This window comes from Falco cherrug, chromosome Z, assembly GCF_023634085.1.
Source record: "Falco cherrug isolate bFalChe1 chromosome Z, bFalChe1.pri, whole genome shotgun sequence".
Classification (NCBI taxonomy): domain Eukaryota; kingdom Metazoa; phylum Chordata; class Aves; order Falconiformes; family Falconidae; genus Falco; species Falco cherrug.
The window spans coordinates 11,886,980-12,138,551 of record NC_073720.1 but is presented as its reverse complement, the minus strand read 5'-3'; the positions used below and the strand labels follow the sequence as shown (position 1 = coordinate 12,138,551).

Genomic DNA, 251,572 nt, shown 5'->3' with positions numbered 1-251,572 from the left:
TTACTGGAATTCATCTTCTCATCTTCCCAAGGCTGTTTGGTGTTAACAGCTCTCGTGTTAACCGAGGAGCTGTTTGTTTCTCTCTCTCCCCTTTCCCATTTCTGCAGACCGCAGACTTGGCAGTTCCTGTTGATCCTCGCGGGTCCCGGCACCCGAGCAGGAAACTGGGCTCTATTGTTGGGAGCACAAATCAAAGGTCACTTCGGGAAAGCGCGGCAGGGTGTGCCTGTGCCCGGCGAGGGTGCTGGTGGCCTCAGCAGGCTTTTCTTTCTTCATTTCTTAAATCATGCTAACTATCTGGTCTGCTCTTCTCTGGCACCTTTGCTCCTGGGATCGCTTTCACCGTTGCTAGTTAAGCTTCATAAATCCACAAGCCGTAAGCATTAATCTCAACCTCACTTTTCAAGGAAATGGCTTTGTATCGCTTTAGTGATTTTCTAGCCGCAGCCACAGCAAAGCTTTGGCCTCCAGCAGCTGCTGCTGCTGCTGCTGCAGTGACGACACCTCCACCCAGGTGAGGCAAAAGGTTCATACAGCTTTAATTAGTGAAGTGAAATACTCCAGCTAATTTGACTTTGAGTTGATTATATGATCCCACACCAGACAGGAAAAGAAACCAAGGAGTTTCTTTCCACTGCTGGGAAGTATCCCCCCTTGTGCAGGTCTTACAGGCTGTTTAAGTATTACCTAATGGCCCTACCACTAATTCTTAGACTCTCTCTCCTACCGTGTTGTCTCTCGCCTGCTTCCTTTGAAAGCTTAAACATACAATTTTCTTACAAAAGGTGAACTGCATGGCTGGTGCATATACCACAGTGCTCTGTCGCTGGCAGAGGGATGAACACCCATCTTTTCCTCTGCGACCACCTGTGTGTCAAGCAGGCAGCATTAATTAATTGCTTGCAAAATGCTTCTGAAGGATGACCCACGTGTCTGATCTGCTGCCCACCAAACCCAGGACGAGCAAAGCAGTTTTCCTCCTGAGACCAACAACGTTTGGCTGAGGATGGGGCTGGATAGCAGAGTCCCTCCTTGACATGGCTGGAGTGTGAGAGAGTTTGTATCAACTGTGTGCTCTTTAATCAAGGAGCAGCTGTAAGGAAGCTTACTTGACTGAATTTTCCTGGTCTTATGTTGTTATCCAGTCAATTCTAAATTAGCTGGGGCAGATTATCTGGTGAGCTGAATTTTCTGTGAAGACAGAATGCAAAGACACTGCAGGTGGCTCCTTGTAAGGTCGTTCCCAATTCAGCCCATTGGTAGTCACAGAAAAAGCTTTCTAAAGAGCTGAAAAGGGTGTAAGAGATGGCAAATTTCACCAGGTAGTTTGTTAAGTGGGTTTTAGCACTCGTGAAGATGACAATATCCTCATAAAGGCCAGTCTTCGCAACCGCCATCCAGAAGAAGCAGGTATTAGTAAAGTAAATATTGGCGTTGATGTGTTGATGACTGTTTATCAGGCTGGTGGAGTATTTGCTGAAGAACTCTCCTCCATGTGCGTAGGTGTCTTTGCAAACGCCAAGCATAGTGTTAGTGCAGCTGTACTATCACTGCTGGGATTTGGCAGGCCTTCCTTGAATGGTGACTATGGTTATTTTCTGTCTTGCTATCTTTGTTGAGAATTTGAATGTACTCCATTTCTGGAATTCTTTTTTGCTTGCTGGTCTGCCAGATCTTTTTCAGGATCTGGCTACCTCCTCTTTCCCTTGTTCCCTATGCCTCCTCTGCACTTTGTCATAATTTTTGTGTATAGTCAATGCAGCAGGTGTGGAATTGGAAAAAATAAAAGGGAAATCCCGTGTGTGAAACACTTGCCACATTCCTGACATGCCAGTGCCTTGCAGCTGAGCCACCAACCTGGTAACCCGTGCAGGGCTCATTATCAGTGACTTGCTGCGACTCCCTGAAGTCTAACAGAAGAATTAGGGAATCCAAAGGGGGTTTGCTGGACACCAGCATGATGACCTGGGGTTCCTAGTCTGGCACCATGCCGGCCCTCAGTGCTACAGTGTCTCCCCTGTACCTTACCAGAGCTTTTCAGCTGGGACAGGATTTATTTTGCATGGTTAGGGGACTTTCAGATTATTATGAACAATATTTTTTCTGAGCTGGGTTTGGGAATTGCCTTGTGTGAACGAACTCTAATTGGATAAGGATCACTTAGTGTCCCTAAATCCTACAAAGCAGATTTAAAGTGGAAAGGGTTTTAAGTGGGGAACTTAAGGCAAAAGAAAAACAGAATTAATAACAGAAAGCAGGGACTGAAACAAGGCGGAATGCAGTAACTTTTGTGAAACCTTCTCCTTTGAAATTTGTAGAACTCATTCACTGTAAAGATTAGACTATATGCTTGGAAAAGGCAGATGGTATGTTCAACATTATAAGAAAGTATATCATCTCTACAATTTGAATCGCCTGTGATTTGTATGAATAAGCAATTAGGTATGTTTTGGTGGGGATCTTGGGGTCATGTCTTTGCTATAAGAAAGAAAAAATGTTAATATGATTTGGGTTTCCTTTCAAAATGTCTATTTAGGAAAAAAGGGCAGAAAAGTATGAGACTGTTGTGAGTAGATCGTCACAGCGCAGACCTCAGGAGCTGGCAGAAGTGTGGGAGCAGGTGGTGTCACTACTCCACACATGCACACACACACATACTGCCAAGATGTACCCATTTTGGGGTGCTCTGGTGAATACCAGCCATCTCCAGCCACCAGAGAATCACCAGGGGAAGCTGGACCACTTCCATTTCAGAATCTGCACGCTGCATTGTGGCAGTGTGAAACCTGCTATATGCTATATGCCCTACTTCTTTATACGAAGCATCCGTACGCAGGCTGTGCTGGCTGAGACATGGGGCAGACTGCAGTGGTGTCTCAGTGAAAGCTGGCAGTGTGGTCACAGACCGTGAAGGCAGAGGGACCACTTGACTCATTGCTAGACTGACAACAGAGTCGGTATGAGAAGGGTGACAGCATCCCATGTTGTGAGGTAATTTCACTTTAAAGCTTTGCCTCTGACTGAGCTGAAATGAGTTCATTTCCTTTTTGGTTTTATTTTTCACATGCAGAAATGTACAGGCATGGAGGAGGGTGTGAGTTTTGCTGCTTGTTCTAAATGGAAGACAAAACAGAAATCCTTGCTGGAGATGTAAAGTCCTCTGCAGCTGCTCTGCAGATATGCCAGAGGAGGTTTAGGCATGAAAGCCTGCAGAAGTGCGTTGGTGGCAATGTCTTTGCACAGAAACAGAAGGGGACTTGTCCCTTCTTGCCAAGAATTGCTCCCTTTGGGCTTTCAGTGCTTCCTTTATAGGTGTGAGCAGCTCGTAGAGAAGAGCAGGACATGCGGGAAGTGGTGGGACAGGGTGGTCACGTGCAGACAGGAGTGCTGTCCTCCCTGAGCATCTGCCTATTACCATGCTGACCTAGGGGGTGGATCCATCTACTTCTTGATTTAAGGGGAACCCTACTGTGGGGAGCAGCTCCATGTAGCACCACCAACCACAGCTCATAATCCCCCCTTTGCTAGGTGAACACCACATTCAAGATCCTCTGTTTCCAGGTGACATCAGGGAAGGCAATAGCAGCACAGAGCTGGGTGTGTTGGATGTGCGTGCTGGCTCTGTACGTGGAGACAAGCTTCTGTCATGCATCCGAAATCATGTGCTGGGTGTCAGTCCCCTGCCACCCCCAGCACGCACACTTTTGGCTGTGGGTGTGCTGCTTTGGGATGTTCGTTCTGGTGGGAGAGGGAAAGCTTCTGGGGTGACCTTTGTCACTAAGAGTACAAACAAACAAGTCAGAAATAAGAAGTCTCCTGTTGAGGGTTAGGACACTGTGTTCTTCCTCACCAGAGATCTCTCTGCAGATGCACTGGCTGGCTCCAGGGGGTATAAAGGAGAAGTAAATAGGGGAAACAGGAAAAAGGGTTTTACACTTGACAACAACAAAGTATTTTTTGCACTTTACAACCTGTTTCTATTCTCTTGTCCCTCTGTGCTTTGGGAAGATCCTGGTGTCATCTGCTCCCTGCCTTCTTCGTGGGTCTGGGTGCTGTGTGTATGCCCTGTGCCCCTTGGCAGGACTGTCACCATCCCCACCTGCTCCACACATGCAGGAGAAGAGCAGAGCAGAGCAAATGCCCAGGGATAGGAACGCAGGGGGAGGAAGCAGAGCAGGGGGACATGGTGAGGATGGTGAGGAAGTGTGTGAGCTGTGTCCCACAGGCAGGTGTGAGAGTCGACTTCACGTGGCAGCATCTTGGATTGCATCATGCTTTGTGGCCACGATGCAATCCTCCCTCTGTATTTCATCATCCTGCAGTGGGCAAGGAGGTGGGGTTGATGGTGGGGGACACATGGGCTGCAAATCTGGAAGGAGCTCTCAGTCTGCAAAGACATAAGAAGTTGTTGGTGGTGGGGTGCTGGGTTTTTTTGTTGCTGTTTTTAACACAAGGCAACTCAGTTGTCCAGTGGTGACAGGATGGCTGGTGTGACCAGGCTGTGTCTGCAGTCATGGCAGAGCATGGTGGCAGGCTGGGAGAGGCAAGTCAAACACTGTGCTGGTGAAGTGACGGAGGACCTCCAAAAGGGCTGGGGAAGGTTCAAGTGGCAGAGGAGCCTCCCTGCACAGGTGCCAGCCACTGCCCACTTCTTTGCAGCTCCAGGGTTCTCAGGGTCAGTCCTGCAACATGGACTCAACAGGACCCATACAAATTAGTCAAAAGCCCGTGTGGTGGCTTGATGATGAGGTGTTATGGGTACTTCCTCTGTCTGGACCCAGGGCTGCCGGGAGGGGTGTCAGAGGCAGATGTTCTGAAGGTGCCCCCTGAGTGCTCAGTGAAACCGGTGGGGTGCCCTGAGGAACAGATGCCTCAGAAGGTGCACCAGGGTGCTGGTGCAGGTTGGGATGTCCCTTCCCAGGAGGGCTATAGGCTCCCACTGAGCATGGCAGGGAAGGGGAGAAAGCTAGCAGCCCTCTCTGTGGGGCACCTGGAGATGGCTGCCCCGCAAGCCTCCACCCATCCCTGCAGGGGCACTTCGGGAGCTGGTGGTCTGCACCCCACTGGTGGGGTTCACCTCCTGCTGGGAGGAGAGTGGCTGCCTGGCATGCTCTGCTGCCCCAGGCACCCTTGCTATCCCATGGTTGCTGGAGTGTCCCTGGTGATCACATAGGATGTGATCCTTTTGGAGTGACTGTCCAATCCTCCATGCAATCCCCCCGGTGACCTTGATGATTCCAAGGGATGGGATCCCCCCTTTGGGATGTCCATTATGATGATGTGGCATGTGACACTGGTCAACCCATGGGATAAGAACCACTGGGGTTACTTTGGTGACCCTGTGGGAAGTGACCCTCCCCTAAGTTGCCCCTGTTGGCTATGGGTGTGGAACATCCCTGGGCTGGGAAGAGGTGAGCAGCATGGGGCTGCTTCCCTTGCAGCCCCAGGCCTTCCCTTGCCAGGATCTCATGGGGTTCTCCAGTTCCTGTGTCCAGTTAAAGGTGTCACCACCATCACCTTGTCCTCCTCAAGCTAGTGATGAAGGTCCCATGTCCCATTGTCCTGGTTTCAGCTGGGATAGAGTTAATATTTTTTCTTAGAAGCTAGTACAGTGCTGTGTTTTGGATTTGGTGTGAGAACAATGTTGACAACATGCTGATGTTCCTAGCTGTTGCTGGGTAATGCTTATACTAAATCAAGGACTTTTTGGTTTCCTGGGCCCTGCCAGCAAAAGGGCTGGATGGATACGGGAAATTGGGAGGGGACACAGCCAGGACAGGTGACCTGAACTAGCCAAAGGGGTGTCCCATACTATATGACATCATGCTGAGTATATATAAGCTGGGGGAAGAAGAAGGAGGGGGGGACATTCAACATTATGGCGTTTGTCTTCCCAAGTAACCGTTACGTGTGATGGAACCCTGCTTTCCTGGAGGTGGCTGAACAGCTGCCTGCCCATGGGAAGCAGTGAATGAATTCCTTGCTTTGCTTTGCCTGCATGCACAGCTTTTGCTTTATTTATTAAATTGTTCCTATCTCAACCCTTGAGTTTTACATTCCTTTCCGATTCTCCTCCCCATCCCTCTGGGTGGAGGGGAGTGAGCGAGCAGCTGCAGGGTGCTTGGTTACCAGCTGGGGTTAAACCACAACACCCATCACTCCAGCTGGGAAGTCATGCAGGAGCATGGACTGTGGGATCAGTTGGCATAAGGCTGTCAGTGCAGTCATTGCACCCCTGAGATTCAGCTTCCCATTGCCCAGAAGAAGCCACATCAGGCAGAAATCACTGTGTATCTGGCAATGGTGGCATCTGGGTCTCCAGCTCAGGCATTCAGAGACTCACAAAATTCCACATTCAGACTATAAATCTGGCAGTGATCACATCAAGTCTAAAAACCTAGGAAGCTTGGACCAGGGAAGCCCACAGAAGTTTGGATGCTTAGTCAAAGTAAACAATTTGAACTTTCAGTTTTGGTTCAGGCTGAATCACTATGTAAACCATCTTTTTTGTGGTATCTCAGCAACAGCCAAAAAGCAGAAAAATGATGGCACCCACAAAAACAACAAGTAAAACAACTTGTCAGACTTTTAAAAACCTCAGTTACAAAATTCTTGGTACTGTACATGGGAAAACAGTCATGAGGGTAGTCAGGCACTGACCTGTTGGACCTACAGTTCTGGGAAACTTCCAGTGGATGAGGCAGAATCTCCAGAATCCATACTTATTAATGTATAAATGATGCACTGAATCTGGTTTTGGCAACTCTGATAATCATTGTATCTATCCATGATATCCTTTGCAACGCCTATTTCTGATTGTTTGTTTCCCTGTCCACAGGTTTCCCTTCTTTCACTTCTTTTTTTGTTGTGATGCTTCTGTGTTTGGAACAACTGTTTGTCTCTTCTTTCTAAACCAACCACATCATTCAATTAAAGAAAAAAGTTAGAATTTAAGCAGACTTGGTGAAAAGTAACCATGGTATTCTTCCTTTTGATTTTTTGGGTTTTGGTTTGGGTGTTTTTTGTTGTTGTAGTCTACTTATCTTAGGTTGTAAGATATTTGAGGTGAGGGCTACTGGTTCATGATACAGGATTGAAGTTATTATTAACTTTATTAATGTATAATCAATTTACACTACTAATTTACATAGATAATTTATAATACAATGGCTGCAAATGTGAGGTATACACATAATTGGAGCAATCAGCAAAATAATACTTTTCACCTGATACGAGAGGTTGTAGGAAGACCATGTTCTTTCACATATATATAGGCAAAGTAATCTCTAGGTCAGAAACTTCCCTTCAGTCAGCCACAGCCTCCCTTCTAACACTGAAGCAACAGTATTAGTTCTTTTTCATTAGTATATTTGGGGGGTTCATTACTAAAGAAAGTTTGCAAATACCCTTAACTGTGATTTCCTATATTCATTCTAATGTGTTGTTTGGTTGTTGGTTTTTGTTTTTTTGGGTTTTTTTTTTTTTCTGTTGGTTTTAACATCCTCCCAACAGATCAGGACGTTACAAACAGAACAGGACCTTACATATCCAACAAGCTGTAAACCCAGATTCTGCCTGCATGGGCCAAAAATGCAACTTGAGAAATCAAGCAGTTGGCAGCAAGGAAACGGAGCCCGTGACCTCCCATGACAATGGAGGCCTTGGTGGTGACAGACTTCTCCCAGGAGCAGAACATGGTGTGGCGTTTGCAGAGCAAAGAGAAGGGTAGGTTTCACAATAGCAGAACTTGTAAGAGTTGCAGTTGTGGTACATACAGGTATTTCCTACCTGCTATTATGTTTTCCTCTGTTCAGGTGTCTGCAGGTCTAGGAGATTGCTGTTAGGGCATGGTGCAGAACAGAGCTTTTTGAGGGAGCACTCAAAGCAGCCTGCTGCTGCAGCAGCGCTATGCACTCAGCCGTGAAGAGAAAGATTTTCTCGTGCTTATTCTCTTAATAGCTGAAGTCATTCCAGCTGGATGCATCTGGCTGCTCTTGCATCCCCACCAGTAACCAGTGTATGGCCACACCCGGTGGCAAATGTGATGGAGGGAAATTCTCCACACCAGGAGCATTCCACGTGAATGTTACTGGAGCAGAGGGTCAAAGTCACTGTGTTCCCTGGTTGGTGGGATCAGTACGTTTTCCTGTGGCTGTAGAGTATTTGAACCCATGCTGTGGGCACGAGAGGGAATCAGCATAGCAAATACCTTTATATTTGCTGACACCTGAGAAAGAACAACTTGGACTACTGAGACCAGGATGGGCATGAAGTAATCTTTCCCTTCTTTTACTCTTCGAGTTTCTGGCCATCTAGATGAATAAGCACTCCTTGATTCAGAAGATACATTTAAGATGTACCTATTAAATATAATTAACTATATTTAATCCTAAAATAATGGGTTTTCTTTCTGAACCCATCTGCACTTCTGACTTGGACACTATTCTTTGGCAGCATGGCTAAATTCTGCGCAAGAGTTACTGACCTGCAGGCTGGTTATCATAGCTCTAAATCATCATCTAATAATTTTTTCTGCTAGGTCTGCCAATGTGACTCATCCTTTATTTGGATCAGTTGCAAGACACGTAAACTAGATAACTGCAGAAAACTTCAGGAATCCAGGAATGATGAGACACATTCACAGAAAAAAGCCTAGGGGAAGTCAATTGTGCTCTAAGGATGTCTGGTTAGTCTTTTTAATTTATGCCTATCATTGGCATAGAAAATCAGCTGATGGGAGAGTCTGTTTAAGAACAAAACTGAGAAAAAACTTTATGCAAAAGAGGAAGCAGACATCAAAACTTGTCTATGTAATTATGGGCTATAAACATCTTATATTTACTGAAACAGGAAATGGAACAACTTTAAATTACATGTTTAAAATGTACTTCAGCCAACAGCCAGCACAATTAAAATCTGTCTTCATGCCTCTTTGCTTTGGCCTTAATTGATGTTTCCACAGTTCAGTAATCTCTGGTAGAGAGAAGAGGACAAAAGGCCTCTCTACAATCCACTTCTATAGTGTTTTCTGATTGTTTACCAGAGAATTATCAGGAATTCTTGCTTCTAGGTATAGACTAGCCCAGGATGTTACAGGTGTTGACAATGTTAGGGATGGGGAGAAGGCATCCTTTTAAAAGGATAAAGTTTGGAAGTTTTATAATGGTGACATTTTTTACTTATTTCCAGGTGATGAAGCACAGAGATGAACAGACCCGTGGGGAAAGCTGCAGTCAACGGAGACCATCAAACTGTGTTCTCAAAGAGACTGAAAATGCAAAACTTAGAAAAATAAAGGGAAAAGAAAAAAAAAGGCCCCCAAGGACCCCTTAAGGGAATCAATATATATGCCTCTCTCCCTCCTAGAGAGACTAGAGAAGTAGCCCACTTCTTGTCATGTGGGGTCAGATGCTCTGCTCAAGATTAAATTGCTAGATACTGTGCTGGAAGGTCACTCTTTTTTTATATTTTATGTATCCTTTACATAGAAAGGATCTTGTTGATCCTTTCTACTCTACCATTGTGTCATGGAGTTTTAGCCTAATGAGAGCCTCTCAGTGGAAATCCACAACAGATCCTTTTACTCTTTTGATGTTAATTGAACAAAAGCTATATGGAAGTTGTTGCTGGTTTTCAAGTCATTGGTGCGCAAAGGACAATGACTGAAGGAGAGGCCACCCAGGGAAGGACCTAATAATCAGATAGATAATGACACCCCTTCCCATAGTTCTTTCTATGGCCCCAGAGTTGAGGTCTGAGCCAGGCTCATGCCACTGGAACAAGCATGCATGAGCAGGGGACGGGATATACTGTCTTCATGTTTGTTGCCTCAGTTTAGCAAACTTAGCTACCCGATTTAACACTTGCATCAGCTGAATGCTATCCCTTCCCTTAATACTGGCCCATCGACTTAAAATGTTGCTGTGTATCCTCACAGAGCTGCCACAGTGGGTCACCTGTGTGACCACAGCAGTACGGTCAGACGTGCCCCTTTTGCAACACCTCCTTCTCCTCCACCGTTAGTTTGGTTTGCAGAGCCCCCACATCCCCATCCTGATTTCTGGGATGATGGGTATTGGATTGAAGATGCACTGGAAAGTGTTACCTCTGGTCTGTGTCTCTGTGGCTGCGTACCCAGAGGGTGGCATGCTAACCACTGCTGCTTGCTCAGAGAAGTGGATCCCTGCTCTATGATGGCTTCTGCCACCTGTTGCCTGTTGGTGAAAGTTTCTGGCCCACAGGAAAGTGAAATAATCACAGGAACTCTCAGTGGTGCCTGAGTCTGTGTTGCAGTTTCATGAGCTCCCAGTCAAAAGGCCAATAGAAAGCTGGTTTGATTTCTTCTGTTCTTGTTTCTTTCTTTCCCCTATTTTCTTTCTTTTCTCTTTCCCCTATTTTCTTTCTTTTCTCTTCCTTTTCTCTCTCTCTGCTTTTTTTTTTTTTTTTTTTTTTTTGGAAGAAGACGTATTTTTATATCACCTTGTTAAACCTCAGCATTTTGCACCGTAGGACTGCTCAGATATCTGCAAAAAATGCTTGTGCTGTGCCCCGGGATGAGGGAACCTGCAGCTAACAGCGCTTGGCAGAATTTCATCTAATCACTCACTGAGGTGGCCTGAAAAGCCTGATATTCAGGTTTGCTCAAAGAGGACCTGAAATGACACAGGATCTATGTTTGACCCCACGACTGAAGAAGGCATCCTCATAACTATGGACACCCTGTTCAGTGATTTGATCTGTGGCAGCTTGCTAGGGCAAAGAGCACTTTGAAAACTGCTTTGAAATACTGTTTTGTCCTCTGCACAGTACAACTCATTCTAGCAATTTCCTTCCTTGTATTAGCATGGCCATAATAATGATCAGTTATGCTTACATAAAAGGTTGTTGGTTTTTTTTTTAAAAAAAAAAAAGGTGGGGGGAATGAACAAAATGAACAAGAGACAGAAACCTGCTTGATTTTCAGAGGAGGATGCCTAGACTTTACACAGGCATGATGGCTATGCAACATAGCCTTCGTTTAGACACCTGCATACATTCTCCAAACGGAGGAAGGCAGTTAAGGTCTCTTTTATTTGAGTGTAGTCCTCCAAAATGCCTTTCAAGCTCCCAAAAGAAATGGAGAACAGATGGTCACTGAAAACATTCTTCATTTCAGTCCTGAGAAATTATGCCATGCCATCTCCAGGGCTGTGCTGCCCATCTAGATGTGCTGGGGACTTTGGTGCAAAAGGTGCAATGGAAGAAGGGGGCAATGTGGCCTTAGTGGAAGTTTTGAAGTTTCCAGAGCCTTTGAAGCTTCTTTGCGATGAAGGAGGAAAGGGCAACGAGTGAAGGGGAAAGTACAGGAGATGGTGAAGGATAAACCTATGACATTTCCGTGTGCTGGGGATAAGTGGCCATGGAAGCAGTAACAGTAACCTCAAAATCTGAATGGTCTGTTACTGTTTCATAGCTGATAAAGCAGAACCTGTGGGTGGTGCATGGAGGTCAGTGCAGAAAGCTGTTCCCGAAACTTTTCTCAAGCTAATTCCTGGAAAACAGCTGTTCTGATGCTCTTGGAGCGGAAACACAGAGTCTTCTGCAGAGAGGAAAACTCAGAAACCAAAGCCTCAGCGTTCAGAAAATCCTGGGGCAATGAAGGCTTTGCAGGAAGCAATTCAGGGGGAGCTCTGAAACCTAGAAAATGGGTATTACGTCATTTCAACAGAGGGTTAATTTATTGCTCTGCACAAGTGGGCACACCACCACCACCCAGAAGTCACCCAGCAGAGCAGGAAGTCATCTGCCGATAGAAGCCTCAGCCTGATAGAATTCCCATCCATTATTCAGCTTTGCTCAGGTCATGTATCCAGCCACCCTCATTTTACAAACCAGACTCTAAGTTACTGATTCAAAAACCACAAAAAAGCCCACTCTTTCAAGGCTAGGAGAAAATAAATATCTAAACTATTGAACTCTTGTGACAAGCCTTTCAGACATTACTTGCTGGTTGGAAGGCTTAATCCTCATAAAGTCCCTGATTCAAAGTACACTGGAAGCGGTCACCTTGTTTTTGTCATGCTTCTGTAACTACATATATTGAAAGGTCTCCAAAGCCCAGTACACTAACCTTTTCTACTTATAATTTTGAGAAAAACCTCAGACCTTACCTTGAAATTTTCTCATTGCAGGTACCTTTTGATTTAAATGTGGTTATTGATGTCTGAGTTTTTCTTCACCTTGTAGTTCAGCCCTAGCTGATTCTGGTCATGAAGTTACTTTTGCTGACCAGCTACATTAACAGATCCCTCCAGGCAGAGTGAACTGAGCAGTTCCTTTCCATCGTTATTATGTGGCATAATCAAAGACCAGTATTGTCTGATTAAGACCTTCATCTGTGTGGCTAAGAGGAGTTTATCTGACTGAATGAGCTGCTTGAAAGGAGCACTTGCATTTACCTGCATTTCTCTAAGTGCATCTCATCTTATTGTTGTTGGCTAGTTGAAGATTTGAATGTGACATCGCATTTGCCTGCCTCAGGGTCCACACTTCAACTTAACGGCAGTTGCCAAGACCAATAGTGCTCTGGAAGAAAGGGCCTACAAGCCAGTTACAAGAAAGCAACAGGTTCCTTCAGAAACCTAGCAACATTTCTTGGAGTCTGGGCAACATGATCTGAGGAGCTGGATCCCACCCTGGAAAACTGAGTTCCAGCTTGACTGTGGGAGGCCTTCAGACACAGCTCACTCATGCACAGAAATATTTCCTGATAGATAATTTGATATTACATGTTTGAAATTCACATTGTAGCATAAATTCCTCCAGTTTGGAGGCATGCACAAAACCGTGCTATTAGACAGGCAACCAAAAATTCGTATCAGCTGTTTGCAAACAGCTGCAAGTTATCTCTGCAAGAGAAGAAAGAAGCAACAACAGCCTCTAACAATTTGGAGTTGAAAACACCTTTTTAATTTTATAATAGAATGATGTGTTTAGGGGTAGCTCTTGGCCAGAGAAACTAGTTAATTCTATCAAAATTACATTTTCTGACTGTTCCCTGAGTCTCGAGCCTGCAGTCCCAGGCACACTGGGGCAGGACTGGGAGCACCCCAGCACATTTGTGGTTTGCGTGTCCATCTCTGGAGCCTGGTACAAATGGCACTGATGTCTCATGGCTAACGGGGATTCATGGAACAGAGGGTTCACTTTAGTCAGGTAGTCTTTAATAACAAAAATAATTTCAGTTATTTGGGAATATCAAATGAGATTTTCACTTCTGGTGCTATATGTTTGAAGAGGAGATTGCTGTTGGGACTCCTGTTTTGCATGAAAGCAATGCTGCCACAAGTTCTGCTTCAATGTCATGAAGGTGCCTGAGTGGAAATTTTAGATGTGTGGTTTTAGTTTGCAGTTCACTCAGTTAGGGGTGAGTTTTCTGGCTTCACCAGAGTGCTGGGTAGAAAGCGTGGTACAAGCAAAATGGGCTTTTTTGGGTCGTTGCAAGTATACAGCAGCAGGGTGTAGTTTCTATAGCTGTGCTGCTCAAAGCAGGCCAAAGAGTGAGAGGAGGAACATCCCCAGCACCTGTGCATTGTCAGGGTCCACAAGGCAACCAAGCCCCCAGCTCTGGCCCCAGCCACCCACGTGAAGAAAAGGGAGGCAGCTCTCCTGGCATTTGCACAGCCAGCTGCAGCCCTGCTGCTGGTCATGGTTTAATTTTGCATCTGGGTTTATGTCACCTGCAAGCCTTGTGGGAAAACAGCGATAAGTTCTTGTGTGTGTGTGTGTCCATTAGCATGTGTCTGCATGTCTTCTCCCTCAGGGCCCTCTGGGCTCAGGATCAGGGAGCAGCAAGGCCTGCTCTGCGCACTGCCATGTCCCTCTGGCAGGGCTTACCACTGCATCAGCCAGATTGGAAAAGGGAAACTTGTATCTGGCTGGAGCTCCAGCACCTCAAATCGAAGTGCAGTCTGTCAGTCTAAAATGTTTTGATGGCAGATGATGCCAGGCTTTGCTCTGAACTGTCCCTGGGAAAGCACAGGTTTCCTTCAGCTCTCTCTCCTGTGGGATGGAAGTTCCCTGTACTGGGATGAAGGGGACAATTAATAAAAACTATCAAAAATATTATACAATTAATAAAATGTCTTACACTTGGCCACAGTGAGCCATGCCAGATTTTGCTTGTCAGGGCTGTTGACCTAGTGTTGGTTGATGGTGTGGGTAGGTGCTTGTTCAGCTCCAGAGGTGTGTGCAATCCAGAAATGGCGTACTTGCCAGACAAGAAACCATCCCTGGCTAGTTTCACTCCAATCCCAGCAGCCATGACCTAACTCCTTCTGGAGAAGAAGTTTATCTTTCAGTACTTTCTCAATTTTTGTGTAGCAGGGGGAGAAGGTAAGAAATTGTTCGCCAAAAGCACCCATGGGTGGACTGTGTGTTGTGTATCTCCAGCAGTACAGGGGGAGGTGCCAAGAGGGTTTGCTGCAACTTAGCATGGCAGAGGATATGTAGAAGCTGAAGGGATAGCATCACTGAGGAGAGACCTTATTTTAGAGTGCCAAACCCTGCACAACTGAACTTTGAGCAAAATCTGGCCTGCCCAGATCTTTAGTTCAGCCCAGAAATGACGAGGCATCAAACTCATCCTGAGAGTTCCTTTTCAGCCCAGAGAGATTTCTGGTCAAACCCATCATTTCTGCACATGTCACAGTTTCCTCTTCCAAATACTATCTATTTCCACATGAAAGCAATGATACTTCTGACTTTCCAAGGGAAATGCCTTCTTGCTTCATTCGTAAAGAAAGCAAAGTGGACAAAAATGGCACCTACTGGACACATCTGCGTACCTCCTTTAGCAGGTGTCTAAAAATACAGGCCTTTTAAAGCATCTGCTGACTGCAATGATTTGGCTGTTTTAGGGGCTTGAAAGTCTAAGTACTTCTGGCCTCTAACAGGAATGGTGGGGTATCGTTACGTTTATAGGAAACTGCATTCAAACGCAAGATCTCTGAGGGCAAGAGTGACATTGCTCAGGAAAAAATTGCACAATTTCTGTGATTCAGTTCCCTTGTCTGTAAATTGTGGAAGTCCTGTGGGTTTTTCCCCTTCTGCATCAGGATTGCGTTGTTCAGTCTATGCATGGTATATCAGAGTTGAAGAACAATCAAAAGTCCTTATTGTTGAAAACTTTTTGGTGAACCGTTATGACACCATTTTTAAAAAAGGTGGAAAGGAGGACCCTGTGTACTACCAGCGTGTCAGCCTCACCTCTGTGCATGGGAAGATCATGGAGCAGATCCTCCTAGAAGCTGTGCTAAGGCACATGGAGGACAGAGAGGTGATTTGAGACAGCAGGTATGGCTTCACCAAGGGCAAGTCTTCCTTGACCAACCACGTGGCCTTCTGTGATGGAGTGACTACATCAGTGAACAATGGAAGAGCTACAGATGTTGTCTGTGTGAACGTCTATAAGGCCTTTGATATGGTCCCCCACATCTTTCTCTCTACATTGGAAAGATATGGATTTGATGGATGAGTTATTTCGTGGATAAAAAATTGGCAAGATGGTTGCATCCAGTGTAGTGGTCAATGGCTCCATGTCTGGACAGAGATCAGTGATGAGTGGTGTCCCTCAGGGATCCATACTGGGACCTGTACTGTTTTCATATCTTCATCGAGACAGATGGTGGGATCAAGTGCACCCTCAGCAAGTTTGCAGACAACACCAAGTTGAGTGGTGTGGTTAACATGCCTGAGGGACAGGATGCCACCCAGAGGGACCTGGACAATGTCAGGAAGCAGACCCATGTGAACTTCATGAGATTCAACAAGGCCAAGTGCAAGGTCCTGCACCTGGGCCAGGGCAACCCTTGGTATCAATACAGGCTGGGGGATGAAGGGGTTGAGAGCAGCCCTGTGGAGAAGGACTGGGGGGTGCTGGTGGATGAAAAGCTGGACATGAGCTAACAAAGTGCACTCACAGCCCAGAAAGGCAACCGTATCCTGGGCTGCATCAAAAGAAGTGTGGCCAGCAGGTCCAGGGAGGCAATTCTGCCCCTCTGCTCTGTTCTGGTGAGATCCTACATGGAATACTGTGTCCTGCTCTGGAGTCCTCAGCACAGGAAAGACATGGACCTGTTGGAGTGGGTCCAGAGGAAGGACAAAAAATTGATCACAGGGATGGAACACTTCTCCTGTGAGGAAAGGCTGAGGGAGTTGGGGTTGTTCAGCCTGCAGAAGAGAAGGCTCTGGGGAGATCTTATGGTGGCCTTGCAGCATTTCAAGGGGTCTTATAATAAAGATGGGGACAGGCACTTTTTAGCAGGGCCTGTAGTGATAGGGCAAGGGCTAATGGTTTTAAACTGAAAGAGGGCAGATTCAGACTAGATATAAGGAAGACATTTTTTACGATGAGGGTGGTAAAGCACTGGAACAGGTTGCCCGGAGAGGTGGTAGATGCCCCATCCCTGAAGACATTTAAGGTCAGGCTGGATGGAGCTCAACCTGATCTAGTTGAAGATGTTTCTGTTTATTGTAGGGGTGGTTGAGACTAGATAACCTTTAAAGGTCCCTTCCAACCCAAACCATTCTATAATTCTATGATGTTTTGTGTATTAAAATTTAAGAGGTGCAGGTAGAAAAGACAGGATGTTTATTCTCATGCTAACAATGAAAAGTTTATAATCCCAGAATAGTCTGATACAAAATCAACTTTGTCTGAAATAGAGTAAGAAGAACTAAATTTTTTTTTCTTGATACTGATAAATGTTGATTTTGGGGCCTGAACTAGCAAGGCACAAGGTGCTGTCCTGGTGGCCTTTGGGCTGGAGGTCCTCATACAGGTGTGTATGCCCAGGCCAGCATCACTTGGTTAATGCAGGATGGGAAGGGGTACCAAGGTGCACTTCCACAAGCCTTTACTAAATCACAAGGCTCTTCAGATTGGATTTAAGTCCTCTTTTTGGACTTCCCAGATGACCTCTGATGGGGACATGTAGCCAGGCTCAGATATGAGAGACTATGCTCACCTACTGAACAAGAATGGATTTGGTGATGCTAGAAATGGTAGTGAGAACAGAGGGTTATACATTCTGTGTTTTCGTAATTCTCATAAGGTAGTTAGACTGAAGCCATTTTATTTAAGTGAATCTGACTTTCCCAGAAAGTACTGTGCTGAGTCAAAGACAGGCTATTCAACTGGGGATTTGGCATGGCCATCTAAGACAGATGCTGAATTTTTAAATGATGGGGTTTTTTTCCCAGTGTCTATGCTTTTTAGTTACCTGTTTTAAATTAATCTGCCATTTTATTGTCCAGTTTTTCACTACTGCAAGATTATTCAGCAGTTTCTTGTAACTCAGCACAGCAGTAATAAGGCTGTCCTCCAAACTGTCCTGCATCCGAGTACCAGAGCCTCAAGGATGGGAGTTATGTATCCATCTTCCCTCAGTTTTGGGGAGATTGCCAGCAATGTAGCTACTGTGAGAAGTAATTGTGGGTTTATGACGTGAATTCTCATCTCTAAGGATTCTGGTCAGGGCCAGGATAGGGTTGACATCAGCACCAACATAGGACAGGTTCACCAACATAGGGCAGGTGAGCCCTGTGTCTTGCTGGCAGGTAATAGGAATCTGGAGTTGGACTGGAGTTTTGTGTGCTGTTGCGGTGCCTTAAAATATCCAGACTTATATCCGATATGTAGAACAAAACGTGCTGGTGAAACGGAAATTATAGAGAAATAATTCCTTAAAAAAAATCACTGAAAAATGAAAGAATCCTAGAGATGCAGCCAGAAGCTGCATGTGTACTCCTGCTCATAGGCAGGAAGCATGTGTACTCCTGCTCATAGGCTGTGTATTCAGGTGGGGTCTGGGCTGGAAGGGAGGGAGGACCTCACCAGAGGGGAGCTTCGACACCGAATAATCAGAGCTCTAGGGCAGAGAACTGACCGAGTTATACTCCATTTCTCAGTGATGAGGCGGGGAGGGTTTTCTGTGTTCTGGTGGCTTAGCTCCCTCTGCTGTGTATGTGAGCTGAAGGCTGATACAGGAAGATTTGGATGGGCTTCTGAGAGAAAACCAGGGGTGGGCTCAGCGAAGAAACATTAGAGGAAATCCTGTGTCAAAACAGGCCAGGCTGTTCCTTGCTCTCTGTATTTCTGCTGAAGGTATCCAACCCCCCAGCAGCTTCACCGACACTGGTGGACCCGTGGCAGGAGCCAAGCAGACCATTGCCAACATTCATAACCCAGTTTATTTATTAGGAGACTACGCTTCCAGTTTCACATGAGAAGGTCTTCATTTTCTTCCCACTGCTAAAACAACAGCTTAATATAAAATAAAAGAACAATGTAACATTTTCACTGTTTATAGCTAGGGGAGTTGTTTGCCTCTAATGGACAGCTAGTCTATATATTAACATTTTCCTGTTGTTTCCCTTATTTGCCTTGCTGGTTTTCAGTTTCCCTTCAGTGATCAATTTCCCTTCTCATTGAGAACAAACTACTGATGACAGTGTGCTGGCAGGTATCTTACCAGAGATACCTCCAAGGCATTTGAAGTAAGTTGTTTAATTAACCTCACCCCTACTATGGATGAATTTGAATAATTAGTATTTTAGGTCTGCTTTAAGTGAACTCTGTTCAGTAAGTTAAGAGAACAAAATACATTAAACAGATTTGGGGTTGGACAGTCTTTGCCAGCTCCAGCTGAAATGACCAAGGGGTCAGTCAGCACAAGATGTTGGTCGAGCTGCTAATTGCTGGCAAAAATCGGCTATCAGCAGAAAAATCAATTCCCGTTAGGTTTGTGTGCATAATACATCCCAGATACTTCCAAGTTGTACTGTAATAAAATTAGAACTTACTAAGAACTTCCCCTGCCCCAAAACAAGTGCAGCCAGTATGAAACCCAGCACAGGTTCTGTTTGTCAAATAAAAGTTGTTAATGACCAAGGCTCAAACCCATACTTAGGTGCCTAAATAAAGGACAAGTTGGTTTTCTCCCTGGTTTTTTAGTAGCAGTACCATTTGAAAAGTATAACTTGCATCCATATGAAGGCCTAAAGCAGTCAGTGGAACTCATTCTGTCAACTGCAATGAGTTTGGGATGGGGCTGCAAATTATTAAGAGGAAAACTTCTGACAGCAGCTGCCAATGGCCTTTGCAGAAGCTCTGTTCATCCTTCAGGAGCTACTGTTGAGCAATGCAAAATATTTTGAAATTTCCTCTCCAGGTACAGCTGTGTCTAGGTGAGAGAGACCATTAAAAAGCTGCCTCAAAGCCTGTGTTCAACTTTATTGTGTAAATACCTAAACTCTTTACTATTTCCTTCCTGTGTTGTGTTCATCTAGACTATTTTAGTAGATGAACATTGCTACAGTCTTTGCACATTTGTTTTTCATTTGAACTCAGATTAGATATTGTGGCAGGAATGCTAATATGGTCATTTCAGCCAAGTTTTTATTCCAGACACAGCTGTAGATTAGCCAGACTATGACCCTGAAAAACACTGATTGCTGCTTTGAAGCAGGCTCTTGGAAGGGCTGAATTGGGAGAGACAAAACTGTGTAAAATATTTTACCTACTTTTACACCAGCTTTTTATAGGTTTCCAGCATTCAAGCTCAGACTTTGGGGACATCAAGTTTGTGATGGTGTCTGCATCCCCTGGTGTTTTATCCTTAGCATTTACCCCAGTAGAATTAGGTTCCTGGGCTTTGTAAGAGAAACAATGATGGACACTAGAGTAATTTACAGGTGAATCAGATGTGGTGAAAAAAACCTGATGATTAGTTATGCTTAGATTTTGAAAGGTGTTAACAATGACTACTCATTTGATTTATTATGCTGGGTTTAATTCAAGGTTACTGGTACACATCATAAACCAGAGTGTAGGTACTTATGAGTATATCTTCAAATATACCTGACCACTTTATACCACTGCAAAGGTCAACATCCCTGGTATCTGCTGGAAAGACAACACAACTAGGTTCAAGCAGTCCAGCAATTTCCTGCAGTGTTGATGATAACTTTCAGATACAGGTGGTGGATGAGCCAGCAAAGCAAGGTATGTTCTTAGACCTTGCATTCATGAACACAGAAGGACTGGTTGAGGATGTGAAGGTTGGGGGCAGCCTTGGCTGCAGTGACCATGAGATGGTGGAGTCCAGGATCCTGCATGGAGGAAGCAGGGCAACGATTAGGACTGCAAGCCTGGACCTCAGGAGACCTAACTTGGCTTCTTCAAGGACCTACTTGGAGAAATCCCATGGGTTAGGGCTCTAGAAGGTCAGGGATCCAAGAGAGCTGGCTAATATTCAAACATCACTTCCTTCAAGCTCAACATAAGTACACCCCCAAGAGTAAGGAAACAAGCAAAGGGGGCAGGAGACCTGCATGGAAGAGCATGGAGCTTCTGGCACAACTCAAAGAGAAGAAGGAAGTTTAAGGGATGTGGAAAAAGGGACAGGCCACTTGGGAGGAATATAGGAATGCTGTGAGGACATGCAGGGAGACAATGAGGAAGGCTAAGGTCCATTTGGAGTTAAGTCTGGTGAGGGATGCCAAGGACAAGAAGGACTTCTTCAAGTATATCAGGAGGAGAAGGATGACCCAGCGAAAATGTGGGCCCACTGCTGAATGAGGTGGGTGTCCTGGTGATGAAGGATACAGAGAAGGCGGAGTTACTGAATGCTGCCTTTCCTTCAGTCTTTACTTCCAAGGCCGGCCCTCCGGTTTCCCAGACCCTGGAGGAACCAAGAAAGGAAGTCTGGAGAAAGGAATAGTCTCCCTTGGTAGAGGAGGATAATATTAGAGATCACTTAAGTAAACCTGACACCCACAGATCTGTAGGTCTCGATGGGATGCACCTCCAAGGGCCAAGGGAAGGAGCAGATGTTATTGCCAAGCCACTCCCCATCGTCTTTGAAAGGCCATGGAGGACAGGAGAGGTGCCTGAGGACAGAAGGAAAGCCAGGGCCACTCCAGCCTTCAAAAAGGGCAAGAAGGAGGATCCAGGAAACTACAGGGGGTCATCCTTGCCTCCATCCCTGGAAAGGTGATGGAACAGCTCATCCTGGTGGTCATCTCAAAGCATGTGCAGGAAAAGGGGTCATCAGGAAGTCAACACAGATCCACCAAGGGGAAATCATGCCTGACCAACCCGATAGCCTTCTCTGATGGAATGACTGGCTGGGTAGATGAGGGGAGAGCGGTGGTGGATGTTGTCTGCCTTGATCTCAGCAAGGCTTTTGACACTGTCTCCCATAAGATCCTGACACATAAGCTCAGGCAGTGTGGACTAGATGAGTGGACAGTGAGGTGGATCGAGAGCTGGCGGAACAGCAGGGCTCAGGGGTTGTGATCAGTGGCGCAGAGTCCAGCTGGAGGCCTGTAGCTCGCGGTGCTCCCAGGTGTCGGTGCTGGGTCCGGTCCCATTCAACTCATTCACCATTGACCTGGATGAAGGGACTGAGCGCACCCTCAGCAAGTTTGCTGATGATGCAGAACTGGGAGGAGCTGCTGACACACCAGGAGGCTGCGCTGCCGTTCAGCAAGACCTGGACAGGCTGGAGAGTCGGGCAGAGGAACCTCATGAAGTTCAACAGGGGCAAGTGGAGGGTCCTGCCCCTGGGGAGGGACAGCCCCAGGCACCAGCACAGGCTGGGGTGACCTGCTGGGGGGCAGCTCTGCGGAGAAGGACCTGGGAGTGCTGCTGGGCAGCCAGTTGCCCGTGGGCCAGCTGTGTGCCCCGGTGGGCAGCCAGTTGCCCGTGGGCCAGCTGTGTGCCCCGGTGGCCAAGCAGGCCAGTGGGACCCTGGGGGGCATGAGGAGGAGCGGGGCCAGCAGGTCGAGGGGGGATCCTCCCCCTCTGCTCTGCCCTGGTGAGGTCCCACCTGCAGTGCTGTGCCCAGTGCTGGGCTCCCCAGTTCAGGGGGGACTGGGAACTGCTGGGGAGGGTCCGGTGGGGGCTGCAAAGACCATCAGGGGACTGGAGCATCTGCCTGGTGAGGAAAGGCTGAGGGAGCTGGGCCTCTTTAGCCTGGGAAGGCTGAGAGGGGATCTTACCAATGTCTACAAGTATCTTAAGGACAAATGTCCAGAGGACGGGGCCAGGCTCTTCTCAGTGGTGCCCAGCGACAGGACAAGGGGCATTGGGCACAAACTGCAGCACAGGAAGCTCCATCTGAATCTGGGGAAGAACTTCTTCACCTTGAGGGTGACAGAGCCCTGGAACACGCTGCCCAGAGTGGTTGTGGCATCTCCTGCTCTGGAGACATTCAGAACCCGCCTGGATGCGACTCTGTGCAACCTGCGCTAGGAGACCCTGCTTTAGCAGGGGGCTGGACTAGATCAAGGGTCCTCAAACTGTTTAACCAGGGGGCCGGCACGTGGATGCAGTGGCAGGCAGTCATCTGTGGCTGCTTGGTTTCCCCCCAACCCCTGGCAGGGGGCGTGGGGGTTCTGTAAATACTGGGGGGCGGATTGAGGACCCTGGGGGGCTGTATCCGGCTTGCAGGCTGTAGTTTGAGGACCCCTGGACTAGATGATCTCCAGAGATGCCCTCCAACCCTGACCGTGCTGTGGTGCTGTGATTCTGTGAAATGTGATTCAACCTGTAATTGTTTTTAACCTCAGACTTCCAGGACAGTGGTAATCTGCTCTGCATCTCAGACATCTGCAGTTTTGTTTATTTATTCATCTTTAAGAAGTGATTTAGTTTTGGTGTCCGAGACATTCCCAAAGGGGATTTACCAGGGACCGTAACAGAAAAGTTAATCTCCAAAATGAAGCAGATTCTGCTGAATTCTAAGCAAAACACTTTCCTTTCTGGAACTGGATTGGATTTGCACCATTAAAGGGGTGCCTGTGTTCTGCTTTACCTTTGATTAGAAGAGGCTCATCTCTGCTGGTGTCACTAACCCCTGAGCCAGGCAGAAGGACCAGAGCCCAGCTCATGGGAATCACATCAGTAAGTTGAGGTTGGTTTATCAGAGCTGGAGGGGAAAGGGAAGTTTGGTGGATGATTGAAGTCTGTTACAGCAGTTGCTCCAAGCAATGGCAATACTTGTGTTGTAGCTGTAGGACCAATGGCCCCAACGAAGGGGGCACACCCCCAAGGTTTCAGGCCCTTCCTCAAGCATGACTGAAAATTGAAGGTGAGCTTTTACTTTAAGTATGTGTATGTTGTTATTTCTCTTCTAGTATGTCTGATTCCTATTGCCTTGCATCAAAAAACTCCCCAGTTTTTGTTTTTCTGCTAGACACACCAAAATTTCCAGGCAGCTGACTATGTCTCGATCGTTTCTAAGAAGCTGGGCTTGCAAGCACTGTTCCTTTGCATTTGATTACTTCATGCTTGTAGGCCACTTAGATAAGGTTCAAATAATTGGTATGTTTATGCACATTCAGGGCTGAAAATGACTGTGGTTTGAGCTGTGCTACTACCTGCTTTGCTGGACTCATAGCACAGAGCTGGGTGGAGGTGGAATTAATTACTAACCAGTTATCTTATCTGAAAAGCCATTGAGTTAGAAGAAGCACTCAGGTGATGTGTAGTTGGGTGAGGGGATGACTCCGCACTTCAAAGAGGCTTGTGGGATTCTCTTTTCTCCAAGCAACAGTACTGCAAATGAAACGAGCACAGTTAAGGCAGGCAAGGGCTTGTTTTGGGAAATACTGGCGCTCTGCAGAGACGTCGCTGAGCCGCTGATGTGAAATTGCAGCATCACGCTGGGAACCAAAAGGTGGTGCTGTTACTGCAAGGAAGAGGAGAAAAAAAAGTGGATTCCTATCTCTTCAGCGGTTGCGAAGCTCGAGGGCTATCAACGTACAGGACACCTGGTGCTGGTGGGCAGAGCCCACGAAAGCGATGAAACTCGACACAAAAATATGCATCTGAAAGCAGGGAAAGAAAGAAAAGGGGTAAGGAAGGAAATAAGACTTTCACCTTGTGCAACATCAGACAGAATACAAGATTGGAGAGAAGTGGCAGATGATGCTGGGCTGGGCTTTCCAGGGCAAAGAGCCCATCACGTTCTGCAAGGAGACACCACAAAGCTGTTATTTGAGATAAGCATAAATAGGGAAATGGAAGCATGAAATGTCCTCAAAAGTAATGGGAAAAGTAGTGGGAGAGTGTGAAGATCCTTAGCATGGAAGCGGGTAGCAGCAAAATGTAACCAAAACCTTCCTGAGGTGGTGTCTGCCTTGGTCTTTGCAAAGGCATACGTCAAATGTGACATTGACCTAGTCAGACCTAGACAAATTGCATCTCTACTGGCACAGTAATAATATCTAGGTGCTGTGCAGGTGGATTAGAGGAGAACTGGTGGTCCAGCAGGAAAAGGTCTTGTTTCTTGTATGTCACCTTGTGAAACTCCTTCCCATGGCAACCCTCACACTGTGGCTGGGAAAAGGTCTACATCCAACTTCTGCTTCTGAAAATACCTTGGTGTCTCTGTCCAGCTTAGCAGACATTTGATGTGTGTTGAATTCTGTCCTTGGGGGCTGAAATTCTCCCCAGCCACTTTTGGGACCATGAGATTTGCACAAATGAGTGATTTCAAATTCCCCCTTGGAAGGGTCCCTCAGAGATGACTTTAGACAATGGTGTGAAGTTCAGTGCAGTCTTGGCTGTTGGGAAGTTGCTGTCTCAAGTCATTTGAGGAAACATCAAGGTATCCAGGCCCTACCACCATTGCTGCCTGGCCATGAGATATTGCAGTGACCATCTGAGGCATTTGGTATGGCATTCTGCATCCTCCTCTTCACTCTGCTAGGTCACAGGTACAGCCCCACTGTGTAAATCTGCAAAGGAGGGTCTGAACCAATGTTTGTCCTCTCTCCCTGTGACTACTAGACTTACTGAATGACTGCAATAGGGTATTTGTTAAATTAATTGGAAACATTGCTTAGGAAAGGGCTGAGCTGTGCGAGACACCACCCACACCTAATTTTTGTGGTTGCAGATTAATGGTGTAAGTGGCCACTGTGTTGTTCAACTCATGTGTGTGTTTTTGAGCTGAAGTATCTTTTATTTTTGCAGTTTTTCCTGGCTCATTTTCCTTCACAAAGGTAAAGAAAAATAGGTCCAGGAAGAGCAATGGATGACAAGGGAAAAACAGAAGGGTAAAGGGTTAAAAAACGTAGGATGAGGAGCATGAACGGGGACCCCCAGCACCCAGGTCTCCCTGGAAGTGCTCTGTCTTAGCTCTGTCACTCATCTGTGGTTTGCTGTGCCCATCTCCCAGTGCCTTTCCTGGGCTGTGTCCATCCAGCACCTGAACTCTGGACACTGCTGTATGTTCACAAGGGTTAGACCTCCTAGAAAGTAGCTGCCATACAAACTCATGTTTCCTTCAGGAGGTAAGAACTGGACACGCACTATATTTGCTCTCTACTTAATGACGCGCAGCTCTGATTAATACCAGCAGGACTGAATTGGAGGCATCGATTGGAGTGGAGCAGCCATAGACCTGCAATCAAAATCTTAGTAATCAGAAACATGCCAAAGAGTAAATGTATGTGTCAGCCTATCCCTATGACATAGGTGTGTTGTACCTGAACAAGAGATAAGTGGAAATAAACAAGAAATGTTTGGAAGAGCAGTCGTTCTGTTTCTCTGTGTGCTGGGGAGCTTGCATGTGGCTCAGGGTTTCTCACTGTGCAGTGATATTCTTGTTTGTACTGGATGTTTCTACTTCTTATCTTTAATGTCTTAAAGCTTGTTTATTGAACTCTGGGTCAGTTTATTCAGGTTTAATGACTATTCCACTGCGTGTTTTTATTTCAAGCACATGGTGGGGGGAGCATTTCGTTTGCTGTTGCGTGGCTCTTTCAGGAGGTTGATCTTGGGTCATTGGTTGAACTAGTAGATGAATGATAGGAGTGCCTGTTGTGGTCTCCTTTTCTTTCTTTCTTTCTTTCTTTTTTTATACATGTGTTTCTCATTTGTGTCTTATATTCCCTTTTCTGCTTGTGTAGAGGGTTGTCAGTGAGGACCAAAAACAATGTGGTTCCTAGGGGACAGTCTTATCCTACATTCAAGCTTGTCTCCCAGAGAGCGAGGGAGATGGTCTTGTGGTTTCTGCATAGAGCCATGGAATTAAATGACCCATACTTTTTTCTGGGTGTTGTTACAATCTTTTTGAAGAAATCATGACAGGGAATTTAATTTTAGGATATACTTCTGGTAACATAAAAAGGCTGTGGCTTCAGCAGAAAGCAAATCAGGTTGTTCTGTCTTCATTTCTGCTTGTGTAGGAGGCCTTGGTGAACACAGAGGAGGAACGTGTGTTTCCTAGAGGGTACTCTCTGAATGGGGGATATCAAGTTGTAATAAACTGAGTTTTCTGGGTAGTTCCCACAGTATCTTCTCATGCTTTTACAGACACAAAGGACAGCTTCCAAAAGCTTCTGTACCAAACACTTGCAGAGCCTGGGCTGGCAGGAGTTTCTAAATGCACATCTGGAATACAAAGACAGTGACCTCTGAGTTTACCAGCAGCTTGCAGATATGTCTGTTCATGAGTGAAATAGAGAAACCGCCATGTAAGCTGCTTCCCATACTTCAGGCCACGGTGACAAACCATCCAAGCTGTACAGTGCTTCAGAAGGCCAGGGAGTATTTCACGGCAAAAAGTTTGAACTTTCTCACTAAGAGATAGACTCTGGTAGTTTTCTCATCCACCTGATGGATGTCTGAATATCCTTCTGAAGAGCTCTGAGGGATGTCCTTAGAGGCCTTTCAGTGGGATGTGTAATGGATTTGAAGCATCTCCAGCACTCGTGCCTGTGGCTTATTTTGCTTAACATGCAAAAGGGGTTTTGCCTTTCTGCAGATAGGCTTGATTGAAAGTGAACCTTTGCCTTTGAAGATACAGTGGGTTCTCCATGACGGTACCCTGTCCTATACTCTGGGTCACAGTGGGGAAGGTGAACTTCAGATATGAGTCCCCTGAGTGGGAGAACTGGAGCTGCCAGAGACGTAAGGTTCCCACTTTCTCTTTTCACAAGGTCTTTCACTACTTTGTACTTAAAGAAGCATGAGTGCATTATTCTGATTATTTTTTTAAAATGAAGATGTAAACAGAAAGGCTTCTCTCTGATTTAAATTTGCAATACCATGGAAAGCACATAGGAAAAATGAAGAATCCTGTCACAATTGATTTTTTGGGGAGAGTGGAGTGGGGTGTGCCATTTCTTCATGTAGTGTAATGTTTCCAGCTCTGTGCAATGTGGTTTCTCTATGAAAAGGTGTTAACTTTCACCCCCCATCTCCAGCCTATGGAGAACTCCCTTTATATTAAGTATCTCTGCTCTTCAGTATCTCTTCTAAAAGTAGTGTCTTAGATCTTAGGTTTATCCAAGTCCAAAACAAGTCTCCTGCATAGAATAATCTGGACTCTTAAGATTTTTTTGCAATATTTTGAAATCTGAAAAGGTTCTCAAAACTCAGTGAAATGTTTGAGTCTTTGTAACACTTTTTCCTCTTTAGAAACAATCTTACAGTCCTGCACAAGGGCTGGAAAGACCTGAATATACCTGAGCCTGCTATAGAATCCTTCCATGACACTGGTTGAATCATTTAATTAATTTTCCTAACTTACACCTCCAAAGGGGAACACTAATAATTCCTTGCTTTATCAGGTTGTTGTGGCAATAAATTTTATACACGTAGCTTTAGGAGGGATGTGACTGGATTCTACATTGCCAAAAGCCAGATAAATATTTGATCTGGTTGGGTTTTTTTGTGGACTTTGCCGCTCCTCCCCAATAGCTTCTTTTTAAATATTATTAGTAGTAGTATGTGCCTGCAGGTAGAGTCAGAGACTGACTTGCAGTCACTGTGGAACATTTTGAGGTTGATTTGATGTTCATTACAAGCACAAGCAATTGCAGATAGAGAATTATTGGAGTGATTTGATCTAGCTACAAAAGGGGAGAGCCTGTGGAGGTTAGGGTGGTTGTTCATAGCATAACTCCTTAAATGATCTCTGCCCTGAAATTCAGAAGGAGAGAGTCAATTTAGATTCCGTCATTTGGAATGGCTCTGTAGGTTGGGCATGGATCAAGCTTAGTGCCTGAGAAAAGAACAAATGTAAGGGAGGGAGAGGGGAAAACTGTAATGGATTTATATTGAGAAATTTTTCCCATATGGAGTAGCTGTTCCAACCTAAGAGTGATTTTTTTTCTGATGTTAATGATGTACATGATGAGATAATCTGCAATAACAAATTCTTCCCAGTTCTTGTACATGGGCAAACCCCACTGACTGGGAAATGTTGCCAAACTTGTCTGCAGCATACAAAGCAATAACTAAGTTCTGTAAAGGAAGTGTATTTAATGAGTGACATCTGCCTCTCACTATATCTGCCATCTCCATGGCAGTAATTGCCTCATTTATGTGAAAAAAATGTTTGATTCTAATGTCTATCGACGACATCCTGCATAGCATATGTTGCAGATTAACATAGTTGATGCTGAAAGCTTTCATAATCACTTAAAAGTACAGTAGCCATTATGCTATATGAGTACAGAACAAATTTGTTTAAAACAAATTATGGAACTGTTCAGAGCTCTGTGTGCATATGTGTAAAAGCTATTTTCATGTAAAAATCATATGCAAAAGAATGAAATGAAGTCAGTCTTGCTTGCAAGTCAGCTCTTGCTTGGAAGGCAAACACACTCCCGTGGCAGCTGTGTGCCTTTCTGTCTCGGGTTTAATGGCTTGTTTTTAAGTAGACTTCTTTGTACTGGGTATTGTGGATTTAAGGGACTTGTATGACTGGGGTTGCAGCTACATGTATGTTGTAAGCTTGAAGTCTCTTCAGTGAATAAAGGTCTTCTACAGATCTATACAACAGCCCCCAGAGAAGTTTCCTTCATTTTGGACAGTGGAAGATGAAAATTTTCTGTACTGATGCCATAGAATTGTGAGTGCATGTCTCCTTGGTTTTTGGCTCCTTTCTTCTCACTTCCATAAAAACTCCCAGGACTTTATTTAGCCAAGTATTCCTTGTTGTATCTGCTCAATTCCTTTGTACCAGCACTTTCCATTCTCTGAGGCTTTCCCTTGGCTATTCAGCACAATTACAGCATTATTGTTTCAGTTGGCCAAAAAGGCATGACTCTACACTGAAGAGACGCTGACCTCATGAAAGCCACATAATTTTCCCTGATCCTTTCAGCACAAAAAGAGGTAATTCTTATTTTCTCTATTCCACTTCGAGTACTTGCCAAAATTCCAAATTTCAGCCTATGTTCTTGTCATTGCATCATGCTTTTTACATGGGTTTTCTAAGCAATACTTGAGGGGAGACCAATGCTGGTGCCATTTAAATCAATGCTAAACCTCTTGTGTCCTTTCAGTGGTCTAGAGACCAATGCTATGCAAGTGCTGACTGCTGCTAACAGCCTTGGTGTGAGGGTCTGATCCCAGTGATGTCCCTAAGTGTTGTTGGTTTTGGTTGAGGACTTTTTTGGCCAGCTGGGACCTAACGGGATTTTTTCATGAAAATGACTACTTCCACCTCTGAGATATCAACCGCCACCAGAACCATAATTAAAGTCTGTTAAGGAATGAGACATACAATTCTACTTTCTACTACAGAAACACATCTCTCTCCTCTCTCCTAGTATCTGACAAATTTTAAAACTTTGAAGAACAGTGTTTCAACATGTTCCTGCAACACTATTGTTCTGAGTAATTCTGCTAACCAGCAAGGATTAGACAACTGAATCATACCGGTGTTAAAAAATATAGTCCAAAGAGGAGAAGGAGTACCCTTCTTCCATCTTCTGCACCACACTCTAATTTTTGCCCATTTTCTAGCTTTCAGAGTAGTGTGTTAGATGATGGAAAGTGGATAATTTCTGTTAAGGCCTCTCTCTTTTTTTTTTTTTTTTTTTTTTCTTTTCTTTCCTTTTCCAGTGACCTTTGTTCTGGCAGAGAAAGCCACGATATGCATTTTTATAGAGGACAAAATTAGCTAAAGGAAGAGGCCTAGGTCAAGTGGGAATCATCTATATTGAAACAAACAACTAGAGGAATCCAAAATGGAGCACAACTTGTATGTCAGCAAGTTTGCCTGGAAAATACTTCGGCACTTGCCAGAAATAAGAATTTTTGGCTGTGGCAGAACTTTAGAGGAAGGGAAATGGGGAAGTGACAGCAGAATTTTTTTAAGTTAAACTAGTTATGTAGAGATGCCCGTGGTAACTTCATTGCTCTTCTGTTGCATTCCAGCCCCAGCCCCAGTGTGTGAGGCTCTGTGGTTTCAGGCTTCCCTAAAGCCTGACACAGGAAAATAGTCCTATTCCAGCAAGATGAACAGGCTTGAGTTCTTCCTTTGCCTCTTTGTATGACCTCAAGTAAATGACATGTCCTGGTAGATCTTATTCTTGGTTGTCTAATCACATATCCACAGGTGTGTGCTTCAAACCAATTCTTCCAAACTATTTGGTTTTGGGATTCCTTTTATCTGGTAATCAATGATTCTAGTCTGGATCTGAGAATTCCTGTCAAAACTGTTACAGTTCTGTGACGGGTTTAAGTTTTAACTAGTTAGCATTTCCTAACAGGGAAAAAGTACTTTTTTTTGAGAGGGTTCCCATCTGGTACTGCTCAGATCACTGTATCTGGCACTTCTCTGAAATGAAAACAGACGGAAACTTTTAGGGCATTTAACCCTGCTCTTCTTGTTTCTGGTCATTTGCCTTCAGGAGGTGGGACTTAGAGAAAAACTACATCTGGTAAGATGGGTAAGAAAATTTGAAAGTTGTCATTACTGAGTGAGGCAGTCCTGAGAAGCTCCTTAAGTGTCATCTTCTTGATTTATAGCTGATTAGTTTGCAGCCTCCAGTTCAATAGCTTGACTGCAATGATTCTCATTCGACCAACTCGGGAACAGTTAAGATGTCACTTGCACTGTGCTTGCTTCTTCAGTTTTTCCCTTTTTTTTTTTTTTCCTTTTTCTTTTTTTCCTCTTTTGGCAAAATTCTCCCTTTTTGCATGTCCCCTTAAGGAGACTATAGCCCGTAAATATGTCTGTCATCCACATATTAAAGAACAAGGTGGAAGGTACCCTAGACATCCATGTCTCTGTTCCCCACTGAAAGGGAAAGGACAGAAGATGCTGTGTCGATCAGACTTCAGAGACTCTCAGAAGAGGGCACTGTTAGTATATCTATTAAGTGAAGACTCAACTTACCCAGGACTTCTGACTCTGTTGCTAATTTTGGACAAGGCATGTCTCCTTGGTGCAATGGGAGTTGGAGAAAGGGCAGGAGAGTTTTGCTTTTCCACTTTGGTCTCTGATTGAAGTTGTTTCCTAGAATAGAGTTGTTTCCTGGGAACCTTGAGTTGATATGGGGCTGAGATCTCTAGGCAGTGGCCTCTTATTTCTTAATTCTATTCCAGGACTGGCACATACATGTAAGGAAAATGTTACACTTAAAACATGTATGCACCACAAAGAGCAGCTGCAATGGGTCAGGATAAAGGTCTATCCAGCTATCTACTCTCTCTCTAAAAATGACCCATAACAGATGCTTTAGAAAGAATTTAGTAAAGAAATTTCTTACTCAGTGACTTCTAGAGCCAGAGATGGTATCTTTGTTTTGAGAACCTCCTGATGCATTTTTATGCTGTAGATCCATGAGGTGGGTTTTTGAATCCATGCAAAACATCCAGGGATCCCATGTCAGTGAATTTTCAGTTTAAATAGACTTTGTGGGAGGACATATCTCCTTTTGTTCACTTTGAAGCTACTTCTTTCTGTCCCTTTGACAACCACTTCCTCAGGGCTGTGGGGGCCTTCTACTGCCCTGCACAGCACTATTAGCCATGCACACAATGTGTAATCCTAACTTTGTCCAATAAAAAAAGCACTCTGGTGAGCTGCAACACAGCCCTGACATCAGTTCGGATGCTGAAGTGACTCTCCTTTCTACCCCTCTTTCCCTTCCCACTCCAAACTACCCCAAGTTGTTTTAGAGCAATGGAAACACCATATGTTTCCCAAAGGAGAGCAACTGCTATGGAAGTCAACATGTCATTCTACTTCAGAGGGGGCTAGCTCCAAGCTGTGTGAACGTAAGTGGCTCTGGACCGCTTGGTAGTGCCTTTAAGTCTTTACTTGCTTTCTAAGCTGTGCAAAGACAGTCCAAAAGTTCTGAGCACAGGAGTATAGGTGGGTTACTTTCTTGGAGTGTCCCTTGCAGCTGTTCTGCAAAATCAAACCTACCTTCTGTTCTCCAGGTTTGGACCAGGTGGAGATGGAGGGTCCTGCAAGAAATGATGTTGTCAGGGTGCCAGGTCTGCAGGGAGGCATAGGACACATTTTCTTTGAATTACCTTGCGGTACCAGTATAGCATGGAAGTTTCTTTCTGGAAAAGACTTGAAAGTGAAGCCCCAGCCAATTTTGATTAACTTTGATTTTCAGCAGCAGTGCCTGAGCGGCCCTTGCCTACTGTTGCCTCCTGGGTTCTGACTTCTGATGTCCTTAGTCATACAGACACTGTCTTGTACCACACAAGCTGCTGCATGTTGTACTGTGTGTGAGCTGGTGTTTGTCCAAGGAACAATTAAACTAGCCCCCAAAAGAGCCAGGGGACAAGAAAGGGGAAAGAAATTGTAATTGTTTCTTACAATGGCATTGCTGCCAAAAGAAGTACATGTCAAACTGTCTATGCATATCTGGTAGCACTATTTCTTGCCATATTTGTGTTTAACCCCATGTCTTCATAAATACTGTGGTGTGGATCTAAACTGTGGGTCATCATATTCTTATCTTTAAGTCCATTCCTTCAATGTGTTAATAAAAGAAAAATTCTGTCTGCTTACAGTCCAATATATTTTCATAACAGCAGTAACTAAATTAAGGAATAAATCCAAGATCTAAAGAGGTCTTTCCAGTCTCCTCAGTCACTTCTCCCTGGAAATTAAGCTAGCATCTCCTTGTGTTATTGTAAGTGAGGAGGCAGAAGAGTGATTCCTGATGGATGCCAGCACATGAGTGAGCAGAAAGCAGAGCAAAGGTTCACTCCTTCAAGTCCAGAGGTCTTGACTTCTTTTCACTTTGCTTTGTACCTCTGCATATCATTGGAAGTTTTTTTGTTGGTTTGTTGTTTTTTTTTTTTTTTACAAGAATGCAAAGCAAAATAAAGCTCTGTATCTGGGAGTCTGTTCTTACACAGAGATCTGGTGTACAGAGGTTCTTTCCTTTGACAGGACTCTACTTCTGTAAGGCTTCCACATACAATATTTAAGAGATTAGTCAGTACAAAATACTAAGTCATCAGCATTGTCCTTCTGGACTCATGATTGCTACAGCCTTGATGCAGTTTGTTGCTTTCCAAGTAGAAGCAGGAGGTTTTTTATGGACATTTACTTATGCTACTCATGGAGCAATTGCTTAGAGCTGTGCAGCTCAGTCCCTGTGAATGGTCTCTGGTTTACCAAAAGGTTTTGCTTAGAAAAGAGGGTTTAATAGAAAGAGTTCACTGAACAAAGTTTGCATCATACACTAGCAAAACAGCTTCTCTGACATTTGTACGTTACCTTACGTTAGAAGATATGTGTTTTGTGTAAGCTAAAAATCACAAACGGCAAACATAAAGAACTGTTGGGAAATGGGTAAATAGCAAATTACTGAAATGGTGATTCATTTCTCAAAAAGAAAAATTGAGCCCATGAGAACCTGCCATTTCCCCCAGCCATACAGAAGATTGTATTGCTGAGAACAAGACTCACTTCTCTGGAATTTCTGTGCAGTGTTTCAGCTCAAACCTGTTTCTTAAAAAATGAAACAACCACACAATGTGGAGCAACTCATCAGCTAGGGACAGTTCTGACAATGATGCTCGAGATTGCATATTTAAGGCATCAGTAACATCTTCCAGTCTTGCTGGCAGAAGAAAGGAGAGAGCGCTAATTCTTGTTTGTTTATGCTAGTTTTGGCTGTTTTGAATTATTGATATGTCCCTTGAAACTGTCTCTGATCATTTCCCGTTGAGCATGCAGGCATGTGGTGGTAAGCAGAGACCTGGCCTAGCTGCTGGACTTTCTCCTGCTGAACTCAGCATCTGAGCTGTTCATAGCAGCAACAGATGTTTCTGCTTTTTAAGGTCTGTGGGAACCTCACTCGACTTTTTTTTCCCCCTTCTTCCTTGTAGGAACAAATGCCAATACAGCTGAGATCCAAAAAGCTTGACCTCAGCTTTATGTTATTACTGGAAGATATTGCGGCTGGATATCCTATTGTCCATTCTCAAGTAATAAGATGATAGCTATTAATGCTGTATTTGCTTTTTCACTCATAGTTTCTATGTGTTTGTTATTTAGCTACTTCCTGGCAATAAACAGGGGAACACATAATCACTGTCGCCTTCAATGCAAGGGGGTCTGCAAGATTCATCTTGCTTTGAAAGCATTAGGCAAGCCTAGAAGCAAGCTCACCAGCAACAGGAACAACACGTTCCCTTTCTCTTGTTAGTGCTGTAAGCAGTCACCTGGTACATTTTATTAAAGGGTTCCATTTCAACACTATGCATAAGGTGTGACTCTGTCTTGGGTGCCCAGACCTTGATATCTCAGGAACCTGAGCAGTATGTGTTAAACTTGAGACTTTCCAAATGAGTGCAAATGTTTGAATTACTATTATTATTACTTTTTTTTTTTTTTAATAAGGCTTAAATCTGAGCCTTGCTTTGTTCACTGTATATCAATAGTATCTGCTTTTGCCAAAGAGACCCTTGCTAGACAGGGGATTTGCTTTCAAGAAAAGATGGGCTTTATGCCATATTTCCACAGGTAGTTTCTGAACGTGAATTAACAGATTTAATTTCCAGCAAAGTCCTTAGAAGCATTCTTGGCAGCAGTTGATCAGGGGAAGTGCCAAATTCAAGCATCCCTTGGCCTTCCTACCCAAGTCCAAACATTTTCAAGATGTCAAGGCTCTGTGGCAGATCTCAGCACAGCCTTTTCTCTGAAAGAGAGCTGGAGCTCACTGAGTGGCCAGAGAAGAGCTGCAAGGCAACGCTGTGGCTGGGCAGGGTATGAAACACATCCCTGCTTTTGCAGCATGGTCTCTGGCTTCCCTCCTGCACTGAATTGCCATCAGCAGCTCAGAAAATGAGCCATCTGGCTCAGTCTCATGTGTAGAGTCAGGAAGTGGGAATAACATCCCGGGACTGTGTTGGACACATGCAATTCCTGGAGGGCAGGGGTGAGGAGGAGGGCATCTGGGGCAGGAAGGGTCTGTCTGGTATGGTACCCAGCAAAGGAAAACTGATCACTTCTCCCACAGGCCGTTTTGCCACTTAGCTTGTTTGAGCAACTATTGTCACAAGCCCAGAGGTAAATGTGACTCTTGGTGGTGGTCTCACAAGGAGACCATGTTGGCAAGGTGACTTCACAATCAATGCATGTTATACTATAATGGCTTAAGGTTATACGGTCTGCCCAGCCTTCTGTCTCAGAACTACATGTCTTCCTGTTTGGGTGAAAAAGAGAAGGTTCTTCCTTGTTCCTGTGCACTGGGCTCCCAGCCTTCTAGGCAGTAACATTTCAGCTGAATTAAGAGTTTCAGGAGGCTCCTGGGGAAACGCATGCTCTTGTGGCTGTGTGAGCTGGTGCAGGGGTTAAGGTCTGCCAGCCTGATGTGTCAAATGCGATGCTGGAAGGAGAGGAGGGAACCATGTTCTGTCATGGGAAATGCAAATTCCTCCAGCTTTCTGCTATTGCTGTTTGTTTGGAAATGGCTTAGGACTGAAGAATGAGGCAGATCTGGCAGTGTTTGCTTTACTGAATTTTCTGCATGCTGGCCTGGTACTGTGCAGTACAGGGATATGCCTGGCGTACAGCACCCATGAGACAGCCGGTGAGACTGGATTTCATCCCAGTGATTCAGCAGTAGCAAGGCATACAACCCTCCTCCATCCTGGCCATGGTGGGGATGTAACACAAGGCTGGCTGCTGGGGTGATACCACTTGATGTGCTTTGGTGCTAATCCCCCTGCAGGGTGGTTCTCAGCGTGGAGCTGCCAGGTGGGGTGCTACAAGCATCTTTCAGGGGGGTCTGTTCCTGTTAGGTCTGTTCCTCTCCTGAATGGCATTAGCCACTGCAGCTCTCCTTGCAATAGCTCAAAGGAGGGTTTGCTTCTCTCTACAGCCCAGAAACAATGTCACAAAATTGCATTGAATGTCAAAGATATCACAGCATTCAGCAACTTCCTTGCATCAGCTGTTCTTTCCAACCATCACTCTTTTCCACATTTTTTTAAATTTATTTATTTTCTAATTTTGTTTCATGCCTACATCTTGTCTCTGCCACAGTCTCTGCTCAAGTCCTTAACTTCTCTCGTAGCCCTTGAGAGTCTTCATCATTTCCAAGGTTAATTAATGAGGTTAAGTTTAAGATGGGACTGAGTTTCAAGTATGAAAGGATCAAAATGTAAGCAGTCCCTTTGGTTTGTCTCATGAAATGTGGCTTTCAGTGCGTTTGCTCCTGGGAGCCACCTCAAGATGGAGACTTTCCTGGCCTTTACATTGCATCTCAGGATGCTTATCATGTAGCTTTTTCTCAGAGATCCTATAAACAGGTTTGTTACTCAAAAACAGCACTGTATGTAAGGGTTATGGCACAATGCAGTGTGGACAGGCTTTCCAAAGTCTTACTAAAGTAACAGTGAGGGAGAATATTATTAAATGCCTCCTGTATGATATAAAATAGATACCATCATAATAATACAGATTCTAACATATATGACACATTTTCCACTAATGCTTTGTTAGTTGTTCCGTTGCTCTAGTCTCAAATGCAAAGACTCCCTACATTCTTATAATTACAGTAATAAAACCAATAATAAATAAACTATACAAACCTTTTGACTTAGCACATCTAGTGATGTTCACACTGATTTATTTTTTTTATATGTACAACAGCGTGGCCTATGTCCTGTACACCTGGGGAAAACCTGAAAGGGACAGTTTGTACTGGAAATTTTGGTATCACACAGTGACAGTAAAGACCTTGGGTCAAGTCATATTGCTGGGGAGTGGTTGTGTGGATAAGACACCAGCGTGTTAGCTGGCACAAGGAGGTTTTGCAGTCTGCCTTCAGATTAAGTAAGTAGAGATATGATAAACAATAGGTACTCTAGGTTTTAGAAGTTAATAGCTGCTCGATCTGAAGCTGGGATATGGGACAAGGAAGGCAATTCTAATAAAAGCAAGGATGAGACTTAGAGGACCTGAGATTCAAATCTCCCACTGACAAGCTTTATTTCTCTGGCTCAGTGAATTTCAGTAGCTTGGGTTTTCAATATTGATATTTCAATATTTTTTTTTCTTTTTTATATCTGTACATATGCAGTGTTTAACAAATCCAGCCTAAGCCTAGGAACAGTTTCAGATGAAATAAAACTATAGCTTTCAGTGACAAAACAGCTCATTAAGGAAACACTTGTGTGTGTCCTGCTAGAAAGTAGCAGAAAGACCTCTGTCCTCCAGAAGACCCTGTCCTCTCTCCCTTGTTCCTTCCCTGACACCTAAAAGTTTTGTAATCAACCCGAGTCAGTAGCACCAGGAACAGAACAAGGGCCTCTTTCTTCTGGATGCTGGGTGTCCTAAACTCTCTCAAATCTACATTTAGCAGTGACTTTTCTTGGCCTGCCAGGATTAGAATGTTTCTGCCATGATTAGTAACTCCTCATAGTATTTTTATGCATATAAAATGTCATGAAAGCCACTGCACATTTTGCAAGGGTAGGCTAAGAAGACAGATTGCTTAACTTGTGGTGACCTCCCACTGAATTATGATAGCCCAGCCTTCTGTGGTATAAATCTGCTCTTCAAATGTTTCCTCTCAGCAACGCAATAATCATCAGTGTAATTTACATTAAAGTAGCTGGTGATGAAATGTGCCTGAAACACAGATGTGTATGATGTGGTGATCCCCCAGTTCCCCTGGGCGCAGTGCAGTGCTGCCTGCACAGAGGCTGGCTCCAGCTCGGGCTGCAGGGCAAGACCTGATCCCACTTGCTTGCCTTCTTGTCCTGTGCTCATAAAACCCTTCATGCAATAGGTATCCTAGTCTGTAACTGCTTCTCAAGGACCCTGTGGCAATACTAATAAACATCTTTGTCAGCTGGGCTGTTCTACATTTGCTTCATTTGACTGTTTCGTTTCAGTGGGGTTTTTTTTAAGCTTTGATCTTTTGTACGTTCCGATTGGAGGGTGAAGGGACACTCAGTTCTTATCATAACAGACTAAACCTGCTGCTCTAAAAGCTTTTCAGTTTCCTCTTTACTTTGTGTGTTTTATATTTCTTTTTGTTCATTTGTTTGTTTGTTTGAGTTTTTTTGTTCCCTTTCTATTTCCAGTTATCTGGACAAATGGAAACTATGTTTCATGCTCAGTGTTTATGGTATTCATAATTACACTGTCAACACATGATGAAATGTATTTGTAGCACCACTGAAATACTTTGATATCGCTAAGAATAATTTAGGATGTACTGCCATCTAATGGCTTTGCTAACAATAGTGGAAACGAGTAATCTTGATGCATATTAGATTCAGAAGGAAAAATAAAAAGGTTTTAATTTATAACATGGAAAACTGTATTTAAAGGACATTGCTGAAGAGAATGTGTGCTGACTTAGCTCCTTTTTGATATTTGAGGTGCTTTACTCTTTTGCATCCTGCTCAGGGGTACTATAGGAGTCTATAAGTAACTGCAGGGACACATTTGTATTTTACTGACGTGTAACTTGAAGATTCTTGCACCTGTGTAATTAAAATTCATGGTGCATCTTATATAAGTTCAACAACACTGTTGCATTTCAGTTTTATAGAGTCTTCTGGCTGTGGCTTGACCTCTTTTAGTGTAAAAGAGAGTAAAAGAATGCAGCCTGTAGCACTCTGCAAAAGAGGAGTTTGTCAGGACCATCTTTCACCTTCTCTGCTGAGAACCTTCCTCATGCATTCCATCATGGTTTCGTCTAAGCATGGAAGCGATACTCACTCACAGGGTTTGAATACTTCTGCTGGGCAAACAGGTATCTTTTTGCTGCAGATGACTTAGCCATGTTTGACACTGAGCCTTGACAGCCACAAGTTGCTGGCCAGAGTCAGCAAAACAGCTGGTGCACGGGGGAGCTCACTGGGACTGTGCATGGGAAATCCTGCAGAGAGGGGACCGTGCTTCTGCCTGTACTTTGTATCATAGTGGGATTGCTGTTCCTGTCGTCAAACAGAATAAAACGGTGAATGATTAACAGTGTGAAAGTGCCTTCCATTGCCTCTGCAGCCCCAGCAATGACTCTGTTCCTGCACTACCCAGTGCTCTATGGAGCTCCCCTGAAGACACATGCATACCCTACTCCTCTCACTGGATGTGTATTTGGCTCCCTCCAGCCTACCTCTGCTAAGTGCCTGGCCCTGTGTGCCTGGCCTGAGCCAGGCTCTGGATGCTGCTTTCCATCCCAGGAGCATCCAAAGGACACAGGGACCCTCATGTGGGCAGCTGGCTGTGTGCAAAGGAAGATCTTGGGGTAAAGAGCCCTGCGGCTGAAGTGGTGCTCCAGAGCATCTTTTCTCCAACTCTGCAGCACCCAGGGAATGGCCCCACTTTTAGAATTGTTCCTTGATCTATTGAAACTGATTGTCATTTGTTAAACCATCCCTTACAGCATCACCCAACAGCCCTGTCTAAGTGCATGGCACAGTGCAACTGTACAATCAGTGTTGCAAACAGTTTCTTAATCCTGTTGTATTATCCTTGATGACCCCAGGAGGAGTAAAAAATGTTAATTTCACTTTCCTACCGCATTTTGTTAAGTGGCAGTCTTGTGTGCTTATCTGATACCCAGAATGCTCAAATTGAAGATGCTCTTAAAAAAACAGTGTGTACCCCGTCTGTTATGGTTCACATCTCAAGCTTAACTGGAGGCGGGGGCTGGGGGGGGGTATAACTGCATTAAAATGCAATAGCTACAGAAATAGCCATGTTTGAAGTGGTCCAACTGAGTACATGTTCTAGCTATGAGACTAAATTACTTAAATCCCTTAAGACCTGAAGAGTTAAATTTGCATTTAAATTCCCTGACATAAACAGTTAATACATCTATTAAAATCGTAAAAAAACCCCAACCACCAAACCCACAACATTGTACTTAAGTTACCTATGCATGATGGCCTCTGTGAGTGCAAATGAGTTGAATTAAATAACTAAAACTCTCATAAGCATATGAACATCATTCTGTTGGTGTCCAACAGAGTGCATCCCTAGTTAATGTTATAGCCCCCTGATTGATCAGCACAATGGACTTGCTCCTCAGGGGAAATGAAATCCCGTGCTGCCTTCAAAGAAGTAACTGCTGGCAGTAGAAAAGTCACTCTGGAAATATGCACCAGGAAGTTATATATAGCAAAGAAAACTGTTCTCTGCCCTGCATGTGGGGAAGAAGTATACAAAAGGGTTATGCTTCAAAAGTTAAGTTTTTCTTCTCTGCAATAAGAGGACCAGTGAAGAAGTTTCCAGTAAAGAGTGAGCTGTGACTCTTCAGGCGTAACCTCTTCCTACCAGCCTGCTTGCCTGAACCCTAGGCTGAACCCTAGAACAAGAGGCTTCTGGTGTATTGCATGTTCTTGTTTCTTCCCAGCTTTTTCAAGCCTGCAGTTGGGTAATCCTGGCCTAGGATCACCCCTGATCCTAATAGATTTGCACCCAAGGTCACTTTGCTTAGGCCCTGCAAAGCCAATGGTCACAGTGTTATAGTAGTGATTTATCCTCTTAAACCCAAATGAGCTCTCTGTCCCAGTGTCAGATGGTGCATGCACAACTGGGAAACTGGATTTTTCACTTGCATGCCAAAATTCCACAAGGGACAAAGTTCTGTTAAATCTCATGTAACTTTGATCGTTTCAGATGAAATGTCGGTTGCCAACAGGAGGTCAAAGGAAGTAATTTAAACTGATTGTTTGTAAAGGAAGCTATCAGTTAGGGTTTAATGCGTTTGGCCCAAGCTGAACTTTAAAACAGGATCTTAAATCGCTTTTAGGCTGGTTTTCGTTTGAACAGACTCCAGCAAGCACAGTGCTGCTGTTCAAATGTAGAAACTGGTTTACTAATGAGTTTTCTAGAGTCTACCCAAAAAGGCTTGTACAGTATAACAGCAATTAGTGAGATGATAAGCTAGTTCAGGAGGAAGATCAATGTCTCATGCAAGAGGACTTTTCCAATATGGAAGGGACAGGGAAAGTTGGGACAATTGGTTTTTCTGTTTCCATTGCAGAGATAAGGCAGGAGGAATTAGTTTGGAAGTCTTCACCTCTAATAGAAAATGTGATGTCAGCTAGTAAAATCTGCCACGTTCACAGAATAGAAGCTCATTTGTAGCTAGCTTTAGCACTGATTGATTTGAACCCAATCCTAATTTAATGCAATAGAATTAGCGGCTCTACCTTTCCCTACCTGTGAATGCTGTTGCTCCCTTGGTGCATTTGCCTTGCTCCTCCTACCCAACTGTGTCTTTCCAGGGGTGATGGAAAAACCACTCCTGCAATCAAGCTTAGTGCCCTCAGTCATTTAAAGCCACTTTCTCACTCAACAGACCACATCTGACAGTCACTGCAGACAGCAGCCCTTTCTGAAGAAAGGGAACATTAAAAATGCACAGGGAAATCTCCATTCAGCAAAAGTCATCAAAACTTCTGCTTACAGCCTAAAATGCTCAGTTGTCAACAGCCTCTCCTGGATCGATGCACAGCTGCTGGCTCTTACCGCATCCTGTGTGCTTGCTTCTTGCCCACACCCACGCGGAAATGTCAGCAACGGTACGGGCACTTGCTAAATCTTACATTACTGACGTTCTGAACTGATGCATTAATTACAAGTGACTTCTTCACTAGATTGGTGTCCCAAGCATAGATCTCAGCAGTTCTTGGCATGGAGAGTGCCTATGCTCAGGCAGCTAGGCTAAAGCTAAGCTCACATCAGTTTAACCTCTATGTCTCTTTTAGAAATAAATTTGCTCATTGAGCCCATCTGTTTGTTCACCTTAACCTGACCATGTTCTTCACATTATCTGAGCTACCTGTGCACTGTGGCTTCTACCTGAAGTGCCTGTGAGAGGGCCTTCATGTCTTCTTGCTATCCTCTCCCTCTCCACTGCATTTGCACATAGGAATGCTGTTGGAGTGCTGTGTAAATCCATGCATAATGAAATTAAATTGTTGGCTTTTTCTCAGCTGTTTGTTTCTGGCAGCTGGTACTTCACAGCAGTGCACTAATGGGGCAGGTCAATAAAAATTTATTGAGTACAAAACTGCAAAACCTGGGATGCCTGTGGGTGTAAAAGAGAGATGCTTTGGGAAAGACCTTTCAATTTTTGTCTTTGGAGCCTTTCTGAAGCAGAGCCAGACACATCTCACAGCCAGAAAGCAAGCTGGGTCAGAAAGCTGGCAGAGCTTTTGGTTCGGTTTTGGTCTTTGTCTGAAGCTGATGGGCTGTGAATGCTGCCGAAAGTAGAGCTCATCTTCCTGCTGCTGCAGCTTGAGGATGATAGTGGTTTATGGTGATGGGTAAGGGAGTGAAAAGGGGCTTGGGTGGAAAGCTGGTCTGCTGGGATGCACTGGTTTGGACTGACTTGTGGGGTGAAGGAGTCCCTTCCCATCTCTGCTTTTCAGCCACAAGCAACTGCTTTGGAGCAGAGGAGGAGATTCCTATCTGGTGGTTTCTTTGCTGTGGAGCTGCGGAACAGCATGCCTTACTGACCTGAGCAGATGCTCGCTTCCTGGGGCTCCACCTACACGTGAGCGCAGATGCCACCAGCAGCTTATTGTCAACGCCCAGCCAAAGGCTGAAGGGGTGAAGGAAGGGATGGCATTTCCATAGAGATTTTCACACATGGAATCCTACATGGCTGAGCAGCATGCTGGGAGGATATGCCTGAAGAAGTAACAGTTGCTTAACTTTGACATTTTTATAGAATTGTGGAGGGGAAAAAAAAATTCATCCATGTTGTATTCAGTCCTAATTTATTGCTTTTATCTCTGTTTCCAGTTTTTTATTTGCTGGGGTGACAGAAAAGATTTTGAAGACATATATATTTCCCTCTAGATACATGTCTTGTTGTCCTTGCAGATGCTGGAATAAAGTGAACAGTTTTCCACTGCCATTGTGCCAAATTGAGTATGTGTGTTTCACCCTCATGTGGAAATCTTGTCTTGAATGAGTTTGTTGCAACACCCTTCTCTCTCCTGCTGTGCCTGTGCCCTCTGCAGCTCAGTCAGATATGCACAACCCGGGCATCTGCATGGATCCAAATATTTTGAATAAGAAAGTTTTGGGCTACATGTTCTTGTAATGTGCTTACAAATTAACACTGCAAAGCTTGGCTGCAATGTCAGTCTGGCTGTGTTCTTCTAAAGCAGTCCTCCTACAAGGGTAGGTTGTTATATATACATTAAGTTATTGTATAGTTCAACCTATAGCTTTGAACTTCTTCCTTACTGTTTTACCCCTCCCTTCTGCCATCTTGGGTTGTCTGTGACCATCCAGGGTTTAGGCTGTCACTGGTATGATGCCCACACTGACCCACAGGAGCAGGCAGCTTCCCACATCCTCCAGCAGAGCTGACACAACCAAAAATTATCATCTTTCACCTTTCCCTTCCCCTGCTCACTTGTGACTTAGTTCAAAGTCTTAATTTTTCAAAGCAACAAAATCCTGTAGTGTCTTTCTTGCATGAACGAAATTGCTGCTGGACATTTCCTGCTTATGGCTTTTTTCGCCATATTTTGACCTTGTTCAGCCTTAATGCTTTTCTTTTAACACAGAAATACTGAAGAAGAAAAGTGATACTGAACCAGGTCTAGTTTATTCAGACTTACGAATTATTGCTATCTTGCTGCACTAATGATGGATGTTTCATATGAGATACGGTATATTTCTGAGACATCCACACAACCAACTACCTTTTGGTCCAAAGCTTAGCCCAAACCTGCCACAAAGTGCTGGCTTGCAGTCTCTGTGTGTGGACATGAATAAGATAGGGCTCTGACTGGGACGTCTCCTGGGTAGTGTAGATCTGGCCTTCAAAACCACATTGCTCAAACTGTGTTAGAGGACGTTTTGTCTCTCTGTTCTGCAGTGCCAAGGCTTTCTGTTTTGGTCTGTGTTTGGCTGTTTGCCTTAGCATGAGGTTGTTCACTCAGATTACACAACTGACTTTGCTGTCCACGAGAAATCCTACCTGTCTCAAAGTAGTTGTGGTAGGACTTCAGCAGTGTGGCTCTTATGAGTGTTACACAGTGTTCATTTTCTACAGTGGCTGCAGATAATTTGGACAACTGGCCACAAAAAGGAGAGGAATTTGCATGTACCGGACACAAACACATTAAGTATAACTGAAGGCATGAAAGTCTATGAGCTCTTTTAATGGGAATTACAAACCAGCAGAAAAAATCTTTCTGATTGTGGGCTTTCATTAGAGTAACAGGTAGCCGTAGCTGCTGCCAACATGCTCTTTTAGACATTTAAAATCATAGAATCACAGAATCGTTTAGGTTGGAAAATACTTTGAGATCATCAGGTCCAACCATTAACCCAGGACTGCCAGGTCCATCACTAATCCCACATCTATGTGCTTTTTAAACACTCCAGGGATGGTGATTCCACCACCTCCCAGGCAGCCTGTCCCAGTGCTCCACCACCCTGTCAGTGACAACGTTTTTCCCGACACCCAACCTAAACCTCCCCGGCACAGACTGAGGCCGTCTCCTCTTGCCCTGTCACTTGTCACCTGGGAGAAGAGACCGACCCCCCTGCCTACACCCTCCTGTCAGGCAGCTGCAGGGAGCCACAAGGTGCCCCCGAGCCTCCTCCTCTCCAGGCTGACCCCCCCCAGTTCCCCCAGCCGCTCCCCACCAGCCCTGTGCCCCAGCCCCGGCACCAGCCCCCTGCCCGTCTCTGGACACGCTGCAGCCCCTCTGCGTCCCCCTGGCAGTGAGGGGCCCAACCTGAACACAGGAGTCGAGGGGCGGCCTCGCCAGTGCCCAGTGCAGGGGGACAGCACTGCCCTGGCCCTGCTGGCCACGCCGTTCCCGGCACCAGCCAGGGTGCTGCTGGCCTCCTTGGCCACCTGGGCACACGGGGGGCTCATGCCCAGCCGGCTGCCGACCAGCCCCCCCAGGCCCTTTCCCCCCAGGCAGTTCCCAGCCCCCTGCCCCCAGCCCGCAGCGCTGCGGGGGCTGGTGTGACCCCCGGGCAGGACCCGGCACTGAGCCTGGTTGACCCTCACACAACTGGCCTGGGCCCATCGCTCCAGCCTGCCCAGACCCCCCTGCAGAGCCTCCTGCCCTCCCGCAGATCAACGCTCCCCCCAGCTGGGGGTCACCTGTGAACTTGGTGAGGGTGTGCTAGATCCCCTCGTCCAGATCACTGATAAAGATACGGAACAGGACTGGCCCCAGCACCGAGCCCTGGGGAACACCACCTGTGACCGGCCACCAGCTGGATGTAGCTCCATTCCCCACCACTCTCTGGGCTGACCCAGCCAGCTGGTTACCCAGCAAAGATGCACCCGTCCAAGCCACGAGCGGCCAGTGTCTCCAGGAGAATGCTGTCGGAGACTGTGTCAAAGGCTTTATTAAAGTGCAGGTAAACAACATGCACAGCCTTTCACTCATCGTGCTAAGTGAGTCACCTTGTCACAGGAGGAGATCAGACACATTTCTCATGAAAACTCTGGACTGGCACAACCTGGGAGATACAGAACAGTGATTACAGCTGGACCAGGAGGACAGATAGCAATATATAAGTAATTCATCACCAGAGGGCACGTTTTGGAAGTAAAAGGATTTCATGTCAGGAAAGGCATGCTTGCCACTCTATATTTCATTTTGTGGAGGGCTAACTGGAGCTTTGGCAGCATCTGGGTGTTACATATACCATGGCCTTTGCCAGCACAAGCTAGGGTTGCACGACACATCCTGAATGCCCAAGTTATTTCACTAAAATTACTAAATACTGCAGTAAATCAGGAGTGACTGAAGAATAAACATGTATGAACCAGTTTACCAGTATTTTTCACTATTAATGATTACCCAGCCTTTGTTATGGAGCAGCATGAGTAGCATAGCTGGCGTATCTAACCATTAGCTAACGAACGCATTCACTTCTGTTCAGGCTGAATCACCAATGGGAGAAGGTGCTGCTACAGTTATACATTAATCATGTCCACTGTGGAGGGCTGATACCATCAGCCCCTGGAGTGGGACCCTGCCCATGTCACAGCTAGGATGCTGCACTGGGTGATTGTCACCCCAGCTCCAAACCAGTGCTGCTGTGGGCAAGGAGACACCGATGCCAACCCAGGCAGAGGGGTGGGAAGTCTGGGCTGGGTTGGTGGGTGGAAAGACAGAGATGAAAAATGCTTGGGGGAGCAGGCAGCAAGCCTGGGAACAAATGGCTTAGAGGCCAGGGTCGTCTCTTACAAATCACACATTTAAGAGGAGCTGGGAGACTTCAGTGCCTGACAAGAGGCATTGGACAGAAACTCTTCAAACATTTCTTCTTCTCTGTTGGAGGCAGTTGGCTGGCGATGGGACTGACTTTACTGACGGACGTGCTGTCTAGAATCAGGACGGGTACTGAATAAACAAAGGAGCCTTTCTGAGCTGCTCCTTGGCTGCTTTTTAGTACTGCCCTGAGACCTGGAAGAGGACCTGGAGGGATGCCTCACCAAAACAAGCAGAAGACACCAGGGCAGCAGGGCCATGCTGATGCATCACTCAGCCAGTTTCTGTGCTGTGCCTGCTCACACCATGTCTGACAGCCTGTTTGCGTGTACAGGCCGCTCAGCTTGGAAATGCCTTATCCCAAGAGTAATATTTCATACACATTCTTGCAATTCATTGAAACCCCCTCTGCTCTCATGGCAACTAGCCACCTCAATGTATTTAATCCAAAAATAAGTGTTGCAGATTATAAATAGCTCCTGCACACACTAGGAACGTATTCCAAGGAAATATTTGGACACAATGCCTGAAGGAAGAATCAGTAAGGAGAGGCAGTTTCGTTCAGCTAAGTGCCAAGGTATGCATTGCTCATTTCCCTTGTTCGGTAGAAATGAGTTACTGTTAGGATTGCTCCTTTGTTTGTTCTTTTTTTCCTGACCATTATTTTTTAGGCAGGAAAATAGTTGACCTAACTGGCAATTAATAGCTGCAGAGTCATAATATAAAACGTCTCTTTTTCTGAGGTTTGAAATTGTGAGATTGAAATCACGCTTACCTGTTGAGAAATCGGTAGTTTGACAGATATTTGTTTTTTCTGTATGTCTGTCCTTTTTTTTTTTTTTTTTTTTTTTTTGGCTGAAGCATGGATCTGTGAAAGCTATTACTTGATACACAGAAAAAAAAAAAAAAAAAGAGAAATACAGTTTACTGGCTCCAAAGGACCATTTGGAATTATAAGAACAAAGTAATTTAATTCTCCAGCATTTTGATCCTTCCAGAGCTCTGCTGGAGATGCTGAACAGTTAAGCACTTTAATAGGCTGACTGACTTCTTGGTTTGATTTCGCAAGTAGTTGGATCCCTGTTATCACAGCATCCTGAGGTCTTAAAGACCTCACTCTGAATTGCCTTGAAGATGCCTGGAAGGTGTACATCATTACTCACCAGGCACTGCCACTCTCTTGTGGGGTCTGATAGAGCAGAGCAGGAAGGGACTGAGGCTCAGATCCGAGAAGGTCTTGGCACGTCTAATGTCTGCTGTCTCCCCTGGCAATGTGGACCCTCTGTGGCTCTGGGGGTCTGGACCCCACTGGCTCACCCTCTGGCTGTGAGGCAGCTGATACCTGAACCCAGACCTCTCTGTTCCTGGGTCTGTATGGAGGACACCAACCACCCTGTGCATTCACTGTTGCTGGTGGGCCCCTCAGTGGAACTATTTGCTTTTGTTTTACAGTAGTCACCCAAGCTGTGAGCATCACCACTGGAAACTTGTAGTGACCAGTGAGGGTGGCACTGATAACAACAGGGCTGCTCAGCATGGCTCCATGTCCGAAGAGCCGCAGGTGGACAAAGGATGTGTCTTCACCTTGCATTCTCACTTGTGTCCAGTGCAAATGCCTGCAGAAGGCAACACAGAAAGGTTTGAAAGCCATGCTCTGGAGTAGGTGCAAGCCCTTCACAGCTGCTGCTAAGCTGCCTTAGGCTAACTAATGCTTTATCCTGTTTGCAGTGAAGGTCAGACAGGAGACCATGAGTTTTCAGTTACCTGTGTTTTGAGCTAGCACAGACACTCCTCCCAGTTGCTATCACATCTTTGGATCACAATGTAAATAAATGGATGGAGAATGGAAACAGAACTGTGAGGTTTGTCTCCAGAAATGCCCTTCTCCATTTAATCTAACAGCTGCTATAAAGTTGTGCAGTTGGCACAGATGACAAGATGAGCAGAAGCCAGACGGCAAAAGGCAGCATAGGTGCTGGGGTAAGCGTATGAGGAGTTAGAGTGATGAGCTTTGAAAGATGTTCTTTCAAGAAGCAAGGCATGCAGGAGATCAAACCCTGACTGCTTGTAGTATTAAAGGACCTGCAAACGGGTAAATGTGAAAAGGAATGTGTCTCAGATCCATTGGTGTAAAGCACCCACAATTTCTTGCTGAGGCCAATCAACCTTCTAGCGATAGACAAGGTTTAGGATGCTTTTAGCCTGAAGTTAAACCAGATGTAAATTGCTTGTTTTGGAGAGAAAGGTCCTTCTCAAGGCAAAATTCTCTATTTGCCCTAACAATAAACACTTCAGTAAATGGGCATTTGAATGTGATTTTTCCCCTTTTCTGGCAGGAAAATTGTCTTTCCCAACATGCTCCATTTGCTTCCTGCCTGTACTTGATGAACTTTGAAGCCTCCTCCATCCATCACTGATTACTGAAAGTCAGCACTTTACAAGCTCAAAAGAATAGATTTTTTATTCTACTTTATTTTTTCTGTCATTGATTTTCTTCCCCACAAGTCCCCCATGCCACTTCTTCATCTTTGGCCATCCACCATGGGATTCAGGCCAGAAGCAGTACCACTGCTCTCGAAACAGGCATTAAAAGATTTAAGTAATTTCATATACTTTTCACACAGCCATCAGCAGAATTGCACAGCATTCACTGCTGATCACGGAAGGTGCCTGGAGATTCATTTTCCTGCAACAGCTGTGTCAGAGCCTATTTCGGAGTAATTTATCGTTGATTTGTCAGTGGTCAGTCCTCATAGAAAACAGTCTTTTATCTCTGACACAACCAGCATGGCTTTAATGGGAAGGGACTCTTTAACCGAGACAGTTTAAAAACACTTGCCTTTTGACCTCTTTCTTTGAGATGTGATTGAATGTGTGGAGTGTTTTTGCAAGGAGTGCAGAATAAATAAGCAGAGAGTGAGCTGTCACAAGCTGTGGAGTGAAGGTCGTATTCTTCTTTTTTTCACTTGTGTTTTGCCAGATTAACTTCAATGAAATGGGTGACTGGTCTGAATTGAGCCCATTTCTGTGATGAGTTACATGTGTTGCACCAAAGGGCAGAGCGAAACTCCAGTAAAAGCTGCCTCATTTAGAAGGAAATCGGAGGGAAAAAAACTGTATCAGTACTAATAAGGTGACAAAAACAGCATGCAGAAGATGAAAAGCATGAAACATACCGTTATTTCCATGGCAGGAAAAGCTGCTCTGCCAGTGCAAAGCTGTTGCTTCCGCTGTCATTCCAAGTTGATTTTCAGCTTAAATAAACTGCCTCAGTCTACGAGTGGAGGGGTTTTATCTTGGCGTAAACTCTGTTTGCCTGCTTACAAATTACATGCAAGCTAAAACATTTCTTCCTCAGTAGATTTAGGGGTAAGTGTTGGGGGATTGTGCATGCATGTGTGCATGTCCTGGCTTTTCCAAGGATGGCAGGTGCAGTTAGCACCTTGGAAGAGGCAGATTTCGAAGTCTGTGGCATACCCATACATCTCTCAAGCTTCCTTACACCTGTCTTTGTCCATAACTATACAAACAAGGACTCTGCAGCCCCCAAGAGGGCTCAAAAACTTTGGGATTTCCATCCAGGCGCACCCATGTTAATGCATCTGCCACTGGAGAGTGCCCACAGCTCTGCAGGAGCTCGAGCCAAAGAAAATACAGCTGGGGGAAGATGCCACAGCAGGGGCATATGTACAGAGTCTCCAGGCTGAATTTGCTTTGGCAGGGGCTCCAAGGCTTGCCATGAGCAGAGCAGCGTGACGGCTGCTCTGCTTCCCTCTGTGTCACAGACTTTCTTCAGCTTCCCTGCATAACTTTGAATATGGACAGTACTTTCCAGCAGTACTAAAGCGAGCTATGGAAAAGCAGCTTTTTCACAGGTGTAACCACAACTACCTGAGCTGCCTCGGGCTGTGCCAGGCCATAGTTGCAAACCAACTGCACAGCAACTGAGATAATCTTGCCTACACTACAGGTGGGATTGAATGCTTCAGGAGGCTTCATGTGCAGGGACCCAGCCATGGCAGATACCTGACTTGCTGTGAACATGTCCATAGTGGAGAACTTTTGGTTTAGCAGCTCTGGAAGAACATGATTAAATCAGCACTGTAGTGTGCAGCACTTCGCAAAGAAATATGCATCAAGAACAAGTAGGAAATTACAGTTAGGTATTCTATAGTGCAAAATATCTATTTCTGTACATAACAAGTACATTTTTCACTTTTAAAATTTTGTATTTTATATTTTGATACTGTCATCAGGGTCAAATTTTGCCCCTCATGTATTTACCTTAGACTTTACATAAAACAAACCTGACCAAAGGTGGGAAAGAAGAGATTAGGTCGTGTTGTAGACGGCATGCTGAGGTTCAGAGATTAGGACCCACGTGCTTAGAGGTATTTAGCCTGTGGAAGGTGTATGCCTATGTAATTTACCCAAGGTCACGCAAGCAGTTGGAGGCAGAGGAAGTAATAGAAAGCATTTTCTCCACTGTTTTGCTTGCTTGTATGCATGGGAATTACATGTGTGCATGTGTGTGAGCATGCTGAAAAGTATGGTTTTGGACAGTTGCTTCATCCATTCTCTTCTGATGTCTTCATCCACATAAGTGGCCTGATGCCTTACTCACTGGAACATCTTTCCTAGCACTTGCAAAACACTGGCTGAAGCTTAGTTCTTTTCTGAGCAGTATTCCATATTCCAAAACAAAGGCTTGTTGATTAACCATATGTAATTACAAACAAACAACTAAAACACCTTTTAGTTGTAAATTTTCAGTTAGCACAGATCTTTCACTACGGGTCCTCTTTCTCAAGCCTTTATGTCTAGTCTTTGCACTTGTCAGTGTGCAATTTCCAAAGACAACCCCCGTCCTTGCTGGGGATTCATCATGATACAAAATGTTGGAGAGGTGTTGGAGTCTGGCCATTTACGAGCTGTTTTGGTGGCATGGTGGCATGCACATGCAACAAACTTTGATGTTGCACTGAATGCCAGCAACTTGCATGCTAAAATAAGGCTCCCACAACTTTTCTAATCAAAGGACCACCTAATTTGTTTGGAGAAAAATGGGAATACTTCCTAGGACCATCACCTTCTGCGCTGCCACCACGATGTGCATTTGCAAACAAAAGAACAGGTGCTCATATTTTAGTTCAATTTGTATTATCAGATCTAGTTTCCCACCTATTCTGTTTCTGGTACACCCGTGTGGGAATGACGTGGGTGTTTGTATGTGTCTGTGGTTATAAAGTGATTTATCTCTCAGTGGGCTTCCAAAGTCTTCCTCACCACCCAGAGCTTCTAGAGCATGGCACTGCTATGGAATGATCATCACAGCAGCAATTGTTACTTTAGGTGGAAAACTTTGTAAACTTCAGGAGCACAGAGACTTCATTCTCACCGTTACAAAGACTGGGTAGAAGGGATCTGTTTATCTGTGCACTTAGAGCGATGGCTCAAGCCTTGTCAAAGGAGCCCGGACTGACAAGAAGCACATACGCACATCAGAGGCCGATGGTGTTTGATAGCTGGGATGCCGTGGAAGATTTCACATTCTTCAGCTCTAATCTCTTATAACAAAATGGAATTCAAACCTGACCCTCGAGAAAATAAGTCAGCCCTGGTTAGTGTCATGCCATGTCCCATGTAGCCATCAGGATTTGCTTTTGGTGGATTAGAGCTATCATTTACCTATTTTCTGCTTGGTCAGCGGTGCTATTGTTTTAGCTGATATTTTCAAAAGCTGTTTATTTTTGCTGCTAATCTAAGATGAGCCCTGTCATTATCTGTGAAATGGAGGAAGCAGTCTGGGGCAATTCCTTTCTGTGGCTGTGATGCTCTCTAGAGGCAATGCCTGATGGTTACCGTTGCATGTTTTCCTAGGTGCCTTTTTCTGTGGCAATTTTAAAAACAGCTGCATCCCATTTCAACTACCTGAGTCCTTCACGAACATGTTTTACTAAAAACGCCTCTGACAGAAAGCAGAGACTTTTTGTCTCCTAGATTAATTAAGTGCCATAATGGTGTTTGTGATTAGAATTGTCTTCTCTCTGCCTCAATATTTTTATTTAATACATGTTTTGTGACATGTTTCACATAGTGGGTTCTAGAGGTAAGATAACAGCTTGCACCTACTAGGCAAAATAAAATATTTTACGTTGCACAGTTTATAATCTTTCCAAAATAAAACATAGGATGGCTGGAAAAAAGGGATAAGAAGCGCAACCTCCTCGTCCTCTGCTCTCTGCCACCCAGACATAACTGGGTGCTGCTGTGACCATACCACTGACCCCTCAGCATCCCCTCCTGCCTTTTTCCTGCTCTGACAGATGCTCTGTTGGCTGCTCTACCATCCTCTTTCAGGATATGGCACCTGTTTAGACCTGGGCAGACCTGGGCACCTGCTGCAAGGTTCTGACATTTCTTCAGTTCCTTTCCCATCCCTTGTTTTCCTATGCAACTTCTTCTTTCTTTTTTTCTGTCCTTTCTCTCTCTTCATTACTGTCCCAGACCTGCTCCTTGTGGACCTGCGGAGCATTTCTGACAGATTTTGCTTTCACTCTTTGCCTTTGTGCTGCCTATTCTGCTGCTTCACACAGCCTTTTACAGACCAGACAGCTCTGTTAACCACAGACGGGTTAAGAAGAAATTCCACCTCCGTTTAGGGAGCTAGATGTAATTATCCAGGACATATATTTTCTCTCTATTCTGTGGTTCTGGCTTTTTTCTGAGCTGGGACACTGCTCTAGATGCCTCCTGGAGGTGAAGTGGCACGGGAAATCTCCACACTGCCCAAGCCTGGGTGAGTGTTTAGCAGCTGAGTTTGAGTCGTGCAATATTACTTGGAAGTAAAAGTCTGGATCTAGACAGGCTCAGTCTGGGCATTCACCTTGAAGGGAACCTGGTTCACAAATGACTAACGTGAGGCCTTTCTATAAAGTATATATAAATCTATAAACTATCCCAGGCCTAAGATGTTCTCTAAACCCTCTGTTTTATGTTTGTTTACACCTTCAGTCCTGCTCTGATCTTCCCAAACATGTCAGTGCTGGCAGCTGGAGATCTGGTGGAGCTGCCACCAAGGCACTTGGTGCAAACACAATGCTTTAGTGGGATTAAGACTATTTACAATAACTGGTTACTTGCTTTTTAATTGAAGCAGATGGAAAATGCACTGATGAAAATGTGGCTTGTAAACAGATTTAGAAAAATCACAGTGCCTATCTCTGAAGACTCACTCCAAGTGAAACATCTAAAAAAAACAAACAAAAAACCCAGCACCCCACCCCCCACCAAACATGATGGTCATATTACTTTTAAAGTTGGGGATAGGATGTAGGGAAAAAAATGATCTTTGATGTTCAGGATCACCATTAAACTTTCAGACCTCTCTGTGCATTTGTACTGAGCCTAATACAATAGCTTTGATGCAGGTCTGTGAATAGTAGAATAATATAATAACCGCTCAAGGTCTTGTGAGCTCTTCATGGATGCAAATGACCTCAGTGTATTTCCAAAGGGTCAGGGTGCCCTCTACACCCTCCTTCTCCTGTTCCGTAGCATGCAGAGGTTGTGCTTTCCCACTATGGAAACAGACTTCTGAAAGAGCCTTTTCAGAGGCAGTGATCAAAGTTTTCTTCTGAGCTATTCCGGTTACCAGCAAAATCCAGAAAATAAACTTGAATTTGAGTTATTAATTTAACAACATCATTATGAATGAACTGCAGGAAACAATGCATCTTCCTACATAAACAGGATAAATAAAACATCTGATAAGCTACATTTACTACATTGAATTCCTCATCCTTTTCTTTGAGAGCGTTCCAAAATTTAGTGTGCAGCTTAATCAACTTAATACATGCTTGAGCTGGGCAAGTCAAAACTAACGTGACCCTGCACAAGGAAAAATATCCCTCGCACGAGAAATTGTATTCTGATTACTTACTCTACATGAAAGGAGTCCTAGATCATTCCTTCCTTGAGGCAATGGGAACATTTCAGTGCTTCCTTAGCCACTGCCACCCTTCCACACTTTGCAGGGAGCAAGCCTTGTTCTCAGGATTGTCCTGGCTGCATCGTCATTAAAGCTGAGATGAAGCTGATGAAGCAAAATGATGAAACCTTAAACTTGAATGTATTCAGCTGTAATAGAGTTAGCAACTGCAAGGTATGGTAATGTTTAACCCCTCTTTGCTCTCAACTTTTGATCACAGAAATTCTTTGTATATGAAACTTTGGGCCCTGCTTTGACAAAGAGTACAGGGTTAGCTTCACCTGCAGGTTACCTTGTTTAAATCAACAAGGTTGTTTGCATGAATTAAATAAATATATAAGTAAGTTGATACAATTTTTTTAAATTAAAATGATAGTACAGTGTGTTGATACAGTGCTGTGTGGGTGGCAGGCATTAAAGAAAAGGCAGAGAGCAGAGCTAAGCAATTCAGGTAGTGAATCAGATCTGCATTGAATGGCAAAAGTTCTGGAAAAAATACTGTTTGAAAGCACACTTATGCCAGCCCTGTATAGGGATCCTTTTAAAATCAGAATCCTTCCAACATCATGACACTTGGGTCTGGGCTGGAAATCACCCAAAGTTTTCCGGCTCTGTGCTTGGGTATGATTCAATTTTGAAAAACTGAGCTTTTTGGACGGACTGTGACCACTTCTGGAATGTGGCAAAATAAATCATTATCTATAGACAGACAAGGCAGGGGTTACAGCAGTGCAAACCTCTCTCCACTTCAGACCTTGTCACTGGGTACTTTCTACTTGGAGCTGGAGGGTAAAGAAAATGATGTGGAGACAGGTGTTTCCTGAGTACTTGGGTCTAAGCACCCAAGTCCCGCTTTTGTTCCTGTTGTTGCTGCATCAGGAGGATCTGTCTGAGTGGGATGAGGGCTTAGGTCTGCAAGAAACACCCACAGTTTTCTCTGGCTTCAGGACAGCAAGTCCTGTCTTTGCTTACTCATTATTTGTATAAAGGAAAAGAAGTAATTGTGAATAAACATCTAAAACATTCTTTCAATAGGAAAAGCAAAAACAAAGTGGGTGTGCGTGTGTGTGTGTGTGTGTAAATCTGACATGCGGAACTCCCTGGCTCAACCGAGCACAGAAGTAGAGAAAATATGCAGTAGCACCTAGAGCAGAGAAATACCTTGAAGCTGGCAGTTCACAGACCGCGGTGACAGAGATACTGTGCAAGTCAAGGAAAACTTCTGACAAGTCCCAGAGTTTCTCATGTAAGGGTCCATCCATCATTAGCCGCCTTCTGGGTACCGGACAACATACCAAAGGGATTAAACAGCTTAATTGTAGCCGATTCTTATATGGAGATCTGCATTATTTATTTATTTAATGATTTTGCTATTGGGGTCTTCCAGTTACAGACAGGGGAAACTGAGGCACAGAATAGTGAAATGATTTGTTCAAATGTTGCCTGTGGCAGGGCAAAAATTAGAAGGGGGTTTGTCTGAGTCTTCTTACAGCCCTTTATTACTTCTGTGCTGGTTTAATAGAGCAGTTACAGTTTGTTACTTACATATCCCTGACTTTTCTGGGTATAGTAATATAGGAGTACAATCTGTTGCTCATGTTTCCCTAATTTTTCTGGCTGTAAAAGGAGTTATACTACAGGTGAAAGTGCTAGTAAGGCTGATTTGCACACCCTCCTTTTCCTGGAGCCTTTCATATTTGTAGGAAGTTATGTGGTGACCAAAGCCAATGCTTTGGCCAAACATTTTGCAAAGGCATCATCGTTTTGCAGGTTTGTTGCCCTGGTCCCGAGCAGTTCAACAACGAAAACGGATATGGTACAGTGGGCAAGACCTGACCCACTACTTTATCAAAGTCTGTCGTTGTTAATCTCCTCTTTATGAATGGTGGGGAAGTGGCAGCCGTACACAAGGATAAACAGCCATCGCAGCAGAGATGCTTTGAACTGCTCTGCTCCTTTGGGAAAGAGATTTGAGATAAAGCCTATCTGGAAAGCATCAGTGATGGTGCACCGAGAGCCGCCGATCCCTGGGTTCGGACCTCTCCGTCACTTTCTGGCCCGCTCGCCCTGCGGCAGGCACCCCTCCTCTCCCCGGGCCGGGGGACCGGCAGGGGGCCGGGGGGCTTCGATGTCCCCTCACTCCCACCGCACATCTGCTGCGGCCCCGCCACATCTGGCCGCCGCCCCGCCTTGCCCCGCCCCGCCACGGGGCCGCATCTGCCGGCACATCTGGGCTGCCGCGGCCCCTCCCCGCGGGCACATCTGGCGGCCGCGGGGGGCGGCCCTCCGCCGGGGCGGGAGGAGCGGCGGGTCGGCGCAGCCCCGCTGCCGGCCGGGGCGGGCAGAGCCGGCGCGGCGCGCAGGGGAGAGGCGGCCCGATGGGGCGGCCGGCCGGCAGCCTGGCCCCGCTCCGGCTGCTGCTGCTGCTGGCGCTGGGGCACGCCTGGACCTACCGGGAGGAGCCACAGGACGGCGACAGGTGGGTGCCCCCCCGCCGCGGACCCCCGCGCTCCTGTTCCTGTGCGTTCCCCCCACACACTCCCATCCACTGCCGCTGCCTTCTTTTTTCTCCCTTTTTCTAATAACCCGCCCCCCCCCCCCCCCCGCCTTGCAGGGAGGTGTGCTCCGAGAACAAAATCGCCACCACCCGGTATCCCTGCCTGAAGCCCACGGGCGAGCTCACCACCTGCTTCAGGTGAGCGCCGCGGCCGCGGGGGCGGGGGGCGGGGGGTTGGCGGCAGCGGGGGGGGGGCACCAGCCGTCCCGGGAGGGGGTGCGGGGACACATGCGTGTTGGTGGCCGGCGTGCTGTGGCATCTGTTCGCCTCCCCCGTGCCCTGCGCTAAGCCACCCCGGCACGTCTGCCACCCCGCGCACTGGGGAGCGGGTAACTTGGTCACATCCCTCCGGCGTTCGGCATCTCCCTTGGCAAGTCCTGCGGTTGCCCCGGTGAAAGGTTTTAGTAACTCGCTGCAAATGTCACCTCAAAGGCATCGCTGGAGAAGGCGCATGTGGCTTTGCTTGTCGTATCCTGGCCATCGGTCACTGGTAGAGTGAGAGGGGCTTCTGCTGACCTGGGTGTCTGGGGGGGTGCGTTGGAGCTATAGCTGCATCAGTTGCGGGGTGATGCGTGAGATCAGCTGGACTCATGTCGCCCGAAAGACATTTACATTTAGGTAGATGAATCATACCCTCAGAATGAGTAACTTCTTCAGCAAGCAGCTCTGGGGGAGACTTCGGCAGAGTCCAATCAAATTAAGTAAAATGAATCAGACCCTGAGTTTTCATTTTTCAGCTGTGTATTTGAGAAACATCTGTTTTTCAGAAGATTTTTTAAAGCTGTTTCAATGATGACAAATGTCTAGAACAGTCAATGGTACATGTGCTTTTGGAGAAATACATACAAAGTATGAGCACACACATATCGTTTTACTGATGTCCCCAGATTAGTCCCATCCCCACAGATGAGACGTCTCATCTGTGAAAACTGCTTCTTCTGAGAGGTTACTTTGTGGAAGTGACTGTGCTCTGCCTGCCTGTGTATGCCTGTGTATGGCAGGGAGCCACTGATGTATACCAAAAATACAATAAAGCACATTAATGCTTGTGAAAAGTTTTCACAGAGATTGTTCATTTCTTCCCTGAGTGTTTTTTTTGGGGCATAATTACCAGAGAGCTGCAGGCACATGGTGCAGCATTGTCCCTTGCTCACATGCTTGGGGCTGATGCGTGCCCTCCAGCAGCCACAGCCACCTGGGAAGCTGTCATGCCACCGCCCAGTTCTCAGCAGCATTATCCTTACAGCCCCTGGGAAGAGCTCTGGGGGGATTGGAGACCACCCTTCCCTGCTTCCCTTACATTCTCTCTCCTCTCCCTGTGAAGGTGAGGCGCAGCCTGCTTATAAGTAGCTCTGCAGCACACAGCAGCACACAGCGCTTTTTGGAGACAGCCTATAGGTTTTGCAGGGAAGGAGAGTACTTGGTTGAACCTGCAGCATTTCTCTGGTTTGGGAGCAGAGCACTAGGGTGAACAAGGTTGTGCTGAGTTACTGGAGGAAAGAGCCAGAGCGTGAGCTGCATAAAGCAGCAGACACATGACCATCCTGCTAGTTACTGCATGTTCCAAAATCGGTCTGAGCAAAGTGGGTCTGCTTTGTATGTAATGGATGAGGACTTCATAGGCTCCACAGGCTGCTGTGGGCCACTGTGCAAAGAAAGCAGGACTCTGTCTAGTTTCCAAGCCCCACTTGTACTTTCTTTCATCCTTGCTGAGGTATTTCTGACCTTTGGGCTCTGGTTGTGCTGTGCCCTCCCTCCCTCCACAGCTCTCCCCCTGCACAATCCCAAGCAGAATTCACCATCCCAAACTAGCACAGACTGTGAAACAATGCAAATTGCTGCATTGCACTCTGAGCTGTTTTGGTTCATGTTTTCAAATCTTTTTTTTATCTATGACTGCTAAGCCTGCCTTGCTTTAACAAAAAAAAGGAAAACTTGGTTTCCATGTAGTCATGTATTTTCAAGGTCTAACCTTTAAGGTTGGGTGAGGAGGGCTCCATCCTCAACCCTGCAAGCTCTCTTTGGTGATGTCCGTATGCACAAGAGCAGGGCAGCATCTCTGAAATGGAGGCGTGTGGCTCAGCAGAGCAGCTCTGCATGGAGGAGATACCTGTGCTGGTGTGCCACTGGTCTTTCCCCTCAGAGGTATGCCATGCTCTGATGTGGACCAGCATCATCGTCCACCCATGATGGTGAACCTTAGAGAAAGGGCAACGTCGCCATTGCTCCTGCTAGCAAGGTGTGCTTCCAGCAGGCACATGGGATTAACCTTGGCAGGACACATTTTAATATAAGATTCTTTAATAACAGATGACAGAAAGTGCAAGTGTTGACTAATCCTGTGGTGTCTCGAGCTGGGTTTCATTTCACAGGACATTCAGGTACTTTAGGATTCAGTTTTCACACCTGGAAAGACAGCGAACATTTTAAAAACTTCAGCTGGACAGAAACTCAGCTGTGGCTTCAGGGAACTTACTCCAGGTTTCTGAGAAATTTGAGTTTGGTATTCTAATATTTATTCTTACAAAATTTCAATTTTTATCTTCCTAGACAGCTTTTTCACATTATTTCATAATTATGAATAATATAGTAATTTATATACATTGCTGAGGTAGTTTAAAAGGGTAGTTAATATCAGCTGTTATTCACTATTAGCATACACACCTAATTTCTTTTCTAGGTCAAAGTACATTTTGTATAGAAATTTAACAAACCTACAGAAAATTTGCCTCATGTTGTAACACGTCAGATGTAAGGCAACATGCACCCTTCAAATTATCTGCTGTGCAATTAGTTAAATAAAAAAAGTACATTTAATATCAGATGTCAACATTTCGAAGCAGAAGAATTTTTTCCAAAGCATGTGACCAAAAGCAATTTTATCCTTTTATTCCTCCTGCTAGAATTTTTCATGAAAATCAGCATGTTTGCAGAGAAGTTCAATAAAAATAGCATCTTCTAATAAAAAAAATTATTTCTTAAAAAAAAAAAATTAACCAGATTTATTCATGAATAAAGATGAGCCAAATGGAGGGCCAAGCCAAAAGTGGGGCCAAGCGCTGAAAATATATTGACATTTTTCCCTGTGGTCATAGCAACCTTGTACATAATTAGATGTATTTTTCCTTTTTGAATGTGTGCAGTCTGGCCCTTGGCTTAGTTTGATTTGTACTTTTTTAGACATTCTCTATATTTATTTTCATAAGTGTACAGAGGAACAGATGCAAAAAGCAGTGGGAGCTTGTGCAATATCTTTTCAGCGCAAATCTCTTTTAAACTCTTGTATGTAACTGCACAAAGTACCCAGTAGTAATGGCCCCATCATGTAGGTACAGAGAACAAGTTCTTCAGCTTTGTTGATAATGTAATAATCCAATAAGACTGAATTCATACTGTATGCAAGGTTCATCAAATTAGACGAAATTTGGGCAGCATGAGAATTTGAGGCCCCATTCACGTGTTACTGTCTTCTCCAGCAATTTGAACGTGATGTTAACCTGTTTCACTCTCAGATCAGCTTTTGAACAATCTGCTGCCATGTTAAATTACATGAATGTTGCTGCGGTTTTCTTCAGTGCATTTGTCTGTTATTGCCTGCATGTGACAATTCATCTTAGCAGCAGCTCTTTTCATTAAGGTCCTTCATTCACTGTCATTTTAAACAGTGCTACCATACATAGTTCCTGTGGTCCAGAAGGAAGAGCAGCATCTGGAATAGGCATCCCTGTGCCTTACCCTGATTATGTAGCTGTGTTCCAGTAAGGGGTTGGTAGGGGTAACGTCACTTCCAAGTTCAGGAGGCTCGCATCTAATCTGCTACAATTTATTAACTGGGGTTGCTCCTTTTTAAAAAAACCAGCAAAACTTGATCACCTAATTATTGTATATTAGGAGAGCTAAGTATTAGTTAGAATTCAGTGAGTGTAGTGAAAATCATTCGGAAAGACAATATACAGACTTAACAGAAACATCTGCTAGTAGGAAGCTGTTTGCCCATCGCCAGTTGTAGGAAGATTCAAGCATGAAACAGATGGGAAAATGTGAATATTTGTATCCCAACTGTGCAAATCTCTTTCTCTACTAGACACTTAAATACTGTTGTAAATTGACTTGAAAGGAATAGTTTTGCTCCTTTTCAGAATTTTTTGATAAAAATAAAGGGCTAAATTAAGGAAACCGGCATGTGTTGGCAGATGAAAATTTAAACCTCAATCTGCATAGCCTGGGAAGGGTGTTTTTTTCCTTTTATTCAGCTGAAATTATTAGTCAGTTCCCTCTTAACTTGCAAATAAAATTGACTAAACTAGTTGATGAAACTGATTTCTTTGAACAAATAGGCTATTGACCTGGTGAGAGTAATTATCCACCCTTCTTTGACATCATGGTGAGCACTCTCTATTTCCTGCATTTTTTGCTGAAAATGAAGTGTGCAAGTTTGTCAAGGAAACATATGATACCCTAAATCTGTGTGTGTAGCGATGGAAGCTGCGACTGCCCCTTCCTTCTGTGGGACCAGGGAGGTAGTAGGAGGTTTAGAATAAGAGTGCTTGGAAGAACAGTCCTAGCTAATGATGGTGAAACCTTTGTAAAGATGAGGCAAATCTTTATATATCTGCAAATAAGCCCCATTTTGTGGAGCTTAAATCTCAGTTTAGCACTTAATCAGTAACTTTTTCTGTAGTATTTCGCAAGCGAAGGTTTTTTAAATAGGATGAATGGTTTCAATGTAGGTTGTCAGCTTCCTCATCTGATAATTAGCAGCTACAAGTATTTTACAGAAGCCCTCCCTTCATTTCAGGTTTTAAATTTTGCTGGGAAAGACTGTGCTACGCTTCATAACAAAAAGACAATTCAGATGTGTTGCAGAAGAGAATGTGTGTATACTTAACACCCTACATAATTCTGATGGTAACCAGAGATTGCATGCCTTAAAAAGCATTTCTTTTTACTGTCTTGAATGTTGATATTGCTGGTGGAGCCTACTATTTTAATAGACTGTATCATTTTGCACGTTTTTAAAACATAAAAGTAATCACAAGTAAGTTGGATTGTACCTGTTTCATAAAGAGCAGCACTTTCGCTAATATGCCCTTGGGGACCACATGCAATTCCTGGTTCCCAGATACTCAAGGCGCATGTTACGGAGCTTTCCAACAGGAAAATAATTGCTGTGCACAATTTTGAAGCTTTCAGCTGGAGTAAGCAAGGATGACATTTTGACATCTTAGAACTGTTCTTTTTAGATATTTTTTTATTGTTGCTGTTATGTTTTCTCTCTGAAGTTTTGCTGACCATTTCAATTTTAATAGAATTGAAAGAGTCCCAATTGATGTATTGATATAACAGTAAAACCAAAAAAATATCTGATTAGAGCAAAGTACTGCTTAATCTCCAGTTATCTTGCAGGTAAATGCAATCCATGGTGGAATATTGTTGAAAATTTAAGAAAGTGTATGATTTTGAATTTTGTTTTGGTTTTAGAAGACTAAACATACACAAAGTCTGTAATTCCCCATCTGCAAGAGTTTCTTTACACTTCAGTAAACGAACAATTCTTCTTTGCACATAGTTCAGTGGTGAAGTGCCACGAGCTGCTAACTGTACATCACTCAGGGTACCATCAGCACCTGAAATATGCCCATGTATACTGTGAGCGCTACTGAAAAGAGCTGCAGCAGCATCACTTGGTGATTGGATTGAAAATAAGGTGTGTCAGAAATTCTTAGTTTACTTATTCTACAAAGAAGCCTGTGAATATGCATATGCTATTGGGGCTTTTGAACTCCGTATCAAACCATCATCATGAAAACAATGTGTTGAGCAGCTCTGCAATGTGAAGGAGTGCTGCTCTGCAAGTCTCACTAGTACTAATTCTATTAATTCATTCACTACTGTGGTGTTTGTGAAGAGATGCAACAACATTCCCCTAGTTAAAAAGCTTTTGTTGTCTGTTTTATACATAAATTTAAAAAAAATCTCCCTGGAAATTGTCACCACATGCAGACTTTTGTACGTACAAATAAATAAGATTCTGCTTCAGTACATTACTTTTTTACAAAACAGTATATGCTACAATGATGGTAAGACATTTTCCCCAGCTTTCCTAGAATTTTTTGCTTTGAAAGCAGCACTTCTAAGCATCATGGTTCTGATTGCAGTCAGTCCTTTGATTCAATTTCCTTTGCTGTGATTGCCAAGGGAACAGATTGCTCCCAGTTACTGAGACACATTGTGAGTATCTGCCTGTTAAGAGTAACACAAGTGCCATGTGTCTTAGGTTTCTGTGCTGTATTTGGGTGGCCTTGACTTTCTGGGTCACTTTGCTGTCTCAGGTGCTGAGGCTCTTAGCTCTTACCGAATTTTGGTGAGGTTAGGGACACTCGAGATCTCAGGAAATGTGGATGCTGCTGGCTGGAGCAAAGCCTCCGGCAGCAAAACATGGTGCTGCTGTCGGTTTACCGTGCAGTGTCTCCTCTGTACAGCCAGTTCACTCCAAAATGAACCAATATAATTAATGATCTCTCAGAACACTGCATGATTACTGCGGGTGGTGCACTGAGGTAGGATGTGCTACAATTAAAGGATGAGATCTGGTAAATGGTTGTTCATGTAGTCCAGAAGTTTTTGAAGTTCAGATCAAAGCAGTTTGGAGAATTATAAAAATCGCAAACGAAGAGCTTTATGATAAGTGCCCTCCTTGGTGGTTTGATCAATAATGAAATCCAGGTGCATTGTATTACGGTTTTCATCTACAGAATATAGGGTTAAATATGAACTGACTTTCCTGGGCACATCGTCTAGCTCAGAGACTCCAGACAAACAAAATAGTAGCCCCAGGGCCTCCCATGGCTGATACGAAATATGTAATAAAAATAGGCCACCAAAGGGAATATGACTTTTGCAATTATCCTAAGTATTGTATATGCTCCCTAAGGTCAGGCTGCTTTGTCCTTAAAAAAGTGATTGCAGTCTCTCTTGCTAACAGCAGGACATTATTAATACTTGTATTACCGCTCCCATTGTGATAGACACCCATCAAGCTGGGCTGTTCTGTACTGACTGCAGTCCAGATAGGCAAGACAGAAAAAGCTGGAATGGAAGGACAAACATATGGAGCAGCAAGGAAGAGAAAGAAAAAAAAAAAAAAATCCAACCCCAGGGGCATGGAGCAGGCAGAAAAAAAAAAAGAATTAATATAGACATAAAAAGAGAAAAATCACATCTTGATGGTGGTTTGTGTGACAGATATGTGTATGGTGGAAGGGAGGTAATCACTCCCCAAAGAAGTATAATTTAAATGCTTCCAGGCTTCTATTTAAGTACAACCCAGGGGAAAAAAAACACCAACCAAACATCAGCCAAAACCAAATGAAAACATACACACATGAATCCGGGGGATGATGCCTGTTCTCCCAACTAGACTTGGAGCTAAGCAACAGGAGCTGATGCACCTTCTCTTGACAGCCTGTCCCCTTCTTTCCTTCCTCAGTTTGGAAAATTTCTGTCCTGGTCTGTAAAGCATGGGTCTGTGTGGGAGCAGGAGGAACACCTCACAGGCAGACATTTAAATTGTTCAGTCTTTGATCAGTTCAGAATGCTTTTGTTCATTGTTATTGCACAGAATTATTGTGAGGTAGTTGAACACAGAATATTTAAACTACACTTGGAAAAATAGTTTGAGCTTGCTAGACGTCCCAGATAAGATGGGATTGCCCATATTCTGCTGTGAAAGCCATTGCCTAGTACAAAGAGCACGAGGGCAACAGGTTTTCTGAGCCTTCTGCTATGCTTGCCTGGTTTTCTGTCCTTGCATGCCTGGGGGAGCACTGTGCGAGATACCTGGTGTGGCCCGTACCGCTGATTTGCAGATGTGCAGAGACACCGTACCTGGGATATACCAGATTTCAGGTTGCACTCACTCTTGTGCAATGCAGGCCATTTGGGGCCCGTGCGATTTTGGGTTTCATTGAGATTGTGCTGAATTGTCACAACTTGAAGTTTAATCTTTTATTTGTGTCTCCACGGCAGTGCCCTGAGTCCTGAGATGACTTTTCTTTCAATGTGTGAGTTGCTGCTGAGGTTCAATACCAATGTCACTTCAGCTGGAGCTGCTGGCAATGGCAGAGGGCTTGCTCTGGGCTATATCAGTGACAAGGAGAATGTCGGCCCTGGAGACCTTCGTGTGTGTGGCTTACGTCTCCTATGGACCCATATGGGGCACTCCAGGATTCCGCTGTTTAAAGTTCGTGCTTAACTAAGAGGCTGAGACTTGTGCCTACCATCCAAATATCCAGAGCTGACTTTGATCTACAGTAAAAAAACTTCTGACACATTCTACTCCAGATTTTTTTTCTCTCTGTGGCCCATTTTCTGTTTGCTCAGCTTCAGTTTTCAGACTAATGGTGGCTTCTTTGGTAAACTAACAGTAGCAAATGTCACTGTACTGCTCTACTTTGCCATTTCTTCCAATTATAATTGGAATGTTGTTCCAATTATAAGCAGAAACAATGGAGAGCAGAATCCATACAGTGCTGACTCATTTTCTTCTTGGCCTCAGAAAAGAAAGCAATTTGGTTGCATCTCCTTGAGGGTAGCTCTGTTTAACGGTTGAAGAGAAAAACAATTTCAGTTGCAGACAGTAATCTCAGAGCTTAGTTGTGTTTGGAAAATGCTTCTTGCTTAAAAAGTGTTTTCCATCATGTTGTGTTGATTTCATTGTTGATCCTGGTTCAAAAAATGGAAGTACAAGACTGTATAGTATTTTGTATACATCCAGCTATTAAAAACATGTACTTCAGGGTTTTTTTTTAAACTTAAGTTCTAACCACATCCATTGTAATTGATGGTCTGTGCTGCAATTTACATAAGGTGAAATACACAGTGATTATATTCACTATATTAATATTAGCAGCCATTCAGTACGAAATGCACATCAAACAATTTTTCTCCCTCCTTTTCAAATGGGCTGGGAGCTAAAACAGTGCATACACAATATTTTAAGTGGGAAAGAGGCAAAATCAAAGCTATAATCTGAATTTTAAAATTGATTGCTCTTGGAGAATGAATAGGCTTATTATAAGTCAAAGGCAAATTATACTAGGGAGGGTTTGAAGAAATGTAGGACAATAATCATATGGGCTAGCAAGTGTATGACGATAGTCTTGCTATGGAGAAATCAGTGGTGCATAGCTTCTGATGTAAAACAGCAGTGCTCATGATGGCTTCACAGGCTGATTACCCTCCCTTGGGGGGGAAGGGTGACCCCCTAATTCTCCATAGCAAGTCATGTAAGTCCAAGAAGTTAGATGGTACAGTTGGCAAAATGGATGAAGAACATGTAATATTATCACAGTATTTCACAAGTAATGGGTGAATGCTGAAAATTCAGAGATTTGTGAAAACACACCAAAAAAAGTATGCTCAGAATTCCTTTTATGAGATAGAGGAAATAACTTTATTGGATGCATTATTTCGTTGTAAATAACTTCCTGCCCAGAGCTCCAGTGCCTCAGTGGAATGTTAATATCTCTGTGATCACATTCAACACATTTAATATATGTTGTGAATCTGACATCTTGCCTGTTCAACAAGATGTTATTATCATACTCAATTTTCATGATAGAGTTTATTATCATAGCTGCACCAAAAAAGCTATTTCGTTTCCTAAATACTGCTCTCTGGAATTCTGACAAAACCCCTTAGTTTAGAGATTATTGCCTTTGAGAGTTCAAATGAGTTATAACTCAGACAAAAATAGCCAAAGGGAAAATTATTTAATCTTTATAATAGCATCTGTGGGGAGAGGAAAAAAAAAAAAGTGAAAATGGGGTTGAGGGTCTTTGGTAGATCTTAGTGGTTGAGAAGTGGGGAGTGAGAGACTTGAGGGACCAGGGGTCACCGGGGCTACTGTTTGGTAAACGCTTGATCCTCCTGAGGATGCATGCTTTTAACTGCAGCTTCCAAATGCTGGAGCGAGCAGCAGTGGCAGACAGACAACCTGGCAGTCTAGGCTGACCTCTGCCCGCTTGCTTGGAAATCTGTAGCATGATGAACCCAGACGTGGTTGGGCTGTTGGTCTGCACGATGGCCCAGACAGGCTACGGGCAGGCATTGGCTCAGACTGTGACTCTCGTGGTGCCTCAGGTGCTGGCTTCTCAATATATTACATAGTATGCCGTGTATATGGAAAATAGTATATTTGATTAGGCAGATGTAGAAGAGTTGGTTTGATGTATATTTGGATTTTTCAAGCTCCTTAGGTTGTTTTGTTTTGTTTTATTTTTCCTGAGGAAAGTGTATGTCTACTCCACTGGACTTCCTAATGCCTGGAGGCTACAAATGCATGTCCAGAGAGCAGTTGGTGAAAATGCTTTACATTTCAAAATTGAGAGATGAGGAGCCTATAGCAAACGGGTCATTGATTTCTTTTTTGGAAAAACTCTCATGTCAAGCTTTTGAAATGTTAAAACGAAGAAGCACCAAATGGAATGTGATTAAAAATGGAGAACGTGGGGTACATTTTTATTCTACCTTGTCCTGCTTGCCTCGTAGCTTGTCTAATAGCAAAACAGAAGGTACTAAAACTGTTACTTCTGAGCATGTTTCCCTGCTGCTCCCACCCTTCAGTTCCCCGCATTTCTTTCTTCCAGACAAAACCCAGTAAATTAGGGATGAGGGTGGGAAGCAGGGGACAACCTGACACTTCCCAGTTCTCAGACATTTTGGAGTCTGCTTTGGGAGTCCAGGCTCAGTCAGCTCTCTCTGTATACGGTCAACGGGGAGAAAGGGAAAGAGCTAACCTCCAGGCTAAGCTGACATGTGTTATTTCCCCTTAGTTTTAAAACTTTTTAAAGAGAAATGAAAATTTTGCTGTGGCACACCTTGAGTGAAGAACTTCACCCACAGAAGTTTTATAAAGAGAAACCTGTATTCCTGGCATCTCCTCTCTGGATTCAAGTTAGATTCAAAATCCATTCAAACCTTCTCCTTGTATCTGATCTTAAATTAGGTCCTTTTCCTGCAGAAATTTCTCTGTGTGGCACAGGAGCTCAAGAAGACTACGAGGCATACATGACTGTGTTGGCAGGACTGGTGCCTACTTGATTATTCTTAGAAGCTCACCCACATTCGAGGATGGCTTTTTTGGTCCCCTGCATAAGCACTAAAGATGCTGTATGAAAATATTTGCAGAGGGTTGCATTTCCATAGCCCTGCTGACTTCCCTGGACCTTTACCAAGTGCATCAGTTTGGGAATTATTCTTTATAATTCTTCTTAGCGTTCCATGTAAGAAAGAACGCAAAACGTTTTTTGAAGCAGATTGAATGTGTCTTACCAATGAAGCCAGTTCTCTGCTTGACTTTCCAAGCTGAGTTTATTGGCCAGAGTATTGTTTGTGCTGTTTGTTGTCCTCACGTTGACCCGTATTTGAGTTGCAGTTTTATTGAGCGTGCCTGGAAGGGTCCCTGACAGTGCCCCTCCAGATTTACATCAGTGGGAGCACTGTGATCCTGGGAGGCAATGTTGTTTAACCTTAGGATGGGCTTGCCAGGAGTTGAGTTGTAGTTCTAGATCCTGGGCTTAATTTCTGTGCTCCTCAAGGAGCTGTATCATGTTAAATTCTGCCTTCAGTTACCCACTAAGGTTTACTATGGTCGTTATTGGCTTCTTCTCTAGCTATAAAGTGGAGGGAAAAGCCTAATTTATGCCTTACAGGAAAAAGAAATTGATAGCTTATGCTGAAGATGTAGTGCTCCTCTTATAGCCAAGAAGGTCGCTGTAAATCGAATCTTCAAATAACTTGCTGGGCTTTATTTACTTATGGTGGTTTGCTGTCATTCCAGTTCAACAAAATGCTACTGTACAAGATAAGAAAAAATGCGCCTTTTAAAAAATATATTTTTTCATATCCACCAAGAGATAAATTAGATTTTTGTGATGTTTTCTTATGTTGCAAAAATATCCAGAGTATTTCCACAGTGGGAGTAAGCTAATGGTACATCACTGGAACATCTCCAGTGAAAATAGCTGTGGCAGAATGAAAAGAGCAGCAGAAAACAAGTAGTCAGGAGCAAGAATGGCTAATATGTACACATATATTTATTTACACATCCTTGTTTGCAATATGGACTGCTGGGTATTTTTAAGTACCAGGAAAAAGAAACTTCAAACATTTTCATTGACCTTACAGGCATTGCGTTTATAAGTTGTTCCAATGAAAAGAAAAATGTTCCAAGAAATTTTCCTTAAGGACTTGACAAAGTTTTAATGTAGGAGAAATATATCTTCAGGATGGAAATAGGAAACTTTCCTATGTTCATATTCTTAACTGCGCATTAGGGCCGAAGATCCTGGCTGTATTCTGTATTGTCCAATTTGTTGCTTTGCTCTGTAGGGCTTCTCTTTTGGAAGAAAGAACCAAATATAGCAATCCTTTAATTAAATGCCATCATGACCTTTCTTCTTGGAAACACAATAGCCCAGAGGATGAAAAATTACAGAAGTGTTTATGACTGAAATCCAGTCTCAGTTGTGAGAAGATTAACTGTTTCAAAAGATTGAGTATCCTGCCTGCTACGATGGGATACACATAGAAAAAAAGCTGCAAAGCAGCATCAGAGAACTGGAAAAGTCTATGTAAAGTCTTTCTCTCAAGGCACATGATTGGTATTTATGGGAAATGCTTGAGAACTTGAGTTTCAGAAGTGGTCCTAATCAAATGGTAACATCCCTGATTGCCCTGTTAGCTAAATGGGGCTGCTGTGGGGAAGACCTGGACCACGAATCCCTACATCATACCAAGCTACCTGGTGATAATGGCAGAGAGAAGCAGAAGCTTCCAGTGTCAAATGAGTGATACGCAGCTGGACAGCGAAATCTAAATTAAAAGCTACTTTACTCTTTTGGGGTTTTTTGTTTGTTTGTTCGGTAGGTAGGAAAACTTTAGCTCTTAGGACCATTTATAAAGCATTAAAAAAAAGTCTGATTATGAGGAAGGCTTCTTTAGAGGAGCAGGTTCTTGATGAATACAAAAGTAGATGCTAGCTTCTGTTAGAAATAGTGCTTTATTTTTAAAATGGCTAAACTGCAGACTAAATACTTTCAAGTTTTTCTTTGTTACTGGAGGGAAAATTAAGTTGTTGAGAGTCTTTGAATATACTTTTCCATCTTTTACCTTGTAGCAGGAAGATGATCTCTCTTTGGAAGACTCCCTGAAAGCTTTCATGATATCTTTATGAAGTGTAACTGTTAGTTTCTTGGAGGGAATAACATTTTTTTTTGATCCCTTCTTACTGAAGCCTGAGTTTTACAAGTAAATGCAAGATATTTTTTTATTATTATTTGACAACATGTAAAAATAACAAGACACATACAGCATGGCGGCTTATTTGCCTGCTTTACTTGGACTAAATGCACTATCTTTAAAAGACTTTGAGAGGCACAGGCACCTACTGTTTTTTGTTTGCATTGTTTACAGTAAGCCTTTATTACTTCTGTTTACAAAATCTTTTTTTTATTATTTCCTTTTTAGAAAGTAAATTTTCCACAATATACTTTTCTGTTAAATGCTCCAAGGTAGTTCATAGGCTACAGTTGGATAGTCAGCCATTCCCTTCTTAAAGTCCATGTTTAGAAGGAGGATTAACCACAAAGCCCTTAATTTTTCCTTTTACAGCATATAGCTGAAAATCACAACAAAAGGAATTTATTTATAAATATAGCATCTTAGCTGTTGAAGTTAGGAAGGTTCTGGAAATGTCTTAGCTGTCTGTAATGGCAGAGCGTGAATTATCTTGGAATCAGTTTAGGTTGAGATATGACAGCATGTACACATAAAAATGCTACATAAATTACCGTCTCATCCCAGACAGCAAGAATACCTTGTGTTTGTTTTCTTGTGAACAAAAAAGTTAGCTAGAGGCAAAACCTGTTCTGCAGCATCAGTGCAAACTGGATGTAGCACCATTGTCTCTGATTGAGCTTCTCTAGATTTATGCTGCTTTAAGTGATGATGAAAATGAGATTTAGCGCCTGGAATTCAGCTTTTGTGAAACGTCTCCCAGTTCCCTTCAGGATGAAGTAATTTGATTGTATTTTACAAAAATCCATCTAACTCAGAAGTTGTTGCACATGACCAATTAAGTTCTGGGGTTTTAGCACTTTCCTGTCTCACCATTGATTTTTTTACAGTTATTTTTGATTCTGGGTAATATAGGATTATAAAAAAACACAAACTCAACAAACAAACAACAAAACCCAACTTGTTTATTGCATAATTTGTTTATATTGTCAGCAGTTCTTGGCTGCTTGTAAATAAATAAATAAAAGATGTACAGTTCTTTAAAATGTTGGAAATTTTCAGTGGACTGGTGTACCTTCACTAAAAACTATAAGCAGGCCTTTGTTTTTATAGGCCTGTCATGTCAAGATCAGCATAAATTTATTCTCAGCCCCGTGATGCCCTGAGGGACAGATGGTCAAACCATTTGGATGCTTCACTGCATCGATTTTGATAGGAGTTAAATGCCTACATATCATCTGAGGACCTGTGCCCAAGTAGAGGGTATATGGAATAAAAGATTAATAAGGATCAATTAATTCCTGTGTGTGGTAGCACTTTGTAACTTAATGACATGAGATTACATTCTCATTTTAGAATATGAGCAAGTCTGTGTTCAGTATCTTTGACAAGGCAATTAGCCTGGTGCTCTGCATTCCCTCACCCTCAGATCACTCTCCCAGTTCTCTGAATTCTCCTGTGTTTATCAGTATCTCTGAACTGCAGAGAGCAGAAAAGACGCTTAATTTTAAGGTTATGTATGCTGCTTCCAAATGCCAATGTAGAACATACTCTCTCTTTTCCCTCGTTAATTATCCAAGAATCTCAGCAATGGTTTTGATTACAGGGCTGCATTTTTTTCCTTCCTAGATGTGTGACTTTTAACTCATGCAGTTCTGTACAGATAGCTGCAAAGTTGCCTCAAAGTTTTATTTTGTATTTGATTGCAAATAGATTAACTTTCTTAAACAGTGCTGCAAGTAAGCAGAGAGATGGAAAACACTTCAGCTTTATCAGGAGTCTGGGGAGAATGTGTAAGTCTGCCAAAGCAGGAACCGGGAATGCCTGGCAGGGAGAAGCCCCACCAGCACGAGGGCATGGCAGGATTACACTGTCCTCCTCACAGCTCATCATACTGTGCTGTCTGACATGGTACCATGGGGTGAGCCTGAGAGGAAATTAAAGACATTAATCTGATCACAAATGTAAAGATGCACATATTTTGAATGGAAAATTGGAATTGGAAATGCAGAGGTGCAGGATGAGCATCCTTGAAACCCCCAATCTGCCAAGGTGGTAAAGAGCAAAAAGCTCATTAACTTGAACAAATAAGCTGAAAATGGTGTCTTTTAGACCTGTGGGCTTCTTGCTAGGATTCAGAGAGAAAGTTGAGGCAGGGTTTCCTCTGGGGCATCCAGAACCATGAGGAGTTGCTCTGAAAGGCCCCTCGTTCAGTCATCTGAGAAGAGCCAAGGGGTGTGCATCTTGGTGGAGAAAACTCTGCATTTTCTGTCCACTTTAGAGATGTCACTCCAGTCAGACTTGCTCCAGTGTTTTCCCAGAGGAATATGTGCATTTGCTGGAATGTTTGTGCTTTCCTAATGCCCTTGCTTGGTGGATCATCTCCTCTGGTACTTAGATGTTTGGGAATGAGAGAAAATAAATAGTGATCAAAACTTGGCAGGAATTGATCCCCAACAGGGATTACCTAAACTCTTTGCTGTTCCATGTATTATTTAAAGAGGCAGCTTGTCACAGATAAAATAAGTTTATCTGGCCCAGTGGGAGTATTGGGGCAATTGCCTGTATCAGGAGATGATGCTGGAAGTGAGAGGCTCATCAGCTGGCCAAGGCACAGAAGGAAAAGTCTGTTTATAGGACAACCAGGAACTGGAAATGACAAAGGTTAGTGTGGTGCCACGGCATATACAGTGAAGTATTTTCAGTAAGGGTGAGAAAATTTTAATACTACTGTGCAAACCCATGGTGAGACCTCAGCTCAAATAGCCGGTGCATTTCTGGTTGTTAACTTGCAAGGACAAGGAGTCACACCTGGGACAAGGCTTTCAGAAACAGGGACAACCCATGTGCTGGGAAGAGGGAAGCCATTTAGAGATGGAAAGAAGCAACATCCCTCTTGGAAGGGTACAAGCCAGTCCTGGTTTAAAAGTTATATAGCTATTTGAGTGATGTTAAGTACCAAGCTTTAAGACATTGGTCTTGTTAGGGTGTAGTGCCATATTAATGTGAAAATCAGCTTTTGGATTTGGAACTGGTTTGCACTGGGAATTCTGGACATGGTGATGGGCCTTGCAGGCATTCTATATGCAAGCACCTAACCAGGAGAAGTTGTCTTCCCTCTGTTGCATAGCTCAGATGCTTTCACTAGCTTGCAAAACTGTGTGCAGAGTAATTTTCTTCCTTATGTTTGTCATGTAACCAACTGTCTAGTTGGCTAAGCTGAGCCGGTTCATTCCTAGCCTGTGTGGGAGGTGCTAGTGCCACCCTCACATCTAACAAACCATCACCCCCCAGGCTGTGGTCATGTTTACTCCAGCATGGAGGTGTTTAGGGTCAGCACAGGTGGGCTGTTAGGGACACCAGCTCTACCCCTTACACTTGCAGTAGTGCCTGTGGTTTTACCACTGACGACTTCTGCAGGCTGCAAATCCTCTGTCTCACAAATCACGATCTGGTGCTGTAGCATTGGGTGCTCCTTCCTCTCCAGTGTTTTGGCTGGCCTTCTGGCTTTGTTATTGAAAGTGGTGAACGTGGGAAATCTTATCTCTTGTCTGAATGACTTCCATAGCTGTGCTCAACATCCTGTGATGGTGCTGTCTCTTTATGAATGTCTCCCTTGTCATTGTTAACATGGAACAAATAGCCCTGGAAACAAACAAACCAAGGAAATATAGAAAATATTTGCTATAAAACAGAATTGTGTTTAAATTGAAGGTCTTCCCAAGGAGCTTACTAATACACATTTAGAGCAGAGCGTGCTTTGTCTGGCCCTGAATGTTGACTTTTCCTTCTGAATCCTAGTGGGATAATGTTTTGCGTTTTTTTAAAATGTCCAGCTCTCTTTCATGGACCTAAATGATGGTAAGTCTTTTGTACAGAATAATTCAAAAACTGAAATGGACTTAGAATCTTAATGTGATGACTGTGCACGAATTCTTGAAAAATTAGATTTTTAATTAGTTAACAGTGTTTTATTGTAGTCATTTCTGAAGGTGAAGTGTTTGAGTATGCTTTTCTCAGTACCTGACCACAGAACTGAGTGTCAGCCATATAGTATCCCCAGGGATACAGTTTTGGGTAATAGCCCATGATGTTGTTCAAAGAACAGAATTTCTGCCCCTTATGAAGTTGTTCCAAGTGGCAGTTTTGGGATTAAGTGTCTCAAGACACATGTAAAAAGAGAACTTTTTGTATGCATGCTGCCTGCTCAAATCTGATCCAGAGGCTGCTGATATACAGGTTGGGATATTTCAGCTTTGCTTGCTTTCATTAGGAGAGTGAAGAGGTGGGTTGTCTCGTTTAGGTGACTTTCACAGATGCTTGTTACTGAATAGTAACAGAGCAAAGACTTGACCTGGAGGTTGACTCTCCACTGACCCTTAAAGTTGGAATAACTGAGAAAGCAGCAGTTGCCCCAATGAAAGCTTCAAAAGAGCTGAGGGCTGAGAAATGGGGGGTTGTTTCTTCTAAGAAGACCTGAACCGATGCCAGCAGAAAGCTGATACAGGAGCAACAGGAGAGATATTATCTCCCCAACAGACGTGACTGTGTTCCAGAGGCTGCAAGGTCAGACCCCGGGTTTGCTTAAGGCCACGTGAAAAGACAAAATACATCCTTTCTATACTACTGTAAACAGGGATCTGAAACAGGATAATTAGCATTATTAGAATGAGCTTTCTGCTTCATGGAACTTCTCCGTGTATTTCTCAGCCAAGAAGTACAGGCTTTGAAAAAATTATTTCCAAGTTTAAAATGACCCAACGGCCAGAAAGAGAGAGGCTATGGTTATACATTCCGCAGTGTGTAAAAATTGCTCAGTCTAGATGATTTTTAATCTAAGCAGGATCTTACTATGGAATGAGGATTTGCAGGATGCAGTCAAAGCAAACACATCCCAGCCATCCCCTTAACTTCCAACCGAATGTTTAGAGCTGTTTTCTCTTGACCTTCTGTATTTAAGGGTCATTACCACAAATACCAAATTTATTGGGGCAGATTCTGCCCTTCTTATTATTTTTGAAGTCCTTGGGACTTGAGTGAAGGACAGCTCAACCATGAGTCATGGTGGTAGACCACCTTCAAAGGCATTGTGATCGTTTAATGGAAAGAAGCCCAAGCTTGCCAAATATTTGAGAGTTACCAACACACTTAGAGCTAGATACAGTCATAAACGGCTCTTTAGAAATAGCTGAAACACGAGCTGGTGACTAACTGCAAGGAGGGCTCCAGAGTACTGGGAGATAATTTCAGAGTAACGCAGCCACATGGGTACTCGATTTAGGCATGTATCACATCATGACAGTTCTGTGACTTTATATCTAAAACAAATAGAAAAACTAGTAAACAATGCCAATGGCTTTTTCCAGATCCTGGAAATTATTCTGTGTCAGTTTAACAACCTGACAAGTCTAAGGCCAGGAGGTAAAATGAGCTAGATGAAAAATTTTACAGAAGGGTAAACCAGTGGACTTTAGCTTGTGGGGTTTTTTTTGTTTGCACATTTAAAAAAAAAATAAAAATGGGATGCCGGCATGATGAAGTTACTTGCTGTGGGTCAATGTGCTCCGAAATGCAGTGTCGAACTAAACCAAATCCCATGCCTAAAGTCCCTGAGTCTTGACTGGGACTGACCCTGGAGCCTGTGGGGACATGAGCCAGCAGCAGCTGACACCTCAGTGCCACTGAGGAGCCAGGCCACCTTTTCAGATGGATCAGGTGGCTGGAAACACTTCCCACAGTTGTATCCTAGCTCATCCTCCAATTTTACTTTCCCCCCACCGCCCCGCCTTGCATTCTGTTTCCCAGTACAGAAATGCATATGAGAGTCTTGGGTTTTTTGTGGCATCTACCAAAGGAAGCCAGAAATAAGCCAAATATTTTTGCTTTAACTACTTGTTGCACACTGAGAGCAGTTGCTCTGTCTAGTTCAGAATTTGAAAATATAGTTCCAGTTCTAAAGCCAGTAGCTGTTTCTCATGCATCTCATTTTGACAGGGACCTCCAGAGGGGGAACAGCTCAGCAAAAATGGGTGGAGACCTCAAGAAACATTAACTTTCTTGGAAAAGTCTGAAATTACCAGATATTATGGGAGAATTGGAAGAACACAAATTATCTCTGATCTCTTGAGAGGTATCAGAAGTAAGGTTTTCTCAGGCAGTTTATGATCGCTCGTATCAACCAACTGAAATGAGAATCCAAACGTAAAATCAGGGCTGGGAAGCTCTTTGTTGAATTTGACAATCCCTGAATCCGTAATTTATACCTGGGTTACAAGGAGATGTGAAACAATATTTTAAGCTGTGACAGCTGTAAGCTTGCTGTAATTTTTAGGAAAAGACAAAGTGAGGAAAGAGCTGTAATTTTTGTGGGATTTAGGATCTCTGTTCCACTCGTCTTGAACATGATCTCAGCGCACGCAGTAGAATGCAATCAGCACAGGAAACCCTGTGCTCTAAATAGAAACTAGGTACATTTTCTTAAATCCCCAAGCAATGCAGGATTTGGAGGGAAAGAGATCACTCTGTTGCTAACTTGTATAAATATTGCTTTTTCCTCCAACAGAGATTTTTTTTACCATCTAGAACTGAGTCCATGTAAAAGATTTTTAGACATTCATATGGCATTTGTTCATGTGTTGAGTTGGTGGTTTGTTTTTTTTTTTTTCTCCAGACTAGGCTGGTATTTTTAATTTCTGTTACGTAGCGCTGGTGAAATAATGGAAGCACCACAGGGGCCCTGAGGACACAACTGGTGTTTCTTGTTCAGGGGAAGCCAGAGGAGCTGTAAATCCTGTAAGAGGGACGCTGTGAACACAGTAACTTGTCATCTGAGGAAAGCTGTCCCGAGCCTCCCTAAATACAACCTCTGGTCTGGGCATGCAGAGCCCACCCCTCGTCCCTACATCCTTCTGCATGTTTCCCATGGGAAGGTGCCATGGGCTGTTAGAGGGCGCAGTGGGGAATGGATGCATCTCGCTGAGGACGCTATTTTTTATTTCTTGGGCAAAAAGTCTAAACCATATCTATGCCTGGTAATAGCGGCCAGCTCCTGCTAGTATCAGTGTCTCCCATCAGCTGGTGTTAGAACTGGCTGGGTGGGGAAGATATGGGTAGGAGGTTGCGTTAAGTGCCGGCAAAGCCTTAACAGTGATCTGTTTTGAGGAACAACAGCGTAATATTAACTATGGGATAGGAACCTAAATTGCTTGCATTTTCACTGACATTTTGCCAGTGGTGTTTTAGAGCTCAGACCACACAAGGAAAATGGTGTTCCAGGATATATTGCCTCCTTAAACAGAGACTCTGAGACTATGACCTAATGTTTATAATTGTAAGAGTTATGGAGAGTCAATTGAAAATGCAAAATTCCCAAGTGATTGCATTTATCACTTGTGTGATTAGCATGCGTGTGGAGTATAAACAGCTGAACAAATCCAAATGGTTGATGCAGTTCATCAAAAGAAAGAAAATGAAAAATATGTCAGATATTGTTGAAAATGTAGGTATGGCATGACTTTAAACTTTGCTTAGAGAGGATGATCAAAGGACTTTTTAATGGGCTTTTCATCATTGCTGGTCCCCATAAATGTCTGGGCAAATAGGGTTTACTTGGAAACTGATAGGAATATTGATAGCATCACTGTACTCAGTGGGATTTTACACAGTCATATGTGAAAGCCTGCATTATGAATTACTCTAGAGAAGGTCTGGGTTTAGTAAAATGCTCCTAAGATGAGCTTTACTTTATAGCATAAATAGTTGAATCTGTATCATATATATAATAAACAATATAATACATATATAGTCCTACATATTTCTATCTTTATATATATATATTATTTTTACATATATAAATAAAATCTCTATCATTCCCTAAGGCAGCATTTTATAGCATTGCATTTGTGTGAGTGTAGCAAACATTTCTTTAGGTGAGATTACGGTTTGAAGTCTCCAACATCTTGAAAATTATTGCTTAATTCAGATTTCAGTGCACATAGATGAAATTGTTGTAACTTGGATGACAGAAAGCCAGATATTTAGTGCTAGTCTGTAAAACCTGGAAGACCTGTTTTGTTGTAGATGAAACACAATGATTTCTGCATTCTAGTTGTATCTTATTTTTACATCTTTGTTGGCTCAAGAAAGAACATGATTTTTTTCATAATTTTTTTTTGAGCTTCCTTTCAGAAAGATTTATTCTTTTTAGGTTTTGGCTAAGGTTGAAGTTATGGATTTTTCCCAGCTTACTCCATTTTAATATGCCTCCATCCTGGAGAAAGAATCTGGGAAAGGAGAGGAGAAACCAACAGTGCAATTACAACTGAAACTTGCAGATACATTTCATTGACTTTGTAACAAATTTTGCTTTGTGCTGCTTTACCCCTTCCTGCTTATACATTATTTTTAAGGCATTACTTATATTAATGATAATTTTTTAAAAATATATTTTTGTCTCTTTTTTTTTAAAGTAATAAGATAAGTAGGTTCATGTTCTTTTTTTAAAGTGCTTATGTGAAAAAGGATGCTTAGAAATTTGGCTAATTGGTGGTAACTGCTGCCAAATTTATTATCCATACTGCTATAGTATGGGAATGTTTCACAAGCAATGCCTTACTTCTGTATCTTCGTTTGTGTGTGAATGTAAATTCTGCTGATCCAGAAACTACAGAGGTGTCTACAAGGCTTTCACTGGAAACCCAAGCTGGAAGGTGCTTGTCCAGGGGGCAGCTTCGAGACAGATTTATGCAGCTCTCTGTTTGCGTGCAGATGGAGTTTGCCGAGGGGTTGGGAACACTGTTTTTATTGGGTTTGTGCTGTTTTTTCTTTTGGCTGACTTTGCCCGTCTTTGTTCACTCAGCCCCGGGAGTGTGCTGTGGTTGGGACCTTGCACTTAATTCACATCAGCAGTTTCAGTAAACACTTAGTAAATAACAGACTGCGCACTTAAAAAAAGATATATTTGAGGATGCTTTTTTTTTTTTTTTTTAACAGCTTTGACACCTGTATTATCGGCAATTTTTTACATGCTGTATGTCGCATGGCCATAACCCAAGATCAGTCATGCATGGATCTTGGAGAAACAAATACTTGCAGACCAAGGGGACCTTTTCTATCCGCTGTCTTCTGCCATGCATCAGATCTGCCTGTTGGCATTGCTTCAGATAACTTTGTCATAAAACCCAGGGCGATGGGGAACTGAATGTCTCATTGGCACATGGCATGGCAAATTTCTGTGGTCATGGTAGTTTGCAGCATGGGGCACTGCCTTAAAACCACCCTCTCTTCATGCCAGCCAGGTGCCTCAGCTGGGCTTTACGTGGTTTTCTCAGTAAAACCTATTACTCATATTTTCTCTGCTTAGCTTATGCTTTATTCCTCAAAATGGCCCTAACACGCATTTCTTGTAAATGGCCCATAGCCTCACGAGAGCAGCTTGGCTGCTCTGCTGTGGCTTTTGAAATCCTAATGACCATTTAATTGAGTAAATGTGAGATAAGCTGTGAGCTAGAGCTGGTTTCATGGCTCTGCTTACATTTAACGGTGTCACGGTCTTCAAACGATACGTATCCTAAAGTGTTAAACCATCCCACTCATTGATGGCATTAAGCGGTTTTCCATACCCACTGTCTAGCTGCGCATCGGCAGCTCAGCATGAATTGCCCCACAGCTGGGGAAGTCACAAATACCCATGTACGCTCTTTCGTTACACAGCTTAATGAGATTTCCGCCTCTCCTGTGAAACTGGCATGGCCTACAGATGGGTGATAACCACATTATTTTTCTCCTGCCACGACATTCCCATCGTTCTGAGATACTCTCCAAAGAAAAGGCATAGTTATGTGTAATGGACTGTAAAAAATACAAGTTCAAGCAAATGGCAATATTACAGCTTCATATTGTTAAAAACATATTTTAAACAATACAGGAAAGGGATATACTAGAAACCTTTTAAGTGTGTTTCTGTAAGAGCCTCCAGGTAATGTTGAGACGCTGGTTTGTAATTTCTGTGCTAATGGCAGATGCCCAGCAGGAGATAATTACCTTTCAAGAGTGCCTGGCTTCTTTTTTAGGGATTTAAAGTAACTGGCCAGCAGAGAAGAAACTGTTCCAAAGTGTGCTTGGGAAGAGGTTTCCCAAACTGCAAACTTTTATCAGGAACAAATGAGATATTGAATGAGCGTGCAGGCAGCCACTTGAAATCTGGCTAAAGGAAAAAGCTGCTCCAAACAACAAAAGCTACAAGAATGTGTTTTGTCAAAGTCACAATTCATTGAACTAAGATTTCTCAGAGCTGACTGCTCTCCCCTTCTCATAGAGCACAAACACAGAACATATTTTTCCATTTTCAAGCCCTCTAGGTCTGGAGTCTACACAGCCATCAGAGAGAGAGGAGCTTGGTCATGTAGCTGTGATGGGGAATGTAAAAGTTCTCTTGAAAGTTTCTATTCATTTACATCTGCACTGAGATATCAAATTAGACAGAAATAGAGCATCATCCAGGTCACATAAATTGCAAGCAACTTTTATCCTCATATTTGCAAGGAGGTGCTAACAGATCCTTCGGTGGTCACCAGACTGCATTTTACTAGTCTTAACAGAGCACTTTCTACATGATTGCTTACAATGCTGATACAATATCTGGTATTAAACTGTGTATTTTATATAATCTTTTTTCAGTAATGCTGCAAAAACTTTAGTTACCAAAAAAAACCCCAACCAACAGACCATCCCAAACCATAGAAAGGGGAATGTCATTAAGCATCAAAATTATGAACTCATTAAAGATGATAAAAAAATCCTGCCCAAGACTGTCATCCTTAAACCATTTTGTGTTTGCCTCTTCTTAAACACACTTTTTCATCTTTGATCAGTAAGAAAGCATAGGCTACTTAACTCCAAAATCACAATCTGAAGTTGCATAATTTCTAAGTATTTTAAAGTGAGGAAATGCTTAGGGTGATTTCCTGTTTCCATAGGATGCTGTGCCCAGAAACAGGCACTCTGCTTGTACTGTGCACATCAACAGGACATCCCCAGCCAGCCCAGCACTGTCCTGGGCTGTAAATAAAGCAGGGCTGAGAACTAGTACAGGTCTAATACATTGTGCACGTTTCAACTGTTAATGCAACACATTTTCTCCAGATTAGAAGCATGCTTTGCTACATGTGAGATTTATGGACTTGTATTTTTTTTTTTAAGGTCAGGGCCCAGTGTTTTTACAGTCTGCATGGTGTTTTGAATATAAGTGTTTACAGGGTGTGTGATTTGATTATTTATTTCTGGCTGAAGCATAGCAGGTGTTTTGTAACACCTGTTTTAGGTTTTGTGGTGGTAAACGACTGCCTGATACACATGTGCAATAGGAAATACTGTCGTGTCCCAGAGAAGCCAGGACATCCTCTCCTCGGGCATAACCAAGAGTCTGATCTTTTCCTGGCAGTGCTGCATTAATACAGAGTTGCATTCTTACTAGGAGATTTTTGTGTGAGCAAGAACTTTGTGGCTTTAAAAATAGCCAGAGGAAATTAAGTAGTCATTAATTCATTTAGAGTAGATTACTATACAAACTGAAAACCAAAGAGGACTCCCCGCACTGAAAATGCTAGCCAGCACTGGGTAAAAAAAATATTTTGTGATTTCTTCAGTCACACTGGAAGCGTGCAACATCAACTTTTGGCTGCTGTACTGTTACCCGAAGGCTTGCTAATACCACACAGTTAATTGAGGTACAAATAGATCCATAATCCTCCTGTCAGAAGTGCTGCTTTTGTTAGTCTTTCTTTACGTAAATTATGTTAGTCTTTCCATTTTTGGATAAGATTATGTCCATTACACAGTCTACTAATACTTTTCCTACAGGAGGCAAATCCTGACACACTGGTGATCTCTTGGGTGTTATTTCCCATGCAAATTCAGATTACATGTTTAAAGACATTTCTAGCCTGTGATGCTGATGATGCTTGGTAAAATGGCACTGCAGCAAGGAATACAGCCCATTCAGTGCCTCCCCTAAGCCAACAGGGATGCCTACGAGCCATTTGCTTACATACTTTTCTCGCCTGTGCTCTGTCTTTGGTCTATGAGTTAATGGATCCAGTATTTTCTGAGATAATTATCTTAAGCTTTGACAATTTGGTTAGCAAAGCAGTTGCACCTGTAAATCCAGAATAAAACCCATATGCTTTCAGCACTCTTGCAATTAGGCAGCAGTACTATGGTTGGCTTATCAGGAACAACAGTGGAATTTTTTCCCTCTTTAGTTGAGGATGAGATTGGCGCTTGATTACTGACCTCTTGGGAGTTCAAAGCTCTAAGGGAGACCTCAGCTATCGCACGTGCTGTGGTTGTTTAGTGTTTCTCAGTGATGGTACATGAATACATTTTCACCCCTGAATTTAACAAGTTCCTCAAGGCTTTATGAGATGCTGAGAGAAAGGCTCAGTACAAAGTTCAGACCAGAACTTTAACTTGTCTGATGGGACAGCACAGTGTGCTTGACCTCAGCAGAGTTTTAGTCTCTTTTTTCCTGTTGATTTACCACAGGGCTGTGTGTTTGGTGGTGTTGGTCTGGAGGTTGCAGTCTGTCTTCAGAACAGTGCTGCGGGTGCAACATCCTTGCCGCTGTGGTGTTTTTTGATGTTTCATGCTCAATTAAAAGAAAATGCATCAAAATAACAGTAAATCAATAATTGCCATCAACTAGAGGCTTTGCTTTGGTTATGGTTTAGCACTGGTATTTACACCAAAGGCTTTTATCAGACTTTAGTGGGAGTGAGGACAGCCATCAGAGTGTAATTAAACTCCATTTAGAGGTTTTAATTTGTGCTTTGGTGCTGAGGGAGTCATTCCAAAGCTTAGAATTATAAAGGGGATTTAACACAAAAGATTAAATAAATCCCAGCTACATTTGACAAGCTTTTCACTCTTCAGTAAGTCATATGATCCATAATTATTCTTCAAAAGCCTAATTAGCTCTGTTCCTTATTTAAATCATATCTCTTCCACAAGGCTCTTCTGGTGTGGCTTGATCTGCGTTGCCTTTTTGATGCATGTTTTGCTAATCAGGCTTTTCATCCAGCCAGTTAATCAGCCTTGCCTGCCGCGAAGCCACACTGCCATACTCCCCATTCAGCAAGATGCTTTAGACATCTCATAACCCGGCCTCAGAAAGCTTGTGTGGCCAAGTGCCCCAGGGCAGGCGATACCAGGAGTCAAAGGCCAGCATGATGGAAAGCAGCATGATTTAAACCTGTCTGAAGAAACCTCTGAAGAGGTTTTTGCTGGAGGCTTTCATTCCACCTATGACCTCCTCCACTGGGACAGAGACACCCTTCATCCTCTTTAAACTTTTATTTTCTTCCCTCGAAAAAATACCATTTCTCTTCAGTGTTCATGTCCTCTTTTTCAAGTGGGATTTCTAGCAGGAAAAACTTGGGGTACAATGCTCCAAGGTTAATAAAGTTCCAGTATCATGCTGGGTGCATGCCATTCTACCAAATGCACATGCTTGGCTCAGGAAAAAAATCAAATCTTTTACCTCATCAAAACTTCCTCAGCTGGAGTGCATGAACTTTTCCAAATACTTGAAATTATTAATTGAGATGCCTTCTGAAGTGTAATAGCAAACTTGCATGTTCTCTAAGTGAATATGTAATCTGTTCACATCTAATAGTGCCGGGGAACATTTGTCAAGGTTCATTTGGCTACAGTTATCCCTTGTTTTTCCCCTGTAAAACTCAGTTGCAGAATTTCCAAAGTACTTTCTGTTGAACAATAACAAAGAAATGAAGGAGCTCTCATGCATACTAATTGCTTGCATGTTTTGCCTGAAATTTTTAATGGGTGGCTGTGCTGTACAAATGCTGTTAGCTCTGCATCAAGACCTGGTTTGGAGCTGGAGGCCAGTTCTCTGGGGAAGGGTGTAGCACTGTCGCATTTTCTACAGCTAAATTCCATAAAAAGAGGCTGAAACGTGCCCATCTGGGTGTTTCTTACCCTACTTTAAGCTCAGCTAAGTGACTGCACTGCCTGGTAGCAGAGGTGTGTGAGCACTGATGTGGGTATCAGAGCAGCACTTTGCAAATACATCTCGATTCCACTAAGATTGATTTCACTGACTGGTCATGCCCCACTGATTTTTATTATTGTTTTATTCATTTTTTATTTTATGATGCTCCAAGCAGATAGCAAATAATGTAGTATTGGGGCCAGTCCTGTTTCATATCTTTATCAATGATCTAGACAAGGGGACTCAGTGCCCCCTCACCAGGTTTGCAGATGACCCCCAGCTGGGGGAGCGTTGATCTGCGGGAGGGCAGGAGGCTCTGCAGGGGGGTCTGGGCAGGCTGGAGCGATGGGCCCAGGCCAGTTGTGTGAGGGTCAACCAGGCTCAGTGCCGGGTCCTGCCCGTGGGTCACACCAGCCCCCGCAGCGCTGCGGGCTGGGGGCAGGGGGCTGGGAACTGCCTGGGGGGAAAGGGCCTGGGGGGGCTGGTCGGCAGCCGGCTGGGCATGAGCCCCCCGTGTGCCCAGGTGGCCAAGGAGGCCAGCAGCATCCTGGCTGGTGCCGGGAACGGCGTGGCCAGCAGGGCCAGGGCAGTGCTGTCCCCCTGCACTGGGCACTGGCGAGGCCGCCCCTCGACTCCTGTGTTCAGGTTGGGCCCCTCACTGCCAGGGGGACGCAGAGGGGCTGCAGCGTGTCCAGAGACGGGCAGGGGGCTGGTGCCGGGGCTGGGGCACAAGGCTGGTGGGGAGCGGCTGGGGGAACTGGGGGGGGTCAGCCTGGAGAGGAGGAGGCTCGGGGGCACCTTGTGGCTCCCTGCAGCTGCCTGACAGGAGGGTGTGGGCAGGGGGGTCGGTCTCTTCTCCCAGGTGACAAGTGACAGGGCAAGAGGAGACGGCCTCAGTCTGTGCCGGGGAGGTTTAGGTTGGGTGTCGGGAAAAACGTTGTCACTGACAGGGTGGTGGAGCGTTGGGACAGGCTGCCTGGGAGGTGGTGGAATCACCGTCCCTGAAGTGTTTAAAAAACACATAGATGTGGGACTAGTGATGGACCTGGCAGTCCTGGGTTAATGGTTGGACCTGATGATCTCAAAGTTTTTTTCCAACCTAAATGATTCTATGTTTCTGTATTGGGGCTGATACTGGACAACTTTCTTCCATTTTATTTCATAAGATCACTTGTTGAGGCCAAGTGAGAACCCAAGGGAGGTGTGCAGTCCAGCCCATGCTCACGCAGCGGTGCGGTCTGACTCTCTCTGCTGATGTGTGGGCTACAGAAGGGAATCAATGAGCTGTGCTTGACAGAGGTGGCAGGTTTTCAGTTCATATTGCACAGGCTGTGCACTAGAGTTTGTGAGATGTCCAACCACGGCTGCTTTTCTGGAGGTTTGTTAGACCCCCAGAGCTGGTGCCAGTGCAGACACAGGGCCTCTGACATCACTGTAGCTCTGTACTAAATCTCTGAGGGTAAGACCAATCCCCATAAGATGGCAGTCACCGTAGTTAAGACCAAGGAAGGCAAAGCTTATTAGTAAAGCCTGGGGCAGAAAGACCCCCTGGCAGCAGTGGTTTGGCAATTCAGAGATGCTGTGTGCATAGGCAGTGTTCTGCTTTGATTGTTTTTAAGGGTATCAACTCCTGATTTTTCTGTACAACTCTCCTGGCTCCCAGGTGATGTAAATTCTGCCAGCGAAAATCTCATTCAGTATACACCAAGTCATTCAGCATTGGAAAGATTCCTTAAAATTATTCTGTGCATAGAGAGATCTCCCAAAAGGTCACAGCAGATGTCAGATGTTCTCCTATGAGCATCTTGACAGTTTCACCCTTCCTTAAAACAGAGGGATACACCACGATATTTTTGCAATCCATAGGAGAGGGAAACTGTTTTGCTACATTTCTGCAATTAATTTTTTTTTTTCTGTGAAGGTATGATATGAAATCTGTTATAAATTGAAAAAATAAATTTAGCAATAAGAAAGTTTGAGTCCTGAACCTGAAGCATTCAATGGCACATGGACTCAAATTCTCCTTACTCAGATTGTCTTTGTTGTCCTGTGGATATCCTGTGGATGCTGGGTCTGAAAACAACAAAGTGTATGGCCAGACCTGAAGATGAGCTTTATTATTGATGAATAAAGAGTATCAGCTGATTTATCTGAAGATAACTTGTTACAGGCTTTTCTAACAACAGCTTTAAGCATGCCAAAACTGTGTGCCAAATTTGATCATTTGGAGGGCTGGTAAAAAAGGGAAAAGAAAAAAATTGTTCAAGGAAACACCCTGTGTTTGTAAAAAGCGACATTACTGCAAAGTGCAACTCTTGTTGTGCCAGGTTCACTTCCCTTGGCACAGATGAGGAGCAATGCCAGTGGCACTGACATTCCCCGTCTGCCTGGTGACCACGGTGCTCCTTCTGGTCTGGGTCACTCTGGCCCTGTGGACCATCCCCTTTGTTCCTCTGCACCCTGGGCTTTCGTTAGTCCCCAGTAATGAGAGTCTCTTATGCAGCCTGAATTAATGCACTCTGCGTCAAGTATGTCCTCCTCACCCCCACCATGCCGCAGCTATTTTATATGTGCCAGGATTATACAATTCAGGTGCATCCCTACAAAGAAGGATGGAGAGGAATAGGGACATAGTCCTATTATACCACTGGAAAAGTGGTGTGAAGAAGGACAGTATGGAGATAAAAGGCAGGAGAATTGGTAGCAGAAAATAGAAATTACCAGCTCAGTTAGAGGCATTCCCATAAGAGGCACTTTGCTCCCTGACACAGCATACCTTTGCAGCTGGAGTTTAGTCCCAAATCCTGGATGAAACTGTTAAGAAACTTGAAGTCTTTCCAAGATTTCGTAGCGGCTTTGTTAATGCACCAAAGCCTTTGTTTGACCTTTTCCTGTAATCCCAAGTGCAGCATTGTTTAATAAAAAATAATAATGTCATTATTTTGTGAATAATTATAATAACAATAATAATTACTACGTGATTTCTTTTTCACAATTATTAAAGCAGCAGTCATTTACCAAAAATAGTTGAAGTGTTTACATAATTGAGACCTTTTAAAAAAGATACTGTCTACCTCATTGTCCTGGTCATTTCAAGTATTGAATAAATCCTGTGCCAGAGAAAGCTGTAGGACGTTTGAAGTTGGAGGGGTGGGGGATAAAAGGAGATGTGTCCTCTCAGCTTTGCTGAGGTTAAGATTTTCAAAGGCAAATGAAGTCTGTTAATTTTTGGGGTCTGAAACCCAAACCATGGAAGTCAGGACACAAAGATGTCTCAGTTCCCCAGCCAAACTCTTTGCCCAAGCAGGTGGAGAGCTGGCCAGGTGCTAGAACCCCTGAGGATCAGCTTTCCTCTGTGCTTGGGCACAGATGACAGTTTGATTGCTGGTTGTGTGGGTTCATTTTCCATCAACCGTAAGGGCAGTTTAGGGTGCTTTAGGCAGACAGGGACACAGCTCCCTGGGGAGCAATGCTGGCCCTGAGCACAGCATCCAGGGGCTGTGCATTGGGCTGGAGCAAAGCCTGCTGGGGTGCCCCAAAAGTACATGTTTTTTATCTTAAAACATCTGTCCATATGGCAAAAGTAGCTGTTAGACTTCACATCGCAGATGCCACCTCCTTGTGATGCCACCTCCTTATTGCTGGAAGAGGGGAGGGATGCAGGAGGAAAACCATGTGGTGCTTGGACATTTTTAATACTCTTTCCCTAAGCTATTGCTGGAGACAGGGCTGGGATAGATGGACTTTTGTTTTGACATACCTATGGCAGTTTTCTGGTCTTATCATCACTTGTTATTTATGCTGCTCTTGTGTCTATTAATTTCCAGAGTAGTCTTGTTTTACGGTATTTCATCTTTCTGGGCATTTGGAGAACACATGCATGTACTTAGTGAGGTGACAGTCTGATCCAGTTTCCCAGTAATTTGAAAATAAAATATGCCTCTTAAAGAATCATGAAAGATTGGAAGAGCCAAAATGCTACACTTAAAAATAACAAAACACTCTGAAATTCGCTTTCACAGTTTGGATTCACTAATACATTCCTTTTATCCCTCCTAAACTTCTTGGCTTGCTTAAAAGATTCCTATCCAGATTGTCCCTAACAAATTCATCCTACAGATGGGTTGCACAATTAGAACCAATCTTCTTTTCCTTTCTTAGGCTTTCAATGTCATTATCAAATTCTGGATTGATTGTTGTTTTCCAATCTTAATTATCATGTCATTTTAAGTGCATAGAGGGGTTTTAAATGTAGTTTGAGCTGGGATCATGCCGAAAGCTGCATCTGGATTCCTGGAGGATGAGAGAAGCTTTGAATCAAACAGCTGGCAAGTTTGCTGGATAGAGAAAGGCCATCACAGTACTCTCAACCTGTGCCGATATCAACAGGAACTCAGCTGCTATGGCAGTTGCTCAGCCTTGTGGTTTCACTGGGAATCTTGTGTTCGAGGCTTAGCTTAACACCTGAGCTGCCGATACCCAGCTGTCCTGTGAAGCAGCTCTGCCTGGGGGAGAAGGGGTGGATTATTTGTTGTTGCTGTTGTTAGTTACTTTGAAGCTGTTGCCTACAGAGAGACTACAGTGGAACCCAAAAGCCAAAAACATCAAGTGCAGCAACCCTGTGCTGTGCAGCATCTCTGTGCCTGCTGCAGGCTTCCTCCCTCTTTACTGTACACTGGTGGGATCCCAGTGTGCTTCTTCAGGGACTGCAGAACCCCAGAGCCACTCTCTTTGCAGAAGTCAAGGTGGTTTCGTCATTCCTTCTATGAGGGTGTGAATGAGCCCCTCTCATCCCAGATCAACGAGGATATTTAAAACCACCAGAGGAGGCTGCAAGCTCTGCTCAGTGCTCATGGATTTCTGAAGACATGTCAAACCTGTGGGGCTCTGCTGGCTTAGGTGGTACCACATCCCTGTGAGCCCAGGTCAACCCTTTTTTTTTACTTCCGTCTCTGTAGCTGTTCTTGACCTGCTTGACGCGACATACAGAGGAGCCTTGCTTGTTGCTAGGAAAAAAGGTTGGCATCATCATGAGTGTCCCATTGGAAATGCCATTTGTTGTTCTGCTTGTACAAATGGGTTTCATCTGCAGTTTCGTGACACAGAGTACTTGGTGGTACTACAAGTTTCTCATGCCTCCCCATCCCCTGGTGCTCATCCCTGCACTGCACTGTCTCAGCTCTGCCTCTGCAGCAGCTTTAGGCTGACACCAAGAACTGGGTCAGGGAACGAATCTTTTGGGCTTGGGGTTTGGGTTTCTTCCCTCTTTATTTTCCTTCAGTTTGTTTTTAAGTCAGAGAGGTCTGTAGTGTGGCTAATGGAGCGGCCTGTGTGTGGGCTGGGGAAACTCCTGCGAGCAGCAGGGCTGCCAGGGAGGTTGTGCCTGCAGTGTCATTGCTGCTGTTTACCCATGGTCATATGTTTGTGCCTTCTGAAAGGATTACGAAATTATTACTTTTTTTAGTATGTTCAAAAGCAAACATGTACTTTCAACCTCACTTGCAAGTGCAGTGTTTTTTGTTCGCAAGCAACCAGAGTGTTGCACCAAAAAATCACTGGCTACAAAAGAGTCCTGGAGTGTTGTGAATTTTCCCCTAAATGTTGCATGTCCATTTCTACCCTCCTTATCCCAGTCCTGACATGAACAGCTTGAGCCAACTGAGTTAATTCCAATTATCAGCATAAATGTGAACATTACCTTTGGGGTAGCAAAGCAACAAGTATATTTTATTGCAGGAGCTTCCAAGGTTACTAACAGGCATTTGGGGAAGACGTGTGTATATACATTTAGCACATTGTATGCTAATGCCAGAAGGCATTCTGGAAGCTCGATGAACTCGCTGCTCTTTGTGTCACTAAACTTAATACCAAGAAGTATTCTCCCTTAAACCCAAATAGCAGAAGTGCATATTTAATTCATTCATTTCTTTAATCAGAAGCATATTTCATTGCAAACTTCTGATTGTCATGCAGAAGCTGAATCTGAAGTACTTCCCAAATTTTAAAAATTGATTTAATACCTAAAAATGAGAAGAAAAATAGCTTGTGTCCAACAATGCTTATTTATAAATACTTTAAAAGTGGAAAAAGAAGAAACAATGTAGTTTTTGTGACCTGAGCCTTTGGCACCCACCCAAACCCGTTTGCATGCTGAGTCCGTCCATTATACAGTTTGTCCAATCTTTCATGTAATCCTACTGTCTCTGGTCTTAATCTTAAAAAAATAGGCCTTTGTTTGGTATTTGACTCTAGAGGATAAAGAATAGGAGACTGTCTGCAGTGCTGTCAAACCTGGGTGGGCATTTTAATGTGCCTTATACATTTTTCTATTGTGTAAGGGCATTTCCCTCCATGTGTGCGAGTCCACTGGGTGTCCATTGTTTATATCCTCCACTGGTGTTATCTCCAAATTCCTCCTCTTCTCCAAGGGAGTAGATTTCTCCACAACAACTTCTCTTCCAGGCTCAGAAAAGCTGTCTTCATGAGGCCACTGGCGAGGCACACAGCTCTGCTTGAGGGCTGCTGGGGGGTGAGTGCTCCTGCAGGGAGGAAGCCTATATTAAGCTTTTTTGGGGAAAAGGGAAAATTGCAGTACCTCAGGAGGGAGGGGGATGCCAGGCTGCTCTGCCAAGAGCAGACTTTGCACACCAGGCTGTGCAACCAGGAACCAAGTCTCTGAATACACTGAAATCCATTTCCACCATGGTTGTAGCCTATAGTTCGAGTTTTGCTGTTTTCTGTAAAGGAGCATTTTGGTTGCAATAGCACTGTGTGTGCAGCTGTTTATTGCCTTTTGTTGATGCAACTGGTGATGTCAAGTCCCAGTCTCTATCTTTGCATCTCTTGGGAGAACAAGACACATTCAGCTGTCAAAATATCACATTCTGGTGGGGAGGGAAGAAAAGGCAACATGTAGTCTTGGATTTGTCAAAACTGTTGTGTCACCTATCCCCTCCATTTTAGCTCACAGTTCAAACAGCCTCCCTCTGTTCCCTGTGGTGCTGAAAAAAATGCAAGACCTTAAATGCTCTGTTATTTTAAGATTAAAATAACAGTAAGCTGGCCCACATTATGCAACTAAGAATTGTACTTTGTAGTCTAGTAAGTTTGTATACCATTAACCTTTTTTTAGCTGGCTACATCCTTCTTGGTTTTGCCAAGTGTCCATAGCTTGAGGCTTATGATCACTGATTCAGAACTGTGTTGAGAGTGGTATGGAAGTGAAAAAGGGATGGGTTGCTCTGTGGCAGGGTCTGTCCAGAACAGCAAAAGGTATCAGTTGTTGGCATGCCCCTTGTCAATTTATTATAGATGTTTCTTTTCTACATATTGTAATTTCTGTTCTTTTTCCCAATAACGCTATTGTCATTGTGCCAGCTGAAAATCTTTTATACCTGCAGCTGCATCTGGTCCCTGGGTTCAGTCTAGCCCTTGTTTAACCACATCTCTGTCATCTGGCTCTGCAGGGCTAGCTGTAGCCCTATATCCGTGCCTTTTCCAGGGACGCCTGCTACAGGATGATTTGGTTTCTACGAAGCAGTTGATGAAACAAAACAGAACTGCAGTGCAAGCCATTGCCAAAAAGTATGCAAATACTGAGATGCAAACCACAAGAAAGCTAAGCTTTTGCAAGTTGCAACAGTGGAGGCTTGCTGTGTTTCACTCCGGTGAGAGCAGGAGAGGTGATACCAACAAGAGTAGAAGAAACCGCTTGTGTGGACGTGGGCTTCAGTTGTGGGATCTGTGGGAACTGTGATGTTGGGTAAAGATGTTTTTATGTGTTTAACTGGAGCAGGTTCTTTGGTTCCTATACACAGAAATGATCTGTGCCTGTTTGCTGGTGAATCTTCCCTGCTCCTAGGTTAATGTGCACATGATGTGATTACTCAGGGGGCTGAGGCAAGCAGGCTGCAGCTGCTCCACAAAGCCCTGTGCAATGATAATATTTACTTACGTAGCACTTCTGGGACCGCCTGTCTGCCAAGTTGCAATGCCACATCCTAAAGCATCACCTAAAAACACCATAATCATTTAGTTGGGTGATGCTGATGATCCACCAGTTCCAATATGTCATCTTCATGAATAGCTGAAGTCATTCTCCTCAATACTCTCCTGTAGATTTTCCCAATTTTCATCTCAGGAAGTCACAGAGCAGGAGGCAATTTCTATATATTTAGTCAAAATAATGGATTTATCTTCTGTGACTTTGTTAAGTTTCCCCTTTGACAAACGAAAACTTTATCATCCCTTGGCAAGTAGCTTCACAGTTCAAATAGCCATTGTGTGGGTAAAAGGTTTATTTTATTTGTACCTGGTTCTTACTAACTTCGTCTGATGCTCCCTGCTTCTTATAATGTGCCAGTGATATAATATTGGATGGTACAGTGTAGTCACGCATTTTGAGGGTTTTCAGTTTGGCAGACACCAATATGTTTTATGGACATTCATTTGGTATAATTTATTCCAGCACAAAAGTTACTCCTATAAAGTCTCTGTTTCTAATCCCTCCTATTTCTTAAATATGATTCCTGGGACAAACTTATCTTAAAAAATATATTTTCCACTAAGTAAAAAGTTTTTCATTTGTAGTCAATTAGGGAAGAAAATACTGAGGAACTTATTTCTATTCAGGAGTTTACTTGTTTGTAGAAGCAGGGAGGAATCATCGCCAGATTTAGCACAGGCAGATCTGCACCTGCAAAGCTTGGGGCCTGTTTCTGCTGGCACAGGGAAGGTTGACCATTGCTGTGACTCTCCAAAACCTCCTTAGCTGCCCACTATGGTATTGTTATGGATTTGTGGCAGATATCCAGGCTCACTCTGACCGCCTTGCATCACTGGTATGGTGCACTTCTTTCCTACAGCTAGTTCTCCAGCCTCACCGGTGTTTTCTGTGTAAGAGCTGTAACCTGTCCTTGATCTCTGAAGTTCCTCACCTGCCTTGGGCTCACATGTGAAAGACTCTAGCATGCCAACAGCCTAGCTTCAGGGCTTGATCATCAGCCCTGGGGCAGTGCTGCCTGTGTGTCACTGCTGGGCCAGCTCTCCACATGGGTCTAACTCTGAAGGCAAGCACCTCCTGGCCAGGCTCTTTTCAAAGACCCCAGAAAACTGTTTCACCACTTGGCTCATGCAACAAACTCATCTTCACCTCCCCTTTACCCAAAATGTGGCCCACTGGTAACCTGCAGGCTGCCTGGTTCTTATCTCCACTGGTTGACCTGACATTGCTGATGCCAAGGAGCAGCTCTTCAGTCATTGTTCCTTAGGCTGGTGTAGCACCATGCTGGGGCAAGCAGGGAACATGGGGGCTTCTGGCCTTTGTCAGCTTCCTGGAGAGGTGGGAACCCAGCAAAGCGGCTGCTGGTTGCTGGGCTGGGTGTGCAATGGCCTCTGCTGGGATGGATGCACATGCAGACTTGGAGAGAGGAGGCGAGCCTGCAGGTGCTATGACCTCCTTGGAGACATGGACTCTGCCACAGGCATTTTCCTTAGGTGACTTACTTACACAGAATGGGGATCATGGGATTTACTGATAAACTGTAAGGAAAGGGAGAGCTGTTGAAATGAAGGCTTCTTATCTCTGCATGATGTGGCATGCAACCCAGGATATAAATTACAGTTTTCACCAAGTACTAATGGAGAGGCTGTTCCTGAAAAGCAAAGGTAAAGCCTGAGAACACAGCCCAAAGCAGTTGTGTGCTTTTTAACCAAACTACCGGTACATGACTCCTCAGATAACTAGTTTGAGTATCTGTAATCTGCGGGTGTCATTTGGGTGGGAGACATGGGAGGCTGAGGAAGGGGCTTATTTCTGGGACATCCCTGGGGTGGCTGTGAGAGGGGACACAGGCTGGATGCTAATGAGTTCAGCAGCTGCTGGGAGTGATGCTGTTTGCCATTGTTAGCATGGATGCTGTGTTACCAGGCCGGGTGTTTTTAAGATGACTGATACCTGCAATGGATGCCAAACTCCTTCAGTCTTTGTGTTGTTTTATTTTTCTAATTTGTCCCTTCTAAGATGTAATCTAGTTCTGCTCTTACAGAGTCTGTCACTTTCTTATGAGTATTTGACGTCATGGGCATAAACTGCATATTTTTTAAGCATTTGACAGCATCTCTTAAGTTCTGCTAATGCCTAACACTGAGCTTGCCAATGAGTTTTTTATCCCAGTCCCTGTTATCCCGAGTGCCATAGACATGGACTGGTGTGCCAACAGAGAGCTGCAGGGCAAGTCTCAACAAGTGCCCAGATATCAGGGGTCTCTCTCTCATGTGGCCATTCTCTCTTGCAATTATAAAGGATAAATATCCCTCTGCAGATCAGGTTTCCTGAAAGGTTCAAGGACAGGTGTCAGTACACACAGCTGAATAATGTTTTCCCCTAAAGAAGAGTCAGTTTTTATTATTTCTGGAGGTTCAAGCCTATTGCTAGAATATTAATGCTACTAGTTTATCTTTCTTGAGGCAATGTAATATTTTCTTGGCTATGTAACCCATCTTCCTGTGCAGCGAACAGATGTTTTCACTGGATTCCTCGCATCTCTGAGGTCTCTTTCCTGGATGTTTTACATTCAGTTAGAATTTATGAATGTGTAGAAGCTCCTTCTGGGATGTACTGCATTTCTTCCCAACAAGTTTCCCAGGGTGCTGGGACATCTGTTGGCTTTCTGGTGTCTCTCAGACCTGTGTGAACATAACTTTCCAGAATGTTTTGTCAGCCGAGTGTCTTGCCACCTTAGGCAGCTGATAATTAACAGGCATTAATTGCTATTAAAAGCCAAGGCAGGTCTTTATCCTACTATTTCACTTCCTTCATGCTGGAAACCACCAGCATTTTAATTTTGTTTCCCTCTGGTTTCGAACTTCTCACCCTATAATAATAATGTAACATAACATAACGTAACATAACATAACATAACATAACATAACATAACATAACATAACATAACATAACATAACATAACATAACATAACATAACATAACATAGCATAGCATAGCATAGCATAACATAACATAACATAACATAAAACATAACACCCAGTAATAACGGTGAATCATTAATTTTTGTGTCATGGTGCATGTGAGATAATGAGGGAGGGTGGTTTGCTGGTCCTTAGTCTTTCAGCTTTTCTGTACCAAGGTCAATGGTTTTTCGCAGGTGTTAAGTGTATTGCCGTCCCTCTGGGTCAGTTTTGGCTTTCTACCCTTTACGTAAAGGTGCAGCTTTTTGAAGATGGGTGTCTGTCATCTGTATTGCAACAGGCCTGACATGCCTGCACTGCCCTGTGAGTAACTGCAAGTACAGCTAATCCATGCCATTCCTCATACGCTTTTCCAACTGAACATACGCAAACAATTTGAGCTGAAACTTCAGCTTGGCAATATTTGGGTAATAGCTCTGCATATGGGATGAAACAGTTTTCCGCTCTGGCATTACCTCATGGGAGAATTCCTTCGGTTCATTCCAGTTTGGCCTCAGAAATACGTTTTGATTTAGTTGGTGAATTTCTAAAAATGAAATTAAGACAACTAGGGCAGTGGTTTAGTCGAACGATTAATGAACACTGGTCCAGCTATAGTGCAGCTTTTTCATTAGCCTAGCTATGGAATAAAAACCAAACCCCATTCATATGTTGTTTTACAGCACATGCCCGAAACTAATTCTTAAACTTAGTAATTTAAAAATAAATGTTAAGCTTATGTGTTTACAATCAAATGTATCTTTTTCAAGTGGGGAGGTTTTGCATATCTTCTCTGTCTTTCTTTTTTCCTCTCCTCTTTCTTTTTTTAGAGGATAGTGTGATGTGTGTTATGGAGGTCATTTATCCACTAACACATAAAGCAAACTTGGCCAAGGGAGGCATGAGCTGCCTGCACTGACTGCACACAAAGGATGTGCCTTGGTCTCTCCACTAGTCTCCATCTTTTGTCTCACCTTGTTATGCTGTGCTGTCCCCCAGCTATCAGATTGTGAGCTTTAAAGCCATCAGCCTGGGAACTTTTTTCAGACTCAGACTTTGCACTTCAGTTTTCAGAACTTCTCAGCACTCCTAAATCCTAGTTTGGAGTCAGAGATGTGCGTGCTCAGTGTGAGAAGATGGGATGCATCTGTGTCTTGTTCAGGGAAGTGCTGCCTCTGTCTTTAGAATGGAGAATATTTGATTCAGGAGTGGGTCCTTCCATCACATGTGATGATATTGGATCTTGCTTGGCTTAGCTACGTCTGCTGGGTGTCATTAGGCATATTGCTTTGGGCTAAGCCCAAAGGGATTTTGGTATTGCGGTGGCTGACTTCTAGGCACCCGGCTACCTAATGAAGTCCAGATCTCAAAGTCAGACATCCAGACACATCCAGGGAAAACAAAGGCCTGTGAGAGGGAGCACTGTGAAAGCCTGTGAGAAGGGGGGTTGCTGCATGAGCAAATCAGTGGGGATTTATGTTAAGGTGTTGCTCAGTGCAGCAGTGGCTGCTAGGAGTCCTCTCCTGGAACTGGATGCTTAAAGTATTGCAGGCACATTTTTTTTAATAGGAAAGCAGAGACCCTTGTGAGGAGCTCTGCATGACAGTGGGAGGTTTGCCGCCTCCGGTGCTGGGTGTGTGGGTGCTTGGTGATGGCAGGAGGAAGATGCTGGTGCCCTTCTGGTGCATGCGCCAGCAGAAGAGTTAGGAGCCCAGGGGCAAGCAAGAGGGTTGTCAATGTCAGAATTGGTGCTGGACTTGCATGCTCAGTCCTTAAATTTATCACAGCTTCAGGGTGGGGGGAATCGGTTCTTCTCTACAACTGCTTCGCAGAGAACTGGACTGGAGGAAAAAAGCTACACGAAAGCTAGATATCAGCAAATCAACATTCAGATACTTGGCCTGTAAAGCTGTTTTAACGGAACTGTCCATAATGTGCAATACACTCTGTCATTTCACAAGGCTGAAATACCTCTTCAAATAAAAATCAGCCATGCTGGCAAGCGGTCTTCAAAGGTAGCGAAATAATCCCTAAGGGGAGATCTGCTTTTGTGAGGAATTCCCCAGCAGACGGCTGGAAGATCTTAACAAACAAGGCCTTTTAAACTGCCATGTACTTTGAAGCCTGAGTGAGCATTCATTCATTTGGCACAAAAAGCAACAGTGAAGGGGGGGAGCAAGAGGTGGAAAGGCTTAGTCAAGGTGAAAACCAAGTTGGGTCTTTACCCAAAGCCATTGTGGGTACAAATGAATTGCTTCAGTGGATGTAATAAAAGATATGTTAGCCCACATTTAATAAAAAGCAACAGTGAAAATACAAAGAACTCATTTCAAGCTTCAGTTATCTGATGTTTATTGCACACAGCCCTTTCTACCAAGACGGAGACCCGAGAAGCGTATTGCCCTTTGAAGTGTGGACTGTGTGGCCAATTGCCCATTTGCTGGTTTATGGCTAAATCTGCTTAGTATGGTACACTTTCATCTTTCCAGTGGCAGAGGGCTCTGCAGAGGGGAGAGAGCAGACAGGCTTCTGGATGAACCCCCAAACATGCACTGGGAACAGGACAAACCAGGGAGGCGGGGTGTGGGTAGGAGGGAGGGCATGGGGTGAAGCAGGGGCTGGGCTCAGTGGGATGCAGCTTTCAACAGAAGTGGGATGCTTGGCAGGACTGTGAGAGCCACAGGCTTTGCAGTGAAAAGCGCTGAGCAGAACTATTGTGAAGTGAGTTTCTGTTCCTTTTCAGTAGGAATAGTACAACCTAGTCATCATTTTTGCTTATCCTGCTAATATTTTCAACTCTCATTTGAAAATGTTATCTGCAGTGGTTAGATCATGGTATTTGGAAAAACAAGTTTCTTGACTGTGCATTTCCTGCTAAGACATTAAAGTCTGTGGAAGAATGCCCACTAACATCAACATGCTTTGGACTAGGGCCATAGTCCACTTCCAGGCAGAAATAAGCACTGCATATTTTTTCTATCAAAAGCAATTATTTTACAGATGAACTGTAATAAACTGGCTGAGACGTTTACCTTTGTAATGCCACATAGGAAAAAAACATCCGTGGACTTGAATCACAGTCATGTTTAAATTTTCTTATATAAAACAGTAACATACTTTTAAAGCATATCTTATAAAATATCTTTTCTTATGCTAAAGCATTTTGCACCAGCCTCACATTTGCAAACAAGCCCAAAGAAATTCAAGCAAATGGAATGGATTAAGATAGACTTTTTTCAAAGAATTGTGTTGCAAATGTTCTTAAAATAACATCTTTCTTTTCTCAAAAAGTTGATCGGTGTGCTGTGATATCATTGTGGAGTCATGACTTTGAGAAACAAACTTATTTATATTAATGAAAAATATTTCAGTTGAAAATGCTGTCAAAACAATCTCCAGGAAAGTCATTGTTGTGGACTTGAAAGAATGCTACTTCACATGTGTTTAATTATTGGGGGAAAAAAATGAATCTTGCCTTGCATCACAAAAATCAATCTGCAATAACAGGAAATCCTGAGCCATTTATGTAGAGGTTCCTCTTTCATTGTAACTGGCAATTGGTTCCAGCTTCTAAAACCTGTCTAATTCTCAACAGCTACAATAATACTACCTCAGCCGGACTGTACGCAGTAGTGCTGTGATCATGAGTCTGATTTAAAGTTGTAAATAATAAAAAAAAAATAATCCGAAACACCAACAATGGAAATGACTTGTCAGTACGCAGTGATACTCTGTTACTCTTTGGTCATGAACACAGAGGTCAGTAAAAACAGGAAAATGGCCAAATCCAAGCGCAAGGGGATGATCATTATCCTTCCTTCATCAGCCTGTGCATACCTGCACTTACATGAGTTAAGGAAATAAAAAGTCAGGTCTCGATTGCAGTTATTTAGACCACAGAATCATGGAATCATTTAGGTTGGAAAAAAACTTTGAGATCATCAGGTCCAACCATTAACCCAGGACTGCCAGGTCCATCACTAATCCCACATCTATGTGTTTTTTAAACACTCCAGGGATGGTGATTCCACCACCTCCCAGGCAGCCTGTCCCAGTGCTCCACCACCCTGTCAGTGACAACGTTTTTCCCGACACCCAACCTAAACCTCCCCGGCACAGACTGAGGCCGTCTCCTCTTGCCTTGTCACTTGTCACCTGGGAGAAGAGACCGACCCCCCTGCCTACACCCTCCTGTCAGGCAGCTGCAGGGAGCCACAAGGTGCCCCCGAGCCTCCTCCTCTCCAGGCTGACCCCCCCCAGTTCCCCCAGCCGCTCCCCACCAGCCTTGTGCCCCAGCCCCGGCACCAGCCCCCTGCCCGTCTCTGGACACGCTGCAGCCCCTCTGCGTCCCCCTGGCAGTGAGGGGCCCAACCTGAACACAGGAGTCGAGGGGCGGCCTCGCCAGTGCCCAGTGCAGGGGGACAGCACTGCCCTGGCCCTGCTGGCCACGCCGTTCCCGGCACCAGCCAGGGTGCTGCTGGCCTCCTTGGCCACCTGGGCACACGGGGGGCTCATGCCCAGCCGGCTGCCGACCAGCCCCCCCAGGCCCTTTCCCCCCAGGCAGTTCCCAGCCCCCTGCCCCCAGCCCGCAGCGCTGCGGGGGCTGGTGTGACCCACGGGCAGGACCGGGCACTGAGCCTGGTTGACCCTCACACAACTGGCCTGGGCCCATCACTCCGGGCTGCAGTCAAGGGACTACACAGCAGCTGCTGCTTTGCAAGGGTCACAGGCAGGGATTTAAACCAAGGCTGTGCAGGGTCTTGCTGCTACTGAGTAGCATCAGCTCCCTTATCAGTGCAGGCCACTGGTGTCTATATGACACCTCATTTGATACTAATATGTGCAGTGCCTATATGACACCGTTACTGTCATCTCTGCAAATCATTTAACTAGGAAGTTATTTCACCAGCTGTTCTGTAGCGCTCAATGATTCTCCCACATATAATGGAACTGGTCTAACGTTGCTACATGTATCTTGACACAGATGTTTTCAGTCTCATCAGTGGATATACTATGTATTTTTCACATTCTGCTTTCTGTTTCAGTTCCTTGGGTTTCACTTTCTGATCAGTTCTCTATAACGTGGATTTTTATCCTCCTCTAATCCATTTTCCCATCTGTCACACACACACTTACAGATAGAGTGCTTGTATAAAAAATACCCACAAAACTAAATTACTGGAATCTTGTCATAGGGTAAAGTTTGCACAGGGAACCAGACCTCTCAAAAAGGACAGTTGGTTGTTGCCGAGACAGTGACAGGACACACCATTGCAGGGATCCTTGCAGTGGCTTTTCAGTGGGATGAGGTAAGCCTCCCCAAACTGCTGTGCTGCTCCGTTCATGCATCCTGCTTGCCACGCTCCACTGCAGGTGTGATCCATTGCTACCAGTTATCTTAAAACTACATATAAAACATCTCCTGCCTGCCTTAAGAATATACAAAAGACTCTCCTTCATCACAATTTCTGCATCTGCAAGAGCAATTTCTACTAGCCATTTGAAGTATCTTTCCTACATTCAGCTTTGACTGCATTGGGGAGCCTCTGGGATGACCAGATTCTCCACCCTGGTATTAATTAGCACCCTGAAGCATACAAGTAGGGTCTATCAGCTGGCCTGTGCACACTGGGGACAGCCGGGACAGCCTGGGGCAATCTGGGCTGCCCGAAATCCCTGCCTGGAGCCTTTCTGCAGCAGATTCAAGTGCTGTGCTGTGAAGCCAGCCAGGAGGTGGATCAGTCCCCAGGTCTCTCTCTGCCCTCTTGCCCCACCATGCAGAAACACACTGGGGAGATCCTGGACCACCCACAAAATTAACAGCTAAGCATCGTTGGTATGCACACAGGCACAGCCCTGATGCTCAGCTGCACCACTACTGCGACTGTAAGGCAAGCTTGAATTTTATCCTTATATCACAATTATAGCTTAAATTCCATAGATCTTACCAGGTCCTTTGCTACTTCTGGATTGAAAAGCAAGTGGCTGCTCTCTTCCAGATCCAAGGCAGAGGTCTACTTTATCACTGCTTGTTTGCTACTTGGTAATTAGAAGAGCAAGCAAGGTAAGCAGCAGGCTCCTTCTGTCACTCCCATTGGTACCTAGATGGGCTCCAGAAGAGGATCATCTCTTACTACTTTATTTTGAGATTAATTATGAAAGATTTACAAACAGTGAGCCGTGTCTGCACTGTTGAGTGCTTTTCCGCAGCCTGTAAAGTTAGTGCTCTGTATCAGCTGCCATTTAGCTGATCTTGAAGGATCATTTTCCAGGCTGACATGACTCACATAAAATTTATCTTTCCTTTGCCTAACCCGGTTCCTCAAACTCAGTGTTTGCTATTAATTTCCTCTGATAATCTTTGTACTGTGTATTTAGAGAAGAATATGATTGTCTCTTCCTGCATGTGGAAGCATTCTCCTTTTGTAGGGATTTTATGAGGAGTAATCTTCTGCTTACAGGGGACATCTTCTCTTCCTACACCTTTCCAAGGAGTTCATAGGCCACTGTCCAAACACTGTCCTACAGCTTCACCATCAGAAACCACCACATCTGCAGCAGGCCAGACTAAGATAACCATCAGCCTGGATTTCTGCCATGGCTGGGCCACTCACAGCAATAACAGAGCTGGTCAGAAGTATGGAGCAGTTTCCAGATGGGAAGGGATTGAACAGCTTGAGGATTTATTTTGGAAAAGAAACAACAGAGGAGTAATAGTGGTCTCTGAAGTCAGGAGGGAATAGTGTGCTGCTTTTCATAATGCAAAATCTAGGTGCATTTTGTTAGACGTCTAATAGAATTATCAGGTGGTAGGTTCATGGATGATCAAGTATACATGGCTTCAGAAGAAAACTTAATTCAGGGAAGAAACATCCATCCTGAGGTCCAGGGCATCTTGAACATAGAGACGCCAGCTCTGCCCTGCCTGCTTTGCTACTTCTATGACTGATGACTGAGGAAAAGAGAGCTTTTGGGACCCAAATTCTGCCTTTTCAAGTAGTGGGTAAAACCGCTGCCATGTAGACTGGAGGCTATGGTTTATTAATAATAGAAGAAAACAGTATAGTGATCGTGACTGTAGGACACCAAGCCCTGTCCCTCCTCAGGGCTGGCTGGGGACTTGTTACAGGATTTGGGGCACTTGGGACTTCTGCTTTTTCACGGGGGGGGGGGGGGGGGGTGGGGGGGGGGTGCACGAAGACAACCCCCCTCCCAATATCAGCTAGGTATTTTGGTATTGTCTTACTCAGAAAAGAGGTTGTCCAACATCTGATCAAACCACTGACTGGTGTGGTTTGAAGAGTTACACTACAGCTATAACAAGATCACAGCAGGGCTTGCCAGATGTCTTTATTCATTATTAAGTTACAGAGCCCCTTTTCTAGTATCCAGATTCTTTGCTTGGTTTATTTCCTTTGTGAGTCACTGCCCTCTGTTCGGAGAGCGAATGCACGCTGCCCTGCAGTGTGCTCGGAGCTAGACGTGGTTAGCTGTACAGTGATGGTGGGATGGCTTGCTGCTGAACTGCACCAGCAGCTGGTGGCACTGAGCTGCTGAATGCCTTTTTAATGCAAATATGCTCATAGGACTACTTAATTTCACATTTCAAATTGAACACATGGTATCTATCCATACTACATAGCATGTCCAAAAGCATGGGGTGGCCTGACCTATTGCCATATGAACTTACCAAAATTAAATTTTTGTTTCATAAACAAGATTGCAAGCTGGGTTGATGTTTTCAGTGCTGTCAATTTATCTAGTTGATGTCCACTATGAGTAACGTTTTTTGTTGATTCACTTTTGCTTGATGCACTGATGCATTGTTCTGCCACGTCTGAAAATCAAACCATAAGTGGGACCGTGGAGAAAAATGGGTGACTGCGGTGCACAAATGAAGCATTGCTAGGTCAAAAATAACCCGTGGAAACAGGACACTGTCATTTACAGCGTATGTAAAAGTAAAGCATAGCAAACTGGCCAGATTGGTGCTGGAGAATGCACGGATGGTTTCTCTGCTGAAATCAGTAGGCGTTCTCATGGATAATTACAGGCGCTGCAAGTAGCAGGAAAACAGAATTAAATGGGTAGTTTGTAGAAAACAAATGCTCACTCTATTCAGGTTATCCTTGCAAATGAAGAATACCCATTTCCAAATGGAAAGATTTGACAGTCAAGCATAAATTAATCTCTTAGCCATTGCCAGCAAAGTTACCTGAGGTATTTGGGAGCACTATGAGCCTGGCTGTGGTTGGTAGCAGTTGCACATTCTCAGTGTTTTGGAGAGCAAGACTTGACATTCATCCTTTTGGGAGCAAACCCAAGGGATTTGGGGTTGGTTGTGCACCAAAAGTCAGGAGCAGAAAGTAATTATACCAAAGAGTTCACAAACAAATGTGTTGGAAAACAGGAAATAGCAATACTTGGGGCATGTTTTCCCCTGATTTAAGATATAAAATAAGAATTTAAAAATATTTTGTTCCCCAAAGCATTTCTGTGTAAGAAACTTGGAATGCTTTTCAAATTACCTGGGATTTTTTCTGTTGAAAATGTCATAAGAAATGACACAGTCATAAAAAACAATTGAATTATGATTAATCAGCATTTTCCAGTGCCAGATGGGTCTGCTTGAAGTTTTTGACCTGGCCTGTTCAGGTCAGAGACAAGCCACTTAGCAGGGAGCTCCTGAGAGGTAGTTAAAAATCTGGGATTTCATTTTCAAATGCTGTAATTTGCGTGTGATGATGTGAAGGCAGATTTCATCTGATAAGCCATTCACAATTAATCACTGAACCATTTCAATAGACACACACATACATAGATACATTTGTATGGCACGAGAACGAAATTACTTTAAAAATCAATAGCGCTGAGTTAACTTGTTTCATAATATAACGCAGCATAAATTCTTGCTTCTTTGTGGAGTACAATTACAGCAAATACTTCAAGCAACCCCATCCTCTCAGTTACTGAATGTGAGCCCTCCCATGACATGAGTGAGTGCACAGCGGTCATATTGTGGGCAACAACTGTGTTGGGATCAAGGAAGAGATTAATATGATGGTGAGGGGAGGCTTTGCAAGATGGTAGGAGAGGCTAGTTTGGAATAAAACAAGTTGCATAGCATCACTGTTAACCAGTCGGGGCAGGAGCCCCTAAACACACCCTGCCTGCCCTACGCAGTGTATTCCACGATCTCAGCATCAACAAAGCGCTATTAATAATTTTCCTGGGAGCCTGGAACACACCATTGTTCTACATAATGAAAGGAAAAGTAAATAAAATAACTCTTATTGTAGCTATTTTAAAGTACTTAATCTGTGGAATGCTGCTTTTTAAAAATACTCTGGTTTGGGTTTCTCCCCCAGTGTGGACTGACTCCAGCACTTTTATAGTCAGTGCTGTTCAATCAAAAATCTGGTATTGATAATATAGAGGCATTAGGGGTAACCCCTTCCCTGCTGTAATTCCACTGGTAATAATTCAATTATGTCAAGGATAACTGTAGAATTTAACTTTCTGTTTTAATTGTTGCACAGCAAATGAGGCATTAATCAGTCCTGGAACATCCTGCTAGCTTGAGAGCTTTCAGAGTGTGTGTAAGCGTTTTGTACCCCCTTTTTAGTGATAGTACATGTTTGGAAGCAGTTGTGGGTCTGACACTTGTGTCGAGAGCTCTTCAGATGACACAGGGAGAGATATTAAAAATGCACCCCACTGTCTTTGAAAACAGAGATCATACGTGGCATCATTGGCCTGTATCACACTTCTTAGTGTTTGAGGTATATATGAAACTCTGGATGGATGGCAGCTACAGCAGGGCGAGAAAGTAGCATTTTTGGCAACCGCCAACATGATTGAAACAGTCTGTGTGTTCACCAGAAGTCCAATCCTTTTTTATTTACTATTTTTCCTCTGTTATTTATAAAACATCACAGCAACATAAATATCCTACATTAAAAGCTCATTGCATCCTGTTTAAAATAGTTGTTTTGTTGTGTACAAGTCGTATTTCCTGGATACTTAAAACTGAATTTGTCAGCCAACTTTTCCCAGGGCTTATAGGAAGATTTATGCAGATGAACGTAGATTAATGTACATGCACGTCTCTCAAGCGCCTGTAGTGCTTGAGCCTAGAGAGTAAAGTACCTTTGCCGGTGAATTCCGCAGGGATGCTGCTGTATGGGACTTCTGATTGACATTGCTGAATTTTACAAAATCGAAGTAACTCTGTCATGAATGGTGCAAAAAAGCTGCCGTGGAGCATGTGATATTAAATGGATTACCAAAGCGCCTTCCTGCTGGCTGTGGTGCTCGCCTGCCTACCTCCTGGAAACAAGCACGAGAACATTTTTTTGCAAGGGGAAAAGAACAGTGTGTTTTCAGAGAAGTATCATAATTTGTCCCCTAAGGGTTCATTGAAGAATATTCTTTAGAGCAATTATTTTTCATTGGGATAAGAAAGCCTGTAGGATTTTAGATGTTGTGTGGGTTCTGGAAATGTCCCAGCTAGTGAACAAACTTTCTTTTCTCTTTGTGGTAAAGCTTATTCACAGCGAAGAATTCAGCCTGACAAGAAGTTCAGATCTGGCTTCCATTTTAATAGCCTTCCTCCTCCTCCTCCCCTCCACTCTCCTCCAGCAGACTTTTGTGTTTCTTGCAAAGGTTTTCATTTTACCACAAGCGGAATTCCAAGATGCAGTAACATTGTTCCCTTTATTGGGCTGGTTTTAGTTGTCGCTTAGTTGGTAATGCATGCTGGCACTCCCAGTCCATGCCGTGACTCACCTTGGAAGAATGCCCCGAGTGCAGCTTTACCCCAAGCAGGCAGTGGCTTTCCAGCCTCACCAGGGCAATGCAAGGTGTATTTTTGTCTCTTTCATCCCCTCTACTGCCAGCACTCTGCAGCTTCTCTGGGGCTTGGGGGTCACCTGGAATATCGATACTTTGGCCTTGATTGATAAAGGACAACAGGAGAAAAATACCTCCAGCACTAGAGGGACACCTAACCCTTTGGATCAGAAAGTAAGATAATAATGAAGAGGACTGGAGATGGCTTTCATGTTGCATTTACGTGGTAGTGATCCAAACCAAGCTGAAGCAGGCAGGCTGGCAGTGCTGGGAATGCCGAGCACCCCGAGGGTGGGTGGCTGCCCCTGCCTTCCTGCCAGCCCAGGGCTCCCCTTTGCTCTTCCTCAGCAAAGCAGCTGTCGGCTGCCTCCTTCGTTACACAAACACACGATCTCACTGGCGTGTCATCCTCAATTACAGCCGTGCAGCTGAAAGTTTGCATTCATTAATCATCACTGGGGAGGAATGCTGGAGCGGGAGTTGTTGTGCTGTTCCCTCTCTCGTGTCTTTGCTGATACAAGGTCTTCTCACGTTCTGGTATTAAAAACATGATCCCTCTTTATCACTGTCTGCAGACAGGGTACAGCTGCGGCCAGCAGCGCCAGCCATCCAGAGGTGCAAACAGCCTCAGACTTTCACTCAGCCCCATTGCACATTTGTGGGTGCAGGGGACAGCCCCACGAGTGGTGCCACAGGTGGAGCCATGTGTCCTGCCCAGGGCAGTCACGGGTGTCACGGGCAGTGGGACAGGCGAGAGGAAAGCCGAGATGAAGGCTTCAAAGAGAAAAGCGGAGGGTGTTAACACTCAGTGTGTCTCAGAGCATTTGCAATGAAGACACACGTTTGTGTGACTTAATAAAAACAAGCAGAGGGTGAACTCTGCACGGGCCCCCAAAGACGGCTGAGCACCAGCACGTCCCTTCCATGCCATCAGGGCTGGAGACACTCAGCTCCCTGCGAGATCAGGCCCTCCAGTTAGTAAACACACAGAGTAAGGCTTGGGGTTTTTTTCCCCCCTCTAGTGTTTTTACTGCCAAAACCAAACTTTATGTCTAACAGATGTAGCCAGTCTGCAAACTCAGAGTGCCTGCTCATCTCCCAGGCTTGACCTTCGCATGTAGAAAATGGCAGGGAATTCATACTAGCTATTTTAGCCATCTCTGACAGTTTGATTGATTTTTAAGTGCTGCAAAACATGTTTTGCATTTAAAAAAGAGTTCATTAGAATCGCGGGATTTGCTCGGCATTGCGACGATGTGTTTAAAAAGAAAACTAAAGAGAAACCTAAAAGTATAGCTGGCTTTCTGTCTCTGCCAAAGATTCAAGTATGAAATTAAATAATATTCTAACACAGAGACAACTGGTAGGCTTCAAAGCAGGACATTATTTAAATTCACTTTGGGGTAGTGACTGTTTTATTGAGCTTTTAAAGCAAAAAGAAAAACTTAGTCAGCTGTTGCCTTGCAGAACACTCTACCAACATCAGAAATTACTTCCCATGGCTTATGGTTCCTGTATGTCCAACAGCATGAAAAGAAAGGAGATGGAGAGCAATGCCTGTCTGTCCTCTACATGCAAGTTATGAGGAAGAGAGGGAGGAAGAGGCACCCCTTTACCCTCCACAGTGCACCAGGAGGTACTTGGCACCACTGGTCCCACACATGATGGTGGCACAAGAAAGCCCTTTTTGGAGATGGAGGGTGGATGAGGCTATGCCAGGACACCTCTGCCCACAGCCAGCACCCAAGGAGGGGTGTCTGCCCTGGGGAGAAGACTGGGTGGAACATTATATCCTCTCTTATCACCCTCAGTATCCCCCCTCCTCCTTGGCCCTCTCCTTCCCCTTCCCTCCTCTTGAGGACAAGATTGAGAAGTTTTTATCTGTACGACCCTTTGCTACTGGGAATGATGGAGGAGGACACGCAAAAATGAAGCAAGAGCTGCAGAAAGGGAAGGCTGGGGAGAGCTGGAGCTCTCCTTCCACCTCTTTGTGGTGCAGCAAAACTTTTTCTAGCCCTTTTTCTCAGGTGATGTCTGGCTGAGGACCTTGGTTTGCATTCACAGTAGTAGTGAGCACTCGCATCTGCACCCAGAATCAGTGGGAACCAAGCTTCAAACAAACACAGAATGATGCAAAACCTCTGAAACTCAGCCTTTTGTGATCACAAGTTGCTCCACAGTAAATGGAGATTTTTATTTTTTTTTTAACTTAATCTCCCTCTGTTTCAACTCCCTACCTGGCAAAGAAAGGAGGAAACTGTTCATTAACTTCACAGAAACTGCCTATTTTTGTGTGTATCTAGAAGGATGTGTACCTAGCTCACTACAGATTAGCTATGTAAAAAGAAAATCCTAGTCATTAGAAAGCAGCTCTTGGACAACTCCATCTTTCATTTCCCACTGGTAAAATCCTGATTCTGGTTGGGTAGTCATGTTTTGTCTCTGTGCTCAATGCAGTGAGTTTAATCCTGTAATCTTTCCTCTTGGCTTCAGTTGCTGATCTCCAATCCGAATCCTATAAAATGCTTTTTGGAAATGTAGGCATGTTGCTGGAAATGAATGCATGCTAGTAAATTTTATTTATCTCTCATAGCAGTAATACTTTTAAAAAATACTCTGTAGCACAGATAAGGATGTGATGCACATGAATCTGTCCTTAGCTGACATGTGGTTTCGAAGTGTTTTCTTAGCCCATCAGTAGGATCACTTCCCGTGTTCCCTTTGCATCTCTTTGTGCTTGTATTAGTCAATAATTTATTGCAAAAGGTGAAGTGTCTTTTCAAAAAATACAAACCCACATATTTCCAGTCAAATGCTACAGAGAAGTCTATAAATACCATGCAGATCATATAACTGAAAAAGTGTATGGATCATTTGAGCTCAGTGAACACATAGTCTGGTCGCTTATGGGGTCTTTCTCACCCATCCACTGTCCTGGACAGGGTGATTTTTTGTTGGCTCTTCCCACATCCTCTCTGAAGCTGTTTTTGTCACGTAGCTCTAGCAGTGAGGCAGCTGCCTGCCCGAGTACCCAGTGGTGACCGGCAGCACTCCTACCTCCCGCTTTCCTTCTGCAAGTCAATCCTGTCTTGTTTATCCTACCCTGTCTGAGCTTTAATTTCGTATCACAGGGTCGATAGCACGTTCTTGCAAAACATTTTCAATGCTGAGAAAAAAACAGGGATGCTCCTCTCCTGGCCATGTGCGGCACTCTCAGTGTGCATCGCATTGCAGTGCGGATGTTACTGTCCCTCCTGCAAGCTGTTAGGGTATCTAAAGATGCCCTACACCCTTGAAAGAAGAGAAATAATAATCACCACCGGGAATTAGAAATGTGCTAGTCATGGCACAGCTGTTACCTGCGGGGTTAGCATTTTTTATCTGTTTTTTCATCTGCATGAAGGACAGCCTCAGAGCAGCCCTGTTTTCTTTGGCTGCCATGCTATCATAGGGCTGTGCTTGTCGCCAGTGTTCTCCCACGATCCAGCCTTGTTCATGTTGTGAGTCCAATGATTTTGTTAAGTGGTTCTCCACCACTGATATTTATGTGGGGCAGAGTATGCTCAGGAGAGGCTTGCCGAGATTTATATCCTGTCATGTAAAGCATGTTTTTGGAAATAATGGCATAACTGACTAAGAAAACAACTCCCTTTTGCAACAAGCCAGCCCGTTGTGATGGTTAGCACAGTAACCAGCGGCCACTGGTGAAATTTTAGCTCTTGAAAAATGACTGCTGTATTTATGATGTAGGGAAAGCTTGCCATGTGCCTCCTTTAAATTAGCAGGAGTATGCTGGGGCACAACCAGCACACAGCTAGAGAGTGGTGTCAGTACAGCCATTAGTTCCTCCAAGGTTTGAATGATTTGCTTTTGGGTGATGATTTAAGGATTATTCCTTTATTTTGCTTTCTGAGTGCGATGCTGCTAAAAATACCAGCAGTTTTCTTGGAATTTCCAGCATGTTGTGTTCTCAAGTGAAAGCTGAAAGCTGCAAATTATTTGGGAAAAACAGCAGGGGCTTGGGTAGCTGAGCTGACTGGGGTCTGGCGTTGGGCAAGCACTGACTGCAGAGGTTTTTCAGGCGCCTTAATGTAAGCATTTGCCACACAAAGTGCTGGTCAGAGAGTGCTGTGAACTGAAGGCGCCACTGCCTCTGTCTCCATTGCACTGCTCAGCAGTGTGTGGTTACAGTCTTGCTGTGCTGTTTTGTTTCCCCAAGTACCAAGACTGGTGACCGTGGGTGTCAGGAGGGAATGGTTATGTTTGAGGGCTAAGACTTCATGCAAGCACCTGCTTTTTTTGCATGCAATGATCTGGAGTATGGGAGCTCCCTGCTGATGTGAGTGCTTTGCAGTGAGCCTCTTCATCATGCCTACCTTGTGAAAACCCATGAGAATTGTGTTGCAGGGCTGTGCAGTAGGATGCTTTACCATGGGAGTACAAGAGTCTCTTGTCTCATGAGTTTTCTTAAGGAGAACAAGGACTTGCCTGTTTTCTTACACATTTATCTATGCCACTGACTTAATGGCCTGTGTTAGCACACACTGCTGCCTCCTTTTGAAAGCTAACTGTCTAACCAGTACTTTGGTTTTGGTCTTGGTATTTTGATGCTGTCTCTTATTCCCTGTTGACATTATGCAGTGGTAGCAAAGACAATTTCCCATAATTTTTTTCAGTTGCATTGCCATCACTGGCTGGTTTTTAGACTTTCTGCCAGCCCTACATTTCCACAGGTGCCATGCCAGAGGTGAATGATGTTTTGGAGGATGCCAGCCCTGGCGTTGATTCACATTGCAGTGGCCAGAATGGATGTTCACAAGCCCCTAGGTGATACCTACTTGCTAAAGCTCTAAAGTCCTCTAAAGGTGCTACATTGAAAGCCCTGGTATAAAGGCTTGTTGCTTGTAGAAGTGCCAGATCCTGCATCTGTCTGTCCATGAGCACATACACAGGCTTATACTGGCCCACTGTAAGCTCCATCTTGCACACTCATTCTCAGCAAATCCAAACCTAGTCCATCGTTCAGCTGGAGTGAAGCACAAGCTGAAGTCCAGTCTTTGCATGGAACATCTGCTGGCAAAACAAGTACTGCAACAGCCTCCTAAATTCATATTTGCTTTCTACCTATAGGTTGAATTCTGGAAAGCAGTGAATCACATTGCACATTTCCTGTTGATGATGAAACAGTAGAAGTCGGCTGGTTTGCAAATGTTCACTTCAAGGTTTTATTCCAGGAAAATCATTTGGGTTGTTCTGTAAACTAACTGAGCTGATCCATAGCCTTTTGTCCAGCTGTGCCAGGGACATGTAACTCAATAAGGGGGGGCCTTTTCCCTTCCCCACACTTCAGAGCACTCTCCAGGTCACGTATGATCCAGGAATGCAGTTGTAATCCTCATTTGGTTAGAGGAGACCATTTAGCTTGCTGGGTGACATCGGAATTACTGCTTCTTTCACAGGAGAGAGATTACGGCCATGTGGTTTTCCTTTCAGATTTGGGTCTTGGTTTCCATTTACAAGCACTTCTTGTAAACAGAGTCTCTCTGCTTCATTTTTGCTAAAAGGCTTCTTGTCATAACACTCGGGGTGCTGCTTTATCTTGCCTTCAGACTAGCCCAGGTAGCTGGGCAGGCTGAGAGCAAGCTGCTCGTGCTCGACATTCCCGTTTGCAGCAAGAGCTTTGAAGTAAAGCCGAGAAGAACGTGCAGCCTTGGGCCACCAGTGTCCACCTGACAGCAATTTCTAAGAGGCTAAGATAGCATGGTGGTGGGTGACTTAGTACAAGCTTAGACAAAATGCTGGCAGATGGCAGCACAAGGGCAGCACTGGGGAGGATTTCTGCTGTGCCCACCTCCCATCTGCAGCCTGTGGTGCTCACCCAGAGCCCATCCTCATGAATTTGTCTGAGTCCTGTGTGAATCTCCTTAATCCTCTAGCCCCCACCTCACCCCAAATATTGCAGTTTAGTGTTGCATGAAAAAGTACTTGTTATCTGGTTTATTTAAGTCTGCTGCCTCATCATTTCCTTGGGTTCTCTCTGGATTTTATGAAGTGTGACACAGCACAGCATTGCCCCTTGTCTGCCTCCTCCCCACCATTTCTGAGTTTCAGCCCTTTGTTCCACCTCCCTCTCACTGTCCCTTTTTTCTTTCCAATGAAAAGATCTTGCCTTATTTAGAAGTTTCCCTTGCAGTGCTGTTCCATGCTTTTGAACATTCCTGTCCATTTTCTCCAGACCTTTTACATCTGAAGATTCTTCCTCAGAGTGTGCACGTAGGGGTGTCCGCTGGCAAGCTCTTTAGGAGCTGGGGATGCAATTCACTTTAGGTCTACAGTTGCCTTCAAGGGTTTTGCCCAGAGCTGTAGAACCTGGGAGCCCCTTTCACTTGCCCACAATCTGGTGAGTTACAGACTGGTGAAGCCCATAATAAGTTTGGTGGCTGCAGCAGCGGGAGGGCTGCTGGAGCCTGGGGTTCCCAGGTGATGCTGGGTGCTGGGCATGCAGCAGCATCCAACCAAGGAGCGAGGAAAGGGTACCCAGACTCTGCCCCTCTCTTTGGCACCTCCACGAAATGGCCCTCTGTGCTGGCTGGAAGTGGAAATGCTGGCTCCAAACATCTCAGTGGCAGGGCAAACAGGTCACAGCCAGAAGGGAGCAGCTTTGTGGTGTCACCCCAGCCACAGGGCTGCCTTCACTGCTGTCCCGCTTTTGTAAGACAGTGCTATGCATTTCTAGGTCCTTTAGGAATGCTGGAGCAAAGGAAATATGTTAGTGCCTTCTGGGACCCTTGCGCAGCAGGCAGATGTTGAATTTCCATGCAGATCAAGACCTGCTTTTTCAGCTCATCCTGTATGTACTGCCCTGCTTTCAATTCAACAGGAAACTTAATTGTTGCTTTTATTATTATTACCTCTCCCCTTTTGTAGGAATGACATGCCAGACCTTACTTCCTCACTTTCCTTTCTGTCTGCTGGCCCACAAAGACAAATCTAGGCAGGGTGAGGTGGGGAAGGTGGACGGGACCATCCAGCACATACTCAGCTTGGTGCGGTTGCAGAGCTCTCCCTTCGCATCCAACGCACGTCGGCTAACCCAGGCTCCGTGGATGCAGGGGCAATCTGGATGCAATTCCTCATCTATTTAAATAGCCTAGCTATTTAAAGGCCCTACTGAGTCCAAGACAGGTGGGTCTCTAGGGCACTGTGTATACAGTAAAGTCCAGCACCACAGTGATGGTTTTGTTTTTAACTGCACTGATGATCCCATTGTGTGATATAAGGGGTTTGGCCATCTCTGTGTGTTTTCATGTGAAATGGTGCCATTCTCTTGGCTTACTTCTCTGAACTAGATATGCCTACATCAAAATCTGTTTGCTGAGTGAGGAGCCATTAGTTTTTCCAGAGATGATCCTCACTGTGTTGCTGGCTGATGCATTTGTTCTCTCCTCCTGTGTTTCTAAGTAGCAAAGAATTTATAATTAAATAATGATTTGGGGAGTGGGGGGGAGAAATTGGTAATGGAAAAAATAACTTGAACAAGATTTGATAAAAATGTAGTTTTGATTCAGACTCATGGGTTACAAGCATTTCCTGCAGGCCAGCGGGAATTGGAAGACTGTCTTTGTGGGACTTTGAAATCTTAGACATTTTGAAAGTGAGACAATTTCTGTGCTTCTTACAAAACATCAGACAGCCATCGAGTGGTATCTTAGCAAACAGCTATTTTAGGTAGTACAACCAGCAGAACAAAATCCAACCTTTAGCTTACAGATAGGACAGAGCAAGAGTATCTTTTCTTTTAACCTGCCATTGCTTGGAGTATGTTAATACATTTTTAACGTGAGATTTTGAACCCACAGAGGGATTACTGTGATCTTTTAATGAGCCATGTTGATGAGAGGAGATTAACCCCTATTATTGGGAGTTGATCTAAATCTCGGGTGAAGGCATTAAGCTGAACCAAAAATCTTTTGCCACTGGCAAAGTTTGTGAGTAACTCCCTAACTGGAAAAATGCTTCATCTTGCTTGGATTTAAAACAGACCTGCTCTGAGGAGGGTTGCTTATCAGACCTCTTTTCCCCTCACTGGTTGAATGATGGATCGCAGCCACCGGGTCCAGGATCCCCCGGTGTGCTGGGAGGAGAGGGATGAGCTGGGTGATGGTGCGTGTGAGCCCCCAGCCCCAGCAGCTGAACCTAAGCCAAGCTGCAGGCTGGCTCTGGAGCTCTTGGTCTGTGCCCCGGGGGAGGCTGTGAGCATCACAGGGTGCTCCTGGCTGAGTGGTGCTGGTGACCAGCTCTGAGCTTGTGGAGCCCAGCTGGCTGTGCCATCATCATGGGGGTGAGATGGAAGCAGGGGCAAACTGAGGTTCAAAGGCTCAACTGAAGAAACAAAAAAACAAACACCAAGCAATACAATTTAGGCTTCCTCCAAAACACTTGTATTTGGGGGTTTGGAGTCTCCTTTTTGCCTTCAAGAAGCAGTCAGTCGCTTCTGATCTGCATATAGCACTTGTCAGTGAGCAATTGAAACACTTTGGCCCTCAGGTTCTTATGTTTTTCTTAAGATCAGTTGTTTCCTGAAACAGTGCTGTTGTTAGGTTTCTCCCCGCCGCCAGTGAACTGTTTGTCACCCAAAAAAAAGAAGAAATTCCCTAGCTCAAAGCCCGGGTGTCCTTGAGGCCAGAAGCAGAGTCACAAGGTTTGCTGTGGCTCTTCAGCCTGGAAGATGCACTTGCACATTGGCTGGGTCCAGCCTGGCGCTTCCAGGCTGCCTGTTCGGTCATGCTTAATTGCTAATTAGCTACCTCCAGCTCTTTCTCTGGGAATTATGATAATGAACATAAAGAACTGTTTATTCTAAATGAGACTTCCCAAGGGTAACAGCCTCCTCGGTGGCTGTAGAAATGGAAAGCAAGCCTGAGGAAACACCAGTGTGCTGTGGGTTTTGGCAAGAGATGATAAACATTTCTTTGCGGATGGAGCAGAGCATGTCATTTACTGCCTGGCTCTAACAAGAGCGGTCTTGACCATTTTGCTGTTCTTTGCCATCGCCGTTGAAACGCAACAGCTAAATCCCAGTCAGAAACCATGCAGTTGACATTTTTGTAGGTAGCAGCATAAAATTTACTGGACTTTATTGATGGAAAATGAATTAATCATTTTTGTAAGATCTCAGATGTTTTCTTAAATCCCTCATTGCTCATGGGGGGGCACACAAGTCATGCCCATCCTTCTGTAGAGGACAATTGTGGTGGGATCAGGTAGCACTGAGACAGCTGTGGAGATGCGTTCAAAGTCAGGAGATTTCTGTTGGACTCCCTACTAGTTTTGCATTGCAGAGTTAAAAGGTGATGATCTACAGTCACTGAGCTTGCCCCTCAAGCGTAATCATCTGTTATTTTATCAGTCCCAGCAGCATTTACTCCAAAGATCATCCCCTGACAAGAACTGAGCACAGTGGTTACTTTTCTGCAATTTTGGTGACATCCCAGTGGGCAATAAAAGTCCAGTTGTCCCTGTTTTATCCCCAAAGCCATAGAACAAGGGAATATATCAACACAGAGCAATGCCTGGGCAGTGATGGATACAGGCAGCTGTCCCACTGCCAGGCCCACGCTAGCACATTCAAGACCGGATTGGACATCTTTGAACACTACTGCATGATACTGCGTGTGACCAGTGAATTGAATTAAAATTCAGAGATTCGAGTTCTGTGCCAGCGAGGGCAGTACCTGTGCCATCTGGTAATGACTCTGGCCAGTGCTTGCAGCTTGCTGGCTGTTGGAGATACATCAGGCAAGTTGGGGTCTGTGCTCAGTGGTGGGCACCCTCAGATAATTCCTGAAGGAGGTTAAGTCATGGGCCCTGATACAGGTGTGTGAACTGCACATGGGGCTAGGAAGGATCCAGACCTAGAGACTGAAGTGCCCATTCCCATGATTTTTCACCCCAGCCTGTGTTTTAGGTAGTTGTCCTACCTTAGACATCCATCAGTGCTCCTGGATGGTGCACAGTCCCTGGGATGGCACTGAGCTGCTGCAGCACCCCACGGTTCTGTGCTATGATGCTCTGACAGCATCTTCTGCAGGACCACATCATTAAAAGGTTCTGGCAGATAACGTAGGAGTCAGACATTATATGGAAAAGTACAGGGTGACAAACATCATCTCTGATGGCTTCAAGGAGTGCTGAAAGGGAATTTGGTGGGTTGGAAACAGTGATTAAATAAAGTCACCACTGCACACAACAGTGACCTTGTGAACATGCAAAGGGTTTCGTGCTCACAAATTAAGAAAAGCCAGTGTTAACCACACGCCAGCATAATTTTCGCTGGACTTCTGTGGTTCTCTGTTATGATTCAGCATTTAATTACATGATTATAGTCTGTTGGTTTTTTTCCTAGTTCCGTTTCTGGAAGGGTTTTCTGAGAGGTCCAAACGCAATGAACTTTTAGTATTGCAATCTCCCTGGTTTACAAAACAAGCTTAATCCACAGGGAAGGTCAGTAAAGCTACACAGCTGAGGGGGTGGCTGCCCTTGTCTGCAGCTCTGCAAACAGAGCTTCCCTAAGAGCTCCCTGGAGGCTGACCCCCCTCCCTAGGAGCTCTCAGTTCACCATGCTTGGCTGTCAAACCACAGGCGCACGCCCAGCCTCCCACGCAGCTGCATTTGGCGAGGAGGGGGGGATGCACGGGTTGTGTCCTTCGAGGAGGTACCTCTGCAGGGTCTCCATGCCCCGTCGCAGGAGGAGGGCTGCAGGCTGTGGCTGGAGACCGTCACCAGAGCGGGCAAGGAGGCAACCTCCTCCTCTGGGTTTTGGTGCACATTTCCCCATTTCATGTCCTTTGACCTTCTCCCATAGCAGTGAAGCTCTGAAAAAGCTTTAAAAAAAATTGAATAGTCCTTCTGAAAATTGGGACATTGAAGCCCAGTTTTTTTCTACTTGTATTTCTCACGTAACCACAGCACCAGAGTTGGGAGCTGCCGCGCCGCTGGCAGGCTGAGCTGCTCTGCAGGGGTGTCTGTCCCTCTCTGTTGAATACAGAGGGACCTGTGCTTAGCCAGGCTCTTCACTGTGCACACTGATGGGGTCAATTTGAGACTAAAATCAGCTACTTCACAAAAAATCATGTTTAATTATAAAAAGGGATGTGATGGCATTGATTATCCCCCACTCACAATGCACTAATGTGGGGAACTCTGTCCTGGTTTGTGTGTCTCTGCCTCCTGCACCCTGCTGTAGCTGTGGCTTGAAAATACATTGGCTCAGGGATTATTCTGGGGGGTTTGTGTAAGGACTCGGGATTCTGGTCCATGCCAGGGACACTTTGGTGTCAGTCTAGTATAAATACTGATATTTTTCTTCTGTGAAAGCTAAAGAGTGGTGTTCATTTGGTGGTGAATCTAAGAAACTATCCGAGAAGTCTAAGAAATCTAAGTAAGGAACTATCAGTTTTCTGGAAGATCTCTTTATGTTGAACTTTGTTTCTATTTGCAGCACTCATACTCTAGTGGTTAACATCATGGAAGTAAAAACATACTATTACTACTACCAGTACTAATTAAGAGTGTGGAAAGGTCCAGAAATCCAAGTCAGAGGAAAACATGTGATACAGCACATTTCTAAATGAAGGTATACTTTTTATTTCAAGGAAAAGCAGGGGGGTTTGTGCTAGCAAATACCATGTGAGTTCTTAGCAGAAGCTGCAAGCTCTACATGCAAGCAGGAGAGCATGGTAGTGTTTTCAGGTTATGGACAGCCCTGCACATGATGACATTCATTACTGCTGAGTGCCGGTGCTGTGGATTTTGCTGGATCCTTCAAAAAATTAACAGAAATATGGGCTTGGGGTGACCTACTGCCCTGGCACTGAATTGTTTCTCTGTGTCACTGTAACACGGATAGCTTCAGTATCTCCATGTTACTAAAAGCTGCACATTTTTCTTCCGATTGTAATGCAATCTGCAAATTTCATCTGCAATGAAGTACTGTACTTAACATCCTGCCTTGCCTTACCTTACCTTTCATTTGGTTTTTATTTTTGCACTTTAGGAGATTCATCCACAGAAATGTCTGTGTGGGCAACAATAAAAAGACCAAGATAAATTTATTCTGAGTGATTTTCTGCAGTTGTGGTAGATAATAGGTACTGGATTTTGTTGGTATTGTGATTTGTTTAAATAAAAACCATATGCCCGAAGTCAGTGCCTTGGAGATGTCAGACATCTGGCTGTGTTTCCACATTTGGGAATGTAAATGATGCAGATGGTGAGATTATAATGTGCGGTGTGCCCATCGGGTTGTAATAGTGATGAACAAGCACTTCATTAGGTAGAAAAGGTGCAAAAAATATCCAGACTAAGAGGTGAAATTTCTCGAGGAATGCACATGACATTGATTTCAGTTTGGAGCTTGCACAAATGGGTTTGGGGGAGTCTGCTTTATGCTGCATGCCAAACCTTTATTCCAAATATGTTAGAGTGTGCCAGATACAATATAGCACTTTCAAACAACTTTGCAGAATCAGATTGATTTCTTAGGCTGTAAAAATGTTGCATTCTCTTCCTTGGAGTGTTTTGGAAATAAAACCCAATTTGTAAACAGAGAAGGAAAGAAAACCAACTATTTTACTTTATTCTGCATAAAATATTTCCTCCACAAAAGTTTGTGTGGACTGTGCTGTGGGTTCAAAGACAACACAAAAGTATGGCATGTCGATAAGTTGGTGGTAATGTAGAAACAGTCAAATTGATGCAAAATGCATCTTCTGAGAGGGAAGGAGTTATCAGTCCTGCATTGCTAGTCTTGTCTTTGCTGATACTGATTTAGCCTCAGATCTAAATTCAGCATTGTCTCTACAGGCTAACACAGACTGGTGCCTTGGGTATACAACGTTTTTTGGAGGGCATTTCCCAGGAAGACCTAAAACTAATTTGAGGAGAGCCAAGATGACTGTCACCCATAGTCACACCAGCCATGGCATGCCAGTCAGAAAAAATATGCTACTCCCTTCCTTATCTTCTAGAGTTTCCTAGCAGTCACTCTATATTATACTCACTTAAATACAACATCAGCTTGCAAATTTCTGTAAGTTCAGCAGCAGTGATCATAGCATGAAACATATTAGAGGACCATAAGTTAATAGGAAGAAATGACCCAACTTTCCCCATTTTTTTGCTTTAGATGAAGGTGTCGACTCCTGCCTATGACCAGAGTCGTGGTTTGTCCTGGGCACTTGATCAGCAATGGCACCTGTCAGCAGTTCCTGCAGGTGATGGGGCCCTGCCCTGCTGCTGGCCAGGGCCACAGCTTTAACTTCGCTGCTGCAAAAAGCCCTTACTGCTGTCACTCATTTTATTTGGAAAATAGATTTTAAGAGCCCAAGGCGCATCACATTAGTTGGCATTTCTTCCATATTTAATCTCAGAGGAAGAGGTTTTTAAAACAGTAGGTGACCAGAGGATGTTGCTGGTGGAGTTGCTGTGGCCAAGGCAGATCAGACCATTGGTTAGCCCCTTGCAGTGCACCTTCAATGTTCATCTCCTTTGTACCTGCATCAGCCTGTCTTCTCTTTGCCTTGCACTGAAGGAAAGAGGTCTTTCCTTTTCAAATGATCTAGCCTGCTCCCCCCAGCACAAGAAAATGCTCCTTGTACCTGTGAGGATGTCCTGGAAGAAAATTGTCTCACAGCCGTGGGTGCTCTGACATGAAAATGCTATTTAGGTGCTGTATAGAGAATAAAACACTAGCAGAGGTGAACATGCATGTTGTAGCAGTCATTTAACCTTCATGTTAACAATGCCAGGTTTGTCAGGTTTATGGTACAGTTCCAGTGAGGGCTGTGCAGGCAGGTTGAGGTCCTTCCATAAGGACACAGCCTTCCCTGTATTTCCTAGGTATCATCAGGCACTACAGTAGTGAGATATTTATAGTGTAATACCTTAAATGTGCTAACGGTAAAGGAAGAACAAGAAACATGGTGCTGAGCACTACCAAGAAAGAACAGCCTGAGCTGTTCAGAAAGGGGTTTTACCCAGACACACCACAATTAGCCTACAAAAAAGTGACATTGCGAGAGAAATGCCAAAAGCCCATGGCAGAGTGATGGGGAGAGATGGGTTCCCACAAGCAAACAAGCACACAGCCAGCAGAAAGTGCATCTTAAAACTGACACCCAGCAGGATGCTTGCCTTCATTGCAGCTCACGGAAATAAGGCAGACAAAGCAAAATCCGATTGCCAGAAGAAAACAAACATTTTCAAGTGGGTTGGAAAGACCCTGCAGTGGCAGATGAAACCACTGAATGCTGTGACTGGGCTGGTGCACAGGACAGTTGTCCAGGATGATCTGCAGGGAGGGGAAACCTGGTGAAATGAGGCAAACTGAGGGTTGTTCGTAAAGAAAACCAGCATCTGACACAAGGAAAAGCTTTGATCCTGTACAGATGAGCTCTTACAGAGTGCCTGCAAAGGCAGACTGGAAAAGTCTGAAGTGAATAATACTCTATGTACGCCTTTGAGGAGTAATGTTAGCCCTACATATATGTATACAGCACTATCCGTATATATCCTACACCATCTTCTGGGTAAATCGGTCAGTAACACTGATTCTAATCTCACTCCGGTGTTATGTTGTTGGGTTTTTCGCTTCTAAGCCCAAACTTTGAGCCCATTTGGATGCTTCAAATGCCAGAGTTGCTCCCGTGGTGTCAGCTCTGAATTGCCACCTGTAACTAGAACTGTTTCACCAGCTCAGTGAAGTCATTCCTGCTTTGCATTGGTTTTATGAAGGGGTGTAGTAATATAAATTCAATGTCTGAAAATACAACTCTGTTTCAGTCACCATGCATGATTAAGACAAGGGTAATTGCACAATGCTGCAAGCCAACAGGGAAGAAACAAAATAAAAATCACATCTTTGGCTTTGCACTAATAATACCAAAAGAGCAGCTAGAAGCCTCACTTGCTATATTGCAAAGGCCTTAATAGAACAGTAAAATTAGACAAACTGTAGGAGAAAGACAAGCACCACTGAGGAACAGAACTTCTTTTTAGATTAAGTAGCCCAGAACAAAGCAATGAGCTGAGACAAATCACATGATAATGCAAAAGGTTTAAATGTGCTTTTGTATGGGCCACCTGACTGTCTGTAAAACCACCAGTTACATGTTGCTAATAGCTTCTAGATGTAAAACACCTTAATCCCAAAGTGCTTTACAAATGGACAGAATGAGTATTTTCTCAGGTGTTTGCTCACTGAGGACATGCACCCACTTCTGAAAGACAGCACAGTAGGAGGTTGGGAGCACGGCCCAACATACCCCACAGTTCAAACCACAAGAAGAATACCGGGTCTTCATGAATAATTTCTTTGCAATGGTAAATATTTCCCTCCTATTAAAAAAAAAAAAAAGTAAAATAACATTACACAGTGGGCCAAAAGCCTAAAATCAATATGGTCCATTTCTTTACAAGGAAATAATTATTTCTTGATACCTAAAGTGAGAATAAAGCTTTTCAAGCAATAAAAAGTAAGTTTTTGGGGTGAAGCACGTACCTTCCCGACCAGATATGCTCCAGGCCAAAGTCATATGTCTTAGATTCTCTGATTAAGGGGCTAAACCAGATAAAGCTGTTTTTTTCTTCCTTAGGCAGCATAGTCCTGGCAAGGTCACAGATGCTGACAGTGCAGTTTTCCTTTCTTGAGGAAGATGTGTTTTAGATGATCTAATATTTCTGAAGATGGGTAGGACTGGGTGGTTGGTGGTTGTTTTCCAGCGTCAAGCAGCGGTGTGACAAGTTGTGCAACTTTCCTGCCAGAATTCATCACACTTGAGGCTCCCCATACGTTCATCACAAGTAATCCCCAGCAGCTCAGGACCACTTCTTCACCAGCCACCTGAGGATGAAAAGGTCCAGGTTTGTGTGATCTTCTTCCTCAGCTCTGGTAAATCCTAAAGGTTTTTGCCTTCAGGTCTCCATCCCAGCAGCAGGGGCTGCTCTGCAGTGGGTCCACACTTCCTTTGGCTCATTTCCACCCCTTCGCTCTCAGTGTTTCATAGCTGGCCAAAGCATAGTGCCTCTAGGTCCTCTCTCAAGCTGTCCAGACATCATGCCTGGTAGCAGAGACTCATCCCTAGTTTTGGGGCAGCAGGTTAGAGGGGGGATGGGTGTGGAGGAGAGCCTTTCTTTCAGCTGGAGCATGGTTGCAAGTGACAATCGCATACAGTGAAATGGGAGGTGAGCTGACTTGATAGCATTTCAGCATTTTGTAGAAGTCTTGCGTTCAACCTCAGTAGATTATTCAGAGCTAAAACCATCTTCCAGCAGCAGGGTGGGAAGAGAGGAGCAGCAGCCAGTGCCAGCTCCATTAAATTAGGCAATAGGAAATGGTCTCTCTGTGGGGCTAGGGCTGCGGTTTGCTTGGTTAGGGCATGGAGCTGTCAATCCTGCAATTAGTACATGGCTAACGGGCGATTGACACCAAGTTCAAGCTCTGTCTGGCTTCAAAGCTGAGCCCTCTGTGGGACATGGTGCAGTGGGGATATGGAAGGAAGTTTCTGAAAACAGCTTTGCTTCTTATTTTTATAACTGGCCTTGTGCCATCCATTTGCTCACAAATTAAAGAGTGGGATGCACTGGCTTTGGGAAGGCACCACCAGTGTGGTGCACTTCATGCTAAAATCTCCACAGCCCATTCGTCGGCTGGATGGCATTCCTGCTCCTGCCATTTTTAACAGAGGAGCTAACTGCCACATCAAAAAGTTGCTTCTTGAACTTTCCATCATCTGCTGACTGCAGTCTAAGTGGAGCAGCCTCAGCTACGCAGACAGCGCAGATACCGCTGCTGCATCCCAGATACCAAGCCTTCTAGTGACACCATATAAATAACAGCTCGTTCCAGTAATGCTTGTCTGATTAGTGAATTGTTTCAGGATTTACTCCATCCACACTGCCCTGCAACAAATAACCTGCAGATGTGTGGCTCTAAAAATAATCCTTGGCATTGGGGCCATGGTGCAGCTTCACTACATAATTCAACAAACTTTTGGACTGAGTTGTTTTAAAAATGAATCTTTTCTGCACGCTGGAAACAGTTCATGGAGATAGATGCTGTATATAGAGAGTATTTTGCTGTCATCTCTGTGGACAATAAACATGGATCTGACTTGTGAATATGTTATGTTAAGAATTATTTCTTTCCTTGTCCAATTCATTAAGTCTGTATACTTAATAAGCAGTTTCAGCTTTTACAAGGTCTTCTCTGGGATCAATAAAACAAGGGAGAAAGGAGAGAAACATCTGGATCAGTGAAACTCTTTTGAAATAATATCTTTTTTAGTGTCTTTATAGAGATTTCTAAGGGCTTACATTAAGAAGTTAATTCCATTGCTGCTATTGATGTTGAAAATAGAAGCACGATTTTAACTTGGTCTTGTTGCTTAGATAGTGATCAGAGCCAGCCAACTTTTGTTTGAAAATACTGTCAAGACAAATAGTGTTGTTTGTGTTTCATTCAAGATGTACTACTTTTTTTCAGTTTTTCTCCTTTTAAAATTTTATAGTGAAAATGGAGAGAAGGTAAAGAAGGCAGTGGGAGAGGTCCAAAGTTGTAACTCCATTGCAATTTAGCAAATAAATTTTTTCCTTCTTTTTTTGTTGTTGTTGTTCGGGTTTTGTTTGTTTGTTTGTTTGTTTGTTTGTTTGTTTGTTTCCCATTTCCTTAATATTTTTAAAGAATATCTGCTAGTGATAATTTTTTATTAGGTTACTTACAGTTTTGTACACTTACCAACAAACTGGAGCTAAGATGCTCAGGGGCTGCAGCATACCATATTCAAGAAGAGCCCAAGGGAGCTGTGATTGCTCAGTCTGAAGAAGAGGGAGCTAAGGGGCAAATTTAACTGGTGTCTCCAACTACCTAATGAGGAGTTACAAAGCCAGAACTTCATCAGCGATGCACTGGAAAAGGACATGAGACAAGAGCCATAAGTTGTAGCAGGGGCATTTTAAGTAGGTACAAAGGGGGGAAATGCACAGTGAAGCAGTTAAGCACTGGAGAAAGGTCCCAGAGAAGTGAGGCAATCTCCATCCGTGATGAATTCAAAACTCAGCTGGGCAAGTCTCTGAACACTCTGCTGTCAGGTGCACTTGGTTCAGGTGATTTCCAAAGGTCCCTTGCAACTAAAATTATGACGTGAATCTATTTTTCTAAAATTATGGTGGGTTTTTTTCCTAAGATTTATTTCTGTTCCTTATAGGATGGCTGAAACCTTGACTTGAAAAATTCCCTTGGATACATTGAAGCAGGGTCATGCCCTGGTGACTGTAAGCCAGTACTGAAAGGATAAAAATCCTTAGGTGTAGGTGGCTGTTAAGCACCCTTACATGATTCATAACATATAAAATGAGATTGCTATGCTTTTTGCACTCTCATGAGGTGTGTGCTCTGAAGATAGGAGCCATTTCATACCCCTTGTCTGTAGATGGTATATAAAGAGTGCCCAGGTTCCCATCCATCTGGGACAATTCACATAAACATCCATACACTGTGTCGTGTCCTGTCCTTTCAATACGGGTTTTCCACACCAGAAAGGCAGAGTTTCCAAATGCTGACACCTTCCTCACACTGTCTGTTAGTTTCCATCTCAGTGCTGGAAACCAGAGTGTCACCTGGATGTTGTGGGTAGCCAGCGTAGAGAACGAGGTGCTCAGGACTACCTCTTTTTAAAATTATTTTTCCATGTTATTTAACTTTCCTAAATGCTGATGTCTTTGTGTCTGGCTCTCCCAGTTCTAGACTATTTAAATCAGAAGTGTTAGCCTGGCTGGACTTATTTGCTTGTTTTCTTCCCAGAGTTGAATTTCAAGAACCAACACAAAATATCTGTTGAATATCTGGATTAAATATCTATGTCTGTGTCTAGGGTGTAGATGGATGGTCCAGGCTATAGCTGGGTGGCATGCCCATAGGGAGTGTACAGGAGCAGGGGTACATGTGAAATCCGAAATCCATCAAAACCAGGAAGGGGTTTGCAACAGTTCCAAATGACAAATGTCAGCCAGATTGATTAAGTTTATACTGCCAGACAGCGTCTGAAACTGTTCTTCCAAGAAGTCCAGTTGTAGCACATCCTCAGAGCTGAGCACGTGCTCACCCGTCATCCTGGGTCTTGGTCCAACCTGACGTTCATGGCAAAGCATTTCTGCAGAATCAGGATCAGGCCCTTATGTGGCAGCTCACCCCTAAGGGAACATCGACTGAGCTACTAGCTTGTCTCTGAAGGTTAATTAGGATTTATACCCTGTTTGGAGAACTAGCTTTAGAAATCTGACGTCCTTGCATAGTTCCTATGATGTGTTTTTGTGTGCATGTTTGTGTAAAAGGCGCTTTTTATTGTTTATCAAAAGGAGTTTATTAGACATTGCTTATGCAGCATTTTTGTGATCGTGTTGATGAAAGATGCCATATAAACAGGGCTGGATTGGACTGGATTCAGTAAGTCTTAAGAGCTTGCCAGCAATTTATTGCTATTTGACTCCAGCGACCAAGCACCAGCACAGCAGCCAGTGAGCGAGTGCAGCTCCTTGCAAGGCTGCTCTGGCTCTGCCTGCCGTACTGAAATGGAATTTATTACTCTCTATCTCACATGGATATTTGGTAGGAAATTGGAGCTACAAAATGAAGAGTCATGGAAGTTTATAAAAATCCAAGAGACAGGACAGATGTGCTGTGATTAGTCCTGTACTCTGGCTCACCTTGGGTTAGATAAATAATTGGATGTGTGCCATCAGCAAGACATACTATTTATGGACTTGGAAGGAAATTTGGCTTGCAGTCCTTTAATTGGAAGTCAGAGGTAGTGGAAAAAAAGACTTCTGCTCACTTTTTGTACTTTAAATCTCGAAACAGTGAGTGACTTTAAAACATGGGCTCAATGTTGGATCATTTCAATTAAGATTTAGAGACTATTTGTTCTTAGAAATGACAATATGAGGACGCTTTATACTTTGCCAATTCATTAGACTATGTAGTAAATGCAAACAGTGCTATCTTTGTATAAAATTAATTTTTTTTTCTTCCCCTCAAATTTCACACCTGTCAAACATTAATTTGATTCTGTAAAGTTCATACCAACTTCACCTGCAAAGCTAAATAAAATCATTTTCTTGGCACAATGCCAGAAAATAAAAGAAATTTGTATGAAAAAAGAGCAAGACAAGGCTGACAGCGTGTGCATAAAGCTGAGTCTAAGCAGATGAGAACAGTCAAAAGTATTTTATTTAATCATTCTGCTATTTTTGACATGCTGTCTAGTGATAAAACACATGAGCATTCCCTTGCATTAAGAACAAAAAAGAAAAAAAGAAAAAAAAAGCCGATGAATAAAAACCCAAGAAAAGGGGAAAGAAAGTACAGCTCAGCACTGAAGGAATCACATATGTGACTTTGAGTATGATGTTTGCATGCATGTAAAATACCCAAGAAATGGGGTTTACAGTGGCAGCAAGGGTAATTAGCTTTTTTTTAAGTTTTGGAATATTTCCCTTCTGAGAGTTTCCTTCTTTGCTTAGAGAACATTCACAGGCAGATTTTTACATTTTTTGAATCAGTATGCTAAGTGAGATGCAAGCACTGATGGTTACTAGTGCCACCAGTTGGTCCATGCTACAGAAAAAGATGCTGGTTAGTCCATGGTTAGTCGACGTGCCTGTAGCACCAAGGCTCTTGTTGGGCTGGGGTCCAACAAGGGTCAGCGTTAGTTCTGGGTCTGTAGCACAGTGTTACGGCTTCCCTGAAAGTGTGCGGCCCTAGTCTGTATGGTTCATGTGGAAATCCCCATATGACCTTTTCCTTTCATTACACATCAGAAGAATCACAGGAAACATTCCTAAAAGTCTGTATTCTGCCCAGAAGAGACCCAAAAAGCTGAGTTTTAGTTGCCACTTCTTCCTGTGGTGAGCAGAAGCTCATGAGCTCGTTTTTCCTTATGGGCCTGCCTGCAGGGTTTTCATACCAACCTCTTTCTCTGCCTCCCAAGTGTCCTAAAACAGCCCAAAAGCGACGGTCTGCTGGGACCGCTGGTCTGCTGACACAGGGAAGGTGCTGGGGAAGTGGTCTGCCTGCCCAGGCTGTGTTTGAACACCTCATCACATCTCATTTACTTAAACAAAACCACAAGCCTCATCATGGCGAGACTTTGTCCTGAGCTGCGTCCGTAGAGAATGGGGGCACAAGGACTGCTACAAAAAAGGCAGACAGTTTTGGTGGCTAAATTCCCCAGACCTGTGAAGTTTCGCTTTTTGTGCATTCTCCAGCTTCATAACTCAAAGCCCCACCAATACCCACGTGAGATGGAGGGTTTCTTACACCCCTTTAAGTCTTTACTTGCTCTTTTGTAAAGGAATGAGCTTCACACATTCGCAAGTGCCACGCTCTGCAGGGGCTGCAAACCATCGTATCAGTTTGGAAGGTCTCTTCTGAGAAGAAGGAACAGTTCATACTCCAGTGCCATAGAATCCCCTTTGACCGTAAAAAGATGACACGAAACAGTACTTGTAGGAGAGGAAGAGTCAGTTAACAATACATTACAGTAAGGAGCAGCCAAAGAGCAAGTCTGGGATCTTTCAAGAGCGTCAGCCAGAGCCTCGCTGGGTAGGCGCTGGCATGGTTCCCCAGAGTCAACAGAGGTATGTGGCTTTTGCCAGGGGAGGATCTGGTCCCTGACTTGTGTTCACGGAAGAAAAGCCCAGGAACTGTGAATCTTATCAAAACCTTCCCATTAGCAATAGCTGGAATGGGATTTCATTTCTGCTATCTATCTTAATAGCTAGTGCTGAGCAAAAGAGCAGATAGCAGTGCTTTTTTTCCCTAAAAGAAAGAAAACTGTTATATGTGGGTAGATTTATTTGACTTAAGTAGCTGACAAGAAATATGGCTTAGACTCCTCAGGCAACACATTAATCACTGAAAATCTGACTTTCAGAAGTTGTCAGAGGTCTGAGTTCCAGCTTTGCTGGTGAAGGGCGGTCTCTGTGGTTGTTTGGGCAAATCCTGCTTTATTCAGTCAGTTAAGAGAAATAAAGAAGCACACACATACAGTACTCATAGGTTCTGCAGCATTGGAAGCCATCACCATACTTGTGCTGTTCACTCCCAGCTGGGACGGTGACGGGAAGACTCAAGATGGCCTTGGACCTTGAGTTACACCCAACGCGAACATAAGTTATCTCTTTACAAAACTGTGAAAAAGGACTAAGTCTGAAAATCATGGCAAAGTGTATGCTGAGCAAGTGTCTGCAAGGAGGCCATCCTCTCTTACTCAAGATTTCGGTATGTATCCCACAGAAAGGCAAACAAAAATAAAGTGCATTGCTTCAGTTTTTCACCATGTTGCCATAAATCTTCTCTCCATGTGAATTACAGTGAAAATGTGCACAGCTACCAAGCTGCTTCCTTAATACACTTTGCACTGCAGATGAGCTTTGTCCGTGCATGCTTGGGCAGACAGACCTGTCCCTCATTTGAATTTTATACAGAATATGAGAAAAACAAGGGTTGAGGGGTTTTTTAAGGTACCTTGTTGGCTCGCTTTTATAGCTGTCTAATTATTTTTTGTAAGTTAATTGCTGTATTTTATATTTGCATTTTTGCTGCACTGTGTGCTTCTCAAAGTCAGGGTGATCAAAAAGAAACACCGGACAGGCACAATAAGGAGCCAGTCTAACAGAGACCCCTTTGTGCAATTAAACACAGCCGTGCCGTGGCCTTTGCTGACTCAGGTGTTCAAAACGTGATACAAGTTCTCCTGAGTTCATGTTATGACATTGTCTGAAGAAATCTGGTTAAAATTTTTTTCAAATCTTTTCCCCATGGGAAATTGGGGTTTTTATTAAATACATTTGCTGATCTGTGTTACCATTACTTTCTACCAGCACCAACCTGGGAGAACAGTGTTGACATATCTAAACCTACATAAAATGTTAAGCAGCTCTTATGCCCCCTATACTGTGACTCTTCTGACGTTCGTGGGTTAGAAGCAGCATGTCAGAGAGGAGGGATGTGACCTTCCTGACCACCTATGGAGTTGCTGTGTCTTCCAGTGAAGTGACATCAGGCACCAGCTGAGCTATAGAAACTGTCCGTGCATGTGCTCCTAGTCCCGATAAATGGGAGATAAAGTGCCTGAATTACCTCTGCCTGGATGGAGCCATGCTGGAGGCTGACTGTCTGAACTCCGGCATTGTAGGGATAAAGTAAGTGTAATACGTTACCCTAGGAACTCACTTTCTGACTCAATGTAGGGATTTCTGTGTCTGCTTTGCTCCTAGGAGGAAAATATTTCCCAGAGGAGATGCTTCTGTTTCTACTTTTGACAACTTTAGCAAGACTTTCCTTAACATAATGTGTTCATCTGAAACCAGTATAAAACCTTTCTCTTTCCCTTCCCTTTGCATTTCCCCTTTGCCTTCCCTTTTTTTCAATCACTGAATGGTGATTAGGTATCAATTAGGTATTTTCTCAACATAATTGTTATGATAGAGTTTTATGCCCCTTTGCTGAAGTTAACCAAAACCTCAACAGCATCTCCATTAAGCATCTCCAAACCATCCGCTGTCACAACACAAGTTGCTGCCGTGGTACTGCAGACAGATGCAGGTTAATTACCGCTTTAAGTGTTTATCCTGTTATTATTTGCTTTTCCAAAGCATTTCAGCTGCTGTAGGACCCTGGATCACTCTCTCCCCTCTCACACAGAAGTATTTCCCAGGTTCAGCATACCCCAGTCTCCCTGGCACCGCCACCGGCCGCTGTGTCCCAGTGCAGAGCAGGAGGTGGGCTGGGGGTGATGGCAACTCTCCACCAGGTGGAAACAATTATGGGAAAAAAAAGTGTGGTGCACACTGGATGACTTACTGCTGATAGCTGCCAGATAAGCTAACTTAATAAAGCCGTGGCTTAATTAAGCCACATTCCTTGCATCTTGCCTTTCCTCCCGCATGTCTGGGGCGATGCTATCAAGCAGCTACTGCTCTGCAAGATGAGGCGGGGGGTGCTGTGCTGGCGCAGAGCTGTGTGTCAGGCATGGGGGGCACCTGCAGGTGATGTGGCATGGGGGTGCTCCTGGAAAACTCAGCTTCCCTCTCAGTCTGCAAGGTGATGGGCCTCAAAAGCCTGCAAAAGCGGCAGATCCTCTGCTTGCTTAGTCACACGTGTGTTTATTGGTATAAAAGGTTTGACCTTAAATCCCACCTTCTGACATTCAGTGATTCAGGAGCACTTCAGCCTCCAGAGCAGATGGGAGTAGCTCAACATCTCCCTGCTTCTGCTGCAGCTAAAAAAAAGGGTGACTGCTTTGAGAGAGCCCCTATTGCTATGTTTTTTCTTATAGGTGACACAAAAGCTAGACACTGCAGTGATCCAAGTCATGGTGCCCAAAATGCTTTATGAGTCTGGGTGTGTGCATGTTCCTGAGTGAAGACTGCATGAGAATCAGAAGTTGATAGATTTTTAATACCTGAAGCACCCCATTAAAAGCTATGTAACAGATAAGTTTGCCAGCAGTTTCTCCTTTTGGAAACCAGACTTAAAGTTAACAAATCATTTAATTTCCATGTAGATCTGGATTTTAGTAGTTGAGCGCCTTACACATCCGTGTATTAGTTAGCGTTTGGTGCATGTAGAGCTGTGTAGCAACCACCTCGCTGAAAGTTATTCAGTAGCTAAAATTATCAGTGGGGACCCCCTCTTACCTCTCATTATGTATAATGAGATTGCTGCTGTGCAGCGTTGATTAGGCACGTCAACCTGGAGCTGGATGTCTGAAAATGAGTATTGCTATTGAAATGCCTTTGCTAATGATCAACTCATGTGTCCGTCATTTTGACAGATTTCTCTTTAAGAATGTAAAAAGCTGAAGCATGCAGGTATCCCAGGGTTGCAATGTAATGTTCAGAGAAAAGGGTATTGTCATATTATATTTCCTGTGCATTAACCCTAAAGTAGCAGTTTCCTTGGCAGAAACATGCTGATGGCTGAAGCTTGCTGTTGAGTACAGGCTGTGCTAAACAGAGATCTGTAATCTTGAACTGGGAACCAAATATCATGGGGAACTGGTTTCTGGAGTGTGATCCTGAAAGCAGGGCATCCCTCCTCCAAACTATTTTCTTGTGTGATTTAAAGCTTTCATGTTGTGGAAAAATCTTCAGGTATTTAGAGAAAATACTTCCAGATCTCCTTACCAGTAAACCCCAGAAAAATTCACCAAAAATTGAAAGGAGACTGAAAACAAGGAAATGACTTCTCAGAAACGTGTCACCCCCCTGTGGAACTCATTGCTGCAAGAAGCCGTTGAAGAGATGGATTTCAGCAGGGGCTTGGATGCCTGCCAGGGCAGCGTGATTCACCAGTTGCTTTAACTGGAGCAACCCCCGGCGAGGCTACACGAGGCTGTGCTTGCTTCAGGGTGCCAGGGCAGTACGTGCCAGGGCAGTATTTAATGGCTGTAACAGTGTGTGGTGGGTTCTCAGTGTGTGGCTGTGGGAGCGGGGTTTGATCAGGGCAAGTGGTTTGGCTATCAGGAGAATCCAGGAAGGCAGCTAAACCCACAGTTTAGCCACAAGAAAGGCAACAAGTCCAGTCAAGAGCCATTGCCAACCAAGTTGGGAGGAGAGAGGCAGCTCCTGCAAGTCCAGCAAGCAAGCCCTTACCTAGAAGCAGGCTGTGCCAGTTGAGGTTTACATCTGCTGCTATAAGCCACTCTAAGGGTGGGAGTCCTAAGGGTCCTAAGCCTGAAAATCAAGTGGGAAGTCCCAAGGAGAAGGGTAGAAATTATGAAAGCTTCTGCTGTCTGTTTCTCATTCGTTCTGGCTGGCACAACCCCACAGGTCAGCACCTCATGGCAGGGATGCCCTCCTCTCCTCTCCCACCTCCCAGCCCTCTCTCAAGCCAGGCTGTATCTTCCCCCAAAGAGCAGCTACAAGCAAGCCATTATCATCCTTCCTTCTTCTGCAGACAGGAGGAGATGAATGTGCACTTGGAAAGCCATCAGTATGGCTTGCAGCATATGAACAGCCTCCCTGATGCACTTTGAACCCATTCCTCCTGCATTTGTTTGTCTTGCAGATAAAACTTCACAGCAGTGTTTGGAGAAAAGTCTAATGAGGGACCACTGTTTGCATAACAAAGCAAGGCTTCCTCTTCAAATGTTCAACCTTCATTAAGCATAATTTATATTCCAGCTAATCTTTGGAAGAGGGTAAAATATGGAGCCAAAGTTTGTTTTTACATAGTTTGGAGTAATGCATTGTTTGTTTTAAGTGGTCAGTTGCAATTGATAGTTGATTTAAATTCGACATAATGATGATTTGTGATGGCTGCGTGTTGTCTAGGGGAGTGTTGTGTCATTGACTGCCATGGCTTTAGCACTCTACTGCGTCAGTTATTGAATTAAAGGATAACACCAAATGGACGGTTTCCCAGTTCTGCAGATATTTCAGCACATCCACAAGGAAAGAAAAACTGTGAATTTGTAAAATAAAGGGGTTTTTTTTTTTCCCTCAGACTCATGTAGGCTTGATAAAATAGTGCAGTGAACAGCAGTTTGCTTCTCCTGCACCAGTCCACCAACACGGGACCCTTTTGAAGGTCACTAGGTCCCTGCCGTGAGTAGCTTTCAGGGTGATAAGAGAACCAGCCATTTGTAAAGGTTCCTCAACACTGCTGGGAGTCCTGGTGACGTGAAGTGATTTGCTGCCTAGAAAGCAAACAGGTATAGCTGAATGCCTAAATGCCATTACAGGCCAGTGTGTAAGGCATATTAATTTCTCAGCACTCAGATTTTGTTCATATCATAGGCACAGAAAAAGTATCTGATCCTGTTGAATCTTCGCTGCAGTTTTGCCTCCCTGCCTGTGTGTAAGATACACTCCACTGCTGCAATATATTTCACTTACCACCTTCCAGGTTTATTAAAAGATGAGAAATGACTGGTTACATTTATCTTGTGTGTACTCCTTGCTGAGGCTTATCCTTTTCTGCAAGTTTACATAGTAATGACGGGTGTTTGAGAACACCCTTCACCCTATCATGAAAAGTGTGACCTAAGTTGTATGTATGGACAGCACTGGGGTGTGCTGCATCCTTTCAACTCAAGGGAGTAGGGTTTTCAGAAATCTTGTTGGGATGTTGAGTGGGTCAGCACTGGGGTGCCCAGCCTCAGGCTCCTGAGGCAGCTGGCCATGCTGTCATCTAAAACTCTAAAACGCCTCATGGACTGAGTGGTGGGTTTCCATGTTGCATTCCTTAATGCTGAGATACCTCCAACTGCAAAGCTCAGGATCCTCATCCTTTTTGGTTCATCACACCCATGATCTACCCATGATTCTTTTTAAAGGCAGCACCAACCTTTAGCATATATATTTATTTATTCATTTATTTATTTTATTGTTTTTCAGGAAAAAATGCTGTAAGGGTTATAAGTTTGTTCTCGGACAGTGCATCCCTGAAGGTATGTGATTTCACTGTTGTTACCCCCTCTTTCCCCACGCATTTGTCTTTCCCCATTTACCCTGTTCTCCACACTGCCAGTTTGGAAGAGCATGCTGATATAATCACAGGCTCATCCGTATCTCATGTGTCAGTGGAACTTGTTGGGAAAATAAAAAGATCAGCATCTTCCAAAAGTTTCACTTAGCATGCCAAGCCTTGATCCTTCCCTAAGTACACATGACTGCACAGATCTTGCACCATGACCTGCTGCAAAGGGACACATTCTGCTCTCAGCTACATACATGGGAGCACTCTGTGCACCCAGGAGCACACCCTTCCTGGCTGATGGTTTTCCCCATGTACCCCTTGGGTGTGGCACAGTCAGTTTGGCTTGTAAGTGCACAGAGGGTGGGTGACTATGTGAATTAGTCCTGCCTTTGGTTACGTATTTCACAAAGACATCAGTGAGGGGAAAGTGTCATCAAACAGTGTGTCTCTTCCACCCGCTCTGCTGGTCCTGGGTATGGCTTCATTGTCACCAGGGGCAGAAGGACACAGAGAATTTACTGAGGATAGTTCATGCAGTAGTGAAAAGGGAATAATCCTCTTGGCAGAGGGGAGCTGCCTCTACGCTTTGCAAAAGCCGTAATGGGGTCTCAATGCTCAGAGGCTGCTGCAATGAGATCTCATTTAGGAAAAGGCTGAGCTCTGCCTGCCTTAATTTTGTGGGAGGCCTCTGTTGGGTCTACCCAGACGATGGCTTCACATCAGCAGTAGCTGATGTGAGCAGTAGAATGTGAGTTCTTCAGTCGCTCCCATCGCTTTTTCCAATTTGGATGAAACTGGCTCTGAAGTTACAGGAGCAGAGGAACTCCCTAGCAGAAGCAAATGGTCAGAGACAGCAAGCCAAAAAACCTTGTTTACTCCAAAAAGCAGGTTAAAAAGTTGGTTTATGGTGACATCCTTCTATTTGATGACATATGGAAAGCCTTCAGTTGACCTGAGAGTGTCCCGTTTGGGCTGGTGATGTTTTGAAAAGAAAAGTGGCAAATTAACATACTGGAGGGAGTCAGCTGATTTTTGAATTACAGCCTCCAGCCGACAGGGATTATAACCCAAACTCTGCTCCTGCTGCTTTTTAAAAAACGTGCATTTTCTTTGCTGCTGGCTAGAAACAGTAGAACACTGGTTGCAAAAGAAAAAGAAGAAAAAGAAAAAAAAATAACCTACATCTTCCTGAGAGAGAAATTGTGCATTTGCTACTTCTTTGTGAAGAAACAGCCCACGGTGCCAGCCCGAGCCTCGGGGAGCTGGGTAGGGTTTGAGTGAAATTGATGCTCACAAGGAGTTCCTCATCCCATGGTTTTGCAGTGAGTTTTGTCTTTGTGTCTATGGCATGAGATGACAGCTCCAGTATGAGACAGACACTTGGAGGAGGCAGATGTGCTGTGTTGTACAAGGTGGTTGTGTGCACAGGGGGCAGAAGCCCTGAATACTTTTGGGGTGGAAGGAAGCCAGGACTCTACAGTCTGGCCTCCAGCTTTACTATGGATTGTAACAATTTTATATGCTATTTGCTAAATGTGATGGATACAGCAACAGAAGTAATAGGAGCAAAAGTAAAATTATAACCATGGCAATATATTATTTTAGGCTTCTAATTTTCATCTCCTGAGGTTTTAGGTGATTATGAAAGCAGCTTTTATTATGTACCCACTGACTTTGCTTCGCTTAACCCTGTCTATTAACTGCATCTCAGTAACCTGAGAGTTTCCGCCACTAATTGAATTTCTCTGCTGACTGTGGCTTCTCTCCCTTTGTATCTCCATTCCCCCTTTTTCAGCTCAATCTATATTTTGCCTTGAACTTCAGAGACCACAGCAATTGCTGTAACATCTGAGACAATCTGGCCACTGGTATGGGGACAAAAAATATGACTCAGAGAAGCACTCATTTCACTTTGTTACAAGACATCACTTGGCTCTTCACACATTGTTTTGGCATAATCTTGACAGAGTAGCTGTATGAAATGCATATCTTGACACAGGCACACAAATGCAATACAGATGTGAGTTCATTACAGCACATCTGCACCTTTTAATCCCGTACTGGCAAGTCAAAGCCATGAGAAGTAGTTCCAGCCCTGTCTTCTCTGTGATTTAGCAATGGCAGCAGGGAGCAGGGTTGGGAGAGGGACAGAGCGTCCCTTGTCCACCCTCAGGAGGACACCAATGTCCTTCTTGGGCAGCTGTTACTTAAAAAGATTCTTTCCCCAAGGCTTTGTGTCTTTGTCCACATCCATCTTTGGTTTCTGTCCTGTTATTTCTCATCTGCCCTTGAAAAGCAACAGAAATCAGTGCAGTCCAGTATGAGTCCATGTCCCCAGCTTCTGCATTTCATTTGCTTTGGACTCACATTCTTGCTCTGGGTTTTGGCTGCAAGGAGCCGGGAGCAAAGATCCTCAGGAAACATTGAGGGGAGTTTGCTTTTTGTGCCTGATTCCCCCCATAACATCTTTCTACTCCACCTGAGCAGTGAAGCAGGTTCTCCTGAATGATCTCCTCCTTCTTTGCTTTGGAGACTCAGCTACAACTAGGTCCTGTCTCGTGGTGTCACCGAGAGTAAAGCAGGGACAGATGTAGTCTGAAACAGCTTCTTTTGGAGAGCACTCTCCCTATCGCTGGTTTGTTACTTGAGTTTCTTGGCTGTGCATTAATCCAGAGCAAAACACTCTGTGCCAGGCAAACACTAATAAGATCTGCTGTTTCCTCACTAAGGCTGTTTCAGAAATTTCCTTAGTACATACAACTTTCCATGCTGCGTTGTCATTCCTGAGTTCACTGAAATATACATAGAGACATTTGTTATTCTGCTTCGGCTTTTTGTATTTTCCTAAAGTCTGGAACAGCCTGCTCCTCGCTGTGTGGCTTTGATTCATCATCAAACCACATTTCTTAGGCTGGGCTGGTGGACAAGGGGCTTGAACGTGGGAGGGCATGTGCATCCCTGGTTCTGCAGAGCACATGGAGGCGGTGCAGCAGCTTTTGCCCAGTCTCATCCCAGTTGTGAGGACTGTTCCTGAGGGACTCATGCTACTGGTGACCAAAGCCCTGGGGATGCACAGCTCTGTGACATGGGACCTGCCCACAACTGTTGTGTGATTTGAGATGACTGTGTGGGAACCACTAGCAGGGAGATTTCCACCTGCTGGAGCCTTCCCTTGCTTTGTATGAAAGCAAATGAAGCAATAGTCTTGATGGAGTTCTGCTAAGGTGGATGTGAAAACCATGTTTAGAGACTAGCTACATGAAATATGGCAAAATAGAGACAATTAAAAGGAACTGGTGTTGTTTAGTCTAGGGAAAAGGAGGTTGAGGGGAGTTGTGATAATAGTTTTTAGGTATGTGAAAACTTGCTGCAAGGGGGATAGTGAACCGTTCCTCATGACCAAGAAGAAGAGGATAAAAATAATGGGCTTAAATGGCTCTAAGGGGAGTTTGGATTAGATATGTGTAAAAAGCTTTCTGTCTGCAAGGATATTTAGTCTTGGGAATAGACTGCATGGTGGGGAATTTTCATCCCTGACGGATTTCTAGGTGAGGGTTAGATTAATGTCTATTAGGAAAGGTTTATGCAGAGCTAATCCTGCTTGTAGTAAGAGATTTTTTTTATGATTTTATTAGGGCACATCTATTCATGGAGGCACAGGGAGGACAGAGCTTGTTTTTCCTCCACTCTGAATAGTCTAGACGTGGCACAGGCCAAATCCAGCATCTGTGTGGGCACACTGGCTAAGGAATAGGCATGGTCACATCAGTGCTGTGCATACTGGCCTGTTCTCCATCTGATTTTATTTCAGTGGAAAATGAAAATTGCAACTGTGCCCAGGAAAAACACCACTAATGCTTTATATCTGGGACTATTTAGTAGGGCCAAATGTAACAGGAGTTTACAGTCCCAGCATCACCTAAAAAGCCTGAACTAGCCCCCAGGCTGTCTATGTTCGAAGGCAAGGGCCAGGTTTTAGTTCCACGCTTGTGCAAGAAGGCTCTGTACTGTTTGACCCTGGTTACTGCTGGGAGTCCTGGCACTGCTGCTCACCACCACAGCACTGTGAGCAGACTTCAAGGCTGAAAGTCAACACAGTTGTGAAGTAAGAAGGAAAGAAAGGATGCCTGCCATTCAAAAGGTGACAAGCACAAGGGAGGAAATGCTTGGCACCATTACAATAGTATTTTTTGGTCTAAGCTGCTCTGGTGTGACATATAGCAACTTCTTAAGTCTCGTTTGGTGCTTTTCTGTACCTTTGCACACTGTCACTTTCACCCCCAGTGCTACACACGTGCTTTATATACTTTGAACAGACAATGTGGCTTCATTTGCTTTACCATCTATTAGTTCTTTTTAATTATTTGAAAAAACCTTCATACCTAGAGATGTCTGCTAGTTATTAGTATGAGTCAGTAATGATTTTGGCGTTTAATTACTTTATAGTGTGTGTATATGGAAACACTGTGCATTGCTGGGAATTCAGTTGAAACATTTAGGTTTGGTTTAGATGTGTTTGGTCCGTAGCATGGACGGGATATTTCTGTTGTGGCCCCCTCCAGTACCTAATACACCAGCTGTGTGCAGGATGATGTTCCACTGAAACGATCACAGAAACTGCCACTTGCTTGGCATACAACCCAACCTTCAGGAGGGTTTGCCTAAGCTGGTTTTGAGACTAGGTGCTGCTTCAGCTCCTGTCTTCCCCTGGCGAATGTTCCCCGTGGCACTGCAAAGCCCTTGTATCCACAGCCAGGGGCTGCCCATCTCCCCCAAATCGCTGCCACCAGCCTGACACCAGGGGCCAAATCCAGCCCATGGCAGGGCAGGGGTGCAGGTCAGACCCTGTTTTGGTCTGGTGTCCATTCCCTGGCCTTCGGTTTTGCTGCCACATAGCAGTGAAATCAGAAACAGATTCACCCTCCCTCAGGTTTCAGTGACTTCAGTCTTTTGGGACTTCACTGACAAGCTCGGCTAGTGACTTCCCATACCCTAATCTGCACATTGCTATCATTAAAAGTGATGATGGTTTTGTAACAATGTGTTCTTTCCTAGAAGGGGTATATCTGGCTGTGAACAATTACTGTGTGATTTTAATTAACTTTTCCTTGTAATATGCCTTCTGCCTGGATTTGGCAGATAGCCTGTTCCATGATAGTCTGCAGAAGTAATGTTGCTATCAGCACATAAAAAATTTGTGAAGGAAACAGCAATTTAATATCTCTTTGAAAAGAATTCTTAAATTCTGCAAACTGGGAAAGTGACCCTTACTTAAAATCCAGGTTTAAGAAATAGTCTAACTACTGTAAAGCTGTAATTAGCAATTACAATTTTACTTACATCTCATGCATGTTTTATTCCTATGTTCCTTCCACCCTTAAAAACAATGTAACTCAACTCTACTAATAGCAGAGATGTGAAATATTTGCTGTCAAAGTTTCATCCAGCTACTGCCACTGGTATTTTTCCTAACCCCGTTTTTCCCTATCTAGACTATGATGTCTGCGCTGAAGCTCCCTGTGAACAGCAGTGCACAGATAACTTTGGGCGAGTCCTATGCACTTGCTATCCTGGGTACCGCTATGACCGGGAGAGGCACAGGAACAGAGAGAAGCCTTATTGCCTGGGTAGGTAGAAGTGTGTGTTGAGCTTATCACTGCTTAATGATGTATCCTGCTTTCTCAGGGCCTCCAGGAGTCAGTTTATTTCTGAAACCTTTCTTATTCTCATTACTATTACTAAAAGAAATATGTTTTTTAACTATGTTAAGGATTAATTCCCAGATCTAAGAGATCTAAATCCCCCTGAAATTATTAGGAGGTAGTACATAAAACGAGACATACGCACCCAAACATTTCAAAGTGTTGGGATGATACAATTTTCCCTTTATTAATTCCTTCTGCAGGTTTTGAGCCATATTTGGGGTTTTGGCCTGAGATGAGGGACAGGATTCTAACAGTAACCCTCAAAGTACTATAACCAGGCCTCATTATGAAAATAAATCCTTGGGGTTTGATTCAGATGGCCAGCATCTACTTCAGGAGTCGTCATTTACATGTGGTCCTTGTGTGGCTAGTCCTGCCTTGCCCTGTCCTGGACTGTTTGCTGTGCCAGGGAGCCAGGGTTTGCAGGACTGAGCTTTGCTTGTGAGCTCTTCAAAGCAGAGAAATGGTCAAGCAATGTTCACCACTAAAATGACAGGTATGTTAATAATACTGCCGTTCGCACAGAGCTCCAGCCCGAAGCACTGGAGGTGCTGAAATGACTCATTTACTTAACCACAAAATCTCCTGGTACCTCTAAAGGAAGTCTTTTGTTGTATTTGCGGTCTGAAACCTCTGGCTTCAGAGCATTTTGAACTCTTGCTGCTCTCCAGATATCGACGAGTGTGCCATGAGCAATGGGACGCTGTGCTCTCAGATCTGTGTCAACACCATGGGCAGCTACAGGTGTGAGTGTCACGAAGGCTACACCCGGGAGGAGGATGGAAAGACGTGCACCAAAGGAGATAAAGGTATATGCTAGTGGGGGTTAATGGTCCTGGGCCAAAGGGCCACCTAAAAGGTTGATCTGTCATAAAGAGGAACTGCTCCCTGCACTGCACTTGGAGCTGGGAGTCTGAAGCTGGGATGTAGCTGATGGTGCTGGAGAGCCCAGGTTGTTCATTGAGCACCTGAGAACCTGTGGAGCAGTCCTGCCACACACTCTTCTCCTACCCATTTCATAAGCTGCACAAACACAGCCGTAAATCAGTAGTCACATCCATAAAGAAACTGCACTAGTACATTGAAGGATGTAGAAAGCATCTTCCCAGAGAGGCACAGTGACTGAACGGTGAAACTTGCCATTACAGCATCAGTTAGACCATTTCTGCTGGATCCACCTGCTAAAAGCCATATTTTCTCCCATACCAACCTGGATTATACTTAGAGCTCAGAAGATGGGGAGGTGGGGAGGAATATTCCAGATGATGACCCTTATAAGCCTTCATTGATGTCATCTGTTAATTTAATTATTTTCAGTAACCTTAATTTGTATATATACACCCACATCTGAGATTAGCAAATGGCCCTGGGTTGGGTGGTTGTGCCTCTGGGCACTTGGAGGGTCAGAAAAGGTGTGCCTGGGAATCTGGCACACTTTTCAAGCATCACTTAAATCAATTGCTAAATTCTGCTGACCTGCAATGAGTCTGTGTGTCTCATGACTGTGGTCAGATTTTTTTCCTTTTTAAAAATGAAAATAAGATGTGATGGGAAGCAGGTAAAAGTGAGGGCTTGTTCTTGCTTTTTACTGTTGTTTTCCAAGTATGTAAGTATGCTGTGTATAAATTCTTTTAAAGTTTTTGATCTCATCCCAGCTATTAAATTACAGCATTTACAGTACTTCAGATTAAATACTGATATGACAATTTAAAAAGAAAAGAAGAAGAGAACAACCTGGGGGGGGGGGGGGGGGGGGGGGGGCAGGGGAACTATTTTGATGAATGGTGACTTACAATAAGTTCATCAATTAATTGCCTGAACACAGTATGATTGGGTGCACCAAATCCCACTGGATGGCAAGAACAATTTGTAATTTTCATTTTCCTCTGAAAATGTGTAACTGGAGCCACTCCATTAACTTTAATTGTTTCTTGTAGATTTCAAATTGGTTGGGTTTTTTCCCTTGTAAGTGTCCGGGGGGGTCATAAAGGAAAGAGATATAAACTATATAATCCCCTTGCAAATAGTTTTTTGGTTAACTTTTCCTCAAGCTAGTTCAAATTTCCTGACAGAGTAATGTCCAAAGCGTTCAGGATAACCAACCATTCAGAATATTCAAGGCTGTGGGAATAATTTTAATATTTGAAAGCACCAATTTTACATTGAATGTACATGGCACATAAAAATGTCAGCTCCAGTAGTTAATCTGGAATTAAATACCCACCATCGCTCATGACATTTCCCAAATCGGCTGTGTGAAGCGGAGAAGGACACTTTCTGCTCTGTGACCCTGTGGTCCTCCATGTTGTTACTAATTGCCAGACTTCTGGTGCAAATGAAAGTGGAGTTAGCCATCGCAATTTCACAGAGTATTTCCTTTAAAAAATTTGTATCCGTATCCCATCCCAAGGAAAAGGATTCCGGCCGGCTGTAGCGAGGCACCACCGCGTGGTCAGCCCCAGCCCTGCACTGTCCCACACGGCACCGCATCCACGCCGGAGCGGCTTCCTAACAAACGGATTATTTGCTTTTCTTACTAGCTGGAACACTTAAATTTTATTTTAAAATTTAATGTGAGAAACATGAAAAGGCATGTATCTGTCTCCAGCCCAAAGCATGCTGTACATTTCCCGGGAGATGCTATACATGTTTTCATCCTGCCGTGCCTCAAAGCTGCAATCCAGGCACTTCTTTGCCTCTGTAAGTGGGCTTGACTGAGAGCTTCGCATTTGTTAGTGGGCATAAGAACAGGGAGAATTTTTCCCACATCCACGATCATGTTGCATTTGACAGAGACAATACAGTTACCCGTGCAGAAGTAGGCAAATGAAACCTTCTCAGCAGGCTGAGCCCAGATAATACAACACAGATGATCAACTCAACTGTCTCCATGCAAAGACTGCCTGCGGCACAGCTCCCTGCAGAGCTCTCCCCCGCCAGCATCTCCTCCTCTTCCAGCATCAGCAAGACAGTCTTCCAGCACATGCAAAGAAAACACATCACTCCCCCAAGCAGATCTCTTATCGATAGGTGCCACGGGCTCACCAGTGCCTTGCCGAGATGAAAGGACCCCCGGTCAGGACAGCAACATCATGCATGAGCTAGACATGATGCTTTGGAAAACCTTCATAAAATGGGGCTGGTTTAAGCCTTCTCTGAAATAATTTTAGTTTCCTGGAAACAATGGAAGCAAGCTATATAAGTGCCTTGCTCAGCACGGGCCAAACTGACCCTGGTAGGTGACCTCTATTTCTGTACCATGCGTGGGTGGCTCCATCTAATTGCTTCCTGCCCCCTCTGGCCTGTCCTAGGTGGCTTCTGGCTTTATCCATGCTTTATTCTGGCTTTATTTGTAGTTTGGTCCTGATACAGAATCGGATGTGGGTAGAGCAAATGTTTGATGGATGACTCCTTCCCTGGGCAACTCATCACCTCTGTCTGGTATGAGTTAGGGGGATTCCACCTCTCTCCCGGGACACAGTTCATGCTTGCTTATATGACGCTGTTGGACTTCTTCCTCTGACAAGTCAATCCAAATGGATTTGCAGAAATCTCACTGGTATGATGTTTCCCAAACATTAGCTGACACCACTGCCCCCCAGCATTCATCTCCATGGATTGTTACAGCCCTGTTCTATCTATAGTTGTCAGCCCCGTGTGCCCCATCCTTCTGGAAGATAAATTGGATTTTATAATGAAACATGAGGCCAAATTCACTGCTTCTTAATCTGCATGTAATTCCACTGATTCTAGTGGGATTGCAATAGGTTTCAAATAGCAGAGGCTCTGGCAATTTCTCCCTATGACTGTATGTTGCTTTCAGCAACATTTCTTAACACAATATGAAGGAACAAAGTTGGTAAGATAGCTATTAAAAGGAATTTTGGTTAAGACTAGTACCAAGTCCAAACTCTACTGGAGTTTGGAAAAAAAGGCATTTTTTTCTAATGGCTCAATATATGTGCATCTGTACATGCTACACAGGTCCAAAAATGGACATGTCAAAACACTGATGTTTTTTAAAGGAAGCTGAAAAATTAAGGGAGCCACAATACTGGTTTGTGGTCAAAAGAAAACTTATCTTACAGAAATATCAAGAGGTGTCTTGATTACAGCGTATCAATTCCTTGTTAAGGGAAAAAAGGCCTGCATTGTGCAGTCTTTAATCTATCAGAGAAAGGTTTATGGGTAAAGAGGCTTTGCAAGGAGTCAAAGGCAAAATGAATAACATTAGAAATACAGCAGTGACAAAGGAAACCAGCAGGTGCTGTGTATTTGAGTATCTTCACACAAAGGCTGGAGTCCCTCTGGGAGGTGGTGTGGCCAGATAGCCTTGGAGCCGTAGATGCGATTTGGTGAAGATCTGTTATATGTTGTGTAGAGTTCATCAGCAAACCCCAAGTGGTACCTTCCGGCCTTAAATCTTGAGCCACCTGAACACTGTGCAGAAAGCTGTTCAGGGATTATCAAGCCATGTGCTATCAGGAAGGGCTGGAAAGCTCACACAGCAGTGTGCTTACTGCCATAAAAGCATTAAATAAATGGACTGCAGTTGTGGGAGCAGGCAGTTGATGAATGGGGTAAACTCCCAAGCTTTTGCCTCCTAATTTTCTGATCAGTTCAGTGCTAATACCAGTCTTAATGCTGCTGGTCATTCCAGAACCTTGCCCTTACCGCCCTCTCCTACCTGACCTAGGAGATAAGAGAAATAAATCTTCATCTTCTAAAAGCAAGCACACCTGATGTGGCATTATAGCCAATGGACTAAATGTACTGAAAATGTGGTTTTCCTGAATTTGTGCACTGGTGGCCCATAAATGACCATCTGATGGATGTAATATTCCTTACTGGACCCTGAAAACATTTGAAGTCAAGTACCATATAATGTCTTTAGTATTAGAAACTTCTGTTTTTATTTAAAATTATGCAGATGTTTTTAAAATCAATACAAATTTCTGAAAAGATGAAGGACTTCAAAGCTTGTGTCCAAGTAAGAAGTATAACACAATAGGTAAGCGCATTGTAGTTGATTCTTTTTGAAGATTTTTAAGATTTGCTGACTTTAACCAGGAGCACCTGCAGGGTTTTTCCATTACAGGACATGTTTTGAAAGGTCAGCGTTCAAACATGGACAATAACCCTTCCAGGTAACATTGTACAAGGCCACACCATATGCAGAGCCTCAATACACTTGATGTTTCTCAACAGCTGTATGTGGAAGGAAAAAAGCTCACCTAGAGCCAGGATGTGTCACCCTGTGTTTCAGAAACCACATTTCTCTTTAAGTGGACATGTGTTGAAACAACGCTTGTTTGTTTGTGACGCAGAAGTGCTTCACTGTGTATGGGACTGGGAAAAAGGACAAAATTAACACTTGCAATATCTCTTACAGTTTGAATTATTTAATGGATTCTTGAAAAGATCCCATTCATGCATAGTATCAACAGGTGTGACCATTTCTCTCGTGTGGATTTAAATCCCTGTCATTAATCTCAATCCCCGTCTCCGCTCAGGCTGATTCCATCACGTGGAGGAATACTCAGCAATGATAGAATGCAGTTTGTGCAAAGTGAATGAAATGACCATATTGTGAGGTACTTCACTATAATTTATAGCATATGAAAATTTGCCCTTCAGGGGACTGTAAATCAGTTCAGATCTACAGGGTTAGTCTACCCTAAACACAAAGATAAAAGAAGGGGTGTAGACTTTTCCAGGTATTAAAAATAAATAAATAAATTGCAGACTGTTAACTGGAAACAGCTGCTTTAAAAATGAGCTCAGAGCTGTCCCTGCAAAGTTTCTTAGCCTTACACAGCAATTCACAGTCAAAGTATTAACAATGGCAAGATGCTCTCCTCTTTCACAGTCTGGGGAAACATAACCTTCAAGTTGCTTTTGCAATCGCTTTATGGACTTCTTCTCTTTGTATCTTTATATCTGTATTTGAAACTGCTTTCTTTCAGCTGCACTTCCTGAGAAATCTGAAAATGTGGCAAAATCGGGGACATGCTGTGCCTCTTGTAAGGAATTTCATCAAATAAAGCAGACAGTTTTACAACTGAAGCAAAAGGTATGAACACTGATCAGCCATGTCTTTACCAGACCTGCATGTTTTGTGACAACTGAGGTTAAATTTAAGTGTTTGGAGCTGTCACTGCCGTGTGGCTCTCGTGCCCATAAAGATCATGGCAATATATTTCAAAGTCATGTTGGAATGGCATCTCTTCCATATGCTTCTGTGTTGCTTGCAAGCAGATTGCTAACCAAGCTCGTGAAGCTGTGTTACCAGGCTTGTGGTAACAGTGTCTGGCAAACACCCATCCCAGTCTGAGCCTAGGTTTCTTGGCAATCTCCTCTGGCCTCAGCTTTTCATTCATTCTGAATGCACAGGATTTTGGACTTGATCCACCTTTAGTATAAGCAAGTGCAAGACATGCTGCAGATGCGGGAACATGGGAGAACATGATTTTGCATTAATGGGGTGCTGATACAGGGTTCATGCCAAGTAGGAGGTGTGTGGCTAAGGAAAAACATCACTAGCTCTGATTCTTTAGAAAAGAAAACCCCTCATCCCCAGCCTTTTTTGTTTCCACCTGTATCCTTACAAGTAAAGAATAATGCACTTAACTTCCCATGGCCTTTAATTGCTCCTTTATTTGGAGCAATTTTTTGCATTTGAGTAGGATGCAAACACTTCTGCATTTGAGTAGGATTGAAATAAGCCAGAGACTCAGCCTTGAATTTGGAGAGCCAAGTGCCAGGATGCAGGTGTAATACTTTTTCTAGTCACACCTCTGTTGAACATTCAGGTTCTTTCAAATTGAATTGCCCCGCAGGAATGTTCTCAGCAACTCATGTTTACAGGCATTAATTATTTCACCCGGAGTGCTCACTGAATTGCACTGTGCCTGAACACAATTTGGTGTATTCACTTGTTGCATTTAATGGTTTTCATGCAGTGTAATTTAGATTAGGAAGAAAGAAATCTGCTTCACTAAAATGAAATACACTGTGGATGAAGATACTGTTTATCTCAAAAATGTCACTATGTTATGTTTATCTTCTAAATCGGCATGAGGACAAATGTGAAAGTGACAGGATTTCATGTGTGATGGAAATTCTGCTATTCAAAAAAACAGTAGCAGACAGGTGAAAAAAGGATCCGTGCTTTTGAGTAGCTGTTGACCAGCTGCAGTCCATGATGCTGACCAGGCTCACGCTGACCTCCCAGGGAGGGATCTGGAGTCACACTGTTGGCCATGTTGTTTGCTGCAAGAATTGATGGATACCAATAGCCTGAATTAACAGAAAGTTTTCTGGGTCTAACTTCCCCTGTTAGATGCCTGTGTTCAAAACACTCCTGGAAAACTAAGACCATCAATACCTGTCACTGTGGGCACTTGTGCAGTAGCTGTGGCCATACTAAGCAGCTCACTCTTGTCTCATAGCTAATTTAGGCTGTCATGGGGCTTGTAATTGGGCTGTCAATTTTCCCCAAGTATCTTCCTACTGGGACTTGATCTACTTGGCATCCTCAGAGGGAGCCCACTGGGTTGGTTCTGCCTCACACAGGCAGAGCTGGAAGAGATGGTCCCCTGATACCCTCAGCTTTTTTTACCCCACAGAAAGGAGAGCTTTTGTCCATGCTGAGAGAAGAACCGGCCTCATGCTGCTTCTCTGCCCACGGAGGCATGAACTGTTCACTCACCGCTCCCCAATGGCCAAGTTTTTCTGGGAAGGACGTATCTCAATACCTGTGGTTGAAGCTGTTCTGTTTTGTGCAGAAAAATTTGTTTCTGTCTGCCAGAGAGACAGTTTATGGGAATGAGTCTTCAGTCTTGTGGTTAAAGCTTTCAGATTTTATGAACTTTGTGCAAAACTACATTTAGTAGAAGAGCCTGTGAAGGACCCAATCCAGCAAACCCTACCACTGTGAACTGGGGTATGCTTCTGGAAGTGGGACGTATGGTTTTGTGCATCCTTACAAAAGGACAAGGATAAACTCAAGTTCTGCTACCTCTGGTGGTGGCACCAATACTTTTTTGGAGGATTGCAAGAGCCATTCCAGATCCAGGACAAAGTAGGTCTAGGATCAAGAACAGAAAGTCAGCTTGCATGGTCAGCCAGTGGAGTGCACTGTCCCAGTATACTAAGGGGTTGTGGGCAGTACTGTGTTGACGTCAGACCTTGCTGGAAAGAAGAAGACTGGAAAGCTGAAAAACTGGGGGAAAGATTTCTGATATGCTGACACACAGCCAGAATTTTTTAAAAAATCAAGTAAGCAAGATCCTATTGCACAGATGTGTTTAAACATCTTAATTAGAAAGACATGTTCCACATCACTCCTATCAAGCACTGTCAAAGTCACCTAAACCACAGATCTGCTAGAAACTACCCAAAACTCCAGACGCAGTATGCAACACAGCATATGGAAGTCTTGTTTCTAGTACTGTCTTTCTTTAGAATTCACCCTTGCTAATACTTGCATGCACATGGAAAAAAAATTGTTATCTAAGGGTCATTAAGATTTGGAGCTGCGGATGGAGAAAGCCAAGGTCACTCTGGATCATGATCCTGGTTCAGTTAAAAGGTGAAATAGAAATTGGGCTAGTGAGTATATCCAATCCCTAAGAGGATGTGAGTCAACATCAAAAACACATGGTTTGGCCCCAGTGTACATAACAACCATTTTCTGGCCAGAAGATATCAAAGAGCAGTGAGCTAGACCAGAGCCTGCGTATTTTGGCATGCCTAGTGTATGCCTCAAGTCCAGCTGACTCAGTGGGGAAGCATGTGTAGATGTTTTCACAGCAGCTATGTGATTTTTTTACTTTTTTTTTTAACTTACTAAGTTGTTACAACAGCCTTGCTGGCAGGAACAAGTCAATATTTAAGCAACAGAAAAGAACACACTTCCAGATCCTTTTCCTGATGCATCTCCACCACTAAATGCACCTTTTTACTCAAGCCTGGCCATCTGCAATATAACCAGAAGAGTATTCATGGCAGAGACAATATACTAAGTGACATCTGTTTATCAGCTGGGATAGCAATAGATCCCCAAAATAGAATCTGGTCAGAAATTTAAGTACAAACTCTAAAGAGGACATCAATTAATCTGTCACTCAACAATGGCCACCCCTAAGGAGAAACACTCACTGATGACACTGGAAATATTCTCACAAAAGCTGCTCAAAACATACAACGCTCTCAGGTAGTCACTGGATTTAACTGTGTGTCTTGGTGTTAGCGTGGCAGCGCTGGCTCTGCAGAGCCCTTGGTTGATTTGCATCACATGGTGGAAGTTCTGCAGCGTGATGGTCCTTGTAACACTCCTGTTCATGTCCAGCCAGAACGCTGCTCTGGACAGGGTGGACGCGCCTTCAGGACACAAAACTTAGCAGTGTGCTGACCAGAGCTGGCCGGTGGACCTCCCCATGGTGGTCCCTGGCCAACATGGCTATGAAAGCCCCTAGCTATTAAATTTTCCTCTTCAGCCCCAGGGGTAAGGTGCTGTGACCCTTGGAGTAGTCCTTTATCTTCAGCAGTTCCATGCTTTTGGTCTGTGCTGCAATGGCTGGGATGTTGCCTGAGAAAGCTGCAGGGTCATTGGTAAACAAAGCAGATGTTTCTCTTTGGAAAACCAGTGACAGCCCACCCCTGAGCAGTAGGTGTGCTGGATCCCCATGTGAGCAGATTCATAGGAGTAAGCACATAAGAAACATACTCTGGGGCTTTTGTGAAGTGCTGACTGCATCCAGCCACTGATTTCTGTGGGAGCGGAGTGAAACTACCAAATTCTTGTAAGACTTACATCATGTCACTTAATTTGCCTTTCATACAGTCATCTTGTCTTTGGAACAGCAGTGCTCTCTGAAAACTGAGTCACAAATGACTGATAAATCCTTGTATTCCTGTCATCACATTTTGAATTCCAGTATGAAAAAATCAAGCTGGTGTTTTGGAAATGCCAGCAGGGACTGTCTCAGCATTTCTAACTTTTTTCTCTAACTTTTTTTTGCTTCCTTCGGAACTGTTGTGTGCACCCAACCCCAAACTGCAAGCAGCACTGGCTGCCCTTAAAGGGCAGTTCTTAAGTAATATCCTGTTTGACAAAAGAAATTTGCCCAGTTATAGTATGTACTACAAGAATTACATAGCATTATTATTTTTCTGTACGTTACAAATACTAGGTTTGCACTAAAGGCAGGCAGATATAGAAGTCTTGAGAACAGTCCAGTGCAGGGAATTCCAAATAGCTGATGAAAAACATTGTCAGATAGTAGGAGTCATTATGTATTTTATTTAATGTATCTCTCCCATGCCAATGTTGCAGAATCCAGCATCGAATTATCTAGTGAGCCAAACACATTCAGGGAGCAACAAAGCTGACCCAGGGATAGATCTGCCCTGGTATTGCTGAAATAGCTCTTCAGTTCTGTTTGGCAGAGCAAAATTCCCAACTCTATGTGCAGACACACGCTGCTAATAAACTTCTTTCCTCCCTGCAGACCAGCCTCCTGGCTTGTCATCTCCCTTCAGCTGCCCCTGGAGAGACTAAACATTTGCAGAATATGTCTAAATGTGTTTAGCTGCTAAATATATTCAATCTGGGCATATAAATGTTCCATGGATAATTAAGCACCTGATGTAATGGATAATGACATTTTAAACTACAGTGTGAAATTCTCCTTATAGTCTCACTTTACCTTTGCTGTCTTTATGCAGAGCTGATCCAGATACCTGCTGGGTTAAATAATGTGTTTACAGGGCCAGATCCACAAAGGATTTGGGACTCTTATTGAAACCTATAAAAAGTTGGTGACTTGTGCAGCAATGGAGAAAATTTTCTGAACAAATGATGCCCTAAGAAAGGGCAGCAAATGAATAGAAAATAAAAACAAAAATAAAAATAAAAAAGGAAAAAGAAGTTTCCTGAGAAGATCCAAGCAGTTACGAGACTTAAGTTCTCAATAACTTGTTGCTGTATCTTTCCTGAATTTCTCCTGCTCTCCATTTGGATTGACTTGCAATATTTCGGCAGTGACTTGAAAAGTGAGCAGCCTCACATAGTAACACTTTTTTCTGATTATTTCAATGAAGGGTACGAGTAAACATTTTGTATTTATTTTCCTGAAGTATTTAAGTATGCTGTTTGTCCACGTGAAAGATTAACCAAGAATGTCATTTATCCAGATGAATGATGAAGGGCTTACAGTGATTTTTGGTTTTGGCAGGTTGCTCTGCTACCAAATAATGCTGCTGATCTTAGCAAGCAAATCACTGGTGAAAAAGTGCTTGCATCTAATGCATATATTCCTGGCCCCCCAGGCCAGCCTGGCCAACAAGGCCCTCCAGGTAAGATACAGACCAGAGGGATGTGAATGTGCAATAGTGCCATGAATTAAAATAATGAGCCTCAATCTTTCAGTGTGATAGGATTTCATGTGGCTCATTTTGTGGTTGTTATTATTATACTTGCATTTGTGCTAAAATTAAATACTTTCTGGTCATTATGGTCAGCCTCTGCCAACCGTCTAACATCATCCATTGTGTCTTAGTCTCCATGTGTTTCTTGGCCTGCAAGCTGTGTTTGTCCTGTATGTGTTAAATTTCTCTCTCTCCCTGGGATATCTCACCTGCTTCAGTTGTCATTTCCTGTATTTTAACTCTTACAATTTAACCCTAAAAGTCTTAAAACACTCTCCATTTCATTGCAGGAATACCTGTTGCTTTAGCTCACTGTCATTAGTAGAGCAGAAAATGTGCTTTCAGGTTTTGGAGGTTTGTGCCAGCTGTTTTGTTTTGTCTTGGCTGGTTTTGCAAGGATTCAGTTGTTGGTTTCATGTTGTGTTCCAGATTCAAAGGAATCTGAAAAGAAAACTCCACTCACACGTTCTTTGCTAAGGTGTAAGTTGAAACAATGAGAGAAGCAGAGTGTTCTTAAAGCTCTAACTTAAGCCAGACACCTCGCAACCAGCAGCCAATGACACTAAAAAATTTGCAGACCCTGGTGAATGCAGATCTAATTGTGGATTAGCAATAAACCCAAGGAATTTTAGCATTGCCCTGGGTTTCAGGAAGATTCTTATATTGTACTAGCAGATACTCCTTACAAGGTTTGATTTACTCCCTACTGACGTGCACACACACAGACACACCGTTTATGCCCGCTTTGCTTTGGTTTTTGAGTCTTTATCTCATTTTCTCGGGGGACGGGTACCTCCAGTCCGCAGTACACCGTACGTCCAAGGACAATATGGTGGGAGACGCAGCCGCAGGCTCTGTGCCGCTCGGTGCAGCACCGCCCGGCCGCCCCCGAGGCACCGGCCCCCGCGGGTCTCCCGCCGGTTTCCCCGTGGATGAGCTGTCCGAGGTGCTGCAGCACTGCCCGTCCCTCGGGCACCGTCCCCGCTCACCTCCCCTCCGCCCCGACGGCTGCCACGGGCCTCGGAGGAGTCCGAAGGGTTCATCGCTGAGCTTGATTCTGCTCCTTTCGAAAACCCTCACTGTGCGCAGTCTGTCTGCGGAACCCTTTGTACTCTCTGCCTTTCGTTTTCTACGTCTTTCACATGTCTTCAGCATGAAGAACTGTGCTTCCCCCTCTAATTGCAAAGCAGTTCAGTTAGTGACAGCTTAATGGTCTTTATTTTGTGCAAATGTTGTTACAGGTGCCTGATTTTTTGTTTTTCACACACTTTTCACAGTGTTTCTCTTGAGCTAAACATATGTTTCCTAAAAACTAACATTCTCTGCTGAACCAGCAGCAACTGGAAAGGATATAAAGCAAAACGGAAGAAGAGAGCCTTTTTTGCCCCTAGCACTGGCTGCCATGCTGGGCAAAAGAGAGGTGCAGCCCACACTGAAAAGGGCTTGCTCCTGTGCCAGTCATGTAGATGCCTTCAACCTAATATTCCCACGAATTTTGATGATTTCTTTTTGTGAGATGTTCATAAAATGTGACTTGCTCTTCTCTTTGTGTGAAAATGACACATTTCTGCTTTTCTTTTCACTCCCAGTCTGTGTCCCTAACCACCTGGCAATGGCAGTCTTGGCTTCTTTATATACACAAGGTTTAATTGCTTTGTGAACATCTCTTGTAGCTGCTGTGACAAGGAGTAATGTTGTCTCAGATGACTGCTGTGTTGGTTGTGTTGTGGCTTTGGGTGTGTTAAGGCAACCAGTCAATTGGGTGGTTCAAAACATGGTCACTCCCTGCTGCTTGCACTTATGAAGTGTCCCAAAGGCTTCCCCTGGCAGGTAACCTTTGCTGTCAATTGCAGGGGCACCAGGACCAAAAGGGAGTCAAGGAGTTCCTGGGTCACCTGGACCTCCCGGACAGCCAGGCCCTCGTGGATCAATGGGACCTATGGGCCCATCTCCAGACATATCTCATATTAAGCAGGGCAGACGGGGCCCAGTGGTCAGTATTCTCATCTCCAGTCATGTATTGCACAATTGGCTTTAGCTCCAGAACTTCTCACATCCTTGTGAACACTTTCTTTTCTCTTTCAGGGCCCACCAGGAGCCCCAGGGAGAGATGGTAGCAAGGTGAGGAGAGGTACTGTTTTCCATAATGTGGGCACATGTATATGTGAAGTGCAGGCATGCTAGAGAGACCTTCTGCACACTTGTAGTCATACCCTTTTACCATCTCATTTCCTTTGCTAAGCTGAAAACATCTTGTTGTCCCATCCCTTCATGTTTTCCTTCTGGTGTTTTGTGCTTGTCATTCCTTAAGTCTTGCAAATAGTCCTGCCAGGCTATCTGTCAAGCAGCCTACTTTCCTTTCTCTGCAGCTCTTTTGGCTTTTTCATCAAGAAATGTTGATGCTTTAGCCTATTTCATTAGACTGCTCACTCTTTTGTAAATTTACCCTGTTAACTGGTTTGCTTGTTACTGTCTAGGAGAAATATCAGAAGTGCCCAACTCTGCTTTAACTAGAATCAGCAGCAATTGCCTTGAATTCCTCCTTCACTTTCTTTTCTTTTTCTGAGCAAGCGTAAGCTGATGCTTCTCGATCTGGGGACATTAACTAAGGGAGTCTGCAGCTGCAAACTGTGGTGTTTTTTTTTTTATTTCCATTAGTCACAGCAAACTAACTGAGGTGATATTGATTACAGGGGGAGCGAGGCGCACCAGGACCAAAGGGGATACCTGTAAGTATTGCTCACAGGAGGAATTTCCACAACAGAGTGATGTTGACTACTACACAGGTTAGCCAAAAGGATAAAAAAACTCTCCTGTGTCAAGAGCAGAGTGAAAAATACATGCACGGAAAATGTTATTGTAAAGAAAGTAATTACCTGCTTTTGTCCAAGTGTTTTTGCATGCACACCTCCTCCCCTGCTGGGTGTGACACTGAAGGCAAAGTGCACCTCTGCCCTACAACAGTGGTGGGCCATCCTCAGAAGGAAGTAGTATGAGATCTTATGCAGGGTGCTAGTTAGGACAGTTCAGCCGCCACTCCTACTTAAGAGTTTGATCCCTGGAACTTTTTAAAATCCTGCCCCTCATCTCTCTCTGGGATTTGGAAAGCTGTAGGCTTTGAGGAAGTCATCAGGTGAAAGATGAGTATTTACAGTCTGTTTTCAGGTGAAATTGTTTGAAAATTCTTTTCTTACAGTGTTTTCTTATTAGTGGAATGAATTTTTAAGAGTGTGTCCAGCAAGGTGTCCTCAGTACTGAACAGTGTACTTCACTGTTTGAAGTCAGCTAAAAAGAAATAATGATTTCCTAAAATCAGATAAAAACAGATGGATACTCTCTGCATTGTAATTTCCAAAATATTTAGTAAGTGATGGACAGCAGTGAGGTTACCCTATTGAAAAGATACCTTCCAAATACCAGCATTCTTGAGGAAAAAAATTAAATAAGTAATAATTATTGATTGATTAGTCATTCTGAGAATGTAATTTATATCAGTTTAATAAGAAGGAACAGAGGGAACCAAGATTTATCTCCTCTAGTCCCATGACATGCCAGGATACTCTCAGGAGGCAGGTATAGCAAAGGAATTAGTAAGTAACAACAGGGCTGCGCATCTTGTAAATGTAGGCTCTGTCTGCAAAAGCATTTGCCTTCTTTTGAAAATCGTTTCCTGAGCAAGTTGATTCAAAGCCAGACTGATAAATTTCAGCAACTGATATGAAGCAGTATTATACCTGCAAAGTAATTACATCCACCTGTTTGAGAACTGTAAGAGCGAAGGGGAGTATTAATAATGACCATGCCTTGTAACTGCAGGGCCCACCAGGTTCATTTGATTTCCTATTGCTGATGATGGCAGACATCAGAAACGACATCGCTGAGCTGCAAGAGAGAGTGTTTGGACACAGGACTCATTCATCAACAGAGGAGTTTCCGTTACCTCAGGAATTTACAAACTATCATGACACAGTAGATTTTGGATCTGGAGAAGACTACAAACCACGAGCATCACCCAGAGACTCCAGGATACAGAAGGCAGCCCATCCTTAGCTACACCTGCTGAAAAATAGAGTCCCTTTAGAGTTCTTCAATATAAAAATGCACTGACAATGTTAAAATACATATATATATTATTTCCCAGTTTTCTCTCCACTTTTCCCCAACCATGCTGCCTGTACTGTAGCGTTCACGGTTCATGGTAGCCTCCTTGCAGTAATTCCATACTGTCAAGCCTGCACTGTGTGTTGTACCTAAACTATCAAGAAAACCTTCTTAGTGTATACTACAATTAATGCATGCTCTAGCTAATGGTGCAGACCACAGCATTTTGTCTGCCTACCTTGCATTTTGTGTCCAAATGACCCAGTACAAAAATTTTGCCAGGGGTAGAGGGGTAGCTGAACATCATCCTTGAATGAACTAATTGTAATAATGAAAATGTTGGTCCACAGTTACTTTATACATGTAAAGATACTATACCAATGAACTCAAGACTCCAGCTACTGTCCCCAGGCTTAGGAGAGTGTTAAAAGCAGGTCCTCGTTTCACAGCAGAGGCCAGCTGTAAGTGAAATGTCTTCTATTATGCACCACCATGGCAGAAAAAGGCAAAAAAAAAATACGGTGAAGAAGCAATACAAGGTCGCTGCTTCTTGATCTGGAAATTATTTGGCTTTGTGTTGCTAAAGTATCATTCAAAGAGAGTCAAAAAGATGCATTTGTCCTAAACTAACATTATTTTTCCCTTACCACCATTCTCCCGCTGCTCAGCATGAAGTCCAGTTGCCTTCCTCAACAGGTTCATGCTGGACGCCTTACACAAAGATGAGCAAGAGAAAAGGGGATGTATAAAGCAGGAAAACCAAGAATAAGTGAATTAAGTAGGCTTATTGGTAAGCACAGTATCAGTCCCAGCCCTGCAGAGCTGGATTCTGAGCTCCTGTAGGTGCATGTTTTCCTTGGTGAAATGCTGGAGACCAAGTGAAATTGAGACCAGAGAAAGGCTTCACATTTGAAGAGAGCTACCACCTGTTTTATTCCTCTGCTGCATGAGACTGACCTAAACCTTCATTCACAGGACTGTAACACAGAGTTGCAGTGTATTAGGCTGGATATATGAGGCGTATGAGTAGGTGCAGAAGTGCACATGACAAAACATTTCCACTGGTACGAGGATGGCTAAGGTGAGGTACTGCACATGGGGATCTTGTATTTGTGAAGAGGGATGAAAGGGATCACCCTTTTTTTACACTGGAAGATCGGATGCACAAGTTGGACCATACCTCATGGATGATGTATGTTACCATTTCTTTTGGATTACCACAGCTGCTGAGGACTTTGCCGTGCTTAGAAGATAAAAAGTATATCAAGCACAAAACTTCAATGTTGTATCTGTGTCGCTGCTGCTTCTACAGTATGTTTAGTGCTGGGTCACATCCATGTTACAAATGCAAAGAAAACAAACTTATTTTGCCATGTTTTTCAGGGCTTGCATGTTCTAATAGAATGAATACAGGTAAAAATATAAGCAGGCCCTTTTCAGATAACCCATAAAGGTTTGAATTCCCTTTCATATGCTCTGGGCCGAAAGATAGTTGGTATAATCCCTATACCACCAGTACAGGTCATGTTGGATAAACAGCTGGCTGTCTAAACCTTTCATATCTTTTGTATATTATCTTAAGGGGATATGTTCGTTCCTGTAATTGTTTCCCAATTCCTTCCTATCACTATGCCACAAGCAAGGGCATTAGCTCTAAGAGCATGTTCTGTATTCCTCTTCATGTTATATGTATATCAATATTTACAAAGTAATGACTAAGTCACTGGGGTAGCTTAGAAAAAATGATAGCGCTCTGATCCTGTAGTCTTTGGGCTTCTCCTCTGGGAGAATCTGTCAGGAGCTGCAGATCCAAGTAGTCTGTGGTCTTTTGAACCATGTAATAAGGAAATCAGTGAGACTTGGGGAAGAAACTTGTCACCAAAAGAGGGGTGGTCTTATATGCAACAGGCTGAAAGAAAGCTCTAAGACAGCATAAGCTGAGGCATTTACATCTTATTTTCTTAATGTCAAGCAGGCAACTAGGTATAAGTAACATTGTTCATGCATATGCAATTTTAAGTGAATTTTTTATATGTCAAATTTTATATTTCTAACTCTTGCAAATTATGTAACTCTTGCATACGTTTACCAGCACACCCCATTACCTGCTGGATCAGGTTGATTCCCACTATAGAATTAGTAGCTGCAGGGCTTTTGACCGTGAAATACTGAATAATGAATTAAAGGAGTAATTTCCTACACGCCATCTAAATTCTATTGCCCCCTGCCCACAAGATATGTTCTAAAAAAGGCACTTACTTCAGTTCTAAACTCTGCTTTCCAAATATAGACAAATACCAAATAAGAAGTTCCTACAATTTGACCATCAAATTCAGGGGTAGGTGACAATTGCCCTGCTGTGCATAAGTATCCAGGGAACGGAAATTCCGTGATTGGACCAGAAAATTATATAAAGGACATGCTCCACTGTTTAGTACAGAAAGATGTCCTATGGACTCATGAACATAAAATATGGCACATGTTTCCATGCCTTTCTGAATGGAAACCTTAAAAATTTCCCTTTCTGGAATCTGCATCATTTGTTTTCACAGCCTAGAGCTGGGTTTCCAACAGACAAGCTTACTCCATGAAAAAGGTGAAGGAAAGTGCTCCTTGGGTTTGTCCTTGTGCTTCACCCTCCTCTTTCCAGACTCCTTGCCCCAAAACTGTTGGCTGACTCCCAGCAACAAGGAGAGGACACTATGGTAAAGGTAAGCTCACCTGACATAACACAGTAATTCCTCCAGCAGGGAGAATGCCTCTGAGCACAGCTGGCTGGGAAGGTTCAGCCTTCTGTCTGTGTCCGGCTAAGATCTTTGCATAGAACTTTCTCATTTTATTTCTGATTAACTGTATAATAACTTTCATAACACACACATTGTATCAGAAACATTTCATTAAGATACCTGGATAAACACATAAAGACACTCAGATAGAAAAGTGACACTTTCTTCAGCACACCCAATGTCTTATAAAGCTACAGCAGAGGAATCATTTCCAATCTTAAGCTTCGTTGCTGGGTAGCCCGGGAGATCATTACCTTGTAAATTATTTATTACTCTGTGGCTCCAAAAATAACACAACATCCTCCCCCCACCCCCCCACCCCAACCCCCCCAAGAATCCAGAATAAGAATATAGAAACATCTAGACTCATGTCTAGTGTCATTACTAGGCTCATGCACATGACAACTTTGTTTCATATAAATACTATGTATAATTTTATTAGAAAGAAATACTATTTTGATGTTAAGACATCAAGTTATAAGCAGAAGGATAATAAAGAGTTTGTTATTTTATTAATGTTAGAAATATATTTAATGGAAACATTTGCAAGAGTGTGTGGTGATGGGAAAATGCTGATTGTTAGTGGGTTTAACAAAATCATGGTTTTTTTCAGCTTGGGAAACATTTTCTTTCAACACTGTGCCAAGTACATACATGATTATTCTTTCTTGAGAAGCTGGAATTCCTATACAGTCAGGCTAAATCAGGAAAAGGAGTGGAAAATTGATTGTAAATGGAATTAAGGTAGTGGCCGGAGTAACTGTTGGCAGCACAGTTTCAGTAACATTCTTCCTAGAAGTATTTCAGAGTTAATACACTAAGCCTGAGAGAAGCAACAAAAGATGGGGATGCGGTCTAAAAATTTTCTAATTTCATGTTAAAATCCATATGTTTGTTCCTATTACACATTCCAATTACTATACTGTTCACTTTATTTATGTAAGTATATGAAATACTAAAATGTGTATAAGATGATGGTGATTTTATTATGTATTCATAATAAAAAAGATATTTTTTCTTATGCTGTTCGTAGCTGCTTTTGTTACACGTCCTTTCTCTGAAATACATAAATGTTGGCTGGAAGAAACCAATTGCAGGAAACCTCCACACACTGCCTTTGAGCATTTTTCTTGGAGCTGAGCTATATGCACAGCCAGGAGGCCCTGGGGGCTCATGAAGGGTGTGAGCTGTTGCAAAAGAGGGTGCGTTTCTGTCTTCGTGGAAAGAGGCATGTGCCCACCTCGTCTATTCGTCTATTCGGACGGAGGCTCCTGCGCCCCGTGAGGGCTATGTGAGGCGCCATCCAGCAGCCTTACCCAACGCTGCCCGGGTCTGCAGCTTCTGCACAGCTTGGGGATGCGATACGGCCGTCCGAGGCCCCCCTGGCACCCCGCCACGGGTACTGGGGAAAAAGGGGGGAGTAAGGCAAACGGCCCGGCAGGCCAGGCCTTTCCTTGGCACCTGGCTGAGCCCTTCCTCCCAGCCCCGCGGCACCGTGTGAGGGCAGTATCCCGCACCCCGCCCCAGATGCCCTGAGGGGCAGCAGGGAGGGCGGCTGCTCGCCTTGCCCCCCTCAGAGGCCACCCTGCCCGCCCTCCCGGGTCAGCAGCGGGCGCTGGCGGCGGGGTGAGGCCTGCGGCGGCCCCGCCGGGACATGGAACTACAGCTCCCGGCATGCACCGCGGCCCCCAGTACGCCGGGTCTCCCGCGCCTGCGCACTGCCACGGCCCTGCCGTGTGGCCACCAGCGCCCCCCGCCCCGCCCCGCCCCGGGAGGCCGGCGGCCGGCTCCGCCTCCCTGCCCCGCTCAGACCGCTCGGTGCGCGGCTCCGGGCGCCGCTCCCCGCCGAGCCAGGCGGCGGCCCCTGCCCCGCTCCGGGCACAAGCCGTGGGCCCCGCCCGCAGGGGCGGAGGGGCGAACCACCCCTTCCGGCGTGCCGCGCGGCGCGCGGGGGCTGTCGGGAGGCGCCTCCCACAGTTCCCCGCGGCGGTGGTCGGTGGCGGCGGTGAGATGCGGCTGTCGGTGGCGGCTGCTATCTCTCACGGGCGCGTGTACCGGAAGTTTGGGCTAGGCCCGCGCTCGCGCCTCGACTTGCTGCGGAACCTGGTGACGGCGCTGGTGCGGCATGAGCGCATCGAGGCGCCCTGGGCGCGGGCCGACGAGATGCGGGGCTATGCCGAGCGGGTGAGCGGACGGGACGGGACGGGGGAGGGTCGCGGCGGGCGGGCGGCCGAGGGGCCCTGACGTCACTCCCTTCCTTCTCCCCGCAGCTCATCGAGTACGCCAAGCTGGGGGACACCAACGAGCGTGCCATGCGCATGGCAGATTTCTGGCTGACGGTAAGTGCCTCCCCACGTCCCTCCTTGCACCCCACGGCCGCGGTGCTGGAGCTGAGCATGCCACCCCGCAGGAGAAGGACCTCATCCACAAGCTGTTCAAGGTGCTGGCACCCCGGTTCCAGCCCCACCCCGGAAGCTACACCCGCCTGCTGCACATCCCCAACCGAGATGGCATAGACCGTGCCAAGATGGCAGTCATCGAGCTCAAGGGGAACCCCTTCCCGCCACTCATCCGCCCACGTCGCGACACCGAGAAGACGCTGCTCAACCAGCTACTGAAGGGCTACCGGGAGGACATGCAGCAGGCCAGAGCCCCGCAGGCCCCTGAGGGCACCCCTGTCTAGGCATCTCTCTCTGCCCTGAGGCCAGCCCCGTGTGCGCACAGGGACAGGGTTTGGCATGAGCTGCCTGTGCACCAGCCAGCTAGTTGCTGTCCTGGAGCACAGGAATGGAATTGTCCTGGGATGTCTGAAGGTTGATTGCAAACCTTCAGTTGCCACGACAGGGGCACAGTTCAGGGTTTACTTGCTTCTTCCTGTGGTTTGAATAGAGACTTAGCAAGGCAAGGAAATCAAGCTGGGAGCCTAATGGTTGATATTCTCTGTGTAAATAAACTCTGTTAAGAAAGTGAGTTTAATTTTATTGGGATTTTATCATTAAATCATAGAATCCCAGAATGGTTTGGGCTGGAAGGGACCAAGGGACCTTAAAGACCATCAAGTTCCAACCCCTCAGCCATGGGCAGGGACATCTTCCCCTAGACCAGATTGCTCAAAGCCCCATCCAGCCTGGCCTTGCCAAGGAGGGGGCATCCACAGCTTCTCTGGGCAACCTGTTCCACTGGCTCACTACCCTAAAGAATTTCTTCCTAATAGCTAGTTGAAATCTACCCTCTTTCAAACCATTACACCTTGTCCTGTTGCTACAGGCGCTACTAAAAAATCTGTCCCCATCTTTTTTATAAGACCCCTTGAAAGACTGAAAGGTTGCAATAAGGTTTCCCCAAAGTCTTCTCTTTTTCCAGGCTGAACATTCTCAACTCCCTCAGCCTTTCCTCATAGGAAAGGTGCTCCGGCCCTCTGTGGTGCTCCTCTGGACCTGCTCCAACAGGTTGGACCTGCTCCTTATGTTGGAGGCCTCAGAGCTGAACACAGTACTTTAGACAGGATGTAACCAGAGGGGCACAGTCACCTCCCTGGACCTGCTGACCATGCTTTTGATGCAGCCCAGAATGCAGTTGGTTCTTGGGGCTGTGTGTGCACATTGTTAGCCCACCTTGAGCTTTTCATCCACTAGCACCACCAAGTCCTCAGGGCTTCTCTTAACCCATTCTCCACCCAGCCTGTATTGATACTGGGGGTTACCCCAACCCAGTTGCAAGGCCTTCCACTGGGCCTTGAACTTCATGAGATTCACATAGGCCCACCTCTCAAGCCTGTCAAGGTCCCCCTGCCCTGGATGTCGTCTCTTCCTTCCAGTGTATTGACTTAGCTTGGTGGTGTCAGCAAAGTTGCTGAGGGCGCATTCAATCCCGGTGTCCATGTTACCAACAAAGGTGTTGAACAACACTGGTTCCACTTGAGACCTCTGAGGAATGCCACTCATCACTGGTCCCCACTTGGATGTAGAGCTGTTGACTGCAACTCATGAGTGTAACCATACAGCTAATTCCTTACCCACTGAGGGGTCCACCCATCAAATCCATGTCTCTCCAGTTTAGAGGCAAGGGTGTTGTGTGGGATAGTGTCACAAGCTTTGCACAGATCCAGGCAGATGATGTCAGTCACTCTTCCCTGATCTGTCAAAGTTATAACCCCATCATAGAAGTCCACCAGATTTGTCAGGCACAGCCTCCCCTTTGTGAAACCATGTTGGCTGTCACCAATCACCTCCTTATTTTTAATTGTGCTTTAACATAGTTTTCCAGGAAGATCTGCTCCATGATCTTGCTGGACACCAAGGTGAGACTGACCAGTCTATAGTTTCCCAGGTCTTCCTTATTTCCTTTTTGTCGCGGTTTAACCCCAGCTGGCAGCCAAGCACCCCACAGCTGCTCGCTCACTCACCCTCACCCAGAGGGATAGGGAGGAGAATCGGAAAGGAACGTAAAACTCAGGGGTTGAGAAAAGCAATTTAATAGGTAAAGCAAAAGCCACACACACAAGCAAAGCAAAGCAAGGAATTCATTCACCACTTCCCATGGGCAGGCAGCTGTTCAGCCACCTCCAGGAGAGCAGGGCTCCAGCACACGTAACAGTTACTTGGGAGACAAATGCCATAATGCTGAATGTCCCCCTCTTTCTTCTTAGCTCAGCTTACATATATTCAGCACGGCATCCCACAGCATGGAATACGCCTTTAGCTAGTTCAAGTCAGCTGTCCTGGCTGTGTCCCCTCCCAAATTCCCATGACCCCTCTGGCTAGCAGGGCCCGAGAAACTGAAAAGTCCTTGATTTACAATAAGCATCACCCAGCAACAACCACAAACATCAGTGTCCTGTCAACATTATTCTCACACCAAATCCAAAACACAGCGCTGCGCCAGCTACTAAGCAAATTTACCCAGCTGAAACCAGGACATCTTTTTAAAAATGGGGGGATTATTTCCCCTTTGCCGGTCTGTGGGAACCTCACTGGACTGCCATGACTTCTCAAATACGATGGACTGTGGCTTAACCACTTCACCAGTTCCCTCAGGACCCATGGATGCATCTCATCAGGTCCCATGGACTTACACACACGCCCCCTTCAGGTTCCTTAGGTGGTCTTAGACCTTATCTCCTACAGTGAGTGGTTCTTCATCATCCCAGTTCCTGCCTTTGTCTTCTGTGGCTTGGGCAGTGTAGCTGGAGTACTTGCTGGTGAAGACTGAGGTGAAAAAATCATGGAGTACCTCAATCCTCTCCATGTCCCAGGTAACCAGGTTCCCGTTTCCTTCCAGAGAGGGCCCACATTTTCTCACTCAATATACCTACAAAAGCTTTCCTTGTTGTGCTTGACAATCCCTGGCCAGATGTAATTCTATCGGGGCTTTAGCTTTCTTAACCTGATCCCTGACTGCTAGGACAGTTTCTCTGTGTTCTTCCCAGACTACCTGCCCTTGCTCCCACACCCCAATGCTTCCTTTTTGTGTTTTATTTTGACCCAGAGCATCTTGTTCATCCACACAGGCCTTCTGGCATTTTTGCCCAACTTTTTCTTGAGCATGCAAGAGGTGACCCTTGAATATTAACCAGCTTTCCTGGACACCCCTTTCCTCCAGGGCTCTGTCCTATGGTGCTCTACCAAACAAATCCCTGAAGAGGCCAAAGACAGCTGTCCTGAAGTCCAGGGAAGTGATCTTGTTATGCACCCTTCCTGCCGCCCTAAGGATCTTGAACTCTACCATTTCATGGTCACTGCAGCCAAGGGTGCCCTTGAGTATTCCTAGAAGCTCCTGGATTGCCTATGCCCTGCTGCATTGTCCCTCTAACAGACACTGGGGTGGTTGAAGTCCCCCATGAGGACAAGGGCTTGTGAATGTGAGGCAGCACCTATCTGCCCATAAAGGGCCTCATCTGCTTGGTCTTTCTGGTTGGGTGGCCTGTAGCAGACCCCACTATAAAGTCACCTGTCCCCGCCCTCCCTTTAATCCTGACCCATAAGCTCTTGGTCAGCTCCTTATCCATTCCCAGATGTAGCTCCATGCACTCCAGCTGGTTGCTGACATAAAGGGCAACACCCCCTCTTCTTTTCCCCTGCTTGTCCTTCCTAAAAAGCTTGTATGCTTTCATTCCAACACTCTAGTCATAGGACTCATCCCACCGTGTCTCTGTGATGCCACTAAGATCACAGCGCTGCAAATGTGCACACATCTCTACCTCCCATTGTTTATTCTGTATATTCCTGTGCACCTGTGTTAGTAACTTATTCCAGCCAAGACTGAGTTTGTTACCATTTGTGGTCCAACAGCCCTACTCTCTAGGGCAGCAAGTCCACTTCACTGTGACAGAGCTACAGTGCTATCTGGAAGTCACTGTACAGCCTTTCAGGGTGGAAAATCACTAATTTTGCTGTTTCAGAAGTGCTGAATGCAAATAGGATGGTAGCACTAGGATATGTCTTAAAAGAGGTAGTACCAAAGGGACTTGTGTTATAATGAGGAAATATGGGCAGGAATATTAGTGGTCTCTAACAAGAACTCAGTAGATAGCCCAGCCTCAGGTGTAGGGTTGCAAGAAATCTCTGTATCGCCCTATTAGAACAGAAAGGATAGTAGCAGAACATTTTCAGAGTGATACAGCTACCACGAAATAAGAAACTTAAATTGCTAGCTTTGTTGCTGATTTCAAGTACAGCTAGTACCTGAAAGGCCTAGCTATACCTTTGGGGGGGGGGGGGGGGGGGGGGGGGGGGCGGGCACAGAGCAGGGCGGGGAACAACAACAAACATGTTGGGTTCCTTCCTCTCTCCCAGGTTTCACAACCTTAAGACCAGTGGTCCTATGTAGTAAGTTAGCTGCATGGAAAGACACCAAAAAAAGAAAAATCAAGTTACGTTACAGAACTTAAAATTTGGTAAGTCTTTTCAGGACACTTACCTCACACAGTACCACTTCTGCTTTAACAAATTCCAGTGAGAAATTAAAGATGTGTGGTACTATTCAAGGAAGTAGGAAAAAAAAGTCCAAGTCAAACTACTAAAAAGACAGACCTTAATCTTTATGTTTCTAATGACCTTGAAATTGTCCTCTTTGCAGTTGACCTAGCATCTCATTCAAACAGATATTTTCCCTCTCAGTAAAAGACATTAATCATAGTGCTATTGCTGCAGAGCTTCCACATTTAAAGTCTGTGTTGAGGCTTTAATAAAATACTCAAGTATAATACCTTATCTGTATTTCTTTCTTAAATTGGTCTTTCATCCTAGTAAACTGAACCCTAGCACTTTACCAGTGATGACCCAGAATGCTGACTGTAGCCCTGTGAAGATTTTACTGTGCGTGAGGAGCACAGGTGCTGCCCAAGCTTTTCACTGTAGCATTTCAAAACAATAAGGCTACTGCATACCTTGAAGTCAAAGGTGAGTGCTGTTTGATCTGCATAATCTCTTTGGATTCACATTAGAAATGTGAATGCTGTTCGATAAGCATAAGCCTATGTTACCTCCCAATTTATTTTGGATAGTTCAGCAGATAAACTTTTCTGTGGGATTGATGAGAAAAGGAGAGGGGTAGGATTTTAACCACTGAATCATTTTCCCTTGATCTGCCCACCTGTCACAGAGGAGGAGGGACAATAACTGTCAAAGTATTTTGGTAGAAAACCCAAGGTTATGAATGATAAAAATATATCAAGGGAGGAAGATGACTATGGCCCTGCAGCACTAGCTGAAAACACAGCATTATAGCTATGCTACCATTATCCAAAACATCTGTTTTGATCAAAGGACACAGAAGTAAGAGCAGGGAGAAATATATATAAACAATATAAAGATGATCGGATAAAAACATTTAATGGGGGAAAGCAAATCAGGCTCTCTTCTGCTTGTCCTTAAATTAATAACGGGGGGTGGAGAGTGTAGAAAAAGCTAGAAGTTTCTAAGCTAAGTTGAGGAAAAGTCTTGATACAGATTTTTTTATATACAAGTCTTTAGTGTGCATACTATCACAATATCTGTATTAAGATCAAAACACCTGACAAAACATTCATAACCTCACAAAACACAGTGTGTAGTCCCTCTAAATGCTATTCTCCTACTATACATCCTCACACATTTCCTAAGATTGTGTAGGCTTCTACGAAGAAGAGTGGTTGTCCTACCAATCTGTCTTGTACTCAGATGGGTCAGGCTTTCAGCTGCCTGTAGAGGAAAACAAAGGGGAAGTTCACTGTTAGTACATGCTTAGTATTCCCTTGTACCCTGGCTGCCAGAGTCAGGTCTTCTCTATCAGCCTTAGGACCATATATAATATGGACCATATATAATACATATATAATACACAGGTTCATATGACCATTTTTATGTTCTGCCCCCTCCCTTTCAGCCTCTTCCACCTCTAAAAAATAGAAGCCTACCTGACGGCAGCTGTGAGGCTCCGATACCAGTCATTGATATCTTCCTGGTCGCTGGCCATCAACAACAGTGTCTTGTGTGGAAAGGAAAGCTAAAAAGCAAACAAAATCTGGTGCCACTCTATGGCATTCCTTGCCAAGGCAGCAACTCTAAGAAAAGGAGAGCCATCACTACTGAACTCAGCTCAGCCCTGCATGCTGATTTCAACAATTTTCCTTCCCAGACAGAAAAATTTGGCATTGGTACTGGGAGAAACCAGAGGCTGGACAACGTAGAGCAAGCACTAGTCATGACCATGCCTTCCAGCCACAGATGACAGCTCACTTTGACTTAGCAGGGTATTTGAAAGTAGGCAATTACAGCTCTCAGCAGCTCTTCATCCAGTTTTCTCCCATACGCCGAGCTACCCCTAGCGGTCCTTCCACCACCACCACCACCTACAGATCGCAGCCTGCCCGGAGTCTTCCTTACCACAGCTTACAAGGAAAGAGCTAACACAGACCCCAGGTGCTGCACCCGAGGAAGACCTAACTTGAAACCCGTACTAAGGCATCAGTCCTATCGAAGACCCTGCAGCTCTCAGGGAGTTAGAAGCACAAGCAGTATCTGTTGTGATAATACCCACATCTTTTCAGTCTCTGTTTTTCAGGGTTTTCTGTAAGCTTAGTACACAGTCAATGCAATGCTATGCGTTCACTGTCATGCTATGCATTCTTTGTCACATGAATCTGTGGCTGTCTTCCCAAAATATGTGGCTCTGGTGAGGACATGTCAGAGTCTTAATAGACCCTCTTCACCTAAGCTAAATGAATCAACCAGCTACCTGTACCCCAGAGTGCTGTGGAGGGCCTCCACCATGAAGGGAAAAGGACCTACCTCACTCACAAAGAGACGGGTTGCCCTAACTCAAGACTAGTTCGTTGCATTTACCATTGTCACCCTAATCACCTCAGTCCTGCTGCTGCTGAAACAGCTAGAGACCTGCATTGCAAGTGTGAATCCACTGATGCTTCTGACAGGCAGAAACAGGAAGACAAAACTGGCAGCAGTGGCTGAGACCCCACGGCTGCACTGCCGTTCAGAGAGACCTGGACAGGCTGGAGAGTCGGGCAGAGGAACCTCATGAAGTTCAACAGGGGCAAGTGGAGGGTCCTGCCCCTGGGGAGGGACAGCCCCAGGCACCAGCACAGGCTGGGGTGACCTGCTGGGGGGCAGCTCTGCGGAGAAGGACCTGGGAGTGCTGCTGGGCAGCCAGTTGCCCGTGGGCCAGCTGTGCGCCCCGGTGGGCAGCCAGTTGCCCGTGGGCCAGCTGTGCGCCCCGGTGGCCAAGCAGGCCAGTGGGACCCTGGGGGGCATGAGGAGGAGCGGGGCCAGCAGGTCGAGGGGGGATCCTCCCCCTCTGCTCTGCCCTGGTGAGGTCCCACCTGCAGTGCTGTGCCCAGTGCTGGGCTCCCCAGTTCAGGGGGGACTGGGAACTGCTGGGGAGGGTCCGGTGGGGGCTGCAAAGACCATCAGGGGACTGGAGCATCTGCCTGGTGAGGAAAGGCTGAGGGAGCTGCACCTCTTTAGCCTGGGAAGGCTGAGAGGGGATCTTACCAATGTCTACAAGTATCTTAAGGGTGAATGTCCAGAGGACGGGGCCAGGCTCTTCTCAGTGGTGCCCAGCGACAGGACAAGGGGCACTGGGCACAAACTGCAGCACAGGAAGCTCCATCTGAATCTGGGGAAGAACTTCACCTTGAGGGTGACAGAGCCCTGGAACAGGCTGCCCAGAGTGGTTGTGGCATCTCCTGCTCTGGAGATAATTGAAACCCGCCTGGATGCGACTCTGTGCAACCTGCGCTAGGAGACCCTGCTTTAGCAGGGGGTTGGGCTAGATGATCTCCAGAGGTGCCCTCCAACCCTGACCGTGCTGTGATTCTGTGACTTACACTGAGGAGCCCTCCCTGGCTCTGCGTGTGGCCAAACACTTTATCCACTGTGCACTGGTGAAGCGGGTAGACAGCCTGGCATACCAATTTGTTAGAGTTCAGCAGGTGCAGTGGGTGGCAGGGCTTTGTTGCAATAAAGATGTCAGAAAAAAGGAAGAACATCCTGCGCTTCAGTTCTTCTCCCTTTGAAGGCACCACCACAAGCCAGCCCTCTCGGATATACCGGCGCCCTAGGCACACAAGGGAAACAGAACAGTTATCAGATCATTGCCGGGGGCGGGGTGGGGGGGCAGCGGCAGAAAAGGGGTGTAATGAGACAAACAGGAATACAGTGAGCCTCCGTTGAAGGTTACCAGGTTCTACATCAATTCCAGCCATGAGAAGGCACCGAGCATCACCTGAGGCCAGCTCATCACCAGCTGATAGCACCCATGCAGAAGCAGTAATCAGCCCAAAAATTTTAGCATACAAGGAGCAAACTGAATCTGTTATCAATCTACTATGTTAATTAAGAGGATATGATGATTTGCAAGTCTGTTTAAAGAGACCAGAACAAAAACATGGTTTGAAAATGATATGCACACATTTAAATTAACATAAACCTTCCGAAATCCAGAAAACATACGATGAACTCTTAAATTGTGTTGACCAATTGTTTGTCGTTAGTGGTGAAACAGAAGTTAGCCTAAGTTTTGAACGTTTATTATTTTTCCCTTGTTCTATTTTCTTGTGCATGCCAATTGAAAAAAAAGCATGTTTCACAGGTCATCTAACTATACACAGACCTCCAGTAGTTCACAAACTACACAACACAGATTACTGTTCTAATGAGAAGACAGCAAAGGGGATACAAAACAACTATTAAAAGGAAGATCTGAATAGGCAACCTTATCAACCTTCTCTTAGAGTAGGGTCCAGTGTCATCTGCCCATAAAATGAATTAAATAAAGCAAAAGGCAGAGAAATTAGCAGGAAAGAATTAAAACTATTTGATAAACCTAGCTGTAAGCAGCAATTAAAAAAAATGGCATCTACACAAAATGGAATACAAAGCAGTAGCTCTAACTAGAAGGATTATTGTACAAGATGGCCTTCAACTTACGGGAATTATGAAGATACCTGCCAGTAAGATTATTTATTAAAAGGTAAAGCCATAGTAAGGTATTATCATCTGGCCTGGAAACACCTGCCAGAGAATTTCAGCCACTGTCTTTCACGGCTTAGCTTCTGGCTGAGCTAGTAAGTACCTTTTAGAAAACAAGACAATTGTGCTTTGATTATGGATTGTGTCTTACTTAGCATGCTATAGTTACAAAACAGAGGCAAGTGAATCCCTACTTAGCTTACTCTACGGGAATCCACTCCTCTTACATGAAAGTAACTAAGGAAAAGGTGAGGTGCAAGAATCAGTCCAAGTTTAAAAAAACGAATGGAAGGAAGGTGTCAGGACCATAAGGCTGGACTGGGAACTGTTTCCTTCAGGCTAAGCTGTGATCAGATACACTGGCATGCAGTCTGAGCTGGACAGTGCTGGAAGTATTGGGATATAGATCTGTGTTCAGGGTTCCCAGGGGCATGTCATTTAGGAAATTCTTGTGAAAGAATTCTGAAAGGAAGGCAAGGAAATATCCCTAGGGAAGCTAGGGATGGCAGAATGGTTGCTACCTTAGGGAAGCAGTTCTGGCAAAGATATATTTACCTATATATGGAAAGCAGGGTCTCTCTGAGACACTGCCAAATGAGAGACATCTAACTCCAAAGCTGCTCCTTTTCTCTTAATCTATAGCATTATATTTTCTCACCTCTCCCCTCCTAGCAACAGGATGCAATCTTAACGGTTCTGCAAACGCTAGCTTGTTTCTGGAAAGCTGGCCCAAAACTAGCAAGCCCCAGTTGTCTTTTACTTTTCTGCTTCTTGCATCCAATAGTGCCTATTTCACTCCAGCTAATGGAAAACACAACCAACACAATTTTCCATCCTAGATAATGGAAATGTGTCTGCAGACACTCAACACTTGTCCTACTACATGTCTCAGAATATTCAGAGAAAAAAATAAGTGGGCCCAATGCTTTCAAATGATGGCCATCTCTGGTCTAGCTATACTGTTTTGTGGTTGATTTTTTTTTTTTAATGTCACAGGCTTATCTTATTAGTGCTGTCATTCAGAACAACTGATTTAGCTTTTCACTCATGCACTACCCCAATGCACCTAGGTTCCCCCACAACTGTTCAATGCTCAGGATAAGCAGAGCACACCTGAGTTAGCTCACTTTCAGCTAGCGCCACCAAAAGGATTCTAAGAAGAATGGGGAAGAGAACTCTAAATTAATCTGTCCATTGACTGAGCATCTTCCAGAATAACCTCTCATAAATAACCCTTTTTTCTACCTGTGCTGGTTTGGCTGGTCTGGAGTTAATTTTGTTCGGAGTAGCTGGTATGGGGCTGCATTTTGGATTTGTGCTGAAAGCAACATTGACAGTACAGGGATGTTTTGGTTATTGTTGTGTAAGCACTGCTCAGCACAGAGATCTTTTCTGCTCCTTACACCACCCCACCAGCAAGCAGGCTGGGAGTGCACAATAAGCTGGGAGGGGACACAGCCAGGACAGCTGACCCCAACTGGCCACAGGGATATTCTGTACCATATGACATCATGCTCAGCATATGAAGTTGGAAGAATAAGAAGGAAGAGGGGGGACATTCAGAGTGATGTCATTTGTCTTCCCAAGTAACCATTACACGTCATGGAGCCCTGCTTTCCTGAAGATGTCTGGACACCTGCCTGCCAGCAGGAAGTGGTAAATTAATTCCTTGCTTTGCTTTGTTTGCATGTGAAGCTTTTGCTTTACTTATTAAGCTGTCTTTATCTCAGCCCACAAGTTCTCACTTCTTTTACCTTTCTGATTCTGTCCTCCATTCCACTGGGGGGTGGTTTTTCCCCCCAGAAAAATCCACATATAGAATTACAACCACCTTCACAAGTACCTGGAGGTGTGCCTTAGAGACCTTTATACACAGTGACTTCAACACTGCTCTCCAGCTGCAGCACTGTTTCTAGATGATCTCTGCAATAACAGTGTTAGTGAGGGCACAGGGGGCTTCACCTGTGTTCAGGTGAACCTTCACAAGGGGTTCACAGGTGACCTTTTCATAATTGCCCAGACTGGACACATTTCTCACTGTTTTTCACATGTAACTTGGAGTGTGCTCTGGGCATGGAGAGCACAGTCACACAAGAGATCATAAAGAAACCTGTTATCCAATTAGGTGATCTCACACACCATTGACTGTGACTTTATTAACACAAATAAATGTTTTTATTTTGGCACAATTTAACCATGCATTCTTCATGTGAAGTGTGTGAGCAGAAGTCCAGGAAGCTTGTAGCTTAAGGTAAAAAACACCACAGTCCTTGGGCCCTTGACACTCTGAAATCTATGGTTCCTGTGATGGAGTAGGGACAATACCACTACTTACACTCTTCCAAAATTATTCAATGTCTGTCTGTCATTGTCACCCAGAACTTATACTCCCAAAACCTCCTGGCTGTTGGAACGAACAGGTTCCTGTTACTAACTTTCTAACTACATGTCATCAGCCTCTCCTATCTGAATGCCAGGCCATTAAGCTGCTTCTTATCCTTACTAAAAACACAATAACAAAAACCTTTAAAAAATTAAGTGTATGAATTACTAATTATATTCCTTCACCACTTATCTATGGAATTTGAGCAGAAGGGGAAAACTCATTAATGTGAGTCGAATCAGAGATGAAGGTGAGAATCTCCAGTTACCTCAGCTTGGCAGAAGAAAAACTCACCTGGACTCAAAACCTGAGTCTGCTGTCCTTTGAGCAGTTTCTGAACCCGAAGTAGTTGCAATGAGTTCTCTCTCTTATGAATGATGTCTTGGACCCATCGAGACACCTCAGAAACAGATTTCACAGCCTCTGAAATTATAGCAGCATATTCTGAAGCTTTCACAAATGAGTACATATTACACCTTATCTAACTTGCTGTAAAAAGAAAATGAAATTAAGCAGCAAATGTTTTAAATCAGGTATCAACAACAGATTTATGTGGTAATTTCAGCAAGAGATTGGACTAGATGGCTTCCAGAGGTCTCTCCCCAAGCAACACTTCCACAGTTCTAGAAAACATTTATTTCCCAATGAAACATTAGACACAAGTATTATTTCCTGGATTTGGAAGCAAACCCAGGAAAAACGCCCTACAAGTGGTGTTAACTACTAGTAAATAGGGCAAGAAGGACACGAATTATCCTAGAAAATTGAGGCACATGACCAGTAGAGTCATAGAATAGTTTAGATTGGAAGGAACCTTTAAAGATCATCTAGTCCAACTCCCCTGCCCTGGGCAGAAAAATTTTTCAAGGTTGCTCAAAGCCCCATCCAACCTGACTTTAAATACTTCCAGTGATGAGGCATCAACCACTTCCCTGGGTAATCTGTTTTGATGTCCATTTGGCCAATCTAACCCCTAGGCCAACTTCCCAGTCAACTACTCCATATTTTATGCCCAGTGTGTTCTCAGAGATATCTTGGAGACAGGGAAAAGATGGAGAAGGCAAATAGTAATCCACTAGAACCCCAGTAAGAGGAAGATTTTCTTCCTGTGGAAGTAGACAGAAGACAAGAATCAAAATATCATTAGCAAGAAGGCTAACACTGATCGAAGCCAGCATCTACAGGTAGAATTATACCTGCAAGCCCCTGGTGCTCAGCACTGTCTGGGTTGGTGTTCTCCAGCAGGTCTCTGAGGAAATGCTTGTACCTTAATAGAGAGAGCAGGTTTATTTCACAGAAAGATACTAGGAACAACAGCATCTCCTACTAGTGACAGAATAACAAGCAACACTCCACCGGGAGATTGGGTACACAGCTCCAAGCCTAACCAAGCATCTTTTGGTCACAATTCTTCAATCACATTCATTTTATCTTCAAATTTATCAACTAAATTAACCCAAGTGTTTTATACCTTTGCAAGGCTTTGTTATTTCCTGGGGATGTGATAAAAGCAACCTTGCATATTACTTAACTTCATGAGATTCTCTTCGCATTCACATAAAAATGCCTTCAATAACAGATGAATTTCTCTTTGAACCATTTTTTTTTTTAATGTCTGAATGGCAGCATTCATATTTTATGTTTCCTGCCCACACAAGACAAAGGCATTTCTATAAGAACTGGGAGCTGCCTTTTTCTTTTTTCCTCTCCAGTCTTTACCAGAAAGCATCAGATCTCAGCAAATGCTTTCTCTCAATAAAGTTGAACTATTTTCAGTCTGAAATGACAGAATAAATACCACATTGAATTGATTCATGAACTGGCAGAAGTCATATGACATGCAGTAGATGTAAAGCTTCAAAGAAACTTAAACTTGAAAGAGCTGATTAAGGAAAAAGTTAGACCTTCTGTTAAAAAGCCACCAATTTTCCAAACAGTTGGACACCAATAAATGTACTGCTATTTTACAAATGTAATGGAATGATCCAAAAAACTACAGCAAAAAGAAAGCTTATATCTGTCAAGCTGATTAAAAAGGTTACATAAAGCTACCCAAAAGGCTGCGGTATGCTCATTCCAAGTTATTTTCAAAGAAATTGGGCTCTCAATCTCTCAAATTTGCTTTATAATTTATATCAATATATTAACTGTGGATAAGACCACAGCTGAAGAGCAGTGACCTGATCTATAGCAGCAGCATCTGGGTTCCCAGCAGACTACCTCTGCTCTGTATTACACACATACCCACCCCAAGAAAAGGCTGCCTTTGAGCGCATGCAGCACAGACCTCGCACAGTCAGCTTGCCTCTTCAAAGGGGAGGTGAAACTTCAATGGGGGAACACAGCAATCCAGACTGGACCTGCCCAGGCTCAGATAACTGCAATAGCCACCAAATCTAAGAAAAGCATATGGCCCTGATGAACACAGGGGAACTTTCCTCCTGTATCTGGTTATTAATCTTGTCTCTCTCCAGAAGCAGCAACCTACAAGACAGGACTCAAAATACTCCAAGGTCAGCAACCCACGCAAAAGCAAAGCAAGACCATCTCTGGCAGAGAGCACCACTTCAGACAGCTTGCTTTTGTTCAGGGCCTAGCTTCAGTAATTTACCAAGATGATAGAAAGCCTCCACTTCAATTCTACCCAAAAGGTAGATGAAGGGCTTAGGAGTCAGGGCTAAACATAGCTACCTCTCTTCATCGTCTCCCATCCACATATACCAATTCCACCTTACAGGCATGTCTTCAGGTCTGTTTCATTGCTGCCCATACACTCAGATTTTGAGACACATTAAGCAACTTTACCTCCCATAGCAACCAAGACACTGCTATGTTCCTTTTTTCCTTCTCATACTAACACCTTGAAGACTCAGAATTGCTTCTTACTGGTGCAGCCTCTGCAGGGGCAAGGGAAGCAGATCTTCTAGACTCCTCCCTTGAAACTGAGGTCGAGTCTCCTGGAGCTTCTTAAACCGTCGGAATGATTTATTTTTCTTCAACTGCTCCTGCATGCAGTGGAAAAGACATAAGCTTTGAGATTACAAAAAGAAATATGTGCTCTAGTTTGCACCAGAGCTTGGAACTCTAACTTACAGTTTAGGACTCAGTCCTAACAGCAAGCATCAACAGCTTATTTCGTGGCCACAGGGAAGCCATTGCCTTTCTCCTGACCACCATTTCCAACAGGTAATGGAAGCAATATTCCCCCTTCATACATGCACAGAAGTGTAAAGCTAGTATACGCAGCAAATGGAAATAAGGCAAAAAGGAATGTTGACTGAGATAGGAAAACAAGGAGTCCACCTGTGGCTTTTTGCCACTTTGGTGCAGGCCCACATTCCCATCACCTCAAGGCAAGTGTCCAAAACAGCTCTTTCTCTTGGGAAATCAGAAGTATGATCATATGCATGCCAATAAAACAGAAGGGAAACATCCCAGTACATCCTGCAGCTGGGAACAAGCACAGTCAAAAACTGGAAGTCAGGTGGTTTGAATTCCAGATACAGCTGTCAGGACTTCAAAATAAAAATATATCCTTCTGGAAATTCTTGGAAGACAGTTGTGTTTGGAGAGGTAAGCGAGAAGGAAAAAAAAAATCTCTTCTACGATAGGAAAAAAGTTGGGAAGCAAAAGGAATTCCCACTGTTAAGATACAGTTACTGGTAGTGGGAAAGACTAGGAAAACTGATAATTCTCCAAAAAGAGATCATTGTCACCTAGCATTCCCACTGCAAACTCTCCAGACTTGCCAGCCAAGGAGGTGTGGGAGTAAATACAGAACTCTGAGAAAGCTGTGCTCAATGTATGCAAATACATACACAAACATCTGAAACAAGCTTCAAAAATTTGAACCTCTAAGTAAGTTGAGAAGTTTTCAGCATTATGTTATGGAAGGAAGACTGAGAAAATAGAAGCAGCCCAGAAGGAAGAAAACTGATCACTCCAGAAACAGAATAAAAAGGGGAAGGATGTAGCTGTTTCACAGAATGGATGAAAAGAGGGAAGAAAGAACATGAAGAATAAAGGGGATATTTACCTTCAAGGTTTTGTTTGCCTGCTCCAAGTTCTCTGCATAGTGGCCATAAAGCTCCAGATTCTGACAGAAATTTTCCAATCCTGGTCCCAAATTCCCTCTTTCCAGGTGAAGCAACAGAACTCTGTGCACAAGGAACAAAAATAACTCACGAGAGGTTCATTACTGATGACATTTTCTTAGCTCCCTCTAGTTCACTCCTATGCTGACCTTCCCCCTATCAGTCTCCACCTCACACTCAGTTTCTGTGCCAAATACAGGCTTGGCGGTCACAGCATAAGCTACAGAACACATCCCTTAAAAATACTGTGGAGCAGACTTACTGCTAGAAGTGAATGCCTGTTTCACAAGGCGTTAGCTTTATTTCCTGAAATCTTACTTTCTCACCAGTGTAGGATCCTTCCCATACAATTACAGGAAGGATATCAGTGTGTTCACTTACTGGCTCGCTGAATATATAGATTCCAGGGGTCCAAATATGATTTCCAACACAGTAGGTTTCAGTGTCCCTTTGGCCTTTAAAATTGTCACAAAGAACTAAGTATGAAAAAAAAGAGAGAATTTCCAACAAGTAAAATTCATAGGTCACTTGAAGGTTTTGTGCCACACAGCAGAAGCAAGAAGTTGCAGCCAGCATACTCTAGCTCAAAAGGATATCAGATATTGTGAATGCCTAACTAATACACCTATCATCAAATATAAACCTTCATGGTAACTTTGACCACAACCGTAAACACGTGGAATAGCATTACAGCACTGATACAGTTCAGTATTTCTAGATGCATCTGTTCTTCAGTACCTTGTTCACAATCTATCTTTGATTTGTCTGTGCATTTACTTTTCATACATCTTAGACATCTTAAAGCAAGTCCTCTATACAATCAAAGGTTAAAGATTCATGTCTGTATACAGGCCAAAACCAAGCGATCAAACCCACAAGCTATTGGATATTACAGAGAAGGTAAAAGGAAAAAAAAAAATCAACAAAACCAACAAAACCCCAAACCTTCCCGCCCCAGTAGTTCCCATGCAGCAGGGATATATTAAGGCTTTGCTTCTGACCCTTTCCCATGACAACACAAATAAGACACATGCTGTCTAAAGGTACCCACATATACAAAGGGGCTGAAATACTCACTGTGACCACCAAATCCAGCTGCTCAAGGTATTTATGTTCAGTTTCCAGAAGCTCCTTGGCTGTCCGGCTGCGCTTTCTCTCCCAGCGAGCCCTCTGCTCTTCCACAGTGTTTGTTCCAGCCATAAAGAGCAGGGACAAGTCACCCATGGCAGCCTCGGGGCTGATACGCTGAAAGGTAACTGATCCTGAAGAGCCAAGAGAGATGGACACACAACAAAAAGAGTAACCTATGCTTTACTATGAAAGAAGGGAAGTCAATTACCAACAGCTGTTAATAACAGTTTCCTTCTGTGTTCCTTCCCACAGGTACCAGAGCCCTGTATCAACCAGAGGAACAGTTTTAGACAGACCAGACTGAGAAAATAAAAGCAGTACATTATGATACATCTGTAAGCAAATCTGAGGTACACAGCCCCGCTCACAAACCACTGCTTCCTGTGCTTTGCCCCATTCTTTGGGCAGAATTCTCAAAAACTCATGGAAGTCAGTGGGTGGAAGAGGTACCGTGGGTAGAAGCCAGCCATAAGATTTGTCTTGGAGGAGGGGGAGGCGGGGGGGGGCAGGGGGGGGAGCAGAGAGACAGAGAAAGAGAGAGCGCGTGCACTCTTTCTTGTTTTCCCCTGGAGGTTCCCAAGAAGCAAGTGGTTTGCATTATCATTTTCTAACAGTAGTTTGTGGTTTCAGTTGAGAGAGACTAAGCAACAGCTGTGAATCCTGCTATCCACTTACTAACCAGCTCTGCTGCTGCTCTTCTCTTCTGCAAGAACACCGTGGTTTCGTAACAGGGAAAAAAACTCCCTTTCTCTGACAACGGATGATAAAAGGCATGTGTTAGCAGAGCAACAGTTAAATATTGCTCTGCCTTTTGATCAAAAGGCAGTGCAGGCTTGTGTGCACTTGCCATGGCATGAAGTCTGCTGTTTCACTGGAAGCTGAGCTACCGCTGCAAAAGTTCTAGCTCCCGTATGGACAAGCTACACCAATACAGAAAGATGCGTCATTGCAGAAAAGAGACTTTGTCAGTCTTCCAGAGACATTCCAGATAATCTAAATCAATGTCTGAAACAAAAGTTTCTTGAGTACCAAGACTCATTTAACGAGTTAGTGAAAGTCTAGAGAGCTGAGGGACACACGAGGTATTTTATAGCGGTAGGAGTTTCTCGGAGTTTATCCTCATACTCACAGGACCAGCCGAGGCCACAGCTTGGTCAAGCAGGGCAGACCTGGCACGCCTGTGGATGGGGAGGCAGCGCTGCAGGGAACAGCACGCAGGAGCTGACCTCGGCGTTAGCGTGCAGCCGCAAGGTACTCACCAGGAACAGACTGAAACGTGCCTTTAGCCCGGGTAGGTTGCAGCCGTGATTTTAACGTTGTCGTTTGTAACAGCTAGTAATTAAAAGAGACAAGAAAAGTTAAACCAGGCTTGTTCGACCATCTCCCACTCCCAGGAAGCGGTGCAAACACTCCCGTTATTCTGAAGTACACCGCGTCCTGGCCGCGTCGGGTGGGAGCTGCCCGGAGCCCACGGGCACGCTGGAGAGCACTTCACCCGCAGGCAGGCAGGAGCGCCCCAGCTCGCATGCCTGAGGCTCAGGGCAGGGACCACCGCGCACCCGCCTGCCCCACGATGCCCCACCGGCAGAACTCCCTGCCGCACTGCTACATCTCCCTGTTTTGAATACCCTTCAAAACCCCCCTCCGTTCCGGCAGCACTGGCGCTCCCAGCGCCCCAGCGGCGCTCACCGCCTCCGGGCCCGGGACGGCCCCACGGCCTCCTCGGGCAGACGGTGGCCGCGGCGGCAGCAGCCGCTGGAAGGCTCAGCCCCAGCCCCGGAGACCTCAGGGCGGCCCCCCAGGACACCAGGCCCGAGACAGGACCGCCAGGAGAGCGGCGGACAGCCCCAGCCGCCCTGCCCGCTCCCCTCGGCTACCGGGCCCACGCAAGGCCTCACCACCCATTACCTACCCGGGCCCGCCGCCGCCCCGCGTTCAAACGGAGGCTCCGCCCCGGCGGGCGGCCCCGGGGCGGGGCGGAGCGGAAACGGGGCGGGGCGGGGCGGGGCGGGGCGGGGCGGGGCGGGGCGGGCGGGCGGGGCTGCACCGCCTAGGTCTCGGCGGTGGCGCGGGCAGCGGGAGCGGTGCGGGATGGTGTCGGTGGGGGAGCTTCGTCCGCCGGGCGGGAACCTGGCGGAGCTGCCGGAGCTGGACGAGGTGGCGCTGCTGGCCGGGCTGCAGCAGCGGTTTCTGCGGCAGCAGATCTACGTGAGTGCCGGGGGCTGCGGCGGGGGGCGGTGGCGGGCGCTCGGCTGACGGGCTCTCCCCTCTCCGCTAGACTGACATCGGGGACATCCTCGTCGCCATGAACCCCTTCCAGCCCCTGTCGCTGTACGGGAGAGAGGTGAGCCCCGTGGCCCCCGCCGGCCGGCTCCGGCGCCCTCCCCGCCCGTTCACCAACTCTGTGCCGCCGCTTGCCCGCAGGTGTCCGAGCGGTACCAGAACTACGGGACCGGCACGCTGCCGCCCCACATCTTCGCCGTGGCCAGCCGCGCCTACCACGCCATGCTGGGCCGCGGGGGCGGCAGCCCGCGGGGCCAGTCTATCGTCATCAGGTGAGGGGGCCGGGCCGGGGGCTCGCCGGAGCCGGGTGGGGCGGGGGCCGGGCGGCGGCCGGGGGCTCCCTCGGGGCTCTGCCCGGCCAGGCGCCTGGCGCAGCTCGCCCGCGGGGCTGCCGGCGAGTCGGGACGCGGCGGCGCTTGCCCCAGCTGCCCGCCTGCCAGGCGGGGGGTGCCGGGCTCGTTGCGGGGGGCAGGTGGCACCAGGATGTTTAACCAGCCCTGGGGAAGCCACAAGGTGCTCTGCTTCGGCGAAACAGCTCCCACCGTAACTGCTGTAATGAGGGCTATAACGTAACGAAGGGAACCTGTTTGCCCGAAGTGGAGCTGCCCGTGGTTAACCAAAGAGCATGGCAAAGAAAAAGCTTTTTCGCGCTATAAGACCTTTGGGAGTCTGGTTAGGAAAAATCTTAGTCGTGGACAGTCCTGTCCACTAGAAGGGGTGGGTGGGGGTGGAAATAGGTTCTTGTAACCAAAAAGCAACCTGATGTCACAGGCGTTTCACTCCCTGAAGTCACTATTGTTCTGCTGAAACTGTGCAGGGCAGCAGGTAGCATCAATGAGCAGAGGCGGCCTCAAACAGCAGCAGCTGGCAGAGAAAGCATCAAACAGCATCAAGGAGAAAGCCTCAGAATGCTAACTGCCTGCTCTGGGTATTGCAGAGAACAGTGTAAATGTCATCTTGGTTACAATGTTAATTGGCAGCTTGTTTGATCTAATATTCTCATCTTTATATTGGCCTTCTGATCATTTTATTCATATTTTCAGTCTGTATGGTGTGGACATGCTTTGCTGAATCTCGGTGGGACTGGGAACTGACCTTGAGGATCCCTTGAGTAAGGACTCATTTCTCCAGCCTGCAGGCCATCAGTGCCTGTGCTTTACATGAAGTGCACACACAGAGTGGTGGTCATGAATTCAGCGGATGATGTTCTGCTGGTAGGGCTCTTAGGGATGCAAAACAGTCAGAGTGTTTGTCTTGGGAAGTGGAAGACAAGAAAGAGTAACCTGTGGATGTTTGCTAAGAAGTGAGTGGTCTGATGGTTTTCTGCCAGCAGTTCGTGGTCTCAGGGACCAGAGTCTGAGCTACTCCTGTGCATCATGTAACCCTGTTAACTAGCCTGTGCGTTGCTGTCATAGGAGGGTCATGGTTTTGCTCTCTGCTAGTGGTGAAACACTCGTTACTAAGATTACCTGGCATGAGCAAAGGTAACCTCATTGGGGCAGAGGGGCAGGAGGAAGTCACTCCTGTTACACCACAGTTTCTGAGAACAGCATGGAGACTTGTCAGGCTCTACTATTCTTTGTGGTCACTTCGTTCTCTCTAGCTGTCTGGGAGGTCTGAGTGGCACATCTCAGAGGTTGATGCTGAACGCAGCAGCTGCCCCCAGGTGACAAATGCTCATTGCAATCAAGTGGTCCTGCGCTGGCTCCTCGTGCCTTCCCAGTCATGGAATGTTAGTCACAGCCTGGGTGTGCTGTGGTACAGCACTTAGGTCTCCTGGAGATTACTCTGCTTTTCTTCACAGCCTGGGGCAGTTACACACCTGCAGCTAGACAGTGTTTGCAGGACCTTGTGAAGCTGCTATGCTTGTCAGAGGGAACAAGGACAGGCTTGAACCGTGGGAATGCTGACTGGCAGTGCTTTTGGGGGGGAAGGAAGTCACTGAAAACAAGAATACGTCTTGTATACTGTGCAGGAGTGCTGTTGGATGGCATGTTCTCAACTGTCAGAATGGTCTTATTTTGTTTGTGCATATTTGGATGGTGATGGCCTGATCTGTGCTTGAGATCAGGTATCTTGTAGTATTTGCTGTGATACATACTTGATCCCAAGTGCAGAGCCACTGGGAGCTACAAAGCAATAAAGCCACACTGCTCAAAGGTCAGGTATGGAAATTGAGACCTGCCCTCAAGTATACCTTCAGCATTTCCTGCATTCGTTTTTTTTCTATACATGCACTGAAGTTCTCTGCCAGTATGATGTTGTCGGTCAAAGACACGTCTCACTGATGGTACGTTCTCCCTCCCAGGACATGGGAAACTGTGCTTTCCAAGTGCTGCTTGTTTGACTTGGAGGTGGAGGTGCTGGGTACGTGTGATGACAGAGCGATACACACCGCTGCAGGTGTGCAGGCAGCCCTGTGGCAGTGTGCCCACATTCTCAACCAGCTGATGAATGTGAATGTGTGAAGCACCTGAGGTTTGAGATTGTCACATCATCTCAAGATCAGTACTCAGTTGTGGATATGAGATGATGGGGCAAATCTCTCTGGAAGAAGAGGAAGCCGTCAACTCCAGCATGTGTGGGGGAGTCAATGTATCAGATCCCATTTGGAGGAGATTGTTTTCCAGAAGTTGGATAAATTTTTTCTGAAGAAGCAGAGCAAATGGTCTGTCTGGTGCACCTTGCCCAGAAATGACAGCACGGAGTACTCCCTTTGCAGATGGCGAAAAATTCCCCTGGGGAAGGGTCAGGACCTTGTGGGACCCACTGTGTAAAGCTGCTCACATATGTGGTTTAGCTGAAAAAGCTGTGAAATTCTTGGACAGGAGAACACTCTTAAATTATGCGGCACTAAGATGTAAGGGGCAGAACAACGATACTTTACAGCTGCTGGAATTTCCTTTGCTTTTTCTTGGCAGTGGAGAGAGCGGCGCGGGGAAAACAGAGAGCACAAAGCTATTGTTGCAGCACATAATGAACCTTAGCAAAGGCAACTTGCAGCTGGAGCAGCAGATCCTTCAGGTAGGTCATTACAGGATGGTGCTTGAAGATGCAGAAGTAACATTGCCGCAAAACAACTTGCATTAGACTCCAGAGGCCTGCTGATGAATCACCACTGAAAGTCAGGGAGCAAAACCTAAGACACATAAGAAAACAGTGCATAAGGGTGGTGAAATAGCTCACCACAAATTAGAAGGGCTTGTAGGGCAGTAATTCTGCTTGCTGGTAATGTTGCGATATCTTAAATGATAGAAAATTATTGCAGTTGTTTATCATGTTCTTTAAGGGATTAGGGACATTTTTCCAAATAATTTCCTGATTGAGGTAGAACAAGGGCTTTTATTTGAAAAATGAACTCTTGATTTAATGGTACACAGGGATAGAGAATCCACACAGCCCTTAGTCAGCTTTCTTTGGCTACTTACACTTACTGTCAGGCACATACCTGCTACCTGGCCAACTTCATCTTTGCTGTTTTCATATACTTTTGGTAGCTGATTCTGAAACGTATTTATCTCTTTGGTCTGAAGTATTTCCACTTGAATTGCTCCCCAGGTAGTTGTGAGGGTTTTGGGGCAAATCATACTTTAACCTTCCATGTGATAGATTAAGCAGAGTGAGTTCTTGGAATCTTGGAACTTCATTTTAAAGTCTCTGTTTTCAGAGATCTTTTTCTGTGGTGTTGGTTAACATTGGCTGGACAACATATGCCCACTGAAGCTGCTCCATCACTCCCCCTCCTCAGCTGGACAGGAGGAGAAAAATGTAACAAAAGGCTCCTGGGTCCAGATATAGATAGGGAGATCACTCAGCAATTACTGTCACAGGACAAACAGACTCAACCTGGGGAAAATTAATTTAATTTATTGCCAGTTAACATCAGAATAGAATAATGAAGAATAAGAGCAAATCTTAAAACACCTCCCCCCCGCCCCCCCTTCTTCCCAGGCTCAGGTTCACTCCCAATTTCTATACCTCTTCTCAACACCACCACCCCACCCCATCCCGAGCAAGCGGTGCAGGGGCATGAGGAGGCTGGGTCAGTCCCTCACCCGTTGTCCCTGCCGCTCCTTCCCCCTCGGGGACGGGGCTGCTCACTCTGCCCCCGCTCCAGCCCGGGCTCCAGCCTACGGCAGCAGTTCCACGACCTTCTCCGCCGTGGGTCCTTCCCACGGGCTGCGGCTCTTCACGCCCGGCCCGGCCCGGCCGCCGCGGGGGCACCGGCCCTGCCCCAGCCCGGCCCGGCCCGGGCTCCTCTCCCCGCGGGGCCACGGGCCCTGCCCGGAGCTGCTCCAGCGCCGCTGCCCGCGGGTCACAGCCCCCTGCGGGCACCCCCTGCCCCGGGGGGGGCCCTGCCCGGGCTGCGGGGGGGGAGCTGCTCCCCCGGGGGCTCCGCGGGCTGGGGGCACGGCCCGCCCCGCCGGGGGCCGCCCCGCGGGCTGGGGGAGCCGCTGCTGCGGCGCCTGGAGCCCCCCGGCCTCCCCCTGCCCCGGCCCGGGGGCCGCGGGGCTGCTGGGCTCGCTCGCACTTAAATACACGATCTGAAATACACGGTCCCTGCGGCTGCCACCGGCACCGACGGGCTCGGCCTTGCCCAGCACCGGGCCCAGCTCGGAGCCGGCTGGCACGGGCTGCACCGGGCACGGGGGCAGCTTCTGGAAGCTTCTCACAGAGGCCGCCCCTGTGCCCCCCGCCACCAAAACCTTGCCCTGCAAACACACTGCACTGTGCTGTGCTTTGGGCTCAAATGGCACATTATTTCAGTGTGGTATCATCTATGGTGGATCTGAGGTGAACACCTGTGCTCCTTTGTGGGAGTGTGGCACTGACATACCTGCTGGCTCCACTTAGAGCTGGCTTGGGCCACACTGCCAAACTGCTTTTGAGCTGAGTAGGTTCAGGAAGCAGGACAGCTGTGTTTGCCCAGCATAGTGCCTGGACCCAGTCTGCAATTCCTCCACTGAAAACAAAACTTCACCTCAATCCAGCTGAGCTGTCTGGAAAAATCCTTGGAAAGCCTAGAGGTGACAGTGAAGAAATAATAGGCATCTTATTTGGTTCCTGTAGATACAGTTGAGGACTGAGTTAGCCCTTTTGGGATTACAGTGTCATGCTTTAAAGCTGTGTTCAGCAGGCTGCCCAGTACGTATCCTAAGGCACCTTTCTTGCCGTCAGTAGGTATTCTTGGCTGAAAAAAACCCAACACCTGTCATTTCACCTTGTTTGCATCCAGTTTACCAAAGTGGTCTGATTGTTCTGTTAGGTTTTTCTATAATTCGCTGTCCTGAGTCTTATGCTATCAACAAACTTCAGTAGCTAAGTTATCGTGCTTACATTTGCGGAGTGCCATGTTTACCTTGTTTATTGTTGTAGTATAGCAGTCAAATTATCTAGTGATGCCATGTCAGATGCTTTGTGGAAATCTGTTATACCAATCTATCTTTTAACAGATGAGTTGGTGAACTTACTGAGGTCAAATCAGTTTAATTGTGCTTATTTTCAGTAGTCTCATGCTGCTTAGTCTTTGTTATATTTGCTTCTTTCAGTTCCTTTATCCAGGGTATGATAAAATGGGTGCTCTTGGGTACTCGTGGAGTGGTTCCTGTTCCAAGTGAATGCTGAATTGGAAATGCTAGAAATAAAGTTTTGCAAGTAAGTTAGATTGAATCACTTAGTTTGAAGAAAGTTTGTTCTGCTTCCTCACTTCTAGGTAAATCTGTTGCTTGAAGCTTTTGGCAATGCCCAGACTGTGATGAATGACAACAGTAGCCGCTTTGGAAAATACATAGAGCTGCATTTCCAGAAGAACACAGGTAAATTCCAGGGCAGTCTGGGGGATGGTTAGATGCCGGAGGGAGAGGGCTGAGCAGCCAGAACTTGTGGAGGGTGAAATTTTGACACCTGACTGCCTGTACGAATGGTGTGCAATTCAGTAAAATCTTACAGCAGCCACAGCTATAGGATAAGGGCTGGGTTTGGCCATTGTGGGAGTGCAGGAGGGATATGGAGGTGACAGTGCAGGGGAAGTATCTGTAATACTTTATGGTGCCAGAAGCCTAAGTTGCTGCTAAAGGAGGTGAGCAGGCATCTCTAAGATGACGGGAAACATGGAGAAGCCCATTTGCAGAGCACTGGGCAGTCTAGAGGGTATTGCACATAAGAAAGTTATTTTAGGCAACCCTATGCTTCTATCACCAAGTAAGAGATGTGGGACAACTCAGCTTCATGTCCCCAAGTGCAAAGTTTACCCTGTCACCTTCTTGTGTGCAGTGCGAGGTGCAAAGCTGAGTGAGTACCTATTAGAGAAGTCACGGGTGGTGCATCAGGATACTGGGGAGAGGAATTTCCATATCTTCTACTACATGTTTGCTGGACTCTCTTCAGAGGAAAAGGAGATGTATGGGCTGTTGGATCCTTCACTTTACAGGTATTTCAAAGGCAGACCCTAGTTTAGTCTCCATGATGGGGGGTGGAAGGGAAAGCAGCATAGTGGAGCCTATGTCTCTTCCCTGTGGTTCTGTCTGTGGAGCCTGGTACAGGTAAATGAATGGAAGCTGGAGTGGGATCTGAATGGTGCTACATAATGGGCCATCATGGAAGCTGGGAGGTCTGGAGTCTCTGCTATATTACCTTCGAAAAGTTTCTTTCCCTTTCATGTCTCCACCACTGCTGATCTGCTTTGTTCCTTTGGGGTAGGACTGACCTGCTGTGCTGATTGTATAACAGTTTTGTATGGGATATACATTTTCTCAGGTACATAGGTGGACAGTTTTGTACATGGGATGTAGCTCAGCGCTGGAAACACAAATACCAAGAGGTGTGCAATGCCCTTGACAGGGTGGGCTTCCAAGAACAGGTTAGTTCTGGGGTTGTTTAATTTCCATCTGTGCTGCTTGCAGGCATAGGGTTTCTTTCTGGCTGCTGTTTTGAGGCTCAGTCCTGTTTCTCTCCTCTCTGGATTGTCCATGGTGCTTCCATACCTGAATCTGTCAGTCTTCATGTAGTGCCTTTTCCCTCACCTCACCAACTTCTAGGCCCTCCCATGTTGTCTGTTACATGCTGATAGGTTTTCAGTCACCTTTCTGTTGTGTTTTAGGAGCAAGTGGACATGCAGGCAATCTTGGCTGGTGTGTTGTCTCTGGGCAATGTGACCTTTCAACCTGAGGAGAGCAATGGGTCTGTAAAAGTGAGTGAAGCCTCACGAGGATGGCTGAAGGCTGCAGCGGTAAGTCACAAGAAGAGCTGACAGAAACCTTATGAATATGGTGCTGGTTCCCACTGCCAGTGTGACTGCAGGAGCTGCTCCTGCCAGAGATGGCAGAGGACATTTCTGCCTCGGAGTGTGAAGGCTCCTGAAGAACAAGGAGTTTTCTCAAGAAATGCACAGTATGACCCCACAACTGCATTTGTGTTCACTGCTATTCATGCCCAAAGAGACACTTTACTATTTCTTTTTTCACTTTTCTATTTCTTGTATGTCTAGAACCAGCCTCTTGCATATGGCAATATCATATGTGCCTTGTTGACTTCATACAATACAAGCTGTTTAAAATTAAATGGTTACACATTTCTAAGTGTGGTGATGCCTTGGAGAAATTCAGGTATGCAGTATCTGAACACTAGTTCTGTGTTTTCAACAGATCTTGTCCAAGGATACTGCTTCAACTGCCATCAACTTTTATTGGTTATCCAGAGTTAAAGTTTCTGCTATTTCACATGAAATTATCACGGATTAAGATGTATATATTCCCCAGGACAATCTCATTTTTATTATATGGGATGGATACATTATCCTGCTTTGTTAACAACACAGAACAGAATGTATTTCTGCCCTTTCTATGTCTGTTTTGATCTCTTTGAAATCTTATCACTCTTCAGTTTTAGTTTTACTCCCATCTCTTTGCCTGTTTCTTTCCTACACCATAGCTGAAACAATGACCTACATCTGTTCAGTAGCCAGCTTCTTTTTGTCTGTCTTCTTAAGTCTGCTCCTTGTTTTTTGCCCATGGGAGGGGAATTCCTGTTAAAGCAATCACTGAGGGGTTCGGTTCTGTCTTCGTTCCCTTTGTTTCCTGTCTCTTGGGTTTGTGTGACTCTGAAGTCTGCTGAAGCTCAGACATCTCAGCACTTAACATAGTGACCTCTGAATGGTGCTGTTCAATAAGTCATTAAAGCACTTAGCAGGGACTGGCGTGTCTCCCAAAGAAAGTGAAAGGTGGCAGCAGAAGGAAAGCAAAATGGAAAGTATTTCAGAGAGAGCGCAAGAGTGAGCTTGGTCGCTGCAGGGATAATGCAGATCTGAAAGCCCATATCTGACTCCAGTGCTGAGAGATGTTAACAGTAATACTTACCTTACAGTGGAGATCAAAGGCCTGAATCTGAATCATGATCCCATTACACTGGGTGTCGCACAGACACAAGGAGATACAATCCCCCCAAGAAGAATAAAGGTTCACTATTGACTCATCTATTTCCTCTCTCCCAGGTTCAGTTTGGAGTCCAAGAAGATGAACTGTTAAAATGCCTTATTTGTACGACGTCAGTGACCCGAGGTGAGCAGATTCAGCGTTTTCACACCCAGCAGCAGGCACAAGGTAAGAAACATAATGAATTGCAGATGTGCTGGCTAGAAAGACTGACCCATATTTGACAGAAGGGTATCCCCACACATGTGCAACTTGTTGGAAACAAAAATGTCTGTCTGTGCCCCTTCATTCCTCTTGCACAGTGGCGAGTATATCAATGTTTATCTGTTTAGTCTTTTACTGAATGTACTGACTATTAATGCTACTTTTGTTTGACCTCTGGGAAACAGCAGAGATTAAATGAGAAACCAAGGAATTAGCTTTGCGTTCTTTCTCAGTCCAGCCTAGATATAAACTGTAGGTATTTGTATAAAGGAGGGCAAAGCTCCTGCTTCAGAGTTCTGGCAGTGTGCAGAGCTCTAGGTAGTAGGTGGAGAATTAACTAAGAGTCAAAGAGATAGCACAGTGTCAGGGAAGGAATGAGGTGAAAGGGAAGAGTGTTAAAGTAGCAAGCACAAAGTGTTGTTTTCCTGTTCAGTAAGAAAATAACCCAAGGTAACCTGCACAAAAAGGTTCAGTTAAAATAAAAGATTTAAAAAATAAAAAAGAAATCCCAGGATTTCTAGATTATTGCTTGACTAATCCAGAAATAATTATGAAATTATGAAAGAAAAAACTGAAAATGGGGAATTAGCTAGTTCTGTTTTCCAGATATCTTCTCTTGCATCTCTCCAGACAATAAAGTATACATCTCCCATCATGCAATACATCATGTTGATTTGTTTACATTCTTCTTAGAATGTCAGCACATTTTCCATGAATTGCATCCTCCTCTTGCCCGTAGTGCTTAAACACTTGACAGCTGTGGTCTAGGAGGAACAGAACCATTCAGTTTTCCAAGTACAGGTCAGAGTCTCTCACTTGGTTTAGCAGTGCAGGGATCCATACTTATTAGACCTGCAGAGGGGAAAGCAGGTTTCTGGTTATTCTAAAAAGTGGCTGGACTTCTTTGGAAGGAAAATTCTCTATTTTAGAGTGTCTCACAAGTGCCCTAATATGCCAAATCTGACCCTGTAGCAAGATTTCAAAGATTTTTGAATGAAAGAGCTCCTTTTGAGCTTACAGAGGGCAGGGGAAATCAGATGGATATTTCATGTTTGTTTGATCATTAAAATAGCTTAATAAACCACCAAACATTGTTGAGAGAAGTGAATGTATTGAGCCAGCTTGTGTGCTTTGTTCCCTGCTCTCCTTTGACCCCTTCATTGAGCTGCTGTTGTTCCATTTGTGCAGATGCTCGGGACTCCATTGCAAAGGAGGCATATAGCCGAGTATTTGGCTGGATCATTTGCAAGGTCAATGAGCTGCTGGCTGAGAACATGGATCCTGAGGTGGAACTGAGGGAGATAGGTGAGTTCTGCCTGCCTTGCTCCTGTTCTGTCCTCAGCTGTGCATCCCCCAGCCACAATGAAGGAAAGGCACAATATGAAGTTTCACAGAGATTGTGTGCAGGGATCCCTTAGCAAATACATGATCGTGTTGGAGATACTAGTCAACTGCATGAAGTCATAGAATAGAACCATAGAACCTTTTAGGTTGGAAAAGACGTTTAAGATCATCGAGTCCAACCATTAACCTAACACTGTCAAGTCCATCATTAAACCATGTCCCTAAGTGCCACTTCTACACGACTTTTAAATACCTCCAGGGATGGGACTCCACCACCTCCCTGGGCAGCCTGTTCCAATGCTTGACAACCCTTTTGGAGAAAAAAAACAATCCTAATATCCAACCTAAACCTTCCCTCATGCAACTTGAAGCCATTTCCTCTTGTCCTGTCAGATGTTACCTGGCAGAGACCAACATCCACCTCACTACACCCTCCTTTCAGACAGTTGTAATCAGCGATGGGGGCTCCACTGAGCCTCCTTTCCTCCAGGCTAAACAAGCCCAGTTCCCTCAGCAGTGCCCCATCAGACTTGTGCTCCAGACCCTGTACCAGCTTTGTTGCCCTTCTCTGGACACGCTCCAGCAGCTCAGTGACTTTCTTACGGTGAAGGGCCGAGAACTGAACACAAGTCTGTAGGGCCTTGGCCAGCTCTGAGCAGATGGTTGGTCTGAAGCAGCTGTGAGGCTGTAGTTCTGGGCACCAGCTTTGCAGAGGAGATGGGGCTGGGAGTCGGCTTCTCCTAACTAGGTTTCCAGGAGGAGTTATGGGAGAGGTACTCCTGGTAACTTGGCTGGGGTTTCCCTGTGCCACAAGAGCTGGGTGATGGGAGATTTAGTTGTGTATTGGGGTATGTAGCTATCTGCAGGAATGATTTGCAGGCTCCATGATGCACTCATCTTCCCTCTTTTAGGTATCTTGGATATTTTTGGGTTTGAAAACTTTGCAGTGAATAGTTTTGAACAGCTTTGCATAAACTTGGCCAATGAACAGCTGCAGCACTTCTTCAACCATGTAAGTCTGCTGTGAGTGATCTCACCTTGTGTGGCAGAGAAAGTAGAGCACCTGACATATGAAGGACATCTTGGGTAAAAACAGGGCTATTACCTGGAAGGACAGAAATGGTGATTAGTGAAGCAGGGTAGAGAGCACCAACCTTCTCTGCTGTGACAGTGGAGCCACTAGGGCAGGGAAGAAAAAAGCAGAAGGAAGGGTCAAGCAGTGACCAAAGCTGGCGGAGGAGGGGACACTTACACTCTGAGAACTGTTCCAGCTTTATGCACCAGCATCAGTGAGTGACATGCTTACAGATGAGCATGCAGAACAGCAGTTTCATCTTAGACCTCTTGTGCCTAAGGTGACAGAGCCACCCTTTGTCCTCTGTTCAGCATGGGAAGAGAGGTGTTCAGGATTGTCTAGCCAAGTCTGCTGGGTGCTCCAAACTCTTTTTTTTTTTTTTTTGATTCCTCTTTCTCAGCACATTTTCCAGCTGGAGCAGGCTGCCTATAAGGAAGAAGAGCTGCCTTGGGAGAATATCACATTCAGCAATAATGAACCTATTCTGGTGAGTGAAAGGACTGACAGAAGAGAATTGCTCCATCAAGGTAAGAGAGGAATCTTTCTCTTTCTGGCATGGGTAGGAGATGCACCTGGGAAGAACCTCTTCAAAGGGTGGTATAGGTGAGAGTGGGTGCCCTGTACTGCTTTAGGTATGTGTAATGTGTCTCCTTTCCTGCAGAATCTGCTCCTGGCCAAGCCACTTGGACTGCTATCTCTTCTGGATGAACAGAGTGCATTCCCTCAGGTATGCATGAGAAAGGGGGCAGAATATAGCAATAAATATCCAGGCTGCAGAGAGAGCTCTTATGTTGGAGTGTGACTTTCAAAGGCAGGATGAACGGAGGTGTCCCAATGTGTGATTGTTGAAACAAGACAGCCAGATCAGGGACAGTGTAATGATATTATCCTTGTGAAGAGTCAGAGGGAGAGTACGGTATGAAACTGTTGCACATCCAAGGACACTTCCAACACTTTTTTTTTTTTTTTTTTTTTATGCTTCCATGTGCCCTGATGAAGTCTTTGTTATGGCCTCATGATTTGATTATGAAATCTGCTTTCCTGCAGGCAACTGATAAGACATTTGTGGATAAACTAAACAACAGCTTCAAGGGGAACGTACACTTCCAGCCAAGCCGAGGCCGTGTTTTGGGCTTCAGCATTTTTCACTATGCTGGGAAAGTATGTACTGTTTGCATGAAGAATGCTGTTGTATGTAGGAGGGGGAAAATGTGTTGTTTTTTAGTGAAGCAGGGTAGAGAGCATCAACCTTCTCTGCTGTGGCAGGGGAGCCACCAGGGCAGGGAAGAAAAAAGCAGAAGGAAGGGTCAAGCAGTGACCAAAGCTGGCAGAGGAGGGGACGCTTACACCTAAGTATAAGACAAATAAGGCTTTGATGTTAAGGAGTCCAACAGTACTAATAACAGAAGTGATGTGTTCCCAGGGAGTTGCCTTCTATTATTCCCTTGGATTTCTGTAGAAGGTATGGGAAGAGAGGATCCCTGATAAAAGTGGGGCTACCTCTGGGAAGCTTAGGGTATTAGAAGAATCTCTGTACTCATCATCATTCTATTGGAGCTGTAAAACAGTTCTTTATAAAATAAAAGCCCTGCATCCACTGTGCAGCACCAAATGACAGTGTAAAGGCTTTACCTTTACCTATTGGGTTCCAGAGCACAGCAGTCACTATTTTATTACCAGCACTGAGGAGCACAGTGAGAGCAGCCAGGTAGTTAATGTTTTCAAAGTGTACGCCCTTATTTATATTTTCAGTGGAACCTAAGCAGCTTGAAGTTTAGTACTACTGCACGTAACCTTGCTGCCACCAATTTTGAAAGCATTCGCCCAAATATGTTGAATTTATTGGAGACAATTTTTTAAGCAGGAGCAGATATGATGATTCAGGATAAAATTTAGTAATCTAATCTTGCCATTGTTGACTGAGTTGTTATTTGTGACATTCTTTATTAGAAAAATCACCTAACACAGAAAGGAGAGTGGCAGGCTGGGTGTGAGAAAGGAAGGGAGCAAAAGAAACAAAGTGGTCTGTGACAAAGGATGAAAGCCTGTTCAAAGGGAAGAGGTGGGGAAAGAAAAGAGTGAAGCATAGACCAAAAGTAAATGAAACTTCATAATCAACAATAGGAGAACAAAAAAAGGGCGATGTCTCAGTGTTAAGGTGCACTGCTGTGGTTCCAGTTGCCATCATTGGGGTTTTGTTCCTCATGATTTGCATCTGAATGGGGTGCATATGTATTTACAAAATTCATGTGAGAGCTGGTGTACAGAAATCACCTGCAAGCCAGTGTATATTCAGTTTAACTGTTGCTCCTGGCAAGCTGTGGAAGTGGCTTTCACAGCAAGCCTGTGATCACTGCTGGCCTTAGTGACTTGCTGCCGTTTCCCCTAGGTACAGTATACTGCTGGGGGGTTTCTAGAGAAGAACAGAGACACCTTGCCAGCCAACATCCATGGGCTCTTCATCAACAGTGTCACTCCCTTGGTCACTGTGCTATTCGCAGGCAAGTCCCTCTGCTATGATAGGACATCCCACATGAATCAAGGCCCACCCTGGCAAGAGTTAAGTGTGGAGATGAGGCACATATACTATGAACATGTTTCACAGCTAGCAGCCCCAGGGAGACTTTGGGAAGACTGCAGCCTGGAGGGGGGCTGCTGGCATGTACCATGCTGCTGGAGGTGTTCATTCCCCCCTGGGAAGCAAGGCAGGTTGTATCCTCTTCCAGAGAATTAGCCACTGCTCAGGTGTCTTCCTTTAGATCAGATAGCCCATATTCTCCACGGCCAGTGCATGACTGTCTCCACTGCACCATTCCATATGCTCTGTTCTCATCTAGAAATGAAGCTGTACAAAGTCATAGCTCCTAGCTGTTCACACTGAAAATAGATTGCTGTAAAGCCACAAACAATGAGTGTAGAGATTATGCTTTTCAAACACATTTTTGTTTTCAGTTTTAAACAAGTTTAAAATCACTGAGGTTATGCATTATTTTTGTCCCACCACTATACTCCCTTTTTGCAGTTATTGATAAACCCTCAGAGCCTTCAAGGCTTCTATCAAAGCAAAGATTTAAAGACAAATCAGGTGGATATTTCCTTGGATTCTGGCTGAGCATAGAGCTTCTAGTGCAGATATTTTTTTTTTTTCCTGCTCAGTCCGTGCCACTTTCTTCAGCCCTTCCCTTGTATTTCCACATGGTGGAACCTAATGCCCTGTCTGTGATTCAGTATTTATAGAGAGACTTGTGTGTGAAGTGAGGTTTGAATGTTTAGACATGGTTGATTGTGAGCAAAGGTACAAAATTAATTGTTGTCTCTGTTCTTCCAGCCACTGTCTCGAGGACAGGGACACTGATGCCTCATGTGAAAGCCAAGGTATTGCACTTCGGGTCCACAGGGCAATGGATAAATGAGGCATAGTTACCCATAGTTACCTGATATTTGTTATTTGAGAAACTGGCTGAAAATGGGAGCAGGCAGAAATTGCTTGAAAAATAAGAGCAGGCAGCAATCTGCTTGCAACAAACAATTTCTCCTTTGCTTTTTCCTAGGTTTTCTGCTTGCTTCTGCTGATATGTTTAACTTGCCTTCCGTCCCTTGAAATCCATTGTCTCTCTTTTTTGCCATCTGCCTTCCAGCAGAACTCTTTGGATGGCAATCAAGTACTTCTTTCAGGAATGATCTTTTGTTTGGGATTGGTTTCAGGTCATACCAGGAGCTGATGACAAGTTCAACAGCACACGAAAACAGTCTGCTGGAGCTCAGTTCCGGGTAAGTATTGCTGCTTTATGGTGCCCTTTGAGATGGGTGCAGTGATATTTTCATAGGGGCTTCCAGGCCGCTAAGCACAGTTAAAGCATCCAGCATGCAGACAGGGGTTTCTCTGGGTGCCAAGCACAGCTGATCATGGTGGGAGTGACCTGTTTGCTGTCAGAGCCTGGGAAGTTGCTTTGGGGTGGGAAGACAGTTCACGCTGCAGGAAATTGCACACCGGGCTCTGGCAGTGCTGTGGCTTGCTGGACTGTTGACCTTTCTCTGCCCTCACCAGCATTCCCTGATGGTACTCATGGAGAGGCTGTATTCTGCCAACCCACACTTTGTGCGCTGCATAAAGCCAAACAGCCGCAAGGAGCCAGGTGTGGTGGACAGCCAGATGGTGCTGCTGCAGGTGAGGAAAAGCAGTGTCCTTTACAGGTAGTTCTGCCACGTCTCGGTGGGGAGAGCAGACCCCACCAAAAGGCTGTGGAGATAGCAGGAAGTCAACTGGTCTTCCCTTGCAAGAGAAAGCATAGACACACTTTTTATGCATGTAAAGGTTCTGGGTACTTGGTTGTTTTTGTGACAGAGACCGCTAGGTCCAGCTTTTGCGGTCTTAGTTCTCTCCCATTATCTTTTTCATGAATGCAATGAGATCTGCTTGTCAGGCACTAGGATTCATCTTTGCATCTCCTGGATGGGAACTGGTACAGACAGTACTCCAGAAAAACTGATGCTTCCCGGAGGAGACTGCTCTCACCCATCAGCCAGGGCAATTCTGAACAGGAGCCAAGTTGGGATCACTTTGATAGGAGCTGAAATGTGCTGATATGACTATCCTTGGATATTGAGTCAGGTCTGACATCCAGGCGCTTTGAAGAATACCGAAAATGATTAGAAGAGTTCAGAAAGCTCTGTGGTCTGCTTAATGTATATAAGAAAGGATAGGATTAAGAGGGAAGTTCATCCGTGCCTCAGAGTATTTCTGTGTCCAGATTTGGAAGTAAAAGGCTGCCCTCTAAGGGACAGAGCCAAAGCAGTACCCATGGCTGGAAGGTGAAGTTATTTCAGTCATTGGTTTCTATGTTTCCAATCTTTAACTGAGAGTGGTTAATCATCAGAGTTACAGGATGTGGTAAATCCAGTCTCTAACCAGGGATACATTTCCAGAAAGGAACTTACTCATTTTGAACTAGAGAAGTTTAGGGCTGAATTAAGGTGTTTCTGGCTGCAGAGGAGCAAACTGATGTCCCAATGACCTGCTTCTGTTTGTTTCTCTGGTCTTCTTTGTGGTGCTGCTTCAGCTTCGGTACAACGGACTGCTGGAGACAATCCATATCCGAAGACGTGGTTTCTCCTGGAGACCCTCATTTGAGGAATTTGCTGAAAGGTTTGTTAAAACCTCCAAGTGTTCCTTCTTAGGTATTGTTAGGGAACCAACCCTGGTAACCAGGTACGGGCAAGGAGTGAAACAGCCTCTGTAAAGTTCATGGGCCTGAGGTCATGGGGTTGTTTGCTGTGGGAGGCTGAGTGGGAAAGACAGTGATTTATTGTCGCCTTGTGAGGGTGACATGGATCAGCTCAGCACATCAAGGATGTGGCTCTTACCTTGCTGTATTGGTTTGTTTTTCACAGATATAGAATTCTTCTAGTTAAACCGGATGTTTCCCTCACCAAAGAAAGGTAGGAACCCTTCCTTTGTTACCTGCAATCCAGTTTTTTCTTCAGAGGCTTTTGCTCAGAGTAGCTTAGCAAACTGAGTAAAAGGAACAAAGTGAGAATGGGTTTTTGTGGTACTGGGGAACACAGATCACTAGGCAAGGGCAGTTAGTGTTTTAAAAGCATTTGGTACAGTGATAAATGAAATCTTTCTTGAATTGCTATGTAGCAATTCAATTACTCTAAAGCCTTGCTATCCTGTGGAATAAGAACTAGCTAATGTACTCAATTAAGGAAGTCACAATAATGGTCAAGGGTATCCACTGAACTCAGTATGGCAGGGGCTCATCACATTTGCCAGGTGCCTCTCCAGGCTTTTTCCTGATGGTCTCATGGGAGAATAAGAAGATGAGCAAGCAAGAAGAGTTTTCTGAGCAAGCAGCCAGCACTGAATGTCTCCCAGGCTAGAAAGGATGTTTCTGATCCAAGAATTTTTTATGTGTACAGACGTAATGCCCTCAGTGCTTTCAGAACCTGACTGTTCCTTACACATGTAAGTGTCCCTCCAGCTCTGCAGTCTTACCCTGTCAGCTTTTTCCTTTCTGCATCTAGGGCAGCAACTCCCCTCTTCCTCTTCTCCGCTTTCCCAGTCCTTCCTTCCTGCCACAGTCAATTGTGACTGATAGCAAGAACGAAGCATGTCAGGCAGCCAGCTGACGGGTTTTTTCAGTCTTTGAAGAAAAGGACTTGAATGTTCTCCTGGAACAGTTCTGGCAGTAGCTCCTCTGGCCTTCCCTGAAGTTACTGACAGTTCTGAATTAAGAATTGCAAGCCCAAGTGAGGTCAAGAGGGAATCTCATAGGTAAGAGATGATGGTAAACAGGCAGCATGGTGTGCTTTCAGGCACAAAAATTATAGGATGCATTGGAGAAAAGAATTACCGTGGATATGGATTGTGGCACAGTGGAAGTTTGCTGAGATAGAAGGAAAACCACTTCTGCTTTTCTAAGCAAGATGTTAGCAAAAAGTGCTACTACAATTTCACAGCCTGGTTTTGCAGGCAGAGGGAGGAAGCTGTCTGTGTGGTACAGCTAGAGTACTGCTTTCAGTTCCAAGTGTTGGGGAATCTTTCCAAGTGACCCAAATTTTATCACTAGAGTCTGCAAAATGAAACTGGAATTGGAGAACAGGCTTTCTCCCGGAAGCCTTGCTGTGCCAACCTTGCAACTTGTAAGCTCCAGAACACTTGGAAATGAAATAAGGAAAAGCAGTTCTGAGAACAAAATAGGCTCTGCAGACTTGCCTTCCAGGGAGTTGAAGGAAATCTGCCTCTGGGAACCCCTTTGCTGATGTTCCTGAAATGTTATCCTAGCTGTACCTCAAGGAGCACTACAGACTGACAGCCAGTTAGTTACTGAATGTGATCGGGTGATAGGGTATGTGATGCAGAATTGTTGAGATGCTTTCTCTTCCTTTATGCACCTAAATCCACTGGCTGCATGGTGTTCTCTTTGGGTGGAAAATTTTTTATTTCACTTTTTTTCTTCTCTTTCAGCTGCTTGGAGATACTGCAAAGTACAGAGCTAGCACACTGGATGTGTGGGTAGGTGTGAATCACTGTTACTGGGAATGGGGGGCCTGAACTGCAGAGACTTATACATGTAGGCTTACTGGTTCCCTTTGGGGAGAACTTTATGGCTGTAGGAAAGGCCTGTCCTGTGGATGATGGATGCAAGTGTAGACAGTGTTTCTTACTGTTTCTTTCTCTCCTTGACTTCACAGAAAGTCACGACTTTTCTTTAAATATTGGCACCAGGAACAGCTGGCAAAGTATGTGGAGCGGCTGGAAAGAGCAGCAGTTGTCATACAGAAAGGTGAGCACGGGGCAGGAGAGTCCCTTAATTCTGATCTCAGACCAGCTCAAGGGAAAACTTTTCTCCAGTCCCTGCTCCACCGTTGCATCTTTGCAGGTGATGTAAAAGTGGGCCAGGCACTATCTTCATATCGGGGCCCTGTGGAGTCAGTGCATATTGCAGATATCCACCTCCTCAGTGCTCATCCTCTGGGTGTGAGGATGTGAGGGTGTGAGCCTTGGAAAGGGAAAGGACAACTGAGCTGAGCAGGCAAGCATATGATTTGGCTGTGTCCTGGGATATGGTTAACTGTCCTCTGGAGTGAAGGCTTGTTGAGTGACATTAAGCTGAGGAGAGGGAAGAGGGAAGCAGACCTCATTCCTGCTTTCAGAGACAGGCAGAAGGGGGTGAAGGTTTGGTTTGGTTTGCTTTGCTTTTTTCCTTTCCCTTCCATATAGCTTCTGCTCTGGCAACTGGTTTTCCAGAGCAGGCACTGTGGGCAGTTTGGTACTTCCATGTGTACAGGCTTCATGAGGATTGTGCAGCCAGGAGGAGGAGGCTGCCACCCTGCCTGATCCCTCTCTGTTGTACTTCTGTACTGGTTGTCGCACTGCTGAAGCATCTGAGCAGCTTCTGGCTATGCACTGCACAGTATGACGAATGTCAGACTGTCACATGCTGCACCTTGTTCTCATTGATGGGGAAGGTGTGTGGGCAGTGGGAAATGAGAGGTGTGGCTTTTAGTTCATGTGCTTTGGTACCTGGTAGAGCAGGCGGGATAATGCAATGTCTGTAATGCTCCCAGTGGACCCTGTGATGGCTGCTTATGGAAAAGGTTTTCCTGTAGGCTGACACCAAGGAAGTCCTCTCTTCTTCACAGTGTCTGAAGGGTACAGGGAGATAGATGACTAACAGAGGCTCTTCTGTGAGACTTTAAGTGCCTTGGCATCAGACATGGGAGCTTAGATCTGTAATGTGATTTTTTTTTTTTTTTTAAATCTGTGATCTGGCTGCTTAGAGAGTGTAAGGCAAGTCTCATGTGGTTTTGACTGCCTGCTCACAGTAGCATTTGCATTGCTTTTTATTAACGTGATTTGAGTGTTGAGGGCTTTGCACTGGGTGAAGGAATATCACTGTGGGCTTCACCCAGGGAGTGCCAAAGGCATGTCCAGCGTTTTTTTTCTAACTACAGCTTTTCTCTGAACAGTTTTCAGGGGATTCAGATGCAGGAAGAGTTACCTAACACTGGTGGCTGAGCTGAGAGCTCAGGCACAGCGGCTACAGGAGGCAGAGCGAGAAAGAAGGCAGCAGCTCGCCATAGAAGCAGAGGCCCAGAGTGAGTTGCTCCCCCTCCCACTGCCCCCATGCATGGCTACTCATGCGATGCTAACCCTGAAGTGCTGTAAGCTCCACGCAATGATGGCCTCCCTCTGGCTTTCCTGGGGTGAGGGCTCCATCGATGGGGTGGGCAGCGAGGTGCCTGTGTTTCTGCCACTTGAAAATGTGGCTTTCTCTCTGGGGGGCAGAAACAGTACAGTGAAGGTTGTTTGCCTGACTCTGCTGGGTGGAGTGCCAAGCTGTGTCTTACCCCCATACTCCATGCAGCAGAGCCTGTCCCTATCCTGGACATGTGAAGGATGGACCTCAGGGAGCTGAGATGCTAGATTTCATCTACTTCTTCCCTCTTGTTGCAGAAAGAATCTCCTGTCCAGTCCCCATGCCACGGAAGAGGCACCCTCTGCCTTGTCCTGAAAAGCCAGTGCAGTCACCAGTGCCACGGCCACGCAGCAAGCTAACAGAGGTAGCAATATTGGCTCTCCTTGGAGCCCCTTAGCCAGGTGTGCTGGTTCCCTGCTCCTTCCACCTTCTGTATGCACATGTTCTCCAGCATGTGGTCCCAGGAGAACAGTTGACATTCTTATTATGGGAAGTTAGAGAGTCCTTTCCTACTGTGGTTAGTTAAAAAGTGTGGTCAGGATCTTTGAGGAACTGAAAACAGGTTTGATGGTTTGCAACTGATCTTATCTTCAAGAACTCAGGAATGGGATCACTACCAAAGTGATCCCGGTCCCCTGCCTTTGACCTTGCTTTCCTGCCCACTTTCCCTCTCTCTCCACTTTCAGTCCACTCCTTTTGATAACTTCTTGAACCCTTCTGCACCTCGTCCTGCTCTGGGCAGAGAAGAGCAAACTCAAGAAAAGGCAAAAAGGAGAAATATCAAGAGAGGAGCAAGTCTCTGCTGGTTCAAAGAGATGCAGGCCGAGAAGGTCATACAGGATGATGAGGCCTTTCCAAGCTGGCTGTATGGGATAATCAGCCGGAGGTGAGTGCACTGGTCACAGTGGCCACAGCGGACAATGGCAGGCAGGCAGAAGCTGCTGTGTCCTTAGGAGGACTGCACAGGCTGGATTTGCCAGGGTTTGTCTCCTGAAGGAATGAGAGTGATCTGCATAACCTTTCACTTTTAGGCTGTGAGTTTCAAACCCTTAGGGGGAGGCTTGGAGCTTCCTGTCACAGGATGCAGATGCTGAAATTTACATAGGTCCAGGGATCAACTATGGAAACTCAGAGGAAATAAGTCCACTGTGGGTTCCAAAATACCAATCCTGTGCAGGGAAAGGAGGCTTGGAACATACCTGGAGAGGAAATACACACACGTGTTTACCCTGTTGCGGACTGTTTGCAGAGACATGACACGGAATGAAGATGGACTTCTGGTCTGACTCATTATGACTGTTATTGTATTTTGTAGGTCAGGAGGAGACCTCAGTTTACAGCAGGAGAATACAGAATTCAGTGTACGTTTATTTAAAAAACTATTAAGGGGGACTTTAATGATTACCCAATAGCAATATTCCCCCAAAGCCACCAGATAATGGAAAAAGAAAGGGGTTTTGTTGGTATCTTTGCCCATTTGAGGAGGGTGCAACATAGGTGGAATTTACATCCCTTTAAGCTGAGAGACATCCACAAAGCTCTACTTTCTTATGCAGTTGTTTACGAGACTGTAAACTCTCAAGCTTTTTTGGGAAAACTATTTTTTTTTTCTACTGGTTGTGCCTTATACTTCAGTCTCTTGGCTGAGCCAAGTACTGCTTTCAAAGCAGTGTGGTAAGCAGAGAAAGGCTGATTATGCCAGTGATCAGATAGGAGTAAGACAGTGGGGCTAGCAGGTAGATGTCAGAATTTCTGGCTGTAGTCTCCCCTGTCTGCAAACTAACCTATGGCGCTGCATGCTTGCTAACTGCCAGCGTCCCTTATTTGCTGGGACTTGTGTGTGGGCATTGCTGCCAAGTGTACCTGTTATTTGAACACCCTTACCATCTTCCTTCCAGTTTGTAACTTTTTTCTGTTAAAGCTGCAAGTCTTCTTCAGTCTTACTAGATAACAAGTTCCCAGATTTTGTCAGTTTATCGCTCTGATCACAATTTAAGAGACATTATACAGCAGGTTAGCTTAGTAAAGGACACTAGAGTAGCTGTCAACTCCCCGGTAGCTGCATTTTTTTTCTATTTTTAAGATAATTATCAAGGCACCCACCTGCATTAATGCTTTTGTCCACAGATCCAGGAATGCAGGAGAGGAACTAGCACCTGGAAGACAAAACTGTCTGAATAGGCTAGCCATGAACACTTCACAATGAAAGACATAGCAGATCCTTCCCAAAGACACTGAAGATCAGACACCTTTTAAGTGGTGCTTCCTGTTGCTGGATTTAAGTCTCCATGCAGCAGTGTAAGCTCAGCCTCATGTAACAAAGCAGCCAGAGCAATCCCAAATTGCACTGGTGATGCGCTGGAGCAAGGCACATGACAAGCACAAAGCGGTGCTTTGTCTGTTGGGCAGAGACCGGGAAGACCTCCTTCCAGCAGGAAGTTTAGAGAGCCCGAGTGGTGTAATCCAAGCTGGTGTTTTTGCAAGGCAGTGGGCTTAAATTGTGCCGAACACCACTACCCCACAGTGTCCTGACTTCTTCCAACAGCCCTGGAGTGTAGGAAAGGCACATGTGTACAGCCTTTTCATCTCAGCAATACTTTGTAATGTGCTCTGAGCTGGAAGACAGTGGTTGCTATTGCACCAGTCAGACCACAGGGGCAGGTTTGGAGCAGCCCTGCTTGGAGAGGCTTTGGCTGAGAGTATTGTACCTCCTCAGCCTGCTAATGCCTCCCTGCACCACCAAGCCTGAGTTGGGAAACTTGTAACTAGGAGCACATGGGGCAGATGCTGTCCTCCCTGTGGACTGGGAGCACTACTATGGTAGCACATGAGATAGGATGGGAATCCCTGCACAGAGGCAACTGCTCACTGTCCACTTAAAAACTTTTTTCTGCTTCCAGGGAAGCTGAAAACTTGTTGAATGACAAGCCTTTGGGTTGCTTCCTTGTTCGTATGAGCCAGAGCCAACCAGGCTACATCTTGACATACAGGTAGGTAACGAGCCTTGCCAAGAAGGCTGAGGTGAGACCTTATTGCTCTCTACAATTACCTGAAAGGAGGTTGTAGCAAGACGGATGTTGGTCTTTCCTCCCAAGTACAAAGCAAGAAGACAAGAGGAAATGGCTTCAAGTTGCATGAGGGGAGGTTTAGACTGGATATTAGGAAAAATTTCTTCTCCAAAAGAGTCGTCAAGCATTGCAACAGGCTACCCAGGGAGGTGGTGGAGTTCCATTCCTGGAGGTATTTAAAAGACGTGTAGATATGGCACTTAAGGACATGGTTTAGTGGTGGACTTGGCAGTATTAGGTTAACGGTTGGACTCCATGATCTTAAAGGTCTTTTCCAACCTAAATGATTCTCTGATTCTATGAAACTGAGCTATGCGTGGCTGGAGGAGTTAACCTCCTCCACAGAAGTGTCCAGTGAGGATGATGCTCATCCTCCTCTGTTGTGAGTGCCTCAGACAGTTTGAAGTAGCAGGCAGGACACTGCAGAGTCTGTCTCTTGCCAGAAACTAGATGTTTGTGGGTGGAAGGATGCAGCTTGAAGACTGCAGGTCCCTTTTAGGCTGTGCTATGTGGCTAAGTGGGCAAACCATGTTGGAAGGAGCATTGACTGAAGCAGAGCAGATGAGTCTAGAGGAGGGTCTGAGGAGAGGCAATCAGAGTGCTGCAAGGGCATGGTTTTTGCACAGCCTCAGGCAAGGGGTAGGACAGAGTTTTGATGTGGACAACAGGCATTGGGAGGCAGTACAGTCTGCTGGGGTTTGGATCCAGCTGCCGGGGTTCTCCTGTCACTGTCTTTGGGGAAATTGCAGCTCCTCCAGGACCTACTAGTACAGCGTGTGACACTCCAGCATAGTGCATCTCCTGCATCTTTGTGATATTTGTTACTGTGACTCCTGATCACATCTGACCTCTTGAGATGAGTGCAAAGAGCAGTGACTGGGTCCTGGAGAGACACTGTGACCCCATGCCATGCCTATTTCTGTCTGTCCATCTCCTCAGGGGTGAAGGCCACTGCAGACACTACCTGATCCAGATCCAGCCCAGGGCACACTATGTCGTCCTGGGAGAAGACCGGGCTCATGCCTCACTCACCGAACTGGTTCGGTATCACCAGACTGTGGGCATCAAGCCCTTCATGGAAATACTGACTGTTCCCTGTGAGCAGGTGAATGTCAAGGATCTGCAGCCAGACAAGGGGATGGGGCATGGACTCTGCCCTGCGCAGACAGAGTCACTGCAGCAGCATCTGTCTTTGTGTTCCCATTGGGGGTGTCCCATTCTGGTCGGGCAGCTTGGCCTCTTCTGCATGCACTGGGAAATGCTACTAGCTAGTCACTGGAGAAACCTGGCATGGGAAAGAGGTCCTGGCAGGTGGATGACAGCCCCTGCCCCCTGAATGTCAGCAGTGGGCACAGCTGACATTGTGCTTGTTTGTGCTGTTTGAAGTGTGTGGATGGTCTGCAAACCACTGCTGAATCCATTCTTCCTTCCCTCAGGAAAGTAGTGAGAGTTTGGATTACAAAGATCTGGAGTGCCTTACGCTGGGTTCACCAGCAGCTGAGTGGAAGACCGCTGCAGAGGAGCAGCCCTGCCCCTCCAGGCCTTCCACTGGCACACCTGCTGTGCAGTCAGGAACAGCTGCAGTTTTCAGACGGTTCAGGAGGACCATGGATTGCCAAAAACAACAGAGCCCGGACAACAGCAGGACAAAGCCAAGCTCAGGCAAGAAGGGAGGCAGCCAACAAGCCTTCCTTCGCCTCCACTCTTCCATACGTCTGGCGATGCAGGAAATCCAGCAGGTGAGCTGGGGCATATTCTCTGCCGAGCCTTGCCACCCGTGGCTGTGCTGGGACATGTGGAGCTGCCCTACCCAGGGGCAGGAGAGAGAAGCACTCTTCTTTCACAAGCAGCACTCTTGTTTCCTAGCTCCTGGGTCTGTTTTTATTTGGTGGTCTTGGGATCAAGACTGTGTTCACTGGAAGTGCCAGGCTCGGGGAGACCCTGGGAGAGGCTCACTGAGATGCCCAAAGAATAGTCCACAACAGAGGGGGCTGTGACGTGGCTGGCATCCCAGTCACTGCTCCCCTAATCCTGTCTCTCTGCTTCTCACTGCAGTTCTCTTCCTTGAAGACCTCTGTACAGAGATGCTGTCAGGCTCTCAACGTTGAGGATGTAGAGCCCAAGTGATATGGTAAGAAGACAGATAATCATGCAAGAGGGCAGATAGCAATTGCAGCTTCTCCAGGAAATGGAGGAGCAAAGGGGCTCTTCCCTTCCTGCTCCACCTGGAGCATCTCTTGGCCACCGACTGCCTTGATATAGAGCAGAAAAAACAGAGGGCAGTGGCCAGCTTCCATTCCAGGACTGCAAAGAGACCAGAAGGATTGGGAAAAAAGTGTAAGGTTGGGTTCCCAGCACCTGTGGTCAGAGTGTGCTTGCAGTACAGTAACAAGGCTGCTGGAGGGAGCTCACGGTTTGTTAGATGCCTGGGGCTGGAAGGACAAGTACTATCAGAAAGCTTATCTGCGTGCTACAATAGTCCCATGTATCAGAAGTGGGTGCTGGGCAGAGAGCCTTGGGGGGTAGCAGAGGCAATGTGCTGAAGGCCAGGCTGAGAACATAAGAAAAGGCAGCAGTCTGTGAGGACTTTTCAAGGTCTCAGCAACTAGAAGCAGCTGGTTACTGAGGCTGTAATGTACTGGGTGGCTCACAGGAGTAGATGAAGTGGGCCAGGAAGGGCCTTCAGACACAGCTGGCTGCGCCCCATGCATTAATTGTCTGAAGCATCTAGTGGGTGTGAGCTCTGTTGTGCAGCCAGTGTGGGTGAATCCCTGTCCCATTCAATTGCTGAAGGCAGGAGGAAGCAGTAGTGGTGCTGCTGTACACCTCTAGAAAAATCTGGATTTGTGTCAGCTGAGAGTGGAGAGGGATCAGAACACCATGCTGTTAGCTGCCGACCCGCTGTAAGGCTTGCAGCTTTGCACCAGAATTGCTGATTTCCCTGCGTGGTTCTGCTCCCAGGAATTTGTGTTGGAGAAAAGCTTTTTATCTGGGGCCTGTCTTGTCTTCCTCTTGATGGCTGAGAAAATCCTCTCCCTGAAGTGTTTGGCTTAATTGCTTCGTTCCTGTACATGGGTATTAATGTACCCAGGGGATGTTCCTTGTGTCTGAGGTTAGGCAAAAGAAAGAAAAAAACATGTGGGATCTGCCTAGGTAACTGCAAGCATGTCACACTGGGATTGCTGAATGGAGCCCTCCTTCTGTGTCCACCATGGAGTTGTGTTTCTTGTTTGAAGGTCAGAGTGGCTCAGCCCTGTACTCTTCAGATGTTGCTGGGCCATGCCTAACAAGGTGAACATACCCAGACATACAGCAGTCTTTTTTTTTTTTTTTTTGTCTTTTTTTCTTTCTGTTTTTGCTGCATACAGCTAGCCCTGTGCCTTTAGAGAGCCCTGCTGCAGCAACTAACTTTCATCAGCATGCAGCTAATCTCAGAGGCTGAGACTGCAGCATCTGGACCAGTCTCAGCCTGGCAGAGGGGAAAAGGACAGGAACAGTCACACTCTGCACAGACCCACGGTGCCCGACAGTCTGCATGTCGATACTTTAGTGTGCCTGGAGACCCCTGGCCTCGCACATTTAATAGTCACAAACTGAATGTCTGATGACAGCTTGTTTTCTCACAGATACCTGTACTGATTTCCTACCTCTTCATGTCTTCTGTCACTGTTTTGGTTCTATGTGTTCACCGATCTGGGTACTAAGGGAAACTGGGCTTGGGAAGTAAGAAATGAAACTGGTATATCCTTTTTGTTGAGTGCAGGAGCACTTGAACGGGAGCTGAGAAAAGGGGCAAGAAGATATTTCTGCAGAGGGAACTTCCTGCCCTTGCATCAGTGTGCTGGCATGCTGCTTCCCAGTCATTAGCCACAGCTCAAGTCAGGGGATCACTGGGGAAGCTGCTGGAGAAACCCTCCTGTTCATCCAGATTGGAATCACTACCAGTCCGGACTGAACAACATGCTGCTTTACACTGAAGATAGCAGAATATGCTACTTGTAATAAATTTTCAACTTTTTGAAATAAAATTTATTTCTGCAAGGAGAAGCTCAGTGTTTTCTTTGTTTCTATTACCTCAGTCAGTTCAGCCAGGGACTGCAAATGGAGGAGAATGGCTAACACCTCTGAGGGTAGGCACAGGATCATATGGAGTGTCTCAGTGGAGAAGCTGAAGGCTCCTGGTATACAACTGCTGTTTCTAACAGTGCTCTCCTGTTGGAAGAAGGGTTCGCCGGAGTCAAGAAGTCGCTCAATATGAGTTATGCATCTTGCTCAACTTTATTAGTTTCTAACACTACTTACATAGAACTGATACACATGCATATTCGTAAAGCAGAAATAAAATTGGTTAGTAGTCTCTAAACGCGCGCGGTTCTCACACCCCTAATTATCATGACTAAAATAAGCCTTCTATCCATGTAGCTAATTGAGTTGCTGTGCTTCAGCCTTGTAGTTTGTTACTCCCTATTTTCCCATACGGGTCCCCATCTTTCTTGGCCCTGCACCTGCTTTCCCAGCAGCTGCAGCTTGTTACAGCCACGGCCTGTTGGCACAACATAATTACTTGGTCTCAGGATTGAAGAATAGCTCAAGGCTACCTTCTTGTTAACTTCAGCACAGCAACTTCAGCACAATTCTGATTACAGGCCTATTCTAATACCAGGCCTGGATTGTGCAGATCTTCAGAGATTCTAAAGCCATGCTTCTGCAGCCATTCTTCTGCGCTCTCCTCCCATGCCAGCCTCACGTCCCTGTGTATGCCGTTGGTGAGCCCTCCCTTCTGCAGCCTGTGCTGAGCTCCCTTTGGTTCAGTGCTTCTCTGGCAGCTCCGTCTGCAACGGAGGACAGCCATGCTGCCTACCCCACTTCACCGATCTCTGGAAGGCATGAGTGCAGCCGAGTCCAGGTTGCAAAGGCTAGTGCTGTGGTCAGAGAAGCTTAAAATGTGATATAGGATGCTTGTGGCCGTGTCTTAGCAGCGCCTTTAACCTGGGGCTATTTCTCTGCCCTCCCCTGTGTTCTCAGGGGCGTAGTGCTGAGCTGCACTGGATCACAAGGCAGCACTGCTGGAGACCAGACAGGGGAGCAGTGGCTGTTTCAGCCTGGCGTCCTGGCTCTCCCCAGCGCTGCCTTGCAGCATTAACACACCTTTTCTCTTCCTTGTGCTGGGTTCTGGCAGCTGCTTTGAGGCTGCTCAGGACAGAACCAGTACAGGCAGCCAAAGGCTGCTCTTGCAGAGTCTTCCTGGCTAAACCCAGGGGCGTTTTGCTGGACAGCCTTGGCCTCTGTGCCAATGTTCTCTTTGCTTTCTCCACCATTGGGCAGCTAGAAAGTGTGCCCCTCTGGGTAGCGCATAGAGCCACTTCATGGCCAAAACATTTCTAGGAACTCACTAATGCACAGAACTGAGACACATATGAGAAATGCATTTCAGTAGTGGAGCTCTCTGTAACTCTTTCCTAGTTCCTGTGCCACAGAGTATGGTGTAAACTGCAAAACACTGTTCACTCCTGCAGCCTGACATAAGATAATGCTGAAGTAGGGAAGGTGTTGAAGAGCTTTCCCCCAGCAGCTGCCTCCAGTACCTCCTGGGTGCTGCAGCACTGGAGGCATTGGCGTGATTTCTGCAAGTCTCTGGTTTGCAGGAGCATTAGCAATTACTCAATGCTCTGCCTATATGCAAGGTCTAGCCAAGCTTCTGGAGAGCAGTCTGGCTAGTGGTGGGCTGTCGTGGGGAGAAATATGTGCCAGCAGTGGGGGAAAGCTGAGAGAAAAGCTGGGAATACAATAAGCTGCTGAAGAATAAAATGCAGATTTGACACCTCTAGCGTGGTCTTTGCCTTCATGCTTCCAGCTCATGGCCAAAGTCAGGCACTGGAGCTTCAGCTCTGAGTGAGAGCATGAATTATGCTAAGGATTTATTTCATCTTCCCCCTGAAGATGATCTCCATTGAAGAGGAGGAGCTACATGAGCAGCCTGATCTCATCTCTTACAGCAGCAGCTTGCCTTGTGGCACTCAGAAAGTTAAGTCTTAGAAAAAGCAAAGAGCAAACTGCATAAGCCAAAGGGGGAAGGCCATTCATGTTATATCATGTTATAGTTCAGCTGGCATGTGATGAACTGAATGGGATGTACTCACATAAAAGGTAAATACCAAGCTGTATCAGGTTGCATGAGCTGGGGCAGTACCCAGAAGAGGACCAGGCAGCCCACAGGTCCTCTGAGCACTGCATTTCATGCCACATGGGACTTCAGCTCAGCTCAGAGAGGAAGGCCAGGAAGAGAAGCCCAGGCATGGGAAGCTGGGCAGAGCTGGCACCCAGGAAGGTAGGAAGAGCAGAGAGAAGGATCTGCAATCCACAGGAGCAAGAACTGGAAGTTCTAGAGGGACTTCTGAGCTTTTATTTCATAATCTGTGACGTTCTAGTCACTCCCTACCATCACCTCCATCCCTAAAACTGGTGGTTCAGTGTATCCTTTAGAAGGCTTCCCTAAGCTGCTTCCCTGTTTTTGCAGAAGGGTTTTGTGTCCCTTTTTTGTCTCCCTCCATGCTTTACACCTGAACAATCTCGGCTGCAAACATTTTAGCTCATCACTTCTAGGCTAAAACATAGTCCAGATCAGTCTTATTCCATCCAAACTAAAGCTGTGGCTTGCCTTTGGCCATTGAGGTATCTGATCAGCAGCTCCCTATCAAGCTAGCTAAAACAGAAATTTTTGTTCCTCTTGCCCTCCCTTCTCAACCCTTCTTGTTCCCCTGTCTTCTGGCTCTGCTTTTTCCTCTCCTCAGTTTGGCCATCATCTTTGATGTAGACAAGGTTTAGGAAAATGAACCTGTGATCCAAGGGCTAGTATGGCTCTTAATCTCTTTTCACAAAACTGGCAGCCCTCATGCTTACTTTCTTCTGGGGCAATGCTATGGTGTATATTGACATGTTTCCTTCTCCACAGGTGTTTTAAAGACCTATTTGGACCTCAGCCCAGACAAGGCTCTCTACACTGCTCTTAGCCTCACTCCAGCCTATGTCAAGTGACTGTGGAGTGTCGCAACAGCATCTCTGAGATATGGTCTTTCCTATCTCCTAGTTAACTTTGTTGTCCACACCGAATACTTGCCTGGTGTGCCATTGCTTTGCAGCAACATTTAGGACAGTCTACTTGACCAGGGCTTTGCTTATCAATTTGCTCCTCCTGGTGCATCATAAGACCACAGAAACTACTGTGTGAGACGTAGGGGTCAAACCAGCACAGGATCCTGGCCATGAAGGTGGCCAGTGGGGTGTGCTTACAGCAGATTGAAGACCAGTGTAGGCATAATGCTATGCTGCCTCTGCTACATGTCTCAAGCAATATTCACTTTAATCTTATTCTGACCAAAATGTCCTTCTGTCTAGCAAGCCTTGCTAGGTTGCTCTTCCATAAAAGCATCTGATTGCTTTTGATCCATTCTAGATTATTTTACCTCAATAGCAACTCTAGGCAATTAATTCCTCAGACTTAAGATGCATAATGAAGAAGTACTGATGTGTCATTATTTAATCAGTATGCCCTTCTTTCTATACTATAAAACATCACAAGTAATCGTTTCTAAAACACCTCAGTCACTGCACATGATTTTATATACATCAATTGCTCTCAAAGCACCACAGCATCACCAGGGTTGGAAGGCACCTCTGGAGATCATCTAGCCCAACCCCCTGCTAAAGCAGGGTCTCATAGAGCAGGTTGCACAGAGTCGCATCCAGGCGGGTTTTGAATGTCTCCAGAGCAGGAGATGCCACAACCTCTCTGGGCAGCGTGTTCCAGGGCTCTGTCACCCTCAAGGTGAAGAAGTTCTTCCCCAGATTCAGATGGAGCTTCCTGTGCTGCAGTTTGTGCCCAATGCCCCTTGTCCTGTCGCTGGGCACCACTGAGAAGAGCCTGGCCCCGTCCTCTGGACATTTGTCCTTAAGATACTTGTAGACATTGGTAAGATCCCCTCTCAGCCTTCCCAGGCTAAAGAGGCCCAGCTCCCTCAGCCTTTCCTCACCAGGCAGATGCTCCAGTCCCCTGATGGTCTTTGCAGCCCCCACCGGACCCTCCCCAGCAGTTCCCAGTCCCCCCTGAACTGGGGAGCCCAGCACTGGGCACAGCACTGCAGGTGGGACCTCACCAGGGCAGAGCAGAGGGGGAGGATCCCCCCTCGACCTGCTGGCCCCGCTCCTCCTCATGCCCCCCAGGGTCCCACTGGCCTGCTTGGCCACCGGGGCACACAGCTGGCCCACGGGCAACTGGCTGCCCACCGGGGCACACAGCTGGCCCACGGGCAACTGGCTGCCCAGCAGCACTCCCAGGTCCTTCTCCGCAGAGCTGCCCCCCAGCAGGTCACCCCAGCCTGTGCTGGTGCCTGGGGCTGTCCCTCCCCAGGGGCAGGACCCTCCACTTGCCCCTGTTGAACTTCATGAGGTTCCTCTGCCCGACTCTCCAGCCCGTCCAGGTCTCTCTGAACGGCAGCGCAGCCTCCTGGTGTGTCAGCCGCTCCTCCCAGTTCTGCATCATCAGCAAACTTGCTGAGGGTGCACTCAGTCCCTTCGTCCAGGTCAATGGTGAATGAGTTGAATGGGACCGGACCCAGCACCGACACCTGGGAGCACCGCGAGCTACAGGCCTCCAGCTGGACTCTGCGCCGCTGATCACAGCCCCTGAGCCCTGCTGTTCCGCCAGCTCTCGATCCACCTCACTGTCCACTCATCTAGTCCACACTGCCTGAGCTTATGTGTCAGGATCTTATGGGAGACAGTGTCAAAAGCCTTGCTGAGATCAAGGCAGACAACATCCACCACCACTCTCTCCTCATCTACCCAGCCAGTCATTCCATCAGAGAAGGCTATCGGGTTGGTCAGGCATGATTTCCCCGTGGTGGATCTGTGTTGACTTCCTGATGACCCCTTTTCCTGCACAGGCTTTGAGATGACCACCAGGATGAGCTGTTCCATCACCTTTCCAGGGATGGAGGCAAGGATGACCCCCTGTAGTTTCCTGGATCCTCCTTCTTGCCCTTTTTGAAGGCTGGAGTGGCCCTGGTTTTCCTTCTGTCCTCAGGCACCTCTCCTGTCCTCCATGGCCTTTCAAAGATGGTGGGGAGTGGCTTGGCAATAACATCTACCAGCTCCCTCAGCACTTGGGGGTGCATCCCATCAGGACCTACAGATCTGTGGGTGTCAAGTTTGCTCAAGTGATCTCTAACGTGATCCTCCTTGACTTTTCTTTCTTCCTTTCTCCAGACTTCTTCTCTTGGGTCGTCCAGGGTCTGGGAAACCGGAGGGCCGGCCTTGGAAGTAAAGACTGAAGGAAAGGCAGCGTTCAGTAACTCCGCCTTCTCTGTATCCTTCATCACCAGGACACCCACCTCATTCAGCAGTGGGCCCACATTTTCGCTGGGTCATCCTTCTCCTCCTGATATACTTGAAGAAGTCCTTCTTGTCCCTGGCATCCCTCACCAGACTTAACTCCAAATGGACCTTAGCCTTCCTCATTGTCTCCCTGCATGTCCTGACAGCATTCCTATATTCCTCCCAAGTGGCCTGTCCCTTTTTCCACATCCCTTAAACTTCCTTCTTCTCTTTGAGTTGTGCCAGAAGCTCCATGCTCTTCCATGCAGGTCTCCTGCCCCCTTTGCTTGTTTCCTTACTCTTGGGGGTGTACTTATGTTGAGCTTGAAGGAAGTGATGTTTGAATATTAGCCAGCTCTCTTGGATCCCTGACCTTCTAGAGCCCTAACCCATGGGATTTCTCCAAGTAGGTCCTTGAAGAAGCCAAGTTAGGTCTCCTGAGGTCCAGGCTTGCAGTCCTAATCGTTGCCCTGCTTCCTCCATGCAGGATCCTGGACTCCACCATCTCATGGTCACTGCAGCCAAGGCTGCCCCCAACCTTCACATCCTTAACTAGTTCTCTGTGTTTGTGGACAATGAGGTTTTGAGATATGACAAAAAATGTGTCATCTCTTCCCCTGTGTCTCATTTATCCTTTTGCATGTTAATTTGGTTCTTCAGAATTTGGAGTTCCTTGAAAACCCACTAGATTAACCACCATTCTATCACTCACAGCCAACTTTACACAAGAGCTTACACACTTCTTAAGTTTTCACCAGTTTCACCTTGAGCTCCTTTAGAGTCACTTTGGAGGAAGTCAGGACGTGAAGCATCCAAAGGAGGTGCAGGACTAAAGCCCAGAGCAGCACTGTGGACCTGAGCCCAGCAGCAAAGCTGTGGCCAGTCTTCAGCCCCTTCTACAGTACATTCACACTTGGATGAGGCTCTGGCCAGTTACTGACCCCACTCTTACCGCGTTTTGGCTTGCTGCTGACTACAGGGGCACGTTTGCAGCAGGTTCCCTGGAGGAAGCACAGGGTTTCTGAGGCTCACAGCCACTCTGGGCAGGGCAGGCCAGGCTGGAGGGTTTTCAGCTTGCATTTTGGTCTGTGTATCAAGCTTGTCATTTCTGGGGTCAGCTCTTAACATCACAAATCCTGACAGTTAACAGCCAGGGGAAGCCCTGGTAAAACACAGATTTTGTTCCCAAAGCTGTGCTTGGCTTCCAGTCAAGCAAAAACATTTGGCAAATTAGGATGTTGAACAATTAAGAATTAAAACCACTTCACAGTGTCAGGAGACCTGGGAGAACACTTCAAAGGATCTCTCCTGCAGCTTTTGTGCCTTGGAGGTGTCTGCCAGCAACTGAGCCCTGCTGTGGCTGGTGCAGTGGGCATCAGCACAGCTGCTGGGGCTCTGCCAAAGGCATCATCTCACCCAAATATTGTCTGGACTGGAATGACAGTAACCACACAGCCGCAGCTGTGCCAGCCTCACCCTGCTGCGTACACTGTGCTGGGAGGAGAGCAGGGGGAGAGTGGCAGGTACCACAGGGGCTCTGCACAGCCCAAGGACAGTATGGTGGATGCCTGGAGGAGCTAAGGCCATGACACCACTCAGATCCCATTTAGGAGTAGGCAATTATCACTATTTTAAGGCTGTAAGAGATAATTTATGTATTTGCATGCCTGTGAGTTTGCCATTACACCATACCAAGAGTGAGGGGGAGCAGACTGCGATCCCAGTGCGTTAGGTAATGGCAAGTATGTGCCAGTGCAACGACACAGAAACGCTTCTGCAGAATCCAGACTGCATCCAGCATGGTCATCCCTGACCCAGGTCTACTAGGCCTGACACCAGCTGTTACCTGCAGAGCTGTTTTTATGTGCACACTGCTCTTCCTCATGGCAAAGCCGGCCGCTGGGAGCGGTTAGCATGGCTGCTGCTCCAGCCCCATGCCAGCTCTGCATCATGCTGCCTGCATCAGCCAGGAGCCTGGGGCAGCACACGGCCTCTGCACAGAGCTGCACCAGTGTCTGGTGCACAATCCAGTCCCCAGTGTTTTGAGATTGAATTACATAGATATTTGCTTCAGCTCCTGTGAAAAAGCGGCTGAGCTTTTTCTAGCCTGGAAAGCAAACTATAAAGGTGTTTACTATGTCTTGGCTAAGGATGGAGCCACCTCTGCATCTTCACAGAATGGTTAATTTACAAACTGTCCTCAAACAAGGGAGAGTTGAGTTTCGGAGGGGACTTTGTATTTGAGATAGTGCTGCAAAACATGACCCTGTGCCATAGCCAACAACACTCAGTAATATTTGCCTTTGGCTTTCAGTTACTGTTCTGTTCTGTTTTCATCCAAACTGAGGTGCTTCTGTTCTGGTTTTCAGTATCTAGACACAGGCCTTTTAGCTCTATTTCCACTTTTCCATAAATCAGTTTTTCATTCCTCTGCAACCTGTACTAGAGAAAGAAGAAAGGAAGCTTCTCTAGGAGCATCTGATTTCTCTGAAGAAGCCTTTCAGGACATGAGGGGCACGTTTGTATCAAGGGCTCCAAAAGAGGTGGCATTTCTTCTCAGTATCGGTGCCATCAGCCGGTCTACTGCATGCACACTCTGGCTTTGTAGTGCCAGTGACCTGCTGCAAACCCAGGCCATTCCCCCGGTTCTGGGGTGAAGGGAACTTGGCCACTTTACAGCCAGATGGCTAACGGCTGGGGCAGGGGACGGCGGCGCTAACCCTGCATGAAAGGCTTAACGAATTCCAAAATCATGTGCTCCACGTGACAGAACTAATGCTCCCCTTCAGCAGCTCATTTGGGATTCAGTTAAAAACACATTTGTCTGACAAGTTCCCAGAGCTCGTTACTGCTCTTTTGATCCTGTTATCCCCTCGTGGTTCTGCGGCAGCAAGAGCGAGAGGCCAGGGCTGGGTCTCCGCTGGGCTGAGCGCTGGATGGGCCCCACGGCTGTCCCCTGGCATTAGCCTGGCAGCGGGCAGCAGAGCAAGGAAAGCAGCACCGCCGGGGCTGCCGGGCTGGCAGGCAGCTCGCCCGGGGCACGGGGCTCCTGACGCTGCGGTGGGGCTTCCTCCTTGTTTGCCTGGGGGTTGCTGACTCCAGGTTTTCTCAGACAGGTTTTTATCCTCTGTAGAAGATACAGTTTAAGAAAGAGGCTGGTCTGCAGTCAGTAGTAAATGGCCTAGGCTTCTCTGCAGTGTGTGCAGATGACTTTGTGGTTACCCAGGTTGTGTACTTAAGACCTGGTGCACGCCACCCACACTGGCCAACCCCAGTTTGATGTATTTTACAGAGCCTTTCTGCTTCCTTTTCTCATATATGTACACATATATGTACATATGTAAAACACTCATGTAGTTCTGTGTTCTTTCAAAGTTTCAGTGACTCACATCTTTTTTCAATTTTACCTTCCCACTGCATTCACAGTGGTTTGTTATACTGTGTACAAGAGCAATGAGCACTTGGATGAGTCCCCCCCTGCCTTTCCCCAGTCCCAAACAGCCCAGTTGCTCTTCCTTTGCCCCCTTTGTGTAAACTGTATCCCTCTCTGCATGGAGTGCCGCCACAGGAGATGGTTGATAGCCGGACTTGAGTAGGAGCAGGGAATCTACTGCTTGCAGAGGGTTTTTCTTTGGCAGCTGGGTTTTTTGCCGTTATGCCATACTGAGAGTGAGAGGGAACAGACTGCGATCCCAGTGTGTTAGGTAATGGCAAGTATGTGCCAGTGCAACAGTACATTTCAGCCCAAGAGACACAAAGAAACTCTTTAGGTTTCAATTTGTAGCATGGGCTTTGGCTTGGCAGAGTCCTACCTCTGCTGTCCTGGTGGGAGCTGAAAGGTCTGGAGCTTCTTGGAAGGGACAATGTCAGTCCAGATCAAATGCAAAGGGTCTTCATTGCTTTCAAGTCTTGGATGCAGGTGTCCACCAGCAACAACGGGTGGGTATAGCACTGAGATGCTCTTCTGTAGGAGGAGCTGGATAAATTAGGGCAGTAAGTCTCAGCTGTGTGATCGCCTGCCTTAATGACGCTTAACTTGTTTTTGGTGTTTTGCTAACTCTTCCTCTCTAAGAAAACGGGATCTGATGTGTCAGACAAATAAAATGCTGGAAGACTCATTGTGGGAGAAGGGAATTACCGGCATTTGCTAGAACTAAACCTGTACTCCCTGCATTCCTGCTGTAATTATACCTGCTAGAGAAGAGTCTCTGCGTAACAAGAAGGTCTATTTAAACTGTCACCAGGACAGGACTTGTCAGTTCATGGTGTATTAATCCCACAAAGGACCACAGGATCACCTGGCCAAACCTCTCAGAAGCCCAGGGGAAGACTTTTGTGCATTCCTCACCACATCAGGCAAGGCGTCCTCCCAGGGCCCGGGAGGACCCAGGGTGCATGCCAGCTTTGCTCTTAACAGGTGGCTGATGCCAGCTCATTTTTTTGTCTTCTCAGACTGCCTACCTGAGGCTTTGGTGGTGCAGCAGCCTATGCCAAGTGCCCTGGGCCACCTCCCCACTGAGGGGCAGTCCCCTGGCTCGGTAGCTCTGGGCTGTTCTGGCATCACTTGTGCAGCAGTGGGAACTGGCTGCTCTTGTCTGCACTCTGCAGAGCTTGTGCCCTACTTCTGCTCCCTGGGCAGCTGTGTTCCTACCAGCTGTGGCTACCAGCTGATGCACTCAGGCACCTCTGTCTCCTGGGAGCATATTGCTACAGCGTCTGCACAGACTTGTAGCCTGCCGTTTTGGGCTTTTCCACTTTCCTGGCAGGTCAGGGCAGATGGACACCAGCATTGTGCAGGCTGTGGGTCTTCTCATGCTGCACCTGATTCCCTCCATCTTGCATTCCTGCCTGGGGCAGCAGCATTGGTTACACTTAGCACAGTATGTTGCAGCATGCTGTGGGCCCCAACCCACACCAAGTCCACAGGAGTTCCTGTTGTCCTTGTCTGCAAGGAGATGCAGTCCTTCCAGCACTGACAAAGGATCCCAGAGGAGCCTGGTGCCTTCTGTTAGCATTTGAAGCAAGGGATGCCTGGTCTGGAGCACGTCGGCAGCAGAACTGATGTTAAAAAAAGCCACAAGAGGTTATTAAGGGTTTCAGGTAAGAAAGTACTGGGAGAACACTGCGCAGTGAGCTGCATGGAGTCAGGTCCCCAGGTGCTATATGAGCATCCTGGGAGCACTCCTGCTGGATTTTGCCAGCAGCATCAGCTTCCTCAGGCATCGCATGTGCCAGGAGTCAACGTGACTGAAAAGGAAATCCAGGCACAACTGGGTCAGAGATCTGCAAGGGCCAGCTTTGTTGATAATACTGGTTTGGTGAGCTAAAGAGGCTGTAGGAGGATTCGTTAGGGAGTTCTCTGATTCTGCAGGAGGCAGAAATGTTGGCTGGTCTCTAACACCACAGTGGGGTATAGGTAGATGACCCCAAAAGTGAGCTGTGTGGCCCTGGGACACCCCAAAGCCCCTGCACTCTGGCAGTGCTTCCTGCAGCTCAGGGTCAGTGCTGCTGCATAACATCACTTCTGCCTTGCACTGCTGCCAGCCAAAAGGCACGGATTAGGATAGCAAAGGAACCTGGTGCATGTGATACCAAGGTCCTGCCAAGAAACCTGGGAAACAAAATGATTTTGCCAGAGCACCTTGTTCGGGCAATGCTTCCTGTGTATGCCAGCACTAAATGCAGAGCCTAAGCTCAGCAAAATCAGGAGGAAGGCAGGCAGAGAAGGGCAGACCCAGCTAGGGAAAAACAGCCATTTACTAATAGATGCTGTTGTGAATTGAGACATCCTCACCTCCTCTTCCCAGTGTCCTCCCAGGAGTCATCAGTGCCATTAGTGTCGCATGGCTGTGAGTAGGAGTGACACAAGGCATGGCTAGGTCATGCACGTCACCACTGCCTTGTACCCCATCTCCTGCTCCAGCTGTCATCCAAATTCTGGGTGGCGGGCCCCTCCGCCCTCTTTCAGGAAGGAGCTATTCAGAGGTTATGCAAGGACCAACCCAGGAGCCGCTGCTGCCTTTGCCAGCAGCAGCACATTTCTATAGGCTTCCAGGCTTCCTCCCCTCCTCCCCAGCCTCTTCACCATGTCAGCTCATACTGTGCTGCTGAGCACGTCCACCCCAACACCCTGCTGGCATAGTTATCTATGGGTTTTATCGCCCAACAATGCATGCAATGTTATTGTGTGAAAAAGAAAACAAAGCCTAATCCATTTTAAATTAAAACAGTGCCCCAGTGTCATGCAACTGATGCAGGCATGGTCTGGCTGTGCACTCCTGCCAGCTTCCCAAGGGCTTCACCCCAGAGGTGCTGGGCTGTCTGCTCTGCTCCCAGCAGACATCAGCCACAGCCTGCAGGCTGCAGGAGCTGGTTTGGGCAGGCCCCTCTGGACCAAAGGCTCTGGGCTCTCCTGTCTCCTAAAGGGCTGCATCACTTCAGGTGAAGGGTGAAGCACTGTCATGTGCCAGCAGTTAGCAGCAGACCAAAATCAGAAAAGAAAAACATCTGGGACCTTTCCATGGTGGTATAAGGCTGCCATAGAGCCTTGGCCAGGTCTGGCCTGGGGTTTATGAAGTCTCAATCCATCTGAAGAGGAGGTGAGCAAGAGCATGGTGTTTGCAGAGCAGGGCACTGGTCTTTTCAGCCCAAGAGACCATATTTTGGCTATACTGCTTGTATTCTAAGAAATTAGTGTCTATGATGGCTCCTTAAGTGGCGTTACAGAACCCAACAGGAGGCGAGGCTGGCCCAGGGGGTGCTGCCAGGGAGCTCTTTCCCAGCCCTTTTCCAGGGTGACTCTGTTTCCAGCTGATGTGTGCATGGGCAGTGACCACCGGCGTGCAGGCCAAACCCCTGGTGCCCACACTGGGTTGCACGTAGAAAGTAATGCTTTGTGGTTGTGATGAGCAGGCTTACCTCCCCCTTCTCTCCACCCCCGATTCCAGCAAGATGAATAAAGTTTCATCCCATTGTGACGGGGATCATGCTGTGCCCGGCAGCATCACTGTGCTGGGCAGAGCTGTTTGGCTTGTTTGATCTATAGCTCTTTCATGTTTGCAGTGTTGTGCAGCAGTTGTGGGTGTGTAGCTGCAGTCAGCCTGGCTAGTGGCTGCAGATCCCTTCTGAGGTCCCTGCCTGCCTTCTCTTCTGCTGCTTGCCACCACATGCAGGAGGGCCTATCCCCCAGGCACGGGCTGCAGAGCATCCAGGCTAGCATGTGCTGATGGGACTTAAGACCGTTAGTTTTTTATAAGCCTGACTCAGGAAATTAAGCCAGGTAGCCATGACTAAAATCTCTTTTGTTTGTGTGCTGCATCCCTCTGCATCTGACCCGGTGCCTTTCTGTGAAAGATGCAGCCTCCGTCCTGTGGCTGTGAATCTGCAGCTGGCACTGAGGCATGGGGAGGATGGGTGCTGGCAGGCTGGAGCCCAGCACCCCGGGGGGCAAGCGCTGGGCTGTGCTGGGGTGCACTGCCTTGGGGAAGCCTGTTTGGCATATGCCAGAGCCTCGTGATTTCTGTGTGGCTTCCTGACGGCGCTCTTAGCTCCCCTCTCCTGTGTCACAACTCTGCAGGCGTCATTTGTGAAACTGACTTCCTTTTCTTCAGCTTACTTTGCCAACTCGTTTCTGAAGAGGATGATGATTAAGATCAGGGATGAAAGAGTGCACTGGATCTCCCTTGACCCTGCAGTACCCTGACCTGCTACATGTTAAAGAGACCTTTTATTTTCGGCATGCTAGCTTCCACACAAGCAGCACCAGAGATGCTCAGGGCACCAAAGCTCCAGAGCTCAGCTTCTGGAGATGTCTGAGAGCCAAACAGTTCCCTTCCCTTGTGAAATGTCCTGCTGGGATGGCTGACTATCAGGAGTTCTGCAGAAACTGGGTCTAGGTGGGGGTAATCTCTGTTTTGAGGTTAACACAAGGGCCCTCTGGTAAAACCTCAGCTCCGCTTAGAGGCTGGAAAAGCGAGGATTTACCGTGAGGCCTGAGTGCCCTGGATCTCTTTGAAAGCATGGCCCTTGAAAGCCAAGCATGAGGGCAGGGAGCAGGGCAGGCTTAGGAAATGAAGCTGTTCGTTCTGCCTGGAAATCCATATGCTAGAAAATGGTCTTGAGTCCTAGAGGCAGAATGGCGTGAATTCCTACCCAGATACTGTGCCAGGAGGAACTAATGCTTTTTCAGCCAAGGATCTTGGACCAGCGAGTGAGAAAATTGGAGAGGGCACAGGAAAAAATCACAGATTGCTCTAGGGCTGGGAAAGTGCCCTCCAGAGGGAAACTTAAAGGGCTTCATTTGACTAGTTCTTCAAGGTAGGTATTGGGAGGTTCAAGTAGGATATGGGAAAATACACACGGACTGCTCAGAATCCTGTACTAGCAGCACAGCAGGACGAGAACCAGCATGTGATGTTATGATCAGACTAATGAAAAACTGATACAAAGTGTATCATTTCAACATCCATGGGAGCAGATTCCTAAGGGAAATCCTAAGTGTCCCTAAATTCTTGGAGCTCCATCATTCAAATATTTCAGATCAAACCATGTGTTTCCCAGAAGTGGGGGTTGAATCACAAACAAGCTGCTGGGCTCAGTGCCACGGGTGACTGGATAAGGTGATGCATAGCCAGGCAGAATGGTCTAGTAAGCCTTTTCCCAGCTGCTAAGTCTATAACCACAAACTCCTCTGCGTGTTCTGCCATGGGGGTATCGTACCCCCATCCTCCCTCCCCAATACTTTCCATTTTAACTGCTTTAGGTCAATAAGACACTGTCACAGGAATTCAGAGTGGTCGTTCTGCAGTCTCACAAATTCCCCTTCCTCTAGATATCTGGCTTGTGGTCCTGTGGCCCCAACAGAGGCTTTGTTAGTCCATTTCCCCTTCTGGAGAAGTTCTTAAAGAGAAAGTCACCACACAGTACACCACGCAGTCATTCCTGATGCCAGCAAACTGCCTAAGTAGTTCTAACCAGCACCAAGTAACTTCTAAGTAGTGAAATATGTTTGGTTTCTAGGGTTATGAAGTTTGCAGTTACAGGGCAATTTTCACCAGAAAGCATTTCACAACTTTCTGTAAATTACAGGCAAGATCCTCAACTCTACTCATTTCTTATTCATTGAGACGTCGTTTCTCTTTCCTTAATGCCTCTTCACACTACAGCAACAGATGGGGGAGCAGCTTGGTAGTTTCCTGTGACTGTAACACAATTCAGAGTTTGCTAGTGGCTCCTACCAGAAGCCACTTCCACTAGCCACTGCTTGCTCAATTAGAACACCCAAGGCAGCTAGCCTGAGTTGATGGTCATTAACATCATTTCCTAGATGTGGGGAAATTACTGTATACAAGCTGGTTACAGAAAATAACTTTATATTGCGTGATAAAAGTTTAATTACATGAAGTAGAAGGTTAAAAATCATTACAATCACGATTCTTAATTTCAAGGACAGCAGTTAGAGAAATAAATTACAGAAGCTAGTTAATGATGTCACCTGGATTGGCATGGAACAGAGTGCCATGGAATTTTTTGTTCCCTCAGTAAAAAAGCCGTCTGAAACTTGTGTCCTGAATAATGTGTAAATATTTCAAGAGGCGACTCCAGGTCTCAGTAGTTGTGTAACTATGGTGAATGATAACCAAGAATGAACAAGGAATCTGTTAGCAGCAGTAAAAGCAGCCAATCAGCAAAGGATGCTGTGGCTTGGAGGAGAAGATGCAGAAGGAGAATCAGAGAGTTGTTCCCAGCTGAGACCCTGCAGAGGAAACTCTCATACTCCACAAGAGGGTCTTTAGTAGTATTTGAAGGAGACTGGGAGAACAGAAGGGAAGCAGGGCCCTATGTTGATTAAAAATTAAACATTAGGCGTGACTTCACAACTGAACAAGTATCTGCCTCCATGTTGCTAGATGTGGGAACAGAAGGAGAGGACCCAACAAAAAGCAAGTATTAATGACAGGCCACCCCCTCCAGAGTAAAGCTCAGAGATTAAGGTATTCAAACGGCTTGGACTTCACAGCCTGAGAGCTCCAAGAGACAACAACCAGCTTGCAGGTCTGGTGTCCAGCTGGAGGTGGTACCACACGAGAGACTAGTAAATGTACCTGACTTTCAGTGAAGGAAAGGGATCTGGATATCTTTAGCAGGGAAGTTATAGAATAAGCAGGAAGAAGGATAAAATGGAATATATATTTGCTATGGTGATTTTGTACCAAACTAATCTAGTATCTCTCTGGACAAAATAAGTGTTCTGGGTTACTTCACCAGGATTTCAGTAAGTTACTTGAAGTAATGTCAGGTGTGAGTATTAATTGAAGTGAAGAGGATAAGGACTGTAAAGTAAAGATTCAATAAAACAGCGAAAAATAATAGGTCATCTCAGTGAAAGAGGCACTGAGCAGTAAAGATATTACTGAAACCCACTGAAGTGGGTTTTAGGACCCACTTTCATAAATATTGTCATTAGGAACCTTCATAAAGTACAAGAATGTGCCAATTACAGGAAGCTCGGAAACACTGCTGCCGCAGTTGAAAATCAAGCTCTTGCAGCAGGGTTGTGAAGACTGTAGTAGCACAAAACCTTGTATTCCTGAGTGCTGATGAGCTGCTAATGAGAACTCCTGGTACAAACTACTGTAGGAAAATCAAAAAGAAGAGTGGCCAAACCACCTGAATGTGTGCTTGCTATGAGCCATTTCACATGTAGCAGGAAAAGTATTTTCCATATAAGGTCAAAGTATAATTTAGCATGTGTACATTCAGAAAAGGTTAATTAAAAGTTGAAGAGATGCAGAGGGTTAATGCCATCAGTAGAAGAAGAGGCATTTATTTCCTGATAAGCTAAGTTCTTTTGGCCTTCTGTCTAACCTTTCAAAACACAGTCTGAAAAAGGATAGAGTTGCTGCCTATAAATACATCAGGGAACAAATGCTACCAAAAGGGCAGCCTTTGCATAGGAACAAATAAATACATTTTAATGGAAAAATCAAAGAAGATTCATAAACACTGAGATTTTATAATAAACCCAGGGAAGCACAGGACATGAGGAGGACCACTGCTATCCACATATACCTTGATCAAGTCATGTGAGTCCACATAGTTGTTTTTTAACAAAGGGGTATCAGACTCAGTGCCCAGGCAAGTACTGTCAGTCCTAATTTGCACACAGCTACAGATAATATCTTCGTTTGTTTGCTGTAATTAAAAAAATTGACTTATTAACTGCTTGAGAAAGATCGTAGCACAGCTTAGCACTCTTGGAAGTGTTTGCCAGCTCTGCGTCTCCACATTTTTATCCTGCTGGGACAACACTATAGCTGGTATTTGCCAGCAGCTGCTGGGGCGGTTGCTTGACTACCTGGAACCGACTGACACAGGGATCCAGAAGCTCCTATGAACATCTTGCCTGAAGTCAGACTTTCTCATTTCCAGAATTTTTTATATTTTGAAACTGAGCTGTGGACACAAATCTCTTAAAATTAAAATAAAATTCTATTTCTCATTACTCAAGATTTTTTTCTTAAGTTTTTACCAATAGGCAACAATGGATGTGTAAATATTGTACATTATAATTGCATATAGAAACACGAAGGTGTGTATTTTAAAACTACCCCTATCAGAGCTGCTGGAATTCATAGCTCAAAAGCAGCTGCCACACCATAGGGGTGGCCCTGGTCCAGGAGCCACCAGGCCAACTGGCTCCTCTGGCTACCTGCTTCCTACAGTTTGGCTACAGAGGAGGGAAGACCGGGATCTGGCCAGACTGGTTCTAGAGCCCCATAACACAGGTGCTGGGGTTACTCTGAAATTAGGAACTATTATCCTAGAAAATCAAGGGACAACAACAAGCTAGTTAACACTCGCATCAAAATATTCCTTGCCATCCTATCCTTAGGCACTGCAAGCTGGTTATTTGCTGGAGATAAGCTATGCACTTTGGTGGTGGAGGGCTTGGGTGGCTGATAGAACCAGCACAACAAATGTACAGCTATAGAGATAAAAACAAAAGCAATTGGTAGGAGGCATTTTATGCAACTTTTGCCATTGCAAAGCAGAGTCTAGTATCACTGAAGAAATTATATTATTTAGACAATTCTAACCAAATCTCAGTAACAAAATACGAACTGCAGGTGCCAGTGTCTGGGATTCCACTTTGGTGAATGGCATAGATCAGCCTGGTTTCATTTGGAAGTCATCCAGGGAACTTCTAAATTGTGAATAGGCACAACAACAGTACTGACAAACTAATGCCCGCTACTGTAACATTAAAAGTAATGGACAATAAGCCTGCAAAAGAGCTCAGGAATTCATTAGTTTATCCCATGGGAAAGGATTACTGGTACAAATCTGAATCAAGCCTGAAGTTCTTCTAGATGTCCAAGTCTTTCCTCAGCGTGAGTTAATTTTCCTAGGAATGACGTCTTTTTCCTAAGAATAAATCCTTTTACAAGCATTTAGAGGTCATCCCTCCCCACAACACTGAAGCTAAAACAAGACCAGCCAGTGTTTCCAGAAGTACATCCACTCTAGCTCAGCCCAGTGCATCTTACACTGGTACGTTGGTGCTTTGTGCCTCAGGCTGGATCCGAGCTGAGCTGAGCAGAGATTTGATGCTGTGCGTTTCGAGATACCTCATAGCAAAGGGCACACAGCTGGGCTGCTTACAGGGGCCTGAATCCAGCTGACCAGATCTCCTCTGACATAAGTCTGCCAGAGAAGCCCAGGGGACACCTTTCAGTGAGGATATTACTTTGGTGTGAACCTTGTACATGAGGACAAATGTTCTCTTCCAGTTGGTCTGCAAGGCTTATGGGATGGGGCTGTGGTCCGCAACCCCTGGCGTTCCCAGAAGGCACATCCAGACAAAATTCCCTCATGATGGAGTCACCCTTCATTCTAGCAGTGCCCCCAGCTGCCAAGTATCATCTCTACAGAAAAGGTGACAAAGCGTAAGAGATCGTAGATGGAAAGAAGACACATGTGATCACAGCTTCTGTGATACGATACACTCAGCCTCCAAGAGCAATGAAGAGGCAGGATGATGAAACCTAAGAAAGACAGGGCAGCAAAGGTGACAGCTCCATGATTACTCCACTTGCACAGAGTCAAAGCAGGCAATGCAGGGTAAACTCTCTGGGGAAGTGAACAGAAGGGACATACTCAGGTGCAAGGTGGGAATCACGTGGGGTTTGTCCTGAAAAAGGGATCGATTGAGCCTGTCCTTTGTCTGCCACATCCAGCTGCCTTCTTCCTTTTCATTCAGGATAAAGACCGTTAATAAGGTAAACCACAGGAACGTGAGAAGGAAAGAGCATTGGAGTTATATTTTGTGATTTGTTTTCCCCCCACAGTCCTGTTTCCTTAAGCCTTGATAAACTAATGTTGTCTTATCTGATGGTTCAGTTTGTCTGGTGTTGGATGGAACAAATCAGGATGAACTCTGTAGTTTGGGAGTGCTTGGATCCTACCTGCAGGTCCCCACCGGAGTCAGGGCTCTCCAGAGAGGCCAGGTGTGAAGGAACACCTCTAGCACAATGGAGGGCAGGAGCCCGTGGTGCCAGGTTGCCAAGGGTTAGTGGCTCGTGTTCCCAGCTGTCAACTTTTTGGGAGAGGTTCCTTCTGCTTGGCACAAAATACAGGCCCAGTCCAGCAGGATCTTCTGTACCACTTGATGGGTCTCGAGCCCTCTTGCAGTGATGGCAGGTCTGTGAATGCGGATGTATTCACACAGGCTATGCTGATCACATTCATAAAGGAAGACGCTGGGAGACAAGTCATTTGGGCTAGGAAACAGCTGGGCAAACTGGTTTAGCAGAGGTGTGGAGCCCATATGGCACAGCACAGTGCTGGGACTGTGGCATCGCTGTGGAGCAAGGAGTCTATTAACTTGTCTGAGATCTTCTGGCATGTGCACAAATTGTATGTTTGGGAAAACGTATTCTGCTGTTCCCTTCTATACCACACGAAAAAATATTTTTCTGTTCCAAGTATTTGGACTCAACTTGAGTTCATTTGACAACATTTGAGGACATCTTAAACTTCCTGCTTGGTGATTTTGGTTGATTGTACTGTAAATCTGCTATCCTGAGAGGGTAAGTACTCATTCCCTGCTCCCTGATCCCGTGTGAGCTGGGACACTATGGGCACAGACTTCAGTCCACCAGGCTGGGCAGCCGTGTTTGCTTTGCTCCTTCCTTGTGTGGAAACCACCCCTACCCCTGAACAGCCCTGGGGCCCCAGGCATGCTGTTTCTGATTCTGATGCTTTTGTGATGGGAGAAACAGAAGTGTGGGCAATAACTGAGAGGAGGTTTCACCCGAGATTTATACCACAGCAGGATGGGGTTTGGATTTTTTTTTCTTTGTTTCTTTCTTGATAATCCCGGATGCTTACTTCACTTTTTTCTTGACAAGCGGTGAGCTGACATCACCACGACTCTCTGATCTCTGCTGCAAGTTGCATTAGCTAATTTAAGTCCACCCTCGTGCCATGCATCCTTGACTACACCACCTGTGCACCACTTTGCATCTGCCAACACGGACTGCAATCTGCTGTTGATGTGCCCAGTCACTCAGCACCATTATTGCCTCCCTGAACTCTTCAAGGCAGCTTCAGTCCTTTACTACCCTAAATTAGCGTTGCAGCTAATTCTGTTCCATCACTGCTCATGTGCTTTTTCAGATGATTTATGAAGATGCTGAAAAGCACAAGCTTTGGTGCAGCTCCCAAGGAAGGCATCTCTGGTACCTCCCTCCCACTAGAAGACTGACATGCCATCCTACCTTCCGTTGCCTGTCTGCTTAACCATGGAGACCAGCATCTTATAGCATGAGATGGACTAAGGACATTTGATGCAGGACCATGTTCAGAGCTTTTTGGGATCCAGGTATATGATGTATGTACACACTGAGCTGCACCCACAAGCCACCTCTGAGGATCAGCAGAAAGGCAAGACTGCTGCCCGGAGCAGAGTTGTGTCATCCTCTAGCCTCAATGGAAAGAAGTGCTTTGCTTAACGGTACATCACTTAGAAGAGGGGATACCCATCACTGAGGGGTCCCTCACCCACTGCTGAGAGTCCCTCACCCACCACTGAGGGGAAACCCACGGCTGAGGGGGTCCTTCACCCACTGCTGCAGAGAGGGGATACCCACAGCTGAGGGGGTCCCTCACCCCCCACTGAGGGGAAACCCACCACTGAGGGGGTCCCTCACCCACTGCTGCGGAGAGGGGACACCCACTGAGGTGTCCGAGGAACCGACAGGGCTCCCCCCCCGCCGTGCAGGGGCCCCAGGCTTGTGCCGGCGGGGGGTGGGGTAGGGGGAGCCCCCGGGATGTCACCGGTTCGAGTCCCGGCTCCGGTGGATCACCTGGCCGGGCCGGGCAGCTCGGCGGCAGACTTTGCCTCCAGCCTCTATAAAAGGTAACGGCGGCGTGCGTGAGTCAGAGCCGCCGCCTCCTCCCCGCCCGCTCTCACGTACGCGGGGCCGGGCGGGCAGGCACGGAGCCGCCGCCGGCCGTCCCGCACCCGCGCACTTGCTGGAGATGAGCCGCACCGCGCTGCGGGTCTGCCTCCTGCTCCTGGCCGCCCTGGGCCGCGCCGGCAGCGAGCACGACCAGGACCAGGAGCACGGCGACGAGGACGTTCCGCACTCCTCGGAGAAAGGTGAGCAGGGGGTCCCCCCGTGCGCGCGGCGCCCCGATGCATGGGGCACTCCGCTGCTGGGTTTGGGGTCCCCTGAGCACGGAGCGCCCTGATGCACGGTGCACCCCGGTGCTGGGCTTGGGGTCCCTGGCGCCTGGGCACCCTGATGCATGGAGCACCCCAATACTGAGTTTGGGGTGCCTGATGCGTACGGTGCCCTGATGCGTGGGGTTCCCCCTCGCTGAGTTTGTGATCCTTGATGTGTAAGGCACCCCAGTGTATGGGGTGCTGGATTTGGGATGCCTAATGCTTTGGGGGGGTCCCAATGCTGGGGAACTCGCCCCTGCCTTGCTTTGGGGGGGCTGCTGTACCTCCTGCTGCGCCCCTGTTAGGGGCTCAGGTATACCTCAGCGTGGGGTACCCCTGTGGGGCTGTGCCCCGCCAGCATTGCCCAGCTGCAGGAGCTGCCCCCCCTCCAACACGTCACTGCCTTTGTCCCTGCTCCCGCCAACTCTAGTGCAGCCCGACCCCTGCCCAGGGGCTGGGGGCTCCCACCTTGTGTGCAGTCTTTTCCTCCCACTAAGTCCTTTTTCCATCAGATTAGGGGGCTCACGGCAGCTAGTATGAAGGCAGCCGGGGCTGTGCAGCAATTAGGGCCTTGCTGGGACTGCACGGAGTGTCCAGTCCCAGACCCTGGCGTGGTGGGATGGTGGCCGGTCCCCTTTGTCCTGCAGCATGGCTTCTCCCCAGCAGGGCCCACTGTGCCTGGCCCTGCATCCACATTGACACCCCCTCCCCCCCCCCCGCAGCCCAATGAGGATGGGGTCTGGTCCTGCTTCAGAGTTGGGGAGAGGTGGGGGTTGTCAGGCCCATGGCTGATGACGGGGAATGGGGGAAGTGCCTGAACTCAGGGCTGTGTGGTGGTGTGTGCCGCACCTCCCCTGCTCCCCCCCCCCCAAGAGCTGTGGGGGCTTTGAGATTTCAGGGTTCAGGGTCACTATTTTGGGGTAAAAGTTCTGGGTCTTTGGTGTTGGTCCGTTTTCTGACTGGAGGCTGTGGCACTGCCAGTGCCTAGCAGGGGTGTTGGGGCAGTGCCATGCATTTGCTCGTGTGGGGCTGAGCACTGCGCTGGGTTGTCCCTGTCCCTGGCAATGCTGTTCATCCCAGCTTTGCCCACAGGTTTGTTTCTCGGGCTCCGCATCATAGCATGTCCTTGGTTTTGCGTCTGGTAGGATCTGCCCTGACCTGTGCTAGAACAGCTGCCCTGTGGTACAGACCAGCAATTGTTTGGTGCCAGGAGCCGCTTTTGTTATTGCAATGAATCACATTTCTTACCAGAGCTGCTCTTGCTGGGCTGAGCACTGGACAGAGATGGGGATGTAGATGGTCCTTGCCACAGAGATGAAGTAACCCAGGCCACACGGTGGGAGGGTGTCAGGCATACAGCATACCAGTGTGGTGTGCTGGCAGCAAGCATTTGGGCACTGCGAGGGGTTTGGTGTGAGTGGGTGAGGAGACTGGGATGAAGATGGGAAAAGGAGGTGAGGGGTGGGAGGTGGCAAGGAGGTAGGTAGGGAACGGGCAGTCTGGCCCATGCTGTACTGGTGTTAGAGGCTGAAGATCTGGCTGGAGTCCCATGAGGGAGCATGTCTTGGCTGGCATGCACCAAGGCTTCTGCCAGGCACTTGAAGCTGCGTGTCTCAGCACCGCTGCCGGCTGATGTGCTGGTTACCTTTTCCTCGAGGCTTGCGCATGAGGTAGGGCTGGTGGCCCTCCAGCCCTGGGCACTCAGCACAAGCTGGGGCATTGTCACTGAGGCTTTGCATGGGGTTGCTCTCTGAGGACCCTCTGGCTTGCCCAGAGACCCAATTCCTGTGTTACTTTTTTCCAAGGACAGCCACAACGTTCCCACAACAGCTTGTTTCTTCTCTCCCTCCTATTCAAACCTGTCCTGCTCCCCATGTCCTCTTCTTGTTCATTTCCCAATGCCCTTTTCCTCCAGCTGAGCCCATTTCTCTTGCTTGATACCACCTGTTGCGACGGAGGGAAGACGCAGTCGCTCAATATGAGTGATCAGCAGACTTCCTTTATTGTCTCTTACAGTCACCTTTTATGCCTTCTTATAATTAGCTCATAGATATTACAAAAGTTAAGCTCATTATTGGTTAGTTGCCTAAATACCAAGCCCACCCCTAGTTTCTCTTCTGTAGTTTTCTGTTCCCACCTGCAACATTCTTTTCCCACCAAAATCTTCCTGTTATTGTCTAACAAGAACAGCCAAGGACAGTGTATTTTGCTTTACTTCAGATAAGCTGAGAGCGATGTGAATTTTTGTCCAGCCAGCTGGACTATGTCTATGTGAACTTTTTCAGCTAGCCAGTTATCCACAACCACCAGCTCCAAGCACTGATCTGTCCTCTGGGATTTCCCCATTTTTATCCCTTCTGCTGGGATGGCACTTTCTCTACAGCACTCTGCAACTGTTTCCTCTTTCCCTTAGCACTTGCTTGGGCAGTTCAGTTCACAGAGAGCAGGAATGTGCCCTCGATAAAGCCTGCCTTATGCCTTCCTCTACCCAAACCCTTGCCCCTCTTGGGGGGAGCTGGCCCAGTCTTGGGCCCCACAGCCAGAGCAGTCCTCACCCAGGAGCACAAAGAACAATTCCTGTGGCGACTTGTGTCACCAGTGGCAGATTAAAGGCTGATCCCAAAGGCTTGCAATGGGTCATAGTTTACAAACACAAAGGGGTTTTAATGCAGCTGGGCTTGGGAGGGATCAGTGCCCCTGTGAGCAAAGCATGAGGTGGTTGTCCTGGGCTGAAAGGACATGGGTGCTGCAGAAGGTGTCTGGATGGATCGAGAAACCAGGGCTGTGCTGGAAGAGGTATGGCTGGGATGGCACAGTCTTCCCACAGAGAGGCCCGTCATGAGACTTGGTAGAAAGATGCTTGGGTTGTGCACCCTGCCGCCCAGACTCCACGCCTGTGCTGTGCTTGGCACAGACTGGCCTGGGGAGCAGGCTGTGGGCAGTGTGAGCACAGTGGCACAGCCTGGATACTGTGATGAAGTTATTGCTTTCAAGCAATGTGGTGCTTGGATGTGTTTTGTGGGCTGGGACGTGGCTGCTGTGCCTGGTCCCTGCTTTGGGACCTGTGCTCTGTGCATTTCTGCCTGTGCCGGTAACTCCTGGCTTACTGAGCATCCTGATTTCCCTCTCATCTGGGCTATGAGCTCCACTGGTCCCCACAGCCTGGGACTGGAGCAGACAGGGGCTTCTCCCTTAGGGGCACAGCAAGATGGTCTTGCCCTGGCTTCCAGGCTTGTGAACTGGCCTCATCCCACAGAGCTCTGAGCTGGGTCTGGCCCAGGGCTAGGTCCCAGCAGAGACAGGAGGCTCTGGCAGGATCCCAGTGCTCCCTGTGGCTGAGCCCAGGGCATCGTGTGCCCAACCGATGAGTGACCAGCATGTCCGAGCCCACTGCCCTGCCCACCACATACTAGCCATCCAATTTCTGCTGGAGTTCACAGAATCACATTACTTCCTAGTAGATCAGCAATACATTGTATTCTGCTGTTTGGCCCTATTCTACCCTAAAATTCTCCAGTAAAATACCCATCATTTCAGTTAAATGCACTAAGTTTATATTCACCTGTACCTCCTGATTGCCCTTTGGAACCTACAATATATTGCAACAGTGCTAGATATTCTGAAACATTTTTTGTAAAGATTTCAAGGCAAGCAGGCAGCACCGATGGCCACATTGCTGCCAGGCAGCATCCACATCCACGCTGTAAACAGCACATGTGTTTCAGTGTTGTCAGGTGCCCTGCAGCAGCTTCAGGCTGTGTACTCCCTAAAATGTGAAAAGCTGAGGATGGAGGGGGCAGACACACAGGGCAGATGCTTTGGTCTCCCTCATTGCCTGGTTCTGCTGAGGGGTGCCTCTTGCTCTGTGCAAATGATCCTGAGTCCCTCAGATCCGTGGTCCATCCCTGTGTCCCTGTGGTGAGGTCTCCTGGGAGCAGCTTGCTGTATCGGTATCTTTCCTATGAGGGATTAGCAGCAGCCCACGGTTGTGCTGGCTCCTCACCCTGCCAAGAGCTGCCCCTACCCTTCCTCCCAGGCTGCAGGACATGCCGAGGAGCACGCTGGTAATGGCAGCATCTGCCTGAACTCGGCAGGAAAGTGTTGTTGGATGGTGTTGTATGTCAAGGAGGGAAGGGAGCTGGCGCTTGCGGCAGCGCCAGAATCCCAAAATGGGAGGGCCGAGGAGGGAGCAACAGGGGAAGAAGGCACGAAGGGGGGAGTGAGTCAAAGAGGGAAACTCGGCTGGATCGCAGGCTGCTGGGGGAAGGGGGGCGGCGGCCAGCGCTCGGCTGGACCCGGGGGGCTCTGGTGGCTTGAGCACAGAGACTTTCTTGCCTGCAAGGGCAGGCAGCTCCTGTTGGTTCCCTGCAACATTTTCCTGCTGGGACCCCTGAAACGAGTCCTCTTCTTGCACGTTTTCTCCCAGTGGGCTTATCGAAGCAGCAAGGCTGTTTTCTCCCCATTTTTGGAAGCGCTTTGCAGTCTTTGATGAGGCCGTGGGTGCTCAGAGATATAGGTCAGGGCGTGCAAAGAGCTGTGGCACCCACTGCCGAGGTGCGGCCACCTCTGTTGTGGGGAGCGGCAGGAGTTCAGCAGAGGGGAGACCTGGCACCGCGCTGCTTTCCGAAGGAGAAGACGTGCTCCGGCGGGGAGTGTGGGTGGCAGCCTGAAATTATGCAAATCAACATTTGGGCAAGGCAGCGGGTTAATGGTCGTGGCAGAGGGCTGCGGGATTGCGAATGCCCCCCTGTGGAAGGGAGCGGAGTATCGCAGAGCTCCTGCGAGGCACGCCGAGACGGGGCCGGTGCCGGGAGCCAGACCCAGTGCCGGGGCTGGGCTCGCCGCGATGCTCCCTTACTGAGCCTGGTGCGTTGACAAGGGCGACCAACCCTGGACAGCTGGGCTCGTGAGGTGCCTTGCCCGAGTGGGTGGCCCGGCTGTGCCGTAGCTGCACCCAGATCCACGGGATGGGGAAACACACTCGGGTGGGTTCAGTGCTCGGGGGTCCTCATGGCTTTGCTGCCAAGAGACCCCGGGGAAGCCTGTTCTGTTGGGATGGATAGGACTGATTGCTGGGTGCAGCTGCAGCCCTCGGGGTGTTCAGAGGCGCTGAGCTGAGCTGTCCGGGAGGCTCTGAGGAGGGTCCGGAGCCCCCTTGGCTGTGGGAACGGATGGGCGTGGGGGGACGTGGGAGCCTGGGGTGGGTGGCACAGCGCTGACAAAGCAGGGCAGGTGCCAGCACAGTGCTGTTGCTCAATCTACAACATGATGTTTGAGTTGCTCTCTGTCGAGGCAGAGTCCCTGGAGGTGAGCAGAAAGCAGGGTGCTGGGGTGGGGTGGGGGCATGCCAGTTGAGGCATGCGCAGCAAGCCAAGGCACTGCCTGCCAACCCCGGGCTGCTGTGCTTTACCTGTGCCAGGACCGTCCCAGTGCAAGTGCCCCTTGGGGGGATGCTCCCCGTGTTGATAAGCTCCCCCCTGCTGCAGGAGGGGAATCCCACCCAGGAGGCAGCAAATGTGGCTTCTGTGTGCAAGCCTTGACCGCCTTATGCAGATAGTGCCAGGCGGGGCAGGAGAAGGGGGACAGGGTAGGGGGAAGATACGGGATATTTCCAGAAGAGGGTTAGTGTGCTCTGGATTTTGGTGCATAATCAGTGTCGGGAGAGCAGGTAACCTTTGTGTGGGCAGGATGAATCTCAGCTTTCTGCAGCACAGCTGGTTGCATCCCAGGGCAGTGCCATGCAAGCAGGCATGGAGAGGGCACTACAGCCTGTCTCAGGGCACATGTGTTTCTGCCTGATGCAGGCAGCCATAGCTTGCCCAGGCCTCTGCTTGCTGCCCCTTCTTCATGTGCCTTTGGGAGTACCCCATGCCTGGGCAAGTAACTTCAGAGCATCGCTTCAGAGCATCAGCAGTGTTGCAGAGATGAATCACTGGCAATACTGAAGGGAGCCCCAAGGGTTGTCGCCATCTCTTCAGCTCCCAGAGCCCCTAAGCATATTCCAGCCCTTCCCAGCCCTGTTTTGCCATGGCAGTCTGCTCTCCAGGACAGCAGCTGCACCAAAGGCCCCCAGCAGCGCTCATGCCTGGATCCTCACTGAGTGGAGGGCAGGATCCCGCTGGGCTTGGGGCCTTGAACAGGACATCTGGGCCTGGGAAAGTGTGCCTTTTCCTTTCTCACCCCTGAGCTGGAATCTGCTCCTATTAATAGCAAATGGCTGTCAATAGCTGTTGTCAGCGGCAGGGATGGGGACTGGAGCAGCGCCTGCTGAGCCCCTCCTGCGTCCTGGGCAGGCTGGCTGGCAGTTGTTTGGCTCTGCCAAGGGACAGAGGTGGTATTGGGGTGGACTGCACATGCTAAATGCTATTCCATGTCCTTGCACCTTGGGGAGGTAATGGAAGCAGCTGTAGATGCTGCCCCTTGCTGGTGGGTGCATGCACCCCATCACCCCACACCTGTTCCAAGTTGGCATCCTCTGCTCTGTGGGGTTAGATGTGCCAACAGCTTGTCTGTAATGACGAGCATGTGGGTAAGGGCAAGCTAGAGGAAGAGTCCATGAATTGCCGTTGTGCCAGTCCTGGCAAGGTCATATCCTTATGGGCCATGTCCCTCTGCTTGGGGCAAATCCAAGCCCCACATCCCTTTGCCTGGAGCTGGTTGCATGCAGAAGGGCTGGTGGCAGCCAAGGTGTTTGGTCGGAGGCATCTGAAGAGAGGCTCTGGGACACCTCTAAGGCCAGCTCCAGTGACATGCCAGGAGCCCAGGCTTTGCTGGCAGCTCTAGAGGACAGTGATGGTGCAAGGGCCAGTATGCAGGATGCTCATACCTTCAGGACCTGCCCCAGGAGGGCTTTGCTCCTTCTGCCTCTGCACACTGGGGATACCCCTAGCTGTGAGAGGCTCAGGACACACCAGGGCACATCCTACCCTGCCATGGCCACTGTGTGCCCCATGGGTGACACAGGACGTGCAGGGGTCCTGGCACAGGCTTCTCCATTCTCCCTCCTGCTTTTCCTAAGGAAAGGCTTTGCACAGGGCAGCACCCTTACACAGCCCTGCATGGGTGGTCGGGTGAGCTGGGGCAGGGGTCTGCCAGGACGGGAGCTGGGTGTTTGGGCTGTCATACTTTCCTGTGGCAGTCTGCCACCATGGTAGCGGCACTTGCTAATGGGGAAGACAAGATTTTTGGTGCTCGTTTGCCTCCTCTGCTGTGAGTCCCAGGACTGCTTTCCCCAATGGGAGGAGGGTGCATGCACAGTGCAATGCAGCTTGCTGCCCAAACTGCTCCTGGTGTGGGAGCTGCTCTTCCCCACATCCCCTCCAGCACTTCAGGATGGTAGGAGGGCCACCAGGACAGGTGCTTCTCTGGCTGGTCTTGCTTACAGAGCCTGAACAGGTAAGCTGCAGGCCTTCCTCGTTATGTGGTTTGTCTTGGGACAGTGGGAAGTCTTGGAGGCTCCAGAGTAGCTGCAAGACCACTGGTACACTGCTCAGTGACAGAAGCCAGTATCTCCGATTTTTCCATTATAAGGATGATAAAGTGTCAAGCCCTGGGGTTTTTGCTTTGGCTAGCAACTGCAGGAGACCTGGTTTTGCTCAGAGGAGGCGGTGCCCTCTGGGAGCATCCCCCTCACTTTGTGGAAGCACAAAGGCAGGGAGGAGGATTGAAGGCAGTGGGAGCCCAGAGACCTGCTGCCAAGGCTGGGAGCGCTGCCTTGCAGAGGTGTGTTTGCTGCCAACCTTTCCCTTCCATTCATGTGTTTTTTTCTCTCTCTCTCTTCCCCCTGCTCCTTCTCAAGGTCCTGGCCACAGTCACTGGAGCTATGAAGGTAAATACCCTGCAGTTACTCCTACTTTTTTCCTACCACCCAGCAGAGCCTGGGCCTGAGCCAGCTGCGGTTAATGATTACAGGGCTCCTGTGCGCACTCCACAGCTCACACTTCCCTCCTGCCTGACCCTAATGCTTCAGCAGTGCCCAAACCTGGGCACGGATGGCCTGAAGAGCCAGGGGTTGCTCTGATTTGAGTAGAAAGCAGTGCCCTGCTGAGGGTGTCCCCAGCCCCCTGGGTGTGGGGGATTGCCCCCTGGGGCAGGGCTCCTCCCTGAGCAGGAGTCCCCTGAACCTGTGCCAAGCAGAGAAGCAGGCTGGGCTTTCCAGGCTGGACTTGCAGCCCGTGCTGGGACTTCGACCTGCCCAGGGATTACCTTATGTCCTCACCTCTGTCCTCTGTCACCCTCCCTCCCCATCCTGCCTGGCCCTGCCCTCCCATCATGGTTTGGGGGGCTTCTCCACAGCACCTGTGATAGGCATCACTGCAGTGCTAGCACAAACGCAGCCCTTCCTGCTGTGGTGCTGGGCCTGGCCCCAGCACCATCACTGCTCAGGACCAGGGGCTGCCTTGGACCTGCTAATTCCCAGATCCATCTTTATGGGGGTCCTGCAAGGGGCTGGGCTGGGGATGAGCATGGGTTTGCACTGACCCAAGATGTACTAGAAGCAGCCCACAGCAGTAGAAGGGGAGGTTTCTAGGGTGTTATCTCAGCTATGGATCTGGGGAAAGGTGGCGGTTTAAGCAGCCACCCCAGCCATGTGAGCTGTCCCTTTGCAGGGCTGTACTGATGCAATTGGCAGCCAGGAACCCTCCAGACCTGTGGCTGTGGGCTCATGATCCCAGCAGCACCGTGGTCCCTCACCCAAGTACCAAGGCAGGCAGAGTGGTAGGTCAATACCTGCCAGAGGCCAGGCTGTGCAAGTTTATGAAGAGCTGCAGAGCAGCAGCTCCTCAGCTTGCCAACTCCACTTGTAAATGATCTTCTTGCACTCTTCCCAAACACCCCAAAAATAGACCTCCCTGGCAGCTCACCACACTCTAAGACCTTTCCTGATACAGCTGCATGCAGTCACATGGTGACACAGAGCTGCTCCCAAGCTAACTTGATGGAAACTAAACTTACATGTGTGGCTTATTGCCTGTCCAGTGCATGTCCCTTTCCCTACCACCTACCAGACTCCCTTCTGGTGGGCTACTTACCCAGGAGGCCTCACTGGCACTCCCTCCCTTCCTCCTCATACCAGACCCGGAGCACTGGGGTGTGGGCTACCCAGACTGTGCAGGCACCATGCAGTCACCCATCAACATTGACACGGCCAAGACCATCTTCAGCCCTCAGCTGCGGCCAATCCAGCTCTCTGGCTACAGCCTGCCCGCCAGCGAGAAGCTCAAGCTGAGGAACAACGGGCACACAGGTGAGTGCAAAGGCAGAGGTGGTGGCTGGAGCACAAGCAGAGCCTGCCCAGCTTCTCCTGGCAGGACCAAGCTTCTCTGACAGCTTTTCCCTGGGCTCTGGGAAGGGGATTCTCTTGCAGGCTGCCACCACGTTGCCTTCAATGCCAAAATGGAAGCATCAGGCTGCTGAGTCTTTACAGGTCCATGCACTTTCCTGGCTGGAGGGCAGAAACAAGGAGATGGAGAATTCACCACTCACTGCCTTTGGGGCTGGCTCCAGTAATTTGTTAAAACCCGTGTTTCCTTTGAAAATGTGTCTCTGATATTTCTGATGTGGGTTTGCAGCCACTGGTTCCTCCTCTGCATTTCACTTTCAAAGGACTAGTCAGTCTCTGGTGTGACTTAACCTTTAAGGTACCTACCTCTCAGTCTTTTAGGACACAATTTTGGCCAGCTTCTTTAAGTCTGTGCTTTAGGATGCTATCTCAAGATCTTAAGAAATTTTTAGAGGTCTTTTGTTTCTCTTCTCCAATTTTAGAACGTATTTTGGAAAGTCTGGACGCAACATATTCATGTTATTTTAGTTTCGGTCTCACCATGCCAGCTATGGAGGAAAAACACAACTCCTTCCTGCTCATCACCCCACAGCTGGGGATGGTGGGTCCTGGCTGCTACCAGCTTTTTCTGGCAGCAGGCTGAGTTTTTAGTGCATGCTGGTGTCTGCCAGTACCCAACCTAAGAAAAAGAGGCAGAGAAAGGGACTTAAAAACCCACTGATGGTGTGATAAGGCACCTCCTTGCCCTGGTAGCTAGCAAGATGGAGCTGACCTGTGTATACAGCAAACTCAACAGGTCAGACTCGCTGTGCATGGTCAGATCAGCCGCACAGTGCATGCACAGAGCTTTATATTATGGCCTCTTGCCCTAGCATGCCTGCAGAGTTAAACTAGTTGAGCTCAGTAGCTGCTATTTTAGACACCCTGGCATCTGGTGTTGCTTGGTGTTTAGAAAAGCAGTCAGTGCTTTTTCATTTGGGTAGGAGGGGGGAAGCAGTTTCTCACATGCTTGTTAGATGCCTTTTTTTTATTCTGCCAACTACTGGTCTGCTTGATGAAAAGCCATAAATAAATAAAAAGTTGCAAGTCCAGTAAGATATTTGTACAGGTACTCCTTTTTGTAATATGAAGTGTATGCTGTGTAAGCTTTTTCAGGAGCCTGAAAGTGACTCAGGTAGCTGACAGAAGGAATGCAGTGATTTAGATATACAAAAGAAGTGTAAAAGCAGATAAATTCCCAGGGAGCAGTCTCCCACTTCCCTTGTTTGAGTTTTGTATCTCTGAACCCAGTGGCAGGGAACACAGGAGAGGACAAATGACTCATCACAGCCCTGTTATGTGGTTAATCCTGAATCTGTGCCCTAGCTTGGTGATGTGACTATGGGACACTTCACCTATAAAGAAGGAGGAAGAAAAAGAGTCAATATGAAAAATGAGGAAAAGGTGCTCAGAAAGATAGGACAACCTTTCTCAGGGTCCAGGGATGCTCATGATATTTTTGCCACATGTCCAGGTAACTCAGCTTTTAGATTTGTCATACTGCTGCATGAGTCCAAGCTAGCTGGCTAAACCATGTTAAACAAGTACGTATTTACCATACCCAAAGAGGCAAAATTTTAGCTGTAAATGCTATCAAAAGATTTAACGCTTCTGTGCCACCAGCTCCAGTGCTCTCAGACACTCACAGGCTGCTTTATTTGAAGGGTCCCAGCTCACCAAGCGCTGTAGCTCTCTCTGTCCAACTGCCTGGCTCTTGTAGGTGTCCTCCACTCTGCCAGTATCTTTCTCCATGAATTTTATCTATGATCACTTTATATTATTGTCACTGAATAAATTGTTGGATAACATTTGGCTTGGAGCTGGCCCCCAGAAGTCTCTGCAGAGGAGCTCTTCACTTTCCGGCATTTTCTTAGTAGCTATTTCTGAAGTTGATGTAGTTACTGGAGTGTCCTACAACCTGAAGTCGAAAGTTGTACCATGCTGCATTGGCACAGCTCTGAGTATTGACTTGTCCCTAGCCTCTTGAAAGACGGAAAGCAAGTTTGTTCATTTTGACCAATGTCCAGAAGCCCAGGGTGACTCTTTCCCTTGAGATGTCTCCTCTGCATACCTGTGGGATGGACTGAGCTTTATGTTTTACCGGGTGACCTTTTCCTTCTGCCACTGCAGTTCTCCTTGAGCTGCCTGAGACACTGGCCATCACTGGTGGCTATGCCCAGCAGTACCGAGCCGTGCAACTGCACCTGCACTGGGGCTCCCCATCAGGACCTGGCTCAGAGCACACCGTCAACGGGCACCGCTTTGCTGCGGAGGTAAGGAGTCCTCATGGCAGTGGATGCATCTTCTCCTGGTACTGTGCAGGGAAGGTGTTGGAGTGCTGTCTTGCTCATAGCCCATGGCCCTGTTGCCACTGGATTAATGCTGTAACCCCTGGCCCAGCTCCCTGCTCTCCGGGCAGCTTTGCAGCTTTGGTGCTGAGGCAGACACACTGCAGCCTGTGGTGCAGAGGCAAGGGGGACGACAACCCCCCATGACACTGTGCCTGCAGGTGGGCTCAGGCTGGCTGCGTGGGGCTTGGGCTGGCTGCGTGCAGGTGGCGCAACCTGTGCCCGTGCTGCAGCCCGATCCTGGGCTGATGGAGCAGGAGCTGTGGCAGACCCTGGGCTGGGGCAGCCAGCTCCCCAGGAGGCAGTGAGCAGCCTGCTTCAGGAGCTGCAGGGACTGTTTACCCTGTACACACTGTCCTCTTGCTCTGCCAGCTCCCATCTGGTTTTACCCCTCCTTCTCTAGCTGCAGTCCTCCAGCTGAGCCTGGCTCTGCAGTATGACCCCCTGGTATCTGGGGCAGGGTGCTGGTTTGCTGTCCCTGACCAGGGAAGTTGCTGTGGGCAGACCTTCACACTTGCTGCTTAGCAGCAGCACATTTTCTCAGTCCCACCAGCACATTTCCCTCCTCAGAGGGGTGGTCATTATGGGTGCGCGTCTCTCCTGGCCCTTGCTCTGGCAGGCTGGAGCCCTGTGGGGGTGAGCACCTCTCGGTGGTGCCCATCCTGCATCAAGATTGCATGTTTCCCTTCCAGATCCATGTGGTCCACTACAACACCAAGTATGACAGCGTTACGGAGGCAATGGTCTACCCAGATGGCCTGGCCGTACTGGGAGCCTTCCTGGAGGCGAGTCACATAGATGAGGCCTGGGCAAGAAGGGGTGGGAGCAGGGGGAGAGTGGGACTGGTGTGGGCAGTCAGGCACAGCTGTGGGGACTAGCAAAGGTGCAAATGCTCCTGGGGAGGGAGAGGGCAGTCCAGAGGGCAGAGCAGCTCTGAGGGGAGGAAAGGGTCACCTGGATACGGTGCTTGTCGCAGGGAGCAATACCTCCTTGCTGGCACTGCCATCACTGGCTGGTCTCTGTTCGGCCCCTGCCCTTGTCATTACTCTGGTGTCTCTGTGTTGCAGGTTGGGCCAAGGGAGAACCCATACTATCAGGAAATACTTCAGCATCTGCACAAAATCCAAACAGAAGGTAAGGCCCTGTCCCACCTAGTACTTGTCTTGGGGGCTGCAGCCCAGCAGAGAAACCCGCCGCGCAGCAGAGAGAGGCTGCAGCAGGCGTTTGCTGTATGTCTGTGAGAAGGGGAGCACTGCGCAGCTTGTACAGAAGCACCTCTCCAAGGTGTCGTCTGCTTGCATGTGCTTTCCCCTGCCTCCAGGGCAAACCCACCACTCTTTCTCCAGTGGCCTGGTGGCAACAGTGTGGACCCTGGCACATGTAGTGCTAGGTTGGCCATGATTTCTATGTTGGTCCTGCCTGTTGTTCTCCAAGGGGTTGCCCTGGTCTCGCTCCAATGGTTTCTTCTCCCAGGCAAGGAAGTCTTGGTGCCCGGATTCAATATTGCAGGTCTGCTGCCTGCCAACATGAAATTCTACTTCCACTACAATGGCTCCCTGACCACCCCTCCCTGCTACCAGACAGTGAAGTGGACAGTCTTCAACCAGACCATGCAGCTCTCTCATAGCCAGGTCTGTCAGTGCGATGAGCTCCATGCTGGGTCTTGCCCAGCCTCTCCCTGCAAACACGCACTGTCCATGCCAGTCCCCTGGGGCTTGCCTGCCTCCTGAAGGTGGGATGCACCCTGCTCCGCTTACACTGTTCTCCTTCCAGATGTCAACGCTGGTGATGAACCTGAGAAATGATGATGGCAAACCTCTGCAGAACAATTACCGGCTGGTGCAGGACCTGCACAGGCGACAGGTGCTGGCGAGTTTCCAGACCACCCTCCTTTCACCAAAGCAGACGCCTTCTGGTAAGGAGCCATGTGAGCATGCTCAGGCTGCACCCAGCCACAGGGATGCAGAGACGGGATGAGGGGCAGGAGTCAGGGCTTTGTGTCTCTTACAAAAATGCAGCATTTGCATGGGTTAGCCTGACCTGGCAGGGGACTTACGCCAGCACTGGTCTTGGGGCCCTGCTGTCCCCCATTTTTGTGCTTGTCACCCTGCCTGGGGAAGACTTTTTAGGAACTATTTTATCCTTGGTCTTGTGGAAATAACAGTAGTGGGACGAGGGGATGCATGGTCAAGGGCAAACAGCCAGGTCCTAACATCCTAGCTAGCCTCTTCATCCCCAAACGTAATAGCTGAATTCAGTAGGAGGTGCAGAGATACGGGCTTGCAGCAAGCACCCCACCACCAAACCCCACCTACGGGCAGGGCAGGAGACCCCTCCTGACTGCTGTGTGCCAGCAGGGCCAGGCAGCCATCCTGGCTGGGCACATGGACCCCTGCCTGCCTGAGGCACTGCTGTCTGCCCATCCTCAACACATCCTTGAGGACCTTTCTTGGATTGGTGGTTTCCAGCTATAAGTAGAAATTCCTGTCAATCCTCCGGTGTGACTATCGCTCTGCATCACTGAATTCTTGCCCATTGCTGCTCTCAGAGGTCACTGGGGGGTTTCTGTCCAACATCCTGTTCCTCTTCTGTTTTGATGGCATTTCCTACACCTTGTGTCAAGGTGACTAATAGAAACAGCACACAGGCTTGGTCCCAAGCCTTTGGGCAATGCCTCGCCTCAGTAACCACACACCGTGGTGCAAGGCACTTCCCTTCACCATCCCACCTTCAGCCAGCTTGCTAACGGCTGCAGGATTTTAATCACTGTGGTCTTCAGCCTGGCTAGCTGTTTCCCATGTGGCACCGCATCAAATGCTTCACTGAAGTCGGCAGAGATAAAATCTACCGCATTTTCTTTGTCTAGAATATCACTTATCAAAGAAGGATATCGGGTTAGGCTGGCATGCTCTATCTTTGGTAAACCTGTTAGGTACTTTATCATATTTTCCATTTACCTCCAAGCCTTTCTTTTACTACTTTCATGCAGAAGCTGTTCCAAAGCCTCCAGCCACCAATGCGGGGGTGAGGGGGGGAGTTGCCCAGCTCACCTTGGGTTTTTTTCCTTTCCTTATTTGCTGTTTCTATCCAACAACCCCCACTTTCACAAAGCCACAAAGCCCTTGTTCCTGGAGTGCCAGGACACTGTTCCAGTACTCCCGGATGAGGTTACTGGTCCCCCGCCTTACGTGCACAGGGTTGTCAGGCTTTTCTCCCCACCTCAGTGCTGATAACTGCCTGCTTTAGCCCTGCGGCCACTGAGCACCAAGATGGAGTGCCATGGGGTCATGCCTCGCTTTGCTTGCAGCCGCACCTCCTGCGCCCACACTTGTTGATCTTTCCCCAGTCACCCCTAGTTCAGGAGAACCGCTCCTGCCCCTGGCTGCTGGGTGAAGATGGGAGCAGCCTCCCTGCAGCAGTCGCGCAGCTGGATATGGCCCGCGATAGTGCCACCCTGCACGCGATACCTGAGCTGTGTACAGACGATAATGCAACTCTTTAAAAGCCATGCTGTCATGCTGAGCAAATATTTGCCTGGCACCGCTCCCACCCAGCACGTAGGGCCACCAAGCCATCTCATGTGGGGTGCCCTGCCAGCAGCAGCCAGCTGCCTCGCCGCAGGGAGCTAGCTGCTCACCATCTTGCTGCAGGCAACTGTCCCCATGGTCACTGCCCACTGGGCTCACCCCATGCCCCTCTCTGGGGTCTCCTGCGGGGTTTGGTGCAGTTGTGGCGTGCTGCAGTGCTCAGCACCCTGCCTGCCTGCTCCTCAGGGGGTGGCAGGAGCCATGGAGTTTCTGGCTGGGCTCAGCAAGGTTTGTGCATGGGCTGTGGTTCAGGGATCCTTCTGTTTTCCCACTTCCATCAATGATTCTGGTGGGGTGTCAGGGCTAGGCTTCCTGCAGCACGATGCTGTGAGCTGCTGGAGATCCAGCAGACAGCTCTCCCTTGCCTGATCATGGGTGATGGGGAGTCTTGCAAGCAGCCCTGCTTTGGCAGTGCAGCTTGAAGCCCCGCAGCCTTGACACTTGCCTCCCCAAACACCTCGGGCAGCCTCTTGACTGAACTGTCTCTTCCAGGTAGCGACGCCTCAGAAGCAGCAGGTAGGTGAAGGGCTGGTCTGAAGGAGGGGAAGGTGTCTGGGAGGTGTACCTACCTGGGAAAGGGGGGTCCCGGCAGCCATGGTGGGTTTGCAGGGCTGCCCTAGCATCTGTGCAGCCAGCTCTCATCCTCTTGTCTTTGTCGTCTTTGCAGAAGGACACTCTGGCTCTTCATTTCATGCAGGTAAGTGTGTTCAGCTGAGGCTGCTGCCTTTGTGCCCCTTCTGCTTTTGGGCTACCAGCCTTTTCCAGTTTTGCCCCAACTCCCTTGGCCACTAGCTGCAGGGACCATCCCCAGTGTAATGTGCCTGTGCTCGGATTACAGGGGATGTGCTGGCTGTGCTCTTTGGGGTGCTCTTTGCTGTCACGGCACTGGCATTCCTGCTGTACATCTACAAGCACCGCAGCCAGAACACACGGTGAGTGACAGGGAGCTGCAGGAGGTGGGAGCCCGGGGGTAGCATGGGTCTGGGGCATGAGAAGGAGGGGTTAAGGGTGGTCTCCCGTGCCTGCTCTAACACTCCCCACCTTGCTCCCCCACCAGGCTGGATTCGCCCACCAAATCCAAGGTCATCTACACAGCAGCCTCCACTGAGAACACCGCGTGAGCCTCGCACCCCTGTGGTGGTCCCAACCCCACCAGTTCAGCCTGCCACCCCACATCCCCTCACTCTTGCCTGGGTCGAGGGAGGGCCAGCACTCCAGCATCACCTCAGCTGCATCGGCTGCCCACAAGGACTGTCTGGCTGGGGCAGCACCTTGCCCCAGCAGATATTTTTGTTATAAAAAAAGGTAAAAAACATACCAAAAAAAAAAAAAGTAAAAGCCTCCCATGATCCTAGCCCTGTCCACTGTCCTTGTGCGCAGCTGTGGGGCAGAAAAGGACACCAGTGGAGCTGGACCCACAGCAGAGAGGGGTGTGCAGGGACCCCTTCCTGAGCAGCAGAGACAGCATCAGCCTCAGTGCCCCGGGCAGAGCTCCAGAGAAAGCAACACAGGGCTCCTTGCACAGCCTGGCCCTGCCCTCCATCGCTCTGGGACTTCTTCCTCCTCTTATTTGTGCAAAGTATTGGAAAAACATAGCCATGGCTTGGTAGGGCTGGAGAAAGGCAGAGCTGAAGGTGACAGAACCACCACTTCCTCACTGGACAACCCCCACCCAGCACAGCTCCAGCTCTACCACAGCTGGAGTGATCCCAGACCCATGGCTGTCTCCCACCTTTCCTGGTGGCTCCAGTGCAGCTGGAGCCAAGCCTCAGGGAGCTCTACAGCCATGCCAAAATCAAGAGAAACAGGCCAGGTCCAGGGGAGGGGAGGAACCTGCAGGTACCCAGCGCTTATCAGCCTCTGTCCCAAAGCAGTAAAACTAAAACCCACCCCTGCTAAGATGGACAGAGCAGGAGCAAGACCTCCAGGCAACTGGGGTTGACCTCCAGGCAACCACCACTGCTGCAGGGTGCTTGCACCCTGCCCACAACGGCAGCACTGCTAGCCACACACAACCCTTGTCTGTGGTATCTTTTTATTGGTATAAAAGCCCACTGTGGACAGAACTGCCTTCTCAGCCCTGAGCCTGATGGCAGTTTCTCCTTCCCAGCCCTGTAGCACAGCATCAGGGCTTATGCTTGCCTGAAAATGCCTCTCCAGGAGCAGGAGAGGGCACTGACCCACTGGAATGGCCCCTTGAACCCCCTCCCCAAGCTGCATGGGCAGCAGCTGCAGGGTTGCATCTCCTCCTCAGCCCTCCACCACCCTCCACAACCACTGGGCTCTTATGGTACTGGCTTTTCCCCATCCTCCTCCCACCCTGGGTGTTGTCTATCCCCTTTCACCCAGCAACATCCTCCCTGCACCAGGATGCTGGCTTACAGCTGCTACTGCAGTCCAGTGCCAGGACCATGACTCCCAGGGCAGTGAGGCTGGGCAGAGGTGGAGAAAGTAGCACCACAGCAATTATCCCCAGCCCAGAGCATAGCAGCACTTTACAAAGCTGTTTCCTCCATCCTGCAGTGAGGAGGTGATGTGGGGCAGCACCCCTTCCTGCCTCGCATCCCCCCTCCCCGCCTCCCCCCAGCACAGGGGATGGCACATCTGCAGAGGGGGGAGAAGCAATGGGTTTCTTTGGGCTCAGGCCTCTCCAGCAGTCCAAGGTAGCATCCCTCCCAGGCAGGCTAACCGGGGCTCTGCTTGTGGCGGGCCAGCAAAGCTGGGTCCCCCAAAACAGCTGTTCTCTGGGGGCTCCCTAAGGTGCATCAGAGCAAGCCAGCCCCAGCCACACCGGTCAGCTGGCTGCCACAGCCAGACCCCAGCACCTGCCTCGCTGGGACTGGCCAGGGTCCCTCAGTCCAGGAGAAAAGATATTGCAGAGAAGGTGACGGCTGCTATTGCTGCCAGAATGGAGGGGAGGGCAGGGGTGGCTGGGGACAGGAATGTCCTGTGGGGCCTCAGGATCCCGGCTGGGGACTGGCTCCACTCTGTAGACCTGCAGGAACCAAGAGGAGAAGGGGTCAGTGTTCAACAGACTCTTTACCCCATCTGCTTCCCCAAGGAGAGGCAACAACACGACCATGGCCCCGAGCCCCAGCTTCTCCTTCAGTCTGCCAGCCAAAGGGACAACACCCTTGTTCCTGCCCCGGGGACACCCTCTCCCCATCCCAGCACTGGTCCTGGTACCCAGAGGGGCCAATAGCATCCCCCATCCACTTTATGCAGCTGGACTTACAAAGCAGGAAGCGCTGCAGGTTCTGGGCAGATCCCCCCGAAAGTAGGTAAGCCCAGGCAGCAGCAGTGGCCATCAGCAGGTAGGAGGGCACCAGGCTTCCCACGTACAGGGGGTTGCAAAATGTCTGCGGAGAGAGGTAGGAGAGGGGTGAACAGGGACAGGATGGGTGGCAGCATCACTGCCTCAGCAAGTGAAGTGGGACAGCGGACACCAGCTCCAGAATTTGGTTTGTGAAGGGCCAGATGCAAGTCCCCCAAACCCAACTGCTTCACTAGTGTGACAGGCTGTTGCCCCTGTCCTGGCACAGCGACCAGCACATACCGCAGCCACCCCTGAAAACCGGTCTTGGCACAGAGCTCTGCTCCCAGCTACTCACCGACCCCGAAACAGCAAGGTGCATGGCAATGACCGCTGTGATCTCCCACCAGCGCTGATGCTCACAGCCGTGGAAGAAGAGGATCCCCCAGAAGGTGTGAAGGAAAATCAGCACCATGGTCATAAAAGCTGCAAGGAGTGGCAGAGAGGTGTCACCAGGGAACCACCCGCCCTGACGCAGCCTGCAGGCTTGGGGAGGGATGGAGAGGAGCCAGGAAAGGGGAGTAGGGGCACTTCTGGGATGGACTGGGAGGTGCTGTGGCAGATACCAAGTGTGAGAGGGATGGGGGAGAGGAGGAAGGAGGGCCACAGGTGACAGAAAGAAGGGTTTGGCAAGCAGAGATGTAAGAGGGGACAGTAAGGGGTTCAGATGGGTAGAGGATGCAGCGTGGAGGGGACAGGATGGAAGGGAGAATCCAGACCCCCCCATGTTGCTGCCTCTGCGGCGAGGCAGAGACATGAGCGAAGGGTGCTGGTCACTCACCTGAGGTCAGGAAGTAAAGCTGTGAATCCCCATGGATGCCCACTGTGCCGGGCCCTAACGCGTCTGCCAGCAGATTGATCATGGAGAAGGCGCCACTCATGAGCCCGAAGCCCACGCCAGCCACTGCCAGGACAGGACAGGGACACCATCAGGCCTTGAGCCTCCCAGGGCCACCCCAGGCACCTCCCAGACAGTTTCAGTGTGAGAAACCTCCTGTTCCCCCCAGCACCATGTGCAGCCGTGCCAGGGCTCACCCCTGGCTCTGTGGTCTGGGTGCCCCGCTCTGTGCAGCACTCACCATATGCCATTTGCTGGATGGAAATGGGGGAGCAGCCGTCCTCACTGAGGGCCATCAATCCCTCGATGGCCTTCCTGTGGGGTGAGAGCATGCTGGAGCCCGGTACAGCCACCAGGATGGAGCAGATGGGACTGGGGTCTCAATCTGCACTATCCCACGCTCCTGGTAACCTCCCCACCCCCAAACTGCAACACCTACCACGGAAAGCACTCACATGATCACTTTAAACCACCAGACAAATGACGCATGTGAAATCCATGTGAAGCCACATAGAAAGATTTTCCAGAGAGGAATGTGAGTTCCAACCTGCAGGGCTGGGGCGAGCGGGCACTGGGTGCAAAGCAAGCAGCGTCCCCACATGGGAAGCAGCACCAGTGCAGGTGTGGGAGGCACATACCAGGAAGGTGCACCTGATCTCCACATTTATACCCTTAGAAGGCGTGGGGAAAAAATGGAGAGGGTGCAGGGCTCAAAGAGCTAGAAACATTCTTTGGGGAGAGAAACTGGGAGAGTGGGCTTCATAATTTTTATCAGGTAGAGGTGCGGTGGGTGAGGAGAACACCAGACAGCTTCTCAGCCCAGGGAGAACAGCAGTGCTTGCAACCAGAGATCCGCAGGGCAAAGGAAAGGCAGTGCTTGCGTTAGAGGCTGCTCCACTGAGCTCTGCTACCCTCTGCCTGCCCGGCTCCGGCAGCGCCCTGCCACAGGGAGCGGTACAAGCCCCTGTGTCCGGCCCCCTGGCCTTCCCCCAGTCCCTCACCAGTGTCCAGCCAGAAAGGCGGGGGGCTATGAGGGCTGCTGACCCCGGCGTCACGTCCCCTTGTGCAGCCCCAAGCCCTGGGCCGGCAGCACGAGAGGGGCTGGGGGCTCCTGAGATCCTGCGAGACTTTGCCCCAGGCTGGCCAGGGCAGAGAGCACAGGGATGGGGGCAATGTGCTGCCCCACAGATCCCCAAAACCACCTTCAGGCTGTCCCTGCCACACAAAACCGTCCCTAAGAAAGGAACAAGAGTTGTCACGAGATGAGGGCAGATCCCTAACCCTTCTCTGTCTCCCACGCAGCAAAGTGGGCATTTCCCAGTGACTGGTGTCCCCCTAAGCCTCAGAAGCACTGCTGGTGCTAGCCACCATGTCCTGTGGCAGCCCAAACCCACAGCCTACCTGTCCCAAATTCAGGGAGACGTTACCAGCCACATCAGCCTAGGGTCCTCCAGGCCCTAGGGCTGCTCTGCTCCACCACCTGAAACCCACTCGAGGTCAACATACCGCCACTGGTGCCACCCATGTGCTGTCAGCGAGGGCTGAGGTGGCTTGGTGCCATGCTTGGCACCCCCCCAGCCCAGGAGCTCCCAGCTGAAACCTGGCACCTGCCAGTGGCTGGGAGGATGGGAGGACCACTGGGCAGCGCTGGAGCAGGGTGGGAGATGCTCTTACCTGAGAAGCTTGTAGTAGAGGAAGCGGAAGGCCTCCTGCAGCAGCACGGAGAACATCACCCCAAATATCAGAAGCCCCTTCTGCAACAGCTCATCCCGGGGGTCACTGGCTTTAACTGCGATAAACCAGATGAGGGAGGACAGCAGCAGTGACACCAGCCAGAAGAAAGCCCTGCAAGAAAGCGAGCACACCTGCTGGCACCAGTGCTGTGTCAGGACAAGGGCCAGCACTGGTGCCACACCAGTGCCCACTGCCACTATGCCTGCACCCCTCTGTGGCGGTACCGGCACCATGACGGCAGCTGTGTTCCAGCCTCACTCACCCTTCTACCAGTGTCACTGCCATTCTGGTACCAGTGCAGTGCAGGTGGTGTCTGTACTGGTACTGCTGCTGTGCCTACTTTCCTTGTTTGCTGGTAACCAGAACTGGCACCAGCGCCCCCTTTGTGCTCACACCAGTATCAGCTCCAGGCTCACATCCAAGCCCATACCAGTTCCAGTACCAGATTCCACAGCAATACTGGTACAGTGCTCTGGCTGCACGCATGCACCAGCACCACAACCAAACCTGCACTGGTACTGGTACCACCGCTCCACCAATACCATGTCATTACTGATACCAGTGCCCTCCCCATTATGCCCACACCATGTGGTGACCACAATGGTACCAGTACAAGTACCAATAGTGGTGCCCCTGTCACGCCCACAACTGTACCAGCACAAGTACTGGTGCTCCTGCTGTGCCTGCAATGGTAGCAGCACAAGTACGGATACTGGTGCCCCATCACACTCACAAGGGTATGAGCACCAGTACTGGTGCTCCTCTCATGACCACAACCACCAGCATGAGGACTGGTGTCCCTAACATGTCCATGATACCAGTAAGAGAAACAATATTGGTGCCCCTGTCATGCAACCAACAGCACCAGCATGAGTACTGCTACTGGTGCCCTTGCTGTGCCCACAACAGCAGCGGTACTGGTCACCCTGTTGTGCCTCTGCCAGTACCAGTGACATCCCTGTCACACCCATATTGGTACCAGCGCCCCTGTGATGCCCATACTGGTACCAGCACCCCACCGCACCCATACTGGTACCAGAACAAGCACTGGTACCAGCACCCCAAAACACCCATACTGGAACCAGTACCAGCACTGGTAACAGCACCCCAAAATACTCATACTGGTACCGGTACCAGGACCAGCACTGGTAACAGCTCCCCCATGATGCCCATACTGGTACTAATGCCCCATCATACCCATACTAGTAACAGAACCAGCACTGGTAGCAGCACCCCAAAACACCCACACTGGAACCAGTGCCCCAAAACACCCATACTGGAACCAGTGCCAGTACCCCAAAATACTCATACTGGTACCAGTACCAGCACCGGCACTGGTACCAGCAGACCAAAACACCCATACTGGAACCAGTACCAGCACTGGTAACAGCACCCCAAAAGACTCACACTGGTACCGGTACCAGGTCCAGCATTGGTACTAGCACCCCATTGCACCCATACTGGTACCAGCACCCCATTGCACCCATACTGGTACCAGCACCAGCACTGGTAGCAGTGCCCTATTGCACCCACACTGATACCAGCACTGGCACTGGTACCAGTGCCCCACAACCCGCATACTGATACCAGCACCCCAAAACATACACAATGCTACCAGCACTGGCTCTGGTACCAGCACCCCATCATACCCATACTGGTACCAGAACCAGCACTGGTGCTAGCACCTCAAAACACCCACACTGGTACTAGCACCCCAGAACACCCATACTGGAACCAGCCTCCATCGCACCCATACCGGTACCAGAACCAGCGCTGGTACCAGCATCCCATCACACCCATACCGATACCAGCGCCGGCTCTGGTACCAGCACCCCATCACACCCATACCGGTACCAGCGCCGGCGCTGGTACCAGCACCCCATCACACCCATACCGGTACCAGCGCCGGCGCTGGTACCAGCACCCCATCACACCCATACCGGTACCAGCGCCGGCGCTGGTACCAGCACCCCATCACACCCATACCGGTACCAGCGCCGGCGCTGGTACCAGCACCCCATCACACCCATACCGGTACCAGCGCCGGCGCTGGTACCAGCACCCCATCACACCCATACCGGTACCAGCGCCGGCGCTGGTACCAGCACCCCATCACACCCATACCGGTACCAGCGCCGGCGCTGGTACCAGCACCCCATCACACCCATACCGGTACCAGCGCCGGCGCTGGTACCAGCACCCCATCACACCCATACCGGTACCAGCGCCGGCGCTGGTACCAGCACCCCATCACACCCATACCGGTACCAGCGCCGGCGCTGGTACCAGCACCCCATCACACCCATACCGGTACCAGTACCGGCGCTGGTACCAGCACCCCATCACACCCATACCGGTACCAGTATCAGCGCTGGCACCGGCACCCCATCACACCCATACTGGTACCAGCACCGGCGCTGGTACCAGTGCCCCCATCACGCCCACACCGGTATGCACGGCGGCACCGGGTGCCCCTCCGGTGACGGTGACGGTGACGGTGCCGGACTGACCCGGCGATGAGGATGATGATGCGGAGCGGGTCGTGGGCGATGGTGAAGAGGAAGAGGCCGAGCGCCGGCCCGAAGGCGATGAAGGTGCACCCGAAGAACACGGCGAGCGTCATGGCGGCGGGACCCGGGACGCAGGACCGGGCTCAGACCCGAGGTCGGACCGGACCGGAACGGCCCCGCGGCCCCTTCCCCCTCCCCCGCCCTTCCGGGGCCACCTGATGTCACGCGCCGGCTGCGCGCGCCGCCTCCGCCGGAAGTGGCGCGCGGGGCTGGGGCGGGGCCGAGCGGGGGCGGGGCGGGGCCGCGGGCTATGATGGCGGGGCACGGCCGGCCGCGGGCCTGTGACGGGGTGGGCCTGGGCCTGCGGCGGGGGGCACAGGCGGGTGAGCGGGTACAGCCTGACACCAGCGCTCGGTCTTGCGGCGGGGGGGTACGGCCTGCCCCAGGGGAGCAGCCTGCAGGAGGGGGACACCGCCCGGTCGTGGAGTGACACGGCCTGTACCCAAGGGGCCTTGGCCTTGCCACCAGTGCCTTGGCAGGGGGCCCCCAGTGAGGTGACCCCTATGCTGCCCCCCAGCACCTGGGCTGCCAGGTGAGCTGCCTGTCCCCAAAGATCCCTAGCAGCCTGTCATCCTGTTACCAAAATCTCGGAATGAAAAACTTATCGACACCAATGTGATGTAGATAAGCAGACACTTCTTTATTAACGGCCGGGTGTGTGAGCGAGTCCTCTCACGATCAACGCACGCCAGGTCTCAAAATCAAACACCATATATAGAACTTATTCATACATATTCATTAAGTATTCATGCATAACCATGATATTTCCCGTAAATCATTAACATATTCTCCTCCTATATCCGATTCTGCGCAGTAGAGCTTAGAAACGTC

General features: G+C 46.4%; 7 protein-coding genes across 18 annotated transcripts; 5 read left to right on the top strand and 2 right to left on the bottom strand.

Annotated features, from left to right (window-relative positions):
* Window positions 1–56,762: 56,762 nt before the first annotated feature.
* CCBE1 (collagen and calcium binding EGF domains 1) lies at window positions 56,763–158,764 on the top strand. 2 transcript variants are annotated; one of them, XM_055698487.1, is made up of 11 exons: window positions 56,763–56,976; window positions 57,112–57,192; window positions 133,637–133,689; window positions 139,211–139,345; window positions 140,095–140,232; window positions 145,390–145,496; window positions 150,664–150,784; window positions 152,710–152,849; window positions 152,942–152,987; window positions 153,550–153,585; window positions 154,673–154,837. In XM_055698487.1, exons 1-11 carry the CDS (start codon window positions 56,876–56,878, stop codon window positions 154,690–154,692), a joined length of 978 nt encoding a protein of 325 aa, XP_055554462.1. In that variant the 5' UTR covers window positions 56,763–56,875; the 3' UTR covers window positions 154,693–154,837. The 2 variants fall into 2 exon arrangements, with proteins under 2 accessions (XP_055554462.1, XP_055554461.1); XM_055698486.1 differs by having other exon boundaries at window positions 56,764–56,976; window positions 152,942–152,977; window positions 154,673–158,764.
* An 823-nt stretch (window positions 158,765–159,587) lies between these two features.
* Window positions 159,588–160,713, top strand: MRPL17 (mitochondrial ribosomal protein L17). The gene is made up of 3 exons (XM_055698496.1): window positions 159,588–159,927; window positions 160,014–160,082; window positions 160,154–160,713. Exons 1-3 carry the CDS (start codon window positions 159,754–159,756, stop codon window positions 160,424–160,426), a joined length of 516 nt encoding a protein of 171 aa, XP_055554471.1. The 5' UTR covers window positions 159,588–159,753; the 3' UTR covers window positions 160,427–160,713.
* A 1,490-nt stretch (window positions 160,714–162,203) lies between these two features.
* Window positions 162,204–178,791, bottom strand: ARHGEF39 (Rho guanine nucleotide exchange factor 39). 8 transcript variants are annotated; one of them, XM_055698493.1, is made up of 12 exons: window positions 178,728–178,791; window positions 178,079–178,151; window positions 177,945–177,997; window positions 176,766–176,950; window positions 176,070–176,164; window positions 175,631–175,751; window positions 174,481–174,599; window positions 172,791–172,861; window positions 171,889–172,017; window positions 168,068–168,297; window positions 166,139–166,227; window positions 162,204–165,923 (listed from the first exon to the last, which is right to left on the bottom strand). In XM_055698493.1, exons 4-12 carry the CDS (start codon window positions 176,910–176,912, stop codon window positions 165,908–165,910), a joined length of 1,017 nt encoding a protein of 338 aa, XP_055554468.1. In that variant the 5' UTR covers window positions 176,913–176,950; window positions 177,945–177,997; window positions 178,079–178,151; window positions 178,728–178,791; the 3' UTR covers window positions 162,204–165,907. The 8 variants fall into 8 exon arrangements, with proteins under 8 accessions (XP_055554468.1, XP_055554466.1, XP_055554469.1 ...); XM_055698491.1 differs by lacking the exon at window positions 178,728–178,791 and adding an exon at window positions 178,509–178,705; XM_055698494.1 differs by lacking the exon at window positions 177,945–177,997 and having other exon boundaries at window positions 178,075–178,151.
* A 103-nt stretch (window positions 178,792–178,894) lies between these two features.
* Window positions 178,895–192,953, top strand: LOC129734762 (unconventional myosin-VIIa-like). Its single transcript, XM_055699773.1, has 15 exons — window positions 178,895–179,027; window positions 179,098–179,163; window positions 179,244–179,374; window positions 182,024–182,126; window positions 184,816–184,918; window positions 185,376–185,532; window positions 185,859–185,961; window positions 186,202–186,330; window positions 187,591–187,699; window positions 188,924–189,040; window positions 189,991–190,091; window positions 190,555–190,641; window positions 190,816–190,881; window positions 191,202–191,315; window positions 192,544–192,953. The coding sequence occupies exons 1-15, from the start codon at window positions 178,911–178,913 to the stop codon at window positions 192,886–192,888; spliced, it is 1,848 nt and encodes a 615-aa protein (XP_055555748.1). The 5' UTR covers window positions 178,895–178,910; the 3' UTR covers window positions 192,889–192,953.
* A 527-nt stretch (window positions 192,954–193,480) lies between these two features.
* On the top strand, window positions 193,481–205,965 carry LOC106631014 (SH2 domain-containing protein 4B-like). 2 transcript variants are annotated; one of them, XM_055699774.1, is made up of 15 exons: window positions 193,481–193,529; window positions 193,860–193,925; window positions 194,203–194,322; window positions 195,215–195,300; window positions 195,546–195,593; window positions 197,125–197,172; window positions 197,352–197,443; window positions 198,630–198,758; window positions 199,117–199,223; window positions 199,546–199,745; window positions 201,760–201,849; window positions 202,867–203,032; window positions 203,364–203,666; window positions 203,983–204,058; window positions 205,691–205,965. In XM_055699774.1, the coding sequence occupies exons 1-14, from the start codon at window positions 193,509–193,511 to the stop codon at window positions 204,052–204,054; spliced, it is 1,548 nt and encodes a 515-aa protein (XP_055555749.1). In that variant the 5' UTR covers window positions 193,481–193,508; the 3' UTR covers window positions 204,055–204,058; window positions 205,691–205,965. The 2 variants fall into 2 exon arrangements, with proteins under 2 accessions (XP_055555749.1, XP_027657793.2); XM_027801992.2 differs by having other exon boundaries at window positions 205,296–205,965.
* A 20,779-nt stretch (window positions 205,966–226,744) lies between these two features.
* LOC102053107 (carbonic anhydrase 9) lies at window positions 226,745–243,640 on the top strand. 3 transcript variants are annotated; one of them, XM_005436928.3, is made up of 12 exons: window positions 226,745–226,963; window positions 234,828–234,857; window positions 236,106–236,276; window positions 238,482–238,624; window positions 239,392–239,484; window positions 239,767–239,833; window positions 240,173–240,330; window positions 240,473–240,614; window positions 242,779–242,802; window positions 242,954–242,983; window positions 243,125–243,218; window positions 243,344–243,640. In XM_005436928.3, the coding sequence occupies exons 1-12, from the start codon at window positions 226,843–226,845 to the stop codon at window positions 243,405–243,407; spliced, it is 1,137 nt and encodes a 378-aa protein (XP_005436985.2). In that variant the 5' UTR covers window positions 226,745–226,842; the 3' UTR covers window positions 243,408–243,640. The 3 variants fall into 3 exon arrangements, with proteins under 3 accessions (XP_005436985.2, XP_027657778.2, XP_027657779.2); XM_027801977.2 differs by lacking the exon at window positions 226,745–226,963 and adding an exon at window positions 231,754–231,895; XM_027801978.2 differs by lacking the exons at window positions 226,745–226,963; window positions 242,779–242,802 and adding an exon at window positions 231,754–231,895.
* A 664-nt stretch (window positions 243,641–244,304) lies between these two features.
* Window positions 244,305–250,899, bottom strand: LOC102052935 (gamma-secretase subunit Aph-1b-like). The gene is made up of 7 exons (XM_055699723.1): window positions 250,682–250,899; window positions 248,112–248,282; window positions 246,679–246,752; window positions 246,381–246,503; window positions 245,898–246,025; window positions 245,522–245,645; window positions 244,305–245,281 (listed from the first exon to the last, which is right to left on the bottom strand). The coding sequence occupies exons 1-7, from the start codon at window positions 250,792–250,794 to the stop codon at window positions 245,244–245,246; spliced, it is 771 nt and encodes a 256-aa protein (XP_055555698.1). The 5' UTR covers window positions 250,795–250,899; the 3' UTR covers window positions 244,305–245,243.
* Window positions 250,900–251,572: the final 673 nt, after the last annotated feature.

Coding starts and splice junctions, on each gene's coding strand:
- CCBE1 (XM_055698486.1), top strand. CDS start 56,876: ATGGGGCGGCCGGCCGGCAGCCTGGCCCCGCTCCGGCTGCTGCTGCTG. Junction 145,497..150,663: donor TTTTACAACTGAAGCAAAAG/GTATGAACACTG, acceptor TGGTTTTGGCAG/GTTGCTCTGCTACCAAATAA. Junction 153,586..154,672: donor CAGGACCAAAGGGGATACCT/GTAAGTATTGCT, acceptor TTGTAACTGCAG/GGCCCACCAGGTTCATTTGA.
- MRPL17 (XM_055698496.1), top strand. CDS start 159,754: ATGCGGCTGTCGGTGGCGGCTGCTATCTCTCACGGGCGCGTGTACCGG. Junction 159,928..160,013: donor TGCGGGGCTATGCCGAGCGG/GTGAGCGGACGG, acceptor TTCTCCCCGCAG/CTCATCGAGTACGCCAAGCT. Junction 160,083..160,153: donor TGGCAGATTTCTGGCTGACG/GTAAGTGCCTCC, acceptor GCCACCCCGCAG/GAGAAGGACCTCATCCACAA.
- ARHGEF39 (XM_055698494.1), bottom strand. CDS start 176,912: ATGGGTGACTTGTCCCTGCTCTTTATGGCTGGAACAAACACTGTGGAA. Junction 172,018..172,790: donor TGAGCACCAGGGGCTTGCAG/GTATAATTCTAC, acceptor CTATAATTTCAG/AGGCTGTGAAATCTGTTTCT. Junction 168,298..171,888: donor GACTCAGGTTTTGAGTCCAG/GTGAGTTTTTCT, acceptor TTGTGTGCCTAG/GGCGCCGGTATATCCGAGAG.
- LOC129734762 (XM_055699773.1), top strand. CDS start 178,911: ATGGTGTCGGTGGGGGAGCTTCGTCCGCCGGGCGGGAACCTGGCGGAG. Junction 179,028..179,097: donor TTCTGCGGCAGCAGATCTAC/GTGAGTGCCGGG, acceptor CCTCTCCGCTAG/ACTGACATCGGGGACATCCT. Junction 189,041..189,990: donor GGTGGAACTGAGGGAGATAG/GTGAGTTCTGCC, acceptor TCCCTCTTTTAG/GTATCTTGGATATTTTTGGG.
- LOC106631014 (XM_055699774.1), top strand. CDS start 193,509: ATGCCTCATGTGAAAGCCAAG. Junction 197,173..197,351: donor CTAGCACACTGGATGTGTGG/GTAGGTGTGAAT, acceptor TTGACTTCACAG/AAAGTCACGACTTTTCTTTA. Junction 197,444..198,629: donor AGCAGTTGTCATACAGAAAG/GTGAGCACGGGG, acceptor TTCTCTGAACAG/TTTTCAGGGGATTCAGATGC.
- LOC102053107 (XM_027801977.2), top strand. CDS start 231,769: ATGCCCCCCTGTGGAAGGGAGCGGAGTATCGCAGAGCTCCTGCGAGGC. Junction 239,485..239,766: donor TACTGGGAGCCTTCCTGGAG/GCGAGTCACATA, acceptor TCTGTGTTGCAG/GTTGGGCCAAGGGAGAACCC. Junction 239,834..240,172: donor GCACAAAATCCAAACAGAAG/GTAAGGCCCTGT, acceptor TTCTTCTCCCAG/GCAAGGAAGTCTTGGTGCCC.
- LOC102052935 (XM_055699723.1), bottom strand. CDS start 250,794: ATGACGCTCGCCGTGTTCTTCGGGTGCACCTTCATCGCCTTCGGGCCG. Junction 245,646..245,897: donor ACCTTGCTGTTTCGGGGTCG/GTGAGTAGCTGG, acceptor CTCTCTCCGCAG/ACATTTTGCAACCCCCTGTA. Junction 245,282..245,521: donor CCTGCAGCGCTTCCTGCTTT/GTAAGTCCAGCT, acceptor TGGTTCCTGCAG/GTCTACAGAGTGGAGCCAGT.